The sequence below is a fragment of the Ammospiza nelsoni genome, chromosome 5 (genome assembly GCF_027579445.1).
Source record: "Ammospiza nelsoni isolate bAmmNel1 chromosome 5, bAmmNel1.pri, whole genome shotgun sequence".
NCBI classification, from domain to species: Eukaryota; Metazoa; Chordata; class Aves; order Passeriformes; family Passerellidae; genus Ammospiza; species Ammospiza nelsoni.
Genome location: NC_080637.1, coordinates 64,823,522 through 65,111,879, shown reverse-complemented (window position 1 = coordinate 65,111,879; position 288,358 = coordinate 64,823,522). Strand labels below are relative to the sequence as shown.

The 288,358-nt window shown below is 38.2% G+C and overlaps 9 protein-coding genes and 1 long non-coding RNA gene across 19 annotated transcripts in view; 5 read left to right on the top strand and 5 right to left on the bottom strand.

Moving 5' to 3' along the window:
* Positions 1-2,159, bottom strand: part of LOC132073634 (uncharacterized) — a 12,344-nt gene extending 10,185 nt beyond the window's left edge. Inside the window, exon 1 of the long non-coding RNA XR_009418513.1 lies at positions 2,061-2,159. This is a non-coding gene — a long non-coding RNA (uncharacterized LOC132073634). The remainder of the gene's footprint in view (positions 1-2,060) is intronic.
* A 5,580-nt stretch (positions 2,160-7,739) lies between these two features.
* PARPBP (PARP1 binding protein) lies at positions 7,740-47,271 on the bottom strand. 2 transcript variants are annotated; one of them, XM_059472942.1, is made up of 11 exons: positions 47,081-47,271; positions 45,968-46,491; positions 40,032-40,259; positions 39,058-39,165; positions 37,440-37,610; positions 35,675-35,829; positions 25,258-25,441; positions 20,960-21,138; positions 19,666-19,747; positions 11,064-11,205; positions 7,740-10,425 (listed from the first exon to the last, which is right to left on the bottom strand). In XM_059472942.1, exons 2-11 carry the CDS (start codon positions 46,115-46,117, stop codon positions 10,091-10,093), a joined length of 1,734 nt encoding a protein of 577 aa, XP_059328925.1. In that variant the 5' UTR covers positions 46,118-46,491; positions 47,081-47,271; the 3' UTR covers positions 7,740-10,090. The 2 variants fall into 2 exon arrangements, with proteins under 2 accessions (XP_059328925.1, XP_059328926.1); XM_059472943.1 differs by having other exon boundaries at positions 7,740-10,395.
* Positions 8,509-9,736, top strand: PMCH (pro-melanin concentrating hormone). The gene is made up of 3 exons (XM_059472629.1): positions 8,509-8,760; positions 9,266-9,467; positions 9,687-9,736. The coding sequence occupies exons 1-3, from the start codon at positions 8,509-8,511 to the stop codon at positions 9,734-9,736; spliced, it is 504 nt and encodes a 167-aa protein (XP_059328612.1).
* Positions 47,272-47,362: 91 nt separating the features above from the next.
* Positions 47,363-68,595, top strand: NUP37 (nucleoporin 37). Its single transcript, XM_059472519.1, has 10 exons — positions 47,363-47,430; positions 48,926-49,145; positions 50,780-50,904; positions 51,888-51,960; positions 55,568-55,662; positions 63,621-63,711; positions 65,854-66,035; positions 66,924-66,974; positions 67,384-67,477; positions 68,261-68,595. The coding sequence occupies exons 2-10, from the start codon at positions 48,990-48,992 to the stop codon at positions 68,372-68,374; spliced, it is 981 nt and encodes a 326-aa protein (XP_059328502.1). The 5' UTR covers positions 47,363-47,430; positions 48,926-48,989; the 3' UTR covers positions 68,375-68,595.
* Positions 68,596-72,734: 4,139 nt separating this feature from the next.
* On the top strand, positions 72,735-87,909 carry WASHC3 (WASH complex subunit 3). Of its 2 annotated transcripts, none has more exons than XM_059472201.1 (7): positions 72,735-72,867; positions 74,323-74,421; positions 76,656-76,721; positions 78,010-78,138; positions 79,723-79,830; positions 83,093-83,157; positions 86,128-87,909. In XM_059472201.1, the coding sequence occupies exons 1-7, from the start codon at positions 72,817-72,819 to the stop codon at positions 86,210-86,212; spliced, it is 603 nt and encodes a 200-aa protein (XP_059328184.1). In that variant the 5' UTR covers positions 72,735-72,816; the 3' UTR covers positions 86,213-87,909. The 2 variants fall into 2 exon arrangements, with proteins under 2 accessions (XP_059328184.1, XP_059328182.1); XM_059472199.1 differs by having other exon boundaries at positions 79,720-79,830.
* Positions 87,910-112,481: 24,572 nt separating this feature from the next.
* Positions 112,482-127,405, bottom strand: DRAM1 (DNA damage regulated autophagy modulator 1). Its single transcript, XM_059473114.1, has 7 exons — positions 127,158-127,405; positions 120,515-120,582; positions 119,196-119,338; positions 117,129-117,306; positions 116,462-116,520; positions 115,091-115,183; positions 112,482-113,828 (listed from the first exon to the last, which is right to left on the bottom strand). The coding sequence occupies exons 1-7, from the start codon at positions 127,289-127,291 to the stop codon at positions 113,784-113,786; spliced, it is 720 nt and encodes a 239-aa protein (XP_059329097.1). The 5' UTR covers positions 127,292-127,405; the 3' UTR covers positions 112,482-113,783.
* A 12,915-nt stretch (positions 127,406-140,320) lies between these two features.
* Positions 140,321-180,654, top strand: GNPTAB (N-acetylglucosamine-1-phosphate transferase subunits alpha and beta). 2 transcript variants are annotated; one of them, XM_059472319.1, is made up of 22 exons: positions 140,321-140,484; positions 144,676-144,761; positions 151,300-151,419; positions 153,099-153,140; positions 153,862-154,067; positions 154,767-154,831; positions 155,027-155,161; positions 161,052-161,213; positions 162,883-163,062; positions 164,020-164,190; positions 165,861-165,984; positions 167,131-167,334; positions 168,277-169,385; positions 170,377-170,576; positions 170,831-171,050; positions 172,062-172,175; positions 172,809-172,894; positions 173,767-173,865; positions 176,516-176,683; positions 178,210-178,300; positions 178,891-178,948; positions 179,452-180,654. In XM_059472319.1, exons 1-21 carry the CDS (start codon positions 140,368-140,370, stop codon positions 178,936-178,938), a joined length of 3,747 nt encoding a protein of 1,248 aa, XP_059328302.1. In that variant the 5' UTR covers positions 140,321-140,367; the 3' UTR covers positions 178,939-178,948; positions 179,452-180,654. The 2 variants fall into 2 exon arrangements, with proteins under 2 accessions (XP_059328302.1, XP_059328301.1); XM_059472318.1 differs by lacking the exon at positions 178,891-178,948.
* Positions 180,655-182,222: 1,568 nt separating this feature from the next.
* Positions 182,223-189,904, top strand: SYCP3 (synaptonemal complex protein 3). Of its 2 annotated transcripts, XM_059472017.1 has the most exons (9): positions 182,223-182,373; positions 182,451-182,594; positions 183,151-183,226; positions 184,252-184,286; positions 185,984-186,101; positions 186,990-187,089; positions 187,842-187,940; positions 189,084-189,188; positions 189,323-189,904. In XM_059472017.1, exons 2-9 carry the CDS (start codon positions 182,465-182,467, stop codon positions 189,374-189,376), a joined length of 717 nt encoding a protein of 238 aa, XP_059328000.1. In that variant the 5' UTR covers positions 182,223-182,373; positions 182,451-182,464; the 3' UTR covers positions 189,377-189,904. The 2 variants fall into 2 exon arrangements, with proteins under 2 accessions (XP_059328000.1, XP_059327999.1); XM_059472016.1 differs by having other exon boundaries at positions 182,303-182,594.
* On the bottom strand, positions 188,644-209,543 carry CHPT1 (choline phosphotransferase 1). 4 transcript variants are annotated; one of them, XR_009418478.1, is made up of 9 exons: positions 209,301-209,543; positions 200,714-200,861; positions 199,731-199,872; positions 196,257-196,341; positions 194,579-194,710; positions 194,034-194,192; positions 193,216-193,341; positions 192,071-192,723; positions 188,644-189,402 (listed from the first exon to the last, which is right to left on the bottom strand). XR_009418478.1 is itself a non-coding variant. In XM_059472012.1 (9 exons), exons 1-9 carry the CDS (start codon positions 209,541-209,543, stop codon positions 189,358-189,360), a joined length of 1,191 nt encoding a protein of 396 aa, XP_059327995.1. In that variant the 3' UTR covers positions 188,644-189,357. The 4 variants fall into 4 exon arrangements, 3 of the variants coding, with proteins under 3 accessions (XP_059327995.1, XP_059327996.1, XP_059327998.1); XM_059472012.1 differs by having other exon boundaries at positions 192,613-192,723; XM_059472013.1 differs by lacking the exon at positions 192,071-192,723.
* Positions 209,544-213,933: 4,390 nt separating this feature from the next.
* On the bottom strand, positions 213,934-286,252 carry MYBPC1 (myosin binding protein C1). 3 transcript variants are annotated; one of them, XM_059472106.1, is made up of 32 exons: positions 286,054-286,252; positions 265,365-265,397; positions 262,456-262,497; positions 256,312-256,347; positions 255,635-255,670; positions 253,241-253,348; positions 251,984-252,132; positions 251,525-251,642; positions 250,115-250,166; positions 248,502-248,558; positions 244,881-245,047; positions 242,427-242,559; positions 240,747-240,871; positions 239,993-240,098; positions 239,525-239,691; positions 238,752-238,914; positions 237,875-237,981; positions 236,885-237,018; positions 235,670-235,826; positions 234,690-234,794; positions 233,869-234,057; positions 232,365-232,499; positions 227,801-227,968; positions 227,232-227,320; positions 225,253-225,448; positions 224,526-224,665; positions 222,143-222,302; positions 221,582-221,718; positions 220,443-220,629; positions 218,085-218,143; positions 216,597-216,636; positions 213,934-214,660 (listed from the first exon to the last, which is right to left on the bottom strand). In XM_059472106.1, the coding sequence occupies exons 1-31, from the start codon at positions 286,076-286,078 to the stop codon at positions 216,616-216,618; spliced, it is 3,501 nt and encodes a 1,166-aa protein (XP_059328089.1). In that variant the 5' UTR covers positions 286,079-286,252; the 3' UTR covers positions 213,934-214,660; positions 216,597-216,615. The 3 variants fall into 3 exon arrangements, with proteins under 3 accessions (XP_059328089.1, XP_059328090.1, XP_059328091.1); XM_059472107.1 differs by lacking the exon at positions 218,085-218,143 and having other exon boundaries at positions 286,054-286,249; XM_059472108.1 differs by lacking the exons at positions 255,635-255,670; positions 256,312-256,347 and having other exon boundaries at positions 286,054-286,251.
* Positions 286,253-288,358: the final 2,106 nt, after the last annotated feature.

Genomic DNA, 288,358 nt, shown 5'->3' with positions numbered 1-288,358 from the left:
TAGCTAAATATGTGGCACTGCATTTCCCACCAACAAATATAATGTTTCCACAGTCAAAAGCCTTATGTTACATTTTCTGGAATGTTCTATAGCTTTATTGAATATACTAACAAAGTATGTTAAGGCAATTACATTTTAAAATAAACATGATAAATATGTATTAATTAGAACCAACAAATAAATGCTGAGAAAAGTTAATGGTCAAAACTATTTGTGCAGAAAGTGGTGATATTGCAAGACAGATTTTTTACTTGCAAGACAAAGTTAGTTTATCACTTAAGGTAAAAATACTTATGCTAAATGTTAAACTCAGACATTCATTAAATGAACTAGAATAATTTTCACTAGTGATAAAAGAACAGAAAGAAAATTTATTCTGATCACTTACAGATAATGTTATTAAGCTTGTTTCTACTCACTTTTACAGTCTGAAGTGTTTTTGTTGAATATTATAGATTATTTGCTAGATGAAGTAATAAATCAGATAGACAATGCAGGTTAAATAGATATCTGCTGAAACAGGAGATATAAATGAAAGTTAAACTAATGGCACACTAATGTTTAGGAAAATCTAAATTTAGCAAACATACTCCCCTGTGGTGTAAAAGTGAATTCAGCAATTCTGGATTCCTCTTCTCGCCCAGACTATCACATGGGTTTGTCCCAAGCAGAACTCTAACCACAGCAAAGTTTATTCCTCAGAAATTCAAAGTTGTGATCTTATTTGCCCGGCTCTTTTATTCCAGGGTCCTGAACACCATTTTATGGTCATTGCAGACAAACCTAAGACAATCTTCATACCCAGTTCCTAATTTTTGGCACCAAGTCCATTAGAGGAGTGCTTTGCCTCATCAGGCCTTAAGTCAACTTGTGTCAAGTCATCATCACTGCACTCCCAGTGTCTCCTGGAATGTGTGTGACTTGCTCTGTTGTCCTTCCAGTAGGAAGAAATTTATAATTTTACATAAAATCCAATCTTAAAACCTGATTGTTCCTTACCAGAAATTCCCTAACATGTATATTTAAAATGAATGCTTGCAATTACAGATGGCAACTCTGAACCAACAGGTAGTGGTCACCAAACTTGATTGTGACTGCATATTAGTAATATCTTACAAGTTGTAAACTAGCTCAACTGAATCAAATCTTAGCAGTTCAGAAAAATAGCTAACAGCTGAAGATCCAATATACACCAATATTTATGCACAAAATTTATAATTATTAGTAGCTCAAGTTTACACATTTTTACTTTTTACATGCTTACACTATGGGTAAGCAATCGGTAGATGTAATCTTTGCCTCATGCTTTGGTCAAGAAAAACATTTGTCAAAAATATACATGAGATTTCAAGACTGTAACTACATAATATATCCCTACATAATTAAGACAATGGTGGAGTGGGGTTTTTCCCCTCAATAGTCCCATTATTTTGAAGGGCTAGTTGGTTTGCAGTGTGATACTGTAAACAAGTCTTCAATACATGGTAAGGAACATTCAGATCCTAAGTACAACAACAGCAGCAAATCACAACAGATCTATAAGGTTCCATGCAAAGCAGCAAGAAGTCTTCTGGCTGAAACTGTAACCCTCATTAATTCTTTGCATACATGTAGCACTTCCACCTATAAAAATCATCATTTTGCATAGAACTATCATAAGTACTCAGCTGCCTCATACTGGTAGGTAGAGCATAAAGGGCAGGAACCCTTGCTCACTTTATCACTCACAATTCAATGTCCACAGCAGGCAGTGCCAGCAGAAGTGAGAACAGAGTATGATATGGGAAGTGTGCTGATAATATGTCAGAGGATCAGTCATGCTGTCAGCAAATGATTATTCTTTGAACATGAGTCAATGTGGATGCAAGGATGAACAGCAGACAGCATCCACCAAAATGGTGAGACAGAATAATTTCAGCTGCAAATAATACTTCTAACCAAAACCTGGCTACAAAATGAATGACCAAGATGAAGTCCTAATTTTGGAAAAGGTCATTGCAGCACTACAGTTAGCAAAGAAGGCAGTTCTTTGTCGTCATCTTATTGCAAGAGTTCCATACCTTCTCAGTGATTTCTCACATGCTGCTCCTCATAGCACTGACTCCTTCTTCACAGCACAGCCAACAAACTCCATCTCTCTTCACAGCACAACCAACAAACTGCAAACCTCTCCTCACTCAGCTAACCCACTCTTTTGTAGCACTCACCATTATTGGACACAGCTGTGGCCTGTTAAGGGCAGGGCTGTTCCTAATCTTTGGTGATTAGCACAGCTGCAACTCCTCAGGTGTGAGATTGCCTTCTGCACTATCTTTATTTTCTTACATTCTATTCCTTCACAGTTCTTGTTGATTACCTTTGGGAAAATAACACTTAATATTCAAGATATGGGGCATGTAAAACAAGTGCTAAACATAGGGATATCCTAGTCTACCCATTTTAGTTTTTTGCTTGGAAATAACTGAGTCTTGTAAAATACAAACCTCTGGCTAAGGTAAACCTTTCATGATCCTATATCAATGAAAATTATGATTGATATTTCACTGACAGCAGTGCTATCTTCCATAAAAGACATCTCTGATTAAAACAGAGCACCAGATCATAGCTAGAATAAGATTATTTAAAGCAGGCTGGTTTTGCTTCTAATTAAATAACATCTGGTGTAATTCTTTACCTTGTGGCATTGTTCTTTGCAGACCTTGATGCTCGTCTGTCCAGTGAACTGCTGCCACGGCTAGCAGTCCTGGCGCCAGTGTACACAGACCTGTTTAAAGCCTGCAGAAAGACTGGGTAACAACAATCCACCCATCTGGATTGTCAACACCAAAGAAGCAGACATCTGCCAGAGTAATTTGGCTGACTCCAACAGGCTCTCATTTATGGGAATTACCAGGCATGCTGGCATAGAGGGACGTGGTATGTCCAGAAACTTAGTTGATTTCTCCTGGACAGCTTCCATCAGAATCTCCAGTGTGACTGCCATTCTGTGCAGGAACTCCTGAGAGCTTTTATAAGTATCTGGCTGTACTTTTGAGTATCAGTGGTAGCACAGTCTCTTCTGCAGACAAAGGTAACACACAGTAGAAACTGTATGATTAACAGCCTGCAATTCCTCTTCCTCAGAGTCTGTGAGACAGATGTTTCAATCATACACAAAGTGCACATACTTGGGATGAAAAAGCCATGACTGGAATTGATATAACAGAAGCAGGTACAATTTGGTTAGATTGTTAGCACAGATAATAAAGAAAATACATTCAAGGATACGAGAGTCACTAAATCATAACGTGACTCCCAGTCTTTGGACAACAACCACAAGCATTGCAACAATTAAGGGAACATGCACATATTGTCTCATTCTCTACACCATTGTGCTAATAGCATATGAATGGCAGGAGTAGCATCACACAATGGTTTGGCTTGGAAAGGACCTCAAAGATTATCTGGTTCCAACCCCTTGTTGCTAGAGTAAACAGTGAAGAGCCAAAATCACAGACTGGTATGGCACACCAGAGAGAGAATACCTGGTGGGTCCTTGTAGGTTTTAAAATTTACTTCACAATAACAGAATTAAAAAATAACTGATTCTTTTTCCAGAATTCATGAGGAGAAACCCAGACCCACACCTTAGGTATGTGGCTCAGCATACCATGTGAAAACTATACTAGAACATTTCTGTGTGTAAACACCTCCGACTTCTGTGTTTATTTAAGGAATATCTTACAAAATAGCATATCTCAAAAATGTACCTGACATCCAAAACAGTGTAAAAATATTTCATGGTCTCATAATGCAGCATTATTATTCCATAACTACCAAGATTCCAAACAACTGAGGCTTATACTCTGTCATAAGAAAAAAGCATTAGTAGAAAAAATTCAGATGAAAATGCAATTGTGTTTAAAAGAGCCTGAAATGTAAAAATAAAAATAGAAACAAAAAATAGACAAAAAAAAAGAGACATTTTTGGTAAAAAACCCCAGGTGAAAAACAGTAAATCATTTTGATTTTAATGAAGAGCCAATTTACTGAACAATTGCTCTGCTAAAAAGAAATTGAGCAGAGTTGGATTCATTCCTCTTTCTACATGAGAGCTGCATCTTATCACACAAACTGACTCAGAGGATCCAGCTCAGTAAAAGAACCTGGACTGACGTGTAGGACACAACTACATCATCAATAGGATTCATGGATAATAGGAACTATATTGATAGCAACATTCATCTACCTTATCCAGACCCCTTTCAGATAATAGCAAAGAGAAGAACTGCTGCTCTGCTCCTCTGAAACACCAGCTGTGGTCATCACTGTGTACCAGCAAGGGCATTCACTGCCCTTTAGGGAGCTTAATTCAACAATGGTTCCTGCACCATTGGTAAAGAGCTGACAATAATCAATATTCCTAAAAAAGTTTTCCAGCCTTCATGTTAGTTATGCAAAATAAATTACTCCCCTCAGCACTATCAAAACCATATGAACAGTAATGGTGAAGAGTAGAAATCACAGGAATTTTAGCAGGCTTGCACTGGATAGGCAGCTTCAAAGCCTCTCACAGACATCCTGTGCTCAAATGAAGCTCAAAATTGCAGTTGCACCTCCTGCTTTTTCCTGTATTTTTTTCTTGGCTGAAATCCTCTCATATGCCTGCAAAGCACAGGGGCCCAGTCTTTTTTATTCTCTTTATTGTTCTCATAAGGAAGTTCCTGCTGTTGGTTACAGAATAATTGAGTGTGCCTTGTTTTTACATGAAAACAGAATATTTCACTATCACCACTGGGTTTTTTTCTTAATTAAGAAGCTACTATGGCTTGAGCAATCTCCCTCTTTTCCTCTTTCCACTTCATTGATTAATTGGGCATCCTTAATAGACTTACATATGGATTGCTTTGCAAAAAGTTCTTGAGAAGAAGAAACTTAGGGAGGCAGGGATATATTTCGGGGGGGGGGGGTTAATTTGTTTTTAAACAGTGAATCAGTTAATTCTAAACACAGTGGATTGGCAAATTTTTCCTACAAGAACAGACCATTTTATATAATAGAAATAATTCTAAAAAAGGCCAGACACAGTCACCAATATGTTTATCACTAACTTTGCTGGAAGAAACTATGCATAAATTGTTCTCTGCTGCTGCTGCACAATTCCTTAAGAAATACTCACATTTTTATGTACTTGCTTCAAATGAAATTCTGAAATGCCTTTCAAAACAAACAGCAGAAAATATTTTTAAAGTCTTCCCAACTGTGAAATTAATTTGTAACACAAACAAATGTAACATTTCATTCTATAAATACACAGACTGTAAGTCAACAGAGGACTGAAATGGATACCTCAGATCTTGGGCAGAAATTTGGTAAAAATAATTTAGTTTGTGGGGTTTCACCCCCACCCTTTTCTTGTACATTCTCCTGACACATTTATAGAAGATGACTTTTAGGTTCTCCAAATATTTAGAGCCGTGCCCCTGCACAAGTCCAGAGCTGATCTCTTATGGCAACATTGTGCCTATTTCATGTTAAATCAATTTACTGATTCCAGGTGACTACCAATTCAGCAGGAGGAACAACAAAACAGTGCTAGGCAAGGGTCTTAATTTCCCACAGTCAATAATGAAGTGTGCTAATTACCTCTTATCTGCCCTGTGAACTGCTGACACGCTCTGTCCATTTTTAGCACAGAGAATCTCCACTTTAACACGCGCTTGTTTGGTTTGGTGGGAAGGGTTTGGAACTAAAACACTGAGGAATTTAGATAGAACACACAAGAAGGGATTAGTATTTCCACAAATCAGAGTAAAATACAGCTGTTTGTATAAAATGTGCAAGATCCAAACTAAAAATAAAACAAACAAATCACCTTTTAAAATCAGAAGTAGTAAGCCACTGAGCAAATTAACATTTACCAATTGGTTTTGTGCTATTTTAAGATTGACTAAAATGATTTATTAAGGTTACTTAAATAGTATCTCTTGTATTGTGAAGTTTTTCAATTCTGATAATAGAAAATAATTGAATTTATACAATACATACTGCTTCATTTATTCTTCACTCAATAGGATTAGGAATTAGGAATTGAGCACTTGTACACAGCAATTGCAGCAGTTACAAGACCAAATGAAACTACTGCAATTGTTTTGTAACACATTCATAGAATTCAAAATGAGTACAGAGAAAGTCCAGATATGTTATCATCTAGATTTTATATAGATACATATATAAATGTATATTTATATATATATATTTATATATAGATACACATATAAATTTATATTTATACATATACCACATGAGATTTCTGATGTTAAGAGTTCATATTTTGTTGTAACAAAGTAGAAGCAAGAAGAATTTCTCAAAGGAATGTTTATTGTTCTGAAAGCACTGCTGGGTTAATAATACTATTTATAACTTTTTAAAGTCCGAATAATGGTAAAACATAGAAAATGATGGATTAAAACATCTTAAATTTTTACTAAAATTCTAGTTGCAGGAGGAATAAATAAAAATGTAGATGTCAGAGTGCTAGGATTTCCAAGGCATTATGAAGAGCTGTACACAACACACACATTGCATATCTGCAGGTGTACAAATGTTTTCTGCTTGTTCAGAGCAGTTGATAAGTCATTGAATCTACAGACATGTGCTCTGGATTTCTTGGCAGCCTAGTTAAAAGTTCTACTCATTATCACTCACAATCACCTTGGATCTTCAAACCTTAAAAATTAACAACTACTTCAAGAAGCAGCAGAAGATCCTGGGGCAAGTACCATAAGTCTGCCCTGACAAACACATTCCTTCACTGACATCAGCTTGTGTCTCATAGTAGAAAACTAGCCAGATGCTGTAGACAGACAAACTGAACGATCCAGGTCAGCTGTGTTTTGTATTAAATGATAGAAGCATTAAAAAGTGAGCCCTGTGTGAGATGCTGCACACCTGGGGGTGCCAGAGCTCCAGAGAAGCAGAAGCTCCTGCCACCTACCCAAACTACTGGGTTGATTGCTTGTTTTCCAACTCTTAGACCAACATATGAAAAGAACAGCTTTCTGCCACCACAGCTCCAGAGCACTCCTGTTCTGTCGAGGCTGAGCTAAATGAAAAGTACCTGCAAGAGAGCATGTATGGCTTTTGCTTATTAATTGAAAAAACTGTACAAATACTTAATGTGAGGGAAAAATAAAAATTATTGGATGATAAGTATTAAACCCCGTACAATCAACTCTCAAATTTGTCTCCTCTGTAGACAGGCAGTTAAAGTCAAAGGAAAGAAAACACTTCAATTAGCCAAAGGCAAGTACCAGCTCTACAGCAAGGAAATGAAAAAGATGATAAGCAACAATTCTGTTTGTGAGAGATGCTTTGCCCAGAAATGCATTTTTCTCATTTGGAGAAAAGAGAGAACACCAAAAAAGTTTCTTAGTCAAAATCTGCTTAGTCCAGCATGACATTTTTTCCCACGAAATGTCTTAGCAAGAAGTTACTTTGGCAAGGCAGGTGGTTTTCCAGGAAGTTCAGCAGGGAACAGTGGCCAATTTCCTGGTGCTTTGTCTTGAATAGCAGCATGGTCCCCTGAAGCACTAGCTAAGAGGCACACAGCCAATGGATGTGTGGTTTCTATCACTGACATTAAGAGATTAGCTAAATTTCAGCTGGCCCTATTTGCTTTCCAGATAAGGCAGAAAACCCCAAACCAAACAAAAACAGCCAACAACAACAACCAGCCCCACACAACAACAATGCAACAGTAGTGTGCAGAAACATTTATATTTGCTTCCAGGGTAATAAATACATTTCAAATACATTTCAAATGAAAAACTGAAGTTTACTTTTCTTTCTACATTCTTAGCAAGCATATTTGACTATGTTATATTTGTAGCAGAGAAAGGTCCACTTTCAGTAAGAAAACAAAAACACAGGTAATTAGGTACTAATAAACATTTCTAGCCATTAGCTCTTTGGTATAATGCAACCTGACATAACAGACATCAAAACACAAATTAATTATTTCAGCTTTTACATGGTAGCAGTCTAAGCCATCATCAAATTTCCAGAATTTCAGCTCTTTTGTGAATCCAGATTCACAACCATGATGCATCACACAAGAATCCCTCTTACTTATGTAGATTAGTTACTCTTCTTAAATTGCCTTAACCAGACGTAAGGCTTGATAAACAACTCAAATGGACATCACTTTTTCTGTGAACTTTGCCATATTGATCCACCAAAAGAAACTAATCTCTTCTAAAAACATACAAAGAAACAAATTAGGTATGACAAAGAAATGTTTTAGTTCTAAACAGATGGGATTAGAAGGATTATAGAAAAGGTTACACTTTGATGTGAGTCATTTTAAAAGCATGAACTCATCAGCCATTGAAGTAGTTTCCATTCAACCTGTAAAATATATAAAGTGTGCCATTCCAGAAATGGAAAACACAATTATTTACCACTGGGAAAGATTTCTTAGAATTTGAGAAGTGCCAAACCTTTACGCAAGCATTAAATGACTAAAAAATGTGCATCTCATCATATCTCCTAATTCTCTCCCTTCTCTCTCTTTTTTCTCAAGGTTTTCTACTCTCAGTTTCAAAGTCTCTGCAAGAGGTAGAAGATGAAGATATGTTTCTTGCTGCATTAAATCTAGGAAAAACTCTACAAAATGGAGATAAAAGTATGAACAGAGGAGCTATACCTTTGCTGAAGTACTACAAGACTGAAGACAGCAGTGTTTTCAATGATAAGAATGCTGGAAACACGAAGGTTTTGGTGAGTTCAGTTTTAAATTTTGGCTTAATTGAAATATTGAAATTCATTTACACCCCTTTAGAAAACAAGTGCAACAATTTAAATCAATAACCAGGTTAATATATTAACATACCAGTTCAACATAACATAGTCAAGAAAAAAAAGTTCAACTCTATATACCTAATGCCAAGATTCTAAATGTGTAACTCAGACAGTTGAATTAAATCTGATTTTCACAGACAGTAGCCAAAACTTGGAGGATGGGGGTTGTGGGGGGTAAGAAGAAACTGATATTTATATTTGATGATGTCCCTATATGCAGCAACAGGTTTTTAACTTTGCCAAACATGGGACTCGTTATTTAATTATGTTCATTACACCATTTTGGCCAAGGATGCAATACAGGTCATAACTATTAACGTATGATTTTGAAACATAAAATAACTGCCCTGTTGGAATATAAAGAACAAAATGTGATACAATTGACTTTAAATAAAGATAAACCTCTTGTCTTCCCGCAAAACAGGACAGAGGTTCCAGGCATGATTTCTTCAATCATGTTATGCCAATCAACTTAGGTAGAAAGCAACTACCTTATCCTGCACTGAAGGGAGCCATGGCTTTTCCAGCTGACACCGAAATTCAAAATATTGAGTCAATACAGGAAAGAGAGACCACAGATGAAGAAAATTCAGCTAAATTACCTATTGGAAGAAGAGATTTTGACAGTAAATATATTTTATTTTTACACAGAAAGTTATTTCATTTTGGTAAAGTACACTACAATGTCAATATAGCAATTTGTTATATGTTCATTTAGAGACTACATGACTGTTATGATTCGGTGCACAGGGGAGGGAGCATTTGTTAAATTAATTTTTCCAGAAGCCATAAGAATTCTGGTTCTTTGATGATTTAAATTTTCAAGCTCTTTTTCTCTCCTGTAGTCCTCAGGTGTATGCTGGGAAGAGTCTATCGACCTTGTTGGCAAGTGTGAAAACTACTGATCTCCACCACCTTCTCTGAAGATTAAACATTTTATTCTCAATTTAATGTAATTTGAAGTTACTGAGTGTTAGTGTAACTGTACATACACATCCAAACTTAATTTCCCATTGCATTGTAGAGGGATACATAATTCATTACCAAAAATAACAGTGTAATCATTAACAATGTACTGTTATTAAAAAATAAAATACTTCAGCATGATCCAGGCTTCTAAGTAATTGTCTACTATAATACACAAGATACTTTCAATTATTTACATATGAAAGGAAGTAATTCATAAATTTCACCTGCTTTCTTGCATAATTTTACATCTGCCAATATACATGTATGTGAAAACAAAAACTTAGAGTTGAAAAAAGCGAGTTAATTTTGCCTGACCAGCAATCAACTTATTCTTACTTGCACTTTTGGTCTGTTTTCTTTTTCCACCAATTTTGCTGTCCAATTCCTTCTTAGAGCTGCTTGAAGTCTTCAGTCTTTTAGTATTTTTTTGCAAAGATGGTTCACTTTCCTTGTCACAGATTATTTTGTCATTATTCAGATCCATCTGTTCATTCTCAGAGTTCTTGTTCCTTGGCTGACAACTCAGCTTTCCCATTTCTGTATAACTTCTAGTCTGGTGAACACTTTCAGAAATAGTTCCAAGCCCTGGTACATCAAGACATGAATTTGGACCTTCTGTCATGTAAGAATATCAAAAACATATGTGATGAAATAAAAAGTTACCTGGGAACACACATCCTTTTTCTATAAGGACTGCCATGTTATTTTTTTTAATAAAAAATAATGTATTACCAATAAAACAAAGCTATGCTTGTCATTGCTATTAAATTTGCTATGTGCTCATAAGAGCATTGCCAATTTAAAATTACATTGCTCAAAAACATGTAAGAACTAACTTAGGGAAGTGGATTTATAACTTTAAGATATTGGAAGAGAGGGTTAAAGGGCATAAAAATTTTATATATTATATAGTTTGTAGTGCAGTAAAACAAATTTTCCCCCCTTTAATGGCAAAAATATAAATTGCACTTGGCTTACTTTTGTAGAATAAGAACAGATATGTCATATATGCAATATATATCACTTTTTTACTGCAAGATAGCATCAACATACTCTTCAAACATTTATAATTTCAAAGCATTGGCACTACAATTTTATTGCAAAAAGATTTAACTGGCATATGAGACACGGAGAACAATGAGACATTTTTGTTCCTTTTCTTGAAAATATTTGAGTTATGCTAAAGGCTTTTTGGATAGCATTTAAAGTATTACCCATCACACATTTATTTATTGAATCCTACCACAGCTTACCTGTGGGCTTTCCAGCTTTTAAATGTTGCTTTGGTACAGAATGTTTGCAGGTTGGAATTGCACGGGAATGCTGGCCACTCATTTCACTCAAATCATTTTTATATGTACAGGCAAACTGGGACTTAATTGAAGATTGCTTCATCTGCAAATACCAATCTGCTATTAGCTTCTATAATTTAAAAAAGTGAAAGACAACACCAGCAAGACTTGTATAATAATGAGCTTTACCATTCTTTTCACATAAAATACCAGAACAATGGATATGCTTACATTAAAAATGAAAATTAGATATTAATTTAAAAAGCATAAGGGCTTTCAAGAATAATAATTTATTATTCTATTAAAAGTACTAAAATAATTCAAAACTATGTTTCAGCACCTTCAGAAAGGTACACATTAATTCTTAGATCTTCAAACAAAGCCACTTCACCACTGAATGCCAATGTCTAACTCCTCATTTGCCAAAACATGCCCATTTAGCTCAAGTCTCAGGTAAAATTTCCTCAGCTTATTCTTAAGTTACAGTTTCACATCAGCTAAGAATTTTGGGTCAAGCATTGTACTTTCTGTACAATTGACAATAAATGTTATAGGTTCTGCAAGACAAACTCTGCCCTCACTTCCATTTCAAAGTGCACTGGATTATAGGAATTATATTGAAAGACATAGCACAAAGCAGATATCTACAATATAAGTGGATTTTTAGCTAATAATTCCATCACAACAGCACAGGCAAATTTAAATCAATTTGAGCCGAACAGGTGCTTCAGTAAAAGCATCAGAGAAAAGAACAAGTAATAAGCACTGTTACAAAATAAATATTAATACATAAATAGATAGCAGGAGTGATTTGTTGAATAAGAGGTTTACAGACACTTTTCTGATTAAAAGGTTTGCATTATGCAAGTCTACTTTTCCTCTTAGCACAAGCAAGATTAAACCTGCAGTTCAGATTTGACCTTTAGAGATATACTTTTCTTCTAATTTAAATTCTCAGATTTAGATAGAAGGAAAGAGAATAATGTTCCCAGAAACACCCTTTCCCAGAGGACATTATCCACAAAATTCAGTCACAATTGATGCCACTTTGATGAGATCCTGCTTTCCTACATACAGGGTAACAGACTAGAGCTTATCACTGAGATGCAGCCTAGATATCTCTTCATGGTACTGCTGTTGGCCAAGTGAATACACTGAGTATTTGGAAAAAAATACCTCATTCATTTACAGAAACAAGTTATTCTTTCTGGTTCAATACACCTGGACATAGATAGTTTTAATTTAATCCTCAGTATTCCCTTCAAGAGTCAAAAATACCAAGTTTTCCCTGTTGTCTATCACTCCCAAACTGCAATTTGTTTGGGCCAGATAACAGACTGGGAAAGAAAAGGAGATTTAACAGGACAAGCTAGCAAGACTGACTCTCAAAAACTCAAATATCTTCCTAGTGTTAATCTACTTTGTACTTTAAAATATTTACCACAAAATAAGACTACATACAGAGATATTTACAAGGTTCGTATGCTTCAAGATTATGCCTCAGCTCACTGACTGTAAGTAGAATTATAGAATTGGAAGGGACCCACAAGAACCATCAAGTCCAGCTCCTGGCCCTGCACAGGACACCCCAAGAATCACACCACATGCCAGAGAGCATTGTCCAAACACTTCTTGAATTCTGTCAGGCTTGGTAGTGCAACCATTACCCTAGGCAGCCTGTTCCAGTGCCCAATCAACATTCAGGTGAACATCTTTTTCCTAATATCCAACCTAAACTCCTCAAAAAGCTTCATGCCATTCCTTTGTGTCCTATTGCTGGCCATCTGAGAGTAGAGATCAGAGTCTGCACCTCCTTTTCCTCTTGTGAGGAAGCTCTAGACTGTCTATGTCACTATATTCTTTTCAGAAAGTGTTTTGAAGGATAGAGCACCTGTCTAATTTAAATTTAGTGAACATCATATTGTACAATTATAATATTAAGGAGATACAGGACTTGCATTTCCTTTCAGCTCCAGGTTACTGTAATATTAATGAAAAATATTTTCCAGTACTTGATATGTTTTTGAAAAACTTCATTTTAATCCTTTACAAATTCCTCAATTCTGAATTACTGTTCAGTAAATGACACACATCAAAAATTATGCAACTTCAATGGCTTTCTGTCACATTCATATTGCAAGAGGCAAATAAACTACAATTTTGCAAAGTTGATTAATCTATAATAAATACAGCATGAAGAACAGAAAATTTGAGCAAGAAAGTCTGACAGTTACCATTCTATAACCAGCAATTATTTTTTTACAAACAACAGCATTTCTTTTTACCACTCCCATCTTTCACTTCACTAATTCAGTTTGTAGGGATAAAATATGTGCAGTCAACAGACAGAAGTCAAGCTCAAACACTGAAAAACTCACAACATAAACCCATCTGTGTTTCAACTTCACTGAAGCTTGAAATATGTCTATTGCATCACATACCAGTCAGGCATTTGCAAACAGGACACACAAAGCTCTACCAAATCAGACTGGATGTTAGAACTAATCTAGAGGGTGAATACAGAGTGTAAGACACCTTTGTTGAAGCAGTCAAACTTCTCAACCAGTCTAGGAACATAGATTCAGTAGTATAAAGAACTGTGCTACAGTTCCATACTGTATTACATTGGTTGAAGTAGCAATAAGCACATTTTAACAGCCTGAAGGCAGCACAAAGGAACACAAGTCTAGCATTGAATTACAAAGTAGAGCTTCACTGGAATGTTTTTAAGAACAAAGATCAACCTAAAATTTACTTGAAGCACACAATGCAACCTGTCAACAGCTTGAAAAAGCTCATAGAAAAAAATCTTTTTAAGTTCTTTTATATTAAATTCCCTAAAAATCACTACTTTAAGAGCACCACTCCAACGACCCACTGCTCTGGGAGAGGAAAAATGTTGGGAGATCAGTCTGCTGCACACAAATGGCACACAATGAACTCAGCCTTACTATTCCCTCTCCTCTTCACAAGCAAGTCAGATGTTGCTCTTATCCCCATAAAAAGAAAAGTTCTGCTGCACTTCAGAAGAAAAGGTTCACTGTTACCCTTCTTCAGCTGGGACAAAGTAGGATAGAATTTACAACTGTTTCAGCACAGATAGGCCAATTAGAAGTCCTAATAAGCAGATAAAGCAGTACATTCTCCCACCTTAACATCTGTATCTAGAGAAAGCTTTCAGTTGTTCAAGATGCCCATATAAAACATTTGCTTTTATGTGAAATATTAATGGTGCATGCTCTATTTATTTCTAAATGTTACATTATAATCTGTTCCAGATCTCCTTCCAGCATCTGCATACAGACAGTACTGCCAATATTTAGTCACTAAGAATGTTGAGATTTGGTTTTTATGCACTGGAATGGCATAATAGAATTTGAAAACCTACATCAGTAACAACAAACACATGTTTTTATTTTCTAGCCAAACAACTAGAGTACTGTTTGGAAGGGAAAAAGAGATGAAAAGAAAATTTATTTTCTCCATCCTTACCCTTGTCCTCTGAGAAAAAAAATATTCAAGGTAAGTTGAAAGAGGAAGTTGAAAAAGGGAAAGGAGTAAAAAAGGAGAAGTAACAAAATAATAAATTATATCTTTGCCAAACAAAGGTATATTATTAAAAAATATCCTGGATATCTCAGGTAGATAGAAAGCTTTTATTGTTCTGCAATAATCAATTTATTTTTTTAGCACAATATTGTACCAGCCTTTTGCTATCCCAAAATAACCTGCTACTGTTTTGAGAACATAAACCCCAAATCACCTCATTATTGGCTTTCAAACAAAACTCACAGCTATGGATACTAAACAAAGTAGTTTAGGGGTCTTGTAGAAATGAAAATGGTATTTTCTACACAAATGTGGTTTATCAACTGACATCAAGTCTTTCCTCAGATTGTGTGCTGAACATGTAACCTTTTCATGCTATTTACTTCCCTCCTCTACTAAGCTACCAATCAACTTTGGTGTTCTCCATAATTATATTGCACTAAGGAAACAGACATTTCTTGCAACAATAGATAAGACTACTACGTGAAGATTGTTTTCTCTATTACTATGACTCTTCTGCTCACAATTACAGTGGGCATACAGGAAAACTTGATAACTTCCTGTTAATAGTTTTCCAAGTCACAGTTTATTTGTACTGGAGTCACAAATAGGCAAAACAATTCTCTCAAGTAACAGCATTTAGAGAACTAAGCTATGAAAAATAACAGCAGTGCATGAAGCTAGATATTAAGTCATTTTATAGAGACATGAAAAAGTCACATGAGAAAGGCAAACCAAGATTTTTGCTTTTTTCTTGGAAGGATTTCTATACACAGTAAAATTACAATGAACTTCAAGCATGCCAAGATTTGTTAGAGTTCTTAAGCCACAAATTCTTCTTAAAACTAGATCTGCAGCTATGTTCCCAACTGGAGGGAAATAGTGCCTCATATAGGAAAGGTTGTCTCCGGTTACATTAAGAAAAAAAACCACAGCAAACTACTGAAAGTCCTTGCAGCTGTTTCAGGGTAAGTCTGCTAACAGTGCAGCAGGCTTTCTAAAACAATATATCAAAAGGCCAAAACAATCTTAACTTTGCAAAAAAAGATCTGTTACACTCTCATATATTGCATGCTTACAGCCTAATAACTTTGATTCTTCAGTTTTCAGTTCTGAAGTTCTCAGTTCCACTCAATCCCATTAGTTCAGGAACCGATTTCACCTACAACTTGAAGGTCTCAATATTTTGCAGTGCAGAACACAGATGAAAATCTTATTATGCAACTTTTTTTGTCCTAAGTTGCTCCTGAGGCTAAACAAAGCAGGTTATTGTAACAGCCTGTTCATTCCCCTCTCACACCACTAAGCAAAGCTTTAATAACCCATTGATATCTACAAAATAACTAGTCAACAACAGGGTTTCTACTCATTTCACATAAGCAGAAATATGAGTCAAAAAAGCAGACATAAGGCTGGATGAATCCTTTTCAGATAAAACAATTCTCTCCTGTCCAATTAAGCTGCTTGTGTATTTCAATAAAGCAGACAAGTGACATAACAAGGACAGCTGACAAGAGACATAACTCAATACATGTTCCACAGACCTTTCTGAATTAAAGACTCCTTCTACAAAACACCATTCACCAGAAGACACTTCACTTAAACAACAGATAAACTAGAAACTAAATCGGCTCCCAAAGGAAAAACCAAGTTTCATATTCTTATTCTTACCTACTTCTGCGAGAGGAAATGAAACAATGCAACATGCTTGTTCCCCAGACTTCTTTCTCATCAAGCAATAAGAGCAACAGCTTTGCTTCCCAACAAATGCCAATATAGTTGGGTGATATTTCTGTGTTTCTTCCAGTATTTAATGAGGATTGAAAGATGAAAAATATTTCTTCGTCATTCACTGTTGCCAGGAATTTGTTTTGGCACAGTGGAAACATCCACAAGATTTATTTTATTTCTGAACACCAATTCCAGTTCATAGCTACCTGTTTATTTTATCCACTGTCCTTATTTTTAGATACTAAAACACATAGTGATGATGTGCCCTAGGTCTAAATATTATCAATCTGCATTCCTCCATATAATTCCACAGAAGTTGAGAACTCAGACCCTCTTAAGGAAAGAGGGGAAAACAAATTTTTACCTCTTGCTTCTTTAAAATTTTATTTTTAATTAAGGTATTTCTCTTTTTTCTTTCTAAATTTGCCTAAACTTCTTCATTTAGATATAGGGACTGAGCATACAACCAAACTAAACACCACTACTGTATTTTTCTTCCCTTCTCAAATATCATGGAAAAGACAACTTTTATGGGATAAGTCCTAATGAGACATCCTAAACTTATAATGTAGACTAACCACCTAACACCTATCAGAGGCAGCATGGTAAAAAGGCACTTAGGACAGTCTTTTGGAACTAAAGTTACCATCACATATATGGCAAAAGAAACTTTCTGAAGGATCACAGATATTGAGAAGAAACATCATATTGCTACTCCCTTACTTCAAAAAAAATCTCGTATCTCCTGAATCAATGACTAACACTATGCATAACAAAATTTATAACTTTGAATTTTACAAGCAACCTGTACACATTTCAAGATGTCTGCATGGAATAATAATGAAGACTGACACTGTAAGAAGGCAGTAAATGTTATTCCAGCGCTTGAAATCTACAGCTATGGAGAAGGAATTCTCTGTGCTATGTGCTGTACAGTAACGACGGAGCAAAATTTATTTCTACCAAGAGACATTACAATCCTAGACAAGAAATATGGGGATTCACAGCAAAAGGAACTGAAATTAGTCACTGTAATGGGCATTTATCTCAACAAAAAGCACTACTAAGATGTGGGGAGAGGTTGATTTAAAGGTACGGAAAAAGGTTTGAAAGGAGTATAATGAGTTCTGCAGATATGTATAGGAAATCTCTTCAGCCATAAGAAACTGTATAAAAGCTAAAAGGGTTCAGCTGAAAATTAACAAATGAACAACAAAGACTGGTACTGCAGGGTGAATGTAAGCAAGGACAGAGCAAAGCAACAAATCAAATAATGAGTGGATTCAGACAGGCTAAAACAAGTAGCTTATATGTACTACAATTTAAAGGAACAGACTGAGATGGAAACAACAGGAGGGCATCTAATCACTTTGATAACAATCTTTTGAACAGTAATCTCAGTGAAGGAACATGGGCTAAAGTTGCAACTATCAAGTCTAAGAAAAACATAGAGCAGCACATCAAAAAGTAAAATGAACACCTAGTGAATTATACTTGAGTAGATATAGAAAAAAATATTCCAGAAATGCCATGGAGTGAAAATAAAGCATGTAGAATATCTTCTTCAGTGTTACAAAAATACACCAGGAAAGACAGATCTACCACCTCAAGATCAAGAGCTGGGTATCCACAGGATAGTGTAGAATTAACAGAAGATACCAATTTTGACAAGAGGGACACTTAGGTCACTCAATCTGCAAATTGGTGACAGTTGAAGTTTTGTTTGTAGATGTATGTAGCCACAAAGAAGGTACAGAAAGAGAAAAGAAGAGAAAGATACGGACTTAGAATACAGAGAAGTAGAAACATGCAAAAGAAACTGTAGAAGTTGAGACGTAGAGAGAAAAAAATAAAATGAAATATCAACATTTTAAGAAAGAAGTAGGATTTGATATGAGAGGGTGGAAATCAAAATGGATGGCAGAGAAGTGAATATTAGTTATAGAAGTCATTAGTTGATCAACAACCATTTCAGTTGACTCATTTTTGCTTGTTTCTGTCAAAAACACATCAAACCAGCAAATGTCTCAAATGTGACAGGTAATTACTTTTAGATAATTTTTGCACTTTGATATTGAACACAACTGTTCGTGTATCCAATTACAAAGGTTTCATTAGGATAAGATAATTAAGTATTTCAACATTTTATACAAACATCATGATATTTTTGCTATTTGATGAGTACAGCTGCAATTTAAATGTGTTGTTTACATTAAATAAAGCAGACTTTTTTTTTCATAATTTGCCTATAAATTTTAAACTAAATTTCACCCCAATTAGTGCATGTATCCAAAATGCAAATCCAAAATCATCATTGACCCAATCCACAGAAAAAGACTCAGAATCAAGTTGGAGCATATTTAAAATGCATGGTGAAAATACCAATAGTACTTTTCATTTTGATGTCTTTCTACTTCTTAGACATGCACTATTGTTCAAGTTTATCTAATATCCATGAAAGATATTTTTCCATTGTGCTGTTCTAAAACCAGTACTGATGGCTTAGAACACCTCTTCCTAACATGCTAATTAGATTTGTGTTTTTACATATCAGGACTAAATCTGTAAAAATATTATGCCATTACTTTTATTTAGCTTTCTGTTGAAATACTGCAGAAGACAAGCTCTGCCTCCATCCATAGTCCCAACACTCAAGTTTGCCAATTTTAAGGAAAAATACTTTGTAAAATGCAGCGCATTGAAAGACAGCAATTTTCAGAAATATTGTTCTTTTGAATAGAGCCCCTCACAATATCAGTGTGCTCCTGTAAAGTTCCTTTTCATCTACAAAAGCAAACATTAGCATCTTTATTTTATTGTTCACAAAGCAATGTTATAGAAATGTCCTCAGATTGGTACAAATAAAAAGCATCCAAAGGAAAAAAGCAATGAAACCATCACTATTACACTATTTCATCAGAACTAAAATCAGGTGCCTGTATTCAGTTTAATCTCTGTTTTCAGATAGCTTGGTTTATTTCTGTGGTCCTGGAATACACAGATAGGTAAATGAAGAGAGATGAATTCAGTACATGTTTACTGAGAAATCTTCATTAGGAAGTACTTTTTAGTTTAAAGCCTCTCTCTTCTGGAGTTTTAGGTATTTCTATTCATATTACAATACTGCTCTAGTTGGGCCATTTCCACAGGCTCATCACAATTACATTTATTTAGCTATGGGATCAAAATCTCAGATACCTGATTGAATTGTAACACTGCTACTGTTATTTTATCACTATTATTACAATGCCTCTATATTTGCATAGCAATTCCTACAGGGTACCTTAATTACTTTTTCATCCATAGATTTCAGAATACGTTGTCTGAGAGGTTTTGGAGAAGAGCCACTGGATCGTGCTGGAGATCTATATTAAAAAGAGAAGTATTTAGGATATGTAAAAGCAATTCATTAATAAAAACTGTTGCCATACAAAGTTCCTCAGAAACAGAAAGACAAATACCTTTACTCTCCAAGCTTTATCTTATTTTCTACTTTCTTAAGGAACAACATACACTGTGACAACTCAAAAGAGCACAAAGAAACCAAACCTACAGTTCCAATTTCTGGTACTCATTTTGCAGTGTGTTTCCAATATTGTAGTTCTGCAGACACAATATTATTATTATTATTTGTAATTCTAGTGATGATCATCTAAGCCACCATTCTTCTTCCACTCTCCTGAATAGCATCTGGTTAACATTCAATATAGTTTTTCACATATTTCACACAAAATGTTTCCACTCTCTTACACATCATTATGTAAGTAGTTATATACATCAAGGAAAAAACTTGATGCCTATAATGAAAAAAATTAATGATGCATATAAAGGGGATTTTTTTGGTCTTGAAATAGTAACTAATCTATGCATTTGTAAGTAATTACTTCTGTTTAAGTTCATGGCAGATCAATGTGCATATAAGGACAGGTCCTTCAACAATAATTCATTGATTATTTAGCTCATTTTATCCAATTTTCCATAAATAAAATAAAGAACAATATAAGCCAAATTTTAGTTATTTCTAGCTGTCTCTGGTGCAAAATTTCTGCCATCCTTGCAATGGTTCTCCTATCTTAATTGCCAAAATACGTAGCTTCAAAATAGCCTCATCATGTTACTGTCAACACTATTGTTCTGGTTCATGAATCCTCTTTGTAACCAATAATTCTTTGTAACCAAATTCTCAGCATCCTGTTTTGTCAACAGCTAATGATTCCTCAGGACCTATGACCAAATCAATCATCCTGTTTCTTCAGCGCATGGACAGGTGAGTTTCCTGGTCAGTGCCCACAGAAATGGGTTTTTGGGTGTCCTTCATAGAGTTTGTGCAGCCCAGAAATGCACTATATCAAAAAAATCCATGTTACAAAAGTATCTAGAAAATACTAATGAAGATTCAGAAAACTTTTGAAAATTCAAAACTGTTCTAAAATTGCTTTCCCTTTACACCTAATCTCACAGCAGACTGCACGTTGGTTATTTGCTTCGTGTAAGTAACATCAATGCTTTGTTAGACTCAGATCCTTAAAAAAAGCACAAACAAAGTAGCACAACAAAAGAAACCTCCTAATACTTACCTGAAGAGCGTCAAAACAGAGGTGATGCCACACAAATTTAAGTTTTCATTGTCACACAACAGGTCTGCTTTGTTCTGGGTAGGAGGACTGACAGCTTCTTCATCCAGAAGAACTAGCAACACTTTTATAGTATCTCTGCCACAATAAGCAGTGCCATGATTTATGGAATACAATTTTGGCTGAAAGTAAACAAAAAAGGAACATAAAACAGCAAAGTTCATCAAGCCAGACCAATAGCTCAGCTCCAAAATCAATCTACATCAGCACAAGGCGTGAGAATCCCCTCCTTCCCTTTTACAGTAAGTGGAATTTATGCAGAATTACTCCATGGGAAAATTTTTCTCATCCCAAGTAGTTAGTGAAGTTTAGATCACTGACAGCTACATGTATGCACTTATGAGTAAGTCACACAAAAATATATAAATCTATGCTGAAACTGTGCAGCAGAAATGAACCTCCTATTTTCTGGTACACAAACACATCCTGGTGAAGTCCAACCACTCTGACTAACAATCTGCTAAAGCAGTTGGTTAAAAGTGAGATTTCCATCAAGATTTGGCAACAGAGGTACGTGGCACAATTTCCTGTTGTTTGGGTGAATTCCCCATAATTTTCCACTAGAATAAAGAATTCCTTACAGAAAAAACCAATCCGCATCTGGAAGTGCTCAATGCAACAGTCAGCAGTACAGATGGAGAAATCCATAGCCACTGTGGGACTTAAAATATCTTGAAAGTTGCTATATTTTTCTTTAAAGGTACTAGGAATTCCACAGAGAAATTTAGGGCTTAATGCACAGTGGTAGTTATTTAAAAACTATAGGCTCTCTTACTCACTAATACACAGAAACATTGAATACTCTGACTTTATTCTGAAGGGCAAGACAAGCAATGAACTGCATTTATCTCATCAGTTAACTGCTTTTAAACACAGTCTTGAAAAGATCAAATTCTATTTTTCTCTCTATTTGATTACATCAATTAGTGTATGTAGCTTTCAAGAAACCATAGCAACACATGTCAGTCAGCTACTATAAGTTATAATCAATAGCTAGAAATAGCAATTACAGAAATGGATGTTACTTGGCTTTACAGAATTGGCCTATTTCAGTACCATTTAATTTCCTCAAAATGTATTCTGAACCCCTTCAGTGATTACATCACCATAACAGATTTTTATTAAATGTCACGTGTGCCATTGTGAATTTGTCTGAATGAAAGAAGTACAAACATGGCATCATCTTGACTGATGATATACAAAGAAAAAAAAATCTTTAGAAATAAATTTCAGAAATCTCAAGTACTACAACACCGGAGGCTCACTCTATACTAACCATGGACAAAAGTCCAAGGCAAAATAAGAATTCTAGGTAAGACAACAAAAAGATCTCAGTAAGACAAAAAAAAATCATGCTTATAAATGAGTCTAATCATGAATCAAATTATTTTTTTTAAATAACATAGTTACAGCCAGATTCCAGTAGTAATTTTCTTAGGCAGAAATAAATAATAATTCCCATTAATCACTCGTGCAGTCTTCAACAAAAAATAGTTCTTCCTGCTGCATAAAATAATAAGATCTCCTGGAGCTCTAGATTCTTATAAACCAGGTACTTGGAGGAAAACTGAGCAATGATGGAAGAAAACTGCCACTGCCAGGAGAAATGCAAATATTTTTCTAACAAAGTTACACTTTTCAGGTACATTTTATGAGGAAGCAGCTTTACCAGGAGCTAGTGGAGGCATAATTTTCACTTCTACACTTAAGATCGTATTTTAAATTTGCACTCAAAGAAATTATTTAATCTCTTGCATAAGAAAAAAAGCCCAACATCCTATCAAACCAACTTAAACTGAATATAGATAATTTTTTCTGAAAAACTATAGCATCAGGGGGCTTTCTTATTAAGTGAAATCAAAACAAAACCCCCAAGTTCTATGTAAGAGTCAGAACAAAGCCTTAATCTTTGCTGTCCAGAGATCTTAATAGAACAATACAGATGTTCTAATACCTAATAGAGTTTAAATTACTTTGGAAAACTTATTGGACTTTCTAAATTTTGCTTTCTCTTTTCATTACAAAAGGTAACCTGCCCCTACATATGTTTAGTAACATCCACACCAAGTGGTTCCTCCACACCAAGTTCCACTAAAATATGCCATTTGGTATCACTATCTTAGCATTTGTCTAAGCTCCCTTTTTCACTCCTCAGCTCTCTGAATGACATGCTTAAGGACAATTGTTAAAACAGAAATTCGTCACAATTTTCACAGCCTTCACTTAAATCAACAAAAAGAACTCCCCACACCAAAATAACAAACACGATGCTGACAAAGGCAAACAATTTACACACATGCTACCCCTCATCCCTCCACAATTACAAAAAAATAAGTCTCCCCACAGTTATTCTGTTCTCTACCAATGTTCAATCCACATTTGCCCATTACCTCTCTCAACTATTGTCCTTATTTCTAATTCCTCAGGCCCCACAAAGGACTGCGCTGGCTGACCCTGGTTAGCTGCCAGTGCTCACCAAGCTGCTCTACCCTTCCTCCTCCTAAACAGAATAGGAAGTGAAAAAATCTTGAAAACATCCAATGGAAGTAAGATGAGGCCAGATTGTTCACTTACAAATCATAAACAAAAGAGATTTGACTTTATGAAATTCATTTATTGACATTTAATCATAATGGGATCCCTTTCTTCTTCCCTTCTTCTGCATGCTCAACTTTTCTAACTCCTTCCCTCAAATGGCACAGGGGGATGGATGGGGAATGAGGATTGCAGCCAGTTCCTAACACTTTGTCCCTTCTGCTGCTTCTTCCTTACACTCTTCCTCTTGTCCTCATCATGGAATACCTCCCTGGGGATTCAGCCCTTCATGAACTTCTCCACTGCAGGCCCTCCCCACATCATCAGGATACAACCATCTTTGCCATCTTCTGCCTCTACAAGGATACTGCTAAACATTCCTACAGAGTCATCAGACTATGAATTTCTGGAGAACAGTAACAAATAAATATTTTGGAAAAGCAATGGTGAATTTCTCTGAAGAATGAAGTTATAATAAAATGCTTTTACCTGGCTTATAATGATCTACATGATTTTTTAAAATTTCATTGGTAACACAAGTAGCTAAATAAAGACAGACCTGATGATAGTTATAATTTTCTCATATGGGAAAGAGAAACAAATAGAAGGACATGAAAGAGAAACACAGCAATACACTGAATAAATATTCATAGCAAAGAGGAAAATGAGGATGAAATATATATCCAAGATACTCAGAGGAAACACGCATTTAAACCAGATTAACTAGCCAATAGGGTCTGGCTGGTTTTACCTGTCTTAAAAAAGAAAAAGGATACTGAAGGTTTGATTAAAATTTGTTAAAAATCTTTTGCTACCATGGCATAAATCCAATGACGTCATAAAACAAAGCATCCTAACAATTCTAAACACATTGAAGGTGTCTATAATTTTTTTCTAATTTGCTAGAAAAACAAATGACATTAGATATCTTATACATCAATTATATAAAATAAAATAATTAAAGTTGGTTGATTTTTTCATCACAAAAAGATTATAATCTAAAACTGAGTAGATTCACAGTACATGAACCACAAACAGAAATCTTGTATTATGCCCTCAACACCTGACTTACAGAACTTAAAATATCCTGATTCCTTCCATGAAAACAAAGTCATTAATAGTTTCATTACTGTCTTGAAACACTAAATGAGAAAAGCTTACACATCATTGTTGGGGCTTTAATTCCCTTCCCACTCCACATTCTACCATGCTTTAGATTTCTTACCTATTTAACCTGACCTTGAAGGCCTTACCCTTTGAAATACCTGATGCTAATTAAAAACTGTGTATTTTAATAAAAAATTACTGATATATGTTCTCCCATCTTAATTCTACTTTCATGAGGTTCTTTTGTTTGGAAATTTGTTATGGATTTACTGCTTTGAAATTAATGGCAAATCTGACACTTCTTAGTATCTGAATTTATCATAACTGCACAACCAAATTAAGCTTTGAAGAGTATTTTACTTGCAATTTTAAGGTAAGAAATTTAGTTTATGTAAATCAGTTCTTTGATATCCACAGTGTAATCCTCAAGTGTAAGTCTTTCAACAACAGTGTAGAGGAAATGACTACTTTTATACAGTTAAGAAAAAGATTACACTCTATAGATAGTCTTTTAAAAATGTAAAAGAAACAAAACAGGCAAAAGATTTTTGCTTTCTTATAAAGCTAAACAGCAAAAAGAACAAAAGAAGTCCCATTACCCGTGCTGGACTGACTCCAGTAGTGCTAGCAGTTGAGGTCTCCTGCTGTGAATCGATAATATTTTTAATCTTCAAATCCAAGTCTTGTACAGCTTCCTCTACTGCCTGACAGAAAGGATCCCCATTGCTTCGGCCTTTTATCAAATGCATCTTCACTGTTGACAGAATTCGCCCCCCTGCAATTCTGAAAATAGGCACAGGGTCATCTCCACATTAATCTTGGCAACACTTGAGTACACCTATTAATGCTGAACATTGCCAGCCTTCCCTACTCATCAGAGAGAGCAGCTTTGATCTTTCAAATCAAACAGCACCATAGATGTATTGTTTAACACAATAGTTTGCTAAAAAAAATAATTATAAGGTAATGAGTTTAGCATTTAGTAATACTCTGAGCTGCAATACAAAACTAATGATCCTCCTTAGAGGTTCAAAGAAAAGTACTTTCTTTAAACCTGTATGTACAGTTTTGCTCAAACTGTTAAGTGTAAACAAAATTTTTCACTGAAATATGCATTCCTGTTTAATATCCCATTAGATTTGAGTTTCTGTGCTTTGTGAAGGTGCTTCAAAATCCCAATCTTCTTTCAGTTTTATTTAAATAGACAGTGATTAGACCACATGAACTTCCCTATTAGCTCTAAAGGCACACTCCATTAATCTCTTTCTTCAGCACATGTGTCTGACCACTTTAATTAGGATTTTGTGAAAAAGAGAATAAGCTCCTTGAGTTAAAAGCTTAACAATTTTTTCCAGTACCTAAACAAAACACTATGTATGTTCTACCATTGCTTTGTCTTGGGTAAAGAAAATAAAGCATTACAAGAACCACTCAGCTCTCCTATATAATAATGCATCTCTTCCCCAAAGTTGTTTTTTTTTTCCTAAATAAGGTTTGCAGTTCACATCAAAGCAGAAATGAGCTGTTATTGGCACCTACAGTAGACTTTTTAGCACATTTGTGTACATTAGTACATTCATGATGCTGCAAGCGACAGTTCTGTCAATACCCCAAAGCAACGGCTTCATTACTTCAGGTCATATAGCCAAGAGTGTTATGACCTCAGTTTTCAACTTCCTTCATCCTTATTGGTTTCCTTCATGTTCCTGCCAGCTTCCCCTAAGATGTAACCTTGCAGCTGTAAATGAAGATATATTTTTTACACATTAAATTCTGAAGATAAACTTTAGAACTCCAGTTGGGAGAACCTTCATCAAATGAAACTCTTCATGTTTAAATTCATATAAAATACAAAATAATTGGGCAGAACTAGATAAAAATAGGAATTGAGTCAGAGGAAAAATAGTTTGTTTATATTGTTTCCGCTTAAAATACATGGAGGGAACTGGGCCAGAGATCTTACTGTTTTGGCTTATTCTGGCTGGAAAAGACTCCTCTAAATAACTTGAAAAACCTGACATTAACATGAAACTTTAGGGGGGAATTGTTGTTGGGTTTTGTTAAACAGGAAAAAAACAAATATTTCCACACAATTCTCAACTTCAACTTTTACAGACTAAAGATTATACAATTCACATTAGATTTGCAGGCTTCATTAAACAGAAAAACTTATGCTTTGAAGAAATTTAAGCACTGTGTATGTACTTGGCCAGAAGAAAAATCACCATGTCCAGTCTCTCTGTAGGCATGTCAAGACCCATCCAGATCTTGGAAACAACAGTTTAAAAAATATAAAAAAATCTATTGTACCACTTCCCCAAACCCCACAATTCAACCACAAAAGAATTAAAAGTTCAAAGGGAGGGAAAAAAATGCACTGCGAGTTGTCAAGAGGTAAGGGGAGAGAAATGTTGAAGAACAGTTCTGTTTCAGAGATGCATATAGGAACTGCAGCCAAGTCTCCTGATGATTCTTGCCAGACTGATCTGTTTTCCTCAATCCTAAACTTATATTTTCCAAAATCATATCCTCAAATGAGAAAAGTATTGTATTAAATGAGAACTAAACTTAGAACTTCAAGACAAATAAGCAGGTGAAGGGATTGACTTAAATTCCCTGTTAAAATCTGATTCAGTTATTTCTGTCTACAGATATGTTGAACTTATTTGTAAATAAGCAATAAATTTATCATTTCCACACATTTATACCCATATGTATCCTGGAAGAAAAAAATATTATTAAACAACTATTATACAACAGTTAATTAACATAAGCCTGCCCTTAATTTAAATGCTTTGCTCTGCATGTAACTCAATTACAGATTCATAGATTTTCAATGGGAAAAAATAAACAGAAAATATTTTTGTGAAAGGTTATTTTTTTGCCTCTATTGCCCAATGCCAACTAAAGATATTGGCTAGTGGAAACAAAGTTCATTTTATCTCTTCTTCTCCCCATATTCCTTCTTTTCCAGGAAAGAGCTCCAGTCTCCTATCAGATATACAGAGTACTAACTGGAGCAAGAAAAAGTTTATTTATACTTCAACTAGAATTTATATCAACAGGCCAAGACATAAAAGGCTGATTCAATGTGTGTGGATTAGCACTGAAATGTCATGCCACAGATTATGCCAATTTACACCAGAACACAAGTTGTGTTGTGTCATTAGACACATATATCTTTATAGATATATATTCATATAGATATAACTGTAAAATGCTGAATCTAGTTATTAGATCCATTTCTAGTGAGGTTCAAAAAGATTAAAAGCATGATAAAAGGACAATGTGGTAAAAAAGCACCTGGGGTGTTTGGGATTTTGTTTATTTTACAAAGATAACACCCTATTATAGATTGCTCTGTTATTACTCTTTCATAGATTTATATTACTCAGAAGATCAGTTGAACTTGAATGAACTTTAAAATACCTGATGTTGCACTAAAATATATTTACAGGAATAAAATAAAGTTGGAAACATTATCGACTTTGCAAATCCTAAACAGCTAGAAGGACCACAAAGGTTTGTTTTAAATATGGAATTACATGGGCATGCCTTAGGATAATTTTTACAGCAGAAAATGAACTTTTATTCTTTTTCATTCTGAAAGAGAAGCAAAAAAACTATTTGAATTCAGGAATGAACTTGATATATTAAACAAAGCAATGCCATTTGCCTAAGGCAATTGGGAAGACCTTATCCCTTCTAGTCAGCGCTCCTGCTAAAAGGTTTTCTGTGATGTTCCACTCAGATCACAGGTTACTGAGATAAGCTACTCTAGGATAAAGTGCTTCACTATCATCCCATCCACAGTCTAAACTGATGGAGGACTCTCATCAAATCCAGTCATCAGTTGCCACTATGACAGAGATTGTAAAAGAAAACTTTTTTAAGAGCTAGTAATATGATTCTGTTCAGTCACATGCAACATTTCTTTGTTCAAAAGGTACAAACTGAAAGAAAACTCAACCAGAAAACCAAATTCTTTTTCTATGATAGAAATAACCAAAGGAAATTGATCAGTGTTATTATAAATGGAAGAAAAACCCAAACACTTTAGAAACACCCACCTTCCACCATCCAACAGAATGTTTAAACACAGATGCCTGAAGTCAGTAGTACAGAGGCAATTGTCACATGAATGGATCCAGTCAAGTCCAAATGTGACCATAAGCATGAAAATTCACAACACAGTTGATTTTAGATCAACTGACAGAAGGAGTGGCTTACCTTCTTCAGCTTTTTGAGCACTAAAAGAATAGACAGCTCAAGCAGAATTCACCTGTCTCATAGCTAGAGAAAAACAATTGTCTACATATAGATAAAATGAATCATATGTTAAAAATCCATTATTTGCACCAGGCCTTCTAAAGAGCTTAAAAAAAATAGTGCAATGTAAAAACTCCATTTGTTACACAGGCACTGGCAAATCTGATCTTGTGTCACCAGTTCCTTCTACTAAAAAAATTGACAGATCTTGTGCCCCCCTGAACCCTTTTTGCCTTACATCATCTCAGTCCCAACCTTACCTTTTTCTATCTCATTTTTCTTATCAAACCATCTTTCCTTATGTAGAAGTAGCTAATTTATGAGAAACTAATAGCACACTTTGTCTGTTTTGTTCCTACTGAGCTTGTCATATAAACAAGCTCCTCTGCTGACCAAAAATCTAAATTACAATGGCAAGAGCTCTCCCTCCAGAACTCAGGACTTGGTGTGAAAAGTTACAATGCAGAAACACTTTTATTTATTTTCTGAAAATACATCTTTTTTTGATAAGACTAAAATAGCAAAAACATGGATAAAAAATGTTGAGGATATGGACAATATTCAAAACCTGATAAAAAGCAGAGTCCTGAAGTCTATTCCAAGAACAGAAAAGAATATTTCAAAATTCTATTTTACTAAGGTCAACATTGTCATTCATTCATTTCAACTTCAACACAGGTAAAAAATAGATGACAAATATACAGCAATCTGACTTAGGCAGTGGGAACAAGTGTCTTAAAAGAAATCACAAACACCCAGTAATCACAGGGTGGGAGGAGATCACAGCCTTTTTTCCTTGTTATGGACTTAAAAGATTCTTTAGAACTTGACAACCGCTCAGTTCTCCAATTTTTTAATTTAGAGCTATAGAAAGAGAGCAGCAGTAATTCCATTCTCAAACACAAAACAGCAAGATGTCAACTAGAGCTCCATTTACCTGGGTAGAAGAATGAGACAAAACGTGTCTAGGAAGAAATACTATACAAATGTTTCTAAAGGAGCACTAACTGTACTTTTAAAGCAAATCTAAAGGCTTATTTCTTGTAAGCATAAGGTTTTAAAAATTAGTAGTTCATGTTCATTTAGATTTCAAAATTTCAACAATAAAATCCTATCACAGATATGATTTTATGTTAAACAACATAAAATCATAGATTTTAAATGTATCTGTAAAAGAAAAAACTATATCAAAACACTCACAGTACTTAAAAATTCTACCTCCAGCAATGCATGTATTAATCTAATTTTCTGACAGATACCAAAATTAAGTGAATTCCTTAGAGCCTTTGGAGCTTCACAGATTATTCTATCCATAACAAAAACATAGCAAAAAAAGAAACCTGTTGCAGAGTATTTTTCCATCTTGCTGCTGCTACTTTTGCTGTATTGGCTAAAATTTCTCATTCAGCTCGTTGGAAGAAATTAGAGAGACTTTTCATATTCTCCATCCCAAGCTTTGCTACCCAAGTCTGGTGGCAAAGTTGCTATAAAAGTAAACAGTATTCTTCCTAGAATAAGTCTTGATGAGCAGCCATTGAATTCCCTGTGAGAAAGTTCTAAAAGACAAAGGCGCTCAGGCAAGCTGCTATTAATCATAATAACATAAATTATATTATACTATAATAATATTACGAGCACAGGACCATTCCATCACAACACTTAGGAAAATATGCAGAAATATCAGCAGACAGCTTGGCTAAACAGTGAACTGATGACAGAGCTTGAATGCAAAAGGGCTTCACAAAGAATGGTGAAGAAGGGACAGATTATAAATTATCTAGAAACATCACCTGGGCATTTAGGGATGTTATCTGGAAAACCAAAGCTCAGCCGGAGTTGACAATTACAAGGAATGATACAGGAGCTTCACCTGCTGAACAAAGAAAATGAGGGACCTTTGCTGAAAGGTAGATTTTGTAACAGTGGGGGCACAGATAAAACAGAAGTACTCTGTGCCTTCTTCACCTCAGTCTTTAACAACACTCTGATTAGAGAATTTTTTCAGAAAAGAGCTGCCAGCAATGGAAGATCAAATCAGGCTTCAGTTGACAGTACTACGTTCAAGAACATTGAACCAAATGGACTGCATCCAACAGCCTTAATAGAACTGGCAAATGCCCTCATAAGAGAACTTTATATCATCTTTGAAAAGTCAGGGTGACAAATGGAGAAAAGCAAACAACTGCAAAAAAATCAACAAAAAAAAAACACCTTAAAAAAACCCATAAGGACAGTTTGGGAGATCACAAGTTCATCAGACTCACTTTGTTCCTCAAGAAAATAATGCAAAGTCTTCTAAGACCACATATCTGGACATATGAAACATTTGGTGGTAGCCAGTAACTATAAGGATGCAGTTACCAAATGTAAATTATGCCTGACTAATCTGTTTTTCCCTTTAACAAAATGACTGGATTTGCAGACCAGGGCAGAAGGGTGGGTGCCATTTCCCTTGACTGTAGCAAGGCTTATCAATACTGTCAGAGAATACTCTCAACATAGGAGTATTGATGTTACAGCCTGGATGGATGGACAATTAGAGGAGTTAACAACTGGTTGGATCATCATGCTTAGAAGCTAGCAAACACAATGTAACAATGGAGTAACATAAGAGCCTACCCTAAAACCTGTTTTTTTCCTATTATCTTTGGCAGTGACTCTCTAAAATTACATGCTCATCAAGTTTGCAGATGACACCAAATTGGATGGAACAGTCAATGCTCTTGAGGGCAGAGCTGCCACACAAAGATACCTGAACAGACAAGAGGAACAGGCTGACAGGAACCACATGAAATTCAACAAGACATGCAAAGCCTTGGAAAGGAATAACCCCTTGCAATGATACAGGCTGGGGAGCAGCTCTGTGTAAAAAACCTTGGTGCATGTTCAGCAAGCAAGCTGCAAGCCAGGAGCATGCCTTGGCAGCAAAGAAGGCCTACAGTATCCTTGGCTGCATCAACAGTAGCGTAGCCAGTAGTCTGAGGAATGTGATTATCCCTCTCTAATCAGCACTCGTTGGACCAAATTTAGAATACTGTGTCCAGTTTTGGGCCCCCGGTCCAGGAAAGACACTGATAAACTGGAGCAAGTTCAGCAGAGGGCTGCCAAGCTGGTCAGGCAGACATGCCCTGTGTGAAGCAGCTTCGGGAACAGCTTGTTCAGGCTGCAGAAGGGAAGGCTTCAGGGGGATTTACTAACAGCTTTCCAATACCTACAGGGTGGCAAGCAAGAACATGGAGCCAGACTCATGTTGACAGACAGTGAAAAAAGACAATAGGCATAAACTGAAACAAGAGAGGTCCCAACTCAATATAATTAAAGAACCCCACAACTTTTCACCATGAGGACAAAAGCAGTTGGAATAGGCTGCCAAGAGGGAGATTAAAAACCTCCAAGGATGGAGACTGTACAAAACTTGTCTGGACAAAACCCTGATTAACCTGAGCTGACTCCATAATTGACCCTGCTTTGAGCGGGATGTTGGACCAAAAACTTTCTGATGTTCCTTCCAACCTGAATTATTCTATAATCCCAAGTTTAAGCAATCCTATATACAATGTTTTGCATATGCTTGCACAACTTTCCAGCAACTTTAGACCACAAACCTCCAGGGCTGTGTGAACACTGTCCAATTAACTCAAACATTCAGCACAAGCCTAGATAGAGTTGAATTTGTTTTCTCTCCCCGAACACTACCGCACCTCGAGATGCAATCACCTTCCCAAAGGAAGCAGATGAGAAACAGCATTTTCCCTGTCGAGGGGAAGCAGAGGGCACAAACCCTCACGGCGGAGGCGAGCTGTGCGATGCTCCGGAGGGCTGCGGATGCTGCAGGGGCCCGGGATGCGGAGCCGCTCCGGGGCGAGCGGGCCCCGGCTCCGGTGTGAGCTGGGCGATGGTGACACCCAGCGGCCGCTGCCTGCGCCCAGGGCAGCGCCCAGCTGAGGGGAAAACACGCTGCCAACCTCCCAACTCTGCCACTCTACAAAACGAATGGGGATTTTAACGTGCATGTATATGTACACACATCCCCCTGTGGAAACCATCAAGCACAGTAACCAGCATGACAGCTTCTGTCCTCCAATTTTAAGTCACAATTTTTAAACAAACTTGGGAAAAGTCATTTCGGGAGTTCTTCTGGAGTTCTAAAAAAAAAAAAAAAAGGGTTTCCAGAATGATGGATTAGAAGTGTACCTTTTCATTTATACCAGCAGGAAAGAGTTTTCAGATCTTAAAGTGTACAATAATCATCCATTTCGCTGACAAATACAACATTGATATGCTCCTTGTCAAGAAGCAGGTGTAAAAAAGTAGAATATCGAAGTTTTCCATTGTCCAAGTCTTATATGTACAAATCTATTAACAGTTTTAGCATTACAAGTTTTACAGCACCCCCAATGTTACAAATACTCATACTACTGATTCTTGAAAGATTAGTGATGTCTTCTAGTATTGGACATCTAGAGAACAAGGAGAGGCAAACAGTTTCAACATGCCAGAGATTTTTAGGAATGTTGACTTCAGTGAATACACCTTGAAACTACCAAATTTCATTTTGTCTTTCCATTTCTCCCACTATCAGGAGTGCCATATTTGAACCAAACCATCATAGTTTCATTAAACTTCCACTCTGTTTGACAGATTTCCCTTTGTTCATCCGATCTACCATTCACTTTCTTAGCTGAATGATGGGGAGATGAGAAACACTTTTTTGTTACTCTCCATAGGTTAGCAGATACTTGGTTGCACAATGTCTCCCAAGTTTGAAATATATCAAGCACTTCCCACCACCGTCCAAGATCTTCAATTTGGTTTCTAGATTCCCAAAGCAAAGGAATCAGGCAGATGAAGAAAGCCTCTTTTCAACACGCATCCCCACAGTGACCCGCCATTTATTTGGCTACTTTGTATTTTGTGCAATTACAAGTTTCATAAGATGTCCACTGTAACAGAATTAAACCTAAATAACAGATTTCTAGTAATTAAGTAAAAAATACAGCATTTTTCTTGTGGCAGAGCCAATACAGAGACCTGGTTAATGCAGGTTGGCTAGTCTCTGCATCAAAGAGCAATGCTGCTGACAGGTTGTCTAGTTTGCCCTTGGATTTCTCAGTGGGTTTCTATAGATTAGGTAACTCAGGATTCTGCTGCATTGCTGCCTTTTTACCCCCTCTGGTCTTTACTTTGCAGCAGTAACAGAACAAGAGAAAATTTTTTGCACAGAACTGGATCCTCTGGAACTCCCAACAACTGGCCCATGACAGGCAGGACACACAGTCCTCATCCATGTGACATAGCAAACACTTGAAAACATCTATAGATACACAGATGAAAAACATACTTTATATTGCCAGGGTACAAAGGCCACATGGAGTACAAGAGGTGCTACAAACAGCACAGTACAGCCACCTCCCACTCCTGGTCAGCAAGACAAACAGCAATACTTAAATGTGTACAGGCAATTTAACAAGATTTACACCCCACAATAAATGGCACAGCAGGTGCAGCAGGGAAAGCTACACAGTAAATATCTGAATGCTAAGAAGCATTTCCAAGCTCTAGAGAATTCACCCATTGAGAAGCTGATAACTCCCAGCAACTATCTCACTATGATTTTTCTCACATTTAAACACTCTCTTTTACACAGAGCAGTAATTAACAAGATACAGCATTTTATGCTACACTTTACTGAACTGTATTCACCTGATACAGTCTTTTCATCCTAAAAATTTCATGCATATACTTATTTTTCCATTTCTCATTTTTTATCAATATACAGTGCCAGATATGATTTAAAGAAAGGAAAAACAGCATATAGTATATGTTGAGCAAATAGTTTTCTTTAATCATCAGCAGGGACAGTATGTCTCTGGCATACAGGATGTGGAAATGAAAGAATAAGAAAGACAAAACTGCAAAACAACTTCAGAAATACTTCCCACTTCCAGCTTCAATGGAAACTGAACATTAACCTAAATAATGCTTACTTATAATATTTTGTTTTCCACTGTGAGGATTAGACTCAATTCAAACTTGAAAAAAAAAAAATAGATTCCTTAGTATCAAGGACAGAACTATTATAGCTGATTTGCCAAAGTTTTGTATGGAAAAATTACTGATTATAAATGACAAAATTATTAATTTTTATGAAGCTTAAGAAAATAGCTCTTCTCCCTGTAAGAATGCCAGTACTTACCAATTGAAACCCCTGTATTACATCTACACTTCTCTAATTAACCACAGATTTATAAGCCTGCCCAAAACACTAACTTCAGTTCTTCAAACACAATCAAAATCAGCAACTCCAGAGTCTCCCTAAGAAATAATTCTTATGCTTCATTTATATAGCTAAAATGGAAGACCGAAAAGGCTAAATAAGCAACACTGTCATTTGTTAGCAGCAATAAAGACTCCTTTACAGAAGGGTAAACAGAATGAAATGACCAAAAGGAAGGAATTAAGCAGCAAGAAGTAAAGCACATATCAGTTTATGCACTTACCAGACTCACAAGTTGGAAAGTTTTGTAATTTCATTTACAACCAGGGAAGTAACCAAACCACCATTCATACATAGATTTGATAAAAATTGAATACCAAAAAAAAAAATCTCAAATTCATAAGCTTACCCCAATTGTTTTTCAATTATATTTTCAAATAGGGTATTAATTTTTTTTAATTTACTCTTAATTTAAAAATTTTGTTCAAGCACAAGAAAAGGAGGGGCTCACCAAGACAAAAATCTATTACCTTGTATTTAAGATTTCACCAACAACTTCCTGCAGCTTGTCAATAAAATTAACAAAGCTGGAAAGCCCTTTTACATGGGGTCTTAAAGGATCATACAAAGAAGATGCAGAGTCTCTTCCTCCAAGTTCTATGGTCCGGATAAAAGATGTTGCCATCTATTAGGAGAAATAGCCAGAAATATGAAACTACAGACAGACATGGACTGTACCTACATTGAAATGAGCCTTTCCTACAGGTCTGCAAATTGTGCAAAAACTGGCTGATAATAACTAGAAGATATAACTAGAAGTTATAGTGGCTGATAATAACTAGAAGTTTGATTTCAGGGAATAACTTCCCTGAAATCAAACAGCAGCTCCTATTTTCAAGCTCCGTACATATCAATATTTGCAAGGTCAAAACTTAAATTGAATAATAGTATTTTAAAAAAAAAACCACATGACAAAGTAAAAATAACTCAAACTAATTTCATGTTTACATTGGCCTTTTGCAAGCTTAGGACAAAAAACTTACTAAATCATCAAACAAAACTCTTTTGTTGTTGTGGCTATTCAAATGCTCCTGCTGGCCTCACAAAAACTGCTCTTATATTCAGAGGGCTCTCTATGACCCAAGGACAATTTAAAATAAGCATGTGAACGTTGACTTCAGCTTATAACAATTTTCAGAGATGCAAATAATGTATATTTAAATCTTATCAGAAATAATGACAGCTAAGGCTTCTGTCATTCTGAAAATGTCAATATATTTTTATATGCTGTAAGATAATGAAGATTTGCCAAAATCATACCTTAGAGTACAACCCCCAAAATTTTAAGGCAACAGTAAGAACAAACCCCTAGCAGTTGTCCAGGAAGGTGAAAGTAAGGATAATAATCCAATGCATTTCACACAGATGCAGTAATGTTAATTCTACACACAAATTTTAATGTCAGAGTACAGAGCTAAATCATAAAGCTCTAAGGGCTGGAAAGAGAAAAACTGGAATTACTCTAGCACAGAAAGTAAACCTGCCAGTATTCCTGTCTTTGTGCTCAAGATTTCCTATGGATCAAGGACACAATTCACAGGACTTTGCCTTCCCAATGGAAAATACTCTCATTTTCAGGATTTCTACATGACAGAGATGCCAGAAAAGATGACTTTTTTACACAGTAGAGCAGTTTCCCCTCTGGCAACTGTGAAGACATGGTAAATCCAGTCCAAACACATACAGCTTTTTTATACAATGTTCACAGAGCATTAGGAGCTAAAATAATTAAACCTGCAACTGAGATTTCACAACTTTTCCATATTTATTCACCCATAAAAGTTTGAGAATGCAGCTGCTTCAGTGACTACATACCCATACTGTTTTTAACTCAGACTGCTGTTGTGTGCACTGGGGTTACACTGCATGCAAAATTTAAGGACTATTTTGAGTGTGAGGGACTACAGTGGTTCTTTGGAGAAAGAATTCTTATTTGCCTTACTTCAACTGTTTTTGAGATGGTTCTTTGCTGACAACTAAAGAAGGATCCCCTTTTAGAACTCTTGAGATACACACAAACTATTTTTACTGTCCACCTTGAGATCCCATGACCAAACAAGAAACTGTTTCTCCCCACAGAATCTATCGTCTTTTTGGCTTTAAAATCCTGTTCCTGGTGGTACTTGACTCAGCTTGCAAACATCAGTGTTGCTTATTAGATTAAAGCCAAATTCTCTGTTTAGAGATCTAATTTATTGGCCCTGACTTCCAGGAAGATTCCTTTGACACACATACCAGAAAAATGGACATTTTTCTCTCCTCTGAGGCATGTTTGAGGTTAGTGAAGGCTTCTCTACCAAGTCCTCTGTCAGGAATATTTAGAATATGAGCCAATGCCAGATCATCCTTAGAATTTACCAAAAGGCTTAAATATGAACAGACAGACTTCTTTGCCAGGACTGCCACCTGCATGAGAAAACACCACACAAATTGGTCCTCCTGCTGCTGAAAACAATGTTTCATTTGATTTTAAAGTTAATTAGACATGTACTGATGTAGTTTTTGGAAGAATATTAATTCACCTTGCATAATTTCAAAATACTACTTTATGCATGAGGATTCTGGAAGTCTTGATGAAAACAAACATGATAAGTTAGAATTGCATACATGTGCTTGAATATTCACAGGGTGTTTGAGGGTTATTAAAATTGGTTATAAATTTCTGTTTAGAAACCTTCTCACAGACATCCTTTTTCTATCTCAAAGCAAATACTAGCACCATTAAACCATGTAAGAGTTTGTCACTAACTTCAAAAAGACTAAGATTTTAAACTACTTGCCAGCTCTGCCATAGATTCAGTAATTTTTTCTTTTGGCTTCCAGGGGATTTCAATCAAAGAAACTCCACTGACTGAGTTTGGACATAAATTGTCATCCAGCCCCACCCACATAACCAATATATAACACTGTAATTGCTAATATTGCAGCACTGTTCAAGATCCTGTGAGAACATCAGCCCCAGAACAGAAGAATTTGCAGTTTTGTTGCAAGCAAAGAAAAAAATAAATCAAAAAAAGAGGCCATTAACAGAAGAACATATAACAAGAAAATTTACACCTGCTATGGAATATCTTCTCATACCACAGTACATACACAACAAAAAATAGTTACAAAACCAAGCATGTACATGTGACAGTCTGCAAAGACAGTCCCCAGAGGAGGAAAAAAGAGCAAAGAATATTTTTACTGCACCAGTCAAAGCAGTAAGAAAGCCACTGTGTTAGTGGTAGAAGTGATGTTTAGGGGACAATCTCAGTTCAGAAAATATTTTCTTGTCCCGAAATATTTTGAGTTGTACCCAAAGATTGCTTTGAAATTGCCATTTATTACAAGAACAGCAAGTTTGGAAATTACTAAAGCTCCAGCATTTCAAATACTGTGAGAAAGTACCCAGAGATTCTTATTTTAGTGGTTGAAAGGGTAAAGGGAGAGAGCCCTGAAGTCCTCTGTTGGGACAGCCAAACCTTGTTTGCTTTGCTCCAGCTACCACTACAGTGGCTCTTCAGATTTCTTCCATATGTTAGGGACTACAAGCTAATAAAATGAAATCAAAGGAGAGTACTTCTTTTATTTAATGTGCAGTCAAAACAATGTTTGAGTGGTGGTGTATTTGTAGAAAAATTTGTTCTGCATCAAGTGCCTGTCATGCTGGACTGCCTTCCAGAATATAAATTTCAGCACACAGCCCCATACACACCTACAATAAACTCAAGTGATACAGAATTTGGATATGCAGGTTGGTCTTTTTTCAAGCCAGCCACATGTGAATAACAATCATTGGAAAAGAAAACTACGTTATATTTCATCTTTTCAATAGATACAGAACACCACAAGAGACAAAAATAATTTTTACCTTCACATGCTCCTGGCCCTGTCTGTTGATTCGTGTAGGAGTAGAAACAACAGAACCATCATTTTCTTGTGCATTCATTACACCAGAAATAAATTCCAACAGTTGAACCTTTAATAAAAAGATAATAATAAACTTAAATATGGAGATTACTAGAAAGAAAAGTGGGTTTAAAACCTGGTGTAAACCTGTCACTTTGCTAGTGTTTGAGGTCAGCACAGCCCTTACAGTCTACTTTTAGTTTTAGTCTTTTGAAATACAACTGTTCTAGTACAGAAATGAAGTGCCAGATTAAAAATAACTTAGAAATTATCTCAAACAGTTATGTTATGTTATACACTTGCACTAAAACCCACTGCTTGCATTTTGGAGAACATTAATATGTTATGCCAAGTTCAGGAAGAGCTCATTAACCCATCTAAGCTCTCTATCTTCCCCATGAAAACCAGGAGGAAAAGAAAAACACATTAAAACTCCCAAATAAACAAAAGACCTGCAATAAACTACAACAGAACTGTAACTGAGTGGCTGAACGGGAACTTCTGGAAAAAACCCTTACATGCAAATACATACATTATACAGAAGTTTTGTTTAAAGAGCATGGTGTTTTCCAAACTGTAATCATTGAAAATATTTTGCCTGCACATCAGCATAAAACCAAAACTCCATGGCATGTTAATTACTAAGCTTTGTTCCAGTTTTATCAAATCTCTACAGTTAATTTCTCATTCCAATTTATGGCAAGGATTCATTTATTCATAGAAGAGTTGTGGTACCTCACTATCCAGCAGGACAATAGAGAAATAATTTTTGAATGACTTTAAAATCCCTTTACAAAATTCAGTAATTTAAACTCAAGGACTTCCCTAAAGTTGTGAATAATCCAGAGCTCCTGTGTATAATTAGAAGTGCCATAAATCCATAACTGGAATCAAAAATGTGTCAAAACAACAAAAGAGGTCAAACATAATACTCACAGGGTATATGCTTTCATCTTCAGCTAAAAGTCCAAGACTACAGCACTTCTGATATATGTCTATTAAATCTAACATATTGCTTCTTGCTAAGAAGGCATGATAGGCTTTTTTCACATCAGCATAATTTTCAGGTTCTTTCATGCTTTCATACAATCCAAGTTTGTCATGTAACAAATAGTTCCATGTTTCCAACACATCACTAAGTGATACTGTGAAGTCTCCGTGGTGCTAACAGAACAAAAAAAAAAAAGAGTTTCATATTCAGCATAGTTTTGAAAACAAATTTAAAGCAAGCTGCAAATATATAAACAAACATATATTTGAAAATCATTATAATTTAAATTGATCAGAAACAAAGTCTCACATCTTTGCATTGACAGCTGAATATTGTTATAGTCTGTCAGCATTTGTTCCTGATCTTTAAAATACCAGGCATATATTATATATACCATGTATAATATATATATATATAGGCATATATAATATACCATGTATATCAAACTACACTCATGAGAAAATACACTGAATGCTGCAGGACTACTCCTTACATAAAGTTCTTTATTTGCAGAAATAGTTTTCAGCATGGCAGGCTTTTACTTCCCAAAGGGAGTAAATATGGCTCCCTTACTTTGTTTCAAGCAGTAAACTAGGAAAACACACATCAATTTTTAAAAAGGAGCTTTTCTTTCTTCTGCTAATACAGTTATACTTTATCAGAACATTGATAGTGCTGCTACACAGTTCTAATAAATGCATTAAAGCCATGCACATCCCTCTGTTACCACTACTGTAATTAACTATGCAGTATAGACTACATTATTTTGGTGAAAAATATCAGATTTTGTTCCATATGCCCCTCTGCCATCTCCTCCAACCACTTGCTTTTACCACCTTCTCTTTCACAACTTGTCCTCCTCATTTTTGTCCACACCCTGCTCTTTAAACTGAGTACCAGTTCCCAGCTCCTGCTGGTAAACTTTTGTCCACACTTCTGGTATCTAAAGCACTCCCCAGTATGTGGCAGCGAAAAAAGGTGGTTTTCACATTTCAAAAAAATGTGAGAGAAATGCCCTGTGACCAAGTAACAAGCCCTGCTTTGAACTGTCCATAGTGGCAGATGGCTCCTACAGCAAAGGTTTTATTCTATTTCATGACATTTCCACATTAAGCAAATTAATTAATTACTTATAAACACCATTAGCAACAGAACACATTAAATATGAAAACATGAGGAATTCTAATAATTTACGTTGTTCCAGCCCAAATGATCCCTCCTTTGGGTTCTAACACATTTAGCACGACTTTCTCAATAGACCTCATTAAATACACAATTCCAAAATCCTGAAAGTCAACTATTTTGATATTGCCTAGGTGAAGAACAGGGAGAGTAAATTAAAGAACATTCACACATATTAGCTTCAGAGCACTTTTCTGCCTTCTTATTTCTGCATGGGTTATGACAAATCAGCACTATGAACTTACATATTACCAGAATGTTAAAACTGCATATGTGTTTTCTGAAAAGCACCTGATTTTCATTTCAGCCCCTCAAAAAATTAAACACACAATCATATTATAACTCAATTTAAACAGATCAAAGCAGCAGTAGATGGGGAAAAAAATGTCGTTTTCTCACTTTATTTTGAATCAAAATCCTTCAGGAGTACCAAGTTAAAGTACAACTTCATAAGGTATCTAATAAATCAAAACCTTTCCTCACCAGATCAAGGGCCTGCAGAGATTAGCAAAGTTTATGTTAGTGCTGCAAAAATATTTTAAATCCAAATATTGCATTCCAGATATTAACCTTTGTGATCAAGCATTTACTGTGATGGCATATTCCATAACTTACACAGTCATTTTGTCAAGTCTCTGGTTTTAAAATTAATTTTAAAAATACTGTGGTGTTTTGCAGTAAGCATTTGTCAACTGGCTAATAGCTTAAGGAAGTTCAAAAAGTCCCATGTTTTCATTCTATTATAGGCAGAAAAAGTATTTCATTTCATAGGAATAGAACCAATACAGTATTATAAAGTATCCCCACTTCCTGGTAATACATCATATTAAGTTACCTGGGGACTCTGGTTTTAGAATGTCTCAAATCCAGTAGCATCATTTCATGCTTAAAGACACAATTTTTTACTATTTTGAAGGTATTGTAAGCTTTCTAGAGCTAACTGCATAGCAAATCAACATCTATTTTGACAGCAAATTGTTTCAAAAACCAGAAAGTTGCGCATTTCAGCACCAAAATTTTGGCTTCCACCTTCCCTAAACAAAGGCTCACCAACTCTTTTAGGAATACGTGTGTAAAAAACTGCTTTAAGCACCACCTCTATGTTGGGTCTGTTCTTTCCAGACATACTCCCAGACTACAGCATTATTTTCTGGCTTTGTCCTTGAGTTGGGTGTCTTTGATTGCCAAGCAAATTGTATTCGATTTACCCTCTGTTAGAGGTAGGGCAGTTGTCTTCTGTTAATTGGCCAGTTTTTCTTATCTCTTCCACAACCACTCCTCCCTTTGGGGAGACATCTGCTGATAAGAGGCCATTGAATGTCACTGCATGGCTGATAAGAATTACAGAATCCCATTGGGAGATGTGAGCCCAGAGGGAGGAGCCCAGCATTCCTAACTGGATATAATCTGGAGATTCTGGAACACCAGCATGGCTTCTCCACTGGATTTCCCAGAGGAACAGCAGCTGCCCCTTCCACTGGATCTTCAGAGGAAGACTACACCCTTCTCTACAGGATCCCTGCTCCAACAGAACCACACCTGACACTGCAGGAGTTCTGCAGCCACAATTCCAACTGGACTGCTACCAACACCCTGACCCACAGGGTGTCAGGTTGTGTTCTGACTCTGTCAGTGTTGTTTTAGTTTACTGCATCATTTATTTTATTTTCTTCCCTAATAAAGATCTGTTATTCCTGCTCTCATATCTTTGCCTGAGAGCCCCACTTAATTTCAAATTTATAACAATTTGGAGGGAGGAGGTTTACAGTTTCCATTCAGGGGAGGCTCCTGCCTACCACAACATATTACAAGCAACATATCGCATAAAATTGCTACAAAGTTAATTAGGACTATCTCATTACCAAAAGGGAGACAGAACAGTTTAAGGGAGTAACACTTCAAAATCCCACATTTTTCTGCATTTGCCAACATGGAAACAGGATAATTAGGGAAATTATTTGAAGAAATACAAGACACCAAACAGAACACAATATTCTTCAGTCAGCACGCAAAATGCAGTCATGGAAGCACAGAAAAGAACTAAACCACATACCAAAACTGCTTTTATGCAAAATCAGAAATAGAGAAATACAAATTTCAAAAGGGAAGAGATATTTGTAAAATAAACAATGAAGCAGTTTTTCCTCCAGTATCAAAGCTCTCATTCTAGAAGAGATTTACAACACATTTAAGTCTAAGAACTTAAACTCACAGATTCTGGAAAAATAATTGTTTTATACACTTCAGTTCCCCATCCCAGTAGCTAAAACAGCCATAGACTGAAAATGACAGGTGATTATTTGACCTAACAACTCATCTTTTACCCCTGCTGATCCACAGGTACAAACAATCAACTTAAAGCAATTGCTCTCAGCTGAATTTCATCTTGAAAATTGTTATTACAATTTCAAACCTTGAGGAAGGTTCTTCTTGAAAATGTTCCTAGATTTTAGATCTGTACTAATCAATCTAGGTGAAAGGTACTTGCTTCCATCACAGATCTTATTCCACTTGTCTTTATGCCACATGGCTACAACTGTGCCACAAACCAAAGTATTTTCAGAGGGATTCAGAGCACAGATTTTTTTTTTTTTCCCTTCACCCCTGCTGTTTGATCAGGGTTTATCACACTTTTTGCGACTCTTATTCTGGTGAAATTTAAGATTAATAGATTATAAAGCTTTTAAACTTAAGTTCTCCTAAAAGCTTTGTTATTTTTCATTTCCACTGTAAATACAGATGCTAGTTAAAACACAAAATCCATTAAAATTGTCCAGGCTCCTAAAGGAAGAGAAGTGCAATTTGGTTGTTTGTGATAGGTTGGATGTGTTGGGTTTTTCTCAATATAGCCCCGCAATCACCTGTTAATGAAGTTATTTTTATTGCAGTAATTGACTTTACCAAAATAGATTTCCATTCTACAGGTGCTAACAATTCAAAATTATTGTATTTAAATCAGAAACCTAACAAAGGACATGCCTACAACTGTAATACTCTGCATCTTAGTTTGAAGTTTCAATGATGGATACAGACAGATTTTGCTTTAAGATTGTGAACTCCAAAATGGATACCATCTAAAGAAGTTGTGCTTCAGAGGCAGAACAGCCAAATGCTAAAACAATTTTAATCCACATATGTAAGCCAAGGTTTGTCTAATTAGACCAACTAGTATAATCAGAAAAAAAACATATCAGGGTTTCGAAAACTTGTTCTTTCTTCAGATCTGAAGGAGAGGCTAAACATTTCAAAATTAAATTAGTTGAAAATAAGTGCTATAATTTTTGTTAGAGCATCTCTGAAAGAAAAGATATTTCTGAAAGAGAAGAATATTATCTGGAAGAGGAAAAAAAAGGATAAAGTAGAATAAACTAATTACCTCTAGTGGAAGAAAACTTACTGTAAGGAAAACAGGGAGCAATGAACCATAACTTTTCATGTCTGTAAGTTTTGGCATACAGTGGAACAACACATTTTAGTTCCTATTTTAGAGGTGGCTTTGGAAAACTGCAGCTTTCCCTTGAGAATCACAACAAACATGACAAACAGCAATCACCTCCACATGTAGTTTTGCATTAATGTCTTTTACCAGTTTTCCAAGAGTTAATGTTGATGCACACTGATTTTCTCATTTTAACCTACACAGATGTTGTGAGGACACCAGGCTCCTGGCTGGAATATGTTACATTCCAACAAGGACAAATTTAGTATCTTGGCATTCTAGTATCCTTGCTGTAATGTTTCTAACAATGGGGATGACTTAGCCAGTTTTATACTTAATGTTTAGACAGGAGATACCCCCAAGTCTGCACATTTTGGACTCTAAATTTTTTTCTGATGCAGAAACTGAAGCAGGTTTTCTGTTTGTTTGGGTTTTTTATTGGCTTAGGGATTTCACTTTGATGTGGTTCTCTTGTTTCTGGTATGTTTGTTGATTTGGTATGTTTGTTTTGGTTTTCTTACACTAAAGCCTTGTGCTACACATTTGACTTACTATGCACCACTGGAGTAAGTCTTCCAAAAACAGTCAGTATTGTTTTCACCAATAATTAGGTTAATTAGCCTAAAAAGGTATCTTTAGGTTATTAAAACAAGTATTGCAATAGTTCTCCTTAGATGAGACACAGGCAAAGGCCTGATTGTATATTGCAACTGTTTCTGGTATGTTTCAGACATCCTCCAGCTCTGACAAGCCATAATGCTTCTTTCAGAGACACTTTAGGGTTACAATTCCTCTTCACCGTTTGACATTTCATGTACACAAACACAGAAAGCCAAAAAATCCCTACTGGTACTGGGCACATACTCACAGCTTACAGGTACCTACAGAAATTCATTCAAAAATATTTTTGGAGCACTCAGAAAAAAAAATGCACCCCAAATACCATAGTTCTCCCACGTTGGTCTATAGCACAAAAGAAACATAGGATGGAAATAAACAGAAGTGACATGGCCAGCAGAAATACACTAGTGTTTAAAGTTTGGAGCTCAAATATGCACATAAAGCACTTCCATCCTTCCATCTGTCTCACAGTTCCTTTTTCTAAACCCTGCTTCAATAGTGCACTTGACCATATTCATTTTCTTGCCTTGTTGCATCTGGCTCTCAGACACACCTTGTTTTAACAAGCAGCAATGAAACAACCAAAATGTTATTTCAAGTAGGTGCCTATGGTTGGAAGATACTGAAAAGAATGCTAACCTGTTTATTGACTTCAGCCATGGACAGTTGTAATGCCATCAACATGCAGTCTGCTCCACATACAGTAGTCCTTTCAGAGTTGGAAAATAAAGGCCATTGTCTTCTGAAACACTTCACCAAGTGTAAAATTTTTTGCTGGAATGAAACCATTGTCTAGACTAGAAGACTGATATAATCAAGAGAAAAACAAATATAACTATGCCAGAGGAATATGCAGGTCTTCACTTCCCTACAAGCTGTGCAAACCCTTTTGTATCTTCTTAAAGGCCAAGTTCCCAGAATAAACTCTTCCAACTAAACCAGACTTGCCTCACTGTAACAGAGCAACTATGAAGATAAGGGGTTAAAAGTGCTTATGCATGTCACGCCTTCACGAAGCCCTTACTTTCCTTGCACATTATGCCAACATAAAGGAATGTTATCACAAATATGAGTCTCTGTCTCCAAAAGCAGCCTCAGAGTGTCTTCAGTACTTTCTGCATTTGCTATACATTTGGATGAGTGTCTACGAGGAGGTTTTAAACCTGGAAAAAAAGAGAGTTAATATTTGTAAGAGTTACTAACACAGACGATTCTAAACACTTTTGTTACCAATATAGTCTTATCCTTTAAAAAAAAAAAATTTTAATTCTATAAGCCATTATCTTCTCTAGCAATAATTGGAATACTTCATGCTTTGGTCTCGCATTTGTCAAGACAAGGTACATGACAATGTAATAGAAGTTCGCCTTTAAACTTGTTCTTTTCTGAAACAAAGTTTCCTAACACTACAGGAGCAATACCCATTCCATTGACTTCCAGAAGACAAAACACAACTTTTGACCTTTTCCCATACAGCTGAGGCAGAGCCCACAGCGCGTTTGTTTTTTGTTATTGGCACGAAATGTACCAAAATGAGGAAGGGGCAAGGAGGACAGGAGACATCGGGAAACAAGCACGACTGCAACAGCAACTTCTCACTCTCCAAAACGCTTGAAGGGGACACTTGACTTGACAGTGTGAAAACGACACGGGGGGGGGGGTCACAGAGAAAGTCAGCGTGGGGCAGAGTAAAACCTCTCAGAAGGCTTTTTTTTTCTCACCACCCTGCGAACTTTCGGAGGGGGACCATACCTTTCGCTTACACCGAAACAGCCCGAACGAGCCGAAACCCCCACGGAGCCGTCGCTAACACCCAGAAGCCGGAATGGGCATTACCACTGCGGCCGAGCGGTCCGGCTGGGCCACCCCAGGTCCTGCAGCCATGCCCTGAACGCTGCCGTGCCCTCAGCGCGGTGCCCTCAGCGCTGCCGCTGTGGCCGGGCCGGGCCGGGGCGCGGCGGCCGCGTTCAAATCCGCCGCGCGGCCCAATGGGCGCGGGGCCGCTGCCCCGGAAGCAGCCGCGCCGCTGCCGCTGCCGCTGCCGCCGGCCGGGGCGGGCGCTGCTGGGGAACCGTGCGGGAACGGGAGCCGGGGACGCCGAGGTGCGTGTGGAGCGGGGTTGGGACACCCCCAGCCCGGGGAAACTCGGGCAGCCTGGCTGGGCCCCGGAGGGAAAAGGAGGGAGTGGGAGGGCAAAGGATGCGCAGGGATGGGGGGAGGTAAAGCGCATCCACGCGGTCTGTTTGCCCTAATCGTGCTTCCTAAAGAAATGAAGGTAATGGTACTCTTGGTGGTTTCAAGCTGGTCTGGTGGCCGATAATTCAGGCTGAGAAAGCTTGGAGAAGAGTTTGAGTGGAGCACCTTTCACCATCTCAAGTGGCACTGCAGGAAAGCTGGAGTGAGACTTTGTCAGGAACTGTACTGGTAGGACGAGGAGCTGTGGGTACAAACTGAAAGAGTGGAAACTTTATTTACATGAGAGGAAGAAATTCTTTCCGGTGAGAAGGGTCAGCCACTGGAACAGGTTGCCTGGGGAGGATGTGAATGTCCCAGTCCTGGCAGTGTTCAGGGCCAGGTTGGATGAGGCATTGACAGCCTTATCTAGGGGAAGATATCCCTGCCCATGGCAGCAGAGTTTGGGACTAGAGGATCTTAAAGGTCCATTCCAACCCCTTAACACTGTAAGATTCCCTTATGGCTTGTGTTCATGGGAAGCCTTGGAGGAAGAAAACTTTTGGTGGAATTAAAACTTGCATTTGGCTTTAGGAGCCATGCTATGCAGGTTACATGGCTGAAGTATTTTACAGTACTATAGTGGACTGTTGTATGAATTAATACACAAAAACACAACTATGGAGAGCCTCTCTGTGTTTGAGTGATTCCTCTGTCAGACCTGGCTGGCGCCCAAGCAAAACATTCAGTCTTGGATGCTGAGATCTTCCAATCATTTACACACCAAAATCTGTCAAAGGTCTGAGATTTCAAGCTGGTTTTCCACGTGGTGTGTAGTTAGAGATCTGATTTACCAAAAAGACATAAACTAACATCAAATCTATACTGAGACCAAAAGGAATTGATTCTGAAATCAGTTGTGTATCTTGGCCTCTTGTGTTCTAGCACAGAATCCTGGTTTTCATGAAAACTGGTTGAATGCATGACAGTATTTTCATTTACAGTTTTGCAACCTTGGTTAACTCAGTTTTTAGTTAGACACAGTCTGTAAAGAGGTAGAGAAGTAAAGAGAATTTGAAGGTAGCAACATATTGTTTCTTCTAATTTGGTTGAAAATGCTAAAATGCTGTGTGTGACTTTTCTGGAGTGTGTGCATCGTTTGGTTTTTTGTATTGGTGTTGGTTTGCCAAGGGTAGCACAAGATCTGCAGTTATTGCTGAAGTCCAGTTATTGCTGAAGTCTGTAAGAGAGTGCTGAAAGTATGTTAGTGTACTAAATATTTTGATTGATGAAACAAACAGACTACATCTAATAAGCTTAAGTGCAGCTTTTGTGTTCTTGAACATGTTATAGGAAATGTTTATTTGCTCTGCCACAAATACTTTACGATTTTTATTCATGCAATTTTTAAAAATTTTTTTGTAGGAATGCGGAATTTTATCCTGGAGAAGACATCGCTTCCGTGATACCTTGACTTAGTTGACTGAAAATGAAGCAAGATTCTACAAGAAACACTTCTTACACTGTGGATTGTGAGGATTATGTGCACGTGGTAAAATTCAATCCATTTGACAGTGGAGATTCGTGTTCCCTCATTGCTTATGGTGGCAACAATTACGTGGTTGTTGGGAGTTGCAGATTTCAGGTTCGTTGTTTTTGTCAGATGAAACTAACATGTCACTGAAACTGACTTTGCACATCTACTGCAGGAAGACCCTGGTCACTTTCCTGTTTCCTCCTCTCCCTGTGGTAAACAAGGGAGAATTTTACTTGTTTATTACACTAACAAGTCTAGGATACTTGCTTTTCAGGTAAATATAAATATATATATATATATATATATGTAAAATACATACTAATATATTTGTGCTAATTTTGTAGGTATTTCTTTTTAGGGATGAACTGTGGAAATACCTAATTTTTTTTTTCTCACAATTGTTTTTACTGGATCTCCCTTACAGACTCTTGGAAACAGTAAAATTTCTTACCTTCAAGTTATTTACCGTTATATTGTGAAAAAATTTTAAATAGAAAACACTGAGTATTGTATATTTTTATACTGGATAAAATGTTTTTCATTAGATGGGGTTTTTTGCCTACATGCTTGACAATCAATTGAAGACAATTGCTTGGAATTTCTAAGCTTTTTTCCTCCATCTTGCTTCTTTATTATACAATATTATTTTTGTAATTTGTCTACTGTGATTAATAGTGTAGCTGATATTTTTATTATTATTATTATTGTTGTTGTTATTCCCCATGGTCTTACTGTTGGAAATTTTCTGAAGAGCACCTAGTGCTAACCACAAAAACATACTGACATTTGTGTTGTTTACTACCTTGTTTCTGGTGTAGGCCTTGAAAAGGAACTAATTAACATTTTGACAACCACTGACACAAGGTGTTTTTTCTATAATTTTCATATCCTCCCTTCCCTTCCACATGTGGAGTCAATGAGTATTTCAGAGTAGGAGAGGAAAATGTTATTCTTTCTTCCTGTTGAGAAGCATTGAAAAACTGTGGGTAATTTCATGCATCCCCAGCTGGGTTCTGCTTGGCCTCTACATTATGTAGAGAGGTTCTTTAACTTAAAGCAGAATTGTGACATAGAGAAAATTGTGTAGGAAAATCCTTTGAGGTGGCCCATTGCATGTTCTGAAAACTTTTAAAAGCTTTTTAGAGGTCAGCTTATTGACAGAGTCCATAATCCCAACTCTTGTTTCATTTTTCCTGTTACCTGGTGTTCTGACAACAGCGGTAAGAATAAGCAAGCTTGTATTTAGGATTAGATGACAGAGGGCACCTTTTTATCTCCTGCTGTTTGAAAAGAGATGCTCTGGAAGTGACAGCATTTTTCCATGGTGTAAAAACAACTCAGAAAGAAGACAGATGAAGTTGCATGTTTGCTTTTGTTCCCATTGCTTCTTCTCACTGCAGTGTGTGCTAAATTAAATGGCCATGCTGTTCTAAGTGGCCTTAGTTGTACAGACAATGAGCTCAGCATCTTCATAGCTCAGTTCTGATTTTTCTGCTCTTCATTGGCCTCTGGCTTGAGACTGCAATCAGTCATAATTTACTCATACTTTAATGTATTTCTAAGTACTTAAATATTTGAAGTTAATGCTTTCTGTATGTTCCAGCTTTTCACTTTGCAGGTGCTACGATCTGAAAAGATCCCAATATGTGTAATTTTGAAAGCCCTTTCATTTTGTGGTTATCTGATTTGTTAGAAGTCACCAAGACCTTGTTCTGAATCAGCTAACTGCAATATTTCTGTAGGAGGAGGATGCAGAAGTGGAAGGCATGCAATATAAGACACTAAGAACATTTCACCATGGAATCAGAGTTGATGCCATAGCATGGAGTCCTGAAACTAGACTTGATGCTATACCTCCCCAGATAAGGTACTTGACAATAAACTACAGTGAATCCTTGTCTCTTATCTGTTTTCCCTAAGGCTTTAATATTGGACTGTTCTAAGCTTATGAGTGAAATCTAACTCCTTAGAAATCACTGATGAATCTCTGAATTCTTCAGTAGAGTATTTATTCTTGTAGCCTTTTTTTTTGTTCATTTGCTTGGTTTTTGTCCTCCTTGTTGTGCCCCTTGACCCTCTCCCTACTGAACAAGCTGTAAATAATATTGTTTTCATTATTTTTATAGACCTCAGACATAATTTCTTTCTTTGTACACCTCTGAGGAATTATTTCTTTTAAGAGTTTTAGTAAATGTGAGATCATTTGAATGGCCCCCTTTATAAAGCTATTTGCACTGATTTGCATCACATGTGCTGTGTTTCAGTGTAGGTTAGTTACTAATTGTGAAAGCCTTTGAGGTGTAAATCTAGAAAATCTAGAAAGATAGTTAGCTATTAAGTGTAAACTTCTGAATTAAAATGTACTCAGTAGTTTGTTTGATTCTTCAAAATTACCATAGTTGCTTACTGCTCAATTTTCATACAGTCTTTTAGAATAAAATATGTTAAATAGAAATTGGTTTCTGAATTTTATATTTCAGTATTTTAAAATACTAATAATGAGGGTTGGTTTTTGTGCCTTACCACTTAACTTATTCAAAGGAAAGTTTCAGCAGCATTTATGAGAGATATTTCAGGTAATTAGTAATTGATCCAGATTTTGCTTTGTAAAAATATCTGAATAAGTATTCTTGGCACTTGATGCACCCTATTTTACAGATAAGCTCCAGTTGTAACTCTGCTTGTTGCCAAAGCAGAAAAGTTAAGATAGATGCTTTTGGGTGTTTCAAAATGTTTTTTTTTTTTCCTTTGCATTTTTAAGATGAAGGAAGAGGCATCTTTGATTGATTAATAGGCAACCATTGCCATGTTGATTGACTGACAAGCCTTTATTTTGTCTGTTGTGTGTAGGTTTTGTACTGCAGCTTCTGATAGGAAGTTAAGGCTGTTTACTTCAGACCTGCAGGACAAGAATGAATTTAAGGTAAGGGCAGCTATTGTGATTTTTAAAAGATTATTTAATTTTTAGTAAAGTCTAATCTTTAACTATCCTTCTACTCCACTTGTGAGAGATCTTAGGACCATCATCTCTAGGGTAATAATTGTATTGTAAGTACCTTTCTGTCTTCAAAGTGGGAATTTCTGTAATTATCACCTACATGATCTTCTGATTTTCTTCAAAATTCTTCCTTTGAAACAATGTCCCAATACAGGTACTACTGTTAATTAGGTGTTTGTGCTATCCAGTGTAAAGATTTTTGGTGAGGTCTTAGCTAACAATAAGCAAAGCTAATTAATTAAAAAAAATGTGAGAGAGTATTCCTCTGCTTTTACTGCTTTAGAATATGATAATGCCTCTTTGATGAGAGTGGCTTATTGGTATAAAGGAGAAAAAAACAGATTTTTATTTTTGGTGTGTTAATTTATATTGGTAAGACAATATAATTTGAGAGAGATTTGTCATTCAGAAATTAAGGGAATTGTGGATGTCAGTTATGTGGCCATGCTGATAATAGAATGAGTAAAGGCAATGCATAAGTAAAGATGGATGCTACTAAATATCTTGAAAGAAAATGCTTTTTGTGTTGCTTCATGCATGCACATACTTTTAATTTCCTTCTTTTAGTGTTGGTCATACATGATTTTGCCACTGAGCAGTGGGATAACTGACATAGTCAGCTTGGTGGGATTTCTGACAAAATAGTTCTAAAAGTTCTTTATGATGTTTGCTTTTGAGTTGATGTCTGTCATTCCATATTAAAGTCATCTATTTGTATAATATCTACATTTTTGTGAATTTCAGACAAGAAGCTTTAATGTTAAGCTGTGAATTAAATCCTTTGACTTAGCAGAATGTAAGGTTTCTTTAATATTAGTTAATGGATCGATAATAAGTTGAAATAATGAAACAATGGGATAAATTTGGTACTACAAACTCTAGTGAGCTAAATTCAACATCTAAGTTCTAATTTTTTAATTTATTTTTGGTTAATAAGGCCACAAGAAATAGTGTGGTCAGCAGGAGGAAGGAAGTGTTTATCCCTCTGTACCTGACACCTTGAATCCTCTCTTCAGTTTTGTGCCACTCGGGACAGGGAAGACATTGAGGTGCTGGATGTCCAGAGAAGGCAGTGGAGCTGGTGAGGGGCCTGGAGCAAAAATCCTATGAAGGAAAGTCCAGTTGGGGTTGTTCAACATGGAGAAAAGAAGGCTTGGGAGGAACCATATATCCTCTACAACCACCTGAAAGGAGGCTGTAGCCAGGTGGGGGCCAGCCAACAAGTGTCCCACCCAACAAGTGATAGGACAAGAGGAAATGGCCCCAAGTCATGCCAGAGGAGGTTCAGATTGGCTATTAGTAAAAAAATTCTTCTGTAAAAGGGTGGTCTAGCATTGGAACAGGCTGCCCAGGGAAGCAGTGTGATCTCTGTGTTCACCTTAGAGATGTGGTGCTTGGGGATGGACCTGGCAGTGTTAAATTCGTGTTTGGACTCGGTGATCTCAGAAAGATCTCAGAAGTCTTTTCCAACCTTAATGATTCTATGATTGTTTGGTGCATATGCAATACAAATGAGAAGTGTTGGCTTGAATTTAACAGTAAAGCTATTGGCTTTGTTTATGCCAGCTCCACCACTGAAATTAGCTGTCCAAGAACTTTAGTAAGGATGTACTCTGGCTGAGGAAAATGTAAAAATACATACTGTATTTTATATGGGTCAGGCTTGGTCTAATGTTAAAAATAATCAGAAAACAGCTAAGAATACATATTTTTACCTATTAGTGAGGAACTCATTAACAAAAAGAAAGAATGTGGACTAGTGTGTTTATGTCAGTAAAAGTTGTCTTTGGGACTCTCTTCTGGGTTTTTTGATATAAAGTGTGGAAAGCCCTTTCTGGCAATCAGTTAATTTTTTATATCTGGACAATTATTGTACTCTAGATTTCTTGTCAGGAAAAGTAACACCTAACTCTGATTTAAAGCACATGCAAAATCCCAGGCGTTCACAAATTCTGGGTGAGCTATGTTGATCTGGCTTTCAATAAAGTTTGATACAGTGGCTTCTTATTAACAGTTAACTGATACCTCAGAAAACCTATTTCATAAACCTGAGGTTGAGCTCATGATGAACATGTGGAAAATTTTGATCTATTATATGGTGCACACTTGTGACACATGGGATCTTCAGGAGAGGTCCAGACCATGGAAACACAGCTGAAGGAAGTATGTGACTACGTTCAGGATGTAATCTCTGAACATTTTGTCTTTTATAGTAAACAATTAGTACGTGTTGCTTCTGGAGGGATAGACAGAGTAACCTTACTCTGTTTTCCCCATGGAAAAACTGTCTTGATGTAATTATCAGCAAGGAACTTGAAGCACACTTGAGTTTTCCATTACTCTGTCGACACAACTAATCCAAAATTTATGGGTTGGATCAAGCCCAGAACAAAAAAACAAAAGGTAAAATATGACTGATGGATCTTTGTGAAACCTTTTTCTTCTTTTGAGGTTTTCATTTGGAAATGAATTATGGCTTCCTTGTCCTGTTTCAAATTTTGCTTAATAAAAAGCATATTTCATCAGAACTGTAGAAGTAAAATGAGGCAGGATATTTGAATTCAGAATGCTGAAAATTGTCAAAAGACTTGGCATTCTGTCTAAATAGTTTAGCATCATCTTAGGGCCTATTAGTTCTAGTATAATCCATTAGGCTTTAATAAAATAATGGAAAAAAATATTGGAAAAAAAATAAGTTGGCTGCTGAAAATGTTTCTGTATTGAATTGATGAGGCATTCTTAATACTTTTAGAGAGGGGGATTTAGTTATTGTGCGTGCTTGAGATTTTCTTTTTTTTTTTATCTGTTCTGCATTTGTTCCTCAGAATAGCTACACTTAAAGATGGTGGTTTTTCTTTGAGAAAACTGTGCAACTTGTTTTCATTGGACCTTGTTTTCCTCTGCAATCTCTCAGTCTCATGCTGTTATCGAGGGGATATTTTTGTCTCACTTTTATGATACCTTGCTGGGCAAAACAAAAGCAGCTGTGCCTTGAGACTTAATCAGTGAGACTGAATAGAAGAGGGTGGAACAGTAACAGATATATCTACACATGGAAATTTGCCTGGCTTAAAATTTTGTGAGATTTCTTTCAAAACCACCATAGGTGTATTTAATGAGAGATTCAGAGATCAGTTACTTACCAGTAATCAGAGTTCTTTCATGTAGGTAGATCATGCATTCATTGCCTGGTCATTCTCCTCTTCCATTCTGAGATTTACTATCTTCTACCTTTTAAATTCAGTGGTTGAAGAAATGATAAAAAGCTCTAGTGTGAATCACAGATCTCTGTCAAACAAGAGCATCAAACTGACCTACAAGGAGTAGTGGGAGGAATCTTTTCACCTGCAGTATGAATCTACACACGAATTAGATACTTTAAAGAAATCCAGTTACTGATAAAAACTGTTTTTACCTTGTACTAAAATTATAGTTTTATCTTAACACATATCTTTCCATTAGCAGGTCTGTTAAATACATTGGTGGAACAGTCAGCTCTAAGGTAAAAGTATTTCTCTTTTCTGCTTGGCAGACATTTGATGGCCACACAGATTACATTAATGATCTGGTCTTTGCTCCCAACGAAGGTCAAGAAATTGCAAGTGTAAGTGATGATCACACCTGCAGGTATGCATTTTGTTCAAAACACTATTGAAAAACTAGTATTGGACTTTTTCTATCTGTGAATGTTTTATATGTCCACTTAAATAAATAAGTACTTATATTTTATTTTTAGTGTGCCTTCGTGGCCCTCTAACAAGACTAGTCCATTAACAAGATAAGAAATGGACTATTCTTGTTAACTTAAATTGTAGGCTGGCTTTTTGTTGTTATTTGTGGGTTGTCTTTTTTTCAAAGCAATATTTTGAATCAGCTAGATTCAAAATGAAGAAAACTTTTGTCTTGCATTTGCATACACTGTTTTCCCCCTTCTGGAATAGGAATAAAATGAGAATAGGAGAGAGCAGACACGTACATCTCAGTGCTGAATGGTACAGACGTTCTCTATGCATTCTGTCATCAGGTGGGTCAAGTTTAAAGTCAGTGAGAGTCAGAATGTGAACTTGTCCATCTACCCAAATGTATTAGCCTTACCAGGGGGTGGGATGACATTGCCTGAAGACAGCACCGTCCTAATGCAGTGGTACTGGCAGCTCAAAATACCATGATTACAGCTGCTTCAAACCCAGGAATTTGGATACTTATAAGTGGAAGTAGGAGGGTAGCATGGCTGAATGCTTTGAAGCCTGCTGGGTAAAGGTTTTTGATGCAGGAGTTTGTCCTTGTCAGAAGGTCGCCCATGTTCTAGTGATGTGCAGGAATCTGTCAAGCTGCTCCTCTTACCTCTCCAGTGCAGCTGGAGAGGTCAGGAGGGCTGTGCAGGCTTTCAGGTCATTGCAGTAGGGCAGCAAGAGAGTTGGGAAAGCATCATCATCTTTGACTTCCTTTACTCTGATGAGTAGGCAGTTTTCCCATGGATGGCTAGTCAGTATTTCCAACAAAATCATTAGGAATGAATAGTAGAAATGTATGACTTAGCTGTATCTTCTTCTCATTGATTTCCTGTCCTTGATTTCTTTGTTAAATCTAAACTCATATTTGGCTTATTCAGTAAAAAACTGTTTGACTCTGTGGCCTTTTCCTGTTTCTTTTAGGAAATGCTCAGCTTTCCTGGGATGAAAGACAAGTGTTTTAAAGCCAGTTGTCTAATTGATACTAATTTAAAGGGTATTAAAATGTATGTAATTAATATATACTAACAAGATTGCAGCTTAGTACCTATGAAAGACATTTTATGCCATAAACCATAAAGCCTTTTGTTAAAAGCCATGGGAAATAAGTAGGATTTTTTTTGGCTTCTTGAGTTCTTATTTTTTCCATTCATGCATATGGGGCATGAAGAGTTTTTCTATTGAATTTAAAGGTTACACTTTCAAAACTAATGGGAAATGCATTCCTTGGGACTTACCAAAATCATTCTTTAGTTACTCTGTAATTTGCTTCAGTAGTAATGTAAGAAGAGGAATAATTCTTCTGTCTGAACTGAATTTCTGTCCTGAAATTGTTCTTAGGAAACAAAATCTGCTAATGCCTGTGGAATAAAGTTCTAGAACAATTAGTACAAATCTTGAGTTCCACTTTTAAGTCTTAATAAATTTTTAAAACTTCTCAGTATGCACTGACTACATACAAGCATGGTTAGGTCTTCCCTGGTTTTCACTCAAGAGAAATTTTAGGTTTAAGTTCATGAGAACCCTCTAGGGAAGTAAGATTTTCAGTTTTCACCCACTAAATAGTCTTGCCCCAAGCTGCTGCAACTGTGACATCTCTGAGTGGAGTTCAGTCATTTTGGCTGGAGGACAGACAGTGTAAGTTGGATACTGGTTATATCCAAAGTTCTTACTTTAAGTTGCTGCTCTGTCACTCAGCAATTCTTGTTTCTTGCATGTGGTCTTTATTGGCCTTGATCTCACAACTCAAAACAACTTTTTTGCAGCTGTGAAGTAGAACTGCGCTAAAAATAATTGCAGTGGTCATCCGTGTTAGGGTAGCTTTAAGGAATATTCCATCTAACTTCTTGAAATGATAAGGCAGTATACTATAATTACCATATTCCTGTTACTATTCTCCAGTCACTAAAAGTTAGTACATTACAGTTTAAGCTAGAAGTTGTTTTTCTTGCAGTGGAAAATTCTGAGGCCATTTTTCTACTTGCCACATCGGCAGGCTTGTTTGCCTGTGCTATCTTTCTGCTTGGTAAAAACATCTTGTTTGAGGTGGGTTTATCCTTTGCTCTAAGCCATAAATACCCCTTCTAACTAACACACCCTTTGCCTTCTTAGTTATCCAGTAAGACTGGTTCAGCAATTCTTCTATATCAAAACTTGCTTTCATTTCTATTCCTCCTTGAGATTCTATATTCAAAAATCTTTCTGCCAAGCATACATATCTGTTAAATTTCCTTGTCAAACTTTCATCCTTCCCAACAGTCTAGTAGCCTGCACAGATTCAGATGTGCAAATGATTTTGTTCTGATACTTAATGAAACCAAAAAATTCTGGGGAATGTTTGGAAAACGCCACGAGTTCAACTGACACACTCCACTCACTATTGGTGGTTAAAGACCTGGTGTTTCTGGAATTACTTAATGCAAAATGCCATTTTATCAAAACCCACTAATCTCATATCCATGCTAAAAATGAACCTCTTGACTCTCAAAAGGTTAATTCAGTCTGATTGGTAATCACCTCATACTCCCTCCTCAGGTGGAACTGAAAGGTCTGACAGGTCAGACCCTTAAAAATACTAGCATGGCAATTTCTTCTGGTCATGGAGTGCTGGAATGGCTTGTATTTTGAAAAGCTGAAAAAGACTCATTCATCCCTTTCTCTCCCTCACTCTCTCTTATTCTTAAACTACATCCTTTTCCTCTCTTTTTGAGTGCAAAAGAGTGTATAGTTGAATTATCTGTGACCATACTTGCTTTGTGATTCCTTTCTGATTTCTGTTCATTTCCTTAAGCCATGGCTCACATCACTTCATAGAGAACTTTGTGAATTCATCAGTCACTCTGAAGTTCAGCCTTCTCTGTTGCATGTAGAATAAATGCCAGACCATGAGAGGATTAGTTTTGTTCTCTAACCAGGGATTAGGGGGCAAGGTTTGATGTCACTGAAAGCTAAATTAACTATAGTTTTAGAATGCTTTGTAGTGTTTCATATGGTTTTAAAGGGGTTTATGTGTAGCATATTGTTTACATGGTACTCTCATGCCCTAGGTATTTTTTGTAGATTTTTCTCTAGACAATATGAAGGAAAGTTAATGGTAACTCCTGGGTTTTTCTTTTTTCTTTTTCTTTTTGTTTGTTTGTTTGGGTTATTTTTTTTTTTGTTCTTTTCTTTAATTTATTGCCAGCACACATTGCACTTGAATCTTACCTTGATTATTCAATAAATATTTCAGTTTTTGGCTACGTTGAAAAGTGGTCATTATCACTTATTTCTGCCTCCAAAACTATGTTCTATTTGCATTTTCCCATTCCTAGTGCAGTCAAATATGGATTTCTGTCAAAATTTTTATGAAAGTTGTCATACCAACATACTACTTCTTTCTGAGGTATGCTGGTTACATTTTATCAAGCTAATTCTGCATGACAATTTATGAAAATAAACAAGTCTTGAATTGTTTTCAGAGTCCAGTCTTTGATTTTGCACACTTGTATGCATCCCTGTATGTAGTCTTACCCAATTCTGTTACATTGTACAGCCACAATGCATTAACCAATTGATTTTGGACAGTGCAAGAATTAACTGGTCTCCTGTCAGCTTAAAAAAAAAAAAACAAAAGCTTTCTGGATCAAATGTTTGGAACATTATTTCAGTGTGATCTTAATAAACTTTTCATTAGGAAGTCTTCAAAATATGAGTTTGATGAAGTAATTTCCTTTGTGACACATTATGGCTTATGTTAAGAGTAACACAGCCCTAGAATGTAGTCTAGTCTATAAATTGTTTTTAAATAGAAATCATTGCCTTAGATTTGTTTAGACGTTTTTTTATATTTTAGAAAGCCATCAGCAGAATTGGTAGTTGAGTTTCTCAGTAGCAGTCCTACCACAGAAGCATTTATGTTATATCCACATGGGGAACAATTAGCTGGTAGCTCTCAACAGGCATTTTTTGCTCTGGTTGAAAGGACAGAACTGAAGTGTCACTTTTTTTTTCAAAAATGCTGCATGGTCTCTGGCTTTGCTTTAGATAACTTTAGAGGTATTTCAGTAGTAGTAGTAGTAGAAATTTGTGTTTCTTGGACTTAGTTCTAAGTGTGCATGGCCTGAAATGTGTATTAGTGAAGAGGAGTTGCTGCACTGCTTCTCCTGCCTCTACCAACACTGCAGGGTGTAATTGCAGCCCACAGTCAGCAGTGAGAAATATACCAATCTATTGATTGCATATCCAAGTAGATATTACAAGAAGCTAGAGATAACATGTTTTTTCATGCCAAGATCTGAAATACTCTAATCACTAATTCTTTAGAAGCAGTGACATTTCCTTTGATCCCAGAAGAAAATGGTGAACATGGGTCAGCTTTCTGAAGGAATGTTTGTACATTTCCTCTGTGAAAAGACTTCATAAAAACTTAAACATTACACCTTTCTGTTGTTCTGACCAGACAGAGAAATCTGTACAGTTCTGCTTCAGCCTTTCATGTCCTGCCTGGTGCCCTCCAGATGTGTGATAGCCAAATCCATATGGAGTTGGCAGAAAACCTTAAAGGCCAGTGTTGGTTGTATTCTCTGCAGTATTTCCTAATCTCTGCACTTTCATGTTCCTTTTCTGAGATCTTCTCACTACTTGTGCTCAGTGAGGAATAACTTCACCTCTGTGTGATCTCAGAAACAGGAATCTTGCCCTTCTCCATTGTCCTCTTGGCTTTTCAAGAGTGATAGGGTTTTACTCGCACATGAAATATGTCTGATGGAGATATAAAGAAATGTATTAAAGTTAGATATTAAAAAAAAAAACAACAAAACCATGTTGGACAGGAGTAATCTTTGGGTAATGGACCAAGTATAGTTGATCATGCTTTGTTGGAATCAGATATCAAGGTTTCTTCTAGCCCCCACCACTCACTAAAATTGTTAGAAATCTTTTGTTGGAAGAATTCCCATTTTTACTTCCATCTTCTGGGGTTTTGAGAAATTCCTGAAGATTGTAATCTGGTTTAGTTCTTTCGCTATTGCAAATGATGATTTTTATCCAATTAGCAGTTGGTTCTGATAGTTAGAATTATTCATAATTCAGAAAATTAGAAGATAAAATTAGGATCATCTCCATTGCCACAAGTTTTCAGCATTCTATTGAGGTACTTTGCCAGCTGTAATAGAAGTTCATTGTATGATGATATTGCTGCACATACGCATCCATTTTCAGGCATACAAGATGTTATATAGCTGGGTTTATGGAATTTTAATATCTTCAAGCTATGAGATAACTGCAGTTTTCCTTTGTTTGTTAGTCACAGGATTTGAGTGACAAGAGAAAGGTACTAGTATCTCAAGAATTTTCTTTAACAGCATTTGCAACTATCTGTATTTGAGTTGGTTTGAGTTTTCTGAGTACTGCAGTAAACAATTTCTCAGCCCTTAGTTACTCAAAAAAGAATTATTTTACTGAGAAGATTAGATGTTATTTTTGAGACTATACATTAATCAAACTTATTTCAACTGTGTTTATTCAAACTTTTCTCCAATAATTTTTTTGTGGAATTTTTTTTAAACACCAGAAAAAAATACCACAAGCTCAGTGACAAGCTTTACATAATACTCAATGACAAACTTTACTAATACTACCATGATAGTTGGTTGGAAGAGAAGTAAGAGAGTGACACATTGCAGGGTTAAAAAAAAAATGTTTGGAGAAAAACAGACAGTTATTTTAGTTTGGTATAAAATCATGGTAGTGTTAGTAAAGTTTCAAGAGCTTTGAATGGGAGACAAAATCCTCAGTCTTTTTGGATTGATTTATGTGATAGGAATGTGGACAAAATGGGGAGACGGCATCTGTAGCTGATTTGGTTATGATTACTGAGTAATTTAGGAGTTGAAAATCAGTTTGGCTAAATTGTTGGGGTTTGCAGGTTTTTTACTTGGGTTTTTTCACAAAGAAATAGTGAAAAGTGTTAATTGAACACATATGTAATTGTATAGACAGGATGCATTCAGACAAGAATCTATCTTGATATGTATTGCTTGGTTTGTGTTTTGGGGGTTATGGGTTTTTTTCCCCAAAACTAAATAATATTTTCTTTGGTATCAATAAAGAAAATATAAAAGAGGCTTTTAGACCTTCTCCTCCCCATACTGTTTGTTACTAACAGTCCTGCCATTCTTACAAAGTAAAAACTACAAATTTGGTAACTTTATAAATAACAAAGTTATGAAGGTAAAAACCATAAATTTCTGTCTCAACACCTAATAACATCACTCACTTCAGGGAAGGAAACATAATGGCATATTCCTTCTGCCAAAATGATTCACCATCTTCTCTTGTATCATAATTTTCTCCCTGCACAGTAAATACACATGGGGAGTGTTGATTTGACTTGGACAAATCTACAAGGCAAAATTTTTGGCAGTAGAAGAAAGTATTGTATGTTTCTAAATTACCTAATCAAGTAGATATTTCATTTTTTAAAACTTGTCAGGTTTTTGTTTTGACTTTTTTTAGTAAGCACACTGATTCTTCAAGATTAGAGACCCTGTGTTTTCTACAGGGAGAACAAATATTTGATCTGTTGTGGTTTGGCATAAGAAAACAACATTGTTCATTAAATATATTTACTTTATTCCCATATATTTTGTCTAGACTTATGATGTATTGGTTAAAAGTTTTTTTAAATCTCTTAAATATAAGCCTCTAAGCACCCTGGTGAGATATAAACTGAAAAAGTCTGGAGGAAGTCAGCAAAAATCCTCTAGAATAAACAATAATAGTACATAGCCACTCATCTAGCTCAAAAGACTGGGCAGAACACTACTTTACAAATTGGCTGTTTCTCAAGTTTTGCATGTCAGAGAGGAAGGATACATGTGTATGTTTCAGTGTCCAAATGTATATAAATAACATGTAGCCTTGTGGTTCAGACTGATGTTCACAACTGTGATGTCTTTGTCCTACAACCAAATATGGATTTGGTAGGAAAAGAGGGAGTTGAGCAGTGGCTATGAGGTAAAACAGTCTCAGTTTTGGTTTTGTTGCATTTTAGAAACAAAGTAGCTCCATGGCTCATTACCACTCTTACTGAACACATCCAAAGAAAACTCACCCATCACCTAACCTAGTTTTGGTGTTTCAGCACTACACTTTCCTGTCCCTCCATATTGGCCAAATACTGTTGATTCTTTAATTTTTTTATAGTTGCCAGATAGGTACTGTAGGTGTTTCTAAAGGAAAAGGTAAAACTGGCACATGCAATTTACCTGTGGAAAGCTCTCCAAGACCCTTTCTTGGTGAGTGTTACCTCTGCCACAGATCCTTCTGTTTGCCTTAGCTTCATTTCTGGTTTCTTATATTTCCATTACTCAATCTTGTCTGACCAGGAAATACTGGAAACTCTTAGATTAGGCAGCCAAAATACTTTAATAAAGGGTCTTGCCCTTTACATGGCAACATGGATGATTTAAGTTGTTTGGTGCCTCATTTTAGGTTCCTTGTATCAACTGGACCAACACTGACATTCCTGCTTTGTACTGCCCCACTGCTATTTATGGTATAGTACAAAGGCTGTAGTGTTGTCTTATGAAAAGATGGGAACATCTCATTGAGATTTCATGTCTAGATAACTTAAAAAGGTCAAATCATTTGAATAGCTAAAGAGAGGCTCTGCCTCACTCATCAGTGTTAAAATACATTATCTGCAGCACTGGCCACTTCCAATGACTTCTTCAAATGATAGAGCATGAACACTATTTCATTTGGTCACTTCCTCTGTGAACATATTGAGGCACTGAAAGTTAATGTATTTGCAGTCAAATGGCAATAGTTTAGTACTTTACTCTTTTTTTCTTTCTGTCTTCTCCCCAGGGTCTGGGATTTGGAAGGAAATGAGAAGGCCCATTTTGTTTTACGTTCTTCTGGAATGAGTGTTTGCTGGCATCCTGAGGAGGCTTTTAAGGTTGTGGTTTTCTCCCTCACCACCTTTAAAATAACAGGAGGGGGGACACACCTAAAGTGTGAATCTTTGATGCTGTAGTAACATTAAAGTTTTAGGACCTAGTTTACACTGTAACTGGATATTGGTTGGATCTGCTAATGTGAAGGGACTGTGAATGAATTCTCATTGCTATTCTTGTCATTTTACCCTCAGTCCCTTACTCCTCCCATCAGAAATATTCCTTCTTGATTAGGTACATCAGTTGTTGATAACTATTCTGCTGATTGCTTATTAACTGACACTTACCAGAGAAGAGCTCAAGTTTTCTCAGTCATGGTAACACAGTTCACCAATAATACAGACTCTTTATAGAACATGCCAAGCTTTGAAAAGTATCTGTTTGAAGTTAACAAGAGACATTTTTGTTGTTGCTCTTGCTTGAAGTGTATGAAATATGTTCTGAAAAATCAAATCAATAGACTGTGATTTTATACTTATCTCATTATTGTACTGAGGAGGATTAATCAGCTGGTAAGTACCCAAATATCCAGTTTCATTAATGGTCTAGTCCCTGCAGTCTTGGATTTATTATTCCTATTGTGCCTATCAATAACTGCCTTAAGCAGCTACAAATGGTTGTTTGGGTTACCACAAAAACACATACTTAAAACAGAGAAAAGCAGTCAAATAAGATATCAAAATATTTACACAGCAGCAGGGAAGGAGGATCTCTAATCTCATCACACTTTCCACCAATATCAATATCCGTCCTTACCAAGAAAGGAAACTGTTAACTAGGAAAACTGTTGATTCAGGTGGTGTCAGAATTTAATGGGTTAGCTGCTGTTTGCTACTGGGCAACTTTGTTAGCACAAGAAAATTAACAGATTTTTCCCAAAAATACTGCAATAGTATGACAGTCTTAGATATTATTAACATGTCTTTTCTTTGACCATTATCAGAGACAGACACTGGGGTTTTTTGGGTTTTTTTTAAAGAAAAGCCCATTCCAAACACTCATAAAATTTGCTAGATTTAGTTCTTGCTGAAAAGCTTATTGCAGGTCAAAATGCTTACTCACCATGACCTTTAGTTTGCAGGAAAGCATGTTTTGGTGACAGGTCTGTTTTTCCAACAAACTGGTATTACTGGAGTGGTTCTTTTATGCTTCTTTGCCTTTCTTAATTATTGTTTATGACTATCTGAAAACCATTTCTCCTCATTAAGAAAAATCACATGTCATCATCTGGGCATTGGAACGGGTTGCCCAAAGTGTTCAAGACCAAGCTGGATGGAGCCCTGAGTGATCTGGCCTTGCAGAGAGTGTCCCTGCCCATGGCAGAGGATTGGAACTAGAGGATTTTTAATTTCCCTTCCAACCCAATCCTTCTGTGATTCTATAATTGAATCAGGAAGCTCTTTCTGCAATACTTAAAAAACAACTGCTTGAGTGTACTGCTGTAATGGAAAAAGTTTAAATAAAATATGTTGCAAACTGTTATATGATGAAGTAAGAGTTGTTATATAAAATCAGTAAGAGTGGTTCTACAGATTCTATGGCCACACTAATTAATAATTTGCTTAGAATGCTAGAATCATTTAGGTTGGAAAAGACCTCTAAGATCCTCAAGTCCAACCTTTGATTGAACACCACCATATCAAATAAACCACAGCACTAATTGCCATATACAGTAATTTCTTGAACACCTTCAGGGATGGTGACTCCACGACTTCTCCAGGCAGCTCTGTTCCAGCTTGACAACCCTTTATTTTTTACAGCACTGTGTGTCAGTTGGTTCTTTGTGCTCAGAACAGAAGCTGCCGAGTGTTAAAATAATAACTTTTTGCTGTGTGAAAGCACAGGGATTTGGTGGTTGTGAACTGGTATTTCTAACCACCAAAATTATACACATAGATATCTATAGACATATAGAAATGAAATAATGTAATCATTATGTGTAACAGTGTAGCAGTAGTATAGTGGTTTTTATTCATTGGTTACAGAGTGTCCAAGAGAAAGTTTTCTGGTATGAAGTGAAGAACTGTACTTCATTTAGTGTTATTAATATTTATTTGAATGTATTCTAGGTTTTTATAGAGTAGAAAAAAATTAATTTCCATTTCATGCTGAGTTTACCACATTCTATGAATTTCTTTTAACAGCTGATGGTGGCAGAGAAGAACGGGACAATACGATTCTATGACCTGATTACACAGCAGGCCATTCTCTCCCTGGAGTGTGAACAAACACCACTGATGTCAGCAGACTGGTGTTTAAAAAATACATTTAAAATTGGAGCAGTTGCTGGAAGTGATTGGCTGATCTGGGATATCACTCGCTCCAGGTATTTTTATGCCCATGGCATAGATGTCTTTATTCTCCTCATGAGGAACTGCAGGTACTTGGCTAAAAAAGCATGGCAGTGACAGAATCACAAATGGGTCAGGTTGGAAGGGACCACAGTGTGTCAGCTGGTCTAACCTCCCTGCTAAGCAGGGTCATCCTAGAGCACAAGGCACAGGATTGTGAATATCTTCAGTGAGAGAGACTCCACACCCTCTCTGGGCACTGTTCCAGTGCTTGGTCACATGCAGAGTAAAGAAGTTCTTCCTCGTGTTCAGGAACTTCCTGTGCATCAGTTTGTGCCCACTGCCTCTCATCCTATTGCTTGCAGCACGGAGCAGAGCCTGGCTCCATCCCCTTGACACCCTCTCCAGATACTGATGGACCTTGATGAGGTCCCCTCTCAGTCATCTCTTCTTGAGGCTGATCAGGCACAGCTCCTTCAGCCTTTCCTTGTAAGAGATGCTCCAGCCCCTTACTCATCTTTGTAGGCCCAATGCATAAGCTAAATACATAAACATTTATCAGGAATTATGATATTAATACAAACCATTCCCTGGTATTCCTTGTTTCATCTTCACCAATACTTTATGTTAAAAACGTAACACTGTCTATCTTTTTGTCCATTTGAGATAGTATCTCACTACTGTTTGCCTCTCACTGTATGTGTTTGTTAAAATTTCATTCCAAGTCATAAGTAGATAACTATAGATGCATAATGAACTGGACAACTACTTCAGTTTTCCTACTCCAAATTGAGATGCTCTGGTTTTCCCTCAGCTGCTTCACAGAGCGTAGACAATGTGTCCCCTTCACTGTACTTTTATTACTTACACTATGAGCTGTAGCTGTTTGCAGAACAGTTTTTTACCCTGAATGTCTCTTTTAGTTATCCACAGGATAAGAGACCTGTCCATGTTGACCGAGCCAGATTATTCAGGTATAAAAGTTGTCTTGATTTTATGGGGTTTATCTATTTAAATCTATATCTATGCAAACAGTTGTGAGTTTAGTGGTTGTATCTCACTTAAGTCATTTTTAGGGGGACTGGGTGTATAAACTTTGTGAAATTTGTGAATGACCCACATTTAGTATATATGTGTAGCATTCATGTGATACTTTTTTTTTGTTTGTTTGTTTTACAACACTGTGCATGTGGAGCTGTGGGTAGGGAATAATATTCAAACTAATTCACTAAATCTGTTACTCTGCTGTTAGTAGAGTACATGATATCTTCACAGTTAGTCCCAAGGGAGTGAAGTCCACTTTGTGTGCATTTCTGCTGCTATGACAGGGGTATTTGAAAAGAACATACATTTTATTCACAGGTAGATTCATTTTATTCATAGGTGGTCTCGAGTGAATGAAAATCTGTTTGCAACCACTGGATATCCAGGAAAGACAACTACTCAATTGCTGGTTCATCATTTAGGACACCCCCAGGTAAATTTTTTACTGGATTTGCATCTGTTCTCCTCAGATCAGACTCATTTTACTTAAAAGCTACAATTAAAAACTAGCCCAAACCATTCAGAACTGCTGCTTGGTGTACCCAGTTTATTTTATTTTGGTTTGTGGCATTCATGCTAAGGAAAAAAAAATTGGTGCATACTTAAACTCCTAGTTTAGAAGCTGCTTGATCTAGATGTTTTAGCTTGATTTGCCATATCAGTTCTGAGGGGAAGAAAAACACCTTTAACCTGATATTTAATTAATCTGGCAATATTTCTAGTTCTTAGGAGTCTAAAAACACCTAGTGGTATATTTTTATATATAATTTTATAATTATATTTTAAATCATTAATGAAAATGCAAAGCATAGGAAATATTTTGGTTTTGCTGGAGTCAGTATATATTTGCAATGCTTACAGTAAAAATATTACCTCCAAACATACTAGTTATGAATACATTGAAATGACAGAAGTAATTTCATTTTAAAAAGTTTTTAAGTTAATATCATGCCTTTATAATAATAGTGTTTATGCTAATGTAAAGAGTTGAAACTGTTTGTTATTAAGGAATATTTTGCTATAAGCAGCTACTGGAGCTGTGTAGCAGGGATTCACATTTTCCAGTAAAATTTCTGTTGTATTTTAACTATATTTGTTAAAGGGTATTTCATCTGTGCTGGTTTTTTGTCTATGCAACTTGATATTTGCAGTTTAGAAATCATTTTTAAGGAAAGTTGAATTGATATTTTTCTATCTCTCTCTTTGTTTTTTACAGCCCATTCTTACTGGAACTGCAGCTGTAGGATCTGGTTTGACATGGCACAGAACTCTTCCATTATGTGCAGTTGGAGGAGACCATAAAATTTTCTTCTGGGTTACTGAAATGTAAAATAAGTATTTGCCTTCAATATGAAGCCTGACAACATAATGCCTTTTTTCTAGTAAAATGTTGAAATTTACTCTTTGTGATGGTTTTCACTTGGACAACAGAAGAAAGAAGAAAGCAAGATATAAATCACTTGTGTTTGATTTTTAGCTTGCAAGTACAAGAGCTTTTGAAAAATTGGTTATCTTACATCTATTCAAATAAAATGTACTTTTAAAACATGGTATTTGGTGTGAATTTTTTTTTCAGGAGTTTTAAAGAGATTTTGTGTCCCAGCATGTCATTCTGATAATCTCACTCAGTTCATAGAGCTCAAATACCTGATATTGTGCAGAGTACCTGCAGAAAGAACACCTCTCTATATTAACTTTGCCAACCATGACTATCTTATAAGAAAAAAAAAAAGCAGAAGTGTACCATGATAAAATGTTGTTCCTGGATGTTTTTGAATAAACTAGTTACCACTACCAGTGAAGAAGCTAATGGTAAAATCAGAATGATAATTTGAAGCAGTTTTATTTCTCTAAAGACAACTTTAGGCCTGTCAAACAGGATAGTGAGGGTTTTTTTCTGCTTACAGCCTTTTACTTCCAGGAAACTTTACTTTACAGGAATATCAAAGGCATTCTGCTTTCTAGAAACATATTTTTCCTGTCATTCCTATACAAGACTCAGAAGAGAAGTAAAAGAGACAACTCCTGTCTTAAGTATCTTTTTTGCATACTTTTGCAAGTGAAGGGATGTCAGGATGTTTCACTAGTGTAACAGCTCCTTACAGCATTTTAGCCCTCCTTTTTAGCTGTAGTTAGATTTTAAAATATTCATTTGGTTGTTCCTAATTATGTGGGACACATAAAACCAGTTCAGAAGTAGGACATCAATAAGCGAAATTACAGTCACCTTTTGAAACCTAAGACCATATTATATTTCTCATAATCCTTTATCCTTGGGAACTTTTGCTTTCCAGCTGGCACCAAAATTTACCTAAAACAAATATGAAGTTCCTTATAAGTTCCAGTGGACTGGTGTGTGCCTAAACTGTAAAATACGCAGGTATTTCAAGGTAACAGTGCTCTGTTTATCTTGTATCCATTGTCTGAGCAGAGATAGCAGCTTAAGGGGAAGTTTACTTCACTTGTAGCTAAAAATCTTTGTGGCTCTGGGAGGAAGGATTGGCCTGCGGCACTGTTATCCTTCTGGTGTGTAATGGAATTGAAACAGACATGAGGTTTTCTGTCCTCAGAGCAAACTTCACACAGCTCCTGCCCGTGCAGAATATATCCACTATACTCAGGACCCATACAGACAAGGGCAATATGCAAGGGTACGTGCAGGTGCACTCTTGAGTCAGACTTTTTGGGTTTAGAATTGCTTAAGACCCAGGAGAGCAAAGAACAGAAATTCTTTTGTTCTGTAGTTAATTCAGAAACCAGGATGTTTGCTTTTCATACTCTGTTTTTAAGGACTACTTAAAACTGTTTACCCAGGAATGATCTTGCCAAGTTCAAGGCTCTTCATTTTATACTGGAAAGAAGTACTATGGATATTTAAATTAATAAATAAATAAGAAAGCAGCTAATGTCTTTTGCATGTTCTCCATGCTCTTTTGTACAGAACAAAATAATTAGTTAATCCTCTCATGTTGCCTCAGCACAGTACTTGGAAAACTGAAACTTGACAAACCATTTTCAGAGAACTGCAAAACATTTATCATTTAGTTTCCATTTTCTTTTTTTTTTTTTTTAAGAAACCTACATAATACCTAACATTTGTATTTCTCAGTCTATTTAACTGTGAAGGGTTGATAATTTTCTGAACTGTTTGCAAGGATTGTACAAATTCTGGCACACTTAGATTATTGAGATTGGAGGGGACATTGCTTAAATTCACCATAGAGAAAAATTATTGATGCAATGTTGGTTCCATAGAGAAAATTTTACTAGAATACCCTTTGCAAGCATGGATTTAGAAGACTCCATGGGAAATAAAGCAAATGTTAATCCACACTGATCTTTTCAGCTGTTCATTGGACCACCTTATTAAAAACAACTATTGCCCCTTGTGGAGGATCAGGTGACACCATGTCTGGAAATTTTTTTGGATCAGCTTTTTGTTTCTGTTTAACTTGTCTCTCTCAGTTGTAGAGCTATTTGAGTTCTGGGCTGATTCTAACCTGAATGTGGTGGGTGTCCTGGGACCTGTAACAGAATATAAGCACACAAGATGCATATGAACATTGTAAGCTTCAGTAGCACTTGCCAGTTTTTCTCAGCTTGTGCAGTTTTGTTTTGCTGTTGATCTGAGGCTCTGATTCTGTGCAATATGTGGAGCAGATCAGTTTCAATGCTTTGAAACCCATATTTTTGCTTTTACTTTTCTGTATACCCTAATCACAAGTCAGGTATTTTTTACCAATGATGAAGATAGAGCTCTGATCAGTTTTCTGTACACACAGCTTTTCCACTCCAAGCTAGCCTCAGCATCTGGAAAGCTGACATCTTCAAAATACTAATGTTCAACCAAACTACATTTTGATAACTCTTAAACACTCTTTAATCTCTTTTCCTTCACTGGAAGGTGGAGCTACAGAACAGGGTCTTTAAATGAAACTATATATATATATACACATGCATAGGGTGCCAGCAGTCACATCCTGTACAGCACTTATTCCTCAGTCTGACATTTATCATCCAGCATAGGTGCTGGTAAGAAATACATTTTCAAATTGTACACACTATAAATCTGGATATTATCACTCATTTATTTTTTTATAAATCCTCTCCTTGGAAGTTCAGGCATTTATATTTACAGCTAAACAAGATAGTTCAATTTAAACTTTTTTAAGAGGTTTTGGAAAATTTGGATCACTTCCTCCTTTCTGTTTTTCACTTTTCATACCCTGCATTTCCTAACTCCAGCTGGGAGGAAAAAGTGCTGTGTTGCACTTTTCTATGTAGTATTTTTGGGCAAATTAAAAGCAGGAAGTACCAGAAAGTTCATAAAATAGCATATTCTTGGGAGATTTCTTATCCAGACCAAGACATTCAGATAAGATCTGGCTATGCATTTACATTAATTTTCAGTGCCATTGCCTGAAAAAAATTTATTATAGACACTTAATGATAAACAAGATTAATTCTTCTTGAATATATTTAGTTGGAATTTTAAGGTAATTATAAACAAATAACTCAAATTAGTGCAAAATAACTCTTAGTTAAATAAACAGCTCTGTTGCCCGACACAAATTTGAACAACTCCTGTAAGCTATGGATTGAAAGCTAAACCCACTGAATTTTGTAGGTTAGTCTGCAGCTCATCCTTTGGGAGAGGTGAGAAATTGAGCCAACAACATCGCTTCTCCAAAGCTGAGTATGAATCAGAAGATGTTCAATAATTCAATTTAGCATGGACAAAAAAAACTTTGCTATACTTTCTTGTAATAATGTAATAATGATGTGCATATGACAGCAGGTTAGTCATAAATACATTGTGAAAGTAATAAAGCCAAAAAAGCTGTTTCAGTAAATAATTGACAATTTTATGGCAACTGGAGTAAGCTACCATTGATTCTGTATATGGATTTGTAGAATGTTTTGGCAAACTGATGATTTGGAGGTAAAATGAGAATTTCGGTAAATTTTAAACCGAAATTAGTATATTACATTTAGGATCTAGTCTTCAAAGTATTGCAGTAATTAGTGAGTCTTTATTCGTCTCGTCACAAAAGAAGTTTCCACCTGACATCCTCAGACTAAGACGGTTTCTTAACTGGCCTGAATTTAGGAGGCTTCATTAAATGCACCAGTATTTAGATGTAACCATGAAGAATTTCCACTAAATATGGAAATCCACTACAGTCTCTTTGGATTTACTGCTGTAAACAAGGACTCCAGATCACCCCAAATTTGTCTATTTCGGAAGAACCCAGAGGCATTCAGCACTCCTTATTTTGACTCCCCACATCCAAAGCATGGCACTTCTCCACTCAAATTATGCATATGAGTACAGGAACAGTTCCTTCACTGGCTTTTCTCATTGTTTCCTTGACATTTTACTGCAGGGGACGACACTTCCCAAACACCACCATGCAAGGCCCTGTCCTGAGGCCTGTGGAGGGCTGGGTGTCAGTGTGGGGCAGAGAGGGGCATGGCCGGGCCCCTCAGCGGCTGGCAACACTTGCATCGCAAAATGCAAAAAAAAAAAATGCAAAACAGCGGGTGCCCAAGAAGGCAGCCCAGGAGCTCGGGGTTTATTCCCGGGGTTTATCCCGGGGAACAGGGCTCCGTTCCGGGACTGCGTTTCCCAGGAGGAAGCGCGGGCAGCGGGCGCGCCCCGCCCCGCGGCGCTCGGCGTTTGTTTCCGGGCCGAGGCTGCGGAGCGCGGCCGAGCTGCGGAGCGGGGCAGCGCCCGGCCCGGCCCGGCCCGGCTCGGCTCGGCCCAGCAGCATGGACGAGGACGGGCTGCCCATCGTGGGCTCCGGCATTGACCTCACCAAGGTACGGGCTGCGCTCGCCCGGCGCTCCGCGGCTGCCGCTGCTCCTGCCCGGCTGCGCTGGCCCTGGTGCTGGGAGAGCTCCGCGTCCCCCCGGCCCAGCCCGGCCCGGCCCGGTGGCAGCGGGCGAGGGGAGCTCCCCGTGCGGGGACGGTGCCGCCCTCGCACCGGGAAAGAGCGGCCTCTGGCCCTTACCTCTGTCTCCTGCAAGTTCTGCGATAACTTCTTATTTAAAGACTAAGCCGTCTCAGACATCGATCTGGGAGGCAAATCCTGTGCAAAGCTGTGTGCTCGTTTCTTTAAATGTTGCAGAAACTTTATTTTTAAACTTAGTTTTCTCAATAGAGAGCGTAAAGACAGGACAGCTCCAGTACACCCATGATTCTTCCATGCTCTGTGCCACCCCACAGATTTCTGCTGAAGTCATAAGCAAATGCAAATTTCTGCTTGGCAAATTTTGGAACCACAGAATTGAACTTCAGCAGATGCTGTTGTACAGTGCACAGGATGAAGGCTCCAGATAGTGGCAACAAAAGTCTCACAAAAAGTCAGGATATTTTGAGATGGCCATAGTGGATTGTGTATTGAATGCACTGATAAATCAGCGGCTAAGGAAGAGGTGAAGACCAGAGGGTCGCTGTATTCACCAAAAAAGTGCAGCAGAATCTTGGCTGCCAATAATATTCCTTGTAAACCTTCCACTTAAATCAATGACAATTTCATAGGCTGATTTCCATTGGGAATGTTAAAACTTAAACCAATTGTCCAAGGTTATTAACATTGGCACTAAATTTTTATACATAAACTAAAATTTTATACATAAACTTTTGTGTGCAAATTCCTGAATCCAGTCTTCTGTAATGGTTTAAATAAAAATCCCAACTCTGTGTTACAGTATGACCACTATTCTTTTTGGCAAACATAACATTCTACAGTTTAGTCTGAAAAGGATGTGAGCATCAAAACTGATTTGGAGGATAACTTTTCGTCATTTTAGGATAGTCTGGGTGTGCAAATGAGAACCAGTAGGGCAGCCACTAAATACTTAGATGGCAACATCACTACACTTCAGTTTTCATCATGGCATTAGTTGTAAATGAGTATTAGTATGGCTGGCCAAGTTTGTTTTTCCTTCTGATTTTCAGGAATATTCACAATTTCATCTGAAGGTGTTTTCTTTAAGATAACAATCCTTCATTTCTTGGGTCTTGTTGCCTTTTCTATGCGTCCTGTAAATTCTCAGCTGTCGTGTTAGTAGATTTGTAGTGGCAAAGGTTTTGTATGAATGCATATGTGTATTAGAAAATGGTGTGTGTATGTATGCATTCATAGCAGGCACACTTAAGAGAGATTTCCAAATAATTTCTTCTAAAAAATGTACATTTGAACAGATACTTCAATTCAAATGTGAAACTTTACATTGATGTGTAACCTAATTTCCTTACCTTTCTTAATGCAGGTTCCTGCTATTCAGCAGAAAAGAACTGTAGCATTTCTAAACCAGTTTGTGGTTCACACAGTGCAGTTTCTCAACCGCTTTTCTACTGTTTGTGAAGAGGTATGTTTATTATTTTCCCAGCTGGCCCTTGATACAATTAAAAGAAATTCAAGAAATGGGAACCATTCATTTAAACGTTTTTGATGCAGTAATACTGGTAGCCTAAACCAAAAATATAGTCTGCTTTCTGTTGAAGGTTTCTCTTTAGTAAGTGCTCAAGACAGAATTTTTTTCCCCAAGGGATCCACATGAACTCCTGATTGTGCCACACTCTCCTGTTTTCTTAAACTTTTGCATTTGGAACAGTCTTTGAACTTCTTGATACAGGGAATTTATTCTGAGCAGCTTCATCTCTGGCTCTGGTGTTGTTATGAAAGCAGGATGCCATGTTTTTGTGGTCCATCAAGACTTACTTTCAGATTTTATCACCTTTAATTTAAGAGAGTTGTACGCTAAGTGCTGAATGTAAATAGTTTTTATGTTGAAAAAAGGACATTTTTGGCAAGTGATTAGTATAGAACATGAAGCCTTTAACTTCAGTTTCCTGCAAAAAGAGAGAAAAATAAAAATATTTAGGATTAGTAAGTTTATGTGACTTTAGAGTCAATGGAAATACACCAGACCAGCAAGATTAGAATTGTCCGCTGAACAGGACAAGAGTCCTCCTTGCAAAACGGGTGTTTTCTAATGTGGCTTTGAGGGTAACCTTTTTGTCTTTAGAGGTTTTTTGTACTTTTTCATTAGTTTATTCAACAAAGAATGCCATACAGCTCTAGCCAGCTGAGCCAGAGCAGCAGTCAAATCCAATTAGACTAAGCCATGTAATCTGAGAAATTCTGTTATTTGTTGGTGAAGTTTAGAGCCAGACGCGTGACAAGTATAAGATTTGGATATTACAAGAATATATGGAGCTTTAGAGGAAAAAAGTCATTTTCCCTAGGTTTTTGAACTTCTTGTAACTTGATAGGTGGGACAGTGTGACCGCCTGATGATGCTGTTGTCAGTTGTCCAAGAGTCAGTTGTCACCTGATATCAGAATTCCCTCTTCCACGGGCCCTGTGGAAATCAGAACACATATATTCAAAGCCACCTTGAGCACACAGCAGCACTGTGAAGTCTGCCTAATAAAACAGTTATTAGTTAACCAAAATGTGCTGTTACTCAAGAGACTAAATAGTTGCTTTATATACTCCTTGAGAAGTTTTTCATATTCATGAACTACAGAAGTGTTTTTAATGTGAAAGGTCGCAGTGTAAGTCAACAGAAGCCAAGAAACTCAAAATCAGAGCTGACACCGTCCTTAACTCTAAATTTCTTGGCTCTTGTCTAGTCAAATAGACCCATAAAATTGCATAATTGTCTTTTGTACATCTTTCCTCCCCCTTATCCAGTTAAATGTAGAACACATAGTTCCTTCCAATAGGAGCTGACTCGGTGAACAAAGGACCATCTGTAAACAAGTCAGTGCTCTATCCAAAAAGACTAACTCCTGTCAGTCTCCTGCTTTTTCTAGCATATTGGCAGAACTGCCATTTTCTTAGGGTGTTAAAGTTCTGCTTCAGAGCCAGGCAGAATCTTGCCAAGGTGCCAGAAAGCTGTCAGAATGGTACGTATCTGCCAGCCAGCACTCTAGCCAACTTCACTTGGACAGGTCTGGTGGAGTATGGTAGTGATTAGTTAAAAGACTGGCAGTTCTTATGGAGTAATTTAGAAAAACTTAAGTTGTTTTAATTTAAAAAAAAAAGTCAGAATTTGATTGAGGTGCACCTGGAGCATATAAAGTGTCTGGTTAGTTCTGATTCGTTGTGGATTTTGACTGTATAGGACTATTGAATCACCTGCTGTATTAATGATCAGATTTTCTCTTTGTGTTTGCTCAGTTACATACACACACATCATCTCTTTTCATCTTCCACATTTGGAAAAAGCTTTGAAGAAAGATCTTTCAGTAACTGGGAGAGTACAATGTGTCTACCATTATTGTCCAGTTGCCCAAAGTAATACCCTATTTACTTTGGCTTTCTTTTCTAAATAGTCTGTCTTCATTTCTGTCATTATATGGGAAAATCAACTGCAGAGTAAAATTATTTAAAATTTGTACTGCTGTAGCTACTGTTCTACAAAGGATTGTCATTGCTTCATTCATTTCATAATGTGATAATCTCATTTACACTGACTCTGCCTTCTGCAGGGAGAAGCTAAAAGAAGTGATTTTTTAAAACTAGCTGCAAACTCTTTTATATGTCCAAGTGCACAGGAGAGTGTTTTCACATCCTAATTGTTTTCTGTTGTAGAAATTGTCAGCACTGTCTCTCCGTATCCAACAAATTGAAACCACACTCAATATTCTGGATGCAAAGGTTTGTATGGATATAGACTTCATCTTCTAACAGGGACAGCCTCCTAGGTTATGTGAACTAGTTTCCTTTCTAGAGTCTGAATTGAGCAAATAAATTTTCATAATGATTTGAAGGAGTCTGATGTCAAAATCCTGATATCAAATCCTGATACCAAAAATTCTTTAACTCTCTTCCCTAGTTAATGTCTTACTACTTATACTGTGTAACATTTGAATAGGTAGTTGATACAGAAGAAAGGAAACAACAATACCTAGTGGAAAATTTGAGTTTGTTAAGCATGTGTAACAGGAAAGGAACACTTTTATGCCATACAAACAGTAATAAGGAAATTCTTTCCCCCTTTGTAAAACAAAAGTATCTTTGTATGTTACTGGACTCTAAGTACTTCAGTTGATATAAGTAACTAGGGAAAAGCCTTGGAAATCCTTTTGATATTGAAATGTGACCTGAACTGGATCTAAGCTAATGTAAATTAGTTTATCTTCTTCAGCTGAAACGACAAAAAGATACAATCTGTGGTCTTAGATAGAAAATACAGTATATCATTTACTAGGAAAAAAAAAAAACCCAACAAGATCCCAAAGTCAATCAATCACCCACCATAAAATTTTAGCAAGTTCTTCTTTCAATTATGGTGGAGGCAATTTCAGTTGGCTTTTCTGGGAGCAAGGGGGGAGATATTTTGAAAGCATTCATTAAGATCTTTGTGGGGAAAAATAGTGTAATAATACAAAACAGAGCTAACTAACTCTTATTTATTTCAAAATGTTTAGGAATTATCTGAATTGATGAAGAATTTTTGCAGAATTCTTCATAATCATGTTAAAGAGAATTTCATTCAAATAGATTTGTGGTGTGTTTAATATCCTTTCACATAATTTCCTTTAAAAAAGTGAAACATGTAGAAAATCAAAAAATTTGTAACCAGTCTCCCATCTGTTAGGTGATAGAGCTGTTCTTGCCATGATTTCTTTCACTGTAGGAGAAGTAGCAGAGATTGCATGGCTCTCGTGGTTGATAAATGCAGTAGCAAAATGCTGGGAAGGTGTGGAAGCCCTTCCTGCTCTGCAGCCCTGTGTTAACAGTGAAAGTTTTTATTGTAGAAGGCAGCTGGATAGAAAGATTTTTTCCCTCAATCAAAATACGAAAACTAGGGGCAGAAAATTACAATTTTACTAATCTAAAACTTACCTGGATAATAAGTGATAAGCAGGGTGCTGCACATTTTGTTGTACATGTAGTCTTATGAAGTGCTCATTGCTTATTTGATGATGTTTTTTGCATTCAGTTATCCTCAATTCCTGGCCTAGAAGATGTCAAATTTGAAGTGCCCAGTGCAAATGTGAACAGTGTTACAAATGGTCCTGTGGCACAGGCTGCTGCAGATCCACAGACAGCTGGATCACCTCAGCCTGGAGTAAGTAATGCAGCATAACTCATACCTTGGAGGAATAGAGCTCTCCAGATCAAGTTTTAAATGTCATTTGCAGTAGATAGAAGGAGCAATTCTATTGGAAGTGAGCAATCAACTGTAAAAGTCTAACAGTAGGATTTTCTCTACTGGCACTGTTTTAACAAGTAACTTAAAACAAAAAAGGCTATACCCTTTATTAACTGTGTGACTTAAATAATTAGAACTAACTCAAATCTAGTTCTAAATTTCTCCCTCCTTTTCAATCACACTAAAATATGAACAGGAATTGCATCAGGGTGCTGGGAAGGTCATGAATGAAAATAACAGTTCAAATCACATATTTGCAACTCTTTTCTCCTTTCTTCAGAATGTGAGCTTTTAACTCAAATTGGAATTTCTAGCATGCTTAATTCTAAAGAGTTTATTACATTGAAGGTTTTCTGTATATTATCCTCCGCTTACAGTAAAGGCCAGCTTATTACTAGCAATCAGCATTAAAATGTTACCCCTGCAACTAACTTCTTGTCATTTTGGGGAATTTAATGTGTGTGGTTGGTTGATTTTTTAACCTAGACATTTGAATCCCATGATCACCACTTAACTAAGTGAGGCTTTCAGGCCCATTTGTAGATGGAGTTCTTTTCCCACTTTCCCCTTACAGTTTCTTCTCATGGAATCCTCAATTCTGATATCTGCTCATTCCCTTATTTGGTGGAAATTGCTGTGGAAGAGCAGTAGCTGGAGCACTCTGCTGCTTTTGCCTGCCTGTCAGAGATTGTAACTCTCACTTGCAGCAGGGTAGACACTGGACAGCATTGCATGTTCCAGCCACGTTAGAGAATGACTCACCATGAGTTCATTTTCCTTAAAATGTTCCTCCTCTCAGATATGGAAGTATATAAAGTATATTTAAGTATATAAAGTTCATCTATTTCACACTTTCAGGTGGTTAGTTTTGTAGAAAAAATTAGAACACAGTTTTCTGTGTTCTTTTGAAAGTACTAGAAACTTCTTGTCATTTTTCATTTCATTTAAATTAAATACTTTCAAGCAATCTTTGATTTCATTGTATTATCCTTTGAGTAATGATTTATACTCAAAAGTATAGTTTAGAAGTTACATGATATGTATGAAACCTTTGTCAGGGAATCAAATACTTTGAGGAAAAAAGGCATTGGACTACTGGGGGAGATTTATTGATATACTTATAAATATTTTTTTTTAAAGACTATTTATATTTAATACTGTGATATTTATTAAATGCAACTTAACAGGGTTGTTAGGGCCTTTCTGGTTTTTTATGTGTTGTTCAGTAACTTTAAATTGTATCTAGAAGTAGAAAGACACTCTTGTAACAGTGAACAGCAAAAGAGCTGGATTTGTGATTTCCTACATCTAGGAAACCTCTAATTTTGTGAGTGTAGATCAGAATAATCTTGATGAGGAAGAGTTGAAGAATTTCAGAATAATCTTGATGAGGAAGAGTTGCACTTTACCCTGAAATACCCAGTTTTATTGTTTGGAATCTCTCCATGGCTGTGGTGTGTGCACCTAACCATTAAAGGGTTTGTTCTTCACATGCAGCAGAACAATACACAAGAAGAAGGTTTGCAGAAAACGGAGGTAGTAACAGAAAATGTCACAACTGTGGCCAAGGATCCAAGATATGCCAGATACCTCAAAATGGTACAAGTGGTAAGTCAGTTCTCATGTTATGTTATTTTTTGGTGGAATGCACCACACAGCTGTAAGTGAACCTTAAATATCTGAAAATATATATTGCAACAGTAATCTTTAAGGTAGGATAACATCATAATATTCTAGCACATCTTCTCTAATAAATGAATTATTGTAATATATTCCCTCAGACAGCTTCTGGCAGGATCTTCCTACAGAATTCTGCTGGTAGACTTGTGAAGTGAAGTGTGAAATGTGTAAAGGCAAAGTGATATTAGCCGGAGGCACAGAAGATGCCACTGAAAGTGGAGTTGTCCTGGCAAATTGGAGTCATTCCCTGCATACAGACTGATTACAGCCTGATTTTACTGGAGGGTACTAAATACAGCTTTGCAAGTATAGTCCAGAACAGGAGCACTTGATATTTCTGTAAGGACCAAAATAGAAATACAAGGATTACTTCACTATCTGGTTCCACTCCAGTTTCCTGTTGTTCATGATGCAGGTTATGTTTACATCTTTATCTGTGGTCTGTGCTACAGTTAAATAGGAACTAAATTATTGTAATCTCAATATTAACATGTGTGAAATCTAATGAAGGAATGAGAAGTTGAATAGGAGACTATTTGTGATATTTTTAAGAGGTCGTTTCACATCCACAAACATAAAAATGAGATTGGAAACAAAGAGTTTATTTCCATTTATTTTCAATTTGTCAGGGGAAATTTTCCTCTAAAATACATACTATAATTCTGGAAAGTATGACTATGTCATAGTATTAATTAAATGTTGCTTATGTGAAAACTAACTTCATGATTTCACTCAGTCTTCAGAGAAATTGTTACAATTGGTCTGCTTCATCCCTTGAATGGTGTTCCAAACCTTATTTTTCACTTGAATCACAAATTGAAACTTTATGGGTAGCTCATTACAAACCATTTGGAAAACCTAGCAGTGGGATAGTAGCAGAGAGTAGAACACTATGTTACTGTATTGATTTAATGCCAGACTTCAAAGTGGATTTGAAAGTGCTGGATGGTCTAATTACTTTGAATTTTATTTTTTTTTATGACTGCTAGAGGAGTGAGATCTCACTTTCCACATTTCTCCTGTGTACTGGCAGTTCCTGGAGACTCCTCTGCCAGTTGTAAACAGTGTGGTAGGAAAGTCAAACTAACATACTACAAATTAATGTGTGTTTTTGTATTTGCCAAATTTGTCTCCTTGTCCGGTCAAGTATTTCAGTTAGTGTCATTTATTTGCCCAAATTAAGTTTCTAGGTGAAGATTTGTTTGAACTGATAAATTATTTATTACTCACAATGTTTGTAGTATAAAAGAGCACCATTCTAAACTAAAAGTAGCTCTTCCATGAAATTGTGACAAACTCATTTGGTGGAGTGCAATTGAGGATACTAAATTCTTACTTTTTAAAATTACAACAATATTCCAAGAAATCACACAAAAGCAGTACCGTATTTGCAGATTAAAATTTAGGAAGCATGAAAGGTAAAGTAATTGTATTGCCCTGATTGTATTATAAATAGATATAGGTACAATCTTAATTGTTTTCCTTCAGATAAGAAGCCTAAGAGCATTTTGATTAAACTTCAGATTAGTTTTGTGAATGTGTGATATATGAGGGTACTGAGAGGATTTTTTTTTCTCACAGATTTTAATGCACACAGTGTTGGAATAAAACATACACCAGGTGTGAACATAAAAACAACCCATTCTTAGAAGTCCTGTACCAAATTCCCTTTGATTGAAATCAAATATGAATTCTGCCTTGCCTGATCTGACTCAATTCTGTTTTCACATAGTTGGAATTGATGGATAAACAACTCATCAGTGACTTCTGAGGTGGGGAAAAGTATCCTAAGAGCAGTGAAGCAGGGGAAAAGTTAGTACATTAGTACAAGATGGTGTGTAGACACACAATCCCTGGTGTCCAGATCTGTACTAGAATAACTCAATTTTTAAACTGTCTTGAAATACTCAAATAAATATTCAAAACATTCACCTGTGTAATGCACATTAGTTGTGAAGTAAAGAGATATTCTTTTATTTCAAGGTATTACATTGCATCTGCTTGAATGACCTTTTTTGACATTATTTCTGATAGATTGCTGCAGCTATGTACCTGTGTGTGTGCTGTTCCACAGTCCTCATGCACAATCCTTAATTGTGGTTCTTACCTTGGAGCTTTTAAAAATTAACAACAATATTCACTAGAATCACTAGAATCGCATCTTTCTCTGGAACATTAGTCATGCCTGCCCTTTATTTTAGCACTATTTTACTTGCTTTTGGACAAAAGATACTACACCACTTTCCATTTAGAATTTCTTAGACCACCAGTAACTTTGTTCCTTTTGAATCAGAAATTGTATCCTCATTTGGTTTGGGGTTTTTTTTCCCATATCCTATATTGGCATGGAGTTATCCAGATGGTATTTCTGATGGTTTCCAACAGGAGATGGCAAAGCAACAAGTTGCCTTTGAGCAACTATAGTGGAAACATAGGAGCAGTTTGTTGGAATGGACCTCCTGAGAGGACGTGGGTCTTGGATATGTGATCCAAGATAAGAGGATGTTTAGGTGTTGATGCATAAGGTGCAGAAGCTGTGGAAGGACTTGCAGTGAAGGGAAGGAATTTTTTTAACATGTACATATTTGGCTGAAATCTGTCCACAAGTCACAGCAGATTCAAGCCTGACTGTACAAGCAGTATTCAGAGAAATCACTTTTGAATTGTGCTTCTGTTCTCATGTCCTGTCTGCCTTTTTCTCCATGCTTTTTGGACTTCTCCAGCTTTTAGCACTGCCTTACGAGATCCTTCTGGAGGGGTAGCAGATGCACTTCCCTGGTTTTCTCCACTATCTTGGATATACCTTCAGCATGCCCAAGTCTTTCCTAGCACAATTTCTCTGCTGTCTTTGTGCTACTTTGTGCTTTCTCCACATTCTTATCCATTTGTCAGCTGCATAATTTTGTGTGCACAAATTGCAGGTATATCTATCCAGTCTTGATTCTTCTCTCCCTGCAACTTTCTCTAGATGTTTTGCCATAAATATAAGATGGATTAAATGAGCTTTTAATCTCAATCATCTCTTGCTTCCTAGGTTCATATTGATGGGAACTGAGATTAATGTTTCGTGCTGTGTTTGACAAGTGACATGCATAAATTTATATGAAAGTGTGGTTTAAAAGTACCTGTGTTATTTATCTCACCTGTTTGTGTCCAGTAGTTTTATATTATTCTTCCTCCTGCTACACAGGGTGTTCCTGTAATGGCAATAAGAAACAAAATGATTTCCGAGGGGCTGAATCCGGATCTTCTCGAGTAAGTAATTTGTGACTCCCAGTAGGGCTGCAGTGCAACTGTGTGTTTAAAAAACTTGGAAAAACGTGCTTAGAAAAGGTTGTTCATGGTGTTCTGGGCTATAGCAGTGACAATCTAGCATCTGACAGTGTGCATTTAGCAATGAGGACTCAAATAAAAGGTCAGTAGCCATTAGCAGTGCCCTGTGTAGACTGTGAGGTTTTTCCCCGGTACTTGCTTTCAACACTCCAATAAGAAAATGTCATATTGTAGACTAGTAAGAACAAACTCAGTCTTATTTTTTGGAATGCTTGAGGGACAACACAGCTGTTTCCAAATTCCCTCAGTAGAGTAGTGTACACCTTGACTTCAAAATTGACAGCGTATATTGAAGTCAGCAGTTCAGAATTTTGGCTGTTGATTGAGTTAATCTGATGTGAAGAATACTATACTAAGAACAGATAGTAACTTTCAAAGCTTCTTGTCTGGCCACAGACGTTAATTTCAGTCTTACTTTACAGTTGACATTTAATTTAGTTCTATATTAATTCACAGAATTTGTTAAACTGATTAAAGTATTAGCTATCACTCTTACATTATAGACACCAAAATGTTTGAAGTATTTTTGCATTATTTTCAGAAACTGTCAAGGTATTAAAAAGTCCATTTTTCATTACCAATGAAGTCCTTTTACATTTTGTAAAGGCTTATTCTGAAACTAGCTATTTGTTAAATAAAATAAACCTGAAATATCATCATATCATGAGTCATTTTAGCTCCCAGTTACTTCCTGGTCTAGATAAGCCTAAAGTAGTTATTCCTCAATTTTTTTCTTTACTGATTGAATGAGAAATAAAAAAAAAGACCCTGTGCAAGTTGGAGATAGGTTTAGCAAATGTGAGTTTTCTGTATGTGTGTTAAATATATTGTATTTTTTGCTGTGCTTTCAAGTCCATACCTTTCTATAAATGCTGCTATTTCTTCAGGTTTGGGTGGATTTTTATAGTAGATAAAGCAAAAAAAAAATAGGTTAAAATTTCAAAAGCTGTTTTTTAAAAAGTGTGTGCTTTTGGATTGCCTATTTTGCAGTGAAACAGAAATGTTACTACTGTGGATTGAGGCTCACAGAATATGTTTGGGGTTAGATCTCAAAATCCGTCTTCAAAGATCTGTGCAACAGTAATGCTTAGTCAAATTTTCTTTTAAATGTTACTGGTTTGAAAACTAGTTACAGAAAGCTAATTATTTGGCAAGGTGCATCATGTGGAACGTGTTAAGATATCAGGGGTTTCAATTTCCTTGCTTGTCATGATGCTGTAGGCTTCTTTTTTCATGTGTGTCTTGCCATTCACACTGCATTTCTTGGGTCTTCAGCTTCCTTGGGTCTGCTCACTCAGTCCCAGGGAAAACTAGGAAAATGTGCACATGGCTGTGTGCTCAGTCACTCACTGCAGACTCCCCCAGCTCCTTGCCATTGGCTGAGCATGGGTTATTTGTGGCTGTAGGTGTGCTAATTCTAGTGATACAATATTGTTACTACACTCTCCTCTTGGCTTTTCCACCCCTCAACTTTCTACAGCGTTTGGTAACTGCCTGTTCTGTCAAGCTCCCAATTTATCTGTCTTTAACTTTTGTTTCTTCTTTTGTTATTTCTTCTTTTGTTTCTTCCTCTCTTGCCTGTCTTCACTTCCAGAAGAGTTTTTCCCGCTCTCATGAGCTAAAGGAACTCAGCATCATCTTCGTCTTGATAAATGAGAGGTTTTGCCCTGGTCTCTGCAGATCACGTCTTTGCACAGCTCTTCTGTTTTGTCATTACCACAGCAACAAGGAATAATATTGTGAAGTGGTATTTGCATGAGAAAGCAAATGCTTTCTTCATTTGTTTTAGAGGTGTGCAGTGGGGAGGGAGAAGGCTCTTCTGCAGTTCTTTCACACACTTCTCATCTGTGCACCAAAAATGTTTAGGAGCACTTTAAAGTTACCTTAGGGATTCCCAACAGAGAAATTATACTAAACAGGACTAATGTTGGAAAAGAAATTCTATACTCCCAACATAAATAAGAACAGGATGATTAATACAACTGTCAGCTTACTTTAAAATGCAATATTTTATCCAAGAGATGTTAACTATCATACAGGAAGTGAGGTTCTCTGAATGTCATTTTCCCCCAAGTATAATTATGTTTGCATTTTATACCTCTCTTTCAGCCTTTATCAGGCTCTGTATTGCTTGAATGTCAAATTCATTACATACTTAGGAGGGAGAGTCCACGGAGAGCCAGCATCTTCAGGCAGTAATGTTAGTCTTTGGATGGCTTGCTTCTCTCACCTTCATTTCCAGTAGATTCCCCAAGCAAACATTTTGCCACAGTGTTAAGATCCATCCTAAACAATCTCTTTAAAACTAAATACAAGAGGTCTGATCATTTGTAGTCAATAAAAATCCCATGGCTGCTCTTGCAAATTTAACCCAATGTTCTAGCCAAATTCCACTCTGAGTAATTCTTTTTTGCTTCACTAAATTATCCCTGCAGTTTTAGTTGGATACAATATTGTTCATTTCCTGTCTTATTTTTTTCATGTACTATTTACACTGCTCAATGGTGTACAGAATGTTCCTTTCAGCCCAACAACCTCTGAAGATTGAAAAAAAAATTGAATTAATCATTATTGCCTGCTTTCAACTCTTTCTACAAGTGTTTGCCACTTCTTAACGATCTGTCATCATTTCTGATGGCATCAAAGGCGTGCATTCACTCTGGTGTCTGCAGAGTTTTGATGTCCAGTGAGTTACAGTTTCTAGTGTTTGCCTTCCAGTTGTAGGTGAAGCAGTTGCACCAAGGTGTGAGTTTGTGAGCCATAAACAGTTGATGTGTTTAATGTTGTGGCAATAAAGTGCCTGCAGTTGTCGTGCAAGGACGGCGGTGTTACGTGCTGAGCCGCTTGTGCTCTCGGCTGGATTTACAGCACAGAATGTTTTTGTTCCTGCAGGACCCCAGATGCCCCTGTGCCTGCCTGGGGAGATGATGGCAAAGCAGAAGAGAGTTCTGATAGTGAATCTTCATTCAGTGACTGAAGAGACTGATTCCAGCCTTTGGAAGCCTTTGTTAAGTGCTCATGTGTTTGGAGCTTTGGCAGACAATGGTTTTGTGTGGATCACACGGATGACATGGTTTGTCTGATGGCGTTTTTAAGAACTAAGATCCTCCATGTTCTGTTCTGGAAAGTTTGAACAGGCAGCATGTTTCAACCTGCACCCTTCCCCCATGAAAATGAATCATGAGATCCTTGCAGTTTTTATGCTGCATCAAATCAGATTCATTTCTGGTTCTGCTGAAATTACTCCACAGGGCTCTAAGAATTCCACTCCTCTAAACCTCCATGTCTCTAAAAATGCATTCTGGTCATTGTTATATTTTCTGTGTAACACATTTAACCTACCTTCTTTGCCTTCTTTCTGCCTCATAACTTAAAGGTAAATTACCTTTGGAAAATGAAAGTGTTTCACTGATAAACTGTACCTTTTTTGCAATATCCTGTGTTTGCAGTGATGCAGCAAGAATTACATATAAGTCAGCTCTCTTATGGTGATTGCAAATCAGTAATACTCAGATTGAGAAGAACTAAAATACATGTAAAAATATATTAAAACCCATTTTTAATCTGTTTTCAAAGCATGTACTGCTATTCAGTGCCACATTAGAGTCTGTATGAAGCTGTTAAAGGAACTCCTGCTCTTGAAGGGTTGATTTATCCAGTTCAGGTTGCAGTGTTGTAGAAAGGTACAAAAGTGGCAGGGTTGGTTTGAAAATGACACTGGGAAAAAAAAAGCAAGGGACTGGGAGATCATTAATGGAGTGTGAGATTGTGAGATTCTGCTATATGGGTCAGTTGAAACCATTTTCTGACTTTATTGGCCTTACTCGAAAGAAGCTTTGGCTGAACAGTTTGCTTAGGATGAGAAATCACCTCCAGTTTGGTGCCTTTGCTGGTAATTTCAGCAGAGAAGCTAAAATTCAGGTTGTATAAGGATAAAACGACCTTGGCACCTCTTGAGGCACTCGTTGAGGAACAATATAAAGAAATGCCTGATGTGCCCTGAAGACTCTCCTCAAAATTATTTGATGTACTCAGTGACTCAAAAATTACATTTCAATAAAGAATCTTCTTTAATGCAGTTTGTTCCACATGAAATCCTTTGCAATCTGTTTGAATTCCCCAGATTGTTGTGATTATACCAGAATGCTGTGTGCCATGCACTCATTAACTTCCTGGTGTTTCACATTCTTGCTGTGACCAAGAGAAGACTAAAACTGAATCTCCAAGTGTATAAGTTTTTAGCCTTTATGACTGAATCAATACCTTCTCTCTTAGTTATTTGTGCCACTTCAGTAGGTTAATTAGGTTAATGCTTTTTTTTTCCTGTGACTTAAACATGGCTCCCATTTCAGCCTAGCAGACATACTTATGCTCTCCATAACCTGTAAATCAGAATAATTCCTGAACCCCTACAAAAGCATATATGCACTAGAGAATGCTGAGAGATGGTATTTCAATGATGGGTTAATTACTATTGAACGCTTAAAAATGTTCTTCATAGGTAACACTTGGTAAAATACAAAAATATTAACATATTAGCAATAAGTATTTCAAATGTAAATGTGATAGTTATTTCAGAATGTATATATTGAAAGACTCATGACTTTTTAAAATCTATATTTGAAAACTCATTTAAGCAGTCTGTAAAATAAAAGCTATACTTTGTAAACCAAAGTTATAGTTTTGTTTTATTCCTGTATCTTCTTCTAAACAAGACAATGACAATTCCTCCAAAGTCTCTGCAATTCATGTTTTCTCCAGAATTAACTTTGCTGAAGTTATATCGCCCTGCTAGCCTAAGGGGAGAGTTTTGGAAATTGGGGTTTGGAGTTAAAGTTAACCCATGATGGCGCTCTGACTACAGGAGAACTGAGTACCCCATAGCCACTGTTCTAAGAAGCAAATTTAAAGAGGACTGAAATTAATGTGTATTATATGTTATGATCCTTTTGAACTGAGGTGGACCTATGTAAGGAAGTAGCATGATTTAAAGAGTTGGATTGAGACAGTAATTTATTATTTTTCTGAAGAAACAAGCAAGGTTAGCAAAAGACGTTAAAGAAAGTATAGCTTCAGTTTAACATTCTGAAAATTTTTGTGTAAAATAATTTTAGTTTGAAAAAGTAACCCTAAAATTAATTGTCTTTTACACCACTGCAGATACATTTTTATGTGGAATGGAAAAGAAAGCCCCTGGCCTACAGACACTTGTTAAAATGAGGGATAATTAATCAGTAATTATGTATGTCACAGAATAACAGTTTCATTTAAAGGGATTGTGAATTTAACTGCTTAGGAATTGGATTATCTTTTCAGTGTCGACGTTTACTGTGGAGTACTGCAGTGTTGGTAAACTTGCAGAAACATTAAGAAAAATCTTGCCACTTTGTCTCCTCTCCCAGCTGAGTGATAACTAAATCTAAATGTCTGAATTGTGAGGAATGGGGGGGGGGAAAAGCTAAAACCGTTCCTTTTTACATGCAGTGTCTCAGCATCCATAGTGCTTCTGCTACCTTTGAACCTCTGAACACTTTAGGCTCTTCTGCTCCTAAACACATCCCTTTGCTCTTAAGCCAAATTGAAATCTCAGATGTTTCAGCTGACACAAGGAGCTTTTAAGTGTGGGAAGGTTGGTTTGAGGCTGAATTATGTCAGCTGTGCTGGTGCTCCTTGATGTGCAGCAGTTTTCTAGAGTTGTGTGCTAACCCAGAAGGCTGGAAAGTCCTGAACCGCAAGCTGAATACCGCAAGCGGAGAATATTCCAAGGTGCTCGTTATTTGCCATCTGTTTTGGAATAGAAGATGGAGGGAGTATTTCAGCTTGGCAGCACAGTAATCAGATATATGTAATACTTTCAAGGGAAAAAGTCCGTTTTTAAGACTTTATTTTTAAGACTTTTAAGCTTTTATTTTTAAAAGCTTCCAACAGCAATGAACTTTTAAAAGATACGGTATACACTAAGAAGTGTCAGTAATACACATCTAATATACACCAATTTTGCACGGATTTGAACTCATCATCTGGGACAGTATTACAACCTGTAGGGAAAAATTCTACTGCAGTGTTGCTGGAATAACCACTGAATGCATCTGTTAATACTACTTGTAAACTATAATGCATAAACTGAATGCATATGTTAATACTACTGGTAAACTATATATTCTTTGTTTAAACAAACATTTTTATCACCATATTCCTCATTTTGCAGGTGAATGGGAGTGCAGAATGCATAAAGGTCAGTTTCTTAATGGTATTACAGGCATTTTAAATGCATGTAGATGCCCTTAGACCAGATGCATGTCTGTATTTTTGTAAGTAAAACCTCAAAACCTATCAAAGGCAAAAAGAACATCTGGACATGATAACTTTATAGTGAAGTCCTGGTTTAGCAGTTGTAATCATTAATCTGTTCCCTCTCAAGTCTTCTGTTCAGCTACATTTGAAACGAAAATTGGTGGTTCTTTTTCCAAGCTGAGTCTCTTCCTCTCCCTTGTTTTTCTTTCCAGTGTGTGTTATTTACACCAGTGAGTAAGTGTATAGTTTGACGTTCTGTGAAAAAAAAAATGTAACAAACTATAGCCTGTACTTGGAAAAAGAGAATATCACTAAGATCAGCACTTTGAGCTGTGTGTGATCAGGTCAGTTTTGCTTTCCATACATAGCAAGAAGCTTAAATTCATCGTGGGCTCAGTCTGTCTGGAGATCCAGTTTTCTCTCTGAAAGCCAAACAGAGGGAACAGTCTTACAATGGGTTTGTCTGCAGAACAGGACATGTATTTTCTTATGCTTCTGAAAATTTGGCATCCTGGTGTCTGAAATGCCTCACTGGTGTCCAGAGTGTTACTCTCCTGATGCTTCATGTGATGGTGTCTCCATTCAGGGCACTTTGCAAAGCACAAGCCAAACAGGAACTGCCACATTAACTGGGGCCCTGGCTTGCTTAATTGTGCAGTTCTGTCTGTGCTACAAGTGATTGCTGGGTTCCTTAAGGGAAGATGTGAGGAGCACCACAGTGTTCCTGCAGTCCCTTCTCCTGCCACCAAGACTTTGCTCCAGCCACAAGCAGAGATTGATGTTCAGTACAATATTTCAAGCTTGTTGGTGCTTCCAAAAATAATTTTGTTAATTTGGGAAGCTGTGGATATTCCTGCCTAGTGTTTGACTCACTAACGTTGCTAATACAATATTGTTTTAAGGGAGTTCCATGGGCTTGTTCATTATGAGGGTAATGAAGCAAAAAATTGAAATAATATTCCTCATGCCATACAAAAAATGAGTGACAAAAACAAGCTTAGCATTGGATATGTCACATTCTGAAGAAACAAGTCTGAATACCCATAAATTCAAATGCACGTCATTGGGCAAGGACAGATGAAGCACAAAGCACTCCCCTTTTATTTACTTTTTTTTTTTTTTTAAAAAGTCTGTTTTTTGACCTTAAACTAATGGATTGTTTTCTCATTCATGATATTTCCCATTTTCAGGTTAATGGGTGGAAAGGAAAATTCTGAATAAACATTCACTTTGCAGACAGTTGGTTTTCTTTGCTTCAGATTTCAAAACTGGTGTCCTCTCCCTGAAGGAATGACATTGTAAATAATAGTATTCTCTGATTTAGGTGGTACACCCTTTGCCTCTCAAACTCTTATGTATTCTAGAATATGGACTAGAAATCCCTTCCTGGGTTTCATTATGGCCTCATGCCCTGGTCTGTAGAATCAGAATTTGTAGTAAAATGCTAGCCCAGTCTTTCATTGGAAGGAGCGTGTATCCAAGCGCTGAAAATACAAGGCAGAACAAAGGGATCTGAGAGTAATTTTTTACATTTATATTACCAGTTATTTTTATATTACCATCAACTGTTTGGTAAACCTTATCCTTAACGCCACTTGTAATGGTGAGAAGTTGAGTACATGTGAACCAACCTGCTGTGAAGAATTGGACAGTGGAAATAAACTTCCAATGCCTGTTATAAATAATAGCTCTCCTAAAAACTGTGATGATCCTTTTTGCTCTCGAGCAAACAATCTCTAGTGTTCAGTCCATGCTCCCAGCAGATTGCATAATCCTGATGTGATTTCCTATATCTCAATCCAGGACCTGGGGAATCCTTGCTCAGTGAGAGCCAAACTGTTCACAATTGATTTTATTGATTTCTCTTTACTACTTCCCAACAACTCTTTGAAAAAAGAACAATTCAGCGTGCTGAGGTGATCCTTTGGTCTTCTGGATCCAGTTCACCTATTTTTAAAGTAGATCAGAAGTAGGGAGGGAAATAAGCAAAGCAAACAAGTTGACTTTTTCTCAGCTGTTTCATCATTTGCTTTTCCCTCAGGGGACTGCCAGTATTTTTGTAAAAAATGGATTATGTGAAACATGGTTCATAATGCTTTATCATGTGTTTGTTGTGATTTAGGAGACTGATGTTAGAAGCTTGCCTGCCTGCACAAAAGCATATGTCAAGAAGATAATTTCAAAACAGCTGAATTCAGTTAGATTATCAACGGTGGGAGTTTATTAGCAGTATTTTTGTTACTGTAGTTTCTCCCTGCCTCTTACTTGGCTTTTGTATTTGTTTCCTCTTCTGTTGTAGTGTGAGGCTTTGTTGCTGTTCTTTTAGCCTCCTGGTGTCCTTGCTCTTCAATCATTGTTGAGCTGGCTTATTGCCATATTTGTAACCAAGCTGTCTTTTGACCTCTCCCATTTTACAGGATAACTCTGATGCTTTCTGCATATTTCAATTGTGAAAAGTGTTTAGCTTGATTTACTGCGGAAAAACCATCACTTTATACACATCTGTCCTTAGTTTCCCTCAACTTGCAGAACCTGTTGGCTAGTTTCAGTCACATTTGGGTAGGGATGAGAGGAAGGCATCCCAAAGAGTGGGGTTCTTATGGATTTGATAAAAAATAACCAAGTAAAAAGGAGAGATGGTGTAACAGCATTTGAGCTGAAACATCCCTAGCTGAACCCTTCTTGTACCCCAAGTGGTCCATGCCACAAAGTGGTGTTACCCAGTACCCCATTCATGCTTTTCCCCTGAGTCTGGGCCTTTAACCCCTCTGGTTACAGCCCTAAGCCCAACTATAGGATGGCCACCTGGATTTTCTTTATTCAAGCCATGTTTCAATCAGCAGAACACCACAACACTGATTCATCAACAGCGAGGTCTGACTAGCAGGTAGAACCCGAGGTGCAGCAAACAGAGCTTCCTTTGTTCCAGTAATGTTTTATGAGCATAAGGCTGTGTGGACTGTAGCCCTGCTGTAGGAAATGCCCAGGTGAACTTGCATTTTAGAAACCAAAGCCAGCCAGGCACATGCCCAAGCTTCCTAGGAAGTCAAATTCTGTTCGTTTCCCTGAACTTCTTGCTCTAAGTTACCAGAAAACATTTCAAAATGTGACCAGCTTGGATCAGGAGAGATGCCATGCTTTTGTGGTGACTGAAGCCTTGGCAGGGAGGACAGGAACAATAGGACAGTTCTCTTTGGGACTTATTTATATTGTGCTCACAAGTGGGCCATGTTGTGCTGGTGTTGTGTAAGGCAATCCTGAGGAAATCAGGTGGGAGTACAAACTTTCCTTGTGCCGTATAAACAGTGTTGCATAACTGAATTCGTCTTTCTGCCCTTAGGGATGTTTTTTCCATTTCAGTTATGTGTCCATATCGTCACACACAGCAGCCCACCCTGCACTAGCTGTTTTTTCCAGGACCTGTCCCTCCTGGGCATCCATCCCTTTGCTCCATCCCATGCTGTGACACTCCACAGGATGTCCTGGCATTGCAGTGAGCCTCAGCCAGCAGCAGCACCAAGCACAGCTACCCATGGCTGGCCCCAGCTGGCTGCTGCTCCCTGTGTTGCTAATCTCACCTCTCCTGGGGGCTCAATTGCTCAATCTTGCCCAAGTATTTGACACTGGATTCTTTTGTCAGATGCCTTTGCTGGGACAGTGTGATAAGTAATGAATGGACAGGCTGTCAGGAGCAGGCTGTGCCAGATGACACACAATGGGGCCCTGCTGACCCAAAATCTTCACTGCAGGAGCTGTGAGCCCCACCTTCCTCTGAAAGGGCTTCCTTTCTGAAAAGAGGTTATGGTTTGTGTGTGTGCCACAGTTAATATCACACAATCAGCTGAGCCATGCCATTTTGGATGCCATACTTTGGCCATTTTCCAGCAGATATCTTCCTTATCGCACAGGAATCACCTGCCGAGAGGAATGCCCTGTCATACAAGAGAAATTTAGGATCAGCAGTCATTTGCTTATCTGTTCCAGGTTTTGCATCTGTCAGTTGCAAGCAGTCCTCACCAGTGCATTTCATATCCTTTCTTCAATGCACCTCAGCTTAGCTAGAGGATAACAGCATTTCTGATTTTAGATTTCATAGCAAATTCACTTTAGTAGCAGTCTTCACTTAATAGTTTTGCTTGATCTTTTTCTGTCTAGCTTACATAAGCAAACAGAGTGAACTGAGGAGAAAAAAAACATTAATTGATGCTTAACTTCATTATGGACAGAATATTCATAGTCAGATTTTGAAAGTTTTTATTACATGAGCTCTTTCACGTCACAAAGAAAACGCATCCACACATGTGCATTCTCACATGCACACTCCTAACTTCCCAACATGTTTATATTTTCAGTTCCAATTTGTAACACTTCATCTGTTCCTGAGCAGTGCACATTCTTTATTTATGTTCAAGATCCAAGCAAACAAAATTCCTTTAAACATATTTCTGAATCAGAGAAGGAATGACAGTGAAAAAAAGCAAAACAATTTAATTCCCCCCCATTTATATGAAAATTTTACCGAAGCTTGTTTTGTTACATAGTGTTATAGTGAAAACAGATGATATTTGAAACTTGGCTTTGAAGCAGGCCTCCCTTCAGCCTCCACAGGCAACCAGACATTCCCCTTCTGCACATCACTTCCAACAGCTCTTTCGTGCAAAACATTCCCCTGTTTATCCTCCAGACAAATTACAACTGCTGGTCCTAAGTCATCTGTGTACCAAGAAAAAATGATGTGTGTTCCACCCCAGACCCCACTCCACTTTCTAGACCCTTTCTTTTGTAAAGAATGAAATGAAAAGAGGAGGGAATTAATTCTTTGCACTTCTTTCTTTTGCTTTAAGACGCTGGGGTGGCTGCAGCTCGGTGGGCAGCGCAGTGAGCAGCAGACACAATCAGCCCACACACCTCCTCTGATGCCCAGGCTCAGGGACCAGAGCTTCAGCAGTGCAAACCCTGCATTTACCTCCCCTAATCTGTGTTCCTTGTAAAAATGACTCTGAACTGTTCAGCAAAATGTTTAGCTTGTTTTGATAGCTGGACTAAATTGTAAACAAATGGTAACTGCATGTTATTCACGGCAGAATAATTTTGCTTTTTTTGGTTTTATGACAGCATTTACACAGTATTTTTTTGCAACCTTAGTGACCTACATGAGGTTTTTTTGTCCACAAGGACTACTCTTTTTCTTTAAAAACAAAGAATTAACAAAATAGATTATGGCAGGTTTGGTTTTTAACAATAGCAGCTGATAATTTAATGGAAACCACTCCCAGTAAACTTCTTTGGTGTTTTCAGAGATCAGAAAATCTCTTGCTGATGTCCCAAGGGTCTTTAACAATACTCAGTTGAAGTTCATTAAGCCAGGGAGTGATGGCAATGCACATTACTATTCTCCATAATTCCTGCCATCACAAACCATTTTCTGGCTTCCCCTCACCTTGCTCTGAAGTGGTTTTTCCTTTGGTTTTTCACCCAAGATTTGGGAAGAAGGGGGTACATTGTGATGAAGCCTTCCATAAAATCACTGACACAATCACACTGCAGTTACAGCTTTGGTCTATTTGCCTTAAGGCGCAAGCCAAGAATAGATGGTTCTAGATCAGGAAAGAAGAAATGGGGAAGAAACCATTTAAAAGCTTTTCTCCTCCATTGAAGATTCCCAGAAGAAATCACAGATATGTTAGGTCAGCCTTACAAAAATTGTTCTTTAACAAAACACAAGTAAAAAGAAAAAAAACAAGACCCAAAGCACTAGGGTGTTCAATATCTGAATTATTTCATGGTAGTTGGGAGAGCAGTAGCAGAATAATTTTGTGGTTTGGTTGTTGTTTTCAAGACAGCTTTGTAAAGTTGCATGAGAGGGAACAGAAGCTTCTTGGTTAGGATTTGTAAATGTAAAACATCCTAGGGCTGTTATCCCTTTCCTCTTCTCCTGGATCATTATTCTCAAGAAGCCACCTGTAATTATGTTTGTAAATTGTCTGTGCTGCATGTGAAACAAGGAAGCAAGAAATGGGGGAAAAAAAATAAAACAACAACAAAAATCACAAAAAAAATTGTTGAACAAGACCCAGTAAAGTCAGTACTTTTGAAAATGTTTGATTTTCAAGGAGGGACATCTCCAGTTCTTGGTCCTCTAGAGTATGAGGAGGGGAAAGGTACAGCTGCTTTAACCACCATCAGCTCCATTTTACTCCCAAGATGACATACTTAAAAATTGAATTTATAGTTGACTGCAAATATAAGAAACACCAGTGCTACTATTTCTCAGCGTTTCACTCTGGTTTTTGTGTCTTATATGTAGAAGCTTTTTCAATAAAAGATAAAGAATACATCACAAGCAAATGGAAGCATAAAGCTTCCTTTTCCAAATAGTTAAAGTCACTAAGATTAAACAAAGGCTAAAGTTCAGGGGTCTGACTTAAGAGTCTCTTTTATTTCTACTACCCTTAGTGTTTTGTCTTACAGGCTGTCACATTCTTCATTCCTTCTAAACCCTTTCAGCATGACATTAATTTGCATAAACAGTCCCCTGGCAATGGCAGGAATACTATTTAGTTCTCTAAACCAGAGCTTTTGTCCATACTTCCCAAAAGCATGTCAGCTCTGAGCACAGCTGGTCAAGAAGCCACTTGTGGTTCCTGCCAGCCCTTACACTGTGGTGGTGAATCTGAGCTGGTTGCAGCAGCTTAACTCAATTTTCAATTCTTTTTTCATTCTTAGGAATGACTGGAACCCCTGGAGAGGAAAGACTGACCTGCTCCTTTTGCTTCCTCCAGCTCCTTCTTGTTGCCTCACTGACTTGCCTCTGACTTGCCCTTTCCCCTCTTTCCATGTTTCTCCTCATTTCACTGCGTCCCATTTCCTACAAAAGGTCAGAAAAGGATTTATAAAAATTTCAGACCCACTTAAAGCAGATTTTTAGACCTGCCCAAGTTGAGTCAAAAGTCCAGATCCATAGTGGTGAGGAAGGTTTGGAGTTTGCAATTCACATTCCAGCCCAGAGAGCACCCAGCCATTGCACACTGATCACCAAGCATGCTTGTTGTGTGGAGGGAACAGAGCTAGAAAACCAAACCAGAGGGCTTTCTCAAAGAATTTCAAGACTGGTGGTTGGCCTCTCAGTTGTATCTCTCCTCCCAGAGAGGTCCAGCCCCACCAGAACTTTACAACCTTCAGTAAAATCTTTGTAAGCCCCACTTTTCCCTTTGTGCAGTGAGCAGGGTGCCCCTGCTAGTCCCACAGCAGCAAGAGGGAGAGGGGGATAGCACCTGTGCAGCAGCCCACAGCAGGGATTTCCCTGTCCATTTCTTTCTTCTGAGCTCCTCTCAGCTTAAAAACATCAAAATACCATGTCCGAGAATCGTGGAAGTAATGACTGCCCTGCACAACCCAGGAAAGATTAAAAAATTGGAGCTTCCCTATGGGAACATAGAGCATAACTGCAAAATCAAAGCACAAATGGCACTGCACTTGCAGAGGAATCTCAGATTATACTGTTGCACAGGTAGCTTGAAAACTGACAATTTCCAGCTTGCATTTTTAGGGGAAAAAATGCATAATGGTCTCAAAGCCCAGTTTTGGCTTGAAAGTGTAATACGTATATGCAGCAGAGACTGAGAGAAAAGGGTTGACTCACTCTTCTTGTGTGAGCAGGGACAGTGTGGAAAAGACACCAAATAGCACCTAATAAAAATAGGCAGTGATGCATATAAACTAGATGTTGGGAAGAGGTCTGCTAAAACTTTATTTTCTGGCACTATTAGTACACTCAAAAAGGCTGTCTGAGTATTGGAGGGGTTTCTTGACAGAAAACTGAAAACTCCAATTGTAATAAAAGGAAATGTTTTTCTGACAGAGCAGTAAAAAGGTGCCCTGATAAATATACCCAGTTACCACAGGCACCTACAGAGCATCCTCTAAACGCAGTTTTTTGGCTGGTGAAGTGGAAAAATGGGCAAATTTAGGGTTAAAGAAAATTCTATTCCATTCTGAATGTCTGGAGAGTGCCTGAATGGTATAAATTGTGTATCTTGGCTATCTCCAAACATATAGGCAGGCATTTGAGGCAATGTGTTAGAACTGCGTTTCCTCAGAGGCAAAACTCAGTTGCAGCCTTCAGTAAACTTGTACTTTTCCATCTGACATGGTTAGTAACTTGGATTTCTGATGAGAAAAAGAGATAGTAGCAAATAATAAAATACAGAAATGGTGTTAATTATTAGGACATATGCCCTATATGGTAGGAAGTTTTCTCTAATTGGTTAGGTGGAACCATGGAGATATGAGAAATTAGTGTTTCCCTTACAACAAAACACACAAACAAACAAACAAGAGGCCTACCAAAAAACCTGTCAGCATGACTCTGCAATAACTTGAGTTCCACAACTGTGAAGATGTTCATTTATGTTTGTGCAGCCATTTTGTGTTCAGTGAGTTTCAAAGATTTGATGGAAAAATTTAATGGAAAGGTCTGGGAAAGAAAAAAAACAAACCACTTTTTAACCAGTTTTATGGGTTTGAAAGACTTAAAGCTACTTGCAAGGAGGTGTAATTGATATGTATGAAAATTTAAAACAATTACTTTTGCCATATTCCCTTTAGAATATTTTTGTCACATTCCCTTTAGAAAATCTTTATGGTCAGTCAGAAATCTTTGTGTAAAGCTGTTAATATCACTTTAATAAGATAACATGGATTTTATTCTCTTTATGCTATACCATGAGATGGTTTGGCTTTCTTTTTCATCCCAATCCTATCTTAAATTCAGAAATAGGAGTAGAGACACTTGTATTTGTTCTACATATGTAGCTTTTTGTAATAATTCACACTTAATCCAGAAGCATCTTATTACCAAAGAGGAACTGAATGATCAAGAGAGCCCATACAGTGTGTCTTGTATTTAAAACATGCATATAGGAAATATCTAGTCACAGAATCACAAAATGACATATATTGCAAGGAATGTTTAAGATCACCCAGTTCCAGTGCCCTGCTGTGGTTAGGGATGCCTTTCACCAGACCAGGTTGCTGAGAGCCCCATCCAGCCTGGCCTTGAACTCTGCCAGAGATGGAAGTGCTGTGCCGTGTGATTTTCCCTGTTTTAAAAGCTGCCAGCCTTTCTAGTCTTTGTTAACACCATCAGCCTAAGATCTGCAATAGCTGCTCATTAACTTCCCCAGCACCCTTACAGTAAAATAAAAAGGCTTCTACTTGCAAAAGAATGGCTTGGGTTGCACACGGAAGGCATTTCTGATTGACAAAGTTCTGCTGGTTATCGTGTTCATTCCTTTTCTCATCTATGTAGAAGATTTTTTGCCATATGGAGAGAAAGGCTGGAGGAAAAATTGGAGCCCTGTGTGTTGCATGTATGAACTTTTTCATCCTTTCCATCACTTGCTCTGGTCATATACCCATCATGGCAAGAGAGGAGGAGAGAGAGAAACCCAGACCAGCAGGATAAAAGTTCTGTGAGGTCCCCAGTAGGGTAAGGGTGGAGCAGAAAGTGTGAGCTCCAGCTGACCAAACCTTTGTCCTATACCAGCACCTGTGGACCTGTGGCCAAAAATGTTTTTGGTATCACCTGTGACTGCTCCAAAAATGTTCTTGGTACCACCTGTTTTAAAAGAGCAAGTATAATAATGCCTGAGCTGTGGCAGAAGCGCAGATATGCTGCCTAAATAGAAATTACCACGTCTGGCAGCTTCAATGTAGTTAGGTGAGTATATGACAAAATATGAAATTCTAGATGTCATGTGAGGCAGGCGCTTTCCTGCTGTCAGATAATTATTAGGAACTTTAAAAAGTTATAATATTAAATTTTCATTTTTGTTTTCCTTAAATGTCCTAACTGGGCAGCATTCAGTTCCAAAAGTGTCTGGTTTTGGTACAAATGACTCATAAATAAAAACTTACTGTAGAAGCTTTAAAACTGGCATGTAGTTTTCCACAAAGCAAAGTCATAAGGAACTTACTCTCAAAGTGTTGCTACAAATACTAGAGTGAATACACAGGGTGACTGGGGGAGTGGGATGGAGGATAGGCAACCACTTCAGAAAACTGAATTTAAAAGATGCTTTTCTGGGTTTTTTTCCCTCCTTGTTTCTATGTTGTTTCTTTTAGAGGGCAATCTGTCTAAAAGTATTCAAAACTTCACATTCAATCCAAGCAAATTCAAATTTGAAATACTTGCATTCCTTTGTTACTGTTTGAATCAGAGATACAAACACTGGAACAAGGACACGTGTGCTGAGAGGTGCCAGCAGAAATGTGGCAGACAAGTCAGCAGGGAAACTTTAGTGATAGAGAATCAGATTTTGCTGCTTTATGATAATAACTGGAGACTGGAAACAAGCCTTTGAATAATTTCAGATTTTCCACATTTCAGACTTTTCCAGCCAGTTTATGGTTCCTGTACTTCAGCCTTCTGCTAAAAATAACAATAATTACCTCCCACTGATTTTAATCCACCAAAGGCAGGAGAAGTTGGAGTCCTCCGGCAAGCAGGCTGCAGGGAATTGCCAGATTTTGAGCTGCCATTTGGTGTAACTTGCAGACAGCAGAGCTGTACCTGAGATTTATAGAGCAGTTTTGCTACTTTACTAAGCTGAGTGTTGTCAGGAAGATGCTGGAAACAGCAACAAGGAGCAAGAATGGGAGCTGAGAGGGGAATAAATGCCAAGTCTTGTAACAGCCTCCCATGCCAGGACTGCTATGGTTGTTAACTGAAGTGAGGATGCAGGCAGCAGTGAGGAAGAATGGCTTTTTATTCATGGTGCCCAAGAGTGGCTCCTCTCTGGGGTTTTGTCCTTCCTGTGCTCAGCTTTCCCAAGTGGCATGAACCTTTCTGACAGCTGGGAGCCCACAGGTGTCTGTCCCAGCCACAGCTTTATGAGATTCCACTGGAGACAGCCCCACATATCCATGTATACATATCCATCCATCCATCCATCCATCCATCCATCCATCCATCCATCCATCTCACAGCAGGCTGCTCTCTGCTCTGCTGCTGCCACTTGAGACAGAGTAGAAATTCTCCAGAGTAGAAATCCATTTTGATTTAGGTGAAATGTACATCTTTAAGTCTGTGTAGCCTGACTGCAAGGCCTAGGCTCAAAAGAAACTGCTTCAATGAAGGACAGAGATAAGGGACGGGAGACAGAGGATGATGAAGAGAGACAGAGACTGCTGTGAAAGCAGGTCAGCGTGACCTAGGAATTCATTCTGATAAAGAAGAACTAACGGCAAATGTCACGTGAAATTCACAAAAATGAATATGTATGAACCTATTGTGAAACTGTATGCATATGTATTTGAGAGGGGGATAAAAAGAGACCCGAAATTCCCAGAGGTACGTATGCCTTTTAAGGAGAGCAATCTCCGCATGCGTCCAGTGCTGTAATAAACACACTGGTTTTACAACTTTCACAAAGTTGTGGAGTTTTTGGCTATCTCTGCAAAACACACTGGCCATTCAGGTTTTCTGCCTCTCCAAAACCGCAGCTGAAGCCCTGTTTGGGTGAGCTAAGATGAAGTCAATGTAGCGTGGTTCCATCCTTCCTGCCATGGAAACACCTGTCCTGCTCCATGTGTCAGCAAGCCTGTGGAAAACAACCCCACTGACCTCTCACTTCAAAGACACCCAGGGAGCAAATTCTCTTTTCAGTTAAATGGAGTGAATCGCTCAAATTCTCATTTCTCAACTCTTGTATTTGCCGATCTGTCAGCATATTAACATTTGAGAAATACACTCTGTAGACTGTCACCCACTTTTTAAAAGAAATTGCATACACAGTGCAAAAAAAACCCCCTGTTTTCTCCAGGTAAATCATTACTCACCTATGAAAAACCTGTCTTATTTCTCTAAGTTTCCTGCAGGTAATTTGCACTAGTCAATTAGGCAGCAAGGACAAAAGAATGTGATCCCTGAACTGCATGCTGTGGATCAAATTTACTTAAGTATTAAGTAAATACTTAACTAACTGCAGAAAAAAAAATTGCTCTTATGAAAAAAAATTGAGAGAAAAAAATATTCCAAGTCAGTAATAATTTAAAAAATCAAAGCAATGAATTATTGTCAAACTGCAGATCTTGTCAGGAGCCTGGACTATCAGTGGTTCTGAGGATTGCTGTGATGACTGGTGGTTCACAAATTCTCCTTGGGAATCACTTTTCCAAATCATAACTGAAATTATGACAACTTTTAAGTCCAATTTGGTTTCAATATAGCAGGCAGAACTATGATATCACTGTGCAAATATTCACATGTTGTTTGGTTGATTTGGTTTTGTTGGGTTTTTTTATCTCTAAGGACAACTGACATTCTGTGTTTTTCTCTGGTGAATGAGAGTGGTGTCTGCAGCTAAGACTAGGTATGGATTTACTTGGATATGGAAATATTGATGGGCTTGACTTTCCTTTGAAATCTGAAGAATGCTAAGTCATCATTGTGACAGCTGTGCCTCTGCTCACGTTTTGAACAAACTTTGTTTTGGATTCCTGGGCTTGACTGATTTTTAGCTTTATATTAATTTGCACTTTGAAGTTCATGTTACCAGATAGGTGTTCCTGCCTCTTTTTTCTCCATTTTGTTATAAATAAACAAATCTCAGCATCATACAAAGTTCACAGAGTTTATAGTTTGATTTTCTTCATTTGGCTGGCCTGTCTCCAGAAAAGTTCTTGGGTTTAGGTGTATTCTCTCAGAATTAATGGATGTTTCTGCCCAGATTGGTGCCACTTGTTCCTCAAAAAGCCCAAAGTGATTCCTGTAAGGACATCTTTCCTTTTTCATCTCATGAGGTGTAGATTTGAGTTATCACCCCAAAAAATCCTCCCTCATTCCCAGGGAACACTTTCCTTGGCTTTATTAAAAAGCTTTATGCAGTACTTTTCTGTTCTAGGGAAATAAAATGCTGGTGGCTGATGGTGCAGATTTTCACAAGAAAAGTTTGTCACCTACATTATTTTGCTTCTTTGTGGCAAGAACAGAAGGTTTGGCCCTGAATGGCATTGCAACATAACAACATGAAACACAACAACAGTGAGAATTTTTTCTCTGCTACTTCCACCCTTGTGCAAGAAGACGGCAAGATGTTTCCTGAATGAGGGCATGAGTTACTCTGTTCACAGGGGATACCTGTGCCTCATGACTCTGTTCTGAGACTGCAAGAGAGCCTAAGTGCTGGGTAAAGGAGAAAGACAGCTCTACTTTTCAGGATTCCCCCCAAAAAAAGGCAAGATTTGAAGCCCACCTGCTTAGCAGCCTTCCAGGGCTTCTTCCACAAGAATATTGAAGTCTTGCTGCCCCAAATGGCTTCAGAAGACAGGAACTTAGCAGTTTTCATCCTGGCAGATAAAATAATTTTCCCAATCTAATACAATCACAGTGTTGGTCTGTGGAGTTTGGGTATGCCATCAAAGCTGATATACACCGTATTTTGGCTATATGTTCTCTAGTTTTCTGCCTCCATCCAGCATAAATTTAAACACAGGACTGATTAAAAAAAAATTCTTAAAAAAGGGAGAAAACAACCATTTGGAGATTTCATTTCATGAAACCAAGAAAAGCTTCTAGTAATTAGATTACATCTGATGGAGCAGTATCAGTCACAAAAAAGAATAGCTTTGAAATTTTCCATACAGGAGTCCTTACTGTTGAATCTGGATACGTGGTCCAACCCATATTTACATAGTTCTGATAGGTACCTATGAGGTAAGATATGTTTTTTGACGCTTCTCCAACAGCCAAGTCAAATAAGGAGTCACATGTGCAGCTGGAATGGCAAAGAGAGCTGTCCCAGACTTACAAATCTGCAACTTTATGAATGCTAAACCCTTGGCTTGCCAGCTTTGCTGGGCATTTCCACACTGTTGCCATGAAGATATCAGCAAGCTCTTTAGGGAAGCCTGTAGTTTTTGGCAGAGTGTAAGTGAACACAAAACATTTTTTGGCTTTGGCTCTGGGTCTTCTTGCACATGAATACTTGTCATTGGTCTTGCTGTACCTGGAGCACCATTTCTGGATAAGAGGTTGGATACAATGATAAACGAAGTGCCAGTTGTAATTTGCTAATTAACCCAGCGTGTCAGGGTGAATAGCTCAGGGACATGGTGCCAACCAAGCTGATCTCTGTGATACCCTCACTGTTATGTCATTGTACAGTGCAGGTACTTTATTCTTTCCAGGAGAAGCTCATGTTTATTTTTGTTTCACAGCAAAGTACAGAACTCATGGCCAGCCATTCAAACTCATGCAGGGGCAGTGATAAGCCCATATAAATTTGTACAACTGGAGCCAAATTTTCATTGATGCATTCAACTGCTTGACAGGTGATGACAAACATGAAACAGGAATTACACAGCCCAGCCCCATCAGTAACAACTGTGCACTGAGAACTCCAGTCCTCAGTAGATAAAAGTGGTGTTGGTGACCACTGATTACCTGCCTCACAAGTGGCTCTCAACCCAAACCAGTAAGAATTAGGGCTTTTTCTGCAAATGTCCCTCTAAGGCATTGAGCAGATGAGCATGACAGGAACAGAATGTGGTTTAAATTCAAGCAGCATGGGAAGATTCCACAGGATTTTGATGTTGTTGAATGAGTCCTCTTGTAAACAACCTTCTTAACATGGTAGATGCCATGTAACATGGTCAGAAGTTTTTGTTTTCCTCCTTAGGCCAAATTTCCCTCCCCCATGACCCCCAATGTCTACTCCTTCCCCTCCAATGAACATGAAAAAGGCAACTGCTCAGCCTGGTTCTCCATCTCTCATAATTGCACCATTATCATGCATAAGGAACCCATTAATGTGGAAGGGGTTTTGAAACCAAAGCCTCTCTTTTCAGAGCCCTGATCTAGGAATGCTTTCAGGGTATATGCCAGCTCAAGAATCAGATTCATTTTGGTTCTGGGAATCAAACCACAGCCTCTGAAAAACAATGGAATTCAGGAATTCATGTCCCGTTCCAGAAAGTTAAGCAACAGCCTCAGTTTTTTGCTAAAAGAAGGCTAATAAGGCTAGATGTAACATCAGAGGAGCTAATTCAGAACTAACAACAATACCTAATTTTTGAACAATTCATACTTTACACAAACAGTTTCTCACTTCATAATTTTCTTTCTTAGGGCCTTCTTTTGGAATATCTCACAGACAGATGTCCTGCTAAGCAGGACACCCCTCATATTCCTCCAATTTCCAGCTACCTTTAAGTATTTACTGATTGAGAACATTTCACCCAAAGAATCCTCTCTTTCTGTGTGGGATGCCAGATGTCAGCTGCAGAAAGACACACTGTCTTGAGGACACCTGGGCAGTAGGATGATGGGCTTAGCCATCCCTGCCCTATTTGAAACAGCTCTGTCCCTTTGTAGAAGTAGATGTGAAGAAATAATGAGCTGTGCACAAAGCAGTGTGTCATGTGCAGAAAGGCAAAGGAGAACCAGTTTTTACTGCACCAGCAGAAGAATTACCATGAACAATATGTAGAATGCAAAGCAGCAGCAAACAGGACATGATCTCAGGGGAATAGACACTTCCATTTGTATTTCAAGTTTAAGAGGATCCATTATAAAAACAGTTGCTGCCATCACTGTAAATACAGATAGAAGAAATTCCCAGCTACTTTGACTTTTATAGGCAGCCAGGAATTACCAGAAGTACCTAAATCATTGCAGTTTGTTCTAAATCTTACATTGCAGCCCTAATAAGTGCTCACAGCTAAGGGTGTGGGGAAAAAGATGACACCAAATGGAACTCTTTAAAAATAAGCAGGTATGAAAACAAGGTTAAAAAAAATGGTGAGGTAAAAGGTGACCAAAATGACTAGGTTTCTGAAAGGAACTTGCACTGGAATTCACATCCTGTTTGCAATTTCTGCTGTGAACTTCAGTCTCTATAGCTTCCTGCCTGTACCCTGCACAAAGAATATCTGGTGTAGCTGTAGGCAGCCCAAACAAAGCCAGCTCTGTGTGCCTCTTCACACTCAGCATTGCAAAGCAGAACACCACCAGTAAATGAAGTTGTTTTAGGAACAATACCTTAATTACTAGTGAATCAGCTGGCCTTTGTCCAAATTTGTGCAAATCTAAGATCAGTAAGATGGTTAAAAAATATTTTACGATCCTAGGAAGTTAAAGGCACTGAAGTGGCCATAAATAAATGTTAAAGAGTAAAACTAGATGTTGAAAAACAGACTCCCCAGATATGTTGGACAAGAGCCTATAAAAGCCTTCAAAAGAATTTTCTTCAAAACACTATGAAAATTAACAGGAAACTCTCTATAGGAGATTTCATAATCATTATAAAGATGTTGTTTGGCACTTTCTGAATAATGTCTTCTCTTGTTTAAAGAAAATGATACTGAAAATTCACAACAACCCAAAAAGAAATTATAAGGGCAGCAACAAACATACGCTAGGGAGTGGGTTCAGATAAGCAACATTTTCTGTTAACCAGTGTTTTAGCAGTAAAGTCTCCTGTGTGGAATATTTCATAGATGAGCATTAAATCCATAGGCTTGGCTGGGCGAAGTATCACTGCGCATTTGATTGATCCTAATGCAGGCCAGTATAAACACTGGTAAGAGGAGCTGTCTTCACCCTTTTCTGCTGGAATCTCTGTCCTCCTGATCATCAACAGATGTTTTAAGGCTTCATTACATATTATTTGGTGGGTGATCATTTAGCTTGAGGGTCTTCCTGTTGCATCAGCATGGTCCTCTTCCCTTTATGTGTCCCCCGATCAGCACTTGCTCATTGGACTGACCAGAGGTTTGTAGATGTGCACCTGTTATATGTCCAGTTTCACTGGCTTTCTTTTTTTTTCCTATTTTTTTAAATCTCATTGACAAGCACAGGGCTCCTCACTTAGGTTTCAGTCTTCCCATGTTTCTTTGAGATGCATTTCAGCCATCACTCAGCTGCTGGGAATGGAGAACCCATCTCAATCAAGCAAACCCTCCTTGCATCCACACCCTGGGGACCCTGGGGACAAAAGCAGATAACCACAAATATCTTGTGTCGCTCACCCCTCACTCTTTCATTACAGCGACTCTGTTCCTCTTCTAGTCTGTGATTTTGCTGGCAAAAAATCTCCCCTGTGTTCCCTGTGGGACTACCAAACAATCTGGTGTCTTCCCACCAGAAGCTATGTGGGGACCTTTACAAGCAAGAACAACCTCCTGTTATTCCAAATTCCACACTGAAAATCCACAGAAAGGGGAACTCCCCCTGCTGCAATCTGTGAGCAGGAACCTCTTCTCCAGGTCCTGGGACTGTGGCTTCAATATAACTTGACTCCCAAGAAACCTATCAAAGTATTGATCCTTAGTGTCCAGAAAATGGCAGAAAAGTGCTTCCTGATTCCTCTGTGTAATTTGATGTCATTTACTGTAATTCTTTACAGGGTAAGAAAGGGGTCTCTCTGTGTTTCTTTATTTCCACTGAGGCCAAAGTATCATGTTCTTTTCCACAGACTTTGAGGCAAAATCCTGTTGCTCTTTTCTTATACAGGGACTCTTCTCTTTCTTACCCTTTCTCTCAGCTTCCAATCTTTTGCCCTGTTTCTGAGTCTGTGTGCCAAAACTGCCCCCAACACACAGGAACTGCTGCTTCTGCATCACCATTACACAATCCAGATGAAGACCCATCTCCAGCTGCCCTCGAAGGAAAAGAATCACTAATTTCTATTTTGCCTTGCTGCCTAACTGCTGCTGTGATTTATGGGATAGTTTCAATAACCCATCCACGGTATTGCGAGGATTTTGGTTTCCGAGACTTCTGTTTTTTCCTAAACCTCTTTTCCAAAAGAGTTACGCGCAAAGGCAGAGTTTCTGCTCTTCCTAGAAATCCATGAGAGACTTATCTGTCCCCAGTCTTGAATTTAACTGGGTGGTTTGAGGGTCAACCCCCCTTTCATCCTTCAACCCTACTCAAGAAGAATCAGTTGTCTGCTGGATTGCATTTTTACGACAGAAATTGATTTTTATTTGTCTGTTTGTGCATTTTTCCATGCTGAATTTTTATCTGACAGTGCAATGAACAGTTTCCAATCCTGTCTTTCTTTAGTTTCCTCTCGCTCCTCTTTAGTCTTAACATTGTTAAATATTTTTGCAACCAGAAGGTATTTTTGGAGTGAATATACTGCCATGACTCTCTGTTTTCAATGGCAACGCTCAGTTCTGGCTGCCACGAGCAGACACAAGATGCCATGTAAAACTGCAAGTTGATTTTTAAAAAACATGATTATATAATGCTGTACCATTCCTTTTGGTTGAAATTCCAGGAAAGTAGCGATCAGGATTTTGTATTGCCTACCCTAAACAGTAAGCATGTTTTAAATTCAGTTCAAGACTAAAGAACTATGCTGATACAGTAATAGCCTTCAAATTTTAAAGCTGTTTGGCAAGGAGGGGTACTGAAAAAATGTCATCTTCACCCTTTGACAGCACTGGCAATCACCCTTTAAAATCTGCTATAATACTATAATTACCCCAAATATTTGGTTTAAACACTTTTAAGCTAACCAGCCATGCCAGCTGTAGGCAGGATCTCAGCTGAGAGTTGATTTTGGTCTGCAGTCAGGTCAGAGAGCACCCATGACTTACTACCTGCATACGTTCAAATTCCCCAGACATCAGATTGAGACCACATAATGGAGGAAAGCAAGGCTAATTTGTTGACTGTCATGAAGAAAGATGATTTCTGGAAGAGAATCACAGAAACCACATCCTAATACTAACATACTGGGAGAGCTGTTTGCCAACACAATTTGTGTGAATTGAGTATTAGGTAACACAGAAGGACAGAGGACAACAGGAGAAATAAGAAATGGCGCCATCTCCGTGCCCCCAAAACCCAGAGGAAGCCAAGCCAGTGGAAAGCTTCCACAATCCTGAGAAAACAAGTGCTTGCTGAAGCTTGGATCCTGCTTCCTCACTTGCTTCTAAGACTCTTACAGCTAGCTGAGGATGTCTCAGATCTTGTCACAGTGCCATCTGCACACAGTTGCACTGAATTTCAAATTAAATGTCATTGGAGGCTTAATCAGAACTATATCCTCTTGTACTTGTGATATTGGTTCTGAGAACTCAGGTCTAAATGCTTCACTTTGAACTCTCAATTTGTGTTTCTTCAGTAAAAAAACAAGCTGGGTTTAAGGAGCAGAGGCAGAGCAAGCAGAGTGTGAGCTTGATGTCTCCTTCAAACTGCTTGCAGGGAGAAAACTTGTTTTCCAAATCCATCCCTGAGATTACTCTGCTGACACCAGAATCTAGCCAGGAAACATCCCCAGACTCTGTGAACAACATATGCACTTGCTCAGCAGAGGAAGAAATATCAACATTTAAAGTCAGTAGAAGCCTTGTAATTTGATTTTAGTTGATTAAAGTCAAGATCCCTTTTCCTTCAAGTGAAGGTTCTTATCTCCTGTTGAATTTGTATCATCAAAAGCTAAATAGATTTAAAAGGCTAATAGATAAGAAAAGAGGGCTATTTCATCTGGTGGAATTTCTGAACATTACATTTTTGCTTGAAGAGCAAGCCCTATGTCAAAATCCTTTCTAAGTAGTAGACAAAATTTTATGTGTAATCCCATAGAAATTTCAAATGAGCACAAAGTTGCATTTATAATTTTTTAAAGGGTAAAAAACCACACAAATGATTTTATTATCAAAAAATCCTCTTGCATTATTCAAACCAGAAGAAAAACCTCCCTGCAAACCATCTAATATGTTTCAGCCACCTGATGCAGCGTGAGAGGAAGGGAAGACACCTCTTTGCATGGAGATCCATCAGCTGTTGATATCTCTAATAGAAGCAGAGCTACAGAGAATGTTCCTGCAGGTCTCATGATGGAAGTCTAAATGTTCATCAGAGAAATCTTCTTTGAAAAGTACCTATAATGAATTTTATGAGTGTGTTTTGGGAGAGGGCTCGTGCAGTAAGTTCTACCATGTTAAAGATTTCTATCAATAATGAATCACTTATACTTTGTCAGAGCACTTTCTATATACTTTTTTTAAATCCATACAACATTTGGTGGGAGTTTCTAGAGAAACATCCATGCTGCTCAGCATTGTTTGTTTAAGACTGTGAATGCTAAACTTGCATCATTCCAGGTAAAATAATGTTTGAAAGTCTGCATTATTGCTGCACTTCATAGAAGACAATGCTGTTTTGTTAGGCAAGGAAATAACTTGAGAAAAGATATTTTACATACAAAGTGCATTTTTAAATAGATACAGAAGCTACCTATGAATTTTTTTACAACCAGACATGCATTTTCTGGGTGCAGACTGGCTGCAATTTTGAGATGTTAAAATCTTGTTCTCTCTATATTGTTGTCCCATGAAAACATATATTGTTTTCTAAAGCCCCACTGCAAACTGACAGAATTCTACTGAAGCAACTGAGTGAAATGTACCTTCTTTGTGATAGGGTAGGAAAATCTTCCCAGGAGAAGTGGTGTAGTAATGAGAACTGGATGTCAGCGTGTGCCAGTGACAACTGCAGCAGTGGCTCCTTTGACTTAGAAAAATTAATTTAAAATTGAAGTTGCTATGAGACTACACATGGCAGTAGCAAAACATATTTACTTAGATGAAGGCAGGGAGGGATGGCAAAGAAACTTAGATCTGACTTGTTTTCCACAAAGGCACAATACAAAACTCATTTAAGTGGGCCTCCAGACGACTATTAAAATCAGCTGAAGCTACCCACAAAACTACTGCACTTGCTTGCCTGAACGTGGGAAATAAACCCAAATCATGCGGGCTGCTAGTGCCATCTATTGTGTACGGGGAAAAATACAGATACCACATGTAGGACTTGCCTAATTTCTCCTTAAGATGGGAGAAACACACTTTCTAAATTATATTACCAAGCCAAGATATAGCCAAAGCTCATTAAATCACTGTGATTGTTTATAAAATACAGCAGGTATGTTTATTTCTGTGTATTGCAACTACTGCCAGGCCTCATCATGCCAGCACTGCTTGTGTCTGCAGGTGTGACCATATGGGCACTGGCACTCACAAAAACACAGTGAAAGACAGACCCAGCTCTGACAGTCTTTAGTCAAAGCTACAGAGATTTTATACATTAAAGCCTATTGCTACTTGCCCACATTTCACCCAAATAAATGGATATTAACTCATCTTCCAAGGAAACAAACATCATCCCTTCTTAAAATACAAGGACCATGATGCCTTTCACTGTTTCTTAGAGGAGAGCAGCTCTTCCAGCCTCTTCCAGAGACAACATTTCCAGTGGACATTGTAAACCATTGGGAACCAACCTGACACACTCTGCAGTCTTCAAAGAGATGCTCTAAAGCCTGAAGGCTTGTGAAAATGTGGTCAATATTAACACTAAGACTGCATTTACAGAGGAGTTTAAAACACCAAGCTCTTGAACCTCTTTACAAAATTCATGCTGGAATGTCCAAAATTCACTGATGTGTTGCCATAGTCCCTCTAATCAGCTTGGAAGTTTTGCTACCAGTATTAAGATCAAGAAATAAATGCCTTGCCATCAAGATTATTGTACTACTGTCAAACAGATGTTGCTGTCACAGTTAAGGCAGTATGCAAACTGAGCAGGCCAGAAATTAAAGTTTAGTTTGCCTTATGAGAAAATTATGAGGTCATCTCTAGCTTAGTGCACACTGGAAGGCAAAGCAGAGCAAGAACAGTGTCCTAAGAAAAAGGGGGTTTTAGGTATTTTGAGTTGGTAGAGTTTCATCCTTACACGATCTGGAACTGTGACAGAGACCACAACAGTGGTATATCTGCAGATATACCACAACAGTGGTATTTCATCTGCAGATCAAGCTGCAGAACCTAGAAAAATCCCATTTTGCACTTCTGGAAGGAGTAGAATGATTTAGCATAACCACTAAAAATAACAGCAAGTATCATGTGATTTACTGGAGTTTATGCAAAAGGAATTTCTCAATCACTCCTGATGGGCTGACAAATAGAGAACATCATGCAGAGTAGATGATGAAAATACTTCTAGCATAGCTTCCAACAAAAAAAAACAGCTATTTCTTGTTGCTAAGAAATATAAAAATATAGAAAAAAGGACCCATAGCAAAGCAACAGAAATGTGCTGTGACATTATCTGTGCTAACCTCTAGAGATCACTTGCCTGTAAATCTTAAAATGTAGTATTTAACAAGAGTCAGCCACAGCTAAATAATACCTTGCTAGAATATTATTTTGGCAATTGCTTGCAACTTGTCAACTCACATTTCAGCTGAAAAAAATAGTTGACTGAAAATCTGCTTGGAACCAGAGAATAATCAAAATGTATTCAACAGTTGTTCACTGCACAAATAAAATGTGCAGTACTTCTATCTGCATGTCAATGCAAGTTGAGGTCTGTTAGGTCTAACAGATTTAATAAAAGGTGCATTATTGGTGCATTCTTTTGGTCATGAATATAACTCATATTAAAATGTATCACAATAAAGCTCAGGAAAATGGGAAGGATTTAATTCAGTACTTGAATTTACCTCCTGACTTTAGGGACTAAGGTGATCTTCATTCAGCCACTTTCTCTGAATTTTTTTTTCTTCCCTTCAGGATACTGTAAGCACTGTAAAGGCTGGCTATCATTTAAAAAAACAACTTCTTGCCTCTTATACTTTATGAAAGCTAAGAATAAAAAGCAATAAAAGAATTAATACACAATGCACTAGGAAATATGGTCTTTTCTTAACAGAGCCTTGAAAATAACATGATGTCACTTTTTGTGGTAGATACACATTTCCTTTATGATCTTCAGTTGAAGGAATGTGTGTCCCTTACAGGATACCAAATCAGCAAGACATAAGATCCTTCCTTTAGTCAGTAATAGATTTGATTTTTAATTTGGTTTTAGCTATAAACCTCTGCAAGTAACCTGAATACATTGGAAAGCAAATCTTCCAGTGAAGAACAAACACTTTTTCTGGAAGAATTTATAAACAAGACATCAACTCTTAAAGTTGTGAAACAGCTGAATTTAATAGTTTAAAACACACATTAAAAGAAATATTAACAGATGACTAATTTTAAAACATCACTCTCCAAACACACATTAGTTAGTGGATGTTAGCAACTGAAAATCATCAGTATTTCTGCATAAATTGTGATAGAGTGTGGAAAATGTCATTTTCAGAGAACGTAATTCACAACCAAGTGGTTAATGCACTGAATGGAGGTGGTGAATCAGTACATGAAGGAACATTTTGCCTGCAGATACTTGTAACATCTGACTTCTCAATTAGTTCCTTTCCATGTCTTTCATTACAGAAGAAAGTCTATAGCAGCAAATATCTTCATTCCAGATGCTCTCCAGGTTTGTTTTTAAATTTACTTTTATGTATCTAATACTAATACATTTATTTCTAAGTACCTAAAAACTACTGCCTCTTCTTATTTTCCATTCATTCCCAATACTTTTTTTGACACCTTCTTCACTCCATTGTAGATTAAACCACAGGCTGGAAAATTCTGCTTTATATTAACAAAATTGCAATAAGATTTCTGTTTATTACATCATGCTTAAATGTAAATTTACTTTCTATTTCCACTTCCATCTTTTGTTTCCTGTGGCCATCAGTGCATAAAAGGGAAAAAGGGGTGGATTTTTACAACATGTACTGCAGTGATGATTAGAAAACATTTTTCAAGCAATATAGTTTAAATTTCTCTTAGGATTTGCATTTGCATTGCAGTGCCCAGTATCAGAAATATGTAGCATAGTGTTGCCATCTACTAAAATTTCTTTAAAAAAAGATGTTCATTCTTGCTCTCACCATCTTCTCCAGCCCTTTGCAACTTAACAGTGTAGGAATTCAGTCCCAGTGATTTCCATTGCCTTTACACTTCTCTCTTTGCAAAATGTACTTTCTTGAGTTTAAAACTAATGCCACTGATCACACTAAAGCAAATTAAAAAGTACAGATATGTCCAAAATGGAAGAGCTGAGGAGATCAAGTCCTTGGGTGATTTTCTGGTGTTTCTAAATATTGCTTTTATTACAGTATTTTTAATATACCAAACCATATAAAAATTACAAAATATTGCAAAAAATTGGAAGGAACCTTGCTCCGAGTTTTTAAAATCTTTTAGTGGTTGCTGGTGCAGAGTTAAGGGCATGGGCTCTTAACACAACCTCATCAATCCTTGTGCATCTTTTACTTTTTCTATAAGTGAAAAGAAACCTAGAATATTCATAGATATAAAATATTGTTCTTTCACTATCACAATTCTTCATGTATTTCTGTTGATATCCTTACAGAAAATCTCTAAAAGAAAAATAAAGGAAGATCAGCTTAAAATAAAGAAAAATAAAGGAAGATAATTTAATTTTACAGTTCTATGATACAAAGTACAGGAGATGAAACAAAGCAAAATCTTATTTTTCTTTGAGTGTGGCAGGACTTTTTTACTGAATTCATAATTTCGTTTTCTCTGAGCACTGATTATGACAAAAAGACAACAGAATCTAAATCTTTCTGTTATTGTCAAACACTAACATTGGATTAATTTCATAGCCTGTAATTTAAAATAGCCACAATTCCATTTTGTTTAATTTCGTCACTTTCTCTTATTTTCATAATATTTATATTTAGTAAAAGTTTTTTATGTCTCTGTAGCAGAATACTCAACTAAGGATTGTTGATAAATATGCTGAGAATTACTGCATTGTCCTGCAAGTCTCTGTCTCCAAGGGAAAAGTCTGACCTTTGATGAAAGAGATGTCATCATATAGGTAGATATCAGAGAGTGATGGACTGGCAATAAATACCTCCCCCCAGAAATCATGCATTAAGTGATACAGACATTTTGGAATAGTTCTTCAATAATTCTATCAGTTATAGAAGGCAATTATAAACCTATAAGATCATGTGTTGTGTAATTTGGAACATTTTTTTTTCTGAAAGAAGTGGTTTTTTCTGGTGAACCTAGCTTATTTTATTTTATTATTTTTTAATTTTTGTTTTTAATTAAGGAGAAGCCCTATAGCCATGGTCTATTTAGTACTAAGTCAAAACTAAACAGACATGGAAATGTTTGCTGTTGGTTAGCAAAATATATGTTAACTCTGAATCCAGCTACTCAAACCAAGAGGGTTTTGTGTCAATACTTTTCCAAAAATTATTTCATTTTTTTTTGCACTGTGAGGAAACATAGAGCAAAATGTGTAATACATCAATGATTGGATTATTATATAAAATCCCTTAGGCAGAAAGAAATTAAGTTTTAGTTGCATCATTTATTTTGTTATTATGTCACCTTTAGAGGGCCTCTTTCTACAAAAAGAGTGGTAATAATTGACTGCTATTAATTTTCAAGATCAAACACATCGAACTATTAAACTGAATTTTTATGTTTAATAATCAAGGGGGAGAATATTCCTTATGTAGACAGAGATCATTTCTGTGCTTGGTAACCTTTGTTTCTGTATAGCTTTGATGCATCTATCTAGGTAAAGAATGGTAATTTTCTATTACATTGTTATATAATTCACAGCACTTAGCCACAGCTAAAATATGTAGATACCAACCTGAAAATCTCTAATGAATGTTAAAAAGAAGAAGATGAAACCAAAGGCCACTGTCCACTCACAGATTGCACTCATAAAATGGTAAGTATAATCCTGATGGAATGAGATAGATAACAAATTGTCAGATTAAACAGCTAAAAAATAAAATAAAGGTGAAATGATATAGACGTTTCCTTCTGTTAATTCAACAAGTAAGATTTATGACTGGTCATCTCTCTTGTATAAAATTAAATTCACATTTTGTTTTTATAGAATGGTGAGTAAATTTATCAAGGTGCATGTGTTACATTGTCTTGTGCAGTACCATTGAAGGCAGTAGAAGAAAACCACAATTAGCACAGGATCAAAACAGAGGTTGAATGTAATATAAACCTGAAAACATGCAGTTGTTGCATTAAGATTACTGATGTGCCCATGCTCCACTCTGAGCCACTGAGCTCAGTAATTCTGACCAAGTCCTTACCGTGTTTTGAAATAGAGAGCCACCCTTAATGACAGTTCCTGACAAGACTTTTGTTTTTAAGACTGTCACTGAAAACCTGTGTCAATTGACACAAACAGAAAGCAAAGTGTTTCTTAACATGCCATCACCTAAGATGCCATCTGTTTCAGTAAAATTATTTTTTCATCTTTGCATCACATAAAAACCCACAAAACCCTCAAAGATATGACTAAGATTGTCTAATTTGCAAAGATTTATCTCACAGCTGCCTTGCCACTGTTTGATTGTAGTACATTTGCTAAGTGTGATATTATTAAGCTCTTCGAGCAGGATATACTCTCTGCATTATTTACCTTTTTTTTTTTAATACCTCCTTTTAGCAAAATTTGCCCAAAAAGAAAAATTAGTTTTCATAGTTTCATTCTAAAAACATAGAAATGGATTCAAATACCTAAAATTAACTTTAGGATATTTTAGGTCAGAGTCCAAATATTTGTGACAGTATCAAAGATTATTTAATAAAGAATAATAAAAAAGCTGAGAAAAAAACCTCAAAAACTACAGAATTAAATTGGTCCACTTATTGTTTCATGTGAAAAGTTAATTTTCAAGAAAATTGACTATAAAAGGAAGTAGAACTAATTACCAGATTTTTTTTTTTGTAGTCTTTTTCTACGGGAAACTCTCAAGTTGCTGGTCAAAATGAAAGTCTAACTCTTTCAAGATTGATCACCTATGACAAATTTTCTCACCCACACCGCAGACATCTTCCTAATGAAGAAGTGACTGGAAACCAGCATTGCACAGATTTGTTCATGATAATGTGGTATTTGAAGTCTCTGACATGTTTGTAGTGCTTTAAGATAAATATAACAGCATTCCCCAAATAATATCACACAAGGTAAGTTGGCTACCTAGTAAGATTTTACCTTTTCACCTGGAGTCCAATCAATTTTTGTCATGGAAATTTTTGAAGCAAACACAATCACTGGGAAAAACAGTGTAAAGGAAACTATGCAATATTAGTGAGTAAAAATGAAAATGTCTGCTTAAAAAAAAAAAAAAACAACAACAAAAAAAAAAAAAAAAACAAAAAAAAAACCAAAAAAACAAAAAAAAAAAAAAAAAAAAAACAAAACAAAAAAAACAAAACCAAGACCATTTTCCCCTTCTGTAGCACAGGAGACCCTGAACAGCCAGAATATCAAATCAAGGTATTAAGAACATAATTAAATTAATCACCTTATTACAAGGCAGGTGGTAATAGCAATCAAAACACATTTCTGCACGAATTAAGGTTTCTGTAGGTTCTTAAAAAGTATAGACAGTAAGGGAGACACTCCAAACTTAGGTTTCACATGATTCTGTGAAAAACACTGGGACATTGGTTTTAAATATGCCACTGAAATAAGAGATAAAGCTTTTTAGAAGCTCCCAAAACTTATCTTTATGCTATTGATGGTGTCTCAAAATGCTGTATTATACACATTAGAGAGCCCTAAGTAAAGAGTGTGACCTCGTTTTTACTTTTTATCAGCAATGCTTTAACTTGAAAGGAAAGCCATGAACACATAAAGGGAGAACCACAAAGGATACTGGGAATGAAAGCAATGCATGATATGGCAGAAATGGCCATCCTTATGTGGCACACAAAGTAAGTGTTCCATCGTGGGCAGGACTTGTAGGAGATTATAGACTGAAGTGTGATGTACACAACACCCGAGCCAAAGGCCACCAGAGCTCCTATGTCATGGACACTGGGAACAGCCAGCTCCTGGAAAGGCAATCAGCACAATGGTTAGCTGCTATGACCTGAAGAAACTGGCAGGTAGTGCACATGAATGTAAATTTTCTGCACGACACACTGATTAGAGGAACTAGACTGAGTACCAAGGGAATAATTTCTAATTCCAGCTTTGCTCTGGTCTCCTGACTTGAAACATCACCTGACCTTGAGCAAATCTCACATCCTCTTCATGTTTCAGTTATTCTATTGGCAAATAGGGATCAGAATGTACTGTTCACTAGTTGTGCATATACAGGGAAAAGACTGAAGGCTTGCAAGCCACCATTTCCAGCTTCTTGGGCAATTAAGGATGCTTGAAAATCTGCTAGATCAGATGCTTATTAGCTAGATTAGATCCTTATTATGCTCAGAACCCTTTCTACAAACTGCCCTTAACATGGAAAGCAGGCTCAAAGCAGAGGAAATAGAAATTAGGTGAGGAAGGATTTTATGGACTGGCAAAGAGACACAACAGAGATTAGATAAGAACCAGTGTTATAACTGTCAAGGAATCCCTTTGGAAACATTAGGATCAAAGTTTCTGCATCCCATCCATCATCTTCCTTTTAGGAAGGAGCTGCCTAAAAGGAAGACTACTGAAAACACAAAGCACTGACACAACTTTTGAGATATTCTATAGAAGCAACATACAAAGACTACACCATTCATAAATTATTTTGCATTCCTGATTTGTCTTCTCCCTGTTGAAGCTGAATTTGGTTTCTATTTCAGTCAGGCATCATCCAACAATTTTTTTGTGCCACATATAAATCTTATCAATAAGAACAGGGATATTTTAAAGTAAAATATGATTAGAATAGACTACAGTACCTGTGGTGTTTGCAATCCACACACACTGCCTGGATGCAAAGCTAAAAAGGGCAAGTTACATCTTAAGACAGAGAGGTTTTTTTGTCTGAAAATGCCATTTCCATTACATGTAAAACTGTACTGGCTGTTGAAGGCCCAACAATTTTTATTTTCAATTTCTGTATATGTCATCATGTCATTATATAAGCACAATTGTATTTAAAAAAATGTTCCAAGGTAGACCATCCTTTAAAAGAAATAATGCAGCTGTTTCCACAGATTTTAAGGCAGCATCTCAAGCCTCCTGCCAATTAAATTTAACTTGATTCTAGGCTGAAGTTTTCAGTGCAATTGCCCTAATATTTGTGTCGGAATCTACCTTATTATACTTCCTCACTAGAAAAGGTGAAATGAATAATTTATTTTGGTATTTTTTCTCCGTATTGAATTTTCTTTCAGACATTGAGTGGGGGAACTTTGGTTTGTAATGACATCCTTACTTCTGGCAAAGTAAGCAGTAGTTCTACATGTCCCTATCAAAAGATAAAACATGTTGTTATGCCATTTCCTACAGACTCAGAAGTTTAACAGGCTGACATTGTGCCCAATTTTCTAACCTGTCAGATAAGATTAATTTATTTTGTAGAAAATTCTCCTGGTGAGTATGCCATCATTCAGCAAAAAATGCTGATGCTTTTGTTAGTCTGATTTATTCTGCCCTACCCGATTACAAGCAAACTAAACTTGGAATAGCAAAGTTTTTTACATTCAAGTTTTCACAGAAAAAAATTTACAGCAGAAAAATCCATATAGTACAGACCTGTTACAAGACAAGCACACAGAAAACTCCTTAATGGCATAACTGCACAAGCAAAAACTCTTGTATAGGAGGAAACAAGTCTCTTCCTGAAAACTATTGAAAAAGGCAAGAACAAGAAAGGCATTCTTATTCCATTTTTCAAGGGTTCACATGGGGATAATGTTAATCACTGTTATCTAGTTGAAATTTTTAATGGCAAAGCAATCTTATTTTATTTTCATTTTTGTTATGAAATTTATGGTCATACCTGAAAAGTTGCAACTATGCCCATTCCAGTGCAGCCCATCAATCCCACACATAATGTAAACATATTGCATGAAGACCTAACAAAGTGTGATGATTCATTTTGCTTCTCTATTAATAAATATCTGATGTACATTGTAATTGAAGCTGAAAAAAACAAAACAAAAAAAAAGTTATGTTCAATGTTCACATACTGATTACATTTTAACAAACTTTTCCTGTAACACAGGACATGCAGAACAAAATTATAAACATAATACAATAAATAATACCATCTTTCAGTCTGCTGGAATGAAAAAGTTAATTCAGATGAACTTTCAGGTGGAACTTCATTATTTTTGTCTTAAAATTGCATATTATTTCTATCTAGAACTGAATGCACATCAGTTCAAGAAAAGCACAAATTTAAATCCCATTCTCCTGGGTGTTTTGGGCACAGAGGCATTGCCATTCCACATTAGGAACAGATGTTACAGGGAGATAAGAACCATAAGCTGCAAGTGGGAGGCCTTATTCTGCTCTGAGATGCAGTCTTGTGCCAGAACTACATCTCCTTCTGATGGATGGTCTGAAGAATTAATTCATTTTTGTAGAGTCACTGCATAAAATGCAGCTCACTCCTGGCAAACACCGGTACTGAATTAGGAAATCATGGAGTTTTTTTGGGATATAATAAACTGTAGACTGAATTCCCCAGTTCCATAACACAGAACACAGTTTCAGCCCATCTACAGTTGGAAAAAGAAATCAGGTAACTTTGCCCAGGCACTGTGAGGTTACATTAAACACTACAAGACTGTGACTGAACGAGGCTCTTATGAAAGGTAAAATATGTTTACTTTGCCTTAAGGCCATCATACAGAGATACACAGCTCTTGATCCTCCATCCTCTGAAAGGTAATAGAAAATGCCAAACTTCCTGATTCACATCAGTTATTTTGTAGAGAAGGAGGCACATTGAGGAGAAAACCAGGTGTTGCTTCAACACGGTTCTTCCCTTTACTGCAGCATCTCAGAACCTGAAGCTTCCCCACATCAGAGTTTTTGAAGAGTAATTATGCCATCTTTGCTCCACTTTTATTTCCAGTGTGCTGACTACTTTGATAAGGTGCTCTGAAGAGACACAAGTGCCTCTGAGCCTGCACTCACTGCTCCTAAGGACACAACACTCCAGGTATTACTTACATCCATCTGATATTACCATTTGACTGTGGAGAAGTTTTTCTGCAGAATACTAAATACAGTTCTGTAATTAAAGCAGGCACTAATTTTTCACTAATTCTCATTTCTTCATTCTGTTCAACCCAAATACCTTATACATACCTAGAAGTGCTGAAATATTAATCATAAAACCAAAGACACCGCTCTCAGGAGGTTTAGTTCCAGTGTCACTAAAGCAGGAAGAGAGACAAATTAAAAGTTAATTGAGACCTGTGAAACATAAATGAGACAATTGAAATCCCATGATAAGTAGAACCTCTTCTGTGTGCATAAGGTAATTCACCTTCTGCTGCACCATTTGTAGTAGAGAATCCCTCTTTTCAAAAAGAAAGCATATTTTAAGAGTATATGCATTGAATTGTATTTCTTCTTTTTCTGTATGCAATATGCAAAGATGTGACAGACCTGTACTTTGCTCATGAATGACATAAATAACATTTCAGAATTAATGTTTCTTTTATCTGCTGAATTAACACTGTGGTAGAGTAAAATATATCTAATGGCAGTCACTATCTTAAGATGTGAGAGAATTTGGTATAATTTCTTTAAAAGGACTTGACCCTATGAGAGAAATTGTGTTCCATGCCCAGGAATGTTCCTAGGAACTGTTTAATTTACTAATGTAGATACAGCTTAAGAGTACTCTATCTCCAAGGTGTTGTAAGTCTCTTCTGATGAAACACTTCACCCTTACAGGGAATAATTAGAAGTTCACTGGGGCAGAAAGAGGGAGCATGAGTGTGAGAATATCTACAGAATTCATATACATATCTAGATGCATGTCTATATATATGAAAGACATAATGTACACAAAACACTTGTTTTGTAGAGAATGGAACACCTTCACCATAGAGTCCTTTCCCCTCCTTTCCCTACATAAGTGCAAACACCCAGCCCAGAGAATGCCCTTTCTTCACAGAATGGACATACTCCTGGGAGTATGTGAGCTCAAGCAGAACTCTTCTATGGAAGGTGAGTGCTCTGTTGAAAGAACAGTACTATAATCTTGCCACCTCTTTTTACTATTTTTTCTTCTCTGATGTTCATTTTTTTCTTGTTTAACATACAACCAGTTGATATGTATTTGATCAAGTTGTGTTGGTCAAGCCAATGGAAAACATCTAATTCTTCAATCTTTACATAATTTGAGTGTGGGCTAAGTTTTCAGTTACTGGGCAGTACCAAGAGGCAGGATAGTGTGTTTGAACAGAGACACCCAAAAACTCTGCTATCAGATATGTTGTGACCGTGTTCACAGGGGTCCCAGGATGAGGGAAGAGACGAGGATCTGACTCCATGTTTCAGAAGGCTTGATTTATTATTTTATGATATATATTATACTAAAACTATACTAAAAGAATAGAAGAAAAGATTTCATCAGAAAGCTAGCTAAGAATAGAAGAGAAAGAATGATGACAAAAGCTTGTGGGTTGGACTCTCTGTCCGAGCCAGCTGACTGTGATTGGCCATTAATTAGAAACAACCACATGAGACCAATCACAGATGCACCTGTTGCATTCCACAGAAGCAGATAATCATTGTTTACCTTTTGTTCCTGAGGCCTCTCAGCTTCTCAGGAGGAAAAATCTTAAGGAAAGGATTTGCATAAAAGATGTCTGTGACAATATATGAACACATGAGGGTTTTAGCTAATGCCAAAGCTTAGTGGACACTGAGCAAGGATTCTGAGAACCAAACTTTCTCCTGGAGTGGGAGTGTCAATCTGCTGGAGGGTAGGAAGGCTCTGCAGAGGGACCTGGACAGGGCGGATTGATGGGCCAAGATGAGTGGAAGGAGGTTCAGCAAGACCAAGGCCTGGATCCAACACTTTGGCCCCAACAATGTCCAGCAGAAAAAAACCTGGAGGTGCTGTTTGTCAGCAGCTGAAAATGAGCCAGGGTGTGCCCAGGTGGCCAAGAAGGCCAGTGGCATCTTGGCTTGTGTCAGCCACAGCGTGGCCAGCAGGAGCAGGGCAGCGACGGTCCCTCTGTTCTTGGCTCTGGTGAGGCCACAGCTCAAGTGCTGCTGTGAGTTTGGGCCCCTCACTGCAAGGAAGACATTGAGGGGCTGGGGTGTGTCCAGAGAAGGGCAGCAGAGCTGGGGAAGGGTCTGGGGCACAAGTCTGATAAGGAGCAGTGGAGGGAGATGGGGGTGTTTAGCCTGGAAGGAGGCTGTAGCCATGTGGGGGTTGGCCTCTGGGTAACAAGCAATAGGACAAGAGGAAATGGCCTCAAGTTCTGCAAGATTTAAAGTGGATGTTAGGAAAAATTTCCCCACAGATGGGGTGGTTAGACACTGGAATGGACAGCCCAGAGAGGTGGTGGAGTCACCATCCCTGGAAATGCTAAAGAAAAGCCTGGACTTAGGGCCATGGTCTGGTTGACATGGTGTTCAGTCACAGGTTGGAATCAGTACCTCAGGGGTCTTTTCCAGCCTTTGTTGATTCTGTGATTCTGTGTATAATGAGACAAGTAGGTACTAGCTAGGGCTATTTTTTATGTCATTTAATAAGATGAATACTCTTCATTCCAGCAGTGAGGCTGGATTAGGTTTCAGCACTAAGATTCTGAAGCTACCACTGAGTACAGCCAAAATGACCTCAGCATGAATGCTCTCCACACGCAAAAGAGAAAGCACTCTCTACTTTAGCAATCACTCTCAAGGATTTTGGTAATTTTGTGAAGTTCAGGACAGAAGAGTATGACCATCTCAAATGACTTGATTATATTAAAAATTCGTATTTGCTCTCCAACCCCTTCTATGTTATAGAAGGATTTGTTTAACAAAAGTTGCTAAGATGATTTATCAGAAACAGGAGGAAGCTTAGGATAAAAGTAGGATTTGATGGAAAGCTGATGGAAAAAAAATAGAGAAAATTCATATATTTCTTTTTACTAGATTGGTTCCAAATTCTCAGACAACAAAAGTTTGAACCAAGCTTTTCGACAAGTTTTTACAACTTGTCAGGCATTGGGAATCCCTATTCACCTCAATTTTCTTGTTGTAATGTTTTCTGAAGGCTTGCTCCAGCTGGTAGTCTGTATTAATCTTGTTTCTCTTTGATAGTGAAATTGATGAAAACAGTAAACTGTGTCTTATTGTTTGTTTGTTTGTTTGACACACCTGAAAATCATCTTAATTTGTGTTTCATTTAGCCCATTTTTTAACCTTGAACTTCATCTTTTCCTTTTGTTTCTGGAGTGTTTTTATTAACAGGACAAAGGAGCACATTTAAAATGTGAGCCACTTGTGACAATCTTCAAGGACTTTTTCAAATCAGAAACCACTCTGTGGTAAGCACAGGACTGTAATCACTTCAAAGCTTTTGAAGGGCTTTAGGTGAGCAGAGAATGGAATTGGCACACACATAGAAAGCCATTTGGAGTTCTTGGAACACATTGTAGGAGCAAACCAAATAACCTGAAATTGCACTGAGCTCCATTTTTTAACAAAGTATTTTCTCAAGATAAAGGCTTATAGGTGATTTTTGCTGTTGGGGATTTTTAAACTCAACAATCTTAGATTATGTTGTAAAGAAAATTCATACCAGGAATATTATATCACAATCTATTTACAAAGTACTGCACTGGACTTTTAAGGACACAATCTTCTTAATGCTATATTTTGCATTTTAAAAGCTAAATGAATACTTGGATTCATATTAATTTTTCTTGAAGTCTGCTGCTTTGAAAAAAAAAATATTAGCAAAAAAAGTATCAGTGACAGTCCCCACATTTTTATGAAAAATTAAAAAGGAAATTGCATATTTGAAACAAAAATGTGCTCACTTATTTGAGCTGATGCATAGGTGAGCTTAACCTCCATGGAAAAGATGAGGAACCCTGTATGAAAATGACAGCATTTGTGTCCCAATCTCAAGCGGAAAAATTTTAAAAATGAACAGTCTTCTCAAGAGTAGAAAGACAAGAAGGTGAAGGAGACAAGGAATAAATATTTTAGGCCCAAAAGGCTCCTCATAATTGAATTTTCTTCAGAGCCATCATAAACTATTTCTCTTCAAACTGAAGTCCCAAATTTTTAAAATAGGAAGATTCTATTCCACCTACAGGGATTCTGATTTCTCCAGAGGTACCAACTGGCAGCAAATACTTTCAGGAAAATTTCCTTTACTCTTTCACTGGGAATTCAAACAAGCAAACAGCCATCCCAGTACATCCAAATTAGTTTGGATTTTGAGCAGTGTGAGTAACAGGACTAATTTTGGCACAACCTCATCATCTTTTAGGACTCAGCTGCTAGAAAACACAAAATCATATTCATTTTATCTACCAGGAATTGTATTTATATGGTTTGTTTGATGGGACATTAGCACAGCCTCAAAGACAAATTTAGGTGTGGTCTCTCCCTGTAACAGCTGCTACATTGTAAGCAAATAAAATTAATGTTACTTCAAGGCATGCACAGAGTACTTGGGGAATGAGTGTAAGAATTACAGAAATGTTGAACTCAAGTATGTCAGTATTCTTCTCCTTTGTGTAACTGGAATTTCCCCATACGAGCTCTATTTAATTTTTATACTTCATTTTAAGATATTGCACAACTGAAAGGTTGCAACATTCTTCCTCTTTTTTAAACACTCTTAGTTTTACTAAATCACATTCTCAATCACATGATTCATATTCTTAGGCTAAAGCAATGACCTGCAAATTAAGAATATGAATATGGTATGACTATTATCCTGAGTACCTAGAAGAAAACCTTGTATTATTCCCAAATGCATCTTCTATGAAGTTCTTATGCTTAGACCCCATGCCTTTAGAATTGTTGCAGGTGCTTCACCAATAGTCAACATATATTCTTAGTCCAAATGTGGTGTTAAAAGGATGTAACATAAACAAGACTTTTAAAAAGCTTTACCAGTAAATGCAGAGGCACTGAGTGGGAATCACTGGTGCAGCCTCTTATGTCTTTGCTTTGTTTAGGTTTTTTAGGGCATATGGACTTTTATGGTGATTCCATAGCTAAAGGATAAGAACAATGTTTAATGGGAGCTATTCCATTAAGTTGATATAACTGTGGCAGCTGTGATACATTCCCTAGAGTTTTAGAGTTGTGACTTAAAGGTTTGGTCCCTCCCTTTTAGAAAGAATGACACAATTAAGATACCTGGGCTGTCAAAAACTTAACTCCAAACAAAACTATACATAAAAAACCACATCCCGCTCTCTCATATATTTTATTCTATGACATGGCTTCAACATAAGAAGCATAATTTGTCAAATTTCTTGCTACAGGATCTCTAAATATTTCTGAACACAAACCATGTATAATTATGTCAAATGATTAATTTTTGTTAGCTAATACTGGATAAATTGCACTGATCACAAGCACTTTTGTGTTAGTAAAGCTTTGTGTGCAATCAAGGATGAGCAGTAGGGTATTTGTTCAAGTACAAGAACAAGGCTTTCCAAGAGCTTTCCAGATTTGTGCAGAGAGTCTTAAAAAGTTTTGTTAATATAAACATGAAGCCCAGCTTTCTCTGGCTCAATTTCAATGACGCTCAGCTATCTTGTGGGTTGTGGTGTCATTTTCTCTTGCCTATGATGACAAACCCTAATTTTCAATCACATTTTCTTCTATGTGCCAATCAGGTTAGCAGTCTTCTGAAATTCTTTATGCCCAAAAAGTCCTTCAAGGAATTATGTCTAGATGCTTTTTTGTCACAGACATCTTTTATGGAAATTCCTTTCCTTAGGATTTTTTCTCCTGAGAATCTGAGAGGCCTCAGGAACAAAATGCAAACATTGATTATCTGCTGCTGTGGAATCCAACAGGTGCATCTGCGATTGGTATCATGTGGTTGTTTCTAATTAATGGCCAATCACAGTCAGCTGTGTCAGACTCTGTCCAAGACACAAACCTTTCTTATTCATTCTTGCTTTTTCTATTCTTAGTTAGCCTTCTGATGAAATCCTTTCTTCTATTCTTTTGGTATAGTTTTAACATAATATGTATCACAAAATAATAAATCAAGCCTTCTGAAACATGGAGTCAACATTCTCATCTCCTTCCCTCATCCTCTGACCCCTGTGAACATGGTCACACATCTTGAAAGATGTATTTTATAACCTTGTTTAGATCTTCTGGTAAGAAGGATATATTTTATAACCTTGTTTAGATCTTCCAATAGAATCAGAGACACTCTTGGATTTCTGGTTAACCTTCAATCTATTGAGAGATAAATACTAACATTTTCATAGTTTAGATTTAAATGTTAACATAAGCTATGCATAAAGAATTATTTACACATAATTGCACTTCAATGGAAAAGGTTAGAGAAAAAAGGATGCCAGGCATCTCTTGGGAAGTCTTTAAAACCCATTGGTCCTATAATAAATATAAAAAATGCATGTTTGTGGGGATGTGTTTACTGCAAAAGCCATCACAGGGCTTTGAGTCCAGTCACCGTCTGGTGCACTTTGGCCTAGTTCTGGACTTATACAAACAAAATTACACTTCCACCACGTAATTGTAAACTTTTTCTAGCATCAGGCCTGCGCTGGCTGCAGCAGAAAACTTCCACGTCCTTTCTTTCCATGGTGTCTCCAGCGTCTGTGTCCTGTGGCTGCTGGAGCTGCCAGAGATGTGATGGGTGCCGGGGGTGCCCAGCGTGTCCCTCTGTCACACGGAGGCCCCTGGGGACCCCAGTTTCCCTCCGGGGAGCCCCTCAGGCCACCTCCCACGGTCTCACACACGCACGAACCCCGCAGCTCCCCCGCCTCACCTGATGTAGGGCACCAAGGGCTCGACGTGGCCCGCCAGCACGGCGATCACATAGGAGATGATGAAGGCGGCCGAGGACCAGCAGACGAGCAGGGCGGGCACGAAAGCCACGCCGGGCATGCAGCACAAGAGCATCGCCCCCGGGGCCGGGGCAGCGGGGCTGCGCTCACGGCCGGGCACCGGGGACTGCCTGCCCCCGCCGGCCCGGGGATGCCCCGCCGCGACAGGCGCTGCCTTCCCTTCGCTTTCGCTTCTCCGCGGCGCTCCCCGCCCCCAGGAACAGCCGCGGCCCCTCCGCCTGTCCCCGCTGCGCGATCCGCGGAGTTTGTGGCCGCAGAACTTTCCCCGTGTCCCGGTGCTGCGGCTCTCGCACCGCACACGCCCCGTCCGGGCAGGGAGGCGGGCGGTGAGATGCTGCCCGCACGGCTCACCGACTGCTTGTGCCTCCAGTTTTCTTTAAAAGGGCTAAAAATGGGTCCATTGGGCTCTTTGCAGCTCATATTATATGTGCTGCAAAGTGCATATTATATGGCTCTACGCAGATATTTACTATATGTATTTTGATGTATTGATTAGTAGTACTAACTACTAATGTAGTGCTGTATTAACATCTTGACAATATGATAAATGTAGTCTTGTAGTTAAAAGGTAACTTTTGCAGTTAAAATAAGACCTCTGTAAGTGGGATATTTTTTTAAGAAAGCACCAGATAGCAGCCACAGGACACCTATATCTTTCAGAACAAAATAGTTTATTGCCCTCTTATCCGAAGAAACTAACGTCTTCCCACCTCGAAGGCGGTGTGAAGATTAAGAAGAAGAAGTTGACACTGACCAGATAGAATCCTGTGTTTGAGTACAACTTATATATCATGTATGGACTGCATGAAATTGCAACAGGCTATTGTTTCCAAGGGTTAATCCTCTGTTAACGGGTGTCCTTTTTCGGGTTCACGCTGCCCAGAAAAAAGTACCCAGACGTCAGTAACTCTTTGTCTCTATTGTCTCATATTGTCCTAATTCAATTTGTCCAAATTATTATTACTCCAATTGTATTACTATTTTTATAACCACTTTATTACTATTAAACTTTTAAAACTTTAAAAACAAGTGATTGGCGTTTTTCACACCGGCACAGAAACCAAGTCAGAAACTGTGCAAGTCCCATTCCAGAGTCCTGCACACACCTCACCCGGCTTGGACTTTCATTTCAAACACTTAATGTAGCCTTGATCTCGAAATTTCCCCTGAAATTCACTTCTCACATGCTTAGAGGGAACCATAGTTTAATTCAAAATCATGCTGCGTTCAGCATTTTCACTTTTGTTTAGCCTGAAGCCACGGACATTCTGCCAGGGGTGTTTCTGTTTCCTTTGATTGTTTGCAGTTATCAGCCCTCCAAACCAACATCCAAACTCGAGGTCATGAGTTTGTTCTGCTACAAAGATGTGTGTGTGCATGCTCTGCCCCTCTCCCTGAGCATGTATTGAGGGCTTTGCCTTCAGTGCACATTCCCTGTGCTGGATGCACACAAGGTGAGTATTTGCCATGCTTTGAAGGCTTTGGGAATGGAGATAGAAATTACATAAAAGGACCGGGGATAGTATATCTTAATACAAGTACAGAAAAGTAATTAAAAAATTATTCAACCCCTAAGACTGGAGGTAGCTGATGCCCTTCTTCTTGCCAGTAGCAAGTTGCTCATACTCTCAACATACAAATTGAGCATAACAGTTCACACCATGCCCCAAATTCATACTTCACATTTCCACAGCTAATCTGCCTTCTAGTAAATCTGAGTGACAGAAATTACTGACTGAAAAACAGGGATATTTCTCTTTATGTTAAAGGTGCAAAAATAATGGAAGGGAGATAATGTTTGAGCTGTCTTAATATGCTGGTTTAAAAAATTCTATGTAATCGTGCCTCAATATCAGGTATCTTCATGTTTTTTGCTCTTGAAACAGAAAATTAAAGAAATAATATACAGAAATGAAATCTAGTCTCTCTGGTAAATAAATGGCAGAAACATATTGATGGTAATTATATTTATAGCAGTAGAATTTTAATTTTTAGTATATCAGTAATTTAGTGTTTTTGTTTGGTCCCTTGCAAAAATAAAACGGAATTCACTTTATTTTACTGCATCAACATTTAAGTCACACTGTTGGAAAAATGTTCCATCCACAGTTCTGCAAGTTCCTTGTACTACCTTTAGTTTTGTAAGTAGTAAATAAATTACTCTAAAGTGTGAGTTGAGTATTTACATTATTCACATGACTTTTTGAAATGCCTGAACACTATTTGGAGTGAAAGAAATGGACACGTTTGGCTCAAGCAGGTGGCAATTGACTGTTTGGTGATCACTAGCAAAGGCTCTCATTGCTATGTAAACAATTATTGCAGCTCACTTGATGTTTCATTTTCTTTATAATTTTATTATAAAATTTGAGCAGTGATCTGTAATAATTTTTAAATGATGCATTTTTAACAATGCATCATTTTTTAAAGAAGCATGTTCTTTAAAGATCATTAGAAGCTGCACAGAGTAACAAATACAGGTTACTCATGAACTTGGGGAGAGTAATTTTATTTACTGGACTTGAGAACACTAGTGTGCTATTTCAAAGAAAGTCTATGTATTTTAATTCCTTTTGTTTTCAATAAGTCATATTAAAACCCTAGGAGTATAGAAACAAAAAATAACTAATAATGGATTTTAGTACAGCTTCATGGGATTATTGTGGATGGAAAATTAGATATGAGTCATCAGTGTGCACTTGCAGTCCAGAAAACCAGATTTATCCTGGATATGAAAGCATGGGAAACACGACCAGAAGGCTGAGGAGGATGCTCTGCTCTGGAGAGACCTCACCTGGAACACTGCGTCCAGCTCTGAGGTCTCTTGCACAGGACATGGACCTGCTGCAGTGGGTCCAAGGAGGGCCACAGAAATGATCAGAGGGATGGAGCACCTCTCCTTGTTGAAGAAAGGCCAAGAGAGCTCAGGTTGTTCAGTCTGGAGGAGAAAAGGCTCCAGGGACAACACATTGCATCTTTTCATTATTTAAATGGGGCTTAGAAGAATGACTGCTAGAGACTTTTTACCAAGACCTGTAGTGATAGCACAAGGGGAAATGGCTTTAAACAAAAGAGGGTAGGTTTAGATTACATATTAGGAAAGAAGTCTTTGTTCTGAGGATCATGAGACACTGTGACAGGTTAGCCAGGGAAATTGTGGATGCCCTGTTAAAGGCCAGCCTGGATGGGGCTGTGAGCAATCTTGTCTAATGGGAGGTGTCCCTGCCCATGGGAGTGGGGTTGAAACTAGGACATCTTTATGGTCCTTTCTGAACCACACCCTGCTATGATTCTATGATTCTGTGGTTTAACACAACGATCAGACTACTTCAAATTAGAATTATTAGAAAAATAAATATGTCAAGGTGTGCAAATAATAACACATCCATGTCAGTGATTTGAAAATACATGAAGGTAAGGAAATAATAAAGGAAGAAATCTACAATAGCCTATGCTGCTGGTTCTTTTATCTCCTCTTTTCTCCTCTTTACTCAAAATATGGTTTCCATAGATTTTATATTTATTATATATGAATATTCTTTATAATACATGCATTTTCCAAACTCATTCATCATGGAATTACCTGTAACATGAAAGACCCAGTTAGAAGGATCTCCTTCCCCAAACATATTGGTTTTTAATATTTCTGCATGTTTTTTCCATTGAACCTGTACAGAATAGTTACAGTAGCATTTACTTCCCTGATTTGGGAAAGAACCTGCTGGAATATGGAAGGATGGAAGAACAAGTGAGACAAGAAAATGGTAAGCAGTAAAAGTTTGGAATGAGAGTAAGAGAGATGCAGTTCAGCTACTTCCTGAGATCTGTTGCTGCACACAATCACTATGGAAAAAAGCAGTCAATCTGTGAATGTAATGCCTAAATTCTTTTACTAAGAACTGGTTAATAACTGGTTTATTAACACAGGTTGCACCAGAAATACATTTACAGAAGGAATCAAATACACTACCAGTAACTTCTTCACATTACTGTGTGAAGAGTTCAAGCCGGTTTGTGGTATCTCTTCACTTCCTCTTTGGTCATGTGCCAGCATCTGTAACCTTCCTTCAGTAATAAAAGCATGTGTAAACTATTTTCACTTCTGACAGGAAGTTTGGAGCAGCAATAGTAACAATCCACAACTTCTGTGAAGTCTTAACACTGTGAGGCATTCCTGGCACGGTGCTAATATTTCTAAAAGGTAATGGCATTTAGTTATAAGGCAGTTTTCAGATGTTACTGTTTAAGAGATGGTTTATTTTGCTCCATTTATTTTGCTCCATTTATTTTGGGTCCCCCCTGTAGATAGCTAGATTATATCTAAATGTCTAACAAAAATTCAGGAAAAAGATGTCTTAGCTGTCAAAAATATTGGACAAGTCAAAAGCTGACAGATCCCTTAAGAATGAAGAGAGGTAACTACTGGGTTGAAATTGTGTAATTTCATCTCTCAAAAAAACTCAAACCAAACCAAATTAAAAACTCAAAAACCAAAAACAAAAACAAAACCAACACCTCAAACCCAAAACCAAACAAAACAAAAAAACAACCAACCAACCAAAAAAAACCCCCAAACCCCAAAAACAAGCAAGTAAATAAAAATACCCCACAAAGAGCTACTATGCACACATATACACACACACATACACAAAAACAAACAAACAAAAAAAAACAAACTAAAAAGGCCCAAAAAACCAAAAATAAATAGAAGTAATGTCTTGCAATAGAGATGAAGTATGAAAAGGTTTATTCCAGAATTTCTAGAGAAAATTCGCTCTCAAAATGTATTTTTTTTTTTACTACTCCACTCTGTATTTTCAGTTAATTCTTGGGTGACTTTTTTTTTCAAATAAAATGTTTATTGGGAGAAATCTTTGTTTCCAGAATGCATGAGCTGTAGACTGACAAGGGCTATAAAGAGCAAGAGAGAGACTGTTTAGCTGCAGATGAACCATTCTCCAGTGGCTTTGTTGTCCCTCATTTTAAATGAGGTAGTGAACATGCTGAAGCAGTTAGTAGGAGAACTTGGCTCTGGCATTTTGAGAACTTTGGCAGTACATTTTTGTAGAAGCACATTTTTAGTGAAAAGTAAATCATTCAAAGTGAAATGGGAGCTTTTTATGTGGCCTTGTCATCTGAAAGAAATACCTTTGCAGTTTTCTTAGTGGTACACAGTGGCTGGCAGTAAGTTGCTTGCTGAAGATTAGGAGAAAGTAATGATGAAATCAGACTCTAAATAGAGAGAATTTGATCAATCCTAGGAAAAGCTATCAAAAATATTTTTTTTTCTCAACTTCAGAAGTGGCTAATGATGTTGAGAAAAAATGTCCTGGAAATGGGGAGTACTCACTCCTGAAAAATCAGATTCTATTTCCATATGTTAATATTGATTTGCCAGCACAATTTAGGGGTGTTGGTTTGTCTACCTTTACTGCAACATATTGTTAAATATAGAGCACTCAATTATTTCTTATTATTCCCTGTATGCCCTGCTTTGCACATTGCTGGATGTATTCCTGGTTGCATCTTTCATGAATTTCCTTTTTCTGTGTCTGGCCACAGAGGGAGCTGCTACGTGTGCTCCAGGGGAATATTGTGAAATCTGTTTGTGTTGAAACTGCTTGATTCCAGCTGATACATACAAGCAGACATACCTAGTAAAATGTAGTTTTACAAAACATAAACATTGTGTTCAATTTTGTCTTTTCAGTTTTTACAAACTGTTCTTTCCATCCTTTCTTGGCCTTTGTCCATGTCCTTCATAGTTCTTCAAAGGGTGGTGGTGCATAGCAAATTTGTTATGGCCACAAATAATATGAAAAAAAGGCAGAATTGTTCTTTTTCAGTAAAAATGCAGTGAAATCAGTACCATGAGGCATAAACAAATGCTCAGCTTTGTAGCTGGCAATGAGCACCGTAATAACCTGTGGAGTACCACTTCTTATTTGTTTGAGGAACTTTGGATTGAGCAACAATCCAGTCCCAGAGGAAAGATCATGAACCATACCTGTGTCTTGTCTGTACCAGCTCCTTCACACTCCTGAGCAGCAGTTAATGGCTGGACTCCATGGTCTTAGAGGTATTTTCCTGCCTAAACGATTCCATGTCTCCATGTTCTGAAATAAAATAGATATGAAGAACAGCTAATGTGGCTTTCCAAAAAAGTATTGTAGCAATTATTCCCACTCTACTCTCTATGTAGTCTCTTAAGGAGTTTTTAAACATAAAAGTATATTTTCAGCCATCAAAGGAAATTGTTCATCCTAAAGAGGTCCTTTAACTATTCAACCCTTCTGTCTGATACTGTCATCCATACCAAATGATGGAGAGCTAACTAACCAAAATTAGATTCTCTTCTAATGCTCTGAGTCTCACTGCTGTGATGTAAAAGGTGCATGTTATTTGATACAGCCACAAAATCCTACTGACCACTGTAAATCACTAAAAGCACCTCCACTATTTTGTGCTGTGTGCTGCTGAGTGGATTTAAAAGAGTGTCCTGCCCATTTCAACCATCAAATCTATACAGTCTGTTCTCTGTGCCATTGCAACCTGGCAGGATTAACAAAAGAAACATAAATTCCATCACTGTGATGTAACAATGCCATCAGTATACTAAAGGCTCTGTGTTTCCAGTGGTAAAGTAAGAAAATAATATCTTTTTAACCTTTAGAATAATCAAATATTTCATAGAAGCAGACCACTGTGAGAAATTCTATTCTACCCTATTCTATTCTGCTCTAGTTAAAATGATAGCTAAATATCAAGGATAATGAACTCCATCTGCATATTTTCAAAAAGAATGATGAAATTTAGTATTTATAAAATAAGGTTTCATTAATATATTTCCTAATATACATAAAATACATTAAATCATGGCCTGGGGAGATTTTCCAGGATATTTCATCCACTTCACTAAGGACTTTGGAAACAGACATACAGATATGAGTTGGTTTGAAAGCCTCTGTCTATTTAAATTTTAGTTTACCATTGCTAAGAGCATATCTCTTTAAAAAGCAAGGACTTGCTATAAAGAAAACCAAGGACAAAACCCCTAACACCCTAACAGAAACAACAAAAGCCCCAAACCAACCAAAACCAAGACCAAAAACAAGATTCTGCAGAGTTTCAAAAGGTTTCTTCTGGCTTTCTGCAAGCATTTATTATTTTAGTTTGAAGTGTGCAGGAAATAACAGATCTTTCAGGGTAAAATGTTGGCGAATATTATGCTTAGAAAATCTGATTCTGCTGCCAGGTGCACATGCTGCCTCAGCTTCATCTAGATGCTCACTTTCAGAGATTTTTCAAATGGCATTTTTCCAGTCCTTTGCTCTCTAGGCACAGCTATTTCATCTGTTTCTGAGATACTACTGTTTTCTCTATAGTTATACCTCATTTTTACCAGCCATGCTCTTCAGATGATTTTAAATATTCTTTCCAGTATCTGCACAAATAGAAAAGAACTGGAAAGGGTAGGAACTGACTGATGTTTCAGAGATAATTTTTCTTTCCAATAGAGAAATGGATATGAAAGAAAAAAAAAAGATTCCATATTGTATGAAGTGAATTTTCAAGTAAAAGTCATAAATGTTCCTTGCATATGGGTCCAGAGGGTTGGGAGCTGAACATCTGAGGGTTTTCAAAAGTACTGAAATACTGAGCACAGTTTTTAAAATCTCCTATTTGCAGCAGTACTAAGTGAAAACTCTCACTAGCTGCATATAATTAGAAGGCGTTTGCTCATGAGTCTAAAATTACTTCAGACTGATTAAGAGATAATCCATTACAAGACACAGCAGCGAGGTCTAGCAGTGTCTCTCAGAAATCAATCACTTACATTCAATCTCTATTTCAGAGGTAATGCCAGAGGCATTGGGTCTCACCAAAGCCTCAGAGATGTTTAAATGGTGAGTCAAAATGAGATTATGTGTTGAAGGATAGAACACTGCTCAGTCACCATCTTTTACTCTTTTATGAGTGACTAATGTGATTTAATTATTGTATTTGACGGATAGTGGTGCTACCAGATTCACAGTGCCATACCAAGCTGTTAATTCCAGTATGCCTAAGGCTACTGGGTTAAATTTCAGAAGCACAGATATTATAGTTTTTTGGGAGGGTGGAGTGGCAGGGAGAGAAGTCCTAGAAGGCCCTATTATCTCCCAGTCCTTTTCCATAGAGAGTGCTCTTCAAAGTAGTGACAAACTCTCCACTACCCCTCTACTCTGAACTTCTACTTGCCTGACTTGAGACATCTCTGAATGCTCACAAGTTCAGAGCACTCACAAATGAAACCAAAATCCCCAAGAGTGAACAGCTGAGCCTCCAGAGTAGAATGAGTTATCTCCTGTATTGAGAAAATTCACATCTCCTCTGTTGAGAAATTTCACGTGGAACAGGCATCAAACTTACTGAATTTTGTCTTTACCTTTGTGGTCTGTAATTTTTGCCTCATAGAAGTGCTACAAGTTTAATTCATGTTTATTAAAGACAACATAAAGAGACAAATACAGGAAACCCGTGTTGATGTTAGTTCTCTTTTCTTTAGCACAAGATTAATGAAATGTCTAGTGAATAATATTCTTGGCTAACAGAAAGATTGAGATGCTTGGTTGATTATTTATGGTATTTTGCCTCAACCAAAGATAATTACACTCTTGCCTTGGATGTTTAGCTCCTAATGTTCTCCTTTCCTAGCAAATGAGAACACAAAAGACCTGGAAAGTACTACTACTGGATAATTTCCCATGTCCAGTAAGAAGTTCTGCCTTCCTCAAGATTTTGAGGATTACAGAATCTCTATCCCTGTTAAAAGAAAGTAAATATTATTTTCCTTTTCAAAGTAGCTTCTACCCTTTCTTAGAAAGGTCTAATTGTGGTAAGAAAAACATCAAAAATTCAGTTTTCTAAGAGCTAAGAGAGAAAAAATACTGGTGGAGACAACTTGCAGAAAATCAAGATCAAGTGTGCTTATGACTATTTGTTTATTTAGATTACATCATAATCCACAGGAGGAATGCCTCTGTGTTAAGTGCTGCTATGTGCACCTTTGAGTTAATATAAATACAAGAACAGTCAAGCAGATCATTCCAAGAGCCCAGTGATTTACATGGATAATGACTTGGCAAGGCCCCTAAGTATATGTTGGATTATAAGGGCAGTGCCTAATTTTTACATATCCTGACATCTAGTGGAATTTATTGCTCCTAGCAGAATATCTGTGCTCGTTTTTATCTCCAGTGACTGGCAAAAATGGAGAAAGTTAAGTATTCTGTTCTTGGATACAATTATCAAGTTCTCACCTGGAGAACTGCAAAAACAGCGGACTAGATAAAATGTGAAAAGAGAAGAATTTGGCCCAAGCCCTGCTCCTTTCAGAGACATGCCCACAAAGACAGCTGAAAAGGGATACAAGGCCCCTCATCTGGTTTCTGGTTTTAAACTGGAAATAATTTCTAGTGACAGACATAGAATAATCCCAGCAACTTTGATAGATTGTCTCAAAAGGTATTTGAGCCTGCATTTGGCCTGTGTACCTTAATAGCTTGCCATTAATTAGCAAGATGAGGGGGGCCTTGTTTTCATCCCTATTCCATGCCTTTCACAGAATCACAGAATCATCAGGGTTGCAAGAGACCCTTAAGATCATCCAGTTCAACCATCAACCCACCATATCCATCCCTAAATGCATCCTCAAGTGCCACATCCAGATGCCTCTTGAACACTTCCAGCGACAGTGACCCTAACGCCTCTCTGTGCAACTTATTCCAGTGCCTCACCAGTTATTCAGTGACTTTTTTTCCCCCTAATATCTAATTTAAACCTCCCCTGGCACATCTGGAGACCATTTCTTCTCATCCTTCCACTTCAGACATGGCAAAAGACATCAACTCCCAACTCAGTACAACATCCTTTCAGAAAGCAACAAGGTCCCTGCTGAGCCTCCTCTTCTCCAGACCAAACAACCTCATTCACCTGGAATAATTAAAACTTTGATGGACAGAAGACAGGAAGAGACTCTGAGTCCATGGCAAAATGGAATATAGGGGAACATCTGGAGTATAGAGCCCTGTTTCCTGTCACAAGCTGGTTAGGCTATCAATCAAGGCTTGATAGGTATTCCTGCTATTCCTGTTTTAAATACATTCCAGAACATGGTTTTGTTTCCTTGTTGTGTTTTGTTTTGTTTGCTTTGGGTTTTCCTGTGTTTTGCTTTAACCTCGTGACAGTATTGCATTTAGTTTAAGCTTCTGATCTCTATTTCTGTGATGTGAGCAAGTCAAAACCTTTTAGTGTCTCTTTAGAAAGAAGGATCTGGTTGTTCCTTTTCATGCACCAACTTCAGTTTTAAATATATATTCCTTGAATATAAGTATTCTACAAGAAAGGACAGATATAGTGCCATCATGATTTGTTCAGCACCTTTTTATATCTCTCTGTCTAATGGTATGCTTTGTCTGGTACTTAAAAAAATAATTTAAAGAGTATGTGAATTTTAATGGCTTTATCACACTGGTATCATATGGAAGTATTTATTAGTTTATATAAATGCATCACGTCACAACTTGTACTAATTATTAATCCAGGTCTTGAAGTAATTCAGCTTCCCCTGACTGGTTTTCTGCTTTACATTGGTGATATATCTCTCATTTTCATCTTTTCAGCACAGTCAGTTTCATTTCTGCATTTACACTGGATTGTTGACGAGAAATATATTATTTTTGACCAGAAATAGGGGTTTTTCTCATAATCTGCATAAGTGCTATACCTCAGTTCTCAATGAAAACCTCAGTCTGCTGACTCAGGATACCAAGCCATCACTGGCACAGTGCTGTGGGTGGTGGTAAAGAGGTGCTGCTAGGCAGTAATAATAGCTGAGTAATAATAGTTTATTAATAATAATAGCACAGTGCTTGAGCAGGAGGGGCAGGTGAGGGACTATGCAAAGATTATATTCCCCTAGGACAGTACTTCTGTACATGGGTGAGAACACAAAGGAGAGAAAAGTTTAGTTGGAGTCTTCTGTGTACCAAGCCTGGGAGGCTGGGTTATCACAAAGGGCCAAATAAATATTATCAGGCTGATAACACACCATAGGGAGGAGGAACACAGCACTATGAGGGGGGTTCTGAGGCTCTTCAGGTAAGTCCTGGTGAATTTTTCATCCTGCCCTATGGTCCATTGTCAGGAAAATCCACAAATTCCAGAGGTTTATGTCCAAAAAGGAGACAGAGGAGTCCTGCAATTTTATTTTAATAAAGGGAGAGTCCACCAGGGCACACAGCCATGGGATTTGCTCTCTTGAGGTTTCCCAGGGCACAGCCTCCTTTTATCTAAACTCCCAGCCACATGTTGTCCTCTTCCTCTCCTCACTGTACAGGGAAGGTACAGCCTTCCAGAACCGCCTACCACATATTCCCCCTTGAACTCACTATTTTACCCAAAAGTTCAGAAACTCAGGCTTGAACAGACCCTTGTCTGTTCCAGGAGCCAAGCTGTGTGGGCTCTGCAGCAAACCTGCCCTAAGTCAGGAGGGACATTAAACCCCATTTCAAAGATGTGAACACCCATCCCCTCACCCATCAAGTTGTTTTAAGGAGCTTTCCTCTCACCCTGGAGAAAGACAAATGCTGTGACACTAAAAAGTAAATAGGAGGAGGGCTCAGTGGCTTGGGAGAGATGTGCCAAAGAGCTGTGCCCCCTTGGACATTTCTTAAAGCACAGCCATGTGTAGTCCTCCCAGACTACCACTGTGTTAACAGTCTGGGACAAAGTTCTGGAAAGGGTCAGGCATTGCTACTTCCCACAGGAAATATTGGATCACAGGGACCATGGTTGTGACTCTGAAAAGTCACTGCAGGGAGTTTTAAAAAATACTTAGAAGACCTTTGGATGCAGGGATGGACTACAGAGATGGGTGCTACTATGCCTGGCCTCTTGCAGGCCTCTGATACCCCCCCATTCTGCTCTGGTGTGAAAAACGCCAATCACTTGGGGTTTTTTTAATTTTAAAAGTTTAATAGTAATAAAATGGTTATAAAAATAGTAATATAACTAGAGTAATAAAAATTTGAACAGTTGAGATTAGGACAATATGAGACAATAAGAACAAAGAGTTACAGACAGTCTGGGTACCTTTTCTGGGCAAAATAAGCCCAAAAAGGACAGAGGATTAACTCTTAAAAGTAATAGCCTGTTGAATATTCATGCATCTCATACATGATGCGTAAATTCCATTCAAACAAAGGATTCTGTATGGTCAGCATCAGTTTCTTCCTCTTAATCCTGACAGCATCTTCAGGCATGAGCAAGGTGGGAAGAAGTCAGTTTCTTCTGATAATGGGGCAATAAATTCTCTTTCTCTGAAAGATTTAGGTGTCCTGTGGCTGTTATCCGGTGCGAATACCTCATTCCTTTCTTAAAAGAATATCTCACATATATAGTTTCTATTTTAACATCATATTATAACCTAAAACTATACTTAAAAAATTAATACAGCATAACTTTCTAACGTAATACATGCAATATTCATTTTAATATTTGCGAAAAACCAATCATATCATAGGCATTTTTCACATCTGGCCACCAGCGGTGCCTCTGCCCGATCTGTGTTTGACGGCGGCGATGGCAACAGCATCGTGCAGGTGGCTGGACTTGATGGCAGAGTGTAAGCTGTCAGACAGATGCTGTCAGCTACCGATTGCTAACTGGTTTCTTGTTATCTTTTTTCCTCGAGAGCTGTTCTTGAAGAACTCAGTAACCCTCTCTAGCCTGCTGACTTCCATCCCACAAACCCATCCCCGCACTTCATTCATGTGCCACAACACGCACGGACCGCTGAAATTCAATCTCAGCACGCAGCTCGGCCGCATCAGCGCGATGTCCGCAAGCCCTCAGCCCTGGAAGGGCCAATCCGTCGCCTCCGTGCGGGGCCGGCAGCGCCGCTCCCCCCGCGAAGGCCGGGCCGGCAGCGCCGCTCCCTCAGCGCGGCCCCTCCGCCACCGCCAGGCGGCGCCGGGCGCTGCCGGAAGCGGGGCGGGCTCTGGGCCGGCGGCCCCGCCCGGCGCAGGCAGCGCGGGGAGCGGGGCCGGGCCGGGCCGGGCCGTGCGGGGCGGCGGCCGCCGGCGGGCCATGCTGCTAAAGCTCCTGCAGCGCCAGACCTATACCTGCCTGTCGCACAGGTATGGGCCCTGCCTCTGCCTCGGGGGCCTCGTCCTCATGATCGTCTCCGCCCTGCAGTTCGGGGAGGTCAGTACGGCGCCGCGCCGGCGCGGCGTGGCTGCCCCCCTTGCCCTGCCTGCCTCCCTCCCTCCGTGCCGAGCCGAGCCGAGCGGTGCCGGCGGCACAGGCGCGGCCCCGCGGCTGCACGGCCCCGGGGGGATGCGGGGCTGTTGTTCCTCGGGGGAGCCGGGTAGCTGCGTTGTCCCGCCAGCAGCGAGGTGCCGCTCCGGGCGCCTTGCGGTGACAGGTCCCGCCCATCGCGGCGCGCTGAGCCCCGCTGGGCTGTGCCGAGCCGCGCCGCCGCAGGCCCGCCGTGCCCGCGGGGACGGGCTGGCTGTGCCCGCATCGCCGAGCCCCGTAGGGACGGGCTGGCTGTGCCCGCGGGGACGGGCTGGCTGTGCCCGCATCGCCGAGCCCGCGGGGACGGGCTGGCTGTGCCCGCATCGCCGAGCCCGCGGGGACGGGCTGGCTGTGCCCGCATCGCCGAGCCCCGTAGGGACGGGCTGGCTGTGCCCGCATCGCCGAGCCCCGCGGCCGCTGCCGCTCCCAGCGCCGCCCCGGCCGCACCTGTTGGGCTGCGGGGAGCTCTGGAGGTGGCAGCGCTGGGTGTCCCTCGGGGCTGAGCCGGGGTCTGACAGGTGACACAGCCCCGCGTGCTCGGACAGCTGCTGTTCGCTGCTCTTGTGCAATTCTTTAACACTTCCTTCATCAGGTGACTTATTAGTGCTGTGGTTGTTTGAGTTTTTCAAATGTCATTCTTGGCGTGTGGACTGGGAGTGACAGGATCTCTCCCCTCTCCGGTGTTTGAGCAGTTAAATGTATTTTCCCTCCAAGCTGCGCAGGAGAGTCTGCTTAGCTCGATACTTGTTACTTGGTTCGCTCGCATTATTTTCTAAATGATGCAATGTAATTGTGCTTCTTCTAGATAGGATTTTGCACGGATGTGTTGAAAGTTTAAATCTTCATTTCACATTGCCCTGTCGATTTGGTAAGTCATCACTAAAGGGATGTGGAGAGGAGAAAATCAATCCTACTTCAGCGCAGTGTTTGTTAATGTAGTGAGGAATCAGGGAAATCAACTATTTTTGTTAGAAAGAATGGCAAAGTTCAATACAAACAGACTCGAATTTCGTGATTCCTAAGCTTTTTTTTTTCCCCCTTCTCTGTTTTAATTTGATCAGCTCTTTCAGATACAGGGGGAAAAAAAAAAGTGCCCTAAAGAGTATTATCTGAAACTCTTGCATGTACCATAATCAAAACTTTAATTTGTGTACTAACTCATCTTTGCATAAAGTACTAATCTCTGCTGTCCTGTGGGGACCACAAGTTCCTGAAACACTTCAAAGGCAGCAGCAAATTAAGTAATTGTAGGACACTCACACGTGCCTGTTTGTACATGAGTATCAACTTGGATTGGTGTAGTTTTTGTGCTGCTGTGAAACTGACATAATCTTGCATTTCTTCAGAATGGGGACTTAAACCACAACTTTAGGATATCATAGAATTCTGAAGGTTTTTAAAAATATTTCAGTAGTTGTCTAAGTTGTGGCTGATTTTGGTAAGAATCAGTCGAAATCACTGCTCAGATTTTCCTGCTAAATCTTAGTTTGCTGCTTCCAGTTCTTTCAAAGTTACTTGGAAAGCTTAGCTACAATTTAGAGAGTGAGCAAAAGAACTGGAAGATTCATGTAGGAGTAGACTTGCCAAATTATATATGAATAAAAAAGTGACCAGTAATGTTTAAAAAAAAAAAAAGCGCAGCTAAAAAACACCTGGATTTTTTTTTTTCTTTCTATGGATAGTAGATAAGCCTGGGGAGAGATGTTTGCATGCATCTTGCTTTTTGCCTTTGTATTTTCTAAACAGTGGTTGTTCAGTGACTTAGGAGAGACGAGGCTTGTGAGAATGAACACCGTTAGACCTCTTCCAGCAACTATCGTGGGAATGGAAAATGCTTCTCTTCTTCAGTACAGAATCTGCAAGGCAGCAACTAATAAAAAACTGTCAAGCTGTTTGGAAAATGAAACCAAGAAACCTTGCTAGAAATTACCAGCTGAACCACTTTTAGCCATCTGCGGGAAACTCAAGCAATAAAAAGCAGTGTGAGGCTGCACTTATCAGACCCTGGTGTCTGAACAGCTTTTGCAGTTCTGCTTTTCCCACACCCCCAAAGCCAGATTTTTTTTTTTTTTGTCCTAGTAGGTAAAATTAGGTCTGATTTCTTAGGTTCATGCTAGTAGCAGTATTACTGGTGGACTAAAAATGGATGGTTAGGGCAAATAATTTGAGATTGGTTCTCACTGCCAGAAGCTGCAAATTAGCTTTGTTTGAAGGAAAACCTTGAGCTCAGTGAAATAACAGGGCATTGAACACGAGTGAGAAATTTTTCTGCAAAAACATACAGGGCAGCCAGGTCTAAGGCAATGCTCTTTGTTCCCTGTTTGTAAGATGAGCTTTAAGTATTAGGGCAGTTTGATTATAAACCCTTCTTGGCCATCCTTCCGTAGTAAAATGCTTTATAACAGAACATGCCAGAGACAGTGTTATCATGTCTGATACAGTATCTCCTAATAGGCAGTGTTTCTCCCCTTTTTAATGTTCCCCTGGTGGATTTGCAATTCCAGTATGCAAAGTGGAAGCAAAACAGCCTCTAGGCATTATTGCACGATGCATACATAATGTGTCAGGAGGAAACACTTGCAGGGAAAAAAATATATCGGGTCGGAAGAGTTTTTAGCTTTGCTCTTTAATATGTTGTTGAGGGATCTGTCCACTTCTCTTTGGCTATAAGTACACAAGAAACAAAGAAAAAGGCTGGAATGGTCAATGTTGTTCTTCTGGAGAGACATGTTATTCATATAATATTTCTTACTCAAACACTTGTGCATTTCTTCTAGACACAGATCAGTCACGATGTGTCAGTGCATCAGTATCAGTAGGAGCAAATGTTTCCACACGGAGATGAACTTCCAATGTGCGCTATATTAAACCTTGCATTTGGCAGAAGGACAGAATGACTTGTGCATTAAGGAAGTATAATAGTGTGTGTTTTTTAGACAATTTCTGACCTTGGTATTTCAGGGAGGAGATTTTTATTCCTGCCTGGGCAGTCTGTGTCCTTTGTGTGTGCTGATGTGATCTTGGTTACAAGGAGACCATTTGCAGCTCCGGCAGGAATTGGGTGTGTGCTCTTGTCACCCAGGCACACGATGGAGCATCCTTGCTCTAGAGAATACTTTAATTGGCTTTCGTGGCAGTAAGGGTAGAGGGATGTGTAAGTTTTTAGAGGGAGGACGGTTTGTTTATGATTTTGAAGGTGACCTTAGAGAAATGGTATGTTTCATAGTTCCCACAATACAAGAAATTAACAATAATATCAATGAAATCTAGGGACAGTGGTGTAAAGTAGGTACTGTAAGTACTATGCTTTCCTGGTTTTCTTTCTTTTTGTTTTGTTGTTTTCATTTGTTTGTTTTGGCTTTTTTTTTTTCACTCTGCAGTACATAGAAATATGTACTTATCCCAGTAAATTCAGCTACTGTGCCTTCAACACTAAAACAGCAAAAAACGCCTCTGTAGTTTTCAATATAAAGCATGTATTTTCTCAGAGGAGAAAATACATGTTTTATATTACTTCTATCTCAAAATACCTGGACTTCTTTATTATGTCAAAGCATATTTACCACTTTTATTGTTGAAAAATTGTGGGAAAAATTGTTGAAAATTTTTTTTTCCTGGCTGTTTGTTTGCAAAGCTCAGATTTTGGAGATGTGTATACTTCAGTATATCCTGTATGAGAATAGAAAAACATGATAAAAATTGTGTAGGGGTGTGTGTGTGTGTTAGGGGTTTCCTGCTTGTATCCAAGTGTATTTGATTTAGGTCTCAGTTTTGGGAAAGCATTTCTGAATTTTTAGATGCCAAGAAACAAGGGAGCGGTGACCTAAATAAAAAGTAGTTTAAAAAGAGTGTACCTAAGTCACGAAATCCTTTGTTGCAGAGAAAAACAAAGTTTGTTTAAATTAAGTATGCTCTTCAGTTCTGGGTCTGATTGCTGCCTCAGTGTCACAGTTTAGTCGGGATTGTGATCTGCTCATTTGTTCATGAATGCATAGATCGATTGGAATGAAATTGGTTGTGGTTAAACATTTCAAAAGGTGAAAATTAAGTGTCTAACAGGTGGCGACATCACATGGTTTTGATTTTTTTTCTTTGCAGGTTGTCTTGGAGTGGAGCAGAGACCAGTATCATGTTATGTTTGATTCATACAGAGACAACGTCGCTGGCAAATCATTTCAGAATAGGTGAGCTATATCTGCAATTGACACTACTGCACATTTTACTTTCTAATGAAATATTTAAATAAAATATATTAGTGGGAGTAATTTACTGTTGAGTAGAACCTTACTGTATGGGCTCTAAATCTGCAGCAAATTTTAAACTTAGTGAGTGCTTAGTTAATGCATAATCACCCAGTTTGGAAGATTGGCTTTTGAGAGCTCTAGTCAAATAATAAATTTACATTTTGAATATGTTTAATTCATCCAGTCTCTAATGAAACATCAAAATGATGACAATGTTTACAATGAAGGGAAGCCATGACATGTTTTCCAAGTTAAGATAGGAAAACAGTACTGTTCCTATATGCTTAACATTTCAATATTTAGTGTTTCTAGGAGTTATTTTTAAACTACCTTATGTTTTCTGTGATGTCTTACGAAGATCATTATTCAGCAGAGAAGTTACAAAGCTAGTAAGAAGCTTTTAAAAGCTGATTGGATGGGAGAATCTCTCACAGCAAGTGGGAAACCAAGTCATATGGGTCATTTAGTTCAGTTGTGTTAACTGCTGCATGACTTCCTGTGGTTTCGTCTTTCATGTCTGAATAGCCATGGGGTCTGTTGCTCAGGGAGTAAGTGTACTGGGAGTTGGTAGGTGGAAGAAAGCTTTTATCCCAGTCAAGTGTATCAATATTAAGAGTCAGAGGATACCTGCTAAGTAGCTAACCCTGAAAGCAGAAGCTTTAATCTGCCTTGAGGTTTGTTGCATCATGGAACAGTAGAAATGATCAGATCAATTTGTCATGCTTTAGTTGGTGTGAGATAACTCTGTAAAATTCATTGCATGGTGTTGGTGAATACTGGGAACTTTTATAGCCTCTTCTCCTCCTCCTCTTCTCCATTTTCCAACAGATCAAAGCAGAGTGATGCAGCTTATATGGATGAATAGCTTAATGTGTACATGTTTTAGCAGTACTGTAGTGAAACATGGCAGTTTGGTCCTGTCACTGCTAAAATAATTTGTGATAATTAACTGGAGTAGTTTTTTTACCTTTTTCCAAAACAAAATCACAAATCTTACTGTTGTGGTGTAGATAGTCACTTCCCATTTCTGCAATGTTTCCTTACTTCACTGTGGTTGTGAAAACACTCCTTTGCTAGGGTTCATTTCTGAGGATTGTGAGCAAAGCATCCAGTGCCTGCTGAGGAACTTTTGGATGCCTGAGCAAGAGCTTAAGGTTTTTATGATGGGTGCTTAAATTATTCCAGTTCACCAATATGCCTTTAATCAGCTTATGTCAGGAGTAACAGGGAAGTTTGCTGTGATATTTGTATGTAGCTACCACTTCCTTTAAAAATTCATACCAACCAGAAGTCTTTGTGGAGGCAGTACTTTCAGGCATTTGTTAACTTTCAGATGTCCCTTGTCAGGCGTTCAATTATTTCTATTATCAAACTTTACAAATGCAGTAATGGACTCTGTCTTGCACCAGGCATTTGCATCAGTGGTGGTTTGGTGGAATTTTTTAGGCTGATGTCAATGCAGCATACAGAGCTACACATAAAATGAGGACTTCCAGATTGAATCTAGCTTGTCCAGTGATTTTAATCAGTTCCTATTTTAGTGCTAGAGAAAAATACTCAGAATTGGAGAACAGGGGGCTTGTTGGTTAGAAAATTAAGCAGCTGTACTGCTTTGTGGAAAGTAAAAGCTGCATGGCCTTTGGGAAATGTTAGTGGGCCTTCAATTGAATTTGAGTTGTGTTGTTCTCTAGGAGCTTTGCAGCTAAAATTCTCTGCTCTGAAAAAGCCTCACTGTGAATTGTAGACAAATTTGTGTATATGAGCAAGCTCCTTATGATGACAAACTCCAAAAGCTCATCACAAAACCAATGACATCATTAGTAACACCTACTGAACACTGTTCTCTACCAGACCAAGGCAGCCTTCTGGTTTTGCCTTGAAGTTCAGCAATAACTTTTGGTTGTTTTTCCTTCTGGTTGCAAACCCTTGGCATCCCAACTTTCAGGTAGCCACATCAGCTGCTGAACCTGCTTCTTATATTGCTCTTACACAGCTTGAGAGAGTGCACTAGAACTCTCCGGGCTTTTTACCAAGGCACTTTGTCCAAACCTATTTTTGAAGACTAAGTTTTGATATAAAAATAAAAAGGGAGAAAAGGAAGCTAAATAATGGAGTTCCATGCATGAGTGTCTGCATTTTATTACTCTACTTGCAAATGGCATAGTAAGTATAGTTTACTTACTGTAAAGTGTAACTTTGCTATTCCAGGATGTCCTGTTTAAAACTCAAAAATATATATGGAAAGATTTGAAGGAATAATCCTCAGCCATTCAAATGTGCAGCCTGATTTCAGTATGGTGCAGGAAGTGAGAGCTGTCAGCGCTTGGCCAGCCATTAACTGAGCTGAGTGAGGCTGAAGAGAGGAAGAGATGTACGAATCAGGGAGCAGGAATAGCAATGCAACATCTGAGTTACTGTTAGTGCATAATTACAGAGCTGGAACAGGAGGGCTGGGAGGTTTACTATGAACATCTTAGACTTCTACTGTTTATAAAGAGGCTCAGCAAGGTTAGAGATCACCATATGGTAGCTTGGGAGAGAGCCAAAATCTGCTGTACTCCTTCAGCAACAGTGGATGTTGAGACAAAAGTTTGTCTTCTACCCACAATCTCAGCTGTGGTGATGGTTCTCTGATGTAAACACATCATAGGTATGAGAAATTCCTGCCAGGAACTGTTCCTCTGTCCTGTCTGGTGGGTCTGGTTTTGTCTTCAGGCAGGATCCTTGTCTCTGTTTGGAAAGACTGGAGTGTGCTAAGGAAGGCAGGAGCCTCCCCTGAAATGGAGAATGGAGAATGTAAACCCACCTCTTCAAATTGCTATAAATTTATAAATTAAGGGGCTCTCAGGCAAAAATATGGGAGCAGGAAATAACAGTTCTTTAATAGGGAAAAGTTAAAAAATGAAAGGATAAAGTAAACAATGCAGTACACTAGAACAACAACACTGACAGAGTCAGAACACAACCTGACACCCTGTGGGTCAGGGTGTTGATGGCAGTCCAACTGGAATTGTGGCTGCAGCCCTCCTGCAGTGTCAGGTGTGGTTCTGTTGGAGCAGGGATCCTGTAGAAGGGTGTAGTCTTCCTCTGAAGATCCAGTGGAAGGAGAGGCAGCTGTTCCTCTGGGAAATCCAGTGGAGAAGCCATGCTGGTGTTTCAGAACCTCTGGATTATATCTGGGTAGCAATGCTTGGCTCCTCCCTCTGGGCGGATCATCTCACAGTGGGGTGTTATAGTTCTTATCAGCCATGCAGTGACATTCAATAGTCTGTTATCAGCAGATTTCCCCTCCCCAGGGAGGAGCCACTGTGGTCACTCAGAGAGAGAGATAAGGCAAACTGCCCACTTGACAAAGGTAATGTTCCATGCAGATGGTAATGGAAAACAACTTGCATTGCAATCTTCAACAATCCTATGTATGTTTTTACATTTTCAAGTAAAAATGGATACACTTTGTAAAGAGAAAAATGTAAAAACCCCAATAAATTGTTTGGGAGTCTCCAAAGAATTTTCCAAAATGATGATTTTCTGTAGAAAGGTGTTAAGATGATTCCCACTTCAAATCAAATTGCACCATCGAGTCACATCTGTTAGTGAACCATAAGAAAGTCATGTCAAAGAGGGGAAATAGCTGATTAGAAGAGTGGCTGTAAATAGTAAATTAACTCAGGTCACCTTGGGCTTAACCTGTTTGCCAGACTGCTCTTTCTGATGAAGGCCAAATGCATGGATCCATATGAAGAAAACACAGCTACAGAATTTGAGAGAGAGTTTTGGAGCTTCTCTGAGCTTAAACAATCTGTAAAACACTCTGAATGTTAAAGTAGTGTTTGAGAACAGTACTACAGGAAGTGTAGGATGTGTTCCTTTTAATTTTAAACCATTTTACAGCAAAATTCCAATGCATACTTATCATGTGACTCTACAAAGGGGTGATTGATGTAACACACTTGGGGTCACTGATTATCACTGAAGGGATACCAGGGACAGCCAAAGGTGATACAGAGACTGTCATCAGAAGGCATGAAAAAGCTTTATCATTAGAAATCTACAGTTCTTATAGAAGCAATGGTTGATTTAAGACTTGATTGGCCTTTAGGAATCTTCTCTCACACTATTGGTGAACTATGAATAGCACACTCTGGAGAACTATATCTATAAACCATGGTTACAGAAAGAGAGATAATAATTGTTTGGATTCTTTGCTCTAAGTTTCCCACAGCTTCTACACAGCTTCCCAAGATTTTCCTGGGAAAACCATGATGTCTCTCGCTGTTCAGAGGATATGTAATTACTACACATACTTCTGAAATTATAAGTTCCCAGTAGGAAACCATGAAACAATCCAGAAAGCATTGGCCAACTCCAGAATGGTACAGACTTAAGTGTTAGCTTAAGTTTGTACAGTGTTAGTTGGAAACAACAAATTGACTTGGGATATTTGTTTTTTTATTGTTATGTTTGATAACTATTACTTTCTGAAACAGTATGCGCTGTAAAGGTGCATTAAGGAAATTTACTGAGTACTTGGATACATTTTAAGCAATTAGACTAGTGGATCTGCAAACAATTAACTTTTTTTTTATTACTGGTCTGTCTCTATTGCCACTGGTAATGAGGAATGAGCTTGTCATGCCAGCATTGATTCAATTGACCTGCCTGCATCTAGTAAATTCCACTGAGGAAAAATATTTTTTCCTCTGTGGAATTTACTAGCTTTTGACTGTATGTAGCATAGTGTAAAAACAGGAAATTACACATTATATGTGCTATGACATAGAGACACACTTTTAGGACATGGTAAAGTGGGGGGAGGTTTCACAGAAGTCAAAATTGCTTCATGCCATAGAAAGAGCTGGAGTTCTTTTGGACATACTGTGTTCTTCAGTGAAGCCTGCCTGAGTGAGCTCTGCACTTTGCCCAGAAGGCTGAAGGTTGGGCAGTTTTGAAATCCTCTGTCTTGAGTCAGGTGCTTCCACCTAAAACACTCCTTTCTGAGCTGTAGCATTCCAGGGACTGTCAAACCAGTAATTTAACTGATCACAACAAATGCAGAAAAGCTGGAAGAGCTCCTGCCATCCATTGAATTTCTACTCCTCTGGAGGATGTTTTAGTTCAAGACATACTTTGTAAATGAACTGGAAGTTAGTTACCTCTGGAGAAAAAAGTGAAATAAGTGAAAAGAAGGGTAATTAGATTTAGTAAATTGACTTTTTTTTGGCTAGAAGGGTAGCCTCCTGCAGATGTAAGACTTTCTGAGTGGTGCTGCTAGGGAAGGCAGCACTGCTGCTGAGATGTTCAGATTGTCTCAGAATGCCCCAGCATTATCCTCAGCATTATCTGAGTGTTGCAGCTGGAACGTGGTAAATTGAGTACGAAATGTTCCTGCCCATTGTGCTGTGACAAGCTGCTGGCTGACCTTTCAACAAATTTTGTGCTTCAGTTGTTGAGTGTGAGCCAGTAGAAAACAAAGCTGGGTGCGAGCTCTAGCATGGCATGCTGTGCAAGGGCAGGTGGACAAAACACCTGCCTGCAACTCTGTCTCTCTAAATGCTTTTGGAAGGATGCAGTAGGTGGAGAGAGAACATCTTCAAACCTCTTTAATGCTGAGGTCCATGTGGTCACAGGATGATATTCTCCAACGTTTGCTAGGCCATCTACAGTTTAGGAAGGTATTAAGTAGCTTGACACTGGAACTTTTGAAAATAAGAACTGGGGTATCCTCCTGCTGTACAGATCTCAGATTCCCCCATGGTGGTAGCCTGGAGTACCTGCTGACACAAAGCTGTGGGCCTTGGAGAGGAGATTATCATTAAAAAAGTAGGAAAAAGGTACCCAGACTCCTTCCTTCTGCCTATGCATGCTAGGAAGCATGTAACTCTCCAGAAACAGCTCCAGGATATTCAGTTGTGTCAAGAATTAATTTGTCTGCCGTGTCTAGAGTCTGAATTCGTGTACCCAAATTAGATTGTTGTTTTATGAAATGCCCTGTTAATATAATCTGAGAGACATTCCTAGGATAGAGACCTGGTCCTGCTGAGATCTTACTGTCTCTGTGCAATTAAATAACAGTAAATGTGATTTAAGTTATGCTTCATGCTGTCCTGTCTGAAGTAGTTGGTGAGTTAAGAATGTGCTCAGGTCTTGGTACTGACTTGAAAAATATTTGATGTGTTTGCAGGGCCATGAGTCTGAGTTAGTGAAATTCAGAGCATAAAGTTAGGATTTTCTTTAGTTACTGAACAGTTAAAACCACTTTGTGTCCTTTTGGTTGATGTCTGTGCTGTTTTGTCAAAGGCTTGTGTATAATTAAGGCATGATTATATATATAGCTGAAGAGAGTCTTTTTGCTTTGTCTTGTTTGCTGCCCAAACACCAAGTATTTCCCTTGCTAGACAGAAACTGCTATTGTAGGGTGCCACAAACACTTGTAATGTAATATTAAACAGCTCATGTAGCTTTCCTTTGAATTATGTAGGCTTTGTTTACCCATGCCAATTGATGTGGTGTACACCTGGGTGAACGGCACAGATGTGGAACTGATCAAAGAATTGCAACAGGTCAGGGAACAGATGGAAGAAGAACAGAAAATAATGAGGTAATAATCTTAGATATTTTTTCCCTTTAACTGACAGCAGCAATCTAATACTGTACTAGTTTCCTTTGTTGTTATTTTTCCCATGTTGCTCAACATGAAAATTAAAAGCTCATTTTCTCACTTGTTCATTTGATTATTGCCAAAACCTTGTTTCAGTTCTACTTTTAGCTGTCAAGTACTGTCTAATTAGAAAATTGTTTAAGATAAGCATAATAATTAAGGCTGTCCTGTCATGTATTTGTAAAATGCCATGTGGAAAACTGTGTATTGTGTATGTCCTTTTGTATTGATTTCTGTAACAGTTTGTAAATAACAGTAAAACTATGCCTCAAATATATAACCTTTCTTTATCCCTTTTTTCTCTCCCCATCCCCCTGGTATTTCTTTTTATAATGGGCTTCATAAAATCTGAAGCATGCTTCTTAACATGTTTCTTAAGTTCTTGGTTTTAGATTAGTTAGATTCATAGTCTCACAGATACTGAAACTGAGAAATGGGAAATAATTTATGCATGTTGTAAAGGTATGAGTTGGGCTTTATCTGTGGAAGCAAAGACAGGTATTGCTGCATTTCTTGTTGTAGATTTTGCTATAGAGTTCTGCAAAATTACTGATCTAAGCCTTCAAACACAGGCTGCTGCAGATACCTTGGATTATGTCTTGTAACCATTAATTGCATTTTTGATAAGCAACTCTGCTCGCATAATCTGTTTTGAATGAACTAATCTGGCCAGTAAATATGCTAAATGGAAGGACAAGTCTGTATTTTAAAGATTATAATAATTTTGTTCAGAATAATGAGAAGTCCACAAGTTAGTGGATTGATCTGATTTTTGGCATGCTATATCTTGAAGTTTAGGTTCAATTGACAGTATGATCTCAAGGGAAATTCTTGATCTTTTTTTTTCTTACCTAAACCCTGGAAATATTAGAACTTTAAATTCATTGACCTTAAACATACACAGTCTCTGCTCTGAAAAGCTTTCAAATTTATGCTGATATTTTCCTAGCAGCTCATGTAGATAATATTAGTTGGCTTAGCTTTGTCATCACTCATGCTCTGATTCCTGTTTCAGGAAGGGAAAAATCACGTTTTTTTCTGTTACACTGATTTGGAAAGTTGAGATTAAGCTTACAAATAAGACTGGTGTCTGTACCATGTTTCTGTCTACAGGGACACCTGGTTCTCTCTCATGTAGACCATTTTTTTCATGTCCTTTGAAATCAATGAGCACTGCTATAAAAAGACCTGTTTCATAGACCTTATCAGAATATTTATGTTAGGCAAAACAATCAAGTCAACCTAGTTTCAGGTCACTTCATTCTGGTTTTTTACCAGTATTTTTCACTTTTGTTAAGTAACCTAACAATACTACTAAGTAAGTTAATAACATAATGATAACCCCATAAATTCCTGTTAGAAGAAAGAGTCCTGCCACCACAATTCTCAGCACAGCCATGAATTTTTGAGCTCCACACTGCCCATGAGCAGTGAAGGGCACGTGTCAGTCTGTCCTCACCTTGGTAAGGCCAATGGCAAGGCCTTGGCAGCTTTTTATCTGGGTTATTGGTGCTTTGACAGCATGTCCCTGACTCAATTAACAGTCTGCAATTAGACTCATTGACAGAAACACTGTCAATTCAGTGTTACTTAATATCCTTGTTTTAACTTTGTAATAGGGAAATTCTTGGAAAGAATGCAACAGAACCAACAAAGAAGAGGTGAGTTTTTGGGGGTTTTGGGTGTAAATTGGAATAAATTATATTCTACTCATTGTTAGCTGAGAGCAGATGCTGGCTGGGGGGTGGTTCAGTTTTCTATACCCTATGCAGGCTTTTCTATGTCACTTCAAGAGCTGAGATAATGATAATGTAATTGCTGAAAAAAAGTAGTGTTATTGTGACACATGAATGAGCTTCTGGTAACAGTTTCTGGAGTTTGGAACACAAAACCCTGTCACTGTTTAGGGTTAGCTCCTGTGAAAAAATTTTCATGCTTTTGAATCATAAAACTCCAGGTACATATGCATTAAAAACTCAGTGGTGCTTTCAGCTGCCATTTGTGTACATGGCCCTGCAAATAATTGTCTGTAAGAGTGTCCGTGCCTCTTGTGGCTCTGCTGCCAGGAAGCAGCAGGACCTGGTCTGTCCCAGTCATTTAGCTTGGTCCTTTTGTTATTTATAGATTTTTCTATAAGGTCTCTTCCATGGGCAGACTTGGAAATCTTGGAAACTTTAGAAAAAAAACAGTTACGGGAATGAACTAAATACTACCAGTCAGATATTTGCCTTCTACAGGAAAATAAGCATCAATAATTTCCCCTCGCCACAGCAAATGCTACAATTAATCAGATTTTACAAAAACTTTTCCCATTGCATCTAAGATTGGTTTTTATTTTCAGTTTCCTAGTGGTGTTAAATATGCCTTTGGTATTTTCTGTAGTGAGAAGCAGCTGGAATGTTTGCTGACACACTGCATCAAAGTGCCCATGCTTGTCCTGGATCCTGCACTGCCTGCCAACATCACACTGAAAGACCTGCCATCCCTTCATCCTGCTCTACAAGCTGCTAACAATATGTTCTTTGTAGTAAAACCAAAAAATCCTTCCACCAATGTGACTGTAATTGTTTTTGATAGCCCTAAGGATGGTAAGAAGCTCTTTGTCAGATTCCATCCAGTTTTCTAGAGCAAGTTTTTTAAGCTGCTGTCAGATAGTTTTGGGGGCTTTTTTTTTGTTTTTTTTTTTTTTCTCCAGTACTGGCTTCGATGCTGATTTTCTGTTTGACTTTAGCAAGTCGTTCAGTGTCTCTCCTGCCCTCAAACAGTTTCTCTAAATGATGACATTAATGATACTGCTTGCTTACCTCCCAGACAACTGATTACAGATGATTAGAGTTCTGTGCTTTAGAAAGCTATTGCAAAAGGTTTGCTATCTGAATATCTGTGTTGCTCTGATAATCTCAAGAGGCTGGGGTTTAGGTTGAGGAAGATTAGTTTTAGAAATTCTCTTTTAATTGCTGTGAAGTCTAGTTTGAATAATATGCGGTAAGTTCTGCCCTTGTTCAAAGGATTGGCAAATGTAAAACAAAATTATTCATGTGTTTAACATCCTAGGTCTTGGAGCAGGTACAAGTTTCATATTTTGTTTAATATGTAGTTCCTGACCACTAGTACAACCACTGTTCTTTTACCACCAAGAATTATTTACTATTTGTAAAGACAACTTTTCATACTATTAATACTCCAATATATTTAATTTACAAAAGTATTTCTTGGTTACTATGATACAGAAAAGAAGTGACTTTATACTGGAACAAGTTTTTGATTTGCAATTTTATGTATTCTAGTTGAAGCTGCCCATTCTGGAATGTTAAAAGACAACAGCAAACAGATAGTGTGGAGGGGTTACTTGGTATGTACTTTGACAATCTGTTGATTACTTTTTGTATGTGTTAAACATTCTGTACATTTTTAGAAAGTTTCTGTGCTATTCTCTTTTCATAACTCAGATGTAGTAAAAAGTAAAAGCTTTCAGAGTAACCTTTATTGTTATGTGAATTATTCTACCTTTAAAATGGTCTTTATAACCTGTTTTTCTTGTTTTTAGACAACAGACAAAGAAGTTCCAGGTCTGGTATTAATGCAAGACTTGGCCTTTCTTAGTGGATTTCCAGCTACTTTCAAAGAAACAAACCAGCTACGAACAAAACTGCCAGAGAGCCTGGCCTCTAAAGTAAAACTGGTAAGGCTCTGGTAAGGGGGAAAGAGTCCCTTGGTTGTACTGGTCTTTTGGAATGGCTCAGGTGCAGAATCTCACCCACCTTAGAGACTTAGGATATTTCTGAGACTAATCTGGGCTATTTTGTGTTTCTTCCTTGAGTGGTGAAGAGTAGCAAATAGTGACTCAAAGAGTTGCCTGCAAAATACCAACTGTTCATTCTATGACTGCATGTTCTTAGGATTACATTTCCTAGCCTACAGCTGATTAAAAGGCAGCCTTATCAGTTTCTCTCAGCTGTAGAATTCTAGATCACTAGCTTGTTTAATGTGACTTTTGTTTATGTAGTTTCTTAGCTTTTTTCTTCCCTCTTAGCTCTCTTAACAGTAACAGCACTGAATGCTGCATTTCTCTCTGCCATGTGCTCTGTAGGCTCTGAAACAAGTTGCACTTTGGCTGACCCAGCTGCAAGGCAGCAGAAAACAACTTGTGTGATTGCCATTCAGTGCATTCTCTTCTCCCCTGCTATTTGGGCACCTGTTAAAGTTTCAGTACGGTTTAATGGATAGGTGGAACCTTAAGAAATTTTTTAAAATCACTGGCTTTTGTACTGGAGGGAGATGTGATTCGTGGGGTGGAGGCCGGGGATTGAGGCCAAGGAGTTTGTGGAAGAGGAGGAGTTAGCAGGGTAATGAATGGGATGGCAGTAATTTGTTCTCATTAGTCTGATGTACACCTGTAATATGGGCTAATTCACTTTGTGGCTTGTTCTTGGTGCTCAAATGAACATGAAGTCCTTTTCCCTTTTCTGTTTTTTTTTTTTTTTTCTTTTGGTAGGCTAGGCTAACAACTCATGCACTCTGTGTAATTCCTTTCTTGTGTATCTTGTGTAATTCCTTTCCTAGGCTGGTCACACTCCAACATAATGCAATCTGAAATTCTTTCTTGTCTCAACTTGTGTTAGCTGACTTGGGGCCTTGCTAGAGGCAGAAACCTTGCAGAGTAAGCACATTTGTGCCTCTCTTGCTACATGCCCTAAAAAAAATTAATAGAGGGAGTTTTTAAGCACTTATTGAAGCTTAAATAGGTATTTTCTTTTGACTTTGGATGTCTAGTGTCACAGCAGTTTAATAACAGAGGATATTCATATGGTTCATTGCTGTCCAGATGAACATAAATGGTGCATCTCTGGGGTGTCTTAGATATGTTTCCCATCTCCTTGTGTGTCTTTATGGAAGTGACATCTTGTGCCTATTATCTTTTTATATGATTTTTCCTTACCCTTAGTTGTGTTTTTAAATTTGTCATTGGTCATGTGTCATCTATTTGTGCTGGTTCCCTTTTCCATGATGTGTTATCTCAGTGTTGCCACTGTGAATGTTCCTAAGAGCTCCTCTTCTGCAATTTGGTTAGGCAGATATAGACACTGTTAATATGTACAGATATAAATTGTGTTTATCTGTATAAGCACAATTTTTTCTCAGGTATCCACAATATTTTGTGGTTTTCTTTCCAGTCATCTTTGCTGTCTATTTCTTTTCCTGGTGGATGCTTTAGAGCAATTAGATCAGGATTATTATACCCTGTGTGGTCAGAGCAGTGAATTCTTTCCCAACCAGTCCTCTATTTTTGATAGCAGCAATTCATGTATGTTATGAAGAAACTTGTGTATGTGAAGGTAAGAAATGTTTTATTTTCATGCATAAAGGCTTTTACATCAAGTGTGGATGTGGCTATTTCCATAGAAGCCTTTGGTAGGTTCTGAGCTCACAGTCAGTTCTTCTTTCAGTGGATATGGTAGGTAGGCAGTAATGGTAAACATGGCCAAGTGTGGTTTTCTTCTTACCAAGGGGAGATGCTAGGTTATTGCTACAGTTAAGTAGAAAAAAAGGGTGATTATTTACAGTCTCTACTGACATTTGCAGCACTTCCTCTCTTGTTATCCTTTCTGGAATCTCTGAAGTGATGTGAGATGCTTGGTGGAGAAGAGGAAAGTTGCACCTGAGCTTGAACTAGACTTTTGTCTCATAGATGCCTCCTGATGTTTAATGGGTTTCTGTGTGCTTTTAGTGGCTGTGTCTTGCTTCAACACCGCAAGTAAATAATAATAAAAGCTTTGAACAATGCTGCTGTTAGAAGAGAAGAAAGGTGAGAAAGGAAGGAGTGTAGTTATTGGTGCATTTGTCTTGCATGTTGATAATGCTGTTTTGCTTGGATTGCTTTAGTTTGGTTGAAATAATTTCTAAATCCAAGGAAGACCAAAACTGGTTCATCTAGACCAGATAGTTCCTCTGAAACTTTAAATATCTGAGCAAAGCAGTTGAGCTCAACTAGAGGTGATTAAAATGTGAAGATTCGTGATATAATGGATCTATTTTCAAGGTGAATTCTTTCTGTTAAGTTTTTTGTACTTATGACCTGTACTTATGTACACTGTAATGTAATGATAGGGGAGTTTATTTCAAGATGAAAGTTAAGTGGCAGTGTGTCTGCTGGTCACATTTGTTGTTGTAGGTCGGATGTTATGACAGATGAAATTGAAAGTGATATTTGACAGCTTTTTATTGTCCGTGTGTTCTTAACTGAGTGTTAGGAAGCCACTAGATGGAGGTGTTACTCTGGTTGTGCAGCTGATGGCTGCTGAGCTGTTTCTTTAAGACCTTCCCTTGGACCTATATGTGAGGAACAGCTGAATATTTCATTTTCACTTCCCCCCTGCCCCCAGCCTTAACTACATTTCTAAAGGAGACTATTATTCAGCCTAAAGAGATGCTTGTAATTTAAAAACTACATTTGTTTAAGAACTTGATTTCTTTGCTTTTGGGTTTGTTGAGGCTGTCATGCTAACAGTTTTTTGCTGAAATTGTACAGAGTAGTGTACAAAATTTTTGGAGAAAGTAGATTTTTTTTTTCCTTCAAGATTTAGTATCTTGATTGCTTCAAGGACAAACTAAGAGCTTGTAGCTCTCCCTCTTTGCAAAATGTCATGTCCTTTAATCCACATGCACACACACATACATAATATAGACAAGTTAGAAACTTAGAAATGTCTTACTTCCATTAGTAAGACAAAGTCATTAAAGCCACATGGGAAACTGCAGGCACAGTGATGTTGGGTGTTTTCTGTCCTCACTGGAGGATGCAGGATTTGGGATCCTTACTGCTGCTCATCAGTACTTCTGGAGCAAACAGGTGGCTCCAGGAGATGGTGTTATGATCACACAGATGTAGCAAGTAAACTTTGTAGAAAAAAAACCCTAAGGCATTTCATTAATTTTGACTCAGAAATGACCCTTCTACTGTGTCATCTTAAAAAGACCACATGAGACATTTGTAAAGACAACAGTGGTTTGTATTTGTAAAGCTTTTTGTAACTCTTCAGCATATGCTTCCTTTCCCTTGCTATGTAGGCATATGAGTTTTCCTAATAGCCACGCTGGAGTGGGAAAAGGGGAGCTTCTTTTTTCCTTAATAGTCAGCTTTCATTAAGAAGATAAGGTATAATCATTTAAGGACTGGTTAGGAATCTTAAGTCCCATCTCAGACTCTTGAGGCCTCTTACCTTGAGAAAGTGGAAATGAAGATGTTTACTTCTGCATGGGGTGTCTGAGCTCATCTGGCTCCTAGTCTAGCAAGCTAGGAGTGAAACATGCTGGCTCCATGCTGGAGAGCATGCATTTCAAGCTCCCTGGTGGAGATAATGCAGTTTTCCTGTCTCTTTCAAGTGTGTGGTAAAAATGTGTCCCAGTGGTGGTTTGGATGTGTGCCTGCAAGGTGAGTTCTCAGCCCACCTGCATTAGCAGAGGCTCACCTGGTCACACTGACTCTCTGCATCTACCTTCTTGTTCTTCTGTTCTGTTTGCACAATGCCTTTGGATCTGCTGACCTGTTATGGCAGGATGAAGATGTTCTCTGGAAGGTAATATTTTAAGGGAATGGGTGATTGCAGCCATCCCTACAGAGAGGAGGTTGATACCTGTGAGATGTTAAAAAAATCTACCAGGAGACAATTTCATTTTGTATGTACCAGCAACAAAATGCTTGGAGCAGAACTTGAAATTTATTAGAATCTAATTAGTTATTTCACCAGATAACTTCACTGTAGTCTAACTTTATTGGAAGTCTGCTTAGGAAAAGACTGGTTTCTTCAAAAGGTATCACTGGAAAAAACCCACTTTGATGTAATCAAAATGGTCTATTCAGTGCAGGGGTTAGCTAAACTCTGATGCTGAGAAATGGAACATCTTTTTCCACTGCTTCCTGTATGTGCTTGGAATATTATAAATTAAAAACTACAGCATACATGCTATGTTAGTGGGGGGGTAAGTGTTTGTTATAAATCTAAGTAGGAGTTTGTAGTACAGGTACTCAGTTTGCCAAGTTTGGGAGCAAGTTAAAGAGAAACTAAATGTTCTCACATGCTTTCAAAGCTCTAACATGGTAATATTTTTGGTTTGTTGTATGTGTGATTTATGAGAGAGATTCTAAGGGGCAGTGTGACACCGTTGTATTGCTAAATAAAGCACATGCCCAGTGCTGGCAGCTTTGCAATCTGCAGCATTTCAGTGCTGATATTTTTGGAGGTTGCTGCCTGCAGTCAGTAACCATACCTCAGCCATTCAGCTACTGAAGCCATCCTTTCCACCCATAAGTTCAGATGATTCCCTGGAAGGTCTGAGATTTATCAGATTTTTCTAATGACAGGCCTCATAAGTCAGATTGAAAGATCTCAAATAGCACATGAGTCAAAGCATCAACAGCTTTAAAATGTCACAAGTGGAACAGCTGGTCTTGCTAGGGGAAGGGCTGCTAACTCTGGGACAAGTGTTGTTTTAAAATGAGCAGAAAGGATCAGATTTAAAAAAAAAATAAAACCACTTAGAATTGTTACGATGGGAACTGTGATGTTTTTGGGTTTTTTTGAACATGATTATTCAAATTTGATAGCTTATGAATTGCATTTACACTGAAAATTTGGTGGAAGTGGTTGTCTTATGTTGCCTGAAGGAACAAAAATTAAGCATAGCATCAAATAAATATTAATGATTAACTGTGTTTATTCTTAATTAGACTGTTGAATGCACACACTTGGAAAATCAAAGTGCAGTCCTGCTTTTAGCTTGATTGGGTCTGCTCATCTTACTCTGTATGGTAAACACAGCATTTATTGGGTTATGCCATATTTTGGGGAGCTGCTTTGATGCCCTGTGATCTGTAACCTACACTCACTGTTAGGGTGTGTAGTGCAAGCCCTGATCCTGTGCATTATGAGATCTGATATACAGACTTACTGGTGGCAGGAGATGAAAACAGCTAGCAGATCAAACAGTCCACAACTAAGAAATGACCTTAGCAGCACATTGGCAACCAGCACTAAGGGCTTGGAGACCCACATGGATTAGCTCTGGAGCCCTTTGTATCTCAGATTTCAGAGCTGTAGGTTGAACTAACTGTAAACCATTCTGAATGTTTCACACTTCTGACAGTGACAATACATCAGTGCCCCAATTTTCTGGGAAGATCATTCCTTGTTTAAGATGGGGGAAAAAAAAGACAATTATTTCCATCACATAATATAGTGTTGATAAAACATGAATTCTGTTTTTGGAGTGACAGAGAATGGATGGGGACTTACTATTTGTTTACTCCTGAAATATTTAAAACATGAAAAAGTTTACCATTGCTGGATCATTGTGTAAAGAGACATTTACTTTATAAAGTGAAAATTAAGCATAATGTTTTGTATCTTTAAATGTTTTTTAGGTCCCATTTTACTACCTATTTTTGTGTTGTTACAAAATTGTAGCTCTTAAAAAGCAATGCTTACCAGTCATTCTTCTAAGAAACTCTAGTGAAAATAATACAACAAAAAGATGGAAGAGTGCTGCTGGAGTTGTTTTTTCTGCTTGTATAGTTGCAGCTCTATTCAGAAGCCAGTGTGGCTCTCTTACAACTGAATAACCCCAAGGGTTTCCAAGAACTGAGCAAGCAAGCAAAGAAGAACATGACTATAGATGGGAAAGAACTGACACTTAATCCTGCTTATTTGCTGTGGGACCTCAGCTCTGTCAGTCAGGTGGGTAAATTCTCTTACAGCAGGTAAATGCTACAACATTTTACAACTGCAAACAGAGGCTAACTAGTCAATGACAAGGAACAAGGGATTTTTTTCCAGAGGCTTGGAAGTATTAAGAATCAAATATTTATTAGCTTGTCAGAAGATATCACAAGAACACTGTCCAATTCTCAAATAAGTGGGAAAGAAGGATCAAACACTGTGATACTTAAATTAAGTTTTCATGTTCTCTACTAAGTGAAAAATGTTGCCCTCTGCATATATTCTGATAAAGTTGTGTGTAGTAAAGTCCTGAAAGGCTTCACTAAACCTGACTGGCAGATAAGCAGGCTTCTTGTGTGGGGAGATTAGAGGGTTTTTTGAACAAACATGATTGTCTTGTTCCCAATATATTCCTTAAACATTTTTTGCTTTACAGCATCATTTATGCTGAGCAAGGGCTAATGGCTTCTCTTTCAAAAATGTTGAAGTCCTGAAATACAGAGAGATGTCTGTAAGGAAAGGAGGTTTACTTTAAATGCTTTTGGTACAATGAAGGATGTTCGGTTTAAGAACAGGAAATTAAATAACAAGGTGTCTGTTTCAAGATAAGATATTCTTTAGTCTTTGGGTTTTTCCTTGTGGTGGAATTTAATTTTTAATGGTAAATGTCAAGTGGCATGGTTAGTGTGCCCACTCCTGAAAAGCTTGTTGTCTGTCTTCGTATCCTGTGACCCGGGCTTTTGGGGAATTCTTCCTGGTTAATACCAACCCTGAGCTCAAACTTTATATTTCTCCATGTTGAAATTGGGGTTAATTTTGTGAGTAGGTACCTAGCCAATGGCTGCTGGTGCTGCTAAAATGTTTTCAGTCATTACTCTTTTGTGAATGTGAAAGCTGTGTTACTGTACATATTAGAAAACTTCTGTACAGTGTGTAGAATCTGCAGCGAAAATGGTAATTATTAAGCATTCAACTATTTTCTTGAATTTTCTGTTTCATTTGGGCTTTAGAAAAGTTCTTTTTAGGCAGCCTTACTTGTTGGTTTTAGGAGAAGTCATTTAGCTTTCATAAAAGTGAAAAGAAGCATGTTCCAGTGTCATAAACCTAATTTTGTTACCTAACTGATAAGTTTCTAACTGAACAGTTTTCTATTTAATAAAAATATATGGAAACATTTGGCTATTTGATAATGAATATTAGGCTAAGTTCTGTTAATTTTCTCCTGCTTAAATTCTTTCAAATAATAGAGCAGGGGATAATTGAAGAGCAGCTACATCATGACACTTCCAGTATATCTATATTAGGTGACATTTATATACAGCTCATGATGCAATGAACTTGAAACTGGATTTCTGAAAGGTGATGTTACTGGTTTGAAATGCAGGAGGGGGTGTTTTTTCTGCTTCATTCTTCAAGAACTTCTTTCAGCATGGTCAGCAGACATCCTAATGATACCAGGTGCTCAGCCAATGATGTCAGAACACTGTATTGTTCACCTCGATAATTTGGAAGAATATGATTCTTTAGAAAAATAATGATCATTATCAACGTGCTTTTTATTTTTGAATTTCCAAGTCCTGAGTGCTTATGCACCCATATGCCAAAGCACAGTGTCCTTACCTAGCTGGATCAGAACTTTAGTGCCCTATTTAAAACCTAAGAAAATATTTTTTTTTTCTTTTTGTAGTCCAAGCAGGATGAAGATGTCTCTGCCAGCCGCTTCGAGGACAACGAGGAGCTGCGCTACTCCTTGCGGTCGATAGAGAGGCACGCGCCCTGGGTGCGGCACATCTTCATCGTCACCAACGGGCAGATCCCTTCCTGGCTTAACCTGGATAATCCTCGCATAACTATAGTCACACACCAGGTAGAATTCAACAGCACTGCCACTCTGAAAGGGCCAGCAAAGATATCCTGTTTGATTTGAAATGCAGTTATTTGGATGAAGGTGACAGCCTCTTCCCTCTCTCACCCGTGGTCTTATCATGTATATCCTTCTATTTGGGCTGAACAGATAGCTGAACATATATCAACCCTGTATTTAGTACACTCTTTCAAATATTGAACCTTCAGCTAACATATACCCATGTCTAATTTCCTTAGAGAGTCTATTTATAAAAACCTGGGGAGAAGAAAATGGAATCTGAATCTGTAAGCAGTCTCTCAGAACCAGTAATAACCTAATACGCTTGTGTTGAGACAGGATGGATTATAATTACTGGAACTAGGAAGATGGCTACAAAAAAAGTAGCTATGCATTCTCGAAATGTTATTTAAAAAGGGAAGAGAGGTCCTTCAAGCTTCCTGAATAAGTGAAACCAAATCCTCTAGGAGCATGTTAGAAATTGAGGAGTACTTCTGGTATCTGAACATGCCATAGGAATTCTGCACAATCAAAGTGCTAAAGAGCTACTTATTCAACTTGTTCTGCTGTCTACTGGTGAAGTTACTTGAAAAAGATGGAGCAATCCTGACTTTTTGAATGCTGTGACAGGTTCAGTTTGCTAGAAATTTTGTGCAGCCTGAAATTAATGAGAATTATAAATGTGTACTCTGAGCCTGGTCCAGTACTCACTGAAAGGAGTGTGTGAAAATTTGTGACTTCGTGAGCAATCAGGTGCAATTTCTTAGTTAAGCAATAGAACTAAAAATGGTTTTGTGTGGGAAAAAAGTAGTTATTCAAGTATTCTTTTCCTTTGCTTTAATATCTTTTTACTTTTGCATTTATCCTCATTCTTGCTATTTTTTTTTTAGTAAATAAGTATCAAGTATTTGTGCACCTGACTGAAACAGTTTTTGGTTATTGGGGATTTTCTTGTTTCAGGAAATATTTCAGAATGTGAGTCACTTGCCTACCTTCAGTTCACCAGCTATTGAAAGTCATATTCATCGTATCAGTGGCCTTTCTCAGAAGTTTATTTATCTCAATGATGATGTTATGTTTGGGAAGGATGTTTGGCCTGATGATTTTTACAGTCACTCTAAAGGTCAAAAGGTAAGCGTTTATGACAAGATATTTTAGCAGAAGTACAATTTTTCTTCTGTAATGATAAAAGTGAAAAGAATGCTACTTTGAAAAGGAGAGCATTAACTCCCCCTTTTATTTCTAAAGGTTCACTGTTCTTAACTAGAGAACTGTTGGCTAAGGTTCAGGGTGTGGAAGGCTCTTCTCTGTATTAATATGTATGCTTTTTCATGTTCACTTCTACATTTGGGTGATTATAGTGGTTCCTCTGTCAGGATTCACTTTAGTTTCAGTGTTATTCTCTAATTCTCTTACTTCCTGTTGGAGCACTGGTAAGACTGATGTGGTGTTTGGCAGTTGCCAGTCCTCCTTCCTTGCAATTTTTTTTTTTGGTGGGAAATACTCAAACAAGAATTGTCTTTTCTGTGGGAACACTGAGGTCAGATGACATTTAAACTGGTCCTAAGTTTACCATTAATTGCCTCTGTTTAGACACCCATAATATCTTTGCCCAATTTGTATATAATCATACATATGTATGTATGTATATATATACACAATGTATATAATTGCTAAAATAATATATATTGTTCCAGGTTTATGAATGTAAATTAATTTAGTCTTTCAGTAAACCCATTGTCAACAACTGGGATTTAAGCAAGGAAAACAGGCTGAGGAAACATTAGCAATAGTTATGCATAAACACTCTGGCTGCCAGCAGGGTTTTCATCCATTAGCTTGATCTACAAGAGTGACATGGAGGAAAAAAATGAGGATTTATGTATTATTCTTTCTATTAAAGCAGTGGGTACACAAGGCACCAGAGACCAATGAATTAAACATTTTATGCAGGCAGATGTGCATAAAATACACACAAATACAGAAGGGCAAAATTAGTTTAAGCTACATTAAAATAACTGTTTCGGTGCCTGGGGATGTTAGGAGGCTTTTAGTTGTTTTAAATCTCTAAGAATGGAGACATATAACTGCAAAACCGTATTGTTACATTTGTATTGTTCTTTAGTTATTCATCCCAGTTGTGATGATGAAGTCAGCTTAGGTGCAGTGTTGTTTGTGATAACCTGATCAGCAAGTATAACTGTAGGAAGATGTGCTGTTAAAATCTTGAAACAATAAATTCTAAAGGAAAATATGTGGGATTTTTAATGCCTCCTCAGTTGAAAGAACACACACATGCACACTTTTTTTTTTTATCCTGCCAATTCTTAGGATTATTTAAGTCATAGAGGATGAGATGCTTCAGGGATTATGTTCAACATGTGCTGCTCATCTCATGACTAGTTAGTAATGAAGAAACATTTTGAGTCAGGAGAATGAGTGAACTGCAGAGCTATTTCAGAGTTTAAGTTCACCCTTCCTATCTGACAAAAGAGAAGATATTCATTTTTAATTGGGATGTGGTTTGCAGAAGTAGATTTGGGAAGTTCTACTTTCCAATTCTGCCTGTTGCTGCATTGTTCTGCCTGTTTGGCCTTGCGTAATCTTCAGTTCTTCCTTCCTTTTGAAAGGGATAACATTTGCTTTACAAAAAATGGAGTTTAAATTCTATTTACAAAGTTCTGTGAAATCTTAAGGCACTGCACACAGGGAGACATTACTGTAAATCTCCATATTCAAAGAAACAAGCTCAGTTGACTTCAATTTGCCAGTCATTGTCTCAGACTTTGATGTTGTTTCAGGTGTACTTGACTTGGCCTGTGCCAAACTGTGCTGAGGGATGTCCTGGCTCATGGATTAAAGATGGTTACTGTGATAAAGCCTGTAATAACTCAGCATGTGATTGGGATGGAGGTGATTGCATTGGTAAGACAGCAATGTTGAATTTAGGAAAAGCGAGCTGTTTGTTTTTCCTTACAGGAATAATTCTGTAATTTGTCTTTTTCATATAACTGCAGTATTTGCCTCCTTTAGTAATAAAAAAAAGTTGACTTACAGATTAGAACCTTATTTATTGCAAACTACAAATTTCTATGGAGAATGACAGGAAATAATAAGGCATAGGATAATCTTTCTTTAGGTATCAAATTTGACTAGCTGAATGGAGGAGTTTTGAAATTTTAATTATTATATATTAATATGCTAAATATATTAAGCATATTAATATATACGATTTATATATTAATTATTATAATTATATATAATTACACATCATATATAATAATATACAAAATACTTATAGTATTTTATATTAATATCCAATAATCACTATATTATAAATATTATATATAAAATTATATATAATATATATAATTTTTATATTGTTATATAATATTATTGTATAACATTATATATAATATATATTATATTATATATATATAATTGTTATATATATTATATATAATTGTTATATGTAATATTTATAATATAGTTATATATATTATATATAACAACCATATATAACAATATTTTATATAAATATTCTATAGATAAGATAAAGAATATTTATTTATATTATTTTTATTATATTAATAATTGATGTATTAATATAATAACTTATTTATTAATATACCAAGTATTATATACTTGGGCTCCTAATCCATATAATGGATTGTGAAGCTGCCCTATTAGTTCCTGGACCAAATTTTCAGGACTGCAGTGTAATAAAATGAAGTGGTACTCCCAAATTGAGGAAGTGATGCCTTTCTAGGAGACTGCAAAATCAAGACTGCAAGCACAAGGAGTAGTAAATCAGTTTTCTGCCTGCATTTTTGAAGTTAAGATATGTTGGCACTTGGGAAACAAGTGAAAAGGTTATCCTAAGCTTCTACTCCAAGTTTAAAATCTATAGTATGCACAAACTCTCAGAAGTCTAGTTAGGCTTTGCCCCTTTTTAATTCCATTGATGATTGTTTAGCCTTCAGTCTAGCTTTAACATGGTGGCTTTAGTGTGCCTTTCTTCAGTAATGTGAAATTCTTCCTCTGGTGGGTGTTTTGTTCCCTTTTCTCTAGGTAACAGTGGGGGTAATCGCTATGTTGCTGGTGGAGGAGCAGTTGGAGGTATTGGCAATGGCCCACCATGGCAGTTTGGAGCAGGAATCAGTGGTGTTTCATACTGTAACCAAGGCTGTGCCAATTCCTGGCTAGCAGACAAATTCTGTGACCAGGCCTGCAATGTCCTCTCTTGTGGATTTGATGCTGGTGACTGTGGCCAGGGTATGTAAAAAGCATTGCTGATGAGCTTCCTGTGGGGATTCTCTTGAAGTGCCTGACCTTTCCTGGTTCATCATTACTTTCAGACTGTACAATGTCTGTACAAGATGTCCTGTACAAGCATCTTTACCTAAGGACAGTTGAATTGATTAAGCCTGCAGCAGTTAAGAGGTTTCAAGAACCTTTCTAATGCTGACAGTGTGAGTTCAAGTCAGGCTCTGGGCTCTTGCCAAAGGCTGCTTTGAGTCACAAGTGAACTTGTCTGAAGTTCATTTGGATATGAAAGATTAGCAAGGAGTGAATAAAGTGATTTAAAGTGCTGTCTGGTGAATGCAGAAGAAGATTTTTCCTCTTTGGAAGAGCTCCCCTGTGTTTCAGCTGGGACAAATGTGTTTCTGGTGATTCTATTGCTAGCAATGAGGTTTTGTTCCTCTGGGAGATGACAGATAATCTGTGTTCTGATGTGAGAGGGAAAAGTTCCTTTCAACCTATCTGATTTTGAAAAATTCAAATCAAGATGCAGCACTGCAGCAGTGAACTCCAGCTGTTATAACATTACTCTCCTAAAATGTGGCAGAAATGTAATTGGGGCAAGTTGCTTATGACTGATACATAATTTTAAGTGAGGTGATAATAAGACACTTTATGCTCTTCAAGTAGAGATTGAAAGAGTGGTGAATTATCCTGGCTTTTAGAATTAGCATGGGAGTGTCTGGTAGCATTACATATCTGAGTATGTTCTAGTCATCCGTTACTGAAGATAAGTGAGCAAGAAGTTGGAAACTAGAATAAGTGTTCTTTCACAAAGCTGTCTCCCTGTTAATATAGTGACTGTAGCTGGATATATTACTGTTTTTAAAAAGAGTGAAAGATAAATGTTATGCTGAAAATTGACAGAAATTTGTTTTGTTTGTTTTTTTGGGTTTTGTTTTTTTTTTTTTCCAGATCACTTTGAGGAGATGTACAAGGTGATGCTTCAGCTTAATCAGACCTACTATGTTATTCCCAAAGGTGAATGTCTGCCCTACTTCAGCTTCAGTGAAATAGCCAAGAAAGGAGTTGAGGGTTCATACAGTGATAATCCAATTATCCGACATGCTTCAGTTGCTAACAAATGGAAAACTATCCACCTAATCATGCATGGTGGCATGAACACAACTGTGATCTATTTTAACCTTACATTCCTAAATAAAAATGATGAAGAGTTTAAAATGCAAATAGCTGTTGAAGTTGATACTAGGGAGGAACCAAAGCAAAACACAACTTCCATGCAAAAATCTGACTCCGATTTTAAAAGTGTAACTTCAGTACCAGAAGCTGAAATGATATTTGAGGATATTCCAGAAGAAAAACGCTTTCCAAGAGTCAGGAGACGTAAAAATGGCACAAAAGAGAGTGTACCTGAAGAGTTGATAATCCCATCAGTAAATGTGTCTTTTCTTCCTGAAGATGTCCAACTAGAACTGCAGAAACTGGACTTAAAACTCCTAAATGGTGATATAACTCAGAAAGGATATAACCTATCCAAAGCTGCTCTCATGAGACCTTTCCACTTTTTAAGCACAGCAAAGAGTATTGTAGGCCTAGAAAAAAAGGGCATGCATAATCATTCAGAAGATCAGAAGAACCAGAGCAGCTGGGAGAAACCTTATAAAGATGTAAATGATGACAAAATAAAAAGAGTGAAAGCAAAGGAAGAAGTTCCTTCGAGGCTTATGGGAGCAAAGGGGACTGTTGTGACAATGAGCACAAATAAACATATTTATAAAGTACAGCCTAAAGCCACATTTCCATCCCAGAGCATGGGGAAAAGAAATGAAACTAGAGAAAAAGTATTGAATGCGCTCATATTAAGGGAAACACAGAAATCAAAACATACTGGGAATTTGAATACTGGAGAAGACACACAGGGGATGGAAGGAATAAAAGAGCATGAGCAGGTGGATGCAAATATGAGGGAGGGGCCAGTGGGAAGAAAATTACAGTCTTATGCTGGAAGTTACCAAGGCTTTTTGCCATGGGAGAAAAAGAAGTATTTCCAGGACCTTCTTGATGTGAGTATCTTAATGTCATTCCTTACTGGAATAGTTGCATCTTTCTGCATTTATTGGAATATTGTTCATATGATTTATACATTTGAAATGTGCTTTGCTTTTGAGGCAAATGCTGGGATTTTTTTTTGAAAGGTACCTTTCACATAAAATGTGACTTGTTTATGATCTGGGCCTCTCTTAGCTAGGTGGTAAAACCCAAATAACTAATTTGTTCTCTTTCTACTACCTTTTCTTGGTCAAATTCATTTTTTGTTTGTTGTATGTTGTCACAGGGCTATTGCTCAGACACATAGCACTATAACAGGTAAATTTTGTTTTGATTGCATTTATGCAATTATGGATTCAGGTTTAAAAAATGCAGAGAATAGGTATAATGATAAATAATTAAATTCTAATAGTTAAATTGAAAGTCTGCAAAGAAACTGCTTATCTAGATTGTGTCAAGAAAATGTATAGGAAATTTCCTCTGCTTCCATCCCAAGTTTTTTGGCAGTTTTGAAAAGCTCTAGAAGACAAGATATTGCACTTCACTTGGTAGCAGCTGCTTCACCCTATTTCACATAGAAAAAGGCTGTGTTTTAAAAATACCCTCCATGTTTATCTGAGATTGAATTCTGCATGAAGAATCTTTATATTCATAGGATTTCAGTTTATCAAATATGGATGAATAATCTGCAAAAAAAGGCAGTATTACAAATAAATCTGATGACAAATAGGGCCCTAAGTGTGTGTGAGGTGTCAGAGCACAAATATTATGGGAAGCCTTTTATAGAGTAGTTTACCTCAAAGTATGAAAGCTTTAAGGGAAACTTTCTTTTATTGCATTTTAAAGGAAGATCTAAGAACTATGAAGAAAAACATTAAAAAATTCTCTTACCAGTTTCAGGTATTGAAAAGTTGGCAGCTGGCTAAAATATCATTTTTTCTGTGTCTAGCGTTTTCTGACTTTTTCAGTAATGTAACCTAGATTTATGTCTGTCCTGCTCTTTAGGAAGAAGAGTCATTACTCAAACAAATGTCATACTTTACTGAAGGTAAACATTTTGGAAGGCAGCTGAAAGATACATTTGCTGATTCCCTTCGATATGTCAATAAGCTGTTAAACAGCAAGTTTGGATTTACATCTCGCAAAGTCCCTGCTCATATGCCTCACATGATTGACCGTACTGTTATGCAAGAGCTCCAGGATATGTGAGTGTGCTTTTGCTTGGAAAAACGTCAAACTGTGGGAAATTCCACCTTTCTGTTGCTTTGCTGTAGCCATTTCCAGTGTGCTAATGGCTACTGATAAAAATTATATTTTGGAAAAGGAAAAAAGAAATTTATTACAGCATGATAGTTGGGATACAATGAGATTTTGCAATTCTGGATAAGACTTTATTTTTAGGTAAGGAATGTTTTCTTCAAGAAATTAGAGTGCTAAATGAGTTTTCATTCTAATCTAGGTTTCCTGAGGAGTTTGACAAGACATCATTTCACAAAGTGCGTCACTCTGAAGATATGCAGTTTGCTTTTTCATATTTCTACTATCTTATGAGTGCAGTTCAGCCACTGAACATTTCTCAGATCTTTGATGAGGTTGATACAGACCAGTCAGGCATCTTGTCTGACCGAGAGATTCGCACACTGGCCACGAGGATCCATGAACTGCCATTAAGTTTGCAGGTACTCTTTCCTTGCTGATTAACTTTTAGAACAACTTCAAGTCTTATCCTTGCTTGTAGCATCAGTAACATTTGGCAATTTTAAAATATTACCTGGAAAATATAGCATTGTGTTCTAATTATCATTGTTTGGTTGTTTTTTCTGTGGAGCTTTTGATTCCAGGAGAGTAAAGTATGCAGCTTCAGAAAAATGGCTCACTGCTGTCTAAGTTCAAGAAAACAGTGTGAGTTTGTAAAAAAAAAAAAGTTCACTGCCAATAGTTGGATCTTGCTGTGCTTACTGTAGTTTCTGCACATAGTAAAAGATAATTCTTGCCCTGAGCAACTTGTGGTCTAAAGAAAGAACTGAGAAAAAGGATAGCAAGGAAGTCTTACTAGTAAATAGTGTGGATAATGTACAAAGACTCATGCTTCTGTTCTTCTAGCAACCTCATAAACAGAGACACTGTTTTTGCAGGACTTGCATTCTTAAATATACCAGTAGAGAGAAAAGTGTGCTGTTTTTTCTTTACAGAGAGGAAATGATTCAAACCAATGAAACAATTTGTTTGTGACACAGGGCTCAAAATCGTTGGCATAGTTGGAATACAGCTCTGCTTTAGTGCATTCCTGGCCTGTACCTTAATCAGAAAATCTTCCTGTCCTTGCAGTTAACTTTTCTGTTTGCTTGCCTGATTTGGGATTTAATGTGCCAGTGTTGATTTTGGAACTCTGTACTGTCCTGAAATTATTAGTAAAGGTGTGCTCTTAATTTTAAATGAAAATGACATTAAGTCATACCCTATCTGGTCTCAATTAAACTCTGTACTGAGCATTTGCTTTACTTTATAGGGAGTCCCACTGACTTAGCAGTTACTGAAATGGGATCTGCTGAATATTAAGTCTTCTGTGGACAGTAGCATGGAAACATAGCTAACATGAAATACATTTGTGCACCCTGCATTTTTAGAACTATGTCACTGAGAGAATCATTAGGATTTTAAATTATTTTTCCCCTCTTTTTTTCTGTTAGGATTTGACAGGTCTAGAACAAATGCTAATAAATTGCTCTAAGGCTCTCCCTGCCAACATCACTCAGATCCATGTTATTCCTCCAACTCAGGAAGCATATTATGATCCAAACCTGGTAAGAAACATTGATCTTAAAAGGTGCTTATTTTCTTTCTTGAGTGTGTATTTACTTTACTTTAAAAACTGGTTTGATTTCTAGAAGGAAAGTATTTACAGAAATTAACTGCTTAGTATGTACATGAAGTATTACAAAATGAAAATTTTACAGGATGCTTCCTAACTTACTAACCCTTAATTTTCTTTAAAAGCAGAGAAAAGCTGAGATTTAGGATGTTATTATAATTGGGATTTAAAGTCATCCTTGTTAAGAAAATTTGCTGTTGCAAATGAAAAAGACAGTAAGCCCAACACCTCTCTGACTAGAACTTCCTTTAATAGGTTTTTATCTGAATTATAACCCATTCAAAAAACACCCTAAAATCCCAAAATCTCTGTTGTATTTTACGGAGAATGATGTTGCAATGTTTTTGCTAAAAAATAATTTGTAAAATAGGAAACTGTGATGTTACACACCATTATTGTTTTGTTTTTTCCCCTCCACAGTTGATAAAAAAGCTATAACTTTTGATTCCAGGAGAGTAAAGTATGCAGGCCCCTCTAGCTGTAATACAAGCTTTCTTACAAAGTACACCTTTATAACACTGTGTAATCTTCAGTAACCCATAATCTAAACAGTGTTTTCTTCCAGCCTCCAGTGACCAAAAACCTAGTGACTAATTGCAAACCTGTGACTGACAAGATTCGTAAGGCTTACAAGGACAAAAACAAATACAGGTATGTTGTGGCAGTTCTGTGAAAAGGATGCTTTGTGTTGTAAAGCCATAGGAGGAGGGATGCATACACACATAACCCAGGACTGCATGTGTGTGCTAACAAGGCTTAGCTCAACCTATTTTAGCAGTGGAACTAAAGAAACATACTGTTGTTAACTTAAGTATGTTTCATTGTGTAGAGTGATGTGGGTTTTTTCATATTTTGCTTAGTGGACTAAATACTTCCATGTTACTTTGTGTCATCTTGGGTCATTTCCTCATTTGTGCTGTACAACAGTAAGCCAGAGTATGTTTGGGTGGCTAGAGAGTGAATGCAGTTCATGTGGCATATCAAGACGGAAGCAGCCTTCCTGTACCTAGAAGTTGTAAATCTACTTCATCCTTCCTTCTACTGAAGCTTAAAAAAAAAAAAATAAAAGAAAGAAGCATTTTAGTTTTAACTACCTTCTACATTTCCTGTGGGATGGGGGAGTGACACTGGTGTGTGCTTTGTAAGTGGAGGAGGGTCTCAGGTGAGACTTGAAGCCTTCAGGATACTTTCTTACATTAAGATAAGTGAATTGAAAAATATAAGTGTGGTATCTACCACTAGTAAGATTGTTTACCTGGAATCAATTATATGCTTTGTCTTAGAATTCAGATCTATGATTGATAGGTAACCACCTATCTAATAAATCTACACAGAAGTGGTTCTATGCAAGAGCATTAGCTGAAAAATTTAAATGTATCAATAGAAAGCAAATGGCAAATTTTAATGAAGGTTGGCCAGTCAGGTCAGAAATGTTGCTCAATAGTATGAAATACAAGATTGATATTTACTGAACCAGACTTTAGGCTGTTTTATTAATGTATAAATATTATTTCAACAATAAGGTTTGAAATCATGGGAGAAGAGGAAATTGCCTTCAAAATGATTCGCACAAATGTCTCTCACGTAGTTGGTCAGCTGGATGACATACGGAAAAATCCCAGGTATGCTGTTTTGTGATTTGTGTGAAGTTGTGAGATGGTTTTAATTTTCTGATTTGACTCTTTTAACTTTTTTTTTTGGTATTTAAAATATAATTTATTAACATATATTTCTAAACTGTGTGTTACAGGGTAAGACAAATTTGAACCAAAAGTATTTAAGTATTTCTGATTTTTTCTTTCTGACTGAAGCTGACTCATCTCTCTCTTATGCCAGGGGCTATCTCAATAATTTATTACATTTTTATTTACCTAAAATCTTTGAAAACTTAGAAACTTCAGCTATTTTTAAAGCTTTCCTTTTTGCCGTTCTAGAGGGCATACCATTTATATTTCAGGCAATTTTATTTTAAAGGAAGAACTTTTTGACCTGCTTTATGCAGGTATTTTACACTAGGAATTAGCTGTGGGTTTTTTTGGTACTAAATCAGTTTTGCATATTGATTGTGCTTTCAAGCTCTTTTACTACATGGAAAGAATCTTGCTTCTGTCTTCAGAAAACCAGTTTTCTGCCAGTTTAATGAGTTTGGCTGCAAGAAGAGGTGTGACAAGTGGCAAAAGGCAGAGCAAGGAGGAAAGTAGAACCAGGTACCTTGGGCCAGGCAAAGTGAAGCCTCTTTGGGTCACAGAAAACTGTTGGGTAATCTCAGCTGCCTGTAAAGCTATAGCATAATTTGCATTTGTGGATAAAGAGTAGATTCCTACTTTTCTCTCAACATTTTTGCAGGGTTATTTACTCAGAAAGGGAAATGCTAGTCTTGAGGCATTTTACAGCTGAAGGAAGTTTGTATCTATTGCTATTCTTTCAAAGAGTGCCTTCTGGCTACATAACTCCTGCGTTCTAGTAGCCACAATGATCCATTTTAAAAGAACAGCAGGCAGTGCTCTAGCTCATCCTGCTGCTTTCTTTTCTGTCTGTATTTCTTTGTCCGCTGTCTACAAGTTGGTTTTTTTAAAGTTAGGGGTGATTTCAAGTCTTGTGAGGCTCGGAGAGGCCTGAGCAACATAAGTTTCTCACCTTCACAAAGTGTTCACAAAGTGAGAAGGATTTGATTACCTGGGCTCTATTCCTGTGAAGAACAGTGCAGTACTGTAGCCTTACCTTGTTAACAAAGGAGAGCTGGCACAGTTATGTAGGCATGCCATTTCCTTCTCTTTGCCATGTTTTACTTGCAACAAACCACTAATTATAACCCGTCTCTAAAAGCAGGTTTTTAGTGCTTGTCTTGGAATGAACTAAAAGTGTCATTCACTTACTGATCTCCCAGGAATGTTTGGTTTATACCCTTAAGGCAAAGTGAACATTAATTGTCTGGGCATTAATTCTGCAATATCCGAAGAAATATCATGTTTGGTTTCTTTTGGATGAATTTAAACAGTCTTTCCATTAGCAATGGGCTAATATCTTCATCAGTCCTGTACTTTGCTGTGTGTAGCTATCTCAGTCTGTAAGCAGTATCTCTTTTCCATGAAGCTAAACAGGAATATACACTCTAGAAATACAGCTACTGCATTCCCAGGGCTAATGAGCTGCCAGTCCAAGGGACAAGGTCAGGGATAGTCCAGAGTTAACTCCCAAAATGCTTAGAGTGTAGCCATGATTGCCATAACCAGCTGCTTTGCACAGTATTATTTGATACAGGAGATACAGCCTGCTTGTTTTTGGAGAGCCATATTTTATCTTCTCAGATGTAGCAATTTGAATGCCTGGTTGTGCCCTGCATGTAATTGTCTAGAGCAAGGTGACCAATTATGCCAGATGCAGTACCTTGCCATTCAGTGCTAATTCCTTGTGTAGGCTCATAGACAAGCTCCAGAGCTCTGCTTATTTCCAGATTCCTGTACAAGTCTGAGCTTTGCTCTTTGGGGGAGAACACAGCTGACCAGAACTGCTTATTTACAAAGGTTAGCAGTGACAAGGCACATGTCATCAGATTTGATTTCTGCCTCCGGGGAAAATGTAGGAGTCTTGTATCTCACAATATAAATAAAGCACACAGCCTTGCCCAAATGTGGGAAGGGGGATTTTTGTTGTCAAGCACCAGGTCAGGGTGGCCAAGAGTACATAGCAGGCCAGCACACTAGCTGCTGCTTTAGTTTCAATTATATAAATTGTCTGTGATTCAACAGATCAATTTATAGAATGTTCTCAGTAAACTAAAGCCTAGGCACCAAGCTTTGCCCTCTCTTATACAATCTAATATAGTTATGTTGATTTTGTCTAAAGAATTCAGCATGCACACTAAAATATTAATAATTTACTATGTTTTCCTCCTACAGTGGAGCTCACTTTGTTATTTAAGAGACTTTACTCATGATAATTTAAAAGTATAAAAACCCTTACCCAGAGATTAATGCTGTGTTCAATGGACTCTAGGATGGTGCACACTCTAGTGCCCATTAGATGGCAGCATTACATAATTAGAATGTGGCCTGTACTGGATTCTTCTGAGGTTTTGACTTGCTGTCAATCCCAGTCCTTTTAGAATTAAAATGAAAATAATTTAAAATAATGCAACAATAAAAAATATGTCTGTTGGGTTTTAAAATGATATGGCGTCAATTTTGTTTTAAACGATTATTTTATTGGTTTGGCAATGCCTTTCCCATGTTATCAAGGAAATATTCTAATAAAGGTCATCTTGTTTCCTAGAAAATTCGTTTGCCTAAATGACAATATTGATCACAATCATAAGGATGCACAAACAGTGAAAGCAGTGCTTAGAGATTTTTATGAGTCCATGTTTCCCATCCCTTCCCAATTTGAACTGCCAAGAGAATATCGGAATCGTTTCCTTCACATGCATGAACTCCAAGAATGGTATGTACCACAAGTTCTTTTGAAGTTATTCTAGTGCAGTAATATATAATTACCTAAGATACTCCTAACAAGCTGGTTTTCCCCCAGTATTGTCATGAAAGATTTAACAGTGAAAATAGCAGGGTGAGATTTGAATGGACTAAAATATGAGATCTGCAAGATTTGGGTTTTTCCAGTGCTTAAATAGTCATCAATATTTTCTAGGTTCCTAACCTACTGCAAACAAAAGTTGTTGGTTTGTTCCTTTTGTGTGTGTTTTTTTTTAAATAAACCAGGAATTCTAGCTTTCTTTAAATGTAAAAAAACCCCAAACCATTACTATATTTCTGACTAAGTGATTTTTTTCAATCTGTCACATAGCAATAACCATCTGGATAAAAATCAGAAAATATATGTGTGTGTCTCATTTTTATATAATATGTGAAATTTTTGTGTGTGTTATCTCTTGCCATTTTATAAATAACAACTGAAGAAATTGGAGTAGTTGACTTGAGAAGACAAGCAAAACATTGACAAAACAAGCAAAACATTGGCAGATACAGTGACAAAAATGACACAAGACTAACATAAGTAAACCTGTTGCTGATCAGCAAATCATGAGAAATAGCTGTTAATAAGAAAATAGAAAGCATTAGAGGAACTCTAGAAGGAATCAGAAGGATTGTAGGTGTGCTGTAGTGCTACCAGCCCAGCTATATTAGTGGCAGAGGGAGCAGGGGCCAAACCCATTTAGCTTTAGAAATTCTGCTGGAGGAGGAAACAAAGTGTTGGCTCCCTTTTAGAGACCCTCCATCAAGTCTTCTTGTAGCTTCAAAAAGATTGTTTATTTTGTCTTGTTTGTAGCCAAAGATGATTCTACCAGGATGTGTTAAGGCAGGTTAAAAAGCTGGTGGAAATCAAAGTATTTTCAGAATCACAGGACAGCATAGGTTGGCACGGATCTCAAAAGATCATCTGGTCCATCATTTCATAGGAAAAGGTACTTAGATTATTTCCTGCCAGCTCTCAAGTGTCCTGGCTACAGGTGTATAACTGTAGCACGTAAGGGAATTATAGTTTGGTCAAAAAGGATATAGTGTGACTGCAAAACCACAGTTGCCACAAGTAGATGGCACTTGGGGATGTAGTTTAGGCCTGGACTTGGCAGTGTTAGCTTAACAGTTGGACTCAAATCTTTGAGGTCTTTTCTCACCTAAAAGATCCCATGATCTAGAACCATGAGCAGTCTTATCTTGGAAGCTTGCAGTGGTGCAGACTCTACCCTGTCTCTGGGGAGACTGCTCCAGAAATGATTGTTTTGACTGTAAAAAAGATTTCCTCATATCAAGATGAAACGCAGTCCAACTCATAGCTCTTGCCCCTTGTCCTCTCTGTGGCTCTTTGTGAAGAGAGAGCCTACATCCTCTTTTTAGTCATCCTTTAAGAAATGGAAAAAAACTGTCTTTGCATGCTTTGTGGAAACTCTATAAATATTTGCATTTATGATATATGAAGCTGTTTTTCTGTTTCCTTCTTTCTTTCTGCAGGAGGGCATATAGAGACAAGCTCAAATTCTGGACCCACTGTGTTTTAATAACACTTATTGTATTTACAGTCATCTCATTTTTTGCTGAACAGGTAAAGTTAATGTCTTCTTATCAAATATGTTTAACGCTTAACAGATTGTAGAATCTTCAGAATAACATTGGATGGATTTTTTAAATCGGTTTTGAAAAGTAGATAGGATTTTTCTTTCATTCAAGTAAAGATGTTACATGACTCATTAATAGGTTGCTTTAATTTTTAAGTCACCATGTTGAGATTCCTTGAAAAGAGAATCATATGGGAAAAGGAGAGTGGCACCTTCTCAGGTGCCTTATGACAGTAAAGTCCATTACCAGTGTGCTAAATTTGGGTGCTCAAATTTAGTAATTGTTTTTGAAATTCTTGGTCTGTTAACATGGATATTGGTAGAAGTGTATAGTAAGTTAAGAGGAAGAAAAATTAGTCCAGAAGGGGATCTTAAGTTTCTTAAAGGCCTTATCAGAATCTCTTCCCTAAGTAATTGATTGCAAAGGCTCCTACTGAATTCAAAAGGTTTTGAATCTGACTAAAGGGGAAAAAAACCCTTGACTTCTGCAAGCTTAAAATGGCTTTCTTGAACGTGATTAGTCCTGCTAAACTCAGAGGGAGTCAATGGAACAAATCATATGGGTAATTCTTTGCAGGTTGGGGCCTTAAGTAACACTTTCCGTGGTCTGATGAAGAGGGTGTAATTCTTGAAAGGTTGGCTTTTGATTATTATTTTTTTCCCACCTGTAACTTTTGCATGACTCTTTCCCTTGATTTTCAGCCTTTTTTATAGATTAGAAAACTCCATTAGTAACTTGGTTTTGGAAGGGGATACTCAACTCAGTGGTACAGTTAGGAATCTAAATACCATTTTAAGATGCCAGCTTTGTGCTGATCTTCTAAAAATAGAATGTAGTCTGGTGTTAATTTAAATACACTAATTACCTTTTAAAATAATCAGAATAAAGGCATGGTGTATTTTTTTCACTTTCTGCTTGTATTCTGATTATTGAGAAGTCTAGTGGAAATGTGCACATGTAATAGATGAATTGGAGTAAAAAATGCCTTTCTGGTATAATCAGAAAAAAAAGTACAGTAGTGAGGGTTTACCATGGGTGGTACAGATTTGATAGTGTCTAGGATGAAAACCTGACCAGCTGTGGACCTTTAACCCAGCATAAAATACAATAAAATACTGTATTTTTTTCTCTCCTCAGCTAATTGCACTTAAACGAAAGATTTTTCCCAGGAGAAGGATCCAAAAAGAAGTTGGTCATGAACGAATCAAAGTGTAGAAGAGCTTTATTTTGGAGATCAGTCTACCTCAAGCTGTGATTAAGCATTTTAAATGTCTCTCTCATAAGTGTCTTTTCTGGTTTGCTGTTTAACTGTATTGATATGAAGAAAAAGAATCATGCACCTACATTCGAATCTCTGCAGTACTCTTCATGATATAAAAGCTGCTGGAGCTGTGACAATGCAAAATAACAACAACAAATAATTGCAGGACACCTGTACATAGGCAGTTTTCAACAGATCTTACTTTGCAACTCTTAGTTCATGGCCATGTTATCCTTTTTTATAAAAAGGGTTACCTAAACAAATGTAACTGCATTTATTGCAGTGGATGTTGCCAACTAGATAAAATGTTGGAAGGAAAAGTTGTTTGGGATCAGCTTAAGAAGTCCTTGATCTTGCATTCCAAAGCATTTTGCAAATTTCTGTCATTGCTGCTTTTTCTAGCCTTCTGGGGAAAATTGAGAATTATGTAACTTGTCATTTAAATTTAGAATACATTTATAGATGTTGACATTCTTTAAAGCACAGTGACAATTCATCTCCCTATTTGTAGTGTATGATTGGGATTTGAAAGAAAGGTATGCTACTAAAAAATTACACAGTAATAACATCTAATGGTTTATTTGAAAGATGTTTTATATCTGGTGTATTATAGTCCAAAGAATACACAAAGAAATTGTGTTATTTCTTGGTTTGATTACAAAGAGAGGTTGTAATCAAAGGAAAATGATCAAGGTAAAATATTTTACAAGCATTGTAAGTCAAAAAGCAAAAGTGCCTCTATATGAATGGGTAAAAAACTTTCAAATTAGAAATGTATGGGGAGCAGTGTTTCACTTCATAAACAATATTTGTACTGACATACGAAGCTGTGGTGTTTTTAAATTTCACGGGGTTTGGCCCTGTATTTTGCTGAGATATCAGAGTAGTGTGGTTTATGTGGGAAAGGGTACTGAATCTTTTCAAGCAGAAATTTTTGGTGGTGTGTCTTCACTTAATTGTATTAGCAGTATTCAAAAACCATTAAGTTTTTGTAATCGGATGATGTACAAAATGTATGTGCATATGTACTGTAAAATACTTGGCTTGCTTTGAAATTAACTAAAACGTGATGAACCTTTTGTCTGCCGTTTCTGTTTCAAAGTCAACCAAAGCTCGCAAGTTTTGGCAAATTAGCCAGGAATCTGTATGAATCTTTGCGTCAATTTTTTTTTTTATTTTTTCCGTTAAGAACCTTGCAGCTTTATTGATTTAATAGCAATTTGAAGCACGGCTCCGTTTTCAACGCGGGATGAAGCTGTTGAGGAGCGTGAGGCTCCGCGGGCGCTGCCCGGCCCCGCTCCTGAGGGCGGCAGCGCCGAGTCCCGGCCGCGCCCGTTCCCGCCCTTTCCCGGCCGCGGCGGGCGCTGAGGCGGCGGCGGAGCCCCGGGAGCGCCGTGAGGGCAGCCCGGGACCCCGGGGCTTTGGGACGGGCGGGCCTCCCTTTGGGACCGGCAGAGCTCCCTCTGCTGCTAAGGGAGGTGCGAGCAGCGCTGTCCCTGCTGCCTGTGCGTCCTCTCGGGCTGCAGCTGACGGCCTCAGTCTCCCTCACTGCTTTGAGGTGGGTCACCACGGTGGAGAGCCACACACAAGCACCCGTTTGTTTAAAATCTTTTTGGGGCAGGGTGGAAAAAAAAAGAGGTGAGTTTGTCTAAAAATCATTGTTAAAATATACAGCTGTGGATTAAGATACTCAGATCGGCTAAAACAGGTACCTACATGGGATGGGCGGGCGCTGCTTAGGCTTGTGAGGTGGCGGGATTGTTTTACACCTGGCTGAGGGGGACTGAGAAGTTTTGCTTTGTAAACTGATTTTTAATACAGTCAAACTGATTTTTAATACAAAGAAAAGTGTTTGTATGCCAGATAAAATAGATGCAGTTTAAAGTGCCTCAGCAGCACAGGGACAGGCACAGCTAGACATTATGGCCCAGCACTGTCGTCCTTTACATCATGTCCTCAGCAGTCAGTAGTCGAAAATCAGATTAAGTCTTGGCAATTTTCTCACATTTGAGAATAATTCTAATGCAAAGGCTTTTGATTTTCCAGTCTTTTCCAATAAAGAGGCCTGTTTTTCAAGACACTTGTAAAATCTAAAATTCTACATACTACATAGAGAAGCATCAACCTCAGAAAAAGCTCGGTATTAAAATGTACTCTTTCCTTAGCATAGTGTGGCCATGTTTGTACAGATGCATGGAATTTCGAATTAAAAATCATTTCCACAGCTATTGAAGAATAACTAAAAATTAAAAAACCAACAAAAACCGAAATAGGAAACTGAGGTGTGTGAGAGAGTTGATAAATCTACTAAAGTAGATTAAATAGATTGAATTTACTAAAGTTAATAAATGAATAACTTTCTAAGAGGTAGTCTATGTGTAAAATAGCTATAAAGAAAGATAAATTGGAACTTGGAAGTTGCTCAGGACTTTAAAAAATGGCATAAGGATATGTATATTTGACTTTACAGTGTGGGATGGCTTGTAGGATCACATTGCTCTTATGGTTTGTCATTCCTCTATTTTGGACAGTAGAATATTGGCATAGCTTTTGGAGAATGCAGTACAGGACATGACAAAAGTGTAATAAACCTTATGGAAGCTAAGCTGGCAGACATCTTAAGAAAATGGGTACTTTATTCCAGCAGAATCAAGTATGTTCTTAATAGCCCTGGCATTTTTAGCATGTTTTTAAAAGCATCACTGATGGGTAATGCTGTGGAATACCTCAAAGCTAAACCGGTTTGACTGCTTGCATATCTTTACAGGTGCAGACTGTTAAAGAGGTACCCATAATAGGTAAGCATGAAAACATATTTATTTTCAGTTTATTGTGGAGGAAGTTATGTCACAAATACAATATACTGTTTCAGTAGGGAAAGATCTCACCATGGCACCATCAGGAAGAAAGCATGGAGGAAAAGCTGGTAAACCAGCACAGGAAGATCAGACCATACCTTCTTTTGACTTTGAGGAGGAAAGAAAAGAACTGAGTGGATCAGAGGAAGATATTAGAGAAGGTGCTTATATGAAATTTTTAGGACATTAGTAAAATGTGAATTTTATCACATTTGTGATTATGAAAAGAAGGGAAGAACTTCTGAATCAGCCAAGGGCTGAGCACAGCATGGTTTATAATGCCAAAGGCCACCAGGCTCCTAATGTGTAATTTTGATTGGTAATTTTCAAAATAATATAAATATCTATTTGTGATTTTTCTTTTTAAAGGTGCAGAATTACAGTACCTCTTTTACAGTAAACTCAGATTGGACTCTTATAAATTTTTGTGTTATTTTTAGCTTTCTGATGATTGCTAAATTGTGAGTTGTGATTAATGGTGTAGAGAAATTGAAACTATTTGGGACCAGGGCAGAGAACTCAGAGCAGTGCCAGCCCCAGTCTGCTTGCAGAATAATTCTGCACCATCTGCCAGATCCAGACTCAGAGTTACAGGAGCTGCCAGTGTTATGAGACATGGGCAGGGAATTGGCATTACAGAAAAAAATTACACTTTTAATAATGTGAACAACCAACACAAAATGTCTTTTTGTAAATATTTCTATACTCCTCCTTAAGGTGACATACCAGTAATGGACAAGCATGGAAAGAAAAGACCTCTGGTGAATACTCATGTGGTTCCAGATGATGTGGGGTAAGGTTAGATGTTTGGGGGCTTTTTCCAAAATAAGCAGGTCTTAAATAGATACCAACTTTAGTTATTCACTATGCTTATTTTTGCCTTGTTTGGGTTTGGCTTGGGTTTTTTTTGGTATTTGATTAAAAAAATCAATTGACAGATAATACAGTAGTGGTAGGTAAAAAAAGAATTTTAAAAAAGGCATTTTAAAACTGTAATTCTTCCATTTCTTTGTAATTTCTCTTGAACATGCAGAAAAAAATGATATATTTGTGTGTTCTTAAATTTGTTTCTTTTAAAAGATTACTTGTTTAATTGTTGATAATGTCATTAAATCCTATTAATTTTTTCCTCTCATTTTAGTTGCTTGAAGACATTACCAATACTTTAAACGATCCACATATTGCATGAAAAGAAATTATTTTACAGATAAATCTTAATTTAATATTCATGGAGAGTGAATAAATATTAATCACATTTAATATTCATGGACAGTGTAAATGTACTAAAAAAGTACATGCTTAAAGAGTTTTCAAGTAGATTATAACTATTAGGTTGAAGATACTGTTTTTACTGTACTGTAACACTGCTTTACACACTGGTGTTACCATCTTAAAGATGCTGCATAAACAACCCTGAAATTATTTGCCTTGGGATTTTTTTACTGTGCCAGTCATGCTGAGAAGGACTTGTTTTCATTTGGTGTTCCAAATATCCATTTTGTTTTCTTTGTTATAGGGAATAATCAGTTTTATTTACTGACTCCCCTTACTCAAGGCATGTTAAATGCCTGTTTATATAATAGTGCCTCTTTACTGGGGAGTAGCTGATAGATTCTAGCATTTTATTTAAAAAAAAGGCAAATTAATCTGAAAAAGAAACCTCTCACAGGAGAATAAAAAGAATAAAATTATCTTATGGCAGTGGTGGTTGTGTTACTGCTTAGAATAATAGGCATGTGAATAAAATTAGTTCTAAGCATATTCAACAGATCTGAAGTCAGAAAATGGGCAAATAAAAATCTGACACACTTTTTGTAGGGGTGAAGTACAGAATATGTTGGAGAGATTTGGAGGTAAGTACATTTACATTCTAATAAATAAAATACAGTGGTAGAATTGGCAGTAATAACTCACCATAAAATAACTTTCAAGACTTATGTAAAATGACTAGTCTCTGTAGCACTTTTCAGCATTTCTGAATAAAGCCAGTTTTCAGGAAAAAAAGTTATATCTAAGGAGAGCAGAGGGAAAGAAGAGGAGGGAATATCTGCATATAAATGAGTCACAGCTTGTAAGTGTACATAATTACAAAGGAAAAGGGAAAGATGCATGAGTGCTTTGGATAATCAATTCCAATTTTAAGATGAAGTTTATAAGTAGTAAATATATTGTAGAGAAAAGGGACAATAGCAGTTTGCTGTTGTTCTCACTCAATTTTTTGTTACACTGGCATAGAGGATACTGGGGACGCAAGATTTGAGTGAGAAATAAGGGAAATGTAAAGGTTAATATAAGCAGCAAAAGAGAACAAACAGTTCTAATTCTAGACAAGCAATTTTGGAAGTAGAGATCAGTTGTGATACAGAATGAGAGAGCAGTCTGAACTTAGCACTTCCAGAAATACAGAGAACAGGGAATTACAGGTAAGAGAATTTCAGCAGTCAGAAGGAATGAGAGTTTCTGGAACAGCCAGATAACGAGGGTCAGTAATGCTGCTCATCCAGTGATGAGCAATTTGTGTGTGTCACTCAGCAGGATTTAGTATAGTCATAATCAGATCCTCAGGTGGATTTACCTACTTAAATTACCAGCTGAATTCTAGAGAGTGACAGGATAGAGAAAAAATACTTTTAACATTTGTAAAGAATAAACAGTACCCATCACAGAGTGAGCAAACATCAGAAAGTGGAAGGAAGGGAAATCGTCTTAATGCCAGCATTATACACTCAATAACTGAGTAATACTTTCATTGTATATAATAAAAGAAACCTGTACAGAATCATTACTTGCATGTCAAATTTAAGGTGAAAGAGAAGCTTGAGTAACTCCTTAATCCACAAATTAGAACTTTTGGCTGTCACAAAATTAAATATTTTGTATTACATATTATAATGGTATTAGAGATCTGGCAATTCAGATATAAGGAGGATTGCAATGCTAAAAAGTTATGACTGTAATTTAAGACTCAAAAAAGGAAAAAAAGGAAGGATGGAAGGAGGGAGAATGAATGGATCAGAGAGAAGATGCTGTGTGCACAAAATAGTGGGTTTGGCATTAGCAGAGACAGATGCCTCAGCAAATTAGAGAAGTTTGACAGATGTTTCCTGAAATCTACAGTGAGAAGGAAACTAAATCACTGTATTAATCTTAAACTGTGACTTGATAAATCTCCAAATGTAAATGGAAGTGAAACAAACACAGTAACTTATATTAATACTTAAAAAGTACTGTCTCTCTGAAGTATAAAAATAGTTATTCATTCATTCAGTATGTTCACAGGGATAGTAACCACATACTAACCTTAATTTATTTCTGAAATTCAAGAAATTGGCATATGACTCTGAAACAGGTGTTGGTTAGGGTGTGTGACAGGCATAAAGAAACAGCATTCACAGCAGTGCCACCAGCAGGCTGAGGGACATCACCACATCAGGTCACACCAGCTTCTTGTTGCTAGAACACACCTCATTTGCTTCTCCAAAGTGTAACTCACCAGCCTTTTTAATGCATTTCCAGTGTGCCTAATTTCTAAATATTCTTTGGCTTTCAGCTGACATTAACAAGGCTCTCTTAGCTAAGAGGAAACGATTAGAAATGTACACAAAAGCCTCACTCAAAACCAGTAACCAGAAGATTGAACACGTTTGGAAAACGCAGCAGGAGCAAAGGTGACCCTTCCTCTTGGTTTCCAAGCCTGTGGAACTGGATTCCCTTCTCGGGGACAGCATGGATAGCTGATCTGTCACCTGCAATAGCAGGCACTGTGTCTAATGTTAAACATCTGCTCAGGGCCTCTGCTGCCTTCCATTGTGTCCACTTTGTTCATGTGGCAGCAATAACTTAGCACATTCTCTTTTGAACAGACAAATTTAGGATTTGGAACTCTGAGAGCAAGGCACATCAAAGAGTAGAGCTTACTTTTATCTTTATGGAAAGTGACCTTTGATGTTATTATGTATTTTAAAACAATGGAGGGGAGGAGTGTTTCCCCATTTTGGCATTTTCTGTTTCTACTTGAAAACTGAAAAATGTTCAGTAAAACTTTAATATCATTCTGGTTAAGAAAGTAAATAATTTTCACCTTCCTTAACATTCCTCTCACCTCTTAAGGCATATTTAATTACTACATCTGATAGAGTTAGAGCAAAGTGGAAAAAGAGACAGTTAAAAACTAAAAGTCAGCAATGCTTGTAACTGTCTTGGTGTTGTATTTGAAACTTGTATGGAAAAAATTTTAAGAAATGATCTTTCAGTTCTGCAAAGTAAACACCCTGTGTTAAATCAAACACCTGTAACTGAGTTAGAAAACATGGTAAATCTCAGAAAACCTGACACTGTTAGGAAGAAGAATTGTTATAATTTCTTTTTAACCAGAATTTTATGCTGTCTCTATAGATACATTCCACATCCACTCAGTGTATGTGTGTGTTCAGTTTTTCAAAACATACAGTACTGAAATGGGGTCAGATGTCAAAGTAGCCTATTTCTTTATTTTATTCCCTGTGTATGTTGAACCTGTAGCATTTGTCATACTTACAGACAGTGTCTGTTCACAGGCAGAAGCTCAATCATGAGTTCTCCCAGCAGTTCCTGACTTTATTTCAGCAGTGGGATGTAGATGTGCAAAAGGCAGAGGAGCAGGAAGAAAAACTAACGGTGAGTTTCCAGCATGGTGGGAACTTCACTGTATTTTCCAGAAGGAGGGAATATTGTTTCTATACTCAAGAAATGTAAAAACACTTTATGTTGTTTATACATATGATTGTTTAAGTTTGAAAAGAGAGGTGCATTTATAAACTTCATTGCAAGTTTATAAACACTGTTAAGTGATGCCCTATGCCAGCATACAGCTTGAGAAAAGTAAGGACCATTTAAGGAGAAGAAAGACATGTGCTGTTTCTCTCCATCCATAGTCTTTGGCTTCAGGGAACAAAGGAATAAAGGAAAGTAGTTGTTTTTGTAGCATACATTCCTTAAAAATATGCCTGTATATAATAAATGTAAGAGAATTTGATCACTGAAAGAGGATAGAAGCTATACAATGGAATGTAATCATGTGCTGTTGCTCTGTACTTCCAACACATTTGCAAGGTTCCCTTTTCCCTAGGTAGCACATTCCTCTGGAATAGCCTAGGAAGCTGTGGGGCATTAGAAATCCTCATGGGATTTTACAGGGATAATTCAGGTTGCAAGAGACCTCAGGAGGTGACTTGGGGCTTAATCCAGTCTTCAGTCTTACTTTCATTAATAAAAGCCAGGATAACTTCTCCAGGCAGAGATCCACCTTACAAGGCACAGATTTCCAATAAAGGCAGATTTCCTGATTCTAAAAAATGAAACTGGTGTGCTATCCAAGCACTCTGCTTAACAGCTGATGGAATTATGTTTTTCTTTTGCTTCTGCTTCAGAATATGCTTCGTCAGCAACAGAAGGTTTTTCAACAGGCAAGAATAGTTCAAAGTCAGAGACTGAAGACCATTAAGCAACTCTATGAGCAATTCTTAAAGGTAAATCTTTTTCTTGGAAAGCAGCTGATCCTTACCACTTACGAAAGCTATATTAATTCAGTGTTTCAAGCTTAGCAAAGTAAATTAGACATACTAGACAGCAAGCAAAAAAACTGTTTGGAGTACAACCACACAAAAATTTTACTTTTTTAGTTGAAGGTATTCCTCACAAGAGAAAACCTTCTGTGCCTTACTAATTTTCATGGCCCTTTGCTGTAATCTATCCTGTATGTTCATGTCTCTCTTGTCCTCAGGAGTCTGAACTGGACCCAGCATTCCAGGTGTGGCTTCACCAGCTGCCAGTATACAGGGCAGATTCAAGTCCATCAATTTCTGACAAACCTTAATTTCAGTTCAAGTAATTTCCTAGCTGGTTTTGATATTTCAGTTATGATAAGCTTGGTGTTTGGTTTTGGTTTTTTCCAAGCCTGGTAGTTGATAAAAATAAATCTGAAATGGAGCAATTCTTAGTTTAAAAAAATCAAAATTTACTGAGTATATTACAGAAGCATTAATAAATAATAACTGTTCCAAAATGTGAAAAATGTCTTCATCAAAGAGGAAAAACTGAACAGAAGGTCAAGTATCACTTTGATTTTTCCCCTCAAAAAAGATCAAAAGGTAGGATTCAAACCTCAAATAAACTTAAATAAATACAAATTAAGGAAAATGCAACTAGACACATACACAGAGGTAAGTGTAATTGTATGTAATAAAGGGAAGATAACTAGGGAGTTTTATTTGGCTTATTTGGGGAGAAGTGTGCAAAGAAATGCAGTGGGGTTTAAACTCCTCACTTCAAGTCCAGCAAGGCAGTCATACTGAGCCCCTAGAATTCCTGACAGATGTCTGTTCAGTCTCCTCTTGCAGAATATTGAAATGTAGAAAAAGTAACTCAGACCTCACAGAGGCTGACTGGAGGGCTCTGTCCTCTTCCCAGGGTACATACTGTGCAAACAGGAATGCAGACTGGAGTATGAAGTCCTCTATGGTTCCTCTGCCAAGTTTGTGACAAACTCATCAATTATCTGTGATCACTGTAAAAATTAAATTCTAGTGTGAATTATTATTGGTTTGTTTGGTTGTTTTAAATTAACTGCTTGACATTGAGGAGTTCTGAATTAATATTTTCCTTAACTTCAGAGCATGGAAGAGCTGGAGAAGAGCAATGAAAATCTTCTGGCCGGTGCCCAAAATGAACTTCGCAAGGAAATGGCGATGTTGCAGAAGAAGATTATGATGGACACCGTAAGTATCAGACTATGAAGTTAGCTAAATGCAAAAATAGAACATTCAATTAAAAGTCATTTGACATTCATTTAATTCAAAGGAATCATATTGATACAACATTTGTTCAGCATTATCTCCTTTTCTTGTGACAGCAACAGCAGGAGATGGCAACTGTTCGCAAGTCTCTTCAGTCCATGTTATTCTGATGGCTCAGTGGAGGAGCAACTTGTACCTAAGTAACACGATACAAGTACAGGCATTAGAAGGATGTTGAGATTTAAATGTTTCAAGGTTCCTATTAAACTCCTTCCTGGATTGTTCTAATCTTGTCTGTTCAGGTTGTAAAAACATATCTTAGTAAACTTCTATTACTGGGGGGCACTATGGACCCCAAACCGTTCACTGTCTGTTCAGTTGACTTTTTATCATTTCATATCCACTTCCACTAGCATTGGACTTTAAATGGTTTCATTTTTTTATACAAATTGTAACAAGGGGAAAAATTAATGAAACATGCATTGCCCAGATTTTACATAACTTGAGGCCTTTAGGTACATTGTACAAATAGAAGCATTTCTAACAAGCTGCAGATTGTCACAGTTTCAATTAGCCTGCTGATATATTAGCTGTTATAAAAATTCACAGAGTATGACATAGCTCAGACAGAATTGTTTAATGATGTGTATTATGGTAAATTAAAGTAAATTTTGTTAACTCTTTTGTTAGTCTAGACATTGCACTATCTCTGTATTAGTACAAGATTTATAAACTGCTGTAATTTGTCCAGAAATTTTTTTTTTTTTGAGTTAAAATTATGAGCTTAACGTATCTGCTCAAGTAACAATAATTAAAGATTATGCATTTTGGGGTCTGCTTTCTGTAGAACCACTGCTAGAAGAAATTTACCTAATTTATTTAGTACAGGCTATTACAAGCCTTTGAGATGGAATATTATTTTTTGCAATTCCAAATGACTAGCAATTTAGGGAGACCTGAGTTTTAAGGATAAAGCATTTATCTTTCATGTATCTCATTAGAGTAAATAAGTATAAAATAAACAATTGGCTTAGTGCACATGCAGTTCGTTTTTACAGAAAACCATTACACCTGAATATCTACTTTTAAGAATTAGATAGTTGCCAATTTATTTAATGCTTTGATTTAATACAACAGTAGATAAAAAAACCATCCACACATCCACACACACCAAATGTGATGTTGTCACAACAATGTGTTTCAAAACCATATTTTTCTTCTCAACCTAAGAGCATTTTGAGCCACATCATTTGATGGTGGTTCTCCAGGTCTGGAAGCCACATTAGTGGTGGCTAACTTGCAGTAACTTCAGCTGTTTGGTTACAATGAGTATAGAACTCCTTGTTCTGCCCCTGCCAGAATTCAGGACAGGAGCAAACATGGGAGTTACACTGCTACACTGATGCATGGGGGATATGGGCCTCTCATGGTAACCAGTAACAATGCTGCTTTGTCATTACTGAGTCTCAGCCCTCTAAGGCCAGTGACAGGAGGCTATGAAACAGGTCACAGGTTCTGCTTCAGATCTTCAGCAGGAGCTTATTTGTTAGCATTACCTCCTGCTTCTGGTTTTATTTGTTAGTATTGAGTCATGGTTCTGGTTTTCTGAGTGATTTCTGCACTAGTCTCCTATCGTCCAAATACCTCAACCATATCCTCAAAACTACTTATACCTGCTATGCCAGGACAGTTCTGACCACTGTGGAGAACTCACTCATTTCACTCCTAAGATACTGCCTGTGTCTTTTCATCAGGAGGTAAATTTGCTTACTGTATTCAGCTCAAGTAAAATGGTCATTACCATCTTCTTTCCTATTTGACCATGGCCTGGGTTCAGGCTAAATTCATGTGCGGATGCTGTGTCATTTCCAGCCTCAAACAGCAGTAGTAGGATTCATTCTGAATTTATATTAGTCACTTGGAGTTACAAGCAGTAACTGTTACAGTTACAGATCCTCAAAATTATCATTATATTCTTCTTAGGCAGGAGGGTGGTAGATGCTATTTTATTTCCTCCAGACCAGCAGACAATATACCACTTTAAAAGTTCCTTGAATGCCTCAGAAGTATTTTTGAACTAATAAGCAGGTAGGAAGCTTCACTGGTAGTATTTTTAAAACAAACCATGGCATTCTTTATTGGACAGTTCAGGAAGGACTTCATTAACTCAGAAGCTCAGGTACATATCAGCAACTGGAAGGAGTAATGCACACTTACATTCAACAGCTTTTTACATAAACTACGTATTCAAGTAGTATCTCTTGAAAGGAGCTTATGTATGGCGTTTGTGTGCAAGTAATCAATTTTTCATTCAGCTTTTCTATAATGGCAACAGCCTTCTTGTTAGATATTTTATGTTACCCAGGGGGTCTGTTCTTAAAGGAAGAAAGAAGCTGATATTGGGCCTGAGTTCCTGTTTTGGAGAGTTTTACATTAAGGTTCAGTTTTGTGCCCTTTTGTTCGGATAAAGTACAGTAGCAGCTACAAGACAGTAGGATCAATTGTAAGGTAAATGAACACAGGGATAGCACAAAGACCAGAGAGGGAAATACAGAAGGGTGGGCTGCAGTGCTGGAGCCACAGGCTTTGGAGTTTATCAATGAACTTTGTCCTTCACTTGCATAGGCTCACAGATACAAGTTAGGGTGCCTAAAGTCAGTCCTGTCCTTACACAGCTACCTGTAGTCTAGATAAGGATGAAGTACACTGAGACTGACCTTACTGTGACCACAGAACCAGAAACTGGCCTTGAAGGAAAGTGCAAGCTAAAGTTTCATGTGGTAGCAGTAGGTTATGTACTTAGATTCCAGTGAATGCATGAATTCTAAAGGCACTCATAACAGTACTTTGAATCAAAGCTGTACCTCCTTTATCTACTGATCCAACAGCTTGTTCCTTAGAAGTACCAGAGGAGAGACTGAGTGATTTTTAGGTCATGGCTGCCTCCTTTTACCAGTCTTAATAATGCAGGATTGAATCCATTGGTACATCTGACAACCACTTCAGAGCAGTTCTAACAAAACTTTAGAAGCTAATGGTACAAGATTAGACATTAAATTCCTCTTCAAATTCTGGCTGGTAGCACCTTGCTTTGCATCTACATTCACCAGAAGAGAAGTACAAAATTAAAGTCACCTAACAGGAAATGGCAACATTTTCAAATGTAGTATTTGTGGTCTGAAACACAGGGAAATACATACTGGTTCAAAAGTACAACAGCATCTGCAGAACTTTGTACCTACTAATTCTAACATCTGGTAATGTCTGAAACACAGTCAACTTTCTCATAAAACTGTTTTCTTCAAAAGCTTTATCTGTCTTCCCAAAAACACAGAGGCTGCTTCATTCCCCTAACTGCTTCTTCTCTTGTCCTTGACCTATTTAATCAGTCATTATGGTTTTGAACCTGCTCAGGAGCTTGATGAGATGAAATTCTGAAGACATGTATATGAAGATGAGCGGCAATCTGTAGGCACACACCACTGGCATATCTCAGCATATCAAACAAGGATATGAACTTCAAAAGAACAAAACAGAACAGGTTAAAAAAGAATCCATTTTTAAAAATTGTCCCTACTATAAATATGCTATACTTTAATCAGAATTTATCCAAGTGACAAGCATAACATAAATACATCATTGTAACATAACAGCTACAGAGTGGTCTAGTTTAGAATTAATAAAACCATCACAAAACCCCACCATCCTAACAGCACTAAACACTTACAAGATCAGATAAAAACCATTTGTCTGCAGTTCACAGACGACTTTAAAAATCCCCATGGACTAAAGCATAATTTCAGCAGAGATTTATAAATTTACTTCCATTTCTCTGTTCCAAGGAAAGCAAGCCAGTCAGCTCCCAAAAACATATTTACTTGGTGCCCAGCACTCCCTCTGCAGTGACAGCAGCAATGTCAGCAAGTCAGAAATGGCAGAGCAGAATGACAAGGACAATCTCAATCCATTCCTTAAAGCGTGGTCCAAACAGAAAATATAAAACACTTACCAATGCTATCCACAAAACAATATATTCATCAATGAAACTGTTGAAGTACTGGTCCAAAAACAGAAGTCCCGGCCCAATAAATGCAGAGTCCTGAAGACAAATTTCACTTTTTGTCATGTGAGCCACCTATGTTTGAAAAAAAAATAAAATAAAGAGTGCATCCCTGCAAGACTGGTGTAACTACCAGCAAACAGGCATCACATTCTTGCCCAGCAATGCCCTCTTAGAAGTTACATCTATACCCATGCATTTCAGCTATCTGCAGGGGCTCCCCACTCTCTAGTTTTCCAGCACTGCATTCAAACTCTAAGACTTTGCAAATGTATTACTAAAAAAGCATCTGGCTGGATTACTAATGTTGGTAAATTTGTAGTAAGGCAACTTTTTAAAATCCATTGAGGAGTGTTTTACGTACAAAAAAGACTAATACTGAAAAGATAGAATAGAGACAGAAATGTTTCTCTCTTCATTTTAATGATCACAGTAAATTCTCATTTCAGATAATTAAAGGAGAAGCCACAGCACTATTAGTAAGCCTTAAGAGACCAGAGTTAGGATGTAAACAACAGACAGTAAGTGCATTTCTAGGAGTAAGTTAAACAAAACTGAAAGTCCTAACCAGTCCACTCACAGCAAATACATGTTTTCATCAGTGTCACATATAATCTCTCAGTAGAACCCTGAGTCCAGTTCAGTGTCTTGATCACAATGAATCTGGTAATACAGGAGCAAAGCAAAATGGGAAAACTCTTCCCCCTGATCCAGTAAGTGTTTAGCCAAGAACCAGGTTAGTTTTAGGAGGTTTAGGACTGACTTACCACCAACTTCTGTGAGATTTTGGCATTCACAAGCCCAAATGTCAAGACATATAGGCAAGAATGTTTTTCAAACAGCTGAGTTGTAGACTTTTTATAAATTGTAGTGGCCAGTGTGATAAGCAGTCCAATGTGCACGGCTGGTGAAAGAACACTTGTTCCCTAAGATATAAAGGGATGGAAAATCTGTTTTAAACTTCAGTCACATGATAAAGTCCAAGTTTTACACATATTTCAAATCCCATTAAACAAAACCAGAGTTGCCAAAACTTGTCAAAATGCATTAGTATTATGTCACTTCTCTTAGTACCCTTTGCAGTACCCTTTGACCACTAATCAATTTTTTAGGAAAATTCACTGCTGGTTCCCATGACAGAAGAAATCCAGTAACAGGCAGATAATGAACTTTGCTTTTGTGAGCCATATAACACTCACATGCCTGTCTGCTTAAAAGCTTAAACAAATAGAGCCCTTACAGATCACCTGAAACATAATAAATTATGGGCATAAATTATTCAAACCTCAATTGAATTTTTAGAGCAACTTACTGCTATTGTAGATCCATTCTTTCCAACCCCTCCACCAAAAATGACACGGAAGTAATTGAAAAAAGAAAGTGCTGTTCCACACAGGATGCCAATAACTGCAAAGAACTTCAGCTCCAAGCCCAGCAAAGGGACCTTAGCAGAACACAAAAGAAACGAAACCAAAACAAACAAAGAACAAACAAACCACAACAAAACAAGAGAAAGATATTACAAGTTAAGCACACAACACCTTTTTTAAGGAGTGATTAAAGCAGTCAATCTTATCTACTAAACAAATGTTTTATTCAAATCCTTACTTTCCTGGGAACAAACTCAGGACAATATTTAAAATTTGTTTCCTTACTAAGAAAACAAGTATTTTTTGTATTGCTTAAACTCCTCTACTGAGTACTTAAGTTCTGTTCTTGAAATTCAGCTAGATCTTAGTCTGCTCCTCCTTAATATGTTCTTCAAATATTTTCACCACACAAGCAAAAACATGACAGACTACTGCCATCAATCACCATGATTTGGGAGCAGGAAGAGGGATAGTTCCTTCTATTCCACTGGATAAAACAACACTGATCCAAAGGAAAAACAAACACCATCTGCCTGCTGTGTGTTTTGGCATGTTATTTGTATGCTGTATCTTTGCATATGCATGGGACTATGATGAAAAGTCTCCAGATATAAATTTCAATTAAACAGTTACCTTTTGGAATCAATTGCAGTGTCAAGGAAACTTCCAAAGGCAGCAGAAGATTTTAAAAAGAAGTATAAATGGAAACTGCTTACTACATTTTTTGAATATATAGTTTTTTTGTGATACAGCATAACTACAACAAATTCTAATAGTGAGGAAAAAGTTAATCATAATTTAAGTTCAATGCACCTACTTTGTTTTCCAACATGAAGACAAGCTTTTTGAAAATAGAAAAAAAAAGGCTAGGAAAAGGTAACAAAGTGTAGCTAAACATTCCTTAACTGCCGAGTAAACTTCTGAACTAGTTTTGATTTCTATTGGTTATCAATAGTATGGAAAAGTAAGTCTCAGCTCTTTGCACTATAACCAATCAGAACTATAAATTTCTGAGTAAAAGCCCTAGAAAGCTGAAGATCTTTAGATACTGTCCAATATAGTGCATCTTTAAAGATCAGAATAAAAGCTACAGATATGGAAATGTTTTGGGACAGAAAACAATGTTTTAAATATAAATATTTACATGGCTGTGACGTAATTCTTAAAAATCAGTACAAATATGGATAACTTAACCAAAACCCCCTGGCTTCATCCCACAGTTTCATTAAATTGAAGCATTTATTCCTAAATTTTAAGATAAATTGTTTAACTGAAATGTATGCCTTACAATAAAATATACAAAATATATAAAACCAGAAAAAAACCCATTTGCTAAAGCTTAAGTATGTGTGGAGTACTAGCTCCAGATCAGAAGTTTATATGTGGCAGATGGGGTCTTTTTTCCTCTGTGTAGCTGCAAATCTGTGCACAGGGAGTGACACCAATAGATCTAAGTTAACTATGGCATTAAAATGACCAACAGTTGTACAATAAGCTAAAACAACATTACACAACTGGTAGGTGTTGACAGTACTTGCACAGAGCAGCTTCAAATACCACAGGAACTGTGGACACTTGCCAAGAAACTCAACAGGAACTCTGAGCATTTAACAGACTCACCTTATAGTCCCATAATCCTGTTCCTCCATAAGCAGTTATCAAGAGCAGCATTGCTATGGTGATCTGAACTTCAGTTACATCAATTCTGTGAAAGGAGAAAAAAAGAGATTTAGTTCAAGGACTTTTTGCTGTAAGTGTAAAGTGTGTGTGGAGGGAGGAGGGGATAAAACCCTCAGTAACTGTACTTCAAATGATATAAATATATATAGAGTATTACTTTCCTTGACTGAGAAAGCTACTCTATATGGGGCACACATCCCTGGCTAACATTTAAAATGAAAGCTATACTCCTTTTCTGAAGCAAGCTACATATAATTTTGAAAGGGGGACACTTTAATGAACACACTGTTAACTACTGGAGAATTCTGTACAAATTTACAGACTTGTTGATGTCTAAGTGTCAAATCAAGGTTTAAGGTAAGCTCATAGTAAAAGCAATAAAACATTTCCATTAAAAGCACAGCAAATAAAAGCAGACACTATAACGAGCAGGCTGGGAAAGAAGGGATTTCTTTAAGCTTCATATCATGAAAACTTGACAGATACAGCCTGCAAAATAAGGGAGGACTGAGTCAGTGGATAGGTAAGCATTTGCCATATTTCTGAGAACATATAACTGCTATCTTACTTTCCTCCATAAAAGCTGTTTTAGGAAAGGTGGCCTTGTATGCCCTATGAAGTCCAGACTCCATATTTCACCTTTTTTTTGTTCTGAGACAAGACAGACGACTCTTTATTTTTGTATTTAATTGATGAAACCTCACATGAGGCCAAGGCTCAAGGAAAAAAAAATCAGTACTTTTTAAGCTTTAACATAAATAATGAAAATAATGACAAAAAAAAAGTGTATATAAAAGTTACCTTTTATGGTACCAAAAGTTTGAGACAGATATCTTATTTCATACAAAAGTTACCAGCAAACACTGATAATGAATGTTCAAGATTTCCTTTAGCAGTTGCAATAAATTTGCTCTTTTAAGGTACTATGGCCAATGGGTATTGCTACTTAGCACATGACCTATTGCAGAGGAAGCAGAGGGTTTTTAGAAGAAGACAGCAATCATCTTTTGGGTAATGGAAAACATTTATCTGAACTTGATAATCTCAGTTAAAACTCTCTTCTTTCATCAGAAAGATGGTAATAAAATATGCTAAATTTCATCACAATCTTGTGACTCTTAGAGGGTCCAGAGTTTAAACTACAGTTAGATGACAAGCTGAGGTGCTTTAAAGCCAAGAGCATGGGGAGTCCTCTTCTCCCTAAGGTGTTGTATTCCCTCAGTTTTACTTGCTGCAGTGCTCACTGGACTGTCAGGTGAACCAGTCCAGCCTGCCAGTGCAGTGTAGGCTTTTCACCTTCTGCCCGTTTAATGAAGTGGCTTGAGGTCCAGTGACAGTGTCACAGGACAGGGGGCTGGGAGTGGGCTCTTCCTTCTCTGCCAGGGATGAAGTGTTACATGCACCCTGCCACTGCTGAACTTGCTGCTTACCTTATGCAAAAGCACCATGTGCAAGTGTTCAGAGGTTGCACTCTGTACTATTAACACCAGGATTTCTAATCTGCATTGCCTTTGTTGTTGCTTGTGGTGGGAGGAGGCTCCAACTTAAAGTTGTGCCAAAGTTTAATACTTAATTTCACAGTGGCTCAGACTGTGGGTGGCAATAGAACCCAAATCAGAGCTCAAAGACTTTAGTCAGACATCTGACAGTGTCACATTATTCAGCTCTCTGATCCTTCCTGGCCATCAGCACTAGCAATCTCATTTGTGATTTATTTCTAAAATTTAGTGTTTCTAAGTGAGAAATAGCATCAGTGAAAACTTCTATCCATCTTATTATGTACCATCATATTTAGAGCACTATACTAATGCCTTCTTCACAGCTCTATGTTTAAGGGAAACCTAATTGGGAGCCTTGAAAAAAAAAATGACCTGTTTTCACTGGACAGAAATAAGTTATCTCATGGAAAAGTTGTGTCCGTTTAACTTTGAACAGTAACCATGGAACACCAGGCCATTCTGAGCTGTCTGTACACTATCATTATGTTAAAGCAGAAGTCACCAAGTTTTTACAAAATCTTTATGTGGTAAAGGGATCTCACTGCCTTCCTGATGTGGGGAAATCATTCTCATGCTTTTTGCAAGAATAAAAGGTCCAGAAAAGCAGTCATGTCTGCAAAAGGCCAGAGCTCATGGCCTGGTCCACCTCCCTTCAGAGCAGCCTCCTGCCCTGGACAGAAAGTATCCTATTTCAGCCATCACTGTAAAGCACCTATTTTTATTTACAGCACAAGATGTCCTTTAAAAACAATGGGATGTGTAGGCAGGCAGAAGAATTACAGTGGTAAATGTAATAATGTGGTAAAATGCATACCAGCAAATCAAAAAGAGCTCTTATCAATATCACAGAGACAGCTGCATTTGGTGCAATGTGCAGGGATAGCTGGTCACCAGCCTGTGGGCCAGCTGATTGGCTAAGGCACCTCTGGCAGAGCAGAGCCAAGCAGGACTATATAGAGGTGATTTAGCAAGTGACTGGCATTAGCAGGACACCCTTCATGTATCCCTTATTTTCAGTTCTGCTACCACAAAAGTCTCAGACTTTTCCTCTTTTCAGAAGTAGTTATACTAAAGTGAAGCTCACTCCTTAAAACCAGAAAAGCCATGGCCAGGCACTACCCGAAGTACAGAAGGGTGCAGCAATCCCTGCATTATTAGCAGTTAAATAGAAATTATTGTCTTCTACATTCATGTCATGACTTCTCCTCCTATGCTGCAGTGAAACAGATAAAATTTCTATCAAGTCATGAACAGCATCACAGCAGTCTCTTTGTGTTAGAATTGACCTAACACAAAACCTAAAGGATATCAAAGCCAGTGTGAGCCAGATTTTAAAAAGGCTCTCACATAAATGTAGGGTAATTCTTCAAGCATTGCCACAGATCTGTGGAACTCCTTGAGGATGCTATGAGAGAGAGTTCATTCCAAGGAAGACTGAAAATGCCTATGAAAGGGAAACCCATTAGCAGGAGAATTTCTCTAAAATGTATGTGGTTTAGAGTTCCCTGGGGCTGAAACTGTTCTAGCTGGGAGATTACAAAGGGAGGTACCCAAATGCTTGCTCAGTCCCTACTCCTACACAGGGCACTTGCCTGCAATGTAAACAAGACCTCTGGCCTGAGTCTGCAAGTGCTTGTATGGGTTCTGACAACAAATCTGCAGAAAAAAGAGCCAAATGCATGCAAACAAAGCATACAGAGCTAAAAGCAGCTGTTAAAAGAACAGCAGAGTTAAGTATTGTGCAGAATTTCAAGTTTTTGTCAGATAAAACACAAGTCTGCTGGATTGAAAGGGAGATGAGAAAGAAGGTAAGAAAAAGAGAAAGCAGGGAGTAAATTAAGAACAAACTGAAATGAAGGAGGAGCTAGCAGCCTCAGACATTAAGCCACATGTAGTTCTAATGACACCTACTTACTTTCCAAACCTTAGTATGCCTGATACGTATGTCTGCCAGTGAGCAGAATAGAACATGAACAGTCCCACAAAACAACAGAAAAACAACCAGTCAGGATTTGATCCTAGTCGGATCGCTATGCAGGATCCAAGGACAACAAATACTGAAAAGCAGAAATGAATATGTTAATCATATATCCTTTTTGCTTGAAGTTAAGAGAAATTAATTATATAAATAAATAAAAATACAAGACATTTTACATCATTCTAACAAAGTAATGCTATGACTGATACTTCACTCAGGGGCAGTCCTGGTAGGAGAAACCAAAACACAGTATTCCTTTTCTGCCAAGGCAGGGCCCTGCCCTCTGGCCTACAGTGGCTGCTCTCCCTCCTCCTGGCCTTGCCATCTCGTGTTCTTTGCAACACCAACAACTTCAGCTGAAGGGCCAAGCTCAGGGAGACTGGCAGCTGCACTTCTCTGGGAAGTGACATATAAAGAAGCCACCAATTCCCACAGTAACTGTCTCAGCCATTGAGCTTTATGGAACTACAGGCACTGGCACCAACAGCAGCTCAGTTATGGAAAGTGAAACTCAGCAAGGTTTGCTTTTTAATGACACCCAACTTTTTTAAAACTACTTCTTCTAAGGAATATAAATCACCCTTCTTGTAAGTGCCAGGCTGGATGCCCTGTTACCAAACTGATATTCTGGCACCTTACTCCTAAAGGGGAATATGTGAAGATGCAAAGTTAAGTAAGAGCAGAACACATCTTACCCAACATCAGCCAAAGGAACTTCTAAAATACACCCTGTTACTGGCCAGGGATGCAAAGGTCAGGAGATGGAGAAATTATCCTAAAAAACCCTGTTCTGAGCAGGTGTTTGGACTAGATTATCTCCTGAGGTCCTTTTCAACTTCAACAATTCTGTGATTAATCAGCTGCTCCTGAAAACAGGCAACTTTTATAAACTAGGATGGGTGATAGTAAATGGAGGTTACCTGTGGAAATAGAGTCGCAACCATGATCAAAGAGCTCTCCAAGGGGAGAACTACTGTTTGTTCTTCTGGCTTGCTTCCCATCAATGGCATCCAGAGACTGGTAGATAAAAAGTCCTAGTGCACCCAGGAGGTAGGCCCAAAAAGGTGCCTGAAAGAGATTCACATAAAAGGTCACCAGGTAGTTCCCAATTTCTTAGCTGATAATCTCTTTCAATAAAGGTAAAATAATGTTCATCACAAAACCGTACTACATTGTGCTATCTGTTAATGGATAAACCAAACACCTTGCACTAATATCTACATGGATTGTAGTAACTACTGTAATGAACTACTTCAGATACACCAGTGGAACACAGGTCCTTCTATTCATTTAAGCAAAAACAAACCCAAAACTTTGGCCCTTCTTCTGCATCAACTGACCTTCTTTTCTACCTTGAACCCACAGTGTTTCTGTGGTTAGTTGCATTCTTTGTGCTGGAAAATGTTATAAAAATAAAAATTATCTTTAAAAAAGAAAGTAGTAGCAATGCACTTACTAAATCTGTCAGCAGTTTGTGTCACAGACACGTAGATGATTTGCTCATATTTACAACATACAGATATAAAAACCCACTAAGTTTTTTACTAAATAAAGACTTCAGCCTTTCGGAAAAGATATTTCTTCCAACACACAAAAATTGACTACCTGGGCACTTTGGACAGGGCTTAAAAAATAAGTAATTCACTAAATTGAAGGAGGAAGTACCTACTTAATATACATAATCAGTTTCAAACCAAGCTGCTACATTAACACCACTGTTAGGTTCAAAGGAACTGTTCTGCACTCATTCCTTTGAAAAGCACTGTTTTCATATGCACAGTCAGTCTGGCTTCATCTAGGAATTAGGTTTTGTTTAAAATTATTTCAAACACCTTTGGAACAAAGCACAGGCAACATTTTTACTTCATGTAGTTTCCAGTTTCCAGTACTTCCCTTAGCATTCAGGAGTACTGTTGACAAAAATGAAGTCAGGTAAAAATGCTGGCAATGCAATTTGCAGGTTAAACAACCAAACACCCACAGGCAGGCACAGAGCTGAATCCTTTCCCACTCCCTGCTTAGGGACAGCTGCTGTGGTGCTGCTGCACCTCTGCAACTCCTCTCCTGCAGCACAGATTGACCAACATTTGCCCGTGTATTTCCTAAGAGCAGTAAAGGCTATTAAGCAGATTAGACAGCAGATCAGATCTCAGTGTGCTGAGATTTGTCCACACTCAAATAAACCCAGTGTGACTGCTGGGGAAGAAGGGAAAATGGCAGCAGTAAGAATGCAGATGAGGTGCAGCTGCTCCTCTAGACATTCTGATGTCTCATCATCATTTTACTCATTGTCTTGAGCTAGAAAAAAAGTTATGCCTCCAGTTAAGACTGGTCACAAAACACACTTAGCAGCCACATGCTTAAGGAAAGTCCAGTTCTGAATAGCATTTTTGCTGTTATTTAAGAATTTCTCATGTATTTCAGGCTAGCTGAAACACTGTTATCAAAGTCAATTGCTTGGCTGCTTCACCTAGCTTTGAAGGAAAAGACAGCCAAAACATCAGGAACTCACTTTAGGTGCAAGCTCTGGATTTGTATGCAAATGAAAATCTAGAAAACTTTAAACATTCTTCAAAACTGGCAAGGCTGTCTCCTCATTTAATCCAAGGAAACCAAGAAAAATTGTTATCACAGATCATGTAGTAACCCTTAAGCAGGTGAAAGAGGATGAGAAAATATTATTATTCCAATGGGCATTTAATATACAGGTATTTGATAACTACTGCAAAGATTACACTGTAGAAATCCAGGTCAAGTGAAGACAACAATACAAGTTTGATGCTTAGTGATGGAATTAGTTGAGTTTCTTAGGTTTATTCTCCCTTCTAGGTTAATTCAACAACAAAATCTTGTCTTGGGGGATGTAGTTAAACCAGGGAGGAAAGTTTTAGCCACCTTTTGAAAAAGTTTCACTCCTCTAATGAAAGGGAAAGGATAGAGCCTGTGGAGGACAGGAGGTGCCTGTAGCTACCCCAGGACTGAGAATCACCAGAAGCCCCAGAGAGGCACAGAGAACTCAAGGGTCTCTCATGGCACGAGCTCTCTTGGTCTCACACTGTGCAGGGGGTCTGCAGCTACCTCCACTTGCTCTGCATCCTTCAAAAATAGAGGGCTGTCAGTCATTGCTCAGGTACTTCAGAACATAAAAGCACAGTCAGGACTTTGTTGAAGCTGAGATAATTTTAGCTGTGATATAATCTACATACTAAAGTTACCACAGTACATACACTGGCTTTCAAACTAACTTTGTTACATGGAGAATAACAGAGAATCTGAAACACAGCAGCTCCAGACCAACGAGCAGAAAGGCCATGAGAAATCACTGGTTGCACTGCTGTCTTTTAAAGGAGTGTTTGAAAGACACAGCCCATTTTATCAGCAGTATTTCTGTGAAGTGCCACAAAGGCCATCTGCAGTGTGAGGTGTCCTTATGGTGACAAACTTCCATTAATTATGAAAACATAGCTTGAGATCTACCTTTAGCTTCTTGCTAAAGCAAGTGTAACACAATATATGTAAAAATAAACAAATACATCAGCTTTAATTCAAACTTCTCCTATTAGGGCTTTTTGACAAAACAGTAGCTTTTTTCCCAGTTGCAAGTTATGGTACAGCTATGATCATTCAGACTAATCCAAGTCTGTTTGCATTAGCTCCTACTGGCACAAATCAAAGCAAGAGTCCCTCAAGCTCTCTGTCTGCCCCTTGCTGATCTGGACAAAGGGTGAGCATTTTCATCTGTCTCCCAATGAGGATCATCTGTATCCATTAGCACCTGTAGCAGATGTATCCGGATCCCCCACAGTTAAAGGACAAAGAATTCTTACTTATGTTAGTAAGAATAGCATATGTCAGAGACCTTAGAAACACTATCTGGAGCATTTCATCCCTAGGCCTTGACTTCAAATATAAACCAGAGTGGTAAGAACCAAAATTCACTTGTGATCAACTATCATTTAGCAGCTCTAATATTTTAATTGGTAAAACACAGTTTTCCAAATCACCAGTGGGTCATAATAACCATGGATTTTCTCTGGTATCCACCCTCCCAATACAGCTCCTGCTGCTGTCTCCTCTGCCTTCTCATGTGCCTGGCTGTCCATGCAGGGATGTCCCCTGATGGCTTCCCACACTGGACCCAAGTAGTTTTCAAATTAGAGAAGTGGGAGCATCTGAGAATGCTGACATGGCTAAGCAGAAAGGTCAGGAGGCTCCCAATAACCATCAGCTTTTCACTGATGAGGTGTTTATTACCTCTGCCCAAAGTTATATCCTGCCCAAGCAAATGCATTATTTGGCCAGACCTAGGTGCTATTCTCACAGAACTAGAAGAGAACAGAAACCTGAGGGGGGGGAGGCAGGGAGGGAGAGGGGGATGCTCAAAGGGATGTCTGAAAATACTACAACCCCAGAATTCTGTCACACACAGATTCTATTCAGTAGAATTGCTCATCTGATAACCCAGAGCATGTCAAAATAAAGCCATGTACAAGAAGTGTTTGACAGGTATGTGTGACATGCCTCTCCTTCAGGAAAAAATGGGGGTAGAACAGCAGGCATTCTTCTACTCCCATGATTCCACCCCACAAAAGAGCATGGGCATCTGCAAAAGACTACATGTGTCAGGGAAACCTCTCAGAAATTGTTTCAAGCACAGCTCTCAAATCCAGAGAATTTAACAGGCCAAGCTTGTGCAGTATTTAAAGATTCAGTTCCTTAATTACTCATCATGTTTAGTCATAATCTCACTTCCTCAATCCACGCCTAAGAGTGTTGCCCTAGTTTACATGGCACCTCTCTGGACCAGATCCAGAGGGAGACATTCTGACTGGACTTCCCCCTAAACATGGCTCATTTCCCACGCTTCTGTTCAGCACAAACCACTGTTTGTGGTTGTAATAACTGTACTAACAAATTGTACTAACAGCAAGAAGAGGGAAGGGGATGTTCAAACCTGAGCTACAGCAGGGAAGGCAGCATGGAAGAAAAATAAAATAACCAAATAATTATTTGTACCATACTCCAAGTGCACTTCATGCATACCAAGGACTCTCTGCATTCCTTTAACATCCTTGTCTCTCCAACAAGCCCTGTCTGAGAGCTCTCATCCTTCTGTGTCAGGATTCCCGCCCTCCTTACTTCATGCCAAATAACCTCCTTCTCCCATTCACAACTGACCTGTTCCCCTCTTGTGGGTTTTGGCTGAATTTCCCACTCCACTCAGTGCTTCACATTTATTTGCCAAGTCAGGTAATGCTTTTTCCTTCATGCTCTTCTCCCCCTGCCCCCCACACATACATGCCCTGCTCATACCAGCTGCTCCAGTTTAACTTCTTTTCTACTTCTCTACTCTCCCACAAAGCTCAGCTGTGTCCCTGCTGTTTACATAATATCATACGTGTCAATGTCTTCCTCTCATTCTGCCCTCTGGCAGGCCTCTTTCATTTTAAAGGTGGTTCAGCTGTTTGTTTGGGTTTGCTGTTGTTTTTTTTAAAGTTTTTTTGAAAGAGAGAGAGGCAGAGACAGCATCTCACCAGTGTTCCTCTCCCTCCAAACAGCTGATAGCAGAGCCAGGTAAAGGCACTCAGACTCTTCCCTGCTCTGTCTCCCTGGATATATGGCTTTCTAAACAGCACATTTAAGCAAGGTATAAACTTTCCCCTTTTATAAACTCACTACACCATTTCTTGAACAATCCTACAGAGCTAGCCACCACAAGCCTCCCTTCCTTCCCTTAGCTCCCTGCAGGAGAACCCTTGGGCCCCTGCCCCCTTTTCCTATCACTGCCCAAAAAGCAAACCCATAATTCATCCTTTTCTCTTCTGTCTTCCTCTGTTCCCAGCTCTTCGCTTAGATCATGCTGAAAGTGCTACAAGAATTATTTTCAAATAGTTATAATTCAATACAATCTAATAATTACATGATGCACTTCTGTCTGAAATTCTAGCTTCTCAAACCGTTCTACAATTACATGACTTTATAAAAGAGGGCAGATTTAGACTAAATATTTGGAAGATTTTTTTTATGATGAGGGCTCTGAAACACTGGCACAGGTTGCCCAGAGAGGTGGTGGATGCCCCATGCCTGGAAATATTCAAGGTCAGAATGGACAGGACTCTGAGCAACCCAATCCAGCTGAAGATGTCCCTGCTGATGGCAGAGAGCCTGGGCAGGAGGACCTTTAAAGGTCTTTTCCACCCAGCTATTCTATGATTTTAGAGGGACCTGTGGCTGATCTTGAAGGATTACCAAAGCCAGACTTCTCCACGGGCAATCATGAAAACAGAGGATCAAAGTTTCCTTTCTCCTTTTTACGAATATTATGATGTTTAGTCAGTTTTCTTCCTGGTTTTCTCCAGAAAGGGGAAAGATATGCAAGATTCCCCTGCAAAGCCTTATGAATTGACTAGCTGCTTCAGAGTCTGCTGGCAGTAGAGCAAAACAATTCACTGTCTTATGGTGGGGATGAAACAGAAATCCTCACCTAAAAACTGCTCCTTTTGCACTCTAATGCACCAGATACACATTGTTCTTACTTAATGTCAGCAAGAGTTTTCATTCCTAAATATTTCCCAAAGAGTGTCAAAAAAAAAAAAAAAAGGAACACAACCCAGGCTGCAGACACAGTGAAAACAATATTTTAGCACTCCACAGAACATGAAATGTGCAGGTGGTGTCCTCGGTGTCCTCTCCATCACCACACCTGGATACTGTTTTTATAGATTGCTGTCCTAAATTACAGAGATTAGGAAAATAAAAATGTGCACCATGGTTACAATAATGCCTGAGGGGTGCACATTCTAATTTAGCTGTAAATAAGAAAGTTTATGTTGAAACATGCACTTAGAGGAGTCAGTGATACAAAAATCATGTTCCTGCTAGGCAAGGAAATATTACTGAAGCAGACAATATTTTCTAATTCCAAACCATACTGTGCCAGTCAGTAACAAACAGGTTTTCAGTAGCTGCTGATACTGAAGAAGATAAAAAGGATAGTGTATAGGGAAATAACAGCTCCATGTTAGGAGAACAAGAGAGCATTTTGTGGTTTGAGACATTAATTTTATTGGGGAAGGGAAATCATGGAAATCACTGCAATAGGACAAAATGGAAGCACAAAGTACAAACAGGTTCAGAACAACTAACTCAGAAGGCAAAATCATGAGGTGGAAAGTGTCTGTGGGGAAACAGATCTGTCCATTGCTTTCTAGTAAGTAACTCAAACAGAATCCCTTGCAGAGAAACTGCTAAGCCACAGTCTTCTGGCAGCTGGAAAGGTATATATATACACTGGAGAAAGATCTCCTTGCTAAGCATCTGTTGGCAGCTGCTCTCTGAAGATTTCAACTACCAGTCTTGTTTTGGATGGTTTGTACAAATATCAGGACTTTTGTGTTTTCAATAAATGCTTAACCAAATTTAAGATTGGCTAGGGAATACGGAACAACCACATAAACCAACTCAAAAGAAATCCCCTACACCAAAACCCAAAAGTTCTTGTTACTTTATCCAAGTCTTCTATTCAGTGCTCCTACCTGTGAGACTATAACAATGTCATAAACAATGGATGTTTGTCCAGGTGATCAAGACACATTCACGATGGAAAGAGGTGCTGTCGAAGTGCACTAGGGTATTAGCTCAGTCTGTGATTTCAAGCATCTTTAATGTAATTGTCAGCTCCACCCATCCCTTCCAGCCAACACATCCCAGTCAAAACTACAAAGCAGGTATTACAACAGTGCATGCAGCACCTGTCAGGGTTGCAACAGATTCAGCTCTTTCAAAAAGCCATCCAGAAACATGATCTCAACTTAGGCAGAAGACGAGCTTAGTCATTAAACAAGCTGGAGGGAGAATGATGCTTCTAAGTGATGCAGCAAGAGAAAAATCAGGGCTGTTCTCACAGAGCAGAGGCAACAAACAAAACAACAGGAAAAGGCTGGATCCACACTGCATGTTTATAAAGGATATACTGATATCTGAACACAAATGTATAGTCCAAAATAGAGGTTCTTATAAAATCCAGCTAGTAACAAAAGTTCCTAAAATCCAACTTAAGTTTTCCTGGAAGGAATAGTTCCCTGGGTATCTGCAACACAACTTTTCTTCTTTTTGTACAAGAGTCCCCAAAGGAAAAATAACTTAAATAAAATTTACTTTCTGCTTTTAGTTTTGAACAGTAAAGAGAAAAAGCTAAAATGAGCATTCAGACGCATAGCTGGCACAACTGATATTTTCATCACAAAACTAAGCTAAAGGTAGCAGTACACAAGCATTTGAATTCTGAAAGTGGGACTAGAAGACCATCTGTAGTTTCCAACCATTCACTGTCATCTTTGTCTTCCCTTTTACAGCCTGGGTGCCTCTACAGGGTGATGTGTATCAGGGGAGTGGTCAGGGTAAGACCAAACCAAAGCTAATTTCCATCTGGATCAGTTTCCTGATATGTCTGCCACAAACACCTCTGCTAACACAAAGGGCACAGCACCTAGAGAAAAAGTAATGTTCTTCTGACAAGAACACTCACCAGGGTAAAGCTGTGGTATTTAAAAAGTCCCAAACAACTGCCAACCTCTGCTGTTAGAATTTAAACCCATCAGAACACAAGAAAAAATGGCCACAAGGTATTTTACCCAAGGTATTTGGGTATTTTACCCACATAAAGCAATTTCCCCCTGCTATTTTCTACTCTAACTACCATAATGACTCTGCAATGGGAAACTTGCAACAGGCTGGGAGGCTCTGATGGAGCTCCTGAAATTGACTGAGAAACTGTAGGCGCTGCAGGTCAAGTGACAGCAGCACCTGCCCACGATAACAAGCCTGTTTTCCTTCCAGAAGTCAAAGCAATTAAAGTTTCCCACACAAGGAGGGATAAATTTGAGCAGCTGTCAGCAAATTCACCTGCTTCCCAGCCCAGCCGCAGCTCTGATGCCCAAGCGACATCAGCCGTGTTTCGTGGTCCAGCCCTGCCCTGCTCCTGGGCACATCCCGCACCTCCATCATGACCTGCCGCTGTTTCTACACCCACGGCCCCTGTGTGAGAAGGGGGGACATTCCCTTCCCGGCCATGGAATGCAAGATGCGCTGTGTACGAGGCGGGGTGCCTGCCCCAGGTGATCCCGGCCGTGCCCTCCGCTCCACAGCGCGCAGTGCAGGCCAAGCGCCCGCCGCGCCACAGCCGCGGCCCCCTCTGGGCGGGGACCCTCGTCCTTCCACGCGATCCCTACAGCGTTTTGCCATTCCAACTTTAACACCCATCTCCAGCTGGACCCCTGCTGCCCCACAGGGCGAGCCGCTCCGCTGATTGCTCAGCAGAGCCCCGCAGCCCTGCCTGAACCCTCCCTGCCGAGGGACGGGCCACGCGTGTCGCTGCGGTGGAGCCCGAAGTGCCAGGGCACCGCACCCGCGCCGGGCACGGGCACCTCCGGGAGGCACCAGCCGGGCCGAGCCGAGCCGGGCCGAGCCGCGGCCCCCGCGCCCGGCTGCAGCCGCGTCGGGCGGTACCTGCTCCGTGGCGCTGGGGCAGCAGGCGATGAGCGGCAGCACCATCAGGCAGTTCAGCAGGAGGCCGCCCAAGGTGATGGCGTTGGGCGCCAGCCCCCGCGGGACCTGCTCCACCAGCCAGCCCCAGTAGGGCTGCAGCCACGGCTCCAGCAGCGAGCACCCGGCCGAGCTGTAGCGGTGCTGCTCCAGGCGCTTCAGCTGCGCCGGGCTGAGGGGCGCGGGCAGCGCCCAGGACACGGCCATGCCCACGCCAGCGGGACGCATGGCACCGGGGTCAAGGAGCCGCCGCCGCTCGGGGCGGAGCTGTGCAGAGCCGGGGGCAGCGGCGGAAGAAGCCGACGCCCAACAGCGCCTTGGCCGGAGGGGAACGGCCGCCCCCGCCTCGGCCAACGCGCGGCGAACGCCCCCGCCTCCGGCTCGGCTTTGGCTCCTCGGCCCCGAACGCGCGGCGCTCTCACGGCCCCGGCCCCGGAGCGGGCACGGCTCCGCCGGCCCCGCCTCGCCGTGCGGGGCTGGGGATGCCCGGGCGGGGGGAAGCCCTGGGTCGGGGCGGGTGCGGCCGGCAGGGCCCGTCCCGCCGCCTCCGCAGGCCGCGGGCGGTCAGGGCCGGGGCTGTCCCCGGGGACAGGCGGCCGTGCGCGCACCTCTCATCTCGGCGGCGTGAATGAGTGCCGCTCCCATCCGTGATCTCGGCTCACCTCCCTTTCACAAGTTTTATCGTGCAGAGGGGCTGCACGCAGCAGGTGGCCAGAAGGATTTTTGCTGGAGCAGAGCATAAAGGCAGGGTTTGAGCAGCGGGTGACATCCCTGCTGCCAGCAGGACAGTGCCTGCAGGGACAGTGGCCCCACGGCATCACCCAAGGATCCCTCCCCATTGCCTGGGGATTCTGGTGTTAACGTGTTACGGAGCAACTGCACGCGGTGTTACACAGCGCTTATTTCACATCCTTGACTTGCTTAGGGAGGGTACTTCAAATGTGCCTTTTGAGAAATTGTGGCACATCAAGTCATTTGAATCGGTTATGTGAAGGGTTGTAGATGCATTCCTGAATGTCCAGCAAGGTGTGTGGTTTCTGGGTGAGGCTGAGGAAAAGCTGTGTGGCTGAAGTAGAAAGTGAAAAATACAACATGCAATGGCGTCTTCTTAGTATTGGAAATTCTCTTTTTTAAGTTGCTCCGTTGTGAGCCAGAGGGTGCAGCTTTCTGTCCAGACACTGCAGTTTCCTGGACAGAGCTGCTTCCTGTTATTCAAAGGGAGCTGATTCACTTCAACTGATAAAGTTGTAATGTGTTTGAGGAGGTTTCTCTATTGCGAAAGTCAGGAATGCTTGGCACATGTTAAGTAGTGATTTCCAAATCCTACCGTGTGCTATGGGCATTCCAAGTGCTATGTCATTCATCAGCTGATTTAATTTACAGATCATTAATAACAGTATGATGCAGTAATTGTCTTTGGAGGCCAAAGCAGAGAGGATAGGAACTGTTAGTAAAGGAGAATATATAGTCTGGATTTACATATAATATAGTAAAGAAAGGCTCAGTTACAGCCAACTGGAAAATGGCAAAAGGGAAATCTGACAGAGTCACAACCAGTCAGATCCCCAGTCCACTGGAATCACTGCATTTGGAAGAAGGTTTTGAAAGAAAACTCTTTCTCATTTAATATTCTGTGCACCACTGTGGTCAGTGAGCATAATAGAACTGGTATTTATGGAGAGATTGCTCTTTGGATAGCTGGAGGAAAAGAGAAACTGGGGAAGGAACTAGAGGGGAGAGTAACTGGCAAAGTGCCACATTAGAGGAAGAAACAGATTCCCTACTGAATTTATCACTGGGCTTGGGGAGCTGTTTGTTTTAATTTCAAAAGCATTCATCAACAAAGCATAGAATAAGGGAACACAGAATTTTAAGTCCAGTGTGTTTAGTCTTTTAGTGCTTCTTCAGCATTCAAGATGCAGTTTTGCTTCCAAAGCAGCAGCTTTACCTGTCAGTCAGGAAAGCAGGACATGAAAGTCAAGTGACAGTAAGTACACTGTGCTTAAAATAGAATGCCTTTTGCTCCAGAATCTTAAAATGCAACAAAAGACTTTCACTAAGTGAGAGTCCCTTCACAATGCTCTGTAAAATGTACTAATATTACACTTTCCCCCCCTAAAAGGAAGTTCAGGAAGTTTAAAATTATTCTTATAAAAGGAATACTTTAAAAATTCTGACTCTTCATAAAGACCTTATTAACAGTATATCCTAATTTAAATAATCTTTTAAAGATTACTTGTCTCTTTTTTATTCTTCTCCTTTATATTTGTGAGATTTTTTTTCAGTAAAGGAAAAGTGTGCTGGCAGTAGCTGTGTTCTTTTAATGCACATGGGTAACTGTAGTGCCTGTATCAAGATCCACATATACCAGTTGGAGAATGGAGCTGTATTTCTACATTTATGTACCAAATAACCTTCCATGGGCAGAGAAAGCAAATAGGAGCCAAGAGAAGACCAGATATCTTCTTCTGGCTTCATTAAAAATAAACTAAAATATTTTAAATTAACTTTGATTCATCCCCCTGTGTCTATCTATGTGTGTTTACATATATTTGCTGCCCTCTGATCTCTTTCAGGTTTGCTAATTACCTGGAAATCCCTGTAGCTTTGGAGAAATTTCTTTGGAGAATTATGTCACATCTACAGCATGATATTCTGTTGCTTCTGTTCCCTCTAAGTTGCTTCTCTTGTAGTGGCTGTTTGGTACCTCTTTATTTTCCTAAGCTAGTATTAATTGCTGATTTCATTAGCATTTTCCTTTGGGGTTGGTCACTATTACATCCACTAAACATCGTTCCTGGAGAATCCTATAGGGCAAATTGTCATAAACCAAAACTTCTCTTTCTATTATTCTCCCGATAAGGTTCTGCAGCCTGTTTTAAATCACTAGAAATCCCTGTCCTGTCCCACACCATCCAATAATTTCTCTGAAATTCAGTTAACTCTTGATCTGGAGTGCTGGCTGCTCGGTGTAGTCTGGATTTAGAGCAGGTTAATGCCCCCTCCTCTCATCCCCAGCCTGAGGGGGTGCAGGGGGAGGAATTGAGGGCAGCTGAGTACAACGCTTACTGTTCACACAGGGAAAAGGAGCTTAGGTCAGCTTGTTGTTTAACAACACTGGCATCTGGGAGAAATTAGAGTGGCTAATTCCATCCACAGAGAGCCTGCAGAAGCTGAGGTTATGCTGGGCTTCCAGGCTGTCATGTGTGGGATATTAAGAGGAGGCAGATAAATGTAACCTTGAAGCTGTAAATGTTATGTATACAAAGTGCAGGTGGCTGTGTGCTTCATTTTTGGGTTAACTGACAAGCAGAAACTCACAAAAACTGTAGCTTTTGGTGCTGACTATAACAGACTCGTACTACTTTAAATGTGGGCTATGTACTCAAATGCTTAAATCTCTACGGCATTTAATCAAACTGACCTTCTCCTGCAGCTTTCTGTGCTTCAAAATACATGAAGGGAATCTCAATTCACTGGTGGGATACAGAATAAACAGAAATTATTAATCCTGTATGAAATTCTTTCCCTAGTATATGTGTTGCTTTCTTTCATGTATTGGTGTGAATGAATGTGTAGGAGAGGATTGATTTTGGCAGGAGCAGGGTGAAATGCAGGTAGGGTGTGGAGGGGTGCCCAGGATCACTGGGAATGCAGAATTGCTTCCCTGCACAGAGAACGCCACAGAAGAAATCACTAAGATAAAAAGAGTGAAAAAAAGTATCTATCTATCTATCTATCTATCTATCTATCTATCTATCTATCTATCTATCTATCTATCTATCTATCTATCTATCTATCAGAGTAAGATTTACAGAACAATGTGAGAAAATGCACTCAGATCCCCAAAGCGAAAGAAATGGGAGCACAGCTGTGAAAACACCACTTCAGGTGTGGCAGTTCAGAGTAACACAATCTTTTTTTATTGCATAATTACTGACTGCTGCGTGTTTGAAAATGCGCCGACATCAAATAAACATCTTGTGATGTACTACTGGTCTAAGTAGGCCTTTATCTTTATAAACCCTAATTGGAGATCAGTCATTAGCCAGTGAGCACATAACCTGCCCTGTTTGTACAGCCAGAGTGAGAATTGGTAAATAAATGTCAAGGCAATAAGGAACTGACAGCCTGGCCAAAATATGTGTGACCTTGTGTCTCTCATGTTTCAGGGTTTGCTGGAGACTCAGGGACAATCAGCCCCTCTCCTAAAGAACTTGGATTTTAATGATGCTGGAGTTGGAGAAGAAATGTAGGTGTTCTACCTTATCTCAGGCACTTTGGCCATGCACAGTGAACTCACCATTGCTATGTCTGAGTCCCTTTTCTGATGTGATGGCTGCAAGAGCTCCATGAGTTACCTGGGGGAAGGGAGTGGAACCAGAATGGTGAAAGCCATCATGGCTGGCATTTATCACATTTAAAATACTGAAAAATGCACAGATAAAAAGTTGCATGTATCGATAGCATTTATCCCCTCACATTCTGTGTCATGTATCTTAAGGTGTAAGCCCACTGGGCTGCTGATACTGTAAGTGGAAATAAAACAAGAAATGTGGTAAAATGAGACAGAAAAAAAAGGTCAACAAGAACTTAATAGATCTTAAACACTTCATGTTTATTGTACATTAAATAAAACAATTTCAGTTAAGTTGAGAGACCAGTGGGTTGGATTTAGGAAATCAAAACTTCTATAGGAAGATATGTTCAGCTTAAATGATCATTAATTACATATGCATTAGTTACATTATAGTAAAACCATATTCTGTTAAACAATTCTCGGGTGAATAAGGTACATTATCAGAGGTATGTATTCCAAGGATCTTATTGCACATCTACTGGCTAATCCATGTACTTCCAGTCTGAGAAAGATATGCTTTGTACCACTGAGAACAGACTGACTGCTTCCTTGTGCTTGTTACACAGCTTCCCCTCTTTCCTCATTAAAAACCAGAACACGATACCAAACAGAAAATAAAGCCGAACGTTACAAAACGTGTGTTGTCTTCAGTTCATTTCATTTCAACCTCAAAGCAATCCATGCGTAATTCTTTCTTTTCAGTAAGAGCAGGTAGGGAAAACAAAAGGACAATTAAGGGGAAAAAAAAAAAGGTCATAAAATCCCCCACTGCACATGTTTTTCTGTCATTGCAAGAACTAAAATGTTGTTATTATTCTGCTACCAGCTTCCAGTGCAGTGGAGGAAGCTCTGTGGTCGGACTCTCACTTCCCTTCAGTTTTGTCTGCCTGCACTTCACGCATATACGAGTCAATGATGTGCGGAGGCACTCCATCCATTAATAGCTTGAAGAATGAAAGCCCACCTACAAACAAGGAAAACAGGAAAATCTTCAGGGTGAAGGTCCCTGGAGCAACAGCTTTGCACCTTTATTCTCTGGCATAAGTGACAAGTTTTAGTCAGTCTCTGTTACATACTTTGAGATGTGGTAAAATTCAGCCCTGCTCAAAAGTCCAGTATGACATCTACCATTATTTAACTGGTATTCTACAGACTTTTCCTGTCCTCTTGTGCAGGGTGAATTTCTTTTCTAGGGTATCATATATTCAGTCATTTATCTCACCACATGCAATAGTTTATGATGAGCTTCACTTCAAATAACTCTCCTGGCTTTCCATCACGCTGGGTGGAGTATGGTCAGAGATGGAAGTCAGTGCAGGGGGAACAATGTAGGAAACACTGACCAGGATGAGTTGTGGAAAACATGCAGAGATATTCAATTTATTCTAGTTTTGGGTCTTAAAATGGTTTCTAGGTATTTAGCAAAATATTTACCATGTTGCTTGAAAATGACAAGTGGGATGACATCCATGAAAGAATCATATTTTAAAAGCCAGGACTTCAGGTATAGTGTCCAGAGAGAGAAATGATGAAAGCTGAAATTTTCGTCTGCTGGGGAATCATTCTAGATTTGCTTTTAAATTCACTTAAAAATTGCACTTTTTATTTGGGCTATTCAGGCTGGGGAAGGGAAGGCTTCAGGGAGACATCAGAGCACCTTCCAGTACCTAAAGAGAACTTACAAGAGAGCTGAAGAGGGACTTTTTACAAGGGCCTGTTGTGATAGGGGTGGTGGCTTCAGACTGGAAAAGGGTGGGTGTGGATTAGATAAAAAGAAGATATTCTTCACTGTGAAAGTGCTGGGACCCTGGCACGTGTTGCCCATAGTGGTTGTGGATGCCCCGTGCCTCTGATGTAAAAGCCGTGAAAATTAAACACCAATATTTCTGTTAGTTTCATTTAAATTAGATGATGTTTGGAAGAAACAGTGAGAGAAAGATAAATATTTTGCTAAAAACTTTAGAAATTGCCCTTTCTCCAGACAAAGGGTGTAAATTGCTTTACAAAGCTATACACCATTACTATTCCCTTCACAAATCTGCATGAATATTGTGCTCTGCAAGTTGCAAACCACCCACTGACAGCTGCACTTACCTTCTGAGATTTTTCTGGAACACACCAAAAGCTTTAAAGCAAAAGTACATTGCCAGGGTGAAGATAACACTCTCTGAATGCTTCAGCTAAATGCAACTGAGCTGATACTTACATACAACATTTATGCTGAGTACAGATTTTTAAGGACTTATAACCCTTATTAAGACAAGGATTATTCAATTAAAGTGCTATTTGTTACTAGTGATTATGAGACTGTGCTGTCTCATTTAATGTCATCATGGTGGCAGAAGTGTTCGCCCCCAACCTTAGGTAGATGCACAATACAGACCAAAAGAAAAAAAAAGAAAAAAGCATGCTTTTTGGCATTCTTTCAGCTTTTTGGCATTCCTTCAGCTCATGGAGTGCAAGTCGAGCTACAAATCATTCATTTTTAAAAGAAGTTAACGCTGAAATAAATATTTTGTTTATGTAGAGGCATATTCCTATAAGAAAATAACTTGCTGTAAATACATAATGCTGTTTTTATTACTTGCATTTTATTTGTACTAATTAATCATTCTAAGTCATGCACTGTTAAATTCCATTGAAACATGCACCATTAGAAGGTGTGGGATGTACTACTAAGAATTACCATGACAAGCAATTACTAAAATCTGAATTTGTATGCCTTAAAACCATCATGCTGCTAACTTATTTACTTATTTAACTTATTAACTTATTTAATTAACTCACTTATTTAACATTTTCATTAAGTGACATAATGAAAATCATGCCATACTAGGCAGACATTGTATGACGTATAAACAGACATAAGCTTCATATGCAAGAACCATATGAAAGCTTACCTTAGATGACACTATACATTCAAAAATCCTTACTGTGTAACTAAGGGAGAGAGAGAAAGAGAAGTAACAGTTTAATTGCAAACACAAAAGTGGAGAGAAAATGTTGAGTGAAATTATTATTACAATTATGTCAAAGTGATAATTTAATCCTTAGTCATGTAAAATATGTGGGAATAGAAGCACATGAAGAGTAAAAGGTAGGGATCCAGTTCCACTTCAAAATTATCATTAATATGTAAAAGCTAGATTAATAGGTACAAGTAACTATAAAAACCTCTAATTAGTCTCAAGTATAGATTGGAATAAAATTATATTTATGATAAAAGTTTCCAAATGTAGCTTCAAAGAAGCTACCACATACATATATATATAGAGAGAGAGTATTTTCCACTAGGGGGGAAAAAAGGCACACACATAACACTGAAGAATATATATATGTATGTTGAAACTCTGTAAGGCAAAATAATCAAGTACAGACTAATTACATACCTGTGCACTATAGTATGTACTTTGTTATATACCCATATTTACGTTACTAAATCATGCTGTTTACTCTGTAGGAGCCCTTACATTTAATTAAACATTTTTACTCTATAAAACACCCATATATATATATACACATTTATCTATGTGTATGTCTATAAAAATACTGAACTTTTTACCTATTGTAGCCTTTTAAGAAAAATACAGTAGTTTCAAAGCTGTGGAAACATTATCCAGTCTGATCTCCTAACGTGTTTTAGGACTGAAATCATAAGTCTATAATACATTGCAGACCAGTTTCTGGGCATCACTGTCATTTTAAAACTGCACTGTTAATATTCTGAATCTGGGCAAGAGTGCAAGGAAAGAGGCATTTCTACAGAAAGAGTCAAATTTTCTGAACCGTAACGAACTTTAATGCAAAATAAACTGTAGAAGAAATTAGGTAAATGAAGTAAAATTTTCTGCTGGTAAGTTATTGAATCAAGATTTCATCCTTAAAATTGGTAGGTTTAAGTTCAGCCATGAACTTAACAGATTATCATTCTGAGCACTAATTTGTAACCAAAGAGTAATGTGCTATAAAGAATGCCTGTTAAGTGCAGCAAATGACTTTATGATACTTCTGGTCTTTCAATAATTCTACAAACTAATTGAGAGCTGGTTTATTTGAAATGCATATTTCTTTCTCCTGGAAAGATCTAAGTGTTGTGGTCAAATATATTCACAGTCACTAAATAAATTCTTTATAGATACATGTACTTTTATGAAATATGTCTACAACCTCAGTAATTCTGTTATTAAATATCCATGGTTGGATATTGTCTTGATTAATTTGGCCTTCTTTGCTCATGTGACATAGACAATGTATGCCATGAGACTCTAGCTAGTTGAATCTAAAAAAAGCAAAGAAATACACACTTAGCATGCAGAAAAGGCATTTGCATGTGGAAAGAGAGGGTGGGAATGAAATGGAATGTCCAGAGGAGTATGCGCATTGTAAACCTGATTATCCCCCGCCAAGCTGAGTGGTTCTCCTGGGTTAATTACTCCATGATAGATCACTGCAGGATTAGAATATTTATAGTGGTATTTATTTGCATTTGAAATTTTTCCCAGTTGATCTTAAAACTTTTTAAAAATAAAATCTCTTATACAGCAACTTTGCTATCACCAACCTATTATTAGAGCGATCACGAACCTTTATTTCAGTTCTAAGATAAATGTTCTCCAAAGCTGTTTCTTCCATGATAAAAGCAGCACAGCACCTTATCTAATTCTTTTCATCGACCTCAGTGAAGCTGATAAGGAATAAGTTTTTTTAGTGCTTGTAATGGGAGATTTAGAGCCAAATTTAGGGATTTATTTCAACAAACTCAAAAGATATATACAGTATTTTTGTAATGAGATTCTGCATATGTTATTATCTTTCAATATAGATGAGAAAGAGTCACCTATGACATGACTTTTTACACAAACACATTTACAAAAAAAGGCCACTAAATGTGTAATTGTACTGAGTAGGTCATGTAACGTCCATCTTTAAATTCACTCAGCAAAACTTAAAACCAAAGAACAGAAGATTGAATGTCTGAAATAACATCAGTACATGAAAAACCTCTTATGAGGACAGAAAAAGTCTTTATTATTTTTATTGTGCTTATATGGATCACTAAAACATTTCAGGAAATGAGCATTAAATTTAGCAACAGCTAGGGGGTTAATTTTACAACTAAAATAGTGTAAGAAAATGGCTAAAATGTAGAAAATTGTAGCATACTGATAATATTCATAGCCAGAATATTCCAATATTATGCACACTCTGAAATCCTATGCTGTTCAGATAATTTTGGGGCTGAGTATTTATATAGGGACAATAAATTTATGTTCTCCAATATGTCAGAGATGGATGGCTAAAAGTAAATCTAGCCAGCATAAGGAAATACAGTGTGCTACAATAAATACTCTTGCATGGCATAGAGCTCTCTAGCATGACTTACTAGTAAGTCAAACCTACTATCTGTAGTAACAGCACTGTAGCTTGTAGGTTCCCCAGATAGGCATCAGAGCCTTGAGCCTGTTAATCTTATTCAGACAACATTCAGTTCTATCTCATCATCTTACAAATCCAGACTTTGGTAGTCTGACTTGCTGGAATAAAGCTGAACTGGTTTAAAGCTGTACATATGGAAACAAACACACACACACACACTGCAATTCATTTCCAGTGAGTCAGAAATCCGCAGGTCTCTGCTCTGCATCAGCAGGGTGAGCAGTCATCTGGGGAGCCCTCCTAAATGAACAAACAGGCTGGGAAACTTAAGAGGATGATAAATCAACATGTAAGACAATAGAAGAGAGAAATAAGGTGTAATGATGTCTTTGTACTCTGGCTGTTTAAGGGTAATTTGCTATATTTGCCTAGAGCGAAGCCTATCCCAGTTTGCTAAGCTTCAGCTGCTGTGTTCACTTAGCAACATAACTTGGCTTTTCAGTATAAAAAAAATAGAAAAGTAACTTTCTCAGTTGTTGAGGTGTTCTGTTATGCTGTGAAATAGAAAGTTTGCTTGTGATTAAAGAAAGCAATCTTACTTCCATGATGAGGACATCGCCTTTTAAAGACAGTATCTTAGAAATAAAAAATAAAAACTAAGAAATGCGTTATTCTTATTTTCATTACATTATTTAAGTGTTCAACTGAACACAGACAAAACATTTATTGAAATGTCTGCTTGCTGGCAAATCTGAGCTGTGGACAAGATACATCAGAAAATACAGAGAATGAAAACTGAAATGCGAAATAAACACAATGCAATCCATAAATTATTAAATGTGGTTTTCATTATAGACTAGCATGACGGCAGTAATGTAATTAAAGCCAGATATAATGTAAATAACATCTGAATTCCTTAGTTAGACACTTCCTATCAGCTGTCTTTAGGCAGCTTTCGTTAGTTATAAACTCAGAATAATTTTTGAGAAACATTTTATTCTACAGTTGAAACGAAGCCTTTGACAGGAATTAGTCCAGCTAAATATGACCCTGTCTTTTCCTAGGAAGTAACTTTCTGAAAAATATGGTCCTGAGATTATTCATTAGTCATCCTATCCGAGTCCTGTTGCCATTCATGGTATCCCAGTTAATTCTAAACTACCTGAAATTCATTTAAAAAAATCCATTACTGGAAACAAAACAAAAGAAAGCAATCGATATTAGTTTGTCCTAACAGCGATATTGATTCAATCAATAGCTGAACTGGGGAAAGCTGAACTCCCTTTTGCACTTGCCTTGCGTCCTTTTTCAGCTCTGTAGACAGTGCTCAGGCAAAGAGGGTGTTTGCAGTGTTTTGGAGCCCTTCTTACCTCTCACTTCCAGTTTGCAGTCCACCTCTGCCTCCCCCAGCTCGTTGACAGCTCTGCAGGTGTAGGTGCCTCCGTCGTAGGGGCTGGGCTTGCGGATCTCCAAGGTGCACACGCCTTGGTTGCTGAACATCCTGTACCTCGGGTCATTCATTATCAGCACTTTGTTTTTCATCCACGTTATTTTGGGCTGTGGTAAGGAAAAACAACAGCAACAACAACAACCAGCCAAACAAGCAACAACAAGAAAGTCCAAACGCACAAAGCTGTGAACTGAAATATTTTATCCCCTGTTTTGTGGCGTTCAGTTAAAGCTGAGTAATCAATAAATGATAAAAAATAGATTATAAAATATAGATGATTAAAAATAGATTAAGTAGTGATAGAAGGGAAACTGTAAATCTTAAAGATAAGCATTGGCTGCATCATCTAGTTTTTAGCACTTTTTTTTTCAGTGCAGCTCTTATCAGCTAATTAAAGTCATAAGTACAAGCCTGTTATCAATACAAGAACTGTGTAATGATAGCAAACATCTGATGATTAGCTTTTGACATCCAATTACTCTAAGTCAATAGGAAAAACATATTTTTCCACAGTAATTTGCACAGTCAGAAACTGTGAAGGTGAACGTGAACAGCACATTGGATTTCTCATTTTACTAGGCCAGTTCAGTTTCTCTCACTAAAACAAAGATCTCAAAAAGACACAGTTCAAAAGAAAGTGCAAGACACATTGTGCAGTGGGTCTGAGAAACAACCTGGCACCCAGAGCGTTCCTGCAATGTGCTTACTTAGAGAATAATTAGCTCTTTATAGAGCTAATAGAATGTAGAATAATTGTGGTTTTTAGTAGTAAGTTTTATTGCTATATTAACTGTACAGCTGCTGTCAGTGAGAGTCTCAACAAAGCCCAGCCTTTTCCTGAGGTTCTGCCCCTTCACTGATTTATCTGTGCATTAACTATTGTAGTGCCTGTAGCACAGGCAAGCAGCTCCTTTATTTTTGCATTCTTTAGAACCCACACCTGTCTGTTTGCTTCAGCCTGGCTCATGAGTTAAATGGTAAAAGTTGCACATAATTAATTTTCATTGTCAGGTTAAACTCTCTGGTGTTTTCAGTGCTGCTGTCAGAGCTGTGCTGTACCTTGGGGTTGCCCCTGACGCTGCAGTTCAGGGTGGCGTTGTAGCCAGCGACAGCAAACGTGTTCACCAGGGGCTGCGTGAACAGCGGCCGCTCGCTGAAGTCAAAGTCATCGTACACTGGGTATTTGTACACTTTACCTGCGAAGGGGAAATTAAACATTCATAAAAAGAACCTTGGCAGGTAGCTAAACACCCAAGTGCATTAAATGGCTACAGAGGGTCAGTTCTGATCTGCACTGCTTTAGGTACAAGGGGACTCCAGTGGCTGCACTAGCAGGGCAGGCTGGAGGTGGTGTCAATGCACACGTGCCAGTGGTGATGTGAGTCTGAGATCCAAGACCATAGAAAATGTCAGATCATGGGAGAAATGTCTCATTCCTGATTAAAAACAGTGACTATGAGCTATGTGGACAAGCCAAGAGGTCTGAATAGGAAATGCCCTTGCTGTTGGACCTGGCCTTGGGGCTGGGAGTGCCTCTAGAGATACGACCTTTACCTCAAGCCACCTTCCAGCCTCTGAGCACCCCCCTCCCCCTTGATGAGGCAAGGATAGTTAACCAACCATCCTTGGCAATCAGAGCACTCTCTTTGGTCATGGTTGCATCCTCGCTGAGGCCGCACATGTTCTCAGCAAAGACCCTGAAGTAGTACTCGTTGCCTATGACCAGCTCGTTGATGGTGGCACTGGTGCGGTGGTAGTGCTCGATCACGGTGAACCACTCCTGAAAGGACAGACACACAGACACACAGGGTCAGCTCTCCCCCATGTTGGGTGCCATCTATAAGACCATGTCTGGCTGGGCTGTTAGGGTCCAATCCAGGTAGATATGGACCTTAGCCCAACAATCTTACATAGACAAAAGCAAAAGACTGGAAGCACTCTTCTCCACATGGGAATGAATGTCCTCTATTTATTGACTTGAGAACCACCAGATGAAAAAACCCACACGGGAAGAGACCAGCCAACTGCCTTTAGGAGGTTTTATAGCTGGGGGAATGGGGGACAGAGGATGGGGACCAGAGTAAGGAGAGGCAAGGGGAGGGACTGACCAGGGAATAGATCACCATGGGGTATTGGGCAGAGGGACAGGTCAGGGAGAGAGCATGTGATGGGAGAAGGGAATAACAAACCATATGATATAACAAAAACTATTCAGTTCAATATAAAGACTACTCTGTGCAAATCTCTAATAACCCAGTGCAAAACAAAAACTAAAACTATTTAGTGCAATACAACACTCCCCAGCACCCTGCACCACCCAGACATCCACTGGAAGGATCATCAAGCTTCTGGGAGCAGGTTCTTCTTTGAAGAGAATGCAGCTAACAGTAATTAATAATGAAATGCAGCTAATAGTAATTAATAGTGAAATGAGTGATGATGGCAGTGCAGCAGAGCTCTCTGCTGAGCAGTGAAGGCCACACCCTGCTGAATTGTTACACTGGCAGCTGGAAGGGCTCATTTTAGGAGCTGCAGGCTTACAAAGGTTGTGTTGTGTGAGCAAGGCAGGCTCCCTCATTCCTGATCCACACTGCTGTGACAGAGGAAGTACAGTTGCAGATAACAAAACTGCATTCCTGTGGGGAAGGCATTCTGCAGTAATATGCACTCACAGAGGCCACTGCACTAATCTGCCCTCTCTGTCACAGGCTGTGTGTTCATGAGAAATGTTCTTCTGTGCTTGTGGTCCTCTGATATCTAAAGGCCAAGATGGGCAAGTGGGTTTCAGTGCTTTAGTCTTGCAGCAGTAACAGGATGTGTGAATTCTGTCCTATTACACAATACCTAAACAACAATCTGAGCTGAAGGAGGTTAATGCTAAAAATGCAATTAATACAAAGTGCAATTCGACCACAACAATGTTTTTGCTTTCCTTTACTCTGCCCTAAATAGTTTTCTTGCTTTTCTAAAGATGAACTTGTGCTGAGTTCCCTGTACCACAGTTTGCATTCATATTTGGTCAACATTAAGAGCCAAAGTTCCTTTGGGAAAACAGTTTTTTGTAGAAGACCAGCTGTGCCAGAATTGCAAAATGCACCACCACAGATACGGTGAGGAAAGTGACCTGAATGATCCATTTCACACTGAACCCTAAATGCTGCTTGCTGTTGTTACTTTCTCCTTATCACAGTAATTTAGAGGGGAAATTGTTCCGATCACTGTACCACAGACCATATCTTCTTACAGTCTCAAGAGAAGGAGGAAAAAAAAAAAAGAAGGATGGGAAGGAAAATAGAGGCATAGGAAGAATGAATTGATCAGACAATGATGGACATCAACATATTAATGTGGAGGATAGGAGAGGAAAAGATTTTCTTGCAGAAGGCAGCTCCCTAAATATTGCCCTAGATTTCCAGTGTTTAAATTTGCAGTAAATGTTAAATCTGAGAATCTGACCACTGTCTTTTAAGAAAAACTGTACTAACAACAGTACAGCTCTAAATAATTTTTGTTAAAATTTTTGTTAGTTTCATGAAAATAATGAATATTTCTGTATTGCACTTTTCATCAGAAAATCTCAGAGTGGTTACAGAAGTACCTATGTACTGTTTTTGCATGGGTAGTAGGCAGTGGCAATGACTCTCACAGTGTGACATTGCAGGTTTGAAAACAGCAGCAATGGAACACTGGTTCTGGTAGCCGCCTACTGAATTCAGAATTAATATTTTAAGGTTTTATTTTCTCTCCTGAGGCAAAGGAAAAATGCAGAATTACTTTTCTCCTTCCCATTTTCAGTCCTTCTCTTTGGAATAATTTGAAAATATTTCCACTTCTAGTGATGAAGAGATTTTTAGAACTTTTAGAGGGTTCTGTAGAGATTTTTTAAATGCTGATAAATCTGCGCTTTGTCCACCTACATCCTTTTAAGCATGTAAAGCTTTTTGTTTTTAAAAGGGACGATTCACTAGTACATCCAGCTTTAAAATATCTCCTTATTACTTACCATACTCTTCTTATCTGCTTTTTGAATAGTGTACCCAGTAATGGCAGCATTGCCATCATCTTTTGGTGGCTTCCATGATAAATTCACATTCTCTCCCCAGACATCCTCAATAGTCACAACCTCTGGTGGGCCTGGGCGATCTGCAACAAAAATATGACATATTCTACTGTTTGATTTCTCTATCTTTTTCCCACACACATCTTCCCATTAGTTTTATTTCTCTCTCTTTTTTTACAAAACAAAAGTCAAAAGAAAGGTGTGGTTGCAAAATAAAACTTTCCAAAGTGAAGGCATATCAGAGTTACAATAAATTTAATAATGTTGTGCTGCCAGTTTTGCCTATTAAGTAAAGGAATGGATACTAAAAATGAAAAATAAATGTGCTTTCCTGTCTATCTTTCCCACCTTTCCTACTTTCAGCATTCAGGATTTCTTCCACACTGCATTTGTGACAAACTATGAATTTGCTACCATTACTGTCTATGGGTACCACTCAACAGGAAAAATCTTGCATCCTGGATAGACAAGAACCTTGAGAGGCTTAACAGAGAAAAAAAGAAACTGACACATTCCAACAACCCTATGGTGTATGGAGATTTCCTGAGAGACCCCAAACCTACAGCCAAGTAATTGAGCATGGAGAGGAATCACTGCCAAGAAAGATGGCAGCATTCCCATTTCCCGTGGCCTTGGGAAAATGGATCTATTTCCATTTCTCCAAACATACCAACGATCTGAATGTCTATGGTGGCTTTGTCCACCAGGTTCTCCACCTCCACTTTCATGTCGTACTCTCCAGAGTGGCCCCGCTCTGCCTTCCTGATGAAGATGATGGTGTCCTGCTCCGTGTTGCGGATGTTGATGTCGTTCTTGTCGATCGGAGAACCGTTCTTCTCCCACGACACTTTTGCCCTTGGTTTTCCCTGCAAGGAACCAGGAAACAATTTTGGTATGATTTTTTTTGGAGGGGGGAGAAAAGGGAAGAGAAGGAAATGGGTTTAATTCCCGTTTTTTTTCCCAAACAGGAAGTAAAAATTGTCCTGAAATGTGACGGTGTTCACAGGGGTCTGAGGATGAGGGAAGAGACGAGGATCTGACTCCATGTTTCAGAACGCTTGATTTATTATTTTATGATATATATTATATTAAAACTATACTAAAAGAATAGAAGAAAGGATTTCCTCAGAAGGCTAGCTAAGAATAGAAAAAGAAAGAATGATAACAAAGGCTTGTGGCTTGGACTCTCTGTCCGAGCCAGCTGACTGTGATTGGCCATTAATTAGAAACAACCTCATGAGACCAATCACAGATGCACCTGTTGCATTCCACAGCAGCAGATAATCATTGTTTACATTTTGTTCCTGAGGCTACTCATCTTCTCAGGAGGAAAAATCCTAAGGAAGGATTTTTCATAAAAGATGTCTATGACACTGAAAGAAACAGAATTATTTTTAAAATTATACGCCATTTAGAGATGCAATCATACCAATTCACCTAAAATGTAACTTTCTCTCCTTTTTTTTCTTTTTGCTCAGAAGACTGAAAATATTTGCAATTTCTCACTATATTGAACAATTATCTCTCTGGTTAAATTGACAAATAATTTCCAGTTTTCTGAAAGAAAAGGAGAGAGAAATAACCCACAGAAAGTATAGAACAAAGTATTTCACTCTCTGGAAATGCTTACATTCTCTACATTGCCAGTGAAAGAGGAAAGTAATAGATTCAACCTCCAGGGATCCTAAACTCTCTTCTTTCATTACAAAGGAAGTTGTAATAGCTGCTAGGAAGGCTGGATTGATCTCTTTTGTGTGCCATTTTTAGTGCGTCTAAGTGCCCAATACAGGTACTTAAAGTAGACTGAATTTCACGTGCTCTGCTGTGGAATTTGCCTTCCACAGGCAAACAGTTTGCAGGTGCTGTCTGAAAAGGGTAATCTCACACCATTTTGAACACTTTATTTTAGAGAATAACCATAAAATATTCCTTTAATTTCTCAAGAAAAATATATCTTGCAGTGTGTTGCTGATCAGGCTTTTATGAGGCTTTTAACAGCCTCTGTGAAGCTGAGTTATGCCCATCCAGTATCTTCAAATGTGCAGACATGGAATAGAAATGAATTCTGACATAATTCTTTTATTCAGAAGAAGGACCTTGCAAGGAGAGAGGCTGGTGCTGTTTAAAAGGTATGGGAATGAAGGTTAGCATGATGCTGTGGGAAAACTGGTTACATATTTTGGAAATAGTCATATTACAGTTGTGATCTCAAGGATTTAACAGCTGCAGTCTGCCTGCTCTTCCCCTCACTTTTCCTCTCATGGCAAGGAAGTTATTAAATGCTACTGTTCCACTCTTGATACCCATATTTAACTGCTTCCAGTGCAGCCCCTTTGTTTTGTGCAATTGTCTCATGTGCAATGTCTACTGTGAAGATTTGTAAGTGTCCTTTGGATGACAGATGACCAATCAGTCTGCCTGAGTGAGTTACCCGGTTCATCACTTGGCTGAACTTAATTTGTTTGAGATGTTGAACCAAAAACTTTCAAGCACCTCTGTGGATGTACTTCAGAGTACATCCACCTGTGCTTAAGGTAGCTGACTAGCCAAAGTTACAGCGAAATCAGTTAAAAAGAAAAAAAAAAAAAAAAAAAAAGGCAAAAAAGAAAAGGTAAAAATAATTTTTCAGTCAGTATTTTTAGTTCTTACCTGGAAAGGAATAACAAGATTCACAGTTTCTCCAACTCTTCGAGTATAGGTTTGTTTCAAGTGTCTTGGTAGACGAATCTTTGGAGGTTCTGAATGAAACAAAAGCTTGTGTTAAGCACTAATCTTCTTTTCTAACCAAGGCAGCACTGGTGTGCATCAGTGTAAAAATTAGACAGTGTGGTCTAAAATTCCCAGAAGTGACTAATGAGTGAGGTGTCTTAAATTTCTTGGTCCCCCAGTGTTGCATTCAGGACACCATCAGCTTTTATAACACCAAATGCAATGATGGTATGACAAGAGGGAAGCTTAGAGGAACTTAAAAAAGGTACCATCAGGATCAAGTTCTGCAGAAAAAAATGCCCTGAAAAACTGAGAAATAAAGGCTCAGAAATTAAACAAAATTATGAATTATTCAAAAATGGTTTCATGATTTCTAGCCACCATACAATGGCTTTGTAAGGCCATATCATCAGTTAACAATAATAAGTAAATATTAGCCTTAAAAAACCCCAGGTGTTAGTATGGAAACAGGGTGTATTTGTGGGCAAGGGTAGGCAGCAGGATCTTACCTATCACTTCCTTGACTAAAATAGGCTGTGGGTGGTACTTGGGCTCACTCTCACCAGCAGCATTCACAGCTTTTACTCTCACAAGGATTTTCGAGCCAGTTGGAAGGCCATTGATGGTGAACTTGGTTTTGTCTGTCAGCTCTGGGTTAGCCACGATCCATTCATCAGCTGGTTTAGGGAAGTGAGGGGAGGAGGAAAAATCCAAAAAACAGGGAATTATAAATATATCCACAGCATGGATGAGGAAAATTACAGAACAGTAATAGATTTGTTAGATTCTAATGAATAATTCAATTTTGTTTTTCTAATTATGCTGTAACACAATGTAGTTTCATTTTAATATGTAGGAAGAACGTTTCAAACCCTACAGACTTTCTGCTGATTACGTATTTGTATATTTATATATTTATATATTTATATATTTATATATTTATATATTTATACAAATGTTATTAGAATATGTCTATAATTTAAGTGTACCAGAGAGAAAAATTGTTAGATTTTTAAATTCTGCTAGAGTAAAACAAGGGGGAAAAAGAATGTATTTGCAAAAGCACTCGTCATTGCTTTAACAGCTTCCTTGAAGAGAAATGGGTTTTGCAATTAATTTCAACCAGTACTGAGTACCCTTGAAAGTATAACTGAAAAACAAAAGAAACGCAGAGTATTTACACATTGCAATGAAATGCCATCTCTCCTCATGCCCTTAAAAAAAGGAAGGCTGTGCCAGAATTATTCACATAATTACAGCATTCTGGGATTTTTAATCCTATCCCCAGGTGGTCACATGAAATTCATGGAGTGATGATAAGAGTTCAGTCTATAAAACAGCTTCCATTACAAACCATACTTTCTTATCCACCCTGTCCTCCCAGCTCAGACTGCCCTGACACTGCTGGGCACAGGAGCCAGGTTTATGAACAGGCAAGTCAGGATCAATACCTCCCACACTATGTAAATCTAGCACTGTGAAATGGGCACAGAAGACAAAGAACTGTTATCAACTGAGATCCCTGCAGAATTAGAGTGTAGTGCTGTGGCACATTTTCATAACTGTCTTGCTTTTAGGAATTAACTTTTCCTTCAAGCTTCAAGCAGAAAACCATTTCAATCAAGGACTCTTTTCCCAAGTATCTCCCCCTCCCCTTACACGTATGCTGCAGAAAATTCCACAGAGTGTTGCCCCTAAAATTCACCGCCAGGAATTTATCTTTAATTTATGAAGAGAGTTTTTCTTTCATTAAAGAAGACGTATATCCTTTGTGGAATACTGTACCTTCCAGGTTAAAAGGTGGCTCCCCCAATTCCTCAGACTGATCTGTCGATATACCTTGAGAGAATCCATCTTTAAAATTAATCAGAGACACCCACTTTCACACAGATGGAGCATTTTGTCAGTGGTTAGCAATTCCTGTTAGTAAGTATGCAAAGATAGATGCTGGGCTTTACAGATTTAGAGAACCCATGTTTAGGGAGAAAAGAGATGGAAAGAGGGCATCCAGATCACAGAATACACAGATGCCCACAGGAAAGATAAAGGATGAAAGAAGAGGAGGATATAAAGTTCTATGAGTTTTTTGGGCCCCAGAAAAGCCCTAGAAATATGAAAGGAAGGAGACAAAAGGAACACTTGGAAGAGAGAAATGAAACAAAATGATGATGAGAGAAAGTGTAGAAGGAGAAGAAACACATTGTAGAAGAGATAAGAAAATCAGAGATAAATTCTGAGTAAGAGAGACAGAAAAAGAAGAGGTCTTGGAAAAAAACTTGGAGGAAACAGAGGAAGAGAACACATTTAGCTAAAGGTAACATAGATAGAAGATTAAAGAAGACCAGACCCATGGATGGTGACAGATATGATGTAAACCCTAAGGCTTTATTCCCTGAACAAAGTTATCACTGTCCTGGATTTCCTGTAATCCTGGAGCTGTCTATTTTCAGGATAATGATAATATTATTCTAGTATTTTAGCATGGTCCTGGATGAGTACACTGGCAGAGGTCTCAGCCAACAGAAAGTCTCTGAAGTACTTATTTACTGGCTATAAAAACTTCTGGGGAGCTCTCTCTCTCCATATATACACATATATATTCTATATTCATGTTATTTACAGCTATGCAATGCTGGGTCAGGATACTCATGATGAGACTCCAGTACTTCAGTAACATGCATGGAGTGTACATAGTTAAGAACTCCAAGAATCCACCATGTTGATCAAGTTATGTGGTTCTGACTAAAGGGAAATACCAGTTTTGCAAAGCCAAATCAATGTTTATGATACATTATTCTTCTAAATTATCGTTATATATTTCTTTTGTCTTCCTATTGTCAGCTTGTGATTTCTCCTAATGATTGCTATGTTAGAGGAAGACTCTAAAAAGCCTTCTTGAAAACTACTTCAGTGACAACAATGAAAGAATGGAGAATGTAAATACAGATGAGTTTACAGACAGATAACTAGGAGAAAAAAAGAAGCAGAATGAATGTAGACAGTCATAAAAAGTATCTTGAAATTAAAAAGAGTTATTAAACATTACAGAAAAAATTAGTTTGAGGCAGAACAGGGCTGAGAAAAAAGAGGCACTAAGATATTGCAAGAAAGGGAAAAACAAGTGAACAGAGAGAAAAAAATGAATAATCCAATAACACGACTTTTAAAATTGGTATTTTAAAATTGGCATTTTAAAATTGGCATTTTCTACTTATCTTGCTTCTTCCTAAGCATTTCATAACATATATACATAACGTCAATTGTGTATATATAGATGTATATGCATATATAGGAGGTATATATAGATATACATAAACACTCAAAACTATGTAAAATACATTGTACCCATTGTATTTTAACTGAGGTGGGTAACAGTAAAATGACAGACTTGGCTGCCATTTTGTTGTATCTTCGTGTGTTTAAAACCTATCTGGAAAAAAAAGTAAAGAATTTGTTCCATTTAACAGGTATGTAATGTTCTTCTGTCTAACAGCCCTTTAAAGACAGATTTAGAAGATTCCTTTTCAAAGCCATACTTTGAATTAACCTGTTTGTATTTCTCATCCTCTTTATCACTTGATTTGAATATCACTAATGTCAAGCACTTTTAACTTTTCTCTTCCATTCTACCCAATGCTACACAGAGCATAATATACAGCATACACTCAAGTCCTCACATTGACAGTCCCCTTAACATTCCCCTACACCTGGGCTGTGCAGTGGAAACAGAGTCAGAACACTGTGCCTTGATGGGAGACTGCACGCTGACTCACTCTGAGCTGTTCCCACAGCTCCCTCCCAAAGGACAAGGAAAACCCTTCCTACCATTCCAGCTGTGTCTGCCTTCAGGCACTCTCCTCCGGGTCTCGGAGCTCCTTGCAGTCCTGCTCCTTAAAGATATTCATCTCAACACTACCAGATGCTGAGTGCTCCTGAGAAAAGCCAGGGGTGGATCTTCACAGCCTCTCCCACTCTCCTGAGAGAGCTCAGTGTGCCGTGGCGCCTGGCCACGTTTATGACCTACTGTTCTCCTGGATTTTCTGAATCTGAAACATGTGACAGCATCAATGACACGTTCTGTCCTCTGCCTCTTGTCTCCAGGCTATGGACTGTTCATTAAAAGCTTCCATTGAAATAAATGCCTTCGTGAGAAAAGGTGTTCAACCTCTCGCTTGATATACAGCACAGTGAAGAGCAACAGCAGTGGAGCTGGAGGTAACTGTGTGCCCTTCATCCACATCCACAACATTGCTGCAGTTGGTGGTGTTGGTCCACAGAGGCTATTTGATACTTACCCAGGTGCTGGTGGATTTGACTTTTTTGAAAATAGGCTAAATTTGATGCCAGTTCAGAAGAAGATCTGCTGGAAAATACTGTTTCTGCTGCTTGATCATCAAAAGATTCTTAGCTGTAAAATATCATTTATATTTCCCTGTTCCTTCCTATTTTACTCACAAAACTTAATTCACTCTCTCTATCTTCCTCCTCCAGTTCTAATTTATTTTTGTCTTAGACTGACATAGCTAAAGATCCCCAAGACTGCACCGAAGCGTTGGAGAAATTAAATATCTAGACTTTGCATGCCTAGATGACTTCTGCAGGAACTATTGAAGAGGCTGTTCTCAGTGTTGGTAACTGACACTTGAAGTTATTAATATGTCAACATAGGGATTACCACACCTGGGTATTAGGGACAACCCTGAACATATTTTGGGGCCACACTTGTAGCCATTATTTCCTATGCCTTCATCCACCAATGAACTCTTTACTGCCCTAACTCTCATTTAGCACCTGAAAGAGGGGAGTTATTAGCAGGGTACTTGGCACATTACAACAGATTTTATGGCTTTTGATTTGGATTTCAAATCAAGAGTAAGATACGTTGAACCACAGTCAGGGGGTGGCGTCTGGAATACAAACCAAAGGAAGCCTGACCAAAACCCTGCTCCTTGAGGTTTTCTGCCTGATTAGTCTCTGCCTGACAGCCAGAGCACCTGATACCTGTAGAGAAAAAATGGAGACAGTCTCACCCACGTTCCCTGTGGGTCGGGCACCCCGGGTGCTGTCACTTACTTCCTTCAAAGCAGTATTCCACCACGTAGCCGTCCAGCCCTGCCGCCCCGATCTGGTCCGGGGGCCTCCACTTCATTGTCACCGAGGTGTCGGTCACACTGTCCACTGCCAGCAGGGTTGGGGGGCTGGTGACAGCTGCAGCAAGCAGGGAGAAGGCAGAACACGGTGTTACCGTGGAAGGTTTGTGTTTATGGTTTGTGTTTCTCTGGTTTAGCATCGCAGGTGACGGGCTATCCTGCCTACCAGGATGATTTCTCATCTGTCACTATAGGACATGAAAGTACACAAGTGCACACACTGCTGCTCTCAAGGTGAAGAAAAAAGGGAAGTTTACTTTCTGACTCCAACATTTACAGTTTTCCAAAAGTGACAGTGGATTGGAGGGTGACAGTGCCACCTCTCCAGTGACACTGGTCAAACCAACACTCCATCAACTTTCTCCTCCTCCATAAAAGAATGCAAAACAATGAGTTATTTTCAGAAAGTGTGTGAGAAAGTTTGCTACAAGAATGTAAACATCAGAAGGCTTAGAAAATCCTAAAAAATCAGGGTGACATCCATCATCCCTGGCATGTGTTCCCCAATTAGGACCACACTCCTACTGTAGTCCTAATTGGGAACACATGCCAGGGATGATCCCATATATGCTCACATCCCTTATATGTTCACAGCCTGACCCAGAGATAAATTCCTCCTGCTGGGGAGAGAGAAGGACAAGCAGCTGTGGCTGGTGGAGCAGAGAAGTTGGGAGTAGTGTATTCAAGCTGGGAGCGGTGTATTCCACCTCAGCAGCTGGCAAGAAGGGAGCATGCTGGAGCTGTAACAGCCCCCTCCTTCCTCCTCCTCTGCATTCTGGGGGTGCTGCTGAGCAAGGGGGGAACCTTTGCTGATCTACAGAACAGGACACCTTTCTTTTACAGGGACTTGTGGTGTGGTGGTGTTTGCAGGGGTCCCGGGACGAGGGAAGAGATGAGAATCTTAACTCCATGTTTCAGAAGGCTGATTTATTATTTTATTATATATATTATATTAAAACTATACTAAAAGAATAGAAGAAAGGATTTAATCAGAAGGCTAGCAAGGAATAGAAAAGAACGGGATGAAAATAAAATCTTGTGGCTGACAAGAGTTTGAGACAGCTGGACTGTGATTGGCCATTAATTAAAAACAATCACGCGAGACCAATCACAGATCCACCTGTTGCATTCCACAGCAGCAAATAATTATTGTTTACATTTTATTTCTGAGGCCTCTCAGCTTCTCAGGAGAAAAGTATCCTAGCCAAAGGATTTTTCATAAAATATGTCCATGGCACTTGTGGTTGTCACCATAGTTTGAAAATCTGTTTCTTTATATGAAAAGGCCACTGAGTTAGCCTGTCACTGTGGGAATGACAAAGCCTTCTAGCTGTCACACTAATAAAAACTATATAATTAGGTGATTTTAATAACAAATGAATGGTTATTTTCTAAATGTATACCTATCTCTGCATTTGTTTACTTACCTAAAGGAACAAAGGACTTGGAGGGCATGCTTGGCTTGGACATGCCAATGGCATTGACAGCAAACACACGGACCTCGTAAGCAACACCTTCAATCATTTTCTTTGGCTCAAAAGTTGTTTCCTTGCACAGTTCAAAATTCAGCCTCATCCACCTGGAGCTTTGTTTCTTTTTCCTCTCAATGAAATATCCTTTTGACCAGAAAAGATTTTGTCATAATAAGTGAAGTGGCACAAAGGTCAGTAATAAAAGGTCTATTTTTTGACTGCCCAGGGACAATTTTTTACCTGGATACACCTCAATATTCCCTTCTAGCTTCAGAGTGATAATTTTCCTCATTGCAAGCTATCTGAGAGTCACCTATTTGCTTTCAGAGCCATATATGAGCTTTTTTTGGACTTAGAAGGCTGCTTGTGTTTAGTTCAGAGTGAAAAGGGCCTGGTCCTACTGACCTCTGGGCCCCTCTGGCTTTCTTCTTGGTTTGGTGTATTTATTAAAAGATATTCCATTTTACTCAGTAAATTCTGAAATTTCCTTCTAACACAAACAGGCTAATAGCAATGCCAAGTTTGGTTTTATAAGAGGTTGTCTTTCAAGTGGGAGACGTAATAATGTAACAAGATAGAAAATTACAAATCTCAAAGCATTAGAAAAACAGGAATTTGATAAAGTCAGAATAGGTAGAACATTCTAGTTACTGGATATTCCCAGTGCTACCTTCCAGGGCCTGAGCTAAACTCTGATCCTGCTGCATCCACTGTTTGGTGTTTGCTTCTTTTTGTCTGTATTAGAGAGTCACCACAAAAAAAAAAAAAGTGGGTACCTAAAATGGGTGATCCACCATCATTTGCTGGAGGTTCCCAGGTCATAATACACCAGTCTTCACCCACCTCAGTCACATTTGGTGCCTGAGGAGGATCAGGAACATCTGTTGAAAACAAAATAAATATTATTAAAAAAAAATCTTTCATCTTTTTGCATAGGATGAAATTAAAAATGTCAAATAAGAAACAAATCTAAATTGTTTTTGAGGTGCAAAAGGAATTACTAATGAGGAGAGAGGGCGGGGAAAAAGAAATTTAGTGGATCCTGGCTGGTGGTTAGGAATGGATGGATGCCAAGGTCTTCTGCCAAGGTCAGACATTTGAGAGGCTCTGGATGGCCTGTGCCAAGACAGAGCCCACAGCCAGGGAGAGGGGAGAGCCAGGAGTGATCGGGACAGCCTGAGGCAATCAGAGGAGTCTGGCCCCTGTCAAAGCAGCAATAAACTCCTACTTAAATCCCTTCCAAGCTCCTGCTCCCTTCAGTAACACCCAATTCCACACCAGAAAATGGGGAAAAATAGGAAAATGGAAGTTTCCTGAGACTCTGCTGTGACGGTGTTCACAGGGCTCTTAGGATGAGGGAAGAGATGAGGATCTGACTCCATGTTTCAGAAGGCTTGATTTATTATTTTATGATATATATTACATTAAAACTATACTAAAAGAATAGAAGAAAGGATTTCATCAGAAGGCTAGCTAAGAGTACAACAGCAAAGAATGATAACAAAGGTTTGTGGCTCAGCTCTCTGTCTGAGCCAGCTGACTGTGATTGGCCATTAATTACAAACATCCAGCATGGGCCAATCGCAGATGCACCTGTTGCATTCCACAGCAGCAGATAATCAATGTTTGCATTTTGTTCCTGAGGCTTCCCAGCTTCTCAAGAGGAAAAATCCTGAGGAAAGGATTTTTCATAAAAGATGTCTGTGACACTCTACCCCAGTGGCATGGCTCATGGGCTCTGTTTCACAGGACTTACCAACCACTTTGATGTTGATCAGAGCTGTGTCCTCTCCAGCCTCATTCTTTAAGGTGATTCGGAAAGGACCTGAATCCTCCCTCTCGGCTGCATCAATGACCAGGCAGCTGCTGTCTGGGTAGGATTCTGCCCGGATTCTTCCACTGTCTGTGACCATCTAGGAACCACAGAGAGCAGAGGGAAAAGTCATATTGTCTGGATTTGAGAGTCAAAATACTCAAAAATCAAAATTTGAAAGTAGCACAGGTCACTTCAACAAAAATATTAAAGCAACTGTAAGAAAAACCACACCAAACCTCAGCATTTTAGTCACCTAATGATGAAAAAAATGAAAAAATAACTAAAATAAGTAAGACATGATAACTGTTTACTACTCATTGCAACACAAAGGATGAGGCACTAGGCTTCTCCTTCTAGGTAGAACACACTTTTGCCAACACCACATTATCATTAATTTGATGGAAAAAGAATAGCTGATTCTTCCAAAAGTCAGATCAAAAGGAAGTAATTCACTTTAAAGGTGAGAGTGATTGTAATGGTCAGTAGTTTCTCCTCACAGATTTCAAATGCTGTCTCATATTTTGGAGGAGGAGCTCTCCTAGAGTAATTCCCTGTTTGGACAGGACCACAGTGGTGACACTACAATTAATATTTGAAAAATAGTGGTCACAAATTGGACCAGATAGGTTTGATGGATGCACTAGTGGTAAAATGTTCCAGCTTCTGCATTGCACAATGAATATTTAAATGTGAAAAACAATTATTTTGGTATTTACACAGCCAGAGACTGATCTAAGCAAAAGTTTTGCTTTAAGACACCAGATGCAAGACTCCAATTTCTCAGTCTATTGTTTCATTTGAGAGTTGAACTACATTAGAATTTATCATTCATTTTCCAAAACCAGACCATATCATGGCTTCCTGCCAAAACCTGGCAGCCATTCTGGGCATTAAATGTATAGAAGAAATAGCCATTTGGTAAATTTTCACAAATTTTCTTCTGCATCCAATATATCCTTCTCCTCTACTATTTTTTATAAAAATACTCAAAAAATGCAAAATAATATTTATCTGTTTTACCCTTCTTTTTTGAGCAGGGCATCTCCCCCTTATTTTCTACCATTAAAATAAATTTCTTCAAAAGGCTAAAGATTATTATGAAGATTTTTTTTTTAACCTGGTTAAGCTAAAGAAACATCTACAGTGACAATGTACCTTGTCCCCTCTACTCCAAAAGACTTTTGGAGGTGGTTCACCAGTGATGGGGATCTCGAGTCGTAGTTTGTTTCCTGCCACGACTGTCACAGTGTTATTTTCCCCAAGACCATCCAGGTGAAGTTTAGGAGGATCTGAAAAAGGAGAGATTGTCCAAGTTAGACATGCAGCTGCTGCTCTGAGAGCTCAGTGACCTGAGACAGGTCTACAACACACAGAAACACGCTCTGTGTTTTATTTTCTTGGTATTTTTAAGCAAATGAGTTTTGTTTTAATGAAAAAATTGTGAAGAAAAATCTATTTAAGGAAATAGTTGCCTGATGAAAAAGAAATCATGGCACCATAGACAGTTTGGAATAAAAAGACCATATGAAAAACCACACAACTGTTTCCTTGAGGCAGAATTATGTATATTCAGGCAACTTCTGAGAGTGGTTTCCTCTAAGTGGCTCTTGAGAATTTCAGCTGTGGGCTTTTTTTTATGGCACATTTGACCATGCTTCAACCTTCACTGTCCTTACAGTTTAAAAATTTATAAACCCCAATCCTTTTCTGAAAACAAAATTATCACTTTTGTTATACACTGCGTGTAAGGAGAACAACTGATTAATATCCTCTTGCAACATTTTTTAACATATTAGAAATATAGCAATGGTCATTCCCCTCTAGTACAACACCTCCCTTTTCACTCTCCCTAAATCCCACCAATACCTTTTGTAATACAGATAACCTACATGTCTCAGGTTCAATTAAAAAACATGTTTTCTGAAATTTTGGTCATTTATATTGCTCTCCTTTCAACTTCCAAGTTGCTGGTTGCAGCTAGAAGCAGGTGAGGCGTTGCTGTGGGAACAGTCAATGCCCTGTTTTATTTTTGTTTGAAGGGCTGGGATCACTTACAAGCCTCCTGCTTTTCTGAAAGCCTCCTGCTTTTAGTTTCCAAATGTCCCAGGAAGATGTTCTATACAGGTCCCTGTGCGGTGTACTTACCCACAATATGTACTTTGCATGGAATATTAATGTTGTAGGCGTCTGGCACAAACATGTATTCACCCTCATCATCGACAGCAGAAACTGGTATAACAAATCTGTGGATCCTGTAAAAGAATTGAGAAAGAAGTCTGTGTAAATTATGTTTGAAGACTGCTTGAGGCTATAAGAAAAAGCCTGTGAAAATTTTAGGAGATCTGTGAAAGTGAGTAAAATTACTGACTAAAAATCCTTTGCTTGTTGCTTAATCGTGGTTTAGGTGATTAAACACTGCGTGCTTTGTACAAAATATTACTGAGACAATCACCAAATAAAGTAACCGATTCTAATATTGTTTGTTTGAACACAGAACAAGGAAAATACAAGAGTGTAATCTCTTCTACACAGGGATTCTATGCTGCTGCCATTCAATTGCAATTTGCTTGTTTAAGAAAAAATCCGCAGGTGATCCCATTGTGGGAATATTCTGACTTTTGTTGGACCATCTTTGTGAATTGATACAAACAGGAGCTATGAGAAAAAGAGGCAGAGAAAGGAAAGAGAAAAGGAATTGTATATTTTAATAATGTCTAAAAATAATTGTATTTTTCTGCTTAATATCCCATACCAACAGCAATGGTAATGGCAAGAAAACAGCTTGAACTTAGGTGGATCCATGATTTGATTATTGTCCTCCACAGCCAAAATAAACAAAAGATTATGAAATGAGCTTAAAGGAAGGAAGGAGACATGGCTTTTAAAATGACAGAAATAAATAAGTCTTGAGGGACAGAGGTTAGGCTTGATAAGCAGATAATTTTTAGCGAGGTAACCACATATTGGCACAACTCCACAATCTCATTCCACCAAAAGCCACGTCAATACACAACAGGCTTACCTTCCTTTGTGATAAAGCTTCACACGGTCACTGGCTTCAATCAGCTGCCCATTTTTGTACCATTTCCCTTCCACATTCTCAGATATCTCACACTTCAAGTGGATTTCCTGTCCCAGCCTCACAGTCTGGTCTTCTAGTGCAAGTGATATCTTCAGAGGTCTCACTTAGGAACACAGAAGCAGATGCATTAAAGAAAGGTGATGGAGCTCAGTAACCATGGGGGGGTCATTTCCAACTTAATAATGAAACCATGAATTGGTCAGGGTGCCAATTTGTACAAAATAGTCAAGAGCAGCATGAGTATTACAAGTAAAAATGTACATTTATGCGCAATGCAAGATAACTTCAGAGCATGGACCAGATAAATTTTGTTTAAAGACACAAGCACTTTAAAGAGTACTGCACAAAGCAAGCTGAGAGGATTACACAGTCCTGTGCTTGTGCCTAGGTTTGGCTTTCCTGTAAAAACCTGAGAGGACTGAAGAAAAAGCAGATACTTCCCTTGAAAATTCACTTTGTTGACCTATTGTACCTTTGGATGGGTTGCTTTGTTTTCCATATTAATGGTGTGACAGGAAGTTAACAAGCAGAACTAGTTCATGGCCTGCTGCTGGAAATAGTTTCTAAAGGGAAGTTTTCTTCATTATTCTGGAGATTCACAGAAAAAAAAATTGCTGTGGAAGTTAAGTCTCCTTTTTAACTCCCAGGGAAAGACAAGAAAATTGTTAATTTCTGTGGCACATGAATTGGAGAGCAACGTGGTTGATACTCACAGTCAACTGAAAGCTTGGCTTCTGATTGCCCTCCAGTTGTCATTACTGAGTAGGTTGCAGTGTCATTTTTGGCAGCTTCCTCTATGACCAAAGTGTGTTTTTTACCCTCAACCTTAATCCGATACCGAGATTTGGGATCATTGGAAAGTTCTACGCCGTTTCTAAACCTAATGGAAAGGAAAGAATTTTTATTTTTCCAAAGGAAGTCCTGCCCAAGTAAGGCTTCCACGGATTGAAACTCCCAGAGGAGACTTTACAAGACTGTAAGGCACTAGAGAAGGTTAAACAAACTCACCCATGAATGTATAAGGGTATTTTTGGTGTTCCTACATTTTTAATAAGGTTTTATTGAGATTTTCTTAACAATTTTCGAGTTTACTGTTTTAGGAAAAAGCTGCCCTCATTTTTGCCCACAATTTTTGGCTTCTGGGTTTTATTTTCATGGAAGCTGTTCAAAGCATGTCTCACCATTTCACGTTTGCATCATCCTCAGACACTTCACAGCTCAGCTCTACTCGTTCACCCACATAGGTGCTGGTGTCCTCCAGGCCTTTGGTCACCAAAATTGGAGGATCTTTGGAAAGAAGAAATTACAGATTTACTACCTGAGAGGGAAAACCAAGTGAAAGAGATTTTCTAAATCTCGCTATAGAAGGCAGTATTATTTTCAACTTCTAATATGAGTATCAGTACAGCCTTTTCTGCCTTAAATCAGAAAATTGCTCTTTAGAATGCTAGTAGGAAATTTGCTCAATAAAAGTATAGATATACTTAATTGAGCAAATAATAACTCATAAATAAAAGTATAAATTTCTTCCTATTAATACCTGTTTTGCTTTGATAATCAACACCTTAGGAGCAAAGAGACTGAAGATACAGCCTCCCATTTGTAAATGCTGATAGAGTATTTTCTCAAATCAGTGCAAATGGAATGAAAACTGGCTTCTAGAAAGCCTCACCTGAGGGCACTTGGACAATATCAGAGTCCAATGCACAGTACCAAGTTGAGTGTATCCCCATTTCAGGGTTTTCACTAAGCTGCTAACTACAGGATGAGAAAAAATAAATGGCCAGGGATCACAGAAATACCAAGTGATCCTAACAGCTGCTAATGCAAATTCAAAAATATACCTAACCAGATCCTCCCTGATAATTTCTGTTGCAGCCAAAGAAGCCACATAAATTTAGGGCAGGTGAAACAGCACCAAGGTGACAGAGTTACCTCTCACAAACAGTTCTGTGGAGCATTTCTCATCACCAGCTGTTACGTAATAGCGAGCATCGTCTGTCATCGTGCAGTTATTGATGAATAAAATTCTCTGGTTTCCTTTGTGCTCAAAAATATATCTGTTTGGACAGGAATGTAGCAAAGACATGTTAGCAAAACTTCTGGACACCTTCTGTTTTGTGTAGAAAGTGCTGTAGGGATTTTTAGAGGCAAAAATACAGGGGTTTACACAGTACTGGGAAAATTGTCCTTGGAAGCAATTTCCAAGTTTCAACAGAGCTGTCATAGACTTCTATCAAAAAAAAAGAGCTGTGGTGTAGAGTGACAATGAACTGCTTTTGGCCTGTTTCAAGATCCCAGGCCTGGGTGATATGAAAAGAAGAAATTAAAAAAGAAAAAGAAGCTGGAGTCAAATGATGGCAAATAAAATGGAGTCTGAAACTCTAGATGAGTAAAGCTGAAAATAACCAGTAAGAGGACACCATCACTCATTCCAACATTTTTGTGAAGGGTAATAATAGCCAAAGTTAAGAGGTTAATATTATTGGTAGGCCAGATGGCACAAGATATCAGTAATGGGATATGGGGTTTTGGTAATGGGATAGGGAGCCTTTCACCTTTATGTCACCAGTTTAGATCTGCTCCAGGTTTGTAATGACCAAAGCTCGTTAGCATCTGACAGCTGCTTCTGGTAGAAATGCACTGGAGCCCCCAACCCAGACCCTCCTGCTGGGGAGGAATCCATAGAGCTGCCTGCAGAACCCCTCTGAATTGCTCATGCCAGATACAGGGGCTAAAGAAAAGGTACTCCATTATCCATTTTTTTGTCAATCACAAGTTTTAACCAAAATCCTTTCTCAATTTCAACAGAATGAAGGAAATCTGCCTCATTTCTCTAAAAAGGCCTTTTGTTAATTACTATTTTTTTTTTTTACTGGACAGAGGAAAAATTGTCAAGGACTTTGTGCTGCTGAGAAACATTGGATAAACATTATACTGTTATGAACATCTTCCCCAGGTGTGTCTGACTGTGCAATGGGGTTTTCTGCACTGGGTTCTAAGAGCTGGTTGTGCCCACAAAAATATTGGGATCAACTTCCAGGCACTGCTCTGCATGTACTCAAATGTCTGCACCTGCACTTCTAGGAAAAGCCAGAAAATAAACCAATTTTCAGGTGAAGAAACTTGTGTACACTAGACCTGTTGCTCATGACTGATGGTGCAGGCTGTGACTTCAGGGTGTTAACAGAGTAGTGGAAGATGAAACAAAGCTCACACCCCTTTTCCTGGGTTTTATGGGTAAGTGTGTGATGTAAAATCTCTGCTCTTAGCAAAAAATTACTGTAGAGAGATTGTGACCAAGGACAAGTGATTTATTTATTGGCAGCGCTTCCTCATTTTTGAAAACTACTGTGTAGAAAACAGCACCACATATTTTGAGGATCTATAAGACTTTTGCCTTGAGATAAAGGAGAAAATCTATATTACATTTAGCCTACAGTGTACTTTTTTGGGTCCTGAGCAACACAGCATCATTTGCATACTCTTCACATCTCATGAAATTCAGCAGTAAAATTGGTACAGCCTGAACAAAGAGATAGAACTGGGCAACAAACTTGTCAAGGGAGGAGATGTGTGTCCTTTTTATTGCTCACATAAGCTAAAATCACTTACTTTGCACTTGGTCGTATCTCTTGGCCATTTTTATACCACTTGAGCTCCACTGTTGGATCTGCTAGCTCCACCATGAATCTGACTTTACCTCCTTTGTCCACCTGGTATGCAGGATCGAGGCCTTTGGCAAAAGCTGTTGTGGAAGTCAAGAGTTATTTTAACATGAGATCAGAAAACAAGAACATGGATGCTGAAATGACATTGCATAAATCTCAACAAAGCTGTCAGAATACATGCACACAATGTTATACATCACGAGATATTCTCACACTGGTCTGCATGGATTCATCTAGAAACACTAGAATAAGCACAAAGCTGTGCACATCTAGTTATCCTGACCAACATCAAGATGGCATTTCTTCAAGACTTTGCAGTGTGATTGTATTCAAAATAGGAACAGCTAGATGCATCAAATGAAATACATAAATAAAAATGAATGTGTAGTACCATAACATATGTTATGGTGTGAAGAGAGAGGGTGTATCAGGATTACAGCTGGATTTGTGGAGGACTTCACCCACATAAAAAGGACACCTCCAGGAAACCAGCGACACAGGAAATGTATATACTGCATTCAGTTCTGAAAGGCTGCCCAGGAACAAGCAGATGCCACAATAGTGTAAGTGTATTTATATGTGTGTGCAAACATGTTCTGTGGCATACCATGTATTTTATATACACATGTATGTGGATGCAGCAGCCTGATCAGAGAGGAGAAAATGGGTTTCATTTTCTCACAGTGGACTTGTGAGACTTTTTAGGGAATCGTAGAAACGATGATAATTTGTTAACAACCACCTGCCCGTGGTGTTTTTCTACTCTGTTTTTATGTTCCTCTCAAGGACTGTGAGAAAGATGTTTTTGTTAGCTAGCCAATCAAGTAGAATGTGCCAAATCTGTCTATAAAAGAGAGGACTTTTTGTATTAAACACACTTCTCCTGCAAACCAGCCTTTGAGTGAATTTGTGTCATTTCTGGCTCGATGTATATCGTCAGGGGACACATGTATATATATTTCTCAATGTAATTATATGCTATTCAGTAGGGTCGATAGGGAAAGACATGCCTGAATGTCCTCACCCAGTGCAGGGAGAAGGGTCTATGGTACAGCTGGGATTTCTGAGCAATGGAGATTAAGTGCAAAATGAGATTATGAAGAGCTGACACTGCCTGTGTTTGGAGTGACCTCTGTTTAGAGCAGAAGATATTGATGGTAACACAAGGTTTAATTTCTGTATTGCCTGATCAGGTAACACCTTTCCACACACCTGGGGCACATTATTCCAGATGGAACCAGTGTTTGTCTGAGAGGGAGGGATGCTTTAGGTAAGCACCGATAAGGTTTTTATGCTTCTACCATGGATCAGAGCTTCCTTCTGATTAACTCCTTGCAGGAAGGAGTTGTAGGGTGAAAGCTCCATTGTGTGGAAGTGAGGCATATTTGGGTTTGTAAGGTAAAGGGTTGTGTGTGAGCAATGAGCACAAGAATGGTTGTGAGCAGTGAGCACAGGAATGGCTGTGTGTGAGAATGAGCACAGGAATGTGTGTGAGCAGTGAGCACAGGGATGGCTGTGTGTGAGCAGTGAGCACAGGAATGTGTGTGAGCAATGAGCACAGGAATGGCTGTGTGTGAGCAGTGAGCACAGGAATGTGTGTGAGCAATGAGCACAGGAATGGCTGTGTGTGAGCAGTGAGCACAGGGATGGCTGTGTGTGAGCAACGAGCACAGGAATGTGTGTGTGAGCAGTGAGCACAGGGATGGCTGTGTGTGAGCAGTGAGCACAGGGATGGCTGTGTGTGAGCAATGAGCACAGGAATGTGTGTGAGCACTGAGCACAGGAATGGTTGTGTGTGAGCAATGAGTACAGGAATGGCTGTGTGTGAGAATGAGCACAGGAATGGCTGTGTGTGAGAATGAGCACAGGGATGGCTGTGTGTGAGCAGTGAGGACAGGAATGTGTGTGAGAATGAGCACAGGGATGGCTGTGTGTGAGCAGTGAGCACAGGAACAATTTTGTGTGAGCAATGAGCACAGGAATGGCTGTGTGTGAGCAACGAGCACAGGAATGGCTGTGTGTGAGCACTGAGCACAGGGATGGCTGTGTGTGAGCAATGAGCACAGGAATGGCTGTGTTTGAGCAGTGAGCACAGGAATGGCTGTGTGTGAGCAGTGAGCACAAGAATGTGTGTGAGAATGACCACAGGGATGGCTGTGTGTGAGCACTGAGCACAGGGATGGCTGTGTGTGACCACAGACCCCAGGAATGGCTGTGTGTGAGCAATGAGCACAGGAATGTGTGTGAGCAGTGAGCACAGGAATGGCTGTGTGTGAGCAGTGAGCACAGGAACAATTTTGTGTGACCAATGAGCACAGGAATGGCTGTGTGTGACCTCAGAGCCCAGGGATGGCTGTGTGTGACCTCAGAGCCCAGGGATGTTCTGCCCCATCTGTACCTGCGCTCTTCTTCACCTCCCTGCGCATGCGCTTCAGCCGTTTCAGCATGCCCCGCAGGTCGGTGATGCCGTACTGGAACGCGATCTTCTCGTACTCGCTGGGGTTCGCGTTCTTCAGCAGATCCCACACGTCCACCTCGGGCTCCTCCTCTTGCTGCTTGACCTCCCTGGTGTTAGCAAAATAAGATTATGGGGGAAGAGTCAGCGAGGCTTAATCAAACCATAAAAAACAGGTGAAGCTGAACGTATGGTGAGGCTACAAACGTCTTGGCCAAAATTTGAAGGCTGCCATCGTATCTTTTTTATTTCCTTCCATATGATTGTAGTAGCTCAGAATGGCATTCACTCCTTCCTTTCCTTCAAGGCAGAATTGGAATGCAAGTTTTAATTTGTCCTTTTCTGATACAATCACTTATGAGAATTTTTATATTGCTTCCCAAAAAAATACATTTTGAAAATGTAATAGCCTACAGGTTAATTCCACTTAAATCAGTTTTATCTGCTGTAACTTGAGCAGAATCAATCACAATTTATGATGGCACCACTGAGTCTAATCTGTACATTTCAAAATTACATAAAAATGTTTTCAAACCCTGAATCCCTGTAATTACTGCTGTGGGTGACTGGTGACAGGACATTGAAATGCAGGGGAATCTGTGTCTGTTTATAGTTACACCAATGCTTCTCAGCATTACTTAAAGTTGTCAAATGAATAGGAACTGGAGATTTCCACACCAACTTGGACTTGAATGATGGATCTGTTCACTTCCATGTGTATCTTGGTCTTAAGAGCAGGAAATGTGTTTAGAGGCCTGTGTGAGGAATCACCTTTACACAGAAGTTTTAGTGCTGTATTTACTGTCTGCAACTCCAGGCTAAGACAACCAATAAAGAGAAGTATAATTATTTTTTTCAATGGCAGCCATTAAATGATAGAACAATGAAAGCATCCTAAACAAAATTATATTTTTTCAGATTGAAAATTTAGCTCAAAAAAAGTGAACTGCTAGAACAATACTGGAATTCAGGAAGAAATCTAGATTTTTCCTCCTGCAATATCATTATGATCAGACCAAGATCATTCCAATTTGACTTAACTTGTCTAAGAAAATTAGTACTTTTGAGAGCAGAGGAAGAAAATAAATGTCTGAGAAATAAAAAAATAACAAGTTTTGAAGTGAGGCACTGTTAGACCTGAACTTTGTGGAGTCAAAGAGAGGATTTTCTTTGACATATACAGAAATAGCACTAAAGACCCCTAAGAATCTCTGCATGGTGGATGAAGAACCATGGAATCCACTTTGCTGTTTAGTCCATGAAGTTTATTCATTTTCATAATATCTCTGTAATTTTAAAAAAAGAAGAGAGGCTCTCCCTGTGCAGTCTTTCAAATAGAATAAATCTGAGACAGCAATGTAAGTTAGAGAATCTCAGGTATGTAATTCGATAATTTGTTCCTTTTATCCTTTCCATCCATTCTGGGGGAATCCAAATAAAGCTCCCCTTTAAATCAGGCAGTGGTTGAGAATGAGGATCCTGATTTTCAACCAGACTGGAAGACTCAATTTCTGGCTTGTTTTCCTCTTGCATAACTGGAAAACGAATTTTGATGCTTAGCGCAAGCCAATTTTGTTCTGAGACCTCAGTAGTTTGAGCTGAGGCCAAACAGAGCAAGGTATTGCCTGAGCAGACTGACTGCTGACCTTGCCATGAAATCACTTTCAGATCTCTTTCCTAAATATGTGCATTTTGTTGCAAGATGTACTTGGGAAAAAACCCCAAAGAATCCCAAAAAAACCCCACCAACAAAACAAAAAAAAAACCCCAAAACCAAAAACCAACACAACGAGGACCTAAATATTTGAGTGGTTTTTAGATCTTGTGCCTCTTGGAATGTCATGGTGCTACAGATCCACTGCATTGACAAAGAATATCCAGTCATAGTGTGGCTTACTGAGATAAGACTTGATACGCCTGCCTGCCAACCAGCAGAAAATTAGAAAGTAGACAGTATATTGATTGTATGCATTTAGGTTTGTTTTTTTTTTTCTAAAAAAAACATGTTTCAAATAGTATGAACCAAAAGGGAAAAGTTCTAGGTCTTTCCTTGGTCATACAACCATAAAAAATAGAGAAAGAATGCACCTCAAACATTGCCTGTTGTAAAAATTGAAATAAAACCATGGATTTGTCTTCATAATAATGGATGTTAATATCCAGACACATGGATATTAATATCCACACTGTGGCTTAATTAACAATTTTATTCAATTAAGCTCAGAAATATGAGGTTGCATTTCAGGGCCTGAAGCAAGGTGAACCAATTTGACCAAAGTCAAATAATGGTGTCTAAAAACCAAATATTTGCTTTATCCATTAAACACACCATAGATATTCCATATTTATAAGGCTGGACAGTATTTGTCTTACAAATCTTAAGAGTTAATTGTTAGTAAAGTGATATCATGTCTCTTAAATCACATTTATTTTTCCACAAAAACACCAAGAACTCTCACATGCATCTCTCATGTTACTGTGGAAGCACCACACAGGCGGTCATGAGAACTGGCATGGCTTGATTAGTAGGATGAAAAGACAAACTGATGGTCCTAATTAGGGATGAGAAGATTGAAAAAACACAGACCTGGTGGATTAGAATTGGTCCAGGTAATTCTTTGTCTACTTTCAGCTTCAGCTTCTCCTGTGTGCTTTAGTTGCTTAAATGCTATTCTCGCCCTCATAGCCAATGAGCCCTTTGTGACCTTTTAATGTAATTAATGCTACAGATATTCCTCTTTTAGAGTAAGTGGTAGATGAGAAAAAGGATGTGATTCCTTTTTCCAGTTCTCTGTGATTAGCTGTCATTGATTTCCATGGCATATAGAATTTCTCTGCTGGATTTTAAAAGGCGATGAATTAGCTGTCTTGTCTTAACCAGGTGAAAGACTAAACTGGGTTTAAGATCTGAGATAACTAGAGACATAACTATCATAACACCAGATTTTCAAGGCAAATCAGAGAAAAATGTACCCCATTTTTTTTTCCATCAAAACATTTGAGTCAAATAAAACATGACTGAGCATTTGTGTATTGTGCATATTAAAAAAATATTTGTACATATTAAAAAAATCTACAAAGAATTATACCAATATCCGTGACTTGAAAGCATGATATATGATGTTTTCATATCAGGATGCTTATAAAATCAACTGAGGATGTACCCACAGAGATAAATTTAACCCTTGCAGGATTTTTTACTGTGGCACCAGACTCAATTTTCTGTACTGCTCATCCCTGTGTAGGAAATTTCCCCCCTGTGCTTTCCATGCAAACACAAAAGAAATAGCAAGTGAACTAAATGTTATTGGGCTGTTTAGGCTGAGGCTCACTTCTTTTCCCAGCACACTCAAATCTTTTGAGGTTTCTTTTCTGCACACTTAGAGGCAAAAATAACAGAATATTTGCATATTATACTATGAGAATAAAAACCAGTTAGAAACATTAAAAAGCTGAAAAGTCACAAAATCCTTGAGGAGTTATTAATGCTACACCTGACTGTTTCTGTGGGTGAACCTAATGGTTTGCAATCCACACCTGCTCACTGCACCACTTGGTTCTCACCTACGTTTCAGGAGACCACTAAAGTCAAGTTCTCCTGCATCCTCTTGTCCTTCACCACTGTTATCAACAGAAAAAGATCAAATCTTTGTTTAATACAGGAAGACTTAGACAACACTCATTGCTCTACACTTCTCATACACTCAACACTGTCCAGAAACACAAATAATTGTATAAAACCAACACAAACTTGTATGCTTTTTCACACGGATTATGTTTCTGTAGGCGTTTGTGAAAAATAACACAAAGGTTTGCATTGCTTCTTCTTATACTTTGATGGCAAATTTTTGTAACTGAGTACATAAATTTGCCAAGGTTTGTGTTAGATTTCAGTAACACAAACAAATGGCAGCTAGTCAACACAACCAGCTTTGTTTTTCATTTCTGTAGTGGACAAAACAAAGGGCTTGTGCTGATCTCTTGCTGTGAAAACAAAACAAAGATTTGCATTGCTGGGTGATGCTTTTAACAATGCATAGCTCTGTCAAATACTGATTGAAAAGTACTTAGCCTTAAAGATTTTACCTTTCCCTAAATGAAGGGAGAAAACAGTTATAAAAAAGAATAAAAGAGCATATTGTCCATTTTTACAGATAGAATCACAGTCCTATCAAGGTGCATTTCTTTCTGTGATATGATCTTTAGCAGAATTACCTTATCATAGAGCACATATAGACAAAAGAAATGTCCTAAATATTTATAAAAAGGGAAAAATAGCGCAAATCTTAACTGAAATGAAGCCAATGTTTAATCAAGATTTTACACGCAAGATATTACTTAAAAAATCAGAAAACACTGAGATATCTTCATCTGCTTGGGGAGAGTAGTTACTGCTTTTTTAAACATGTGCTAAAGAAGGAAATGCGCCTTGAATGTAATATCTTTTGTATTTATCTTTAAATTAAAGCCCCCTAAATAAAAGCAGTTATCTCTGAATTACAGCTTTACTTGTAAATTAACAAACTGCATTAATTATCTGTTTGTAAAGTATTTTCATTCTCAATATTCTTTATATATTTCACCATAAAGAGATGACATCTATACTGGTTAGAATTGCTACGTTTTCAGAAAGATAACAAACTTTAAGACACAATGCTTTATCTTAGATTCTCTGTGCTGTCCTATTTGCTGGTTTTCCTTATTGATGGTATTTACTGTTAGGTAACAAAGCCAGATCCTGTCTTCTTGAAATCAGTGTGAATTTTCTCTCTGCTTTTAATCAGTGCAGGACTGGGACCAAGAACTTTCATATTGTGGCTGACAGCTTTCAGGAATCATGCAGTAGAATATTTTAGTGAATGAAAATATATTTTAAAAATTAAAATACATTTTTAAAAACCTCCAAAGAAACATATTTAATTGACTTAAATGTTCAATTTTCCTTTAAATTAATGACACTTGTAATTTCACAGTAGGGGTACTTAATATCATGTGTACTATCTATGTGTTGTAACTATTTCATTCTAACCACTACCAATTACTCAAAATCCCACTTCTTTAATCTGTACTTACAAATACAGTTTTATAATTTATATCAGGTACAATTGTCTGACACAAGTTCTGTGCATGCTATCAATGTCCATTACTGAGGAGCTGGATAGGATCAGTGAAGTTACCTTCTTTTGAAAGCAGATCTGATGTCAATGGATGGAGCAGCTTGGGAAGATTCTATGAAATAACAGTAACACAGGAATTAAAAACACAATTTTAATAATTTATGTAGTCAGTGTCATTTGGAGTATGGAATTTGTTCAGTTTCCTGCTGCATGACCAGCATTTGTGCTTCCCCTTTGGCACTAGGTTCTGGTATCTGCAAAGACGCTCAGTGTTAAGTGTATAATTTCTCTGAAGTACTTTCTGCAGTTCTGCATAGATTTGTTTATCTGGTGTTTCTCTCCCTTCCCCTGCCTGCCTTATTCACAGGCTCTGGCCTTTTCGTCTCCTCATTTCCTTTGCTTTCTCCCCTGCTGGCCTCTTGTTCTCTCTCGGTATGCTCAGCATCAGAGGAAGGAGACAGAGTCAGTCTCCTCTGCAGCTACAGACACACATCTATTGTCAGGGCAAGGAGGAATTCATTCCCCATGTGGGAATTACCCCTTTGGGACAGCCTGGATCAGATCAAATGGTTCTGATCCACAGACAGTGAATGGATGGAGCCGGGCTGGCCCCCTGCCTTGCTGACCTCTGAGCACATTCACAAAGCCCTGAGTTTTGTGTGCCAGAGCCTGATTTGAGTTCAATACTGGTTTTACCCGCCAGCTTTTCTAATTTTTGGATAAATGTCTCACATGGTATCTATTCCAGTGTTCATTTAGGCAGTAAATTACAGATACAAGAAAATTTTCTGAGCTCTATGCTAAAAACGTTCATTTTAAGTATCATTTCATTTAAAGGGTCTGAACAAAATGAAGTGTCATTTCAAATTAAAAAAAAAAGAAAAGAAAGAAAGAGAGAGAGAGAAAGAGATAGAGAGAAAAAAGAAAAGAAAAGAAAGAAAGAAAGAAAGAAAGAAAGAAAGAAAGAAAGAAAGAAAGAAAGAAAGAAAGAAAGAAAGAAAGAAAGAAAGAAAGAAAGAAAGAAAAGAAAGAAAAAGAAAGAAAAAAGAGATAAAGAGAGAGAAAGAGAGAAAGAGAGAGAGAAAGAGAGAAAGAGAAAAAGAAAGAAAGAAAGAAAGAAAGAAAGAAAGAAAGAAAGAAAGAAAGAAAGAAAGAAAGAAAGAAAGAAAGAAAGAAAGAAAGAAAGAAAGAAAGAAAGAAAGAAAGAAAGAAAGAAAGAAAGAAAGAAAAGAAAGAAAAAGAAAGAAAAAAGAGATAAAGAGAGAGAAAGAGAGAAAGAGAAAAAGAAAGAAAGAAAGAAAGAAAGAAAGAAAGAAAGAAAGAAAGAAAGAAAGAAAGAAAGAAAGAAAGAAAGAAAGAAAGAAAGAAAGAAAGAAAGAAAGAAAGAAAGAAAGAAAGAAAGAAAGAAAGAAAGAGAGAAAGAAAGAAAGCAATCCTTATAAAGCTTTACAGATACAAATGGAACCTTACCAGTGACTTCAAGGTCAAAAGAGCAGCTATCAAATTTGTCCTTGTAAGACACTTCACAACGATAGTTCCCTGCATAGTTTTCCTTAGCTTTGATGATCTGCATCTCAAATGTATGAATCTAAAAATCAAGCATAGTCATTCATTAATGTGGGGAATGCATTTGCACAAAGCAGAGGTTTAAACATGAGTCTTTCAGACATGCAACATAAACATAGAACTCTAATAATGGGCTCTGAAAAGAAATTGGAACCCAGAAATGGCATCAGAAAACTTTGATTTCCCCACCATTACTTGTCCTGAGTTGGGAGAGCAGAAAATCTGCTTCTGCAGAGGGTCAGAGATCACCACTGAAGCTGGGGTTACACTCCACTGCTCTTTAACTTCTACCTGTTGCCTTAAACTGATCTTTAAGCTCTCTTTGGAGCTTTGCCCCCATAAGAAGCAAAAGTGAAGACACACCTTGGTGTGACGCTCGAAGGACTCCTTCAGCTGCAGGTGCTTCCCTGCTTTGCTGGCCAGATCCATCCATTTTCCTTTAAACCACTTAACGTTTGGCTTTCGGAGAAGATCTTTGGCTTCTACTTTGGCTATAAATGTAATATTCCCACCTTTCAGAAAGAGAAAAGAATAATGCAGCTGTTGAGGAACACGTGGTTGGTCAGTTGGGTCTCTACAAGTTCCTTTCACTTTTGTTCCATTCAGCCACCATGTGTTCTACCACAAAATTAAGAGTCAGATGGAGTCACACAGACTATGAAAGTACTGCAGTAGAACAGAGGTTAATGATTTTGGGTCTGGAAGCTTTCTGCTGCTACTCTGCTGTGGGAATCTACAAAATCAGAGGGTTTTGGGAAAGCTGCAAAAGGCAGGCCTCAGAGACAGCAGAACTGTGATTAGAGCTAAGCAGCAGCCATGAGATAGGTCAGCAGAAAAATTATTTAAAAAGTAGAAAAACAAGGACAAATAGAACAATGGTCTGTGTATTAATGCTTGCCTAGAATAACTCTCTAAGCTATAGAAAAGTTTGTCTAGCAAGATATTAGGAAGTTTGAAGCTGAATGATGGAGCTCTGTACATTGTGTTTGAAGGCTTACAAGCAGGTATTGTATTTGAAATAAACAAGGATTGTTTTAACCAAAGGTACCTGTGCTTATAATGGTTGGATAGAACTACTGTCAATGTGCTTTTGCTTTGTGTGATTGGTCAAAAAACTTATAAAGTAAGTTGTAACATTAAGTTCTTAGTCTGCTGCCTGAGATGTGAGCTGATGGCATCTTCCCATTGTATAGCCATGTAATGAGAGTGATGCTGGAAAATAAAACAGCTCAAGGCACGTTCCCAGAAGTCCCATCCCATTTGTGATTTGTACATAGACCCCGGCCAGCGATACTCTGCATAAGATCTTCTTGATATATCAATAACAGTGCAGCCAACAGTATCAAAAAAACCAGCTTTCTTCCCCAGAAACTGTACCTCTTACTAATATACTCATTAAATTATTAGATTTTGAGCTTGTTTTGAATTAAACAATTGGGGTTTTACTTCTCTGAATACAGTCCTTTTTGCCTTCAAAGAGTGGAGTTCCCATCCAGCTAAAACCAGAGGCTGTACTTGCAGCTGAGGGCAGAAGCTGAGTGCCAGAGGATCTGCCCACACCATTCCCAGCTCAGCCTCTGTCTCTGGGAGTGGCTTTTGGTTTTGTTCCCAGGCACTTACCAACACTCACTGTTCCACTCTGAGGTTTCTCGACGAATAGAGTGGATCTTTGGGCATCATCATCACGCTTCTCTGACTCCTCTGGAGCTCCTTCTCCAAGAGACCATACTGAGATGCAGACAGAAGGGGAAAAATCAGTGATCTGAGGGTGTTTCACTCCCTCCAAAGTACACTTACCTGAACTTCCTAAACTCTCTAGCCCTAGCACCTTTCTCTTCTGATGTCCTGAAAGACTTGTGAGTTTTTGTTCACACTGACATCCATTGCTTGGCTGTCACATTGTGTACAGTTCCTGCAAGAGCACTACCTCTGTGGTGATGGAAAATGAAACTCAGGGAGGAAGAAAGGGGAACCTGATCAGCCAGGTCAGGCACTGAGCAACTTGAAGGGCACCAGCATTCAACCATGAGTGCTTTACAGAGGTGATGCACAAAACCAGCTCTTTGTTTTTCAGAAGAGATGGAGGTTCTGAAAACACAAACAGCTAGAAGCACAACAATCCCTACATCTGATGCACAGTTTCAGTGGATCTCTCCCAACCCAAAATAAGTCCATTGTACAAGCTGGTTCTTCCTCTATGTCTGCAAAGTAGGGCAGGAATGAAGCTCACTTCTGAACTTTCTTCTTTTCTGCCATGACAGAGGCAGAGAATTTGGGGATCTGTCAATACCATATCCTGCCATGTGAATTTTATGTGATATTTTATGGAAAAAGTAGTTTGTCAGATGGAAATGATTGTGAAATATGTTCAGACACAGCACCTTCCCTTCTGGAAAATGGGACTTTGGAACTGAAAAGGAACAACAGTACTGAGAGAAGCAGCAAAAGTGTGCTTTCCCCAGGGCAGAGCACTGTACCAGGAGGGCTGTGTGTCTCTACTCTCTCTGTCTATCTGAACAGCCCTGGCTTTGTGTTATGCCATTACATCTTGTGTAAAACCATGGTCAAAACTGATTCCTAGCAGAAAGTACAAGGAGAGAAAGGCGGTGAATGCCCATCTCTTTTCTGCTCACTTTCTGCAGAGAGGCAAAGCTCATGTCTCATATTCCAATCTGAAGTCCAAATGTCACATCTCTGTTTTTTGAGGAGTTATTGCCAGCACAGAGAGGAAACTAATTCAAGTTAGAGATCAGAATAGTCTTTCTGATATGTAGTGATTACTGCTGTGGGAACCTTTTCAACTCAGGAAAATTTTTACCACCCAGAAACACGACGCAGCTCATGGCAGCCATGGGAAAATGTAAACAAATTGGTTTTGTTATCCTAAAACCTATTATGAATTTTAAAAAGGTATCAAAATGCCAGATAGCTTTACTATAAAGTGTTAGTGTTTCAGTCAATTGTGGGTGGTGTGCCTAGCACCTCTGTATATGCCTGCTTGTACAATATTTCTCACAGGTGAAGACATTCATGTATATACACACATGTATGTACACATATATACACACATACATGGAATGATTTACACAGACACAACTGAACACAAATATATATAGATACATATCTATATATACTCTCTATAATCTAAATTTTTAGATTATACCACTCAGAGATGGCAATATATGGAAACAACATGAGAACAAGTGAAGGTTACTGGTAGTAAGAGGATGAAGTGATGACAGCACAGGATCTGGTCACGTGCAGCAACAAACCTAACACGCCACGGGGTGAAATGGAAAAAGGATATTAATAAATGAAAAATGGTATTAATAAATGGAAAAAAGCTTACACAGAGGCATTAATTTGGTACCACATAAAGGAACACGTAAATATTATCATCACCTCTAGATATTAATTAAACAAAGAGAAGGAGGGGTGGGTTTGACGTGGGCTGGCATAGGCGGCTATGCCAGGTCCATAACCATGGTTGAAGTACCAGCTGCTCATTTTGATCCAGAGGCTGCAAATCCTGAAACCACCAGAGTGGGTGCAGTGTGGGTTACCTGCCAGGGTAGGAAGAAAGAGGTTATGATGATTTTTGCTAAGTTTTCCCCACCGTCCTCTGAGGTGCGAGAGGAAGCCATTCTCCTACAGTCTTCTGGGAGCTGTGTGTGGGATTCCCAGTCTTCTGGGACCTGTGTGAGGCTGGATGTGGGAATGGAATTCCTGTAGGCTGAGGAGGAATGGAACAGCTATGTATCTATCTATACAGACACAGATATAGATAGATAGGTATGTATGTATGTGCCAAATACATGTTCTGTTCTGTGCAGCACAGCCTTCTCGCTCCTGGTTCAGCTGCTAGAATCTTATTTGCCCTGGTACTTTGAAGCATTTCAACAACTACAGTTTGCTGCTGTCTAAACAACAAAAATAAAGTATTATCTTTTAAAAATAAAGTCTAGAAAGTATTTTTATTATGTAATTTTGGGAGTGTTTCTCAGGAGGTCTCACCTGAATCCTTTCTTTCCGCTGGCTTAGACATCCCATCTGAAAGGGAAGAGCAACTTAGATGACACCAGCTCAGAGATCACAGCTTTACTGGCCTCAGATCACTGGGATTTTAAGAACATTGATTCTTCATACAAGAAGATTAGATTAAATATTTGGGACCGTATCCATGAGGAACTACTTGAATACCAAAAAAATGTGAACAGCTAAGAAAAACCCCCAGAAATCTTCCCCACTTTTCTCTAGAAAAATCTAAATTAGTTTAATTCCATTGAAGAGTTTCTTCAGAAAGGTTACATGAGGCTGATGTTTTTTCTATGATTTGTGTAGTGCCAGGTAACAGAGGAATTTTCATTCCTCAATATTTGTCTGAGGGACAGTATTTTGATTATTTAAACAGTATACTTATTTATCTGGAATTGTTTTTGTATCTACTAACCAATATTTTACCTTCTACTGGGAGATTTACTGAAGACCTCAAGACAGGACTGGAAAGGGTCTTAACTGATAGAAGGGTCTTGTACTTCTGAACAGAGATTAATAAAATATAGGGCACCTTAAAAAAATTTCTAAGTTGTATCTTTTGAGTTCAGTCTGCCTGTTTGGACTCTTTCTTCATTAATATTCAAGAGAAAAATACATACATACATACACACACAAAGCATTATCACAGTCCTAACCTGCTGGTGGAGTACTAACTGAGGTGTCATCTTCATCTGTGAAAAGAAATACAAATGAAAAAGCACATGAAGAAACTGAAAGCACAGGCGATCATCTGCTTTAAAACAACTACATGAAAATGTAAAACCTGCAAAAGAAAGGGAAATAAATTGCAATATTCAGGAGCATTCACAATGGAAGATTCAAACTGATGAGAGAAGCTTTGCATAATTCAGTAGCTGAAATGGTAAACCTTGATGTTTTAAGCAAGTAAAGAACAAGATGAGATGTGGGCTGTGATCTATGATTAAATCATGAGTTTATATGAGAGCTGCGGAGTGATTCTGTTTGTTAGAGATGTAATCCACAGTAATTACAATAAGAAAGCCACAATGAAATGAAGGAGAATCACATATCTAACCTGAGGAAGATGTCATTTCTCTGATGACCACGTCTGCAATTAAAATGTGCACCACATATGCATTCAGCATTATTAAATCAAGATATGAAAAGTTAAAACTAGTCCCCTCTATTTATACTTTGTAATTTCTACACTATAATATTAATTTAAAGTGCAAGGAATACACAACTCATTTCTTCCTCATATCAACAGGAGAATAATTTTAAATAAGGAAAGAACTATTATCACCATGATGGATTTTCTTTTTGATCACACTAAAAGTTGACTATCATGAGGTATTAAATTGCTACAAGCAGTTGTTACTGACATATTTTAAAATTTTTAGTCATATAGAATATGTTGAGGTTTATATTTATAAAATATATAATGTTTTATATATATATTTTATATATTTTATAAAATATATATTATATAATTATATATTTATAAAAATATATAATCTATTTATAAAATAGCAAATGTTTAGTCATATAGAATATGTTGAGGCTTATATTTATAAAAATCAAAAGCCTAAGAAAAACAGGAAACTGGTGTTAAATGGAAATTCTAATTAAATGAAATTCTAATGGAAATTCTAATGAATTCTAATGAAAGCCAGGATGAGGTAAAGATCATCTTTACAAGAGACTCTTTGAATTTTAAATGTTGACTAGAAACCTCAGAGATCAGCTTTGATAAAAATAAGCAAAAAGTGTCTTAAAATCCTAATGGTAAAAAAGTAAGGAAATAACCAAAGTATCCTTTGAAAGATAAAAATAAACTAGATATATTTAGGATTTAATATATAATTATATGAAGATAACGTGTTTTTATACAGGATGAGAGAATAATCTGTAGAACACTTCAAAATGGAGAATACAGTTAAACAAAAACAACTTTGGAAAAATATTAACACACATCTTTAAAGACAGTCTTTTTGGAGGTTGGATTTTTTTATATCTTGTATTTGTGTTTCCATAATGAAATTTTAAATCTGAAGTTATCCTTTGATTTTGACCTTAAAGTTATAATTTATCTATATTTTTTCAAGGAAAAATCTCATAACTATGACAAAAGCACATATGAAATATAGTTGCATTTTCATTAACACTGTCAATATTGAATTTTTGGATTTGTTTAACCACTGAAGGCTAATTAAAAGTCTGTTAATAGAATTTGTTTACTTCAACCATAACATTTTACTCATTCCTTTTTAATGATTCGTCAAACTTCATTTTAAAGATCCCTTGGGAGGAGGATGAAAGTTGTAAAAGATTTGCCTACACATGAAGGATTAATGTGTTATCTTGCAAATATCTTTTCTTCTTCACAGGAAAAAACCAAGAATAATGGAAGAGTTCTCATGAGCTGCATCATCCAATGCCATAAGCAGATGTTGAAAATGTTGATTTTCAGTAAAAGCACAGTAATGATTAAGTCATGTCAGATGTTTTAACATACTGCATTAGCAGCTAAATGGATGCAAGGCTATGTGCTTCCACTGCAAATATTTCTGCATATTTCATGAAAGCATTAATTGTACTTTCAGCTCTTTTGGTCAATGATGTCACCATTGTGATTGATGATGGCTCAAAGAGCCATTTGACTGTAAAAAAAGTAATTAAGACCAGCATAAAACATTTGATGTGATGCATCCTACATGATGATGTATGATAATCAAGTTATGAAAGGACCACTCAGTTTTCTCTTTCATTTGATCATTTGAAAAAGTAAAAAACCCAAGAAGAAGTTATTAGTTTTGCAGGGGGATTGGCTGGGTTTCTCCAGGGTAATCTCTCATTTTTCAAACAAAATGTTAACATCAAAGACAAACAAAGGAAACAAACAAACAAACGTGTCAGAAGAATAAGGATGAAAGCCCAATTGAATGTCTTAGAAATGTAAAGAGTATGAAAACACTACATGCTGGAGGGGTTGTTTTGATAAATGGGTAATTATCAATCCATCACTCCTTCCATCTCAGGCTTCTAGGACTAAATGGACTGAGTTTGGTTCAGCAGCTACAGCCAATTCAGTTTCTGTGATGAATGATTGTTTATGCTAAAATAAAGTCTAAATAAAGATTAGAAAACCAGCAAAAATACCACATCTGTCAGTAGAACAATGATCATTAGTTCACTACCCTTATCTTCTGCAAGTAAACTTTTAATGGGGTATATTTATCAATCTCTTGCATGATAAGAGTTTGTTATGGGGAAATCAATTGATTCATTTGACAGCAGGCTGATAAGATTAATTACTCTATAGAAAACTTTATTCTTTGTCTATGGCACACTTTCATTAACATATAGGGTAATAGTGTTTATTTTTCTTGTTTCTAAAGGATGACATTAACTGTGGAGCAGACTGAGCTGGATCAGGAATAGATTCTTCAGGATGAAGGCACTTTCCATATCGCCAAAGAAGTTAATCTAAACACACTTAGTGTAACCTAAACATTAAAATTTCCATCTGCTGGCACAGCAAATGTAGAAATACATGTCCAAAATAAAGAAATTACTGATCTATACATGAGCTGCTGCTATCAAGAATTTTAGACTTACTTTCCCCTGGTTTGAAACATCCCACACAAAATGGAAGCTGCTATTCTGCCATCAGCCACATTGCTGGCAAACTCAACATTGTGAAGGAGTATCAAAAAACTATAAATTATATATTATTTTATTTTTTATTTTACTGTTCATGCTGAAATCACAGAGCACAGCAAGACTGAGAGTTTCATATTTAGCTGACTTCAATTACCAGTCTGGTTTTCAAAGGGAATCCAGCAGTCCCATCAAGGGGACTTGGCACTTTGGAGATGGTAAATGAAGCACATACCCACAGGGGGGAGGTTTTAGTAGGGAGATGAATGGATAAGTGAAACCTGGGAAAATACAAGGATGACACATGCAATGAACATTTTAGTAGATGGATGGAAGAAACCTAGAGGAAAGCTATCAGTAAAATATACAGAAATTTTAGTAGCTCTCTAAATGGCTGGATGAGACCTAAAAAAAGGAATGAGCAAATTGATATTAAAATTTGACTGTTATTCCAGCAAGGGGGAACAAAATTATAACATATTCAATCTGTAAGATAATGCTAAAATTAAAAACAAAGACACAAGCAGTTAAATTGAATGAATATAAGACAATGTAGTAAATTTGGAGGATTTGTGCTGATTCACTTTATTTCTCCAAAAATAAAATGGATGATCACATATATCCTGAATTTTTACAACATTATTATAGATCTTTTAAAACTGGTTTATTTTATGAAAGAAAATTTTATGTTTACTGCTCTGAGCTACTAATTTACAGGAAAATAACCATGAGATACAAAGAATTTACCACACCGTTTTTCATTTCATAACTTTACAGTGAACACAAAGGAATATAAATATGTAATTTCACACAGACAATAAGTACCAAAAAGAAATAGAACAGGAAAACAGACACACAGATAGGTATACTGTATCTTCCTAACCTCTGTTGTTAATATTTTCTTAGGGATGAGGTGAAATTGATGGACTATAGGATTTACATGGGGTACCAGGATTCCTTTCCTAGATGTCAGGTTCCAGCACAGTCCCATTTCAGGTTCCTGCAGTGTCTACAGCCTATCTCAGAAATTATCAGCAAACAGGACACAACTGCTGGCACACAAGTATTGCATAATTGCTGTGGAATTCAGATATTAAATGTTTCCATTTTGTTTCTATTCAGGGAAGTACCTAAATCTGCTACTTCTGAGGATGCAGAAAGTCTTTCACATATAGCTTATATAAAAGATAACATCTAGCTCGTTCTGTCATAATTTCCTTGCTGAACTGTTCAGTTTCAAGTGTAAATGGTTTTGGACATATTGGAAAAATGGAACCTTTTCCCTTTTTGTGAATTATGCTCACCATTATAAAGTTGTTTTTTTTTTTCCTGGCACACAAACCTGAAGGAATAAATCTATGAAAATACATTTTCCCTTATTTGGTGATATTCTGCAATAAAACAAGAGCTGATAGGAACGACTGCACTGTAACTAAGTTTTAGAAGTATTACTACTGAGTGTCTGGCAATGACATCTCCTTTGCTTGGCAGAGGTGACAGTTTCACTGGAGCATGGCAGAAGGTCATCTATCTATTAATATTCAGACTTTCATTGGAATTTTAATGGAGGCAACAATTCTCCATAGTAGGACCTCAAAGTATATTTTTTGGTAGCAAAATCCTCCTAGCAGGTTTTTCTTAGAAGGAACATTTTTCCTCCTAGAAAATACTTGTCTCCTTCACTAAATTCAAAACAGAAACATAATAATGTATAAGAAGATAATAGAAGTTTTGGATAAGTTACCTACCATGTTTTCATTTTTATTCAGTGAAATGTAGGCTTGTAAGCAGTGAGGAAATCACCATTCATGTTCAGTTTGGGAACAAACATTTTTCTCATATCCAAATTAAAGCAAGCAGAACTAACTGTTGGAATAGCTTGAGGCAAGACTTTCATCTTTTTTCCTATCATTAGGCATGCAAATTATTTCTGAATTGCATTTCCATTACCAAGTTGACAGATTTGATTACTCACACAAAATTTTGTGTGTCAAAATAATTGCTCAATGCAAGGATAACTGGCAAAATAGCATGCACTGAAGCCTGGTTCAGCATTCTTATTTTCAAAAGGGTACTTGAATCACACATTCTCAGTGTTTATATTTTGACTCTGCTGAGAAAAATAGCCATGCATGCCTTTGCCAAATAAATCTGCAAGTATCCAGTATACACCCAGTCTGTCTAAAAGAGAGGATTTTGTTTGGAAGACAGCAAAAGCCAGAATACATTTTCAAGCAAGCCATTTCTTGATTTGCCGTGAAAAAGCATAACCATGCCAGATGAAAAGCAAGCATTGCATCAGTTGCAAGCATATCTTGGTCTGCTTTAGCCTTTGATCAGAATTAAGTTTAAAAAAAGATATTATTCTTCTCAAAATAACCTGACGGGGTGTTTGATTCCTATTTTGGCAGGGCTCCTACAAAAAGCAGAGAATTTGGCCCAGTTCCCTCAAAATGTATCCTCCTAAGCAGAAGAATTGACAGCAGAGCTAGAATCTAATCTCAACAGCACAAAAATATGTGTTAAAACTGGAGCTGATTGTTGCACACACTGCTGGTGGAACAGTTACCTGTTTGTTCACAGCAGACACCACAAACACACTTTTCAGAACCTCTAAAGAGCTCATCTGCTGGGCTCCAATGAGGACAGAAAGATGAAGGTGTGATTTTTCAATTTCAGATTAAAAAAAAAAAATCTATGGGGCTTTCTGAAAGGTATAACATCAAGTTTCTGTGGTAGAACAGAAACAGTTTAGAACGACAGCAGGACATTGTCCACTTTATTTAAAAGCAACCAATGTGCACTGTATCTGATTTTTAGCAAGCTTGGTCAGGGGCAACAGCCAGGCTCATTTAAACTCAGCTTTCTGCTCATGCAAATCACTTATAATTTGTTCCATTAATTGAACAGTCAATATAAATACTGTTGCTAAAGCATCAGTCTGGTTTGCAGGTTTTTGAAGATATTCATGAGTATCATAATTTCCTTGGGCTGGCTAAGGCATGCAGGAAAAGGATCTAGGAAGCCTCATGTCACACTTCTGAAATTTTAGCACCAAAATTCTGAATTAAAGCTCAAACAATCCAGCATCAGAACAGCATTTAGTTTTCTTTACTAAAGAAGTTTTCTTTTCTTTTAAAGTATGGTTTCACACTTACCTTTGCCCTTTTCATTTCCACCCTCCTGTGGTGCTTTTTGTTCTGTGTAGGAAGTACAAGTATAGTTTTGAGAGGATCTTAAAGTAAAAAGAAAGACTTACACAGCATTTAAAAATGCAGGTTCTGCTAGTATTGGAAAAACAACATTAAAGAATGATTGATATATGTGTATATGTAATATACAGTTGCAATCCTATACAACATTTTACAACTTGTGCATATCAATGCAATTTCTGTGTTTTGAACAAGACATTTAAGATTGATGTTCTGGGACTCAGTGGAAAAGAAAAAATTGGGTTTTTAGGAGCAGCAGTTGTTAGTCTCTTGTTCTCGGGATAATTTGCAAAAGCTTTTGAAATTAGTTACATATCATTGTTAATGGGAAAGAAACTGGATCAGACATGAGTTACTGCAACTCAGTTGATCCTTAAGAAAAAGCACAGAGAGAGTGTATTGAGGATATTCTTTAATTCTTTATCATCATCTTCATCATTATCAACATAGTCTTGCCAAGACTACTTGTGTTCAGTTTTCTTGATCAGAACTGCCAGCCTGTCCTCTACTCCAAGCAGGTGAATTATTTTTGACCTCATCTGTATGAGGAAACTTGGACTGTGCTTTAAACAAAACAACAATTTCCACACTTTCTCTATTTCAGGATTTGATAGGATTCCTATTGGTTTTGGTTTCCTACTTCATTCAGTCTGGAATCTTGTAAAATCATGTGCTGTCTTTAAGGTATAAACACTCAATATCCTGTTGCCTGTGAGCAATGGCTTTCTGTGGCAAACTTACCTATCAGCTGCCTGACAAAACATGGCTTTGGGTGATCCTAACATTGTCAGGATGGAATTAAGAATTTTTGTTCCACGGAGAAAACATCTGCAAGAGCCAGTTGATACTCTGATTATCCTGATTTCTTGTTCCCATGTGTGCAGCCACAGTAACTATGAAAATTAAAGCTGAAACTTAAAAGGAAATGCCACATTCTGGTAATGTGACAGACTCATGGATGCTTCTGTCTGGATTCCCTAAATTCCCAAATCCAGCTGTCAGTTGTCCATCTTGGCCAGATGTTCCTTTTATAATGGGACTTTTGCTACAGTAACACTTTATTTTCCCAGTAGGAACAGGGATCAGGAGATTTCAGTGATCCTAGCAGATAGTAGCATGTCTACATATTATTTGAAAACTTCTGCAGTCAAAGTGCTCCACACTTGTGGCTTGACACTGAGATCTGGAAAGACCTCTCACAAAAATTTCCTGGTGCAGTTCAAGGTGCTTGGTTATGTCCAATAAACTATTTGTAAGTTATAAAATTTGGAATTTTGAAACCAACTTCCCTCTTTGTGTGTTAGCACTTGGTAATCCAAGATGACAGCATCTTGAGCCAGAAGTCACTGGCATGTCCAGCTTAGAAATATCCCAGTTTGGTCTGTGCCTAAAATAAAGGCCTAATGACACCCTACTTATTATTTAGATAGGTAAGGAGAAAGGAAAGGAGGTTATAGAAGTGGTTTTGTATTTAATCCTGTGCTTTCAAATAGAAAGGAAGATGGTAATTTTTTGAAAATGTTAATAGATATTTTTAATGTAACGCTTCAAAGATGCTGTTCCTTTCTGTGTATAAAAAGCTGTTTCTCATTTCAGTTCTACTTGAAAGTTAAGATTGATTAAAAACATGAGTTCAAGTACAAAGTATATCAGGTAAGACCCTAAGGGTGAAATTAATTAGTTTAATATTAGCTGTACAAATTTTATGGTTGAGTAAAATATCATTAATTAAAAACCAATTAACTTTACTTACAAATATATGCAATATGAAAGAGTTCATCACATAAAAATAATATGTGGCTAATTTAACCATGAAACACCTTGTGGCAAATGATACCTTTGTCATTTTTTAATCAAAGTGTGTATTGTTGAAACAAAGACATCTTCAATCAGGCTTGTAAAATGCCAGTTATCAAGACAGTAAGTAAAGGCAGATTTAACACTTGTAGGGTGTTTGTTCTGTTTGGAATTGCTGTTTGGGTTGCTATACAGAGAATAATACTCACCAAATGGTTATATTAGACATGAATATTGTAGATATATGTATTATATATAAATTTTTTATATCCATCTATGTAGATATCAATATAGAAATATTTCTACATTATATATCTACATTATCTGAAAAAATAACCGAAGTTACTCAATGGCACAAGGCAAAGGCTTGCCTGCCTTTCCAGCTCCACTAAAGAGAACTCTTGTGCTTTGCAAAGTTGCAGCTTTACCTGAAGCTCTTATCCTTATAAGTGAGCTTCACTTCACCTAACTTTGGCTTCCTGGAGCTCAGCCACTCCATTCTAGACAATAAATCACACTGCTCAGGGCAATTCCCTGCACATGGATATCTAGTGACATTTTAGATAGGATACCTGGGAAATGCCCATTGATGAGCATGTGTGACCCAGGATGTGCTCCACTGGTCAGAGGTGGAGCTGCTGAATTACTGAGCCATGATCCATAATTTTCAAAGGGCTAAAAGTAAGGGCTGAAATGAATCCCATGCTTGATTCTGTCAACTTTACTCACAGTGTACTTTTGAGGCAAAATGAAAGGGAGTATTTTGGTAATTACAGCATTAGAGAGGACAGCATAATTTAACCAGACAATTTCAGCAGACATGATTTACCAGTATTCCAAAGGACATGTGCAATATTAAGCAAACAACTTGTCACTCACAAGCAAAACTTGAGTCTGAAAAATCAGTATTCAGGCCAAGTGAAGCGAGGATTTCTTACTTGGGCAGGCTTTTTTACTTTTCTTACTGTCCTCTTACTCTCAAAGAGACAATGAGCACAAACCAGTCTCATGCAAGTGTTGTTAGTGCCACAGCTCAAATCAGCATTTTTTACACTAACCTGGAGGTGGCGGTGCACTTTCATTTTCAGTTTCTGAAAAATGAGGAAAGAAGACAGATGTTGAGCTTCAAATACAAGCAAATATTCTTCATACATTTGGTATATGTTTTTTGACTTTGAGTTCTTTAATATTTAAATGCAGTTGTGAAATTGATTCTGGTTTCACGCACGCAACGTGTGGCAACTTCAGACTGACAAGGTCAGAGATCTAAAGCTCTTGTTAGGCAAAGAGAATTTAGTGAAATTGTTTAGTGTGGAAATAGATAATATTAATGGAAACACAGAATAATTTAGGTTGGAAAAGATCTTTAACATTGAGTCCAACCACTAACCCAGTACTGCCAAGTCACCACTAAACCACATCAAAACCACATCTACACATTTTTAAAATTCCTGAAGGGATGCTGAGTGCAGTTCTCTAGGCAGCCTGTTCCAGTTCTCAACAACCCTTCCAGTGATGAAATTTTTCCTAATATCCCATCTCAACCTCCCCTGACACAAATTGAGGCCATTTCCTCTTGTGCTATCATTTATTACTTGGGAGAAGAGACTGAGCTCTACCTGTCCACAGCTTCCTTTCAGGTAGTTTTAGAGAGTGATAAGGTCTCTCACTCATGAGCAAAATTAAGCAAAATTTCCACCAACTGAAATAATATCAGATATGATTTTAACTTTGAAGTGCAATGGATCCATTAATTTAGGGGGATTATGAAGAGTGAATCCAGAGACCCTCATCTTGTTTTCAACCACACCATTAGATCTAGAGTTCAATGTTTAGTGCAAGCAGAAAGTAAAAAAAAAAAACACCAAAACACCACAGTTTAGCTGCTTTGAGAGGAACCTGCAGTATGTTTGGGCTTTCTTATTTTCTTTCTTTCAATGATGATTTTTTAATGTAAATCACTTCCCTTTCCAATGTGTGATACACAAATCAGGCTTTTTATCTTATTTAAATTATATTCTTTTGGGATTGCATGTTCTTCTATCTAAAAACATAAGAACAAATTGACTACCTAAAATATATTTTTAAAACAAAAAAGGAAGCTTATTTTCAACATTTAAAAGCTTTAGGAGTTTAGACATGTTGAAAACAGCAATATTTTTTGGCACTAGCATTGACTTACAGTTTAACTGGTTATAAAAGGTAAAGATTTAAAAAGTTAAAACCCTGAACTGTAAAAGTAGATGGCTCTTATTAACCTTTGTCATGTTATGGACATTAACCCTTGGTATCCCACCTCTGGAAAAAAATTTAAATCTCCATCACATAGAAATGCTGGGAAGGCTATTCCTTTACGCTCAGTTCTAAATATAACTAAAACACAATTCTCATTCTTAAAAAATCCATTTAATGCTTAAAAGGGAGGAATATTTTTAGTGCAAATATAATTTTAAGCTGAGTATGTGAATTTGATATGGTTTGGGAACATACACAGATACAACAGCAAATCCTTGTTGAGGTTCCAAAGAGAATCCCTTGCTACAAGGAAAGAGCTGGTGTCGTATGTTCTGATCACAGCACCCACCACACAGAGTGTAAGGAAGTATATTAAGGACCAACACACAGAGTGTGAAAATAATGAAATATCTTTACATAGATTCACTGCAATTCATTTTTTCATGTCTAATTACTGACATACTAAGTTTATTTTTTTTTGCGGCCAAGAAAAATATGAAAAATTTTCGTATGAAAACATGAAAGTTGTACCACAAAGAGAATGTCTGGGAACCTATTTGCTTTGCTACCATGACATTTCTCACTGATTCTGCTGAGAGTAAAAATTTCCGCTGAGACATCATTGTGGCATGGAAGTATGCTTCTTGCATGGAAAAGTAATAGCAGAAAATTATTGATTGCATAATTTTCCTTGTGAAATTTAATAGCTAGAAACAGGGAGTATTCTTATGAACACTGGATTAGAAAACGAGTTACACCAACGAGAACGGAACTGTAAGCCAGGCATGACCACGAAAGGGGTTGCACATGGCCAAAAGATTATGTTGAAGTATCTCCCATGTCTCTGGCTCACCAATGAGAGTTTCAAACTTATAATTAAAAACTCAACCAATATAGCACTTCCCACTCTCAGGTGAAAGGCTTACAGGACTTTCGAGGGACCTGACTTGAATTTTTCTTTCATTTTGAGAGGTATTCCATGGCTTCACCAACACTGCAATGCTGCTCAGCAATCACACATCTTACAAGTCCTGCATCATCCAGCACAGATGTTAGCCAAAGTCTACAGCACAGACCAGACCTGAAACATTATTATTATTATTATTATAGTGTACATCTCATCTCATTAATGCAGATAACAAAAGGAGGCATTCAAAACCTGAGCACTCTCACAGGCAGCCTACTCTGTTGGACCCTGTTCTTATCAGAGAGCTTGGACTACACTTTCTCCAAAGGTCCGTTTCCAATCTCAGCTATTCTGCAATTCTGTGATGGGACAATGACTGAAGCCAGACCAAGAAGTCAGAAGTTTGTTTCCTAAACCATAATTTAAGGCTGTTCAGGTTACTGCTGAGAAAACTGGGGCAAGAATGGAGCTCAAAGGAGAGACCTGAAGTATAATGTGGGAATTAAAAAGAAAAGGGGAAAGTTCCAGGCACTGTGGGTGGCAGAGACATGGGAGATACTTCAACATAATCTTTTGGCCATGTGCAACCCCTTTCATGGTCATGCCTGGCTTGCAGCTCCATTCCTGAGGACAGCCAGGAAAAAAACCATTAATAGCTCCGAGTAGTTTCCACCTCCCCAAAGAATGACAGCCCTCTCTGGCTGACCTCTGCAGCAGGCTTGTCAGCCAGGACAGGGCTCTGCACCCTCAACCAGCAGCTCATGGCTGTGCTCCTTCCCCAGGAGGCATGCTCCCTGGAGTCCCCACATGCCATTCCCTCGGCCTGTTGCCTAATATGGTGCTCTGCCCAGGCATTGTCAGGGCGCTGCTGGTGGAGAAAACCTCCAGCCTGCAATCCTCAATCCCTCTGGAGAAGTGCAGTTCACTGGCTTGCGATGATGCCTCTTGAGCCAAAGGGGAAAGAGACTGCTGAGGGTCCAGTTACCACTGGATTGACACCATAATGTCAAGTGTACCTTCTACAGAATAAATCAAGTTAACTTCTGCTTCAGAGTTTCTGAAACAAAAGGTTCTCTTTGCAGTTATTTGAGAACTGAGAATGTTGTATTTCATGGGGTTGTGTTGTGCTAAACACAGAGCTTGGGTCAGTCATTGGCTGTGAAACTGGCAATGCACCTGATGTAATTCTGTGTAATTCTAATGCCAGATGTAATTCTACAGCAAGGACAGGAAGGAGCTGAGCAGTCCTCTCTCTACACGGCTGCTCAGAAAAGATAGTGTATTAAGTGTAGTTAGCAAATAAAATAAAATGAAGGCACAACTGTCACTTAGATAACATCTCCAGAAATGCTTTCATGCCTCAGCCATGTCATGAGATGCATTCAGGATCCAGTTTGACACAGGATATGAGCACTTAGTAGAGCCAAGACATTTTTATGTGTAATTTATAATTATATACGCACGCATGCATGCTTGAAAATCAGCAGGAGATGCAACTTGACCCATTACCAACAATTTCCCATCTCTTTTCCACATTTATCATGTTCAGTTTTTCAGATAAAATAAGACTTAAAATCTCTTTCTGTGTGTATATAACTGAGCTTAAAGTTTATTAATTGATATTAATAGATGTGCTAAAATTATGAAAATACTTAAGAACCATGTTAAATTGAGGCTGCCATTATTTAAAATTTCAATTCCATTTTAGGTCTGGTTGCACTGGCATCCGACCTGCCACAGCCAGAAGCAGCTTTGGCAGGGAGCTGACAGAGGGATGTCAGTCTGTGTGTGGTGGCCAGTTCTCAAGGGCTCTGGATTCCCACTTCCACTGGCTTTCCTGGCAGCACAAAACATAGAAACTCCCTGACATATATTACCTTTCACACTGGAATGCAATCATAATGAGGCATGATGATGGTTCTAAAACAGCCTCCAGGTCCTGCTCTAAGGTTGTGCTGAAAGCAAATATCCTGAGGACCTGCAGCTCAGAGCGTTCAGGAACTACAACCTGTCAGCAAGCACACTGGGAACAAGGTCTGGCTGGATAAGCCTGGCCATCATTCAGCTCTGTGCTCATGGCCAGCTTTGTTTTGGGTAGGCTTAAGAATTTTCAGTCATTTTGGAAAATGAGTAGTGGGTGGTTTGCCTTTTTTACCTTAGGTAAGTAAAGGAAATGACCTTGAGCATTAAATCAGGGCTTGCACAAAGCCTAAAGATAGCATTTCACTGTCATTGGGCTGGAACATGCACAGGAAGGAGCAGGAAAGTCTCCTGCACTAATTTCTCCCTGCAGTTCCATACAGATCAGTTACAAGCCAGCAAAGAATATCCAAGGGATTCAGGGTCTCACCCAGTCTGAGCAGAGGACTCATCCCCCATTTCCCTGGAAAGGAAAGCAGGACTGTGGCTGCACCATCATGGACACAGGTATGATATCTGTCTTTGCAACAGCAACATATCAAAGAGACTCTCACATGTCAAACAACATGAGGATGGTCACTTAATGCTTTTTGTCACAAAGACCTGTCACCATCAGCCTGTGTCAGATTTTAGTAGGTGGATTAATCTTGAGGGATCAGACCAATATAACTGCTACGAGGACATTCCTAAAGCGCTGACTCTGCTGGTCAGACAGAAATAGACAAAATGCTGTTTTGGGGAGAGCGCAGGGCTCACCCCAGCCACTGGGCAGTTGTTGTGTGTGGGGATTGTGCCCTGTGCCCAGCCCCAGCAGGACACCAGAACCATCCTTGTGGCACCAGGCTTTCTCCTGAGGTAGATGATCCACTGGGAGAGGTGGGCAGGGAAGGACTAAGGATATGGAACAGTTGCTTGGCACACCTCATGTCCAGATCAGCAGCAGACAAAAGCAGTGAAGCTTATTCCTTTCATTCCTTTCATTCCTTTCATTCCCAGCGCTCCAAAGAAGAGAAACGGCTCAAAATGGTTGGATGATTTTTTTGTGGGTCACTTGGGCCAAATCACAGTGGCATCAATGATGTGGGTAAAAGCCATAGCCTCAACTTTTGGGAGACAGGAATTTACTCAACAAACTATAGAGATTACCAGAACATGGTAATCTCTATAGTTTGTTGAGTAAATTGTAAATTTACTCAACATGGTAAATTTCCCATTTCATTGGGAAACAGTACTGTTAGAAGAACCCAGAAAACAAGCTGGAAAAGAGAGGACTTAGTTCAAAGTCACTTGTAGTCAATAAAAGTGCATTCAATTGGACTTAAATTGGAATAAATACAATTATTACTAATTAAAATTTTAAAAAAGAGAGGAATCCTTATCATTCTGCAAAATTTGAGCACAGTCATGCACGCAGGGTCTGCCAGGTGCCTCATGAGCCTGTTCTTCACTGAGAAATAATCCCATTTGTGTGCAACTTCCACAGACAATTCCCAGTCTGAGCAGAAGCAAGAAACTACAATACCAGCTGAAATCATCACCTTATTTTATGAATGTCCATGGACATTGTTATTTTTAAAATATACCTAGACAAACAGCTCTAAACAGACATTGGTCCTAAATCCTGAAAGCAGATTTGTTCTAAAGGACTGAAGTGAATTAACTCTGGTGTCTGATTGGTGCTTGGTTGGCTGGCCAAATGACTATTATTGTGGCCAGTAGTGTGACAGAGCCAAACTGATACATTTATAATGTATTTCTAGTTTCTCTTTCCATTTCTACTCTTGGATTGTAGAAGATAAACTGCTGGGTTTGACTTGTGATAGTGCTTAAAAATGAAAACAACAACCTTCCATTAAATACTCCCTCTTATTGTAACAAAGTGAACAAATCAGCATGTTCACAGAAGATGATGTTATTTTATACTCAAACAGCTAAAAGTGTCACAGTCCAGTGATGCACATTTAGGTAGGGACTGAAGAAGAAGTAAAATTAACAAAAAGAATTTGCTTAAAAATTTAGTTTGGTGTATGATTAAAATTCAAAAAACACAAACAAGCCCAAGGATAATAACTAGTCCCAGCATATAAACTCACTGAGAGTATTCCCATTTCAGGACTAATTTAAATGCTTTCCATTATAAAGGATTTTATGGGCCACCAGAGCCAATCAAACTGTCACATATTAAGTGTAAGAATGTTCCCTGACTTGAGGAATGAAAAACTGAATGAACAATTGGAGCAAAAGCCTGGTAATAGGGAATTCTGTGGAATGGACTAGACACCAAATAAATAGTTTACAGATTCACATGAGGAGCTGCAGTATAATTGGTGAGTCCAGATTTTTCCTTCACTGCCATTCATAGCTATAGAAGTGCATGAAACAATCATTGCTTATTTTGAGTGTTTTCCTTGTGGTTTCCACTTTGCTGGAATGATGCTGCTAGATCAAACTTGACCATATGTAAACTTCCACGAATTTCTTATGCTTTCACAAAGGAATTAATCTTTAAAGAACACTGTAACCATGACCTTGAACAAAAGTAATTTAATAAAATATATGTTTATATGTCTATAGTCTTCTAAGTATCTTCTTTTTCAGACTCACAATTCCATGTGTACTGTAACAGGGATCTGGAAAGCTGCCAAGCACTGACAGTATTTAAGATGGATAGGTGAAGTTTAGTGGCTATAGTCTGGTTATCAAGTTCCCATGCATTCTTAAACTCATTTTTAGCCTACTCAGTCCACAAGGCACCAGGATGGAGGAATTGAATTCCATTCTATTTCCGTGATATCTTTCTGCTCTTACTTTATATCAAAGAAAATAACCCATAAAAGTTAGTTCCTGAGCACTTCCTGAGCAGCTAACAGAAAAAAATTAGTATCTGTGCTTGTGTCTGACAATTCACAGACTAGCAGTAGACCACAATTTTAGTGCCAAATGTTGCTGAAATCTTTGACTAAATTTTTTTTGCTGAATTTTTGCAATCACAGTTTTCTAATTTATTTCATCATTAAAACCATACCAAACCAAAAATCCCAATTTGTGGGGTTTTTTGGACTTCCAAGACTAAAATTTTGTGATGCTACCTAGCATGCAAAATCTTGCAGATAATGTTCTGCTTGTTAACCACTTGCCAGACAAAAGGGTTTTGCTGAAATGTGTTACAGCGTTTAACAATGTGAAGAAATTCAGTTTACATTCATTACTACACTTTCATCAGAAGACTTAGCACACCTGTGCTGGCAGAGCCTGAGACTATTCCTGTTGACATTGATTTATCATTAATTCCACATCCTGATGTGTTAAATTTTATTTCCACGTTTGGAAATAAAAACAGTCTCTTTTGAAATGTCACTGCAAAACTTGTTATACAACAAGGTATATGCAATGAATATACCTTGCAACTGAATGTTGCTGAAAAAAGTTCTTAGTATGCATTTTCCTACTAAAAAATGCATAGTGAAAATTGTGGAAATCCCACACAAAATCAGCTTCTTCCTACAAACAACAGAGAGCGTCAAATTTTCCTCTATTATGGCACCATCTGTTTCCATACCACCAAGTTAACGTGAGCCTGAGATGATTCCCAACTCCTGAAATTGTTCATTCCTCACCTACCTGTTCTCAGTCACCTGAGCCATTCTTTACTGCTGCTTCACATGATGTATCACACAATTCTGGCTCCAGTGAAACAGATGGAGAAAACTGCCTGTGCAAATATTGCCAACGAGATGGGTGCTTATGGACAGAACCAGCACTCCTATTTTTACCTTGCAAAACCAACAACAAAAACAACAAAAGCAGTCCTGAAACCGCAGTGAGCTGGACTTGAGATGCTCCCAGGTTTGTACGTGCAATGCCACACCTGAGAGCCCTTGTTCTTCTCAGTATGAAGCGAGCTGGAACTGTGAATCTCACAGGTTCGCTCCTGCAGTACCACACCTGAGAGCCCCTGGAACTCTTCTCAGTCTGAAGGGAAGTGAGCTGGGCTTGTGAGGCTCACGTTTGTCCCTGCAGTGCCACACCTGAGAGCCCCTGAAACTCTTCTCAGCCTGAAGTGAGCTGGGCTTGTGAATCTCCCCGGTTTATCCCTGCAATGCCACACCTGAGAGCTCTTGCCCTTCTCCCAGGCTTATCCCTGCAGTGCCATTCCCTGAAAGCCCTTGAAACTCTTCCCAGCCTGAAGAGAGGCCCAGACTCCTGGCGGGGCTGCAGGTGGGAGCTCTGCAGAGCCACTCACCCGCTTCTCCAGCCCAGCTGGGAATATTTAATCTGCCTTTTTGTATTTAAAATTCTCGCTCAGGGCTGTGAAGGGAGTTCTCCCTGCACCTGGGGCCGGGCTCGGTGCTGGCCCTGCAGAGGGCGATCGGATCCCTGCCTTGGGAAAAACCTGGGGTCCGCCTGTCCCAGGGGACACCCAGCCCTTGGGGACCTGCAGGGACAGGGCACAGCCCAGCACAGCGAGACAGGTGAGTTCCCTGCTCAGGAACTGCACTGAGGAAACAGAAAATGCAGGAGATCGGCGCAGTTCAGATTTCTTTCTTTCCAATCCTACTCCAGCCATGGGAAATTCTTCTTTTAAATAACCCAAACCTAAATAATCCTTGATCTACATGTACCAAAATCAATTAACCCACTCATCAGAATAGTCTGATCCCACTTTAAAGTATGACAATACTCAGTTTCCTATCCCTCCTTGTAATAATTCCTTGATAATTTTTCTCTAGAAGCAAATATTTTCGTTTATCTGAGTACATTCCCAAGGGCAAATTGAAAGCAAAAGGCACCATAGTGTGATACCAGACATAGAAGTACAGTGACTAATGCTAACATCCTTCCTGAAAGCTTCAAAAGGTAATAAAGTAGACAAGGTTATTGGATAAGAAACTTCATAAACCGCAGAACTTCTGCTTAGGAATGAAAGCAATCCATTCTTCAAATTTAACAATAAACTTATAATGGCAGTTGCACTTCTAATTATAGGATAAAAGTCAGCAATAAAGTGGAAAGGTCATTTATTTCAAGAGATGAGTACTTAACTAGTAATGAACTTCCTTTCAGATTGCCAGATAATTTCCCAAACAGCTCAGGAAGCATTTTACCAGTTTGGAAAAATGTCTTTAGTCTTGCTTAACCCAAAACACAACACAGTGGTTTTGCTGAGCTCTCCTGAAACATTTCGCTGTGAATTAAGAAAACCATATGCAGTATTGTTTTATGGAAATCACATTATGGGCCTGGTGCTCTGCATAATTGCAGTGAGTTCCACAAATGACTGTCTCCTGTTGTTCAGTGCTCCCAGAGCAGTCCTGAGAGCCATGTGAAATTGTGCGCAGTGGGAAATCATTCCACACAGGGAGATTGACCCTTAGGGAAAATGATGACATCAGCATAAATCTGTGGCAGCATGAATTCATGCAATCTATCTCCTTTCAGTCAGTTCCAAGGAAACACTTGAGACATGCTGATGGGTTTCGTTTTCACTAAAATTCTGACTAAAACAGTTCAGCGATTTAAAATGGAATCCTGCTGGTGTTCCCATTCCATGATTTTTGTTCACAGACTTTTCTTTGACGTTCAGGGCAAAACCAGACACTCACATGTTGGGATTTGCCAAGGATTGAGTCCATCAGCTTGTGATGAACTCTTTGTCAGAGTAATATACGCTGCGACCAGGTCTAAAAATTGTCACGACCGCATCCAAATACCAAATAAGAAAAACATTTGCTAAACTCTCTTTGACAGTGGGTGACAGATAATCTGATACTCTGTCATCTTTTCAAGAAGGAAGAGTCTTCTCAGACTTCCTTCAGATAAGAGCACTGTCCTGTCACCTGCAGAGCAGCCCTCAGCCTCCTCCAGAGGGGCAGAGCCTTGCAGGAGGGGATTGTAACAGGAGCCCTGTCGGGTGCCTACGTGATCAGGGACTGTTCCAAGTCCTCAATCACTAATAACCCATTTCTGCTTTTGCCCTGAATTTTCTACCTGCCCAATGCTCATTTTCAGTCATCACACTTGTGGAGAAACCTCGCTCAAGAGGGTGGTAGCGTCCACTTTTTAGTTTGCTAGGGGTTACTCAAACTTATGGGCTGCAAAATTCAGTGGCTACTACTTTTTGTGAGTTTCAGTGTCCTGTATGTACAAGCAAAGTGGATTTGTAATTAAGTTTGTAATTAAGTTTTTTTTAGTTTTAAAAAGTAAACTCCAAACTGGCAACACAGAAAAGCTTTGTATCAGAGTTGCAGTATTGCTGGTAGTAAACACTAAAAGAATCAGAAATAGACTAAAACTCAGAAGCTTACTTCTTTATTGGGATTTTTATGTATTGACTTACATAGATCTCTCTTTTTGTAAGTTTTTTTGTATATAAATATTTATTGTTGCTCAAATTCCAGGGATTTAGAATTAAGAACTGAGAAACCTTAAGGAGTATTTTGCACATGTGGAAAGGATGGACTCTTTCTGTGGGTGAAAATTTAGGAGACCTACACAAAATCATGTATGTCCCTTTGTGGGTGCTCACATATGAAATTACAAACATCCCTCAGTGTTTCTACTTTCAATGTTTTCTACCTCTCAATCTCATCCTGCATCAATGGAGATTACTGTGAGAACTAGGTGCCTTCACTTTAATAAAACCTAAACACTTAGCTCTGCCTTTTGGGAATGTTTGCACACAGCAGGATGTTTGCAGACAAGCTGTGGGGGTTTGCATCAGTAAATCAGTAAGTGATATGTATGAGAGAAAGCTCTTACAAAGCCTGACAGCAAAATGCATTTATAAGATGCTGTTGTGAATTACACTCACAGCTCACGGCATATGGTTTCCCTCCAGCTAAAAAAGCTGCTGGGTAAGAGAGAAAACTTCATTGCAAAACATGGAAATGCAAAACAAGGGCAAAGAAAAAGGGGCACAGGACAGAGGTCAGATTTCCCCTTTAAAAATAGGGCTAAGGAAAGCTTAGATGAAAGATTAGTAAGGCTGGAGGGAATGCCACGGAAAAAATGTCATCAGGCATCTGACCCTCTGTGCCTTCACCGAAGTCTGCATCTGTGGGGGAGTGGCAGCCACAGTCTCCATTGGAATTACACTCTTCTTTGGGTCTAAAATAAGGTTTTTGACCTAGATACTATGTTCTTATAAAAACACAAGATACCAAATGTGCTACAGTGTGTGCATGTATATCTGTATCTACATGAGTATCACAGCATGAGACCCAGAAGCTATTAGTCTATAAATTATTCCATCTGCATGGCTGATTTCTCATGTGGCTGTTCCTAGATATCACAAGCCACAGATATTCTCCCCACCACCAGCAGTAAGGGCTTCTGTAATTTTTACAGGAACAATGATTCAGTGGCACTGGAAATGAAGAAAACTGTTGAAAAAGGACGGACATTCAATGCTGTGCACATCGAGGTGTGCAAATGGTTTGAGATGCTTCATTTCAGTCCAGAAAATAGTGAAAGGTTCTATCACACACACTCAATCAGCTCAGACTGATCAGAGGAAGTTTTTCCTCCTTCTAGTGCTGTTGGAACTGGTTCTAGGGGCCATACTTGGTGCATTTCTTTTCCACAGGAAAGATCTTATGGCAGAGAGCTATAAAAATAAACACAAAAATACCTGGAAACTGGAATTCAACAGCTGCTCAGGAGCTGTTTTACTGCTCTTTCTAGTCCACTAGCACACTGGAGTAGGTGAGTATCAAGGAGTAAGACCTCTCCCACCAGCTGAGCCAACAAACTTTTCATTTGGGGTCTCTTTCAGTTTTAACTACATTTGTATTCAGTTAACTTTGTCACAGCTTCAGGGCTTTGAGAGAAGGAAAAATCTGGAATTGGCTTTTGGACCAGATTTGCAGGCTGGCTGAGCAAAGCATGACTCCCCTTTGAGAAAAAAGTAATTGTGCTGTTGTGGGAGTTGCTTTTGCCCATCATGTTCCATCCTGTCAGTTCAGTACCTGGAGTAAATGTGTCTGCAGTTAATGTCTATATACACAGAGCTAAGATTTTTACATAAATCTGTAGGTAAAGGGAATATTTGTCCATGGTTGACTGCAATCTCCTCTTGGCACCTATGACCAAAATTAGGGAGTTATTCTGGGCCTGCAAAGACATGATAAATGTATTTTAATACAGACCCATCTCAGGAAGCATCATGCTACTACTGAACAATGCTTTCAATGCTTCCTAAAACCACCATTTGAGCCTACAGAGAATTAAATTAGTACAGAACTTTTTGTCATAATCACTTGATCAAAATAACTTGCTGGAGCCATCACATATAAGGACAACTGCCCTAGGAAGTAGATCACATGCTATTTTCAATTAGTAACAGGGCCAGGGAGAGCAAATTATGTAAGAACTATTTCCTAATCTCCAGGGAAGGGAGAGCAGTGACTGCATTGATCATTGCTGTAAATGGACTCCCTTCTTGCTGCACAGTCTGTACATTTTGGGACCATGGAGAGGGCACGTGGAGGGGCTCTAAACTCTGAAATGAGTTATCCAACCATGCTTCCACCTTCTGGCAGAAAAAACACACACACTGACCTACTGACAAGTTATCATATTTGTGACAGCCTTTCCTGAAACAGACAATCCTGTGGTAAACTTCATGAAGCAATTTTTTAGGACGGTTGATTTTTTATTTTTTTTTAGAATTTTCTTAGACTCTGTCATATTTGGCTTTCTGTTCAGCAGCCCTTCAACATTACTCCCGGAGTTCTGATGTCCTGAATTAACCTCCACCTAGCACTAAGAGAAAGCAGGGCATGCAATATCTCAGTATTAAGACATCTAACACCACCATGGCTAAGTGCAGCAGAGACCACAGGTTATTTTGTCACTTTGAACTGAAAATACACATAAAAACACTTGTCCAACCAGCAGAGAGGGTTGTGGATGTGGTTGGTGTTCAGAAGAGGGTGTTCTAAGCCATGTGGGTGTAAGGCATCCCCCATCACCTAAGTCTAGGTCTCACTGACTCCTGTGAAGATGCTGACAGCAATACCAGCAATACCAGCAATGGATGAAGGAAGTCAGAAAGAAACACTCCCTTTGGTGTGGGCTGCATATTTTAGGGTCTGAGAGGTTTCCAAGCAGAAATTTATCTTCAGACTTCTTGAATGCAGAGTAACTTTCTGTCCCTCCAGCATCCCAGGAAGTGGTGAAGATTAACAGAAATTTTCACCAAAGCATGCTTGCTAAATGGCTTCCTAAGGCATCACATCCTGTTGGACACACAACTGGACTTTTACTTTAATTCACTCTCTTCTCTAAGCTGCTTCATCTTGGCCGAACATCTGCTAGTTCGGTGAGCTCTAGAAGCTAAGACGACATCAAAAAATAAATTCCAGAAATGGGAATTCTTGGAGTTTCCTAAATCTACATGTCTTTTGTTGAACACTTTGTAGAATATTCAGAAACACTGTCTTATTTACTTAAAAAGTGCTTTTTTGCCCATAGGTACAAATATCACTGATGCAACCAATCATTCATCTAACAGCATGGAGCTGCTGGAGGAAATGAGAATAAGCTTGTATAAAAAGGATGAAGATGATTTACTATTGATTTGAACAGGAGTGCAGCTTTCTGTTTCTTCTCATTAGAGGAGAGCAACAATTTAATTGTGAGTTGATTGAAACATTCAGCCATGAAATAAAATATATTGATAAATATACCAATATATCAATATATCAATATAAAAATAAAACAAGTAAAATTATCAGGTTCTAAAAAATAACCAAAAATGGCAGTAGAACCTTTTTTCAATGGCATTATTTTATTTTTATCAATGCATGAAGCAGATAATAGACTACAGAAGGGTGCACTCTTCTCTGCTCAGGGTAACCTGAGCCTAATGTACTCCCTTATTTATGGGGAAGAGCATCTGAGTATCACATGCAAATAATAATGGAACATAACTCTCTCCTTGGCTTCTTACAAACCTACCCACTGTAGAAACCCCTTAAACAGCAACTGAACAAATTGTACAGTAGTCCTGCATTCTTATCCTTATGGTGCTCAGAAAAAGGGAGGCACAGGAATGTGTCTATGATGAGAGCTGGGAGTACAAGCTGCCATTACAATCAATGGAATTTGAGTTATGTTCACCTTTTATCTCACATTTTATTGCTGCTTATGGCTCAATTTGCATACACACACAGGTGACCACGGCCACTGGGATCCTGTAGGGTGGCCATCCATTTCTTAGCGGCTATTCCACGGTGTTGCAGGCCTCCCACGGGTCCTGGGTCATATCTGTCAGCACAAGATGGGTGTTCTGTGTATCTCAGGGCATCTTACGTGGCACTAGGGCACCTATGTTTAGGCAATTGCTGGCAGGTCAGCTGAGCAGCAGCAGATTGGGCAGCTCTGACTTTAATGCGCGGCTGACTCGGCGGGAGCGGGAACACCGAGTTCACTGGCACATCCTTCCAGCTGGGTATCTGGTTCCTAACCCAGAGATCTTCTGGGACTGTGTAAAGACCATCAGGATCTCTGCAGGCTTGCAAAGTCACCAGCATTCTCAATGGACTAACATGGACATTCATCTCAGGCCACTCCTCTCGTCCCTACCGCTGTAAACACCGGCAGCTCTTCCAAGCAAAGGAGCAAAACCTCCCGGTGCCATAAAGTGAACGATGGTGGAATGATGGAAAATGGCTTCAACTATCCATTCTCTAACAGCAGTGAAAAAGAGAAACCTTTGTTTGAAGTTTTTACTAGAAGGGGCTGTTTCTCAGTCACACAGCTCCTCAGGCTCAAGAGATAAAACTGCTTGTAGTGGGACTAAGAAAACTCTAATTACAACTGAAGTTAACAATCCTATTCGCTTGTCTTGTCTGTCATTTTACAGACATTTTACATTTTTGCATTCAAGACAAAGTCACTTTAGTGCCTGACTAAGAACAAATTTTTTTCCTCCTTTTTCATTCTAGAGCAATTATTAAACTAGGACCTCCAATTTACTGGAACCTCTGCATCTCCATAAATGATAAGTCTAGTATTCATCCCTATCCTAAGGGAAATTTCCCCAGGTAATTTATTTTCCAACTTGATTTGCTCTTCCCCTTGAAGGAACACTCTGGATGTCCCCGACGAAACATTGAAATACATTCCATGACTTATTTTCCGAGGACTATTGATGTATTAGGCAGCTACAAACGTTTTCACAACTGAAGCCCCCCCAGATCTCTCTGCTATTGTTTGGCTATGCAACCACCTTGTTTGGTAGTCCCCTGAAATGAATATGAAAAAGCTCATTCAATTTTTCATGGAACAGAGGGGTACTGTAGCATGGTTGGTTTTTTTAGAGCTCTCTTAAAGTGATATATTTAGGAGGTATGAGGGGAAAGAACTGGGTAGGCCTTTATTTATCTTCCCAACAGGTGCAGTATAGGGAGGCACAAAGACTCTGTTTGCTAAATTCAGTTTTGTCAAGTACAAAGCGCTCTCTTATCTGCTGAAAGGCTGTTCCCTGCTTTCCTCCTAAACTCAATGAGCTTCTCAATTTAGTGTGACAATATTAAATATTTTATTCTTGGGCACAGATGCACTGTTTTTCACAGTGCAGGGTGGACAAGCTTTTCAACTCAAGTACGAACAACAAGCAAGTAAGCTCAAGTACGAACAACAAGTAAGTTGTACGAACAACAAGTAGGAACAGCAAGTAAGCCAGATCAATCTTGCATAATCCTCCTTCAGCACTATTGAAGTCAATGCATTGTATGAGGAAAGAAGTTAGTGTAGTGCCTTCAATTTACACCATAATAAACCAAAACATAACAGCCCAAAGATAAATCATGGTGAATTTTCAGTCAAATTAATTTGATTCAAACTTAGCAGCGCTGGAGGGGGAAGGTCAAAGCATGAACCTGAGATGCTCTGGTATCTCAGAAGGAAGTGTGGGAGGCACACAGAGGAGTTAGCAAGAGGAGGAAAAGGCAATCTAAGAACAAGCCGTGTCCCAGTGTAGCACACAGTCTGTGCAGGAGGAGCTGCTCCGTGGGGCGCAGGGCGAGAGCACAGCCCACCCTCGGGGATCTGATTACAGCTCTGGGGCGTGAGTTTGCTTTCCATTTGGGGACGGCTCAAAATTTATTAGCTGGAGGTGATGAAGAGAAACTTTCTGAAGAATTGAGGGGGAAAATGAGATAAGGGGTTAGGGTTTCACTCTTTCGTCATCCACCAAAACTCATTTACCTGCGATTTGAATAGGGAGCTTTGCAAATGACACACAGGGCCTGACTTTGAGTGTGGTTTGGCTCTGAGACTGAGAATGAAGGAAGTTAAAAATAATGGGAATGCATTCTGCAGTCAGTGCTGCAGAGGGGCCATGATGACGGCAGAAGATGGATGTCTGTGTGCTTTTCTTTTGCATCACCATGCAGCGAGGAGAGAGCAGCTGCACTGCCCATGTGGTGCCATGTAAAATGGTTGTACAGGTTTCTTCATGGAAAGCACCAAACAGGGCTGAAAAGTGTTCACATGCTGGGATCTTGAATTTTCAGGAAAAATTTCCATCAGCAGTTTTAATTTTGACACAAACCAAATCTGTATAGTGAAGCAGAATTCCCATTCATCTTCTTTTTTGCCTATCAAAAATTATCTAACCCTGAAAATATGATATTAAAAGAAATCTGACTTTAATTACCTCTTAACCTTCATACTTAGATTATTTTCTCACTGGAATGCTGCTTTACATATCTACTTATATGTTTTATATGACTAAGTGACTTGCTTGACAGTGACTGTTATCTTGACACACCAGACAGTTGCATTATTTAGAATATTGCAAATATAGTGCAAACATAATGATAGAAAAAAAATCTCACAATGAAAAAAAAAATTATGTTTAAAACCAAATATAAGTAAATGTTGTTTCTGCTGGGTGTCTTCATGGAGAGCAGTGTTGCCATATCTCCAAAGCAGTATTTATGTCTGCCTCCTTTCATAGATTGCTTCATGTTTTACAGATTGTTCTTCTAACAGACAGTATATGCAAGTAGTTTTCTTCACAACTTTTACATCTATGCTATTTGTAGATTGAATAAAATTTTACTGAAACTCTGTCTAAAGTAGGCACACTGATTTTAATTTTGATTCCTTGCCAAAATTTGGATGCTCCAGGCAGCATCATTCAAGCAGAGCTTGCAAAAACTTAGAAAATGAAGTTGGCGGGGAGTTGATAAATGCTTTGGCTCAAAATTTGGAACGGTAACTCGTGGCCATGCATTATTTCCTAGATTGGGGAGAATAAATAGGGCAAATTTACAGAGCTGCCTACTGGGGACAGACTTGCACCTGTCTCTGTGGGATGATGCCCACAAATAGTTTGAAAAGGTTGCTCTTGAGAGACTTGGCACTTTTACAAAAGCGTGTCCAAATGCCATGGCCTGTGACAGCTTAAGAGGGCACCTAATTAATGAGCAGCTCTTATTATGAGTATTGGTTAAAGGAAAGGGGGGGGAGAGGAAAGATTGACTGAGTGATTGCAATAAATTGCAGGAAGTAATTATATGAGGGAGGGTTATTTTGTTAGTCACCAGGAAAGCTAAAGGCTGTTAAATTTAAATGCACTGGTTTAGGCCTTTGGCAACCCAGTGACACCCTGGTCATCCACTGAGATCAGTTAACCCATTGATGCAAACTTCACCTTGCACACATATTTTGGGCCAGCTAAGACCAAGCTGTCCTACAACCATTGACCATCTACTACAAAGAAGCTACAGCTGATCTTATGCACAGGATTTGACTTTTTAGGAGTACCATGAAGGCCTTAAATAATTAGTCATGGAAGCCTGTTTCTGCAGTGACAAATTCCATCAGGCTGAAGCTCTCCAGCAACCCTCCCTAAGTTGAGTGGTGTGTTTAATTTGGTGATCCTATTTGTTAAGAGCTCTTTGTGAGGCTACACTGTCACCAAGTCAGGAATTTTCTCACTTTGTTAATCTAATAATCTTAGAATAGCTCAAAGAGCGCTTGGCCTAAAAAAAAAAAAGCCTGTGAGCTCGTTATAGCAGTGTCTGTGAAAAATTAAGCTGCATACTTCAGGGACTGTAGTGATAAAAACCCACCCATCTGAGATTTTCTAAATATTCAAGTGTTAGCCAGTTTCTGATTTCCCAACTACTTGCTTGTGTGTGCAGTTTTTAATTTACAGGACCCATGGAAATGAGGAGTATGGGATAAGTCAAGTAGGTTGCTTCTGCTGGAAATGTCAGAAGAACCATGCTTAGGTGCCCATGTGATGCAGAAACCTTAAGCCTCTTTTTGCCCCTTCATTTTCTATTGCAGTCCTTCAACAAGCTTGCCAAAAGTTTCTCAGACAGTCCTTCCAGTGGTAAGTGGAGGGATTTCCAGAAGGAAGGACTTTCCAGAATTAGTCAGTCCAAGATTCAGCTTCATTGATTAATTTTCCTCAACCCTTGATGCTTTGGAACTGACCATGAGAACAGGCATTTGATGACCATGTGAGGCTCTGAATTCTTACTGGTAGAGCTGATATGAGTAGAGCTTGTACGAGTAGCAGTATTGTACTATTACTGGCACCAAATTCTCCTGCCACAAATACAGTAGGTTCTCACACTTACAATACAAGTACTGTCAACAGGTCAGGGGGGCTCTTATCAACAAAAAAATCTTTGGGAAGCAGCGAATCCCTGAAGTACAATAATATAAACCTGCTACTCCCCTGATCTCCTGGCTGCAAATAAACTGGGTGCAATAAAGAACAACCAGTGTACAACCCAATCATATAAGTTCTCCAGAGCTCTCTTCTCCTTGTGAATTCTATTAAGGCAGAATGCTTCAATAATTATTAGGTCCTGAATATTGACTCATTAAAAATCACCTTTGTTCCACTCTCAATATAATGTTGTTCAGAGCTGCTGAACTCATTTTGTAACACAAACACGGAGCTGCATTGGTAATCACTGCACTGGAAGAACATCTTTGAAACAATCTAATTTTAAACAGAATAAGAAACATGAGCCTCCAAACTAATTTTCTTCAAAGCACATATCTTTTGAAAGTGCATAAATATTTTAGGGTTGGGGTTTTTTTTTGAGTTGACAGGCACAGAATGCATTCTGATTAAAGTGTATAATACCCAGTCAAATAACAGATCAAATAAAAAGGACACTTAATACATGTGTAAATAATTTGAATTACAAATAAGACACTCTAGAAGGGGCTTGGCTCTAGGTTTGATATGGAGGATTAGGCTCTTGTATTAATACGTGCACTTGGTGTAGCTATTTTCAGAAGGAGACTTCATCTATCATTGTCCTCGAGCCCTGAGGAGGGCCAGTGAGGAAAGTGATCACACTGGTCTGTCAATACTGCTTATACTGCTTGCTTCAGACTCAGTCGTGCAAAAAGTTTAGTTTTCATGTGTCCCCCAAAAATGAGTAATGTTCCTGAGAGTTACTCTGCTCTTACCTTCCACAAAATCAGAAAATATTTCAAAAAAATAAATTTTGAAATTTATTTTTATTGAAATATAAAAAAATAAACTTTGTAAAATGTTTCTAAAGTTGTTCAAAGCAAATACTACTGACAAGTCAGTCTTAAATCAAACAATCCTATTCAAGCTACACACATCAGCCTGGAAGGTCTTTCAGGACTGATGGGAAATAAATGCTAATTAATGACTTCTATACTTTTCATACCTTAAAGATTAAATTCAGTTTTGCATTTGGGAATGCATTACTGAAGCTGTGTGTATAGCTTTCATTCACCAATATTTGAAAAGCACATACAGTCTGTATATTATGGCTTTGCAAAAGCTCTTTATATAGTCAAAAAATCACCAAAAATTCTTACCAAAACATACAAATTTGAAAAAAAAAAAACACAAGAAGAGCTATAGAAATAATGTAAATAGAAGAAGCTTATTTAACTTAAATTTTCAAAATTATTGAAAAATCAACATTAGCTTTTAAATAAATTATTAAATAATAGACCCTCAATATTTTTCACCTTTTTCCTCAGTCTCCAATGGACAATTCTGTCTCTTAGTAGCAGACTACATACTCTGTTTCTTTTCTATGAACTTAATAGCACCCCAGAAGGGGCCAATATTACTGACTGTAACTATCCTTCTGAAACATAAAATAACAATTTCTGTAATGTGGCAAAATACATTATTCCAGTTCAAGCTGTACAGAATAACTTACTACATTCTTCACTTATGCATTTAGATGTATAGAATGTATTTTCATCAGAACCATAAAACTGTTTCATCAGCACATCGTTCCGATTCAATAACTATTAGAAAACTGCATGAAAAACATATCAATGTCCTGACTTTTTAAATCTTAAGAAACGCCTTTTCCCTCTTTTCCAGAGTTTAGATAGCTTAGAAGAGAGAACCCACAAATTGCACTACAGGAATCCTGTAGTCTTTAATAAATGAATACAGCTTTTGCCCAGTCAAGTAGCTTCTCAATATCCATTCAAAGTCATGTTTGTGCTATAGCCCTGCCTGAAAGTCATTTCTTAGTCTAAAAATGACCAGTGATCTCTAAAGATTTAGTGATGTTATGTGGCTATTGTTCTTAATATCATCTGTAGCTGATGTCTGCAAGGTGGTCTCGAAGGTGTTTCGTGTGTGTGCGCACTCGTAATTCCTGTCAGTAAGAAACGCCCAGGTAATGTTCTGTCATGCTTACCATCCTTCTTGGTGGGTTCTGGCATTGTTACAAGGATTCTTTATTCCCAGAGAGTTTCAGCCTTTCAGATGCAGCCAGTAGTAGCCCCAAGTCCAGCGGAGAGTGTGTGAGATCAGTGTGACAAGCAGAGGGTAAGAAGAATTCCTCTGCTTTATATACTGCGCCTGAAATATCAATCAAAATAGCACCTCCTCTCTTTTCACTGCAAACACTTTGAAAATTGACAGTTATGGGAAACCCTTCACATCTGTTGTCTGCAGCCTCTGCTCCCTTGGCTTTTGGAAGGAATTTCTGCTGCATTGCATGGGGCTGATGAGAACATCTATAACTTTCTAAATTCAGCCGCACAGCTTGCTCTCTGTGTCCCTCTCTGTAACTTGCAGACACGTATGCACACGCAGACAGAGGCTGAAAAAGTGACTGCCATGCTGTTAAAGAGCCCCTCCTGCCTGCAAAACCTGTAGGAAATGCCTCTATACATTTATGCCTCTTCCCACAACATAAAAGTGACAAGTAGGCACAAGCAGCCTGCCTGCAGTGTAAAATAATTTTTTTCCTTCAAGAGAAGATGGTGTGCAAAGACAGTGAGAAGTAGAGTGTCTGTCAGTATTAATGAAAAGTATTATTGTACTGCTGTTTTTAGCAGTGAAGATACTCTGTATTTCCCTTCTGTTTACATATGGTACATTTTCTTGGGTCCTTTCCCTGTAGCCACTCTCATTTTGGCATTGGTGGAGACTGTAATGTGCCTTTCAGCATAAATAATTCATTAACTGGAGAGACTGCTGCTGGGAGTTGAGATACTTTCTTCTCCACTCATCCAGGAGATCCAGCACTGCCTGCCTTTGCCAAGCCAGGAAACCAGACAGAAGGAATGGAAATCCAATCTGTAGCACACACACAGAACCACTGAACTGAGCCACTGGGTTGCCCTCCTCTGAGATTCCCACTTAAACTACAAACATGTAGGCAAGAGAAAGGCAGGTCAGAGTCATTCACAAAGTGAATCTGAGGGTACTAGGATTTGCTTTCTTACGCTCTTTTAGAATTTTGAGACAAAAGGGTAATAATTAGCACAATAGATGAAGTGGTCCTCAAAGGTTTTGTGCTATTGAAGCACATGCTCATACCATTAATCGGGTATCAATAAGAATTGAGCTACTGGAAACACTGCTCAGTGTATGAATGGAGCCAAATGTTACAGAAAACCTATCTTACATCTTTGGATAGGATTGGGAGATGTAATAGCAGTCATGAGCCTGGTTATTTTATAGCCAATGCATGAGGGTTTCCTCTGCAATATCTTTTTTTTTTTTTTTCTGGTTATTTAGCCCTTTTTATAGACATCTTATAAAGGATGGGCATTTTGTTCCTTTTTTTAAAGACTGTCATCTCATTTTTTCTGCTCTCTTCAATGTGGTGTTTATCATTTGACTGATTCATGTGCCTGTAAAATACAGAGATAGGCAAGACTCCTGCCTACAAGAACTTAAACAAGGAGTATTGAAGCTATCTTCCTCCTTTATTTCACACCACTATCAAGGTAAAGCTGCTCATATCACTGAAATAATTCCTGTCGTTGGAAAGGAAAGAATGCTGCTCTGGAAAGGTACGTGGGGTTTTTGTCCCTCTGTGTGAGTGGGGTGCCAGCAGTGTGAACAGAGTTAATAACATGTCAGAGATCACTTTTTATTGTTCCCCTTTCTCCTGCCCACATCGAGGCACTGAGCTCTGTGGTCGCTGGAACCAGAGCAGGATGAGGAGCAGCTGCTGATGCTCTCCAGCCTGGTGTTTCCTCTGTGGCCCTTTGTAAGATGCAAAGATATTTTGCTTTGCATTCCACCCATCATGTGCCAAGAGGTGCTGAGAACTATGCTTCTGGAGATTCCTGCTAATACAAACAGGATTAAACTATGGTCACACTGTAGTAGCGGTGGGTTAGAGAGGACCTCCACTGCAAACACACAGTGAGAAAGGATTGGTGGCAGGTGCTTATCCTTACAGCCTTAAAGGGCTTCCTTTACAGCAAGAGGAAGAAGGATATCCAGGAAGACAGACTCTTATTCATAATCTTCCTTTAAGCTACTAAATAAATCAATACTGAGATCATATTTGTTGGACCAAGTGAAAGTGAGTTGTTCTCATCTGCATAGCAAAACTTCCTCTCCATCCTTAAATTGTGAAGCTGCAGTCAGAATCTGTACAGGGAATGGTTGTTGGATGTGCCTGAGTTGTGAACCAGCAGCCATCTGAAAATTTGCTCATCCTTTCATTTTTTCCTATCCTTACATTATACTTGTGTAGT

Coding starts and splice junctions, on each gene's coding strand:
- GNPTAB (XM_059472318.1), top strand. CDS start 140,368: ATGCTGCTAAAGCTCCTGCAGCGCCAGACCTATACCTGCCTGTCGCAC. Junction 151,420..153,098: donor GAAGAACAGAAAATAATGAG/GTAATAATCTTA, acceptor ACTTTGTAATAG/GGAAATTCTTGGAAAGAATG. Junction 171,051..172,061: donor AACTGCCATTAAGTTTGCAG/GTACTCTTTCCT, acceptor TTTTTCTGTTAG/GATTTGACAGGTCTAGAACA.
- PMCH (XM_059472629.1), top strand. CDS start 8,509: ATGTGCATCTCATCATATCTCCTAATTCTCTCCCTTCTCTCTCTTTTT. Junction 8,761..9,265: donor CTGGAAACACGAAGGTTTTG/GTGAGTTCAGTT, acceptor CCCGCAAAACAG/GACAGAGGTTCCAGGCATGA. Junction 9,468..9,686: donor TGGAAGAAGAGATTTTGACA/GTAAATATATTT, acceptor TCTCTCCTGTAG/TCCTCAGGTGTATGCTGGGA.
- PARPBP (XM_059472942.1), bottom strand. CDS start 46,117: ATGGTTTCATTCCAGCAAAAAATTTTACACTTGGTGAAGTGTTTCAGA. Junction 25,442..35,674: donor GGTGAAATCTTAAATACAAG/GTAATAGATTTT, acceptor GCCTATTTTCAG/AATTGCAGGGGGGCGAATTC. Junction 11,206..19,665: donor TGGATGAAAAAGTAATTAAG/GTACCCTGTAGG, acceptor TGGTATTTGCAG/ATGAAGCAATCTTCAATTAA.
- NUP37 (XM_059472519.1), top strand. CDS start 48,990: ATGAAGCAAGATTCTACAAGAAACACTTCTTACACTGTGGATTGTGAG. Junction 49,146..50,779: donor TTGGGAGTTGCAGATTTCAG/GTTCGTTGTTTT, acceptor ATATTTCTGTAG/GAGGAGGATGCAGAAGTGGA. Junction 66,975..67,383: donor GACCGAGCCAGATTATTCAG/GTATAAAAGTTG, acceptor TTTTATTCATAG/GTGGTCTCGAGTGAATGAAA.
- DRAM1 (XM_059473114.1), bottom strand. CDS start 127,291: ATGCTCTTGTGCTGCATGCCCGGCGTGGCTTTCGTGCCCGCCCTGCTC. Junction 120,583..127,157: donor CCCTTGGTGCCCTACATCAG/GTGAGGCGGGGG, acceptor TTCCTGCTTTAG/TGACACTGGAACTAAACCTC. Junction 113,829..115,090: donor CATTCATTAGAGATTTTCAG/GTTGGTATCTAC, acceptor TTTTTCTTTTAG/AGATTTTCTGTAAGGATATC.
- SYCP3 (XM_059472016.1), top strand. CDS start 182,420: ATGTCACAAATACAATATACTGTTTCAGTAGGGAAAGATCTCACCATG. Junction 186,102..186,989: donor AAAACGCAGCAGGAGCAAAG/GTGACCCTTCCT, acceptor GTCTGTTCACAG/GCAGAAGCTCAATCATGAGT. Junction 187,090..187,841: donor AGCAGGAAGAAAAACTAACG/GTGAGTTTCCAG, acceptor CTTCTGCTTCAG/AATATGCTTCGTCAGCAACA.
- WASHC3 (XM_059472199.1), top strand. CDS start 72,817: ATGGACGAGGACGGGCTGCCCATCGTGGGCTCCGGCATTGACCTCACC. Junction 74,422..76,655: donor TTTCTACTGTTTGTGAAGAG/GTATGTTTATTA, acceptor TTTCTGTTGTAG/AAATTGTCAGCACTGTCTCT. Junction 76,722..78,009: donor TCAATATTCTGGATGCAAAG/GTTTGTATGGAT, acceptor TTTTGCATTCAG/TTATCCTCAATTCCTGGCCT.
- MYBPC1 (XM_059472106.1), bottom strand. CDS start 286,078: ATGCCAGAACCCACCAAGAAGGATG. Junction 237,982..238,751: donor AAGCTTTATCACAAAGGAAG/GTAAGCCTGTTG, acceptor ATTCTTTTACAG/GATCCACAGATTTGTTATAC. Junction 235,827..236,884: donor TTTGGAGTAGAGGGGACAAG/GTACATTGTCAC, acceptor TGTGGTTCCTAG/ATGGTCACAGACAGTGGAAG.
- CHPT1 (XM_059472012.1), bottom strand. CDS start 209,543: ATGGCCGTGTCCTGGGCGCTGCCCGCGCCCCTCAGCCCGGCGCAGCTG. Junction 196,342..199,730: donor GGCATACTAAGGTTTGGAAA/GTAAGTAGGTGT, acceptor CTCCTTTCACAG/AATTGATGTAACTGAAGTTC. Junction 192,724..193,215: donor TTGTTTTGTGGATAGCATTG/GTAAGTGTTTTA, acceptor GTTCTTTTGAAG/TTCATATCCTTGTTTGATAT.